We start from the raw sequence: 220,639 nt of genomic DNA, 5'->3' as shown, positions 1-220,639 counted from the left end.
TCCAACTCCAGATTTTCTACCATTATGCTTCAACTCCCAGTGTACTCCCTTCACACTCAGCCCATCCCTCTTACAAGACAGTTCTCCACTTTAATGGGACTACACACCTCCACTAAGATATCATCTTCCCGTTCCCACTGAAGCCTCTTCTAAAATTCTATATCCTCCCATGATCTCTCCCCCTCCGGCCATCTGAATTAATGAGCACAAATGAGTAAGTCTTGAGTTCTAATCCAGGCTCTGCCACTGACTTGGTGTGTGGCCTTTAGCAAGTCACTTCACCTCCACACCTCAGTTTCTCCATTGGTAAAATAGGGATAATTATACATACATTACCTACCTTATTGGATGGGGTGAATATTAATATTAAATGTTTGTGACACATTTTGACCACGTCAAGGGATATATAAATGCTAAATTATCCTGTGCCTACAGTTATTGGCACTTTGTAAGCAGCTTAAATAGATCATTTTTACAGAGAGAGAGACTCTTTCAAATTCCCAATCTAATAAACAAGGCTTCATTTTGGTTCAAACGATTCTGATGATCACTGCAAAGACAAGTATGCACATTATCCCACAGAGAAAGAAGCCAACACTTAATTGTATGTACAGTACTTGACACAATGGGAATCTATTCTTTCTGGGGCCTTTGGGTGCCACCATAACACAAATAAATAAATACACACACCTCAACTCATACATATTGGTTGCAGAAGCCAGAACTTTATAATAAGCATCAATATTGTTGAAGGCTTAATACAAGAAAATACAGAGAATGGCAGATATTTATAAATAGAATACTAATGCTGATGTTAATAAATTTTTTTTTAAGATGAAATACCAGTTATCGTGTTTTGGAAATGTCAAACTTTGCAACTGCATAAAGGGAAAACAGGGATTCTATCTACACAAATATTTAACCACACAAATAAGAGCTATTAGCCATCACAAATTCCATGTCTTGCTAATATAATTTCCTGCTAACACAAGCTCCTAAGTACACACAAAAAATATAGGTGTGACGGGTTTGGTCAGAGAGCCCCCCCTGGGACTGTCACCTGATATGCTAAAATTACCTCTGATCCTGTTTTCCCTGATGGCTTGGGATTCCAGAATCCTGCTTTGTTGAGCCAGACACGCTAGCCTGCTACAACACAGACCCAGGTCTGAATCACGCCCCCAAAGCTGCAGACGAACTGAAAACCACTCAGCAGGTCACCTATCTCCAGCACACAGACACCCAGTTCCCAATGGGATCCAAACCCCAAATGAATCCATTTTACTCTGTATAAAGCTTATACAGGGTAAACGCATGAATTGTCCGCCCTCTATAACACTGATAGAGAGATATGCCCAGGTGTTTGCTCCCCCAGGTATTAATCCCTTACTCTAGGTTTACTAATAAACAAAAGTGATTTTATTAAGTATAAAAAGTAGGATTTAAGTGGTTTTAAGTAAGCACAGACAGAACAAAGTAAGTTACCAAGCAAAATAAAACAAAACACACAAATTTAAGCCTAATACGTTAAGAAACTGAACAGAGGTAAATCTCACCCTCAGAGATGTTCCAATAAATTTTTTTCACAGACTAGACTCCTTCCTAGTCTGGGCCCAATCCTTTCCCCGGTGCAGTCCTTGTTAACTCCAGTTCTAGGTAACTAGGTAACATTTCTCATGACTGGCAGCCTCCTTTTTTCTGTTCCACCCCCTTTTATAGCTTTGGCCCAAGGCGGGAATCTTGTCCCCACCCATCCTTCTAAATGGAAAAGCACCAAGTTTAAGATGGAATCCAGTTCAGGTGACATGATCACATGTCACTGTAAGACCGCCTCCTTCATTACCTAGTAGCTAGAAGACAAGTACACAGGAAAGGTTGCAGGTAAACAAACCCATTCACAGTTCATTGATTCTGAAGCACCCTTAATGGCTTCCACTTAACATGTATACATCAGTAATACAAGTTTATATCTTATTCTCCTAACATAGAAATAATACATGCAAAGAAATAGGATGACCACACTCAGTAGATCATAAGCTTTGTAATGATACCTTACAAGAGACCTTTTGAATAAATCATATTCCAGTTACATCATATTCACACTCATAAGCTATTTCCATAAACATATGGAGTGCAGTGTCACAATAGGAACTATACATCAGACAACAAAGTTTAATACTGGCAAAACTTATGAAAAAAGATGTAAGTAAAAGATGTAGAGCTGCCATTATACAAATAATCTCTTATGTCATCAGCAACTGCGAACCTCCACATAATAGGCCACAGACCCACAGATAATTGTTGCACTACCAAATGGAAATTTGAGGAGCAGGGGAATAGAATCACAGGGAATGAGAGTCGTAGTGACATAGCAAGAAATCTGTCTGCACTTTAAAATAATTTGAGAGAGCATGTGAGCACAATTAAACTTGCACTGAGCCTTCCCAGTCACAATTTGAAGATCCTTCAGTTCACACCACCTCTAGGAAAATGGATGATGATGGCAATGGTGTAGCCAAACATGTTTCTCTCTTGGACACTGAAAGGATGGGAACTCATCAATAGAGAAACAATATGGTTATTACAAAACGAATTAACAAATACAGTGAAATAAAGACATCTTCCCTAAATGGCAGAATTCCAAATAAAGACAGAACATATTCAGACAGCATTCCCCACAACACCAAGCACATACCCAAGAAGTCACGTAGCAACATAAGCAAAAGTTACATACACATAAATCTACACATTCTTTTCATTGGAAATCTTAAATAAGATTTTTATTTTTGTTAAAAACAAGAGCTGTGTATTCCACATTAAACCTATTTTTTGTGGTTTCTTATCTTGCCCATTCCATATTGCATCAATTTAAAAGTTTTCTTTTATCAACACAAAGGCACCTTTAAAAGATACTTTGAACTGGTAAAGGGGTTTCCCTGTTAAGCTATTTATCCCTTCAATACTATATAAAACCTTTCTGAAGTGCAATACACATCCTTATAAAGAAGGCCAAATTCTCTCTTTGACCTATATGTTCACACAAAAAAGCAGTGACCAAGAGGAGAATCAGGAGGAAGAAATGGTACCCCTCTGGTTTCACGTCAACCTCAACTCAGGAGTATTAGTTCCTAAAAGAGGTTTATGTCTTGATCCAGTGTTGGTTCCACAAACCTGCCAGAGCTCAGAAACTCCTGTTCCTGGCAGGAATAATCTGCACATGGAAAAGCATAACATGGGGCTGCAAAGAGGCAACATTTGGCTCTTACTTTTTTTTTTTTTTTTAAAAGTTGGTCTTTGATGATGTCAAGTTTCCCCTCCCCTCCCCATCCATCAAAACACCTGGGTACAAGGAATAAGCAGCAAAGTTTTACTGAAATGAATGAGATACTTATGTATTTGATCTTGTAGGACAGTGTATTAAATCTGAACTACTGTCTCTGGGGATTCTTTGAAAGAGCATAACTACATCAAACAGCGGTGTAGTTTCATTACACAAATTCCTATCAATAAAACAATTACACCATTAATACACTTTTGTAGCAAGTTTAATGCATACTGTATAAAATGTTATACCTAATTTTTTCTCTGTTTGCTTAATCCAGTTCCATAAACAACATTTATGCTACTGTTTTGATGGGACCATGTGCCAAGAATTTGCATTAATGTGTAGAAAGATAATGTGCAGAAAGATAATGTGCAATGGGTGCAATTCTCTACCAGTCAGAGGGCCAGCATAAGGCATAAGAACCCTTAGCTCCCATTTAAGCCGTAGCCCGAGGGCTTAAGTGGTGCATCAGTCTTGTGCGGTCTGCACAGGGGTGAATTACATCCAACCAGAATATGGCAGCTCGTGTCTTACAGTGTTTTCTTATTCAGTTGTACGTGGGATATATTTTCAAAAAGTAGGAAACTCAACAACAAAACTCCAGCACAAATAATCAAGATTAAACTTCATCCCACAAAATAAAGGAATTCAGTATTAAAGTTCCATCTTCATCTGTAACTAATCCTCTCATGCTTAGGGACCATTTTGCAATTTATACCGCACAATATCTGAAGCCATCTCAGAGCCCATTTCCCTAAGCACAGCAAGATAAGCTTGTGGTGGAAGTGTGAACTCTGCTCTTGTCTTCGCGGCAGGGTTAACTCAGGGTATCAACACCTGAATTAGCTTAGCTCAAGTGAGCGAGGGCACACTGACTACACACTGCGCAAAGCGATTGTGTCTGTAGCTGATGAGTGGTGCTGACTCAGGCTGTAGCATGTATCCACTCTCAGGCCAGCCACCTTGAGTTAAAAGCCCCACTGCACTTGAGTTAAGGTTAGTGCGTGTGGCGGGGTCTCAAGTTAGAGGCAACACTTGAGTTATAACTTGAGTTAACTCAGCAGTGATGTCAAGCCTGGGGTATCCTTATTTCTGTGGGTCCACATCAAATCCAAAATGGTATTTTTATACAGATTCCAAAAATCGTGTTAAAAAGGACACAGATAAATACTATTTTATTATATCTAGTTAGAAGCCTACTAATGACTTTTTTGCCTTCCACCCATCAGGAATTTTTACACTTGGCAATCATGATTTCTTTCTGCATTTTGGATGATGCTGAACATCATTTGGTTGTTTTCTGCTACAATTGTCCTTCCATTGTGAGTAGAAAAATAATCTTTCCAAAAACAAATACAGTTGCATTTGCCATTCTTGAAACACTCAGAGACAAAGCAAAAAATAACAGGAGTGAACATGAAAAGCTTTGCTTAATTCATGCAGAATTTATTGCAACTGAACCAAAATGAAGTTCACTCAGAAGGGGCCCTGTTCCCCTCAAGATCTAATTCATATGGATGGTGAGGAAAGGGACTTGCAAGCAGGATGTTTGTATTATGTAAACAATGAATGCCAGTCGATTCAGGGTAGGGCGGTAGCAGAGGAAACAGGGAGGGATCAAATAGGTAAAGTTGTTCCAGGGGAGAGCTGGCTGTAGTGGAAGCAGGAACAAGAAGAGAAGAGATTCTGGAATAGAAGGGAAGCAGCAAGCAGTGAGGATGGATTGGGAAGTTAGAGAAACTGGGGAGATGCAGTGGCATAAACCACCTCATTTAGCTTGTTTGCTAAATGTCACTGTGAAGTCTATGCAGAATATTGGACCAAATTTGTGTCTGGTTTAACTACACTGATGGCTGTTCTTCTATGGCGTGCACAATGTTTTAGCAAGATCTAAAAAATAAATAGCTCCATTTTATTCATATAAATGTGTAAAACATATCCATAAAAGATCCAGTGCCTTCCCCATTAGATAAATGTTATCAGATAGGTCAAGTCTGGAGCCAAAGACCTTGAAAGTATTGATTTAATTTATCTTAAACTGATGCATTTAAAAACAAGTCACCATCTCAATATTCTTGTCAGTTTTTTATTGTTTTTCATCCTAAAGACGAGCACATTTACAGCATACATGGATTGGATGAACTAGGAATATATAAAACACTAACCATATGTTTATGATATATTAATACTGCCCAAAAACAAATAAATAAAAGTATTTAAGTGCATAAAGCCTGGCAAATACAACAGTTTTGGGACAAAACAGTATTGTATTATACAATAATTTTACATATATAAATGAAACAAAAGGCAACTGTGCTGTGGGTGCTTTCACGGAACATACACAGAACATACTTGGCAACATTTTTTTAAACCTTAGTATGTTTTATAATTTAAAAAATGTACTCAAAAAGAACATTAGACAGAACTTCATTTTACAATAATCCTTAATGTCTTTCCTGTGCAACAGAAAAGCTTAAACTCTCATGTGAAGGTTCCTATATGTTTAGTTAAAGTTTCACAGTTTTTCTTTTTCGATGAACTGCTCAAAATCTTACTGTTCAATATGCCCTTTAAGCAAGCCTATTTATGTGCATGTAATAACAATGTTGTATATATAAAATATTAGCCGAACAATGATGCTTTACATGAAGTACATAGAAATTGGAATATTCTCCACAAAATAATGCAGTACTTAAGTTTGGTGTTCCACCGCTTTAAAAAGGTGAGCAAAAAGCATGCACATAAAGAGTTTTGGAATTCTTTTAGATTAGGTGTGTATATAAAATAAATAAAGGTCACTATAATTTAGAGTGGATTTAATTATTAAGAACTCCATAATGCTAGTGAGCAGCTCTAGTAATTGTAGTAACTCTCTTGCATTATTCCCCCTCCAAAACTGAACACAGAGTTCCAGTGTAACAATGTAAGAATTTATAAATATGCTTAACTACATGATTGAAAAATATATGAAACAAACTGATCAACTAAATGTCACCAGTGAGAAACTCTGAGTTCTACAGAGTACAGATTACATAAAAAGAAATGTGGTGTTTAATAATGGAATAGGGATTGCAGATTTAACAGAATGAATGGAATAATATAAATCCAAAGGATTCTTACTGAAAGTTGCTGGGTTTTTTTTTAACGTGTATTTGTTTTACATATTTTCAAAAAACAAACACAGGTTGTTTCATTTGGGATGAACAGAGACAGTGGAGTTCCCAAGGATTGTTTCTGCTATAGCCATGAATTAATTATTCAAAACAGGGACAGGACCATAAATACTTTTTACAGACTTCTAGACATATGCATATCTTACACAGTATTCGCCATTTTGCTATCTTAGTAAGGCTGAAATAATAATAAAAAGCTAGGTCAACAAAACAGTCTAACTGGCACATGTGACACTGTTAAATGTTGAACGGCAAAAAGCAAAATGTGAAAACTACGGTACTTAAAACCCCCAAATTTATGTGGGAGCAGAATGAACATGATCAATAGAGCAGTGAGAACACAGACGAACACCAGGAAGACAGAGAAAGAAATGAGGAACTGCCACATACATACCTGGCTGTTGCTATTCTATTATGAATAAACTGACCATATTTCCCATTCTGAAGCCTACTTCCTTAAAATCCCAGGGGGAGTGAGTACTTGACTATTGTATATTGGGCTAAATGTGGCTAGGGAAGATTAATCCTGATAAAATCTGGAAATTAATGTTTACATTCATTTTTTAGAATCCATACCCTTTACAGAGACTATTTTCAAGGAGATCTGTTGAACATTTCTTATAAGATGCTTATCTGGTCACCTTAGTCATGAGATGGAATAAGTATGAGGTTTTAACACGTTAACAGTTACTTGTATCAAAATAGGACATTGCTAGATTCACCAGAAATATATGTTACGATAATAATAATCCCTGTGCATTATTCTGACAGAGCTCAGCTGGGCAAAATGCAATGCTAAACAGAAAACAAATTTTTGTTATGGAAGGATTTGGGCAGTTGTGGACATTTATAGACCATCGTTTGGTTAGCAGGTATTGAAAATATCATCAAAAAAATTTTTAGATACTAACACGATTGACCTGAAGTGATATAAAAAGCCATGGAAAAATGCATTACTTAATACACAATACCATGATATTTACTGACTTGCCTGTTATGCTATAAGTTACACTACTGTAATGGGGAGATAAAACTGTATTTGAATTTTATAATATTGTTTGTTAGCATTCACCACTAATCAAATGCAATCACACAAGTGTTTGAAAAATTTAAAAAGTTTCTGAAATCAAATAAGGTGATTGTGGGTCCAATCCTGAGCCCAGTAAAGTCAATGGGAGTTTTGGACTAAGTTGGAGCAGGATAGGACTTCATGTCAGTATCTGGCCTTGTACATTACTAACTCCATGTATGAAAGACAGTATTATATATACAGTAAAACATTTTAAACTCCTGACTTTTGTTTTGACATTCTTTTTTAAAAATTAAACCATTGTTGCTTGATTGTAACAATTCATTCTACACTCATTCGACTGCCCAGGGTCCAATTAATTTACTATTTACAATGTTGAGATTTTATTCTCAGTTTTAAAAAGTATTATGAAAAGCTTACTCTCACGTCAACTCAGTATAAAAAGATGTTATGTGAAACACCTGCCTAAACACCATTCATAAAGTCCTTGACGATCCTGGAGGTACCAAGCTATTTCCATTTAGGTAATTATTCAGTGCTACAGTATTTGTGCATTTTACATACACTGAAGGCTATTTAAATGGGCAGAGAGTCATCAAGCTAAGGTGTCAGAATAACCTTCATAGATTCCAATTCAATAAAGTAACATGCTCAATATAACCTAGTGAAATGTACAAAAATTGGTCATCTGGTCTCGATGACAAATTCATATATTAAACTAGAGTATATCCCTGTGTTTTAATGGAACAGCTAATTACAGGACACAGTATGCTTATGTTTCAACTTTTCCATAAGTTCCTTCTGGAGGCCTGTAATGCTTTGGGAAAGCCTTCAGTTGCAGGGAATTAAATGCATACTTGCGACATCCAACATTCTTCATTGTATTTTCTCTTCGACAACCCTCACTGGGGAAAAAAACAAGCACAAAAAAATGACAGCAGTAAAAAGGAAAATAAATAAATAAAAGACTTAAACTAAGATGAAATGAACTGGTTATTTCATAGCATTAAAAAAAGTTGATTAGTTTCAATGGGTGTTTGTGGATCATTTGCCATTGCAAATATTAAAAATGGTGGATCATTAAACAATGCTATTAAGAAGCACATAGAATGGACACATGCTATGTTTAATTGCTAGTTTTGCATTTCTAAAAAGCAGCAGTGTATCTAATGGAACAAACTTTTATATTTGAGATGGTTTCATGTATTTCAGGATACTTTTACTGTGAAGTTTAAATGCCATTTCATTGCACATGGAATCCAAAAAACCTGCTGAAATAATTTACTAACAAATTAGCAGAATTGTAAGTTGAAAAAGAAAAACTGCTGATCTCTGAACAGAATTTTTAAAATAATTTTATTGTCCCCTGTATGGCAGTATTATCAAAGCTTACTTAAAGAGTGAATACAAAAATAATGACTTTTCAGATAACTCTGCATGCATAAATTAATTTGAAAATTAACAAACTGTACTAGCAGAATCTAAATCCTGAAACGGCAACTTTGTATGGGTGGAAAAAAAGATTGGCTCCATGTACAGTCATCACACAAAACTGTTCAGAGTTTAGATTGCAAACCTAATGTTGCTATGCAGTTGCTCTATACCAGCAGAGGAGGCTCTGTGCTATAATGAAAGCTACCCCAGCTATAAGGCTTCTATATAATGGTTCTGAAATCTACTGCAAAGTTCCTTTGATTGTATGCAAAATCCTTGTTTTCCAAAAACAGACTTACAAAGAGGAAGCACTTTTTTAAAAATGTAGGTTATAAGTTAACTTAGATTCTCACGAGAATGTTTTCTTCTCTCTTTACTAGAGAAGGTAAAAAATGGATAATGATAATGGTTTAATGCTCTAGCTTGATGGTGTAATGTACACACCACCATCTTACGGCTGAAATGCTATATTATTCCCGTTTTAAAGACAGATGAAAAGCAGCATGTAACATACTCCAGATAAACCATAGTGACAATTTAAAAGGTTGGTTTGGGGTTTTTTACCTTTAAAAATCTTCTTCCAACATTGGCTCATGCTCATTGCTGGGCTTATTTGATTTTGATTAATTAAAGTGGTTGTAATTTTATTTGTTGCCTGTTTTAAATGCATTTAGCATTCTTAACTTTGTCTCCTAAAACCACCCTATTTAAAGTTTGAGGACTGCCTACTACAAATGTGCAGTAACTGGTTTTTATAGTATGGATCCCAATATGTACATTACGCCATTATTTTGTGTCTTTACACAAAATACTGCAAAAATTGTTACAGCCAATTAAGTGAGTGAGATATATTGTGAAAATTTCTTGAATATATTTTCATGTCATGGACTTGAATTGCTTCAAAGGAGCCATTAAAATACACTTTCATAAAGGATTTGCTTTCCTTTTCTTGGACAAATTGTTTTTTTAAAATTGTAATTAAAACATTAAGTTTAATTGTGTAATGGTCTATATTATTATGTTCACCACTTTTACAAGACTAGGATAAATTTTGTACAAGGTATGTTTTGTGAAATCATTTGAAAACTCAATCTGCTGAACATTATTGTCTGCTGATCATTATTGTCCTGGTAAAATGTGTGTATCAACATTGTATGTGAAGTTATAAGATTTGGCTGTATAGCATTGTTATACATGTTTCAAGGTTAAGAAAAGCAGGCCCAAGCCAGTTTTTCCAGAGACAAAGACACATTGACACCTCAGCCAAGTGTTAAAGAGCTATCACCTGCTTAAGCAGCCATTCTCCAGCAATGGGAAGGTGTGAATAAGAAATTTACATTCCATCACAGGGACTTGTCAGATCTCATGTCCACAAAAGACTACTTGTTGCCTGCACTCCAGCTGGGGGCAATCCTCAAAGAGGGGAGGGTGATATAAGAATGATGGCTTGGCTACACTTGCAAGTTAAAGTGCATTAAATCAGCAACGGGCTCCCTAACTCCTGAGATGTCCACACTGGCAAGGCACTTAGAGCGACTGGACTATGCAGCTGGAGCGCTCCTGGTAATCCACCTCCACGAGAAGCGTAGAGCTTGCTGTGCCCCGGCTGAAACAACCGGGTGTCAGTGTGGACGACGCGGTGCATTACTGTGCTGTGACTGGCCTTTGGAAATGTCCCATAATCCCCTGAAGTGAAGTGGCCACTCTGGTCATTGCTTTGAACTCGGTTGCAGGCATGCGGATATCCCCTTTCAAAGCTCCGTTCTGACAGCCGGCTGCTAATCTGCTCCGGGACACAGAGCAACCATTACTGTGGAATGCTGCTGCTGTTGCCGAGGCAGGTGTTCGTGTGTGTGTGAGAGAGAGAGAGAGAGGCGGGGGGGGGGGGAGGGAAAGTCTGCTGCTGTCTGAACTTACAAGACAGCATGCTGACACACTCTCTGCCCCCCAAAACACACGGTCTCTCCCCCCCACATACACACAACACACTCCCTGTCACACTCCACGCCCACACCCTTTTGAAAAGCATGCTGCAGCCACTTGCACACTGGGATAGCTACCTCAATGCACTGCTCTCTGTGGCGTTGCAAGAGCTGCTAATGCGGCTACACCACTGCGCTTGCAGCTGACAGTGTAAATACACGGCAGCATTTTCCCTGCTGCTGTCTCCGAAGGCTGGTTTAACTCCCAGAGCTCTACACCTGCAACTGTAGCCAAGCCCTGAGAGATTGTGGCCTCCCATTTTCCTCTCTCCTCCTTCATCTCTGCTCATAACATCAACGACTCTCAAAGAAGTGAACTAAGGGGGCAGGATCTCACGCTGAAAGTAGACCCAGCCTGTGAAATTTACTGCAGCGTATGGTGAGACAAAACCTTTTGCTTTTAAGTTCACTTAGCTTGTTAAGTTAGGTATTAGCTTGCGTTTTACTCTTATTTTCTTTTGTAACCAATCCTGACTTTTATGCATCATCACTTGTAATCACTTAAAATCTAATCTTTCTGTCGTTAATAAACTTATCTTATTGTTTTATCTTAACCAGTGTGTTTGGATTACAGTGTGTGGGAAGCTCCATTTGGGATAACAAGGCTGGTACATTATCATTTTCCTTTGATGAAATGACAGACTTCCTATGAGAAGGTACTGAGCAGTACAAGATGCACATTTCTGGAGGAACAAGGCTAGGACTAAGAATTTGTGGGTGTCACCCTATATGTAATTCATGAGTGACTGGTCAGAGCACAGATGTAATTTATCTGGGAGTGATTTTGAATACTGAAGGCTGTGAGAGCAGACCAGGAGTGGATGTTCTGACAGCAAAGAAGGGTAAAAGACACCCAAGGCTAGAGAATTAAGCTGTTCAGCAGTCCAGATTGCACCCTGGGTAATGTCACAAAGGGACAGTAGCATGGGACACAAACCAGAAAGTTAGGGTATTCAATGGTAAGTTTAGTACTGTTCAGAATTCATCCCATCATGACTAGTTATTGCACATGTCTGAAGTGAGTCACAGTGATGGCGCTGCAAGGGCTTTTTCCCCCTCCTGTGAACGTGAAGACAAGATATAATACGCTGTCACATATCATCCTCTGTGCCAGATTTTTAACTGCTGTATACCATCGACTTCAATGGAGCTATGTCAGTTTATACCAGCTGAGGATGTGGCTTACTGTTTGACTGGAAACAATGGTGACCAGAAATATTAATTCACGGGTCACTTTTTCTTTGATGACCTAATAGTGAACATAAATCCTTATTTCACCACTGAGATTCCTAGACACAACTGAATGAGTTAGTAACAGCATACTGCACCAACTGGTATCAAGCTTCCTTAATTTTATTATTTTTAGTCCTACCTTTAATATAACCTTAAACATGATCTAAAATATATTTTGATATGTGACCACAAAGGCATAACAATAATTGGTATTTTTACCTTAAATGTAGGGGTTATCTTTACCTTAAATTAATTAAAATAATATCGCACCTTTACCCTAGTATCTGTCAACATTTAATTAAATGAATGTGAAAACTCCTGCCCAAAGGTAACCAGCTGAATTAGAAGGTTACAGTATTGCTCCTTCATGCCACCACCCAAAGTTACTAAAGAGTGTTCTAAAATGCAAAGAATGGAGATCTCGTGCTGCTTAATACTTCTGAACTAATGGCACTTATGTTTATTACGCGGTCATTGATATGACATAACAGCCATCTCCTCATTAGAGATCCTACGCAAGGGTTTGGATCGAGCAAGGTGTCAAGTACTCCTATGAAGTGCTGAGCATCCTCAACTGAGCATCCGCTGAGTTCATTGGGAGTTCAGGCACTTGGCACTGTGCAAGACTGAGACCGTTGTAAAGAACCAGAATCTTAACTTAATTATGTGATAGTTTTTGTGAAGAATTAATTTCTTCTGGTTGAGATCTGTTTGCAGCATGCAGTAAACTTTTCAGTTCTGGAGACCTGAGTTTAAATATAGGCTAGGTCACAAACAAAGGATGAAATCTACGCCCAAAGAAATGAAATTGAATTAAGTAGGCCTAGGGTTTCACCCAAAGTAAGACTAATCGGCTTCTTAAATTAGAGTTCGATTTTGCAAGATGATGAGCATGTTGGCCCCAATCCAGCAAAGCATTTAAACTTGCTTAATTTTAAGCACATGAATAGTCCCACTGACTTCTATGGGACTAGTCATGTTCAAAGTTAAGCACATACCTGTTAGATTGGGCTAGTGTGCTCAGCACTTTGCCGGATCAAGGCCTTTGTCCATACTGGATGTTTATTCACATAATAAAAACACAGAATTTGGCACAAAAGGCAGGCCGTTCAGGGGACAAATAAGGCTGGAATCAGAAGTGTGTGAAGATCAGGGCTTAGATGCAGTGGTAGGATAATTTATACCTGCCACCAATTAGCTTTGTATTTTCTATTGCTGGCATGCCATGGCTTCAATTTCATTAGCAATAAGCTTTCCCAGACTCACTCCAGTATGTTTTTATAAAAATGAAATATAAATTTAAATAAATAGATTCACCATTTTTTAAAAAAAACATAAGAGGGTATCTGGGGTGAGGGAGGGGATGGAAACCAGGAGACATTGTACTATACAATTTGATTTGGTGAAGACAAAGAAAATATAGCCATGTACTTTCTGATTTTGTTATAACTGGAAATTAAACATTTCCTGAATTTAAGAGTCTATTCTAACCTCAAAATTACATAGCTGCTTTTTCATCTTGCATTATTACTGGTCAGAAATGCTTCTAAAACATTATAATGAATGTATCAAAGTTACAGCTATCTAGGCTTTCTGAATGCTGCTATGTGCCTATTTGAACGAATTATAATAATAATGATAGAAATTACATATTAATTCACTGTCATCTATTTACCTACCTAGGTCCTTATGTGGCTCCCATAACCATAATATCTGTGCACCTAGCAAATATTTAAGAATAGAAATAACAGTAATACTTTGTCTATTGTCACTGCACAAAACCCAAATGCTTTGGCTTTGTAGTTCAGTGTAACCATGCTAAGGGAGCTAACTGATATACCTCTTTTCTTGCCTGGTATATTAAATGTCAACATAATTAACTTATAAGTAATTATCCTGATTCAGTATTCTCTTTTTTTATAATTTAAAAATGGACCATCTTTCCCCAAGGAAGCATAAATGGACAATTGATCACTATCAGTCTATTTTTACTACATACTCCTTTTCTGAGAGTCATTCACTTAAATAGGTTACAAAAATGTATACCTGTAAACATAATGGAATAATATTGCATGCAGTACACTGCAATTCAAGGGTTTTTTTTTAGTGGGTACAGTATATGCTACTGAAATAGATTTAAACATGAGAAAGGAACAAGACTATGGGTTCTGCGAACTGTTTACTACTGTAATTTAGCGATTATGCTTTGAAATGGAAGTAGAAAGGTGTCAGATTTGTTTATCTAGGTACATCTGTTATAAACCCCACCTATTTATTTTAAATTTTTCTCTTCATACCTCATAAAAATGAAAGGCAAGGTTAGCATACACTTAAAGATTATACAAAAAGATACAAATTCTTTTCAGACAGAGTTCCTTTCTCTGGAATACATGAAACAAGTAACACAAAACTGTATATATGAGAGAGACTCTTAGATCTGAAGGTAAGAGAAATATTTGGTAAGAGAAACTGATCTTCAGGCCAGCTAAAGTAACGAGGTAACAGCCAACTTCAGACTATGTTACAAGCACTGAAAGCATAACAATGGTTTAAACTTCCAATACAATTCCTCTTTGATAAAATAATTTGATGTATATTTACACTTTAGTACAATATAAACGTAAAATTGTAAGGCATAATAATAATTCTTGGCAGACATTGCTATGACACATTCCTTTGTCCAGCAGGTATCAGGTGGCAATACATATTTAAGCACTTTTATCTATTTTTGTTTTTTTAAGCTTGTCTTCATTTGCAACGTAATCGGGCCACCAGGTATGCTACACTCAGAAACAGCCACACAATCAGTAAATTGGGGCTCAGAGCTAGTAAAGGAAAAGAGTAGAGGAGGCTGGGGTCTAGCCCGAAATCTCGGATGGGCACCAAGCCACTCAAGTTCTTCTGGGTGACTACCTCCCGTGTTCCAATGCTGTGAAAAGGAAGAAGTTTGGGAGAAGGGAAAATAAAACAGAAAGGAAAGCAGACATGCAACAAATGTATCAAAAGAGATGGGAAAACAAGGTGACCAAGAAGGGAAATGAAAAACATGGAAGAAGCCACAACAAAATTAAAACATGGAGTAAAGGAAGAGTGGAGTAATGCCAAAAAAATCACCACAATTACAGATAAAAAGAGAGAGAAAGAGAATAAAAAGAGAAAAATAAGAAAAAATACTGTCGTCTACTGAAAAGAAATACATGTAGGTTGAACAAGAATGGTTTTCCATGTTCATTTTCTCAATTGGCCAAGCAATATTCCATGCTGCCCTGCCATGCTTCCACATGCTGCAAAGAAATGGAGCTCCGAAAAGCAACCTGAACATGAATAACCATTGTAATATTTGACCATTTCAAACATGCTTCAATATGAGTTGCAGTGAATTAATTCAACAGCCTCTGATCTGTCTGTTACAATGCAACAGATCAGATATTGTGCTTCAAAATGAATTCTACTTGTTCTCAAAATGCTTTTCAACACACACATTTGGGCAGTGTTTGATTTATGCAACTGTGGACATGGGCAATGGGGGAATCCCCAGGTCTCAGAATAATCATCTCAGAATGGACCCTCACTGCCCAGACTGTTTTTGAGCAAAGAGGGCCAACAGCAGAGAACACCTGTCCAGGTTAGCTGAGGTTTCTCAGCCCAGCTCTTTCTTTTGGATCACTAGTCTGTTCTTACTACTGTCCTTTTTCAAAGCGCAAAGCCACAAACACCTGCAAGTTTGGGACCTAATCTTGTGAGTAACAAGTGCCTCTGTGCAAGATGCTAAGCAAACTCAACTCTCTTTGGCAGCTAGTAAGATCTCAGAAACTTCCTGGAGGTCCCTCAGGTAAGCAGGAATGAGATGGACAGAGGAATATCTCTGTCTCCCCAACCCTTAGAAAGAAAGTGGGCACAGGAACATACCCACAGTAGCTTCCCCTGCCTGGCCTGCTACTGGTGAAGAATGGTGGTGGATTGAGGAGGAGTGGTATATGTGAAGTTAAGGTACAAAAAGGTGAACGTATTTGGGATAAGTGGGTGGGAATCAATATGTACTGGGGGGCAAAATAAATGGAGGGAGAATGCTGGGGAGTGGATGAAGGGAATGTAAATGGGTTTGAGTGTGAGTAGTGGAGGCAGTGAATGGAGAGCTAGAGCTGAATGGAAAATGTGATCAGTGTTAGAGAGAGATTAGACTGAATGGGTTGGGTGAGGGACAAGGAAAAGAGTTTTGATCTTGAAAGATGAGAGGAGAAGAAACAGAATACGGGGAAGGAGAGAGAGAGAGAACACAACATGAGGGTAAAGAAGAAGGAGGGAGGGAAGAAGCAGCACTGAAAGTGACAGGAAGACATACATCAAGGTTGAAAAACAGAGAACGGAAAACGAAGAGAAGGATGGGAAAAGGAAAAGAAAAAACAAAAGCACAGGAGATGTAGGGCTTGTCTACTCTTGAAATGATACAGCGGCATGGCTGCACCACTGCAGTTGCGCCACTTCAGCAGAAACGCTACCTATGCTGACAGGAGGGATTCTCCTGTCGGCCTAGGTAATCCACTGCCCCGAGAGGCAGTAGCTAGGTTGACAGAAAAATTCTTTCATCGACTTAGCGCTGCCTATACTGGGGATTAGGTCAGTTTAACTACACCACTCATGGATGTGGATTTTTCACTTTCCTGAGCAACATAATTAAGCTGATTTAATTTTCTAGGGTAGGCCAGGCCATAGGAAGTCACCTCTTTACCAACTCACGTAATATAAAACTGAATACCACAGGCATCCAGGTCAGTTACATTTATCCCAGGCTCATGCAGACACTCCTAAAGAGCAAAAAATGCTACATTAGGAACATACTAGATTGCGCCTAATAGTATGTATTTCATTTGACAAAGTGAAATGCTCATAGTGAGAATAACTTTACAAAGGAAAGAGAAATGGAGGAGGAAAGTTCCTCACTAATCTGGCACTTGAATGTGACCTAAGGCTAACTGCAAAATTGCACTTTAAAAACAGATCCATTTCCCTCCATGTTATCCGATGGATAATATCACTGAAAAGATCCAACTTAGCTATACTAAAAAGGAACTATACTGCTGACGGTGATTAGATCCAAATACCTTGGATGACAGTCAGACTTCGGATCTGGAGGTGTCTGGCTTTATTGGCCTTTTGTTTGCTATTGTGTACAGAATTTCTGCTATATAGTACTTTGTAACATTATTACTACTTAAGGTGCTGTGTCAAGATACCTCAGGTTCTAACATCAAGGGATTGCACAGGTTTCATACATAGCATGAATGAGTCCACTATTACAAAACCATTAAACTAAGTGAGAAAAAGAAAGACTACTGACAACCAATCAAATCTAGGAGTGAAATCATTTAAAAAACAAAATTTACCAGAGTAAGAGGCTGTATCATGTGAAGTATTTTCTTGTAGGCAATTGAAGATTAAGAAAGGGTCAAATAGCAAAAACATACAGAAAGGATAAGAGAATTGAACACTTTAGAGAATTTGGTGAGAAGACACACAGTACAATACGTTCAGTAAGAGTGAATGTCAAAAACAGGACTCAACAGCATTGCTGAACTACATTAATAGAGACTAAAACTGGATTTCTTATCCTTTCTTTTGGTATGTGAAATACGGAGTTTTCCAGCAGTGCTTGAAACAAGGCATTGAACAACAATAAACAGATATTTTTTTTTAGTATTTAACTCTGCAAACATGTCTGCTGCTTCAGAATACAGAACATTGTTAAATTGATGAAAACAGAACACTGACAGGTTTGATGGGGTTTGGTTGCTGTATCATGAAACACTCATAATGACAATTTGCCCAGTGAGCAAACTGTTTCACTGCTAAGGAGTAAGCATAGCAAACCAGTGCAACCTGCAGATGCGAACCCTTCACATAAGAAAGAACAGAAAGGTCATCTCTGAGAAAACCTCCTGATCAAAAACTAAATTAAAAAGATAGCACCATAATGGCAGCCAAGGGTATGTCACAATCATTGTGACTTTCAAGGGGGCATTAGTCTTCTATGCTCAACTGGTAGCTCAGCACTGACAGTCTGTTTGAAAGTTCTCTCTTATGTGCTTCTCTGAACACTTCCAATACATTGTCGAAAACTAAGGTTACAAATTGTTTCTTTGCCCCTTAAAGAGCACGTTGTGCAAATTTGGCAATAATCAATTTTACTTTGCACAGGTCAAGGAATTTAAGATTGAAAGAGAGACAGTCTGACAGCCAGCTATAGCCTGTGGGGTTTATTTTACTTTATTTTTTGATGGAACTGATCCTTTCCCAAAGAGAGACAACCACTCATCTGCAGTTTACATGGATCCTGAATTAGGAATAAGTGACAAGTGAGCAGTCCAACTCTTACCTCCTCATGCACTCCAGTGCCTGGGTGAAGACCTGAGGAGCCATTCCATGTTCATGCTGCAGGATCAAACACTGCTCTAGAGTCACTGACATGGCTGTCCTGTCCTTGGCACTTTTACAACTTGTAAATCGAACACCATTTAGTCTCCGGCATATCTAGAAGTGGGATATACAATTCATTATTTCTTCTTTGTGGGAAACACTCTGGCTAAGAGAACACACTTATTTTCCCTCTCAAATTGCATTTTGCACCAGCTCACACTTTAGATCTCCGATGTCAAAGTCTTAGTATTAGAGGCAGCGTGATGGAACCACTGTACCTTTAATTACTGGTGTTGTGGGAAAAAGTTATTTTGGAAAGACATTTCACCAAGATGGTAATAAGATTTGTCTTTAATTTTGGACAGAGCTTTTAGATAGTGTTTTACATTTTTAATCTAGTGATTTCTGACATCTGCTTGTCAGACTGGTCTCTTATTCTATAGGCCAGAGGAGAATGGTGAGATTCTCTATGTGGAAAGACATCTTCCAACCCTTCCACCAAAACACCCTCTAATAGCTGTGTGAAGAATTTATTGGATTTAAAAGTGGATACTTTCCTTTCCCACCTTAGAGATTTGGGTAGGGGCTGCTTAAAAATTTACTTGCAAGACAACTGGGAAATTTGGAAATATAGGTTATAAAAATAAACTTGAAAGAAGAAAGGGGAGTATATACTGTACATGTACAAAACAGACTGTCAGAGCATGGCAATAATCAGAATGATAAATACCTCAGCAGCTTGCCAAAGAATATCAACATTCTTATTTTTTCTTGCATGTACATTCTGTCCCAAAAACCTTAACAGTTCAGGCAGGCACGTCTGACTACGAGATCGAGGTAGGCCTACAAAATAAAAACAACTCCTACTCATTAGTGGCCATTGGTTACACAATGATAACTTCTCAGGGCTGAGCTGAACTGTTACATGTACCAGCTAGAACCTCAGCCATGTTCTCCTCAACTCATCAGAGCTTTACAACTCTGAACTACTTAGCACTATTAAACAGCCCAAATTAAAGCTTCATTTAAAGCTAAACTAAACTGCAATATTTACAGTATATTCAGAGGATTTCAGTCTCTGGGAACTCAGAATATGACTGCAAAGTAATCACACAGGAAAACAGGATCAGTTTACTATCCTATATGTTGGGTGTCATATTTCCCCCCTCAAGAGGCCATAGTGGATTGCACCTGTCCCTGCAATAACTCTGGAAATCTCATTTTACTTTCTGCCCTCCCTTCAATGTCCAACATCACAGCATCCACAAACTTTCAGATTCCTGTCAGCATTATTCAGGTGGTCAGAGAAGTCATTACTGAGTGATGTCCCTGCAGGACTCAGCATTCTGTGGATTGTTTATTAATACTGAACTCAAATTAATTAAGGTCTTTGATTAAACTCCTACTGAAGGAAACTGACAGCCCTTCAAAATGCCATGGAAATTTCAATGGTCACCTCTCTTTATAATCCAAGTGTTATATATTATTTAGTACACAAGTATCAAGGTCCTGTACAGCAATTATTACATAGTAACGACATTGTACACATCTTAAAGCTGCAACTGGATAAATGAGGTGATATATACTGTTAGAGAATTATTATCTGACAAAATAACATGCTGTGAACCATGTGATTCAGTTTTTGGACCACGGCTCTTCTCTCAGATGGTATCAGGGCACCAGCAAGCCATGAGAATAGCTACTCTTAATGGTCTGCCCTGCTGGCTCCCTACACAGAGAGATTGCCTGCTGTGAGGAGGGTGTACATTCCAAATGTTTCTCAACAGGCCAAGAGGATAAAATAGAGGAGAAACACACTTCATATCCTCTCTCTCCAGCCAGGAGTAATTCATGCACTTGAAATCCTGAGGTGCTTAGATCTTACAAGTCTGGAGGGTCCTGCAGGAAGTTTCTTCTGGCAATAGGAGAAAAGCAGAGAAGTTGCTTTTGGGAGGCATTGACCCTGGTTGACTCCTCCTGAGTCTCCATTTAAGTAATCTGTGTCTCCCAGAGCACTTTTTCCCTTGAACAAAGGACCAGCAGTCTCACCAACGGCCATTCGTCCTTTGCACTTATGTAGTTGCTGATACCAACCATCTGCTTTGCAGCCCGACATCAGCTGGGGAAATTGTTAGACACTCTCCTTGCTCTGCATGAGTTGGACATGGGTTCATGGAGAATAGTGCCTGTTTCAGCTTGTAACCCTACTCAAATAATGCCACTCTGTGCTTGGAATAGAAGCAGGAAGAGAACTGCTCTGACTTCCTTCCCTCCTGTAAGCATACATCTGGTTTTATCCCAGCTTTTCATAGGATGTCCCAGAAACTTTTTCTGAGGCACCTGAAATGTCCCAATTTTTCACATCACTAATCAGAGTATCTGGTTAATGTATAATCACAAAACATTTGTTCAAGATGTATTGTAATACCAAGCAGAATTCATTCCTGGTAAACACAGAGCAAACACTCCAGTGGCAGGAAATCCAGTGTGATGAATGGTACTTGGAGTGAAGAGAAAAGCCAAATGGGTATAGACACTATCAAAGCTGTTCTTTCGCTCAAAGTACATATTAGTGACACTTTTTCAATGTTTGTTACAAATTATACCTGGAAGGACACGCACACAACTGCTGCGAATTATACCTGGCAGGACACGCACAGTTCGAATCTAGGCTGAGGCACATGAACAAAGTCCACAACTGCAGAGTTCCCAAAAAACACCAAGTTTATTACGCTCGAGCGCGGTGCCTCCCTGCTAGCCAGGAGGGGACCCCGAATACAGATTATACAAAGGTTATATACCTCTTAGCAAAGCATGTTGCCCTCGTGCATCAGAAACCTTAGCCAATAAACAAACCCTTTTCTCATCTACCACCTATCCCTGCTTGGTGCATTCCTCGTGCTAAACTAGTATGTTAATTACACAGCATGGTCCTAAAGCAATGCATCAGTAACTTTTATTATCAGGATGGGAGGCCTCACATCAAAGGCCAGGAGATAGGGAGTTAGGGACAGACAAAGAACAGATACCGGGAGTCAAGGCAGGCTGGAGACAAGGAGGAGGATTTTCACAGGAATGCAGTATCTAAGGAACACTCCTCCTGGAGCATGATGTGCTTGCTTTTAGACAATGGTGGGCCCTAAACCAAAATGGAATCACATGTGCTAACTTTTCCTTAACAAAGTTTCAAGATAAATTTACTCAGAACATTAAGTTACTGTACGAAAGCTTCTAGTGCAGAAAATATGTACATGTTGGTATTGAGGTGGAAGCTGGAAGTATAGCACCAGACACCACTTTTTACAATAAGATGTACTTTTGTCATTTGAATGACTATTTCACCATGCTAAAGACACCATCAAAGAGGTGTCCCAGGGTTTTAATTCAGAAAGTATCATACCTCCTTCCAGCTCCACAAAGGACACAAACAAGAGATGTGTAGGAGAGGAAGACACTCTGAAGGTAAGAGGAGGGACAATGAAAAAAAGATGGAGCTGCAGTGAGTATCAGAAAGAGACTAGGGAAGATCAGAAGAAGATAAAGACTGGTGGACAACAGGACACGGTCTGTTCTTCCTAGCTTAGTTCGTCTCTCACAGGGGCACGAAAACAGACTGTAGGATAAGGAATGCTCAGGAAAGAAAGAGTGAGAGCTAGCAAAGCAAGAGACAAGAGACAGAATTAAATGAGCCAAGGGAGAGAGAAGGGAGAGGAGTGAACAAAACAGAGAGGACAGAATTGGAGAGGGAAGAAAAAATGATTTGAATAATTCCTCACATAGACAAGAAAATAAAGAAGAATGAAGAGAGAGGAAAAACAGAAGGAGACTGAAAGTTAATTATATTATTTAACATGTGGCACCAAACTATTACATTAAAATCAAATGTAGTTTTTGTAGGTGAAGTTGTCACAGAATGTGATTACGCGGGATTAATGGGAACTTGGAGACCAGGGGCCAGATTCTGTTCTCAACTGCACCAGGATAAATCCAGTATAATTGAGAATGCAATCTGGCCTCTGACTGTGATTAAAAAGGTGGGCAGTGTCCCATATTCCTCTGTGCAAAGGAGGAAGGGAATAACATGCCTTAGTTTGGGGAAGGAGGGATCTCCCTGGCATTGTTACCGGCCTTTCAAATGCTTATGTGTTTGTTTCTGTGTATGTATGTGTCTGATGCAAATCCCATAAATGTGGTTTGGAGCCCACTGGTTTTTGTGTATGAGGAAAGGTTGTGACTTCAGAGTTGTGCCAACTGATTTCTATCTTATTTTGTGGTCCCGTGCAAAGTCCCTGCCTCCAGATAAAAGAAAAGGAAAAATGTACAAGAAGTTTGCCCTCATACAGAGTGGAATTTTGACTTGTAGCTTCCATACCTGCTCTAGCAGCTGGTTCTCCACTCTTTAAAGCAACCTCACTGGCTACAAATGCTAACATTTCACAGGAGCTTAAAAGGAAAGGCAGGAGGGATGGACTGTGTCCAGGGTGTGGTGTCTCGATCTCACAACAGACCATCATGCATGTGAAGAATACTACCATAGCAGCAGGCAGAGTTTCTGCCATGGTACCAGCTGTGAAAATATTCACTCGTCTAATTTTCCCCCAGCAGTCATATATTTTATAAGTAAATATACCACTCAGTGAAGGATAAAAATTGAATCAGAGTGAGCCTCAAATCATTTTATACAACACTATTTAACTCTGCAATTGCAACACATAGTTTCATCACTGCTCTGATGCCATTGATACTGCAGTAGTTTCAACATTTAATTTGATACAAACTAGTCAGCTATTTAAATGAAAAATACTGTATTAGGTCTACCTGCTATAAGTTACTGAGTACTTACAATCATCAGGCAAAACTTCCTTGAACTGCTCAAAATAGGAATTCAACCGAACTAAACTCTCCATATTAATTATTTCTTGTAACGACGTGTCTCCAAACCTTTAAAGATGAGAAAAGGGAACAACATTAGCCCAGAGATACCTTTACTCCTTTTCTTTTCTGATATTTAAGCATGAGAGGGTGACAAAGATTCAGCCTGTGAAAATCCTGAAAGTTCAAACCTCTACTCAGACAGTGAGTACAGTACACAAAGATAAAGAGATTTATTCCAGGAATAAAATTATATGTAGGTGCATACACACACGCACACACAGGTTATGGCAGTTAATACTTAAAATCTTGGTTTCTCTATCTTTCAATATTAAAAGCCCATTTATTTAGAAATTTCAAGTTAATTTTGATTGGGAAAACACCATCTGAAACTTTTGCTGAGAACTTTTGCCCTGTTGTTTTGCCAGAGACAGGTAAAAGGGGTACAAAACAACGACGATCAGGACTAAGGAGAAGGCTGTAGTCACTGATCCAAAGATATGTGACTGAGAAACATGCTTTTATTTATCCAGCATTCATTTTCTTTTATGACAATAATGCAAGGTATTCCATCATCGCAGAAATGTATTTCCAGCAGGGTAAAAGATTATCTAGCATCATTTAAGGTTGAATTTTTGTGATTGGATATGTACTTCTCTGCTAGGGTTTGCTGCTCATTAATTCCCACGTTGAAAAGAACAGGCTGAACTCTCAGTAACATGCCGCTCTGAATTTCCCGGGGCAACGAATCAAACAAGGCGCTTGGCAAAGGAATCCTCACATTAAATCCATCACTTCAAACAAACAAATGGAAAATATTACAACTGAGACATTTGCTTACTGACCTGTATTTTTAAAAATGTGACGCTTCTTTTTCAAAGAATAATAGCTGAACATACAGCAAATTATTAATAGGGTATCAAAGACACGCTAGTGCTTTTAAGCTTCGTACTGATTAGAAAAGAAAGCAATTTAAAAACTGCAGCACTTAGCTTACGTCCTGATGTGTTTATCTTTTGTATTTTATCTGTTTACCTCACTGTCAAAAATTAGTTTTCACTTAATTTAGTACTGCAGAGCGCACACAGCTCTGGGAGAACAAGCTGGATGTTAGTGAGCCTCACACAACATCAACAGTCTGGTAATTTTGATTTCAAAAATCTTTATTACTAATGATGATACAGAAGCAAGAAGAACCCAATTGACTTACAAGCCCCAGGTTGAATTTGCAGGACTGCTGTTTATGGATTGGAGGGTGGGGTACATGTCAAATGGGCAATTTGTTAGGGAGGACAATGAAAGAACAAATATGGAATTTTTACAGCATTTTTCTGACCACAATGGTAATTTAAAAAGCTTTCAAGCACTGCGCTAAGGAGCTTAAGAAAATATTGCATTAAAAAAGTCAGTCTGTCTTACATTGGATGGAGGGGAAAGAGCATTGTTTAGACCAAATTTGTAATTTTTAGTGGACAAAAGCAGAACACACAAACAGCAATTTCCCCTCAACATAAAGCTAACACAAAAATTACAATTTGGTTTTAGAAATGATGCTTCATTTTCTGTAGTCTAACTGAAGGTGAAAAGACACGCTTATGTCTATATTTAATGTCCCCAATATCTTGTTTTGCCCTTGTGTTGGTTTAAAATAACATTATTTCCTGTATTTTTCTTCTCTTATTGAACTAAAAGTACATCAGTTAAAATCTTAACTAAATTGCAAAGAAACACATTCAGTTCAGCGAAGGTCCTGCCCTTCCCTAGCTAAAGCCCCGACCTCGATACCAGCTCCCTATGGGCAGATCCCTGCATTTGTGCAGAGTCCTGCTGATTGCAATGGGACTCCGCATGGATGCAAGGGTATGCTGGTATTGTGCCAGGAGCAGGACTGCGGTGTAACTGACTAGAGGGCAGGTTGCAGTGTCTGATTCAATGTGTTGTCCTGGCGGTGTGAAAGCTTTGCTATTCTCACCAGAATAATGCTGTAACAAATCCTAGTGCATATTGGAGAACAGCCTTTTGTTAATTCAAATAGACTTTTTATTTTTTTATCTTTTTAAGATGAGACTTCAAAAATGCTTAAAACCCTTGTGATTATGAAAAGCCAGGACAACTTAATATTTACACTTGATAACAAGTTTGTCATTTTTCTGACTTCATCTTCTGATGCACTTATCAGTTTAGCTGTTAAATTTTTACTATTGCTATATTTTACTATCAAGACCAGCTTCAAAATCATTTGGTTTGAAATGTTGGGATTGTAAAATATATCCAGATTTTGGCTGTTTTCCACCTGAGGTTCAAGTATATTTTTATCTTTCCTTCTTCAAGTCCCACTGCCCCCCTTCTCCTCCGTTCGGGGTGTGGGTTTTTTGTTTTTTTGTTTTTTTTTTACCGATTTCCTGTAATGACTGGCAGCATGTCAGCAGATGCATTTGATGTGGCCTGAGTTACTTTAAAGGTTACATTTCTCAAATCCATTATTCCCAAATTCATGTCCTCCAGCATTGCCAGCTCTTCACCTAAATCAAGGAGCGGAAAAGTGGATTGCAGTAATTACTTTCCATGAATAAACAATTTTCTCTTATCCAGTCTCATATACATACTTGATATGATTGGGGTTCACCAGCATTATGAAGAAATTAGGAGACCCTTATCCTTCAGCTGGATCTACCTGGATAGCCCCTTGCCTCCATGCTAAAAACCTTTGACATTAATGAGCCTCTCACAAACATAAAGATAAATAAACGTTGATCTGATTGCAAGACTGGAGTCTTAACTGGCTTTATGAATCTTGGTAAAGATGGAAAACATATGCATGGCTACAACCTTAAAGTATACTTCATATTCTTTTTCCATTGTTAAATAATGTTAGCAAATGCTTCAGAGGCTGGTCATATCCATAACCACGGTATTCTTTCTATTTGTCATCAGCTCAAAAAGCATTAATTCCATACTGCACAGTAGTATGAGTGGATACTGGATTTATTCATAGAGTCATAACTCCTAATACCGCTTCAGTCTCTCTTTCTATTATGTATTTAAGGAGGTTCAAGAAAGTGCAAATTGTATTTTTTGCAAGTAGTTCCTCTTAACATGGTGGAGTTTAATTCCATTTCTCTTCAGAAAAGAAGAAGTATGATCAAGTAACCACAATCTTTTATGTTATGAAATATAAATCATTTAAATGAAAGAAATACAAAGCTTCTATTTCAGGAGCTGACTAAATATTTAAACAATAATTTTGTTTTATGGTTCAGTTCAAAATTCTTTTTTGTTGCTGAACTGCAAATTACTCCAAATCCTGCACACTCATTTTGCAACTGTGGTCTATATTAAGCTGAACTTGTCAATTCATAAATAATGTCACCCGCCTTGACCCATGTAGAGTGATTTTACCATATGTGCTCAAAAGGCTTTCAAACTGCGCCAGCAGACCAATGGTGTAGAGCTGCCTTAGGAATCCATCATCATGCAGGCAGTTCCTCAGCTTGATAATGAAACCGCAAATAAGAGCTGTCAGCTACAGAAGAGAAGAAATACAAAAGTAAAATAACTCTAGATAATATGTCTCTCTAATCCAAAATGAAAGCATCGTAATATCTAAGAGATGCTGTAACAAGCTGTCAAACTGATACTCTTTCTTTAAAAGTGACACTCCTTCCTCACAGTTAAAGAGAAATATTAATAAAAAATGGGAAATATTTTATTTGATTTACAGGGATTCCTGTTGCCTTCAGGTCTATTAGTTTTGTTCACATGACCAGTTGTATTAGAATCTAGGTTTTATTAATCAATCTTCAAGATTTCCTTGGAAAACAATTTCAATTACAGGTATAAAAGACATAACTAGTTTTAACTCTGAAACTTAGATTTAATATTAATAACAGATATCATTCCACTGACATTTTAAAAAAAGTTTAAAGGCTACAATGCTTGTTTTTATTATGCAAACATTTCTCTATAGTGTTGTGAACCACAGAACACCTGCTGACTTCAGTGGAAGCAGCTGGTGCTGAGCACTTCTCAGGATCAGGTCCCAGTACTGTGGTGGAGTCTTAATTCCGTGTTTGTAACAACACAGTCATTTCCAAGGCAAGTGACTGATGCCACTAACACAGGATTATGACTTCACTGCAAAATTAAGCCGAAGGAAATAAGTTTGATTTATGAGGGGGACTTTTTTTTAATTCAAAACAGATCTTGTTAACAGCAGCAAGTGGTTTACAGAAATTGCCCATATTATCAATTGCTTTTTGTATAAAATAGTCTCTGAATTGATCCCCATATGAAAATTCCTTGGGGGATCATTTAGGCTGAAAGAAGATGGCTAAGGGCTGTTTGAACTATTTAAACTAGGTAATGGTTACTGTAAAATTAAACTTGATGATTTGAGGTTATTAGACAAAGTATAACTAGAGCACCAAGATTTAAAATCATAAGGAGTATCTGTAAGGAGAATTTGAGTACGTTTTTTTCTATGGCGTGTAGTGAGTTAGCAGAATGAACCTCCAATTTAGCTGATGTCAAGTAGCACTGATGTGTTTAAGCAAAGACTGTGTGACTATGAGAGGGCATAGAATAATCTACTTGCCTACTCGCCAATGGCAAATTGTCAGCTTTCCCTGGTGAACAGGAGGAAAGTAAGTATAAATTACTCAAAATTTAAGCTTTAATTTAAAATATTATGGCACCCAATTGTAGCAAATGTGAACCAATACTCAGACTTCTGAAACTGAACCCTAGAGGAAATATCTATCCGACACAGCAGAGAGATGGCTCCAGCACCTGTGCTGCAGCTCCTGCTAAGAGCTATGCCAAGCGGCAGCTGAGTGAAAACTGACTCCCATCAAGTTTTCATTTCTACTATTCAAAACCCCAAGAGCAACAGTAAAACTAACAATAACCAAGTCAGTTTCACTCTGCTGTTGTTTGGGAAAGCTAGGAGAAACAGCAGAGATGGGCTCTGGAGCTATTCACAGGAGGAGGAGACCCTGGAAAACGGAAGCCTGAGGAGGAGGGCAGAAGGCACAGAGTAGTCAGGAGGCTATGGGCAAATCTACACTGCAGTGCTACATTGGCGCAGCTGCACCGCTGTACCACATCTGGCGAAGACACACTATGCCGACAGAAGAGCGCTCTCCCATCAGCATAATTATTCCACCTTAGCGAGAAGCAGAAGCGATGTCAGTGGGAGACGCTCTCCCCCGACATAGCACTGGTGTGGATAGTGTTTAGGTCAATCTAATGTGCGTTGATCGGGGATGTCTTTTTCACACCCTTGAGTGATGTAAGTTAGATCTACTTACACGGTAGTGTAGACTGGCCCTATCAGGTGCGAGAAGAGAGTGCGAAAGTTCCTTCTGTCTTTCAGCAGACAGACATGTGGGAAGCCCTTTAAATTTATCAGACATCTTCTAGTCAGAGGCAGACAGAAAAGTCTGAGCCCCCAAGCAGGTTCCAGGGACAGCACTTGAGTAGAAATCCCAGCACCCTTACCTTTCCAACCAGCTGGGGTTGGGAGCTGGACTTCTCTCCAGGGAATTACTCTCAAGCCATGTTTACACTGCAGTCAGAAGTGTGACTGCAGCTCAGATACACATAGCCACTCTAGCTTAATCTAACTATCTCACTAAAAATAGCAGCGAAGACACGGCAGCACTGGCTGCAATGCATGCAACATGAGCGCATGGCCAGGGGACCCAGGAGGGCTTGTAATAGCCCATGAAGCCATGACTTCACTGCTATTTTTAGCTGTGCTAGCTAGGTAGTGCATGTATGCCTGCCTAAACTTCAAATTACACCTTCAAGAATGGCATAGACATAGCCTTAGACCTTGTTGGTTCTCTCCTCCTCAAATCCTGCCACTGATATCTGATACATTTTGTAGCCCTGCTTTAAGTAACATATTAAAAATGATATTTGTCAGTTTTGCACTTAATGCAGGCAATAATCTATTGCAGGCCATGAAGAAATGTTTTGCTGATCATGAACATGAAATATATGCCAGAATGTGGGTAAAAGAGAGCAGGGGACATACAATTCTCCCCCAAGGAGTTCAGTCACAAATTTAATTAACTCATTTTTTTAATGAGCGTCATCAGCATGGAAGCATGTCCTCTGGAATGGCGGCCGAAGCATGAAGGAGCACACGAATGGTTAGCATATCGGGCACGTAAATATTTTGCAATGCCAGCTACAAAAGTGCCAGACAAATGCCTGTTCTCACTTTCTGGTGACATTGTAAATAAGAAGAGGGCAGCATTATCTCCTGTAAATGTAAACAAACTTGTTGGTCTTAGCGATTGGCTGAACAAGAAGTAGGACTGAGTGGACCTATAGGCTCTGAAGTTTTACACTGTTTTGTTTTTTTGAGTGCAGTTATGTAACAAAAAAATCTACATTTGTAAGTTGCATCTTCCAGACAAAGAGATTGATTGCACTACAGTACTTGTATGAGGTAAACTGCAAAATACTATTTCTTTTATCATTTTACAGTGCAAATATTTGTAATAAAAATAATATACACTTTGATTTCAATGACAACACAGAATACAATATATAAGAAAATTTAGAAAAACAGCATATTTAATAAATTTCAATTGGTATCCTATTGTTTAACAGTGCGATTAAAACTGCGATTAATCGCGATCAATTTTTTTAATCACGATTAATTTTTTTTAGTTAATCGTGTGAATTAAATGTGATTAATTGACAGCTCTACTAAACTAGCATAATTTTTAAATGAATATACAGGACAGAGATGGCAGACAATTCATTTTATTGGTAGGTACCTATATGCAGTACTATTTTTCCTATGGCTATATCCAAACAGCATGGTGCACAAGCGGGGAGGCTGCATTTGATTTCTACACTGCTGTTAAGACAGTAAGTATAAAAGATCATTATCAGTTCTAACTACATTAGTCTCTCAGACTCCTAGAAAACCCACCACAAGTCTAACTGTAATCATATCAGGCAACTTTCTTGCTTACAGTTTGGCAGAAGACAACATCCCTGCGATATTGAAGGCTCAGGCACAGAGCTATTGTAGGAGCGCTATCTTGCATTAACAAAAAGACCATAGCTTTCTTCGCCTTGTCACTCATCATGGCTACACAGTCCGTGAGCGTTGTCAGCAGGGGATAAAGAGCTTCACTCCATTCACCTGGTTAAAAAAAAAAAAATTTTAAAAAGACATTTTAAATACTTTTATTTTGAAAAAGAAAAAAAATGTTAAAGCCATTGTCCTAAGAAACCTTCTGGCTCAATTTGAAGTAGAACTCTATTGATAACAGGGTATTTAGCACAGTCTAATAGCAGCTTATTTTTCCTGGCTGGCCCATTTATTTCCAGTGCTATTCAGTACCATACTGTAATGTCCTTAAAAAGACTTGTTATTACAATAGATCAATAAAGAATGCTCTCCTGTGCAAGGCTGGGGTGGTGGATATTCTTCAGCATATAATAGCTGCCGTATTTGCCTACAAAGAGCAGGCAGCAGAATAACTGATTTATAAAGCACTATGAAAGAGGAGGAAGATAGGAAGAAAGAAAGCGAAACTGTATTCTATGACAGATACATAGTATAGCTAATTGCTACTAAATTTCTTCTGCCCCTTGGTGTCAAAAAGGCTTCTCCTAAATCTGTTTTACCCTTCTGTGGTACTTACATGGCTCCCAGCACCTCACAATCCCCAATGTATTTATCCTCAGAACACCCCTGTGAGGTAGGAAAGTCGTCTTATCCCCATTTTACAGCAAGACTAAGTGATTTCCCCAAGGTCACCCATGAAGCCAGTGACAGAGCAGGGAACGGACCCTAAGATTCCCATGATTCCCATGCTAGTACCCTAACCATTACACCACCCTTCCTCTCTAAAACTCATTTACCATAAGAAGTCCCAGTAGTTCAGTTTTTCCATTATTCTACTCCTTTCTTCCCTCCCCACATCTTAACCATCCTCCAATTTTTTAAGCCCACTTTCATCATTCTGTGAAAAAAGTTAATCAGACACTGTGCTGAAACTTTTTCCACAGTACAAGACAGGGTAGAAAGGTGTTCTGCTTTTGGTCTTTTTTAAAATAGAAATTTAAAAAGGGAAAACAGCTATTTAAATCACTTTTATTTTTAACATGCAGTACAGTCCCGAAATGGAAGTCATATCACCACCAGACTGGCCGCACCATACAAGGTGATGTTTTTGCATAGTTATGCAAAAACAGGATCACTTCAGGCCTCTGACAGGAAGCTGTCAGGATTTCAATTGAAGTCTATGGTTAAGAGCCAACAACAATACAAGTTTCCCTGATAACCATCCAAAGAGGGAAGTTATGGAAACTTGCTAACAGAAACATCATAAATGACAAGTCCAGAAGTATTGTGCTTTTAAAATCTCTGTCCTATGCAGGAGACAGATAATCTAATAAACTGAATGAAAGGAAGTTATTTGGCTCTGTTCCACTGGATATAATTACCTTACTTTAGTAGCAGGAAAGCTCAGAAGAGCTAACAAAGAATTACAGCTTGTCTTTTATTCTCTATTATACAGTTTTTCCAAAATAATCAAATGCCCTTGTGATGGTGCACTCCATATGCTTTATGAAAATATGCCTGGAATGTGAATATAATGCAACTGGAATATGCTTTATGCAAAAGGTCTCTTGTAAAGTATCATTACAAAGCTTATAACCTACTGCATGTGTTCATCCTATTTGTATGTATTTATCATTCTTGTATCTATAACTAGAAATATGAAGTTAACTCTGAGGTCCTATTGTAATTATGCAAAGTGTGGGCCATTAATGATGGCTTGGAATCTTGATGGCTCCCATTGACCAGGACAATTGGTTGTAAATGGCTCTGTTTACTTGTAAGCCTTCCTGTGTTCCTGTGAGCTAGACCGGGAAGAATGTCACCTGGTACTGGAATCCATCTTAAACCCGGTGCTTTTCCATTTAGAAGGAGGGGTGGACACCCAGAGACACAAAAGATTTCCACCTTGTGCCAAAGCTATAAAAGGGGGCAGAACAGAACGAAGGGGACTGCTGCTGCAGTCATGAAAAAACTACTAAAGACCACCTGAGCTGGAATGAACAAGGACTGTACCAGGGGAAAGGATTGGGCCCAGACTAGGAAGGAGTCTAGTCTGTGAAAGAAGCTTATTGGAACATCTCTGAGGGTGCGATTTACCTGTATTCAGTTTCTTAAATGTATTAGGCTTAGACTTGCGTGTTTTGTTTTATTTTGCTTGGTAACTTACTTTGTTCTGTCTGTTATTACTTAAAACCACTTAAATCCTACTTTTTATACTTAATAAAAAACCACTTTTATTTATTATTAAACCCGGAGTAAGTGATTAATACCTGGGGGAGCAAACAGCTGTGCCTCTCTCTATCAGTGTCATGGAGGGAGGACAATTTATGAGTTTACCCTGTATAAGCTTTATACAGAGTAAAATGGATTTATTTGGGATTTGGATCCCATTGGGAACTGGGTGTCTGGGTGCTGGAGATAGGTGACCTGCTGAATGATTTTCAGTTAAAGCCTGCAGCTTTGGGAGCGTGGTTCAGACCTGGGTCTGTGCTGCAGCAGACTAGTGTGTCTGGCTCAACACGGCAGGGTTCTGGAGTCCCAAGCCATCAGGGAAAACGGGCTCAGAGGTAATTTCAGCACATCAGGTAACAGTCCCAAGGTGGTCTCTGTGACCGAAGCTGTCACAGCCGTAACCTGGAACTATGAACCCTCAGAAAGCAAAATACAGATGATTTTAAAGAAAATATTTCTCGTTATTTTCTTTAAAGAGCTTTGTATAAAACGATAAAAAGAATGGAAAATATCTTCTAGAATGTAGCCATTCCAACACATGGCAATATTTAAGTTTTTAAATAATCCAGGGGGAGTTAAAATTCAAAATTATTATATGTCTTTGTCAACAAATCCATTTAAAAAACATGGATACCTGTTTTATCAAACTGTAAATCAGTAGCATTACAAAAAGAGAATTCACAAAGAGATAATGCAATTCTTGGATTTTTTCCCAAGGTTCAGCTGTCATGTAACGTAAGCTCTCATGGCTCAGTGGGAGTGCACTAACGTTTCCTCTATTGGTATATTTTATTTATGGTTTGGAACATCAATACTGAAATTGAAATCCTGTCATTTAACAGTGTGACACTGCTTTTCCCTCTAAGTTGAGAGGAGAGATGCCACACATGTAAATTAAAGAAATCTGACAGTAGCAGCAGCAACTGACTATAAACTAAGAGGAAAGGAATAATAACTGACAGATTCACATCAGGATTGGACAGCCACTGGCAGTTTTAAAATAAATTGTCTTTAGTACTCATATATACACTTTCCTCAATCAGGTTTTTGTTTGTGTTTTCTTTAACAATATCCTTAATAGGATTTTATTGTTGGAACTATACATTCTATAAAACAAAAGATTCTGAAACACTGTCAGGTACTTTAATTCTGTTGTGACAACACAATACACTTGAGCTCTGTGCTTACATTTTATGAAATCACCAGAACACTTTAATGGCAATACATTCTCTATGGGACAATTAACAGGATGGCTTGCCTCTGAAGGGCTGGAGCCAACCAATTCCGATATTAAGGGGCCACACCTGGGTATGGATCAGGTGATTTCCCTAGAAAGAGCAGCAGGAGGCTGCAGTGATGTGCAGATGCTCAGGGAGATCACAGATGACTATGAGTGATGAGACTTCAGCAGGGAGTCCTGGAACCTGGGACTGAGGCTCCAAGCAGGAGAGGCCTGGGAATGACCTAACAAGAGGCTAACATGGATGGATTTTGTTTTGGAGCAGTGAGTTTTACGTTTTAGTTTATTTTATCTGAATAAACCCAGCTCCCAAGAAGGGGTTTGTGAATGGACAAAAAGGATGTGTGGAGTCTAAGAAGGCCCAGGAGCCACAACGGGGCTCTCGGGAGGCGCCCGATCTGGTGACAGGCAAATCCATAGCTAGGGTAAATTATTATAGCTCCACTGAAGTCAATATAACTTTCAAAGTAAATGGAGGTGTGGATGGGAGTGAGAGGGGCAATTACGCTGATTTACAGCAGCTGAAGATCTGGTCAAAAATGTTCAAAGTTGCCATTTGTTTATTTTGTTTATAAATATCCCCTTTTTACCAAAGTTTCTAATTTATCTTAAAAAGTTGCTTCAGACTGAAGGCCAAATCTCAGAGTACCCACTAAGAGACAGTACCCATGGAAGTCGAGGACAGTCTTGCTTGGTAAAGGATGTCAGGATTTGGCTCCATATGTCTTCTCTATTTATTGCTATTAGGAAGCCAGGAGGAAGGCCTAAATGGGAGACACCTCCAGGGACATTTTGCTTTCCATAGGGAAGAACCTATGGAAATAATGAGATTAAAAGAATGCAGCCAAGGCAGAAAAACACTGCATATGGGAGGAAGAGAAAGAGCTTCTATAGGTGAAAGGCTGTGATGATGGGACATGGAGCACAGAAATTAGCTACTGAAAATGACCCACCAAGACGTATAAGTAGCTCCTCTCAGGACTACTGCATGCAAGCCCTATTGCTTTTATCCCTGGAAAGTCTATTAAAGTTAATGTGTACACACAGAGGTGTACTGGGGGAAAGGTGTGTGTGTGTGTGTGTGTGTGTGTGTGTGTGTGTGTGTGTGTGTGTGTGTGTGTGTGTGTGTGTGTGTGTGGTTTAGATCTTCCTTTTCAACAGCAGTAAAAAGAATAGAGCAATAAAGGCAGGGTCATATATCAAAGCATTGGGCACCTAAAGCTGCACTTTTACTCAGCAGCTCTGAAAACCAGATTATTCATTCAGGATCTGACCTAAGCGTTTAGCCCCTGATTCAGCACAGCAGGGCTCAAGTCCATCCATATTCAATAATATATTTAAGCATGCCTTGAAGCCCCACTGACTCCGATGAGAGTTAGGTACATGCTTAAGTGCTTTTCTGAATTGGGTATGTCTACACTACAAAATTAAGTTGACCTAATTTATGTTGGCATCCAGCCATTGCAATAATTACATTGTTTGTGCGTGTCTACACTTTGCTTCTTGTGTCAGCGGTGCGTGTCTTCACCAGGAGTGCTTGCACCAATTGAACCATCAGTGTAGGGCATGGTGGGATGGCTTCAGAAAGCCAGCAACAGTTGATGTAAGCAATGCAGTAACTACACTGACACTGCGTTGACCTAACTACGTCTACCTTGACTCTATGCCTCTCGTGAAGGTGGAGTTAAGTCAGTGCAGGGGGTGAGCTACATTGGTGGGAGTGAAACCTTAATGTAGATGCTTGCAGAATTGGGTCGATGTAAGCTGCCCTGCATTGACGTAACTCTGCAGTGTGGACAAGGGCTTAGTTACGTAAGTTTAGGTACCCCGTTTTCAACATGATGATTTGCTAACTGATTTGCTTCAATTTATTCCTCTGCAGAAAGTGGATACTTCTCACCTACCTACCTCACAGTGGTGTTACAAGATAGCAATACTACGACGACGACGACTGTCTGTATTGCACTTTGAAGATTAAAATCACTGTATCTTGTCTACAACAGGGAATAAGGATACACATACGCAGTGTATAACAGAGGAGAATTTTTACATACTCTAGCTATGGTGCAAAGAGATGAAAGTTAGATCAGCATGGGGGTCAGTTTAAAGGACATGGTTTTAATTTCTTGAAGATTTCATTTGGCCCAGAGGATGTGACTGCTGTGTCAGTTCAGAAATCAAATCTCTGCCCCACTCCCAAACTGATCTCCAATAGGAGAGAGAAATCACGGTAGTTTAATATGAGACAGAGGCAATATTTAAGCAGAATAATTTAGAGACTGTGAATAAACTCTCTGGTGTTGTGAAGAGGAGAGGTAGACTATGAAATCAAACTCTTTCAAATTTGTGTTCTGAACGTTAAGTTTGCGATGGCCTACAATGCTGTGGTATACCCACAAAGCAATTACTTACCCTCTATCATCCAATCAGATCGCTCCATTTCCTAACGCCCATTCAGAATACTAAATTTAACACCCAATAAATGGCATTATGTAAGGTCCATTGAAATAAATAATCACATTACAATTGATATCCATGGCCTTTGGAACAGGTCCTACGTTAGCACTTCTCAAATCAAGTTACTAGAACTTGTCAACTAGAGAAATTAAAGGTAATATCACTGAACATTTCTCATCAACATATAAAGCAGTAGTTCTCAAACTTTTGTACTGGTGACCCCTTTCACATAGGAAGCCTCTGAGTGCAACCCCCCCTTATAAATTAAAAACACTTTTTTATATATTTAACACCATTATAAATGGTGGAGGCAAAGTAGGGTTTGGGGTGGAGACTGACAGCTCGCGATTCCCCATGTAATAACCTCATGACCCCCTGTTTGAGAACACTTGATATAAAGCTACCAGACTCTATAGTGAGCCTGTTCCACTTCTCCTTAGGAAATAATAACCTATCAGATTTCATGGTGAGACAGTATGAGTTTATAGAAGTTAAGCAATACTTGTAGCTATATTTACTTCCATGTCTTCCTCCTACCGTGTTTTTATTTGGTAAAAAGGGGCTCACTGGGGAAAAACAACACTTTTCCTTGTACGTCTTTCCAATGCAGTATTAGATAACGTATCAGCAAAACACTTGTTCCATTGTTAAATACAAACAAAAATTGCAATTTGCAGAAGCCATGAATGGAAAACGCACATACCTGGGCTGGACTCTTCAGGAGGGGGGCTGCAATCTGCACAGAAATGGAGGTGCAACATGCATGATTAAGGAGCAGCAACACAGTCTCAACATAAGCAACTCAAATGCTCAGTGCAGGGTTCTCAAACATTTTCCACAGAGTGGACCACAACTCAACAGATATTGCCTCATGGACTACCTCTCCGCCCAATATGATTATGTGGACTACCTCTCCCCACTACTCATGATCACATAACCACCATGTGGCAACTACAGCAATTGCTTCCCTAATATTATTTTCCCCTGTAAACATTTTTAGCTGCTTTTAAAATTTGATTTGGCAGTTGAAAAGAGGGTGGAGAAGCCAGTACCATGAGACCAGCTTGCTGTTTGTGGACCATCAGCAAGTTTTCCATAGACCACCAATCCACGGACCATAGTTTGAGAACCACTGGCTCAGTGCAACTGTAGAATAAGCTTGCAGTAAGGCAGCTAAAACAGAACAGCAAAAGACCAGCAATAAATTTAAAGTACCAGAGCACTTAACAGAAAGTGACATTAATGCACTCAGAAGGCAGCAATAATTAGAATCACTACTCCGCTATTTCATAATATTTAGTTTGTATTGTACAATTTATAAATCTGTTCACTCTGACCAATACTGGGCGTATATCAAAGGCCCAAATGCACTCCACTCTGAAGCTTGTGGGAGTTTTGCACTGCGTTCAGTGGGAGGATTGAGCACTCAGAAAGGAATATAGTCAAAGTTTAATAACCTGAGTCACAACGTGTCCTGAAATATTCAATATTAGTTTAGTAGATTAACAAAACTGAAACTTGTGTCATGTTAATATCAAGAATTATTGGTCAAGGAAGTAGATAATAGAGGAAAATAACAAACTCAATAGTAGTCCTGGGGACTACCATCTGAGCTAGGAGGACTATTTTGGATAAACAAAACCTGCATAACATTCAGTAAAGATTTTAGCAGAGCAAAAAAATCAGCTTTTAAAGTGACTATCTGAGTCAATTGCAACATTTTATTTCTAAAATATTTCTTAGGCTTTCTGGATAAGTCTCTCCTTTCACTGTTTCAGACAGTGTTTCCCTTCACAACAATTCACCCTTAGAATAAGCATGGCAAATACTTTCAACAGTGCTTTACTATGCCACTTTCACCAAATTTAGAACTGTTGGGGGGGAGGGGGTTGGTTTCTTTAATACCGAATTATTATTAATCTCTAGCCAATGGTCATGGTTAAATAAATTAAATATTTTTCCCACACAAGTACTTATAGAAAGGAGGGTATTTCTATTCTGGATGTATATCAGTCAAGGAAATATGATGCTTTTGAGAGCTTGTCTTCACATACAGCACTACTGTAGTTCTGTATGTGAAGACGCTCCTATGCCAAAGGGAGAGTTTCTCCTGTCAGCATAGTTAATCCACCTAGCTGAGAGGAGGTATCTATGTCAATGGGCGAAGCCCTCCCATCTGAGCTTGCTTAAACCTATTGATTCATCAGACGCAATTTACCGGCAGGTCTTATGATAGGCCCCACGCCGTTCAGTCAATCCACAGGCGAACACCCACCCAGGTGATTCCAAGACAGATATATAAGCTCCTAAGGGAAGCAGTTGCTCTAGTCTGCTCAGCATCGCTACCTGACTGGGAATGCTCCCATTGTCAGTAGTTTCAACAGACTGCTCCTGTTCCAGCTCTGCCTCATTCCATGCTAGTCAGCCCCTATTCCAGCCTGCACTGTAGCCTGCACTGTAGCCTGATACTCTAACAGGAAGAATTTTAAAGGTGCCATAGTCCTAAATTTTGCGTGTGAGCCTCTCTCAGGTTCACTGCACTATCCTTAATATTAGTTGTTGGAAACTGCTTCTGACATCCAGAAAAAAAACCCAGCGATGCATGGCTTGAAAATTTAAAAAGAATAGGTGAAATCCTAGTCCCACTGAAATCAATGGTAATATTGACTTCAGTAGGGCCACAGTTTCACCCAATATCGGGAACCATTTCCCTACCAGGAACTTCTAGGGTCCAATCCTGCTCCCACAAAAGTGAAAGGGAATTAGCAACTGACTTTGATGGGTGCATGATCAGGCATTTTGTTGCAGTGGCTTCCAATTCATTTCTGGTACAATTCAAGTAGTTGTTTTTGACCTATGGAACAGCTGGGGTCCACGCTACTTCAGAAACTGCTTCTCTCCTCATAATCTTATAGCTGGGATGAACACTCAGATTGACAGATTTGTACAACTGGAAGACAGGCGCAGGGCATTCCTGGCAGAGTGCCCACAACTCTGGAACTTGCTGTACTTCTTATGTAATTGTTGTTCTGATGCTCAAATAGTTGAAGCAGGAAGAAAATACTCAAACAATTCTAATATGATATCTTAATAATACAAAATACCCAGAAATGTAGAATATTCTCGAAAACCCCCTTGGCAATTTAGAACATTCATCAAATCATATGTAACAGACATTCAATTCTATATTATATGCTGTTAAAAAGTTAATTTTTAATACAAATGTTGTTTAGTTTTTAAGTTAACATCTCTTACTGCACTAAAATATTAATAGTGGAATGAACATGAAGTTACAGGCATGCAAAAATAGTGGAAGGAAGAGCCATGAAATACCACAGAGTATGAAACATGGAAATGTTCAAAACTCATATGACCTTTTCTAAGACTAAACACTGCTTGATCTGTTCTATGAAAATGACTATCATGAAAACGGTTTTTAAAAAAATCAAGACACAAAAATAAAGTCATTCTGAAATTTCATGCAGAGGTAGGAAATTTGTAAACCTAAAATAGAGCTTAAAAGTAGGATGAGTTTAAGAATTTCTCTCACTCACATGCTTAAGGCATTATTTATTTACAATATATTTAGCACCAGTTGAACTTATAGTTTTGATAATGTTATTGAGTTTACAGCTGCACTAGCAGGAGAATGGACTACAACGATCTTTTCTTTCCTACGTTTTATGCTTGTACTATAAAATCTGACTGATTGATTACTTTGATACCACATATTACCATAACTTTACTTAAATTCCTGAGCCAATTTTAAGGCAACCTTACCATGCAAACCAACAGTTACTTTTAAATAGCTGCATGCATTATTTTCAGTCAGTTTATACACGCTAATATACAGATAACCTCACAGTTACAACTTAAGGCTGATCAAACTGCCATTTAACTCACTGAAAAAGCAGTATGATTGGGCCCCAGACAATCACATTGGTGGCAAGGGGAGAAAACTTGCCAGGAGCCCCTCCTTCCCTCATGCTTCCTAATGGGACAAAACCATCAACTGGAGTGCAGCAGGGGTCTACTAGCACTACTGACAGCCATGACTAGCCAGTAAGTCTGTTGGGATAGGGGGTGCCTGGAGAATTGCACTAATGGAAAGATGAGAGGGAGCTCACACTACACATTTCCAAAACGTGTTGCAGAGGCCACGAGTAAGTGTGCTTTGCCCTTCTCTATCCCTCAGGGCCCCTGAAAGCATTTTGTCTGTTCTGCCATTTTACAAATGGGTGAACTGGCACCTAAAAAGATTACAGCCAAACTGTTCCAACAAAGGTGCCTGTATGTAGGCACCTAAATGCATATTTAGCCACGTAGGTCAAAGTAGCTTAATTTTCAAATTCTCATTGACTTCAGTGGGAACTACAACTTGGGCACTTCTGAAATTCAGACCACTTTGATTTAGGTACCTAAGTACAGATTTAACTGCCTCACTTTAAGGCACCCAGACTTGAAAAAATAAGCATAAGTGACCTGCCCAAGGCCATACAGCAAATCAGCAGCAGAGCCAGATGTAGAATTCAGGAGTTCCTGGTTCCTAGTCATATGCTCAGTCCACTACATGCTGCTGCCCTTCATAAATAAATGGTAGGAACAAGAGCACGTTATCCTTGGTCATCAGGACCCGTAGTTATGCTTTAGTCAGACAGCGTGTAGTAAGATAGAAGGTGCCTTTCTCGTGCTGGTTCTCCAAAAGTCCAAGTGTCTCTCACTGGTATCCTAGATTTTTTTTTTTTTTTTTTTTTTTTTACAGGCTCATGGAACAAGTTTTCTTGCTTATGTATGCCTCCAATGTGGTAATTCACCTCAAAATCATTGCAGCCTTCAGTTTGCAATTTTGCAGTTTGTGTGTCTGGGTAGTACAGAAGTGATAGTAGATGATGATTTGCCCATGAAACATCAGTTTCTGACCAGACTATCCTCTCCTGCTATCTTCCTGTACTCCCCAAAGAGTAAAGTTTATATTTTTCCTCTTTGTCTATAATGCATACACTAACTCCAGCTGATCCCTTGGGATGTTAACTACCTTTAAGTTCTTGTTGGATATTAAGGCTGCTATGGTTTAAGCATGTTCATGTTTCAGATCCCTTGTTAACTTGCGGTAATAGTCTTAGCTAGGTGTTTTGAGACAACAAGACTGCTTTCTGTTGCTAAAGCAATTTGTGAAGCTCTGGACAGTTGGTATTTAGGTTGGATATTAGGAAAAACTTTTTCACTAGGAGGGTGGTGAAACACTGGAATGCGTTACCTAGGGAGGTGGTAGAATGTCCTTCCTTAGAAGTTTTTAAGGTCAGGCTTGACAAAGCCCTGGCTGGGATGATTTAATTGGGGATTGGTCCTGCTTTGAGCAGGGGGTTGGACTAGATGACCTCCTGAGGTCCCTTCCAATCCTGATATTCTATGATTCTATGATCACCAGGTCACCTCATTCACCTGAGAAATACTCATTCACTTGAGGAGCAGATCAGTAGGAGGATAAATATCATACACATCTTAAAAACCCAATGCACCTATCTGTTCTTAGCTCACTCTTCTGGAACCTCTCACCCAGCAGTACTTCCCTTCCACCTTCCCTGCACTCTCATTTGGCATTACAGTCTGGCAGCTCAGCTCTGTTCATCAGCATTGTATTACTGCATGGGCCACTTTCATGTTTTATTTTATCTTTTAAAAGGTACACCGGAATAGCCCTGATGCAGCAGACAAGCTGATGCCAAGAGAAAAAATAATGAGGTACTGGCATAACTGTCACAGCCTGACCCATATGCTGAGTATATCAGGCTATGATATTTTCCAGATTCATTCTATTCATCTGAAATCTGGAACCGCAGCTCTCAGAACACCAAGGGTGAAATTCTGATCCCACTGGAGTCAGTAGGAGTTTTGCCATTGATTTCAGTGGGGCCAGGATTTCACTTCAAAGATTAGCAACTCCAAACTCACCCAGGCCCCGTTGTCTGGTATCTTTACTATTTAAAAAATTTAGAATTTGACATAAAAGATGGATTAAAAAGTTTAAGAAATATGCCAACATACAGCAAAGCGGTGTCTGTCATACGCACTTGTGTTTCTGTGAGAATGGCATGCAGAGGATGATATGGTTGAAGATGGTGGTGAGGATGATGAAGGTGAGGATGAGGTCTCATCTAAGCCTTTTGGATTTATCCAGTAGGCACGAGTATCCCGATTACCTTTCTTACTAGTACAGCTGATGTCACACTGGAAAACATCTTCACAGCTATCGCTGTGCAAACGCTCTTTCTGGAGAAGTTTGTCCACTCTCTGAATAATGCACTCCAGACTTTTGTCAACATTCAACCAAACTTTTTCCTTGAAAGAAAAATGTCCCCTTTTCAATTAAGAAGATCCCAACATTAGATGACAAGAACATTTGCAAAAAAGAGACACTTTGCATGCTATGGTTCTAGACAAAATTGCTTAGGAAAGTTTGCGCTTTGCCATTGCATTTCTACATACATACTCCATATGTATCTACGTAAGTTTAAAGTGACATCCAAATGTTAAGCTGCAGAGCTGTGTGATAAATTTGTCATACAATTCTGACTCTCGTAAGCCGTCTGCCCACTAACCCATTTCCCCGGTTATTATTTCAACTTCAAATGCACATTTTTTTTAAACCATCAACCTAACAGGGAAAATGTTTCCTCCTCCTTCACCCAAATGTGGAATTTTCTTCTCAAAAGTTACACCTGTCTGAGGTTCAGAATGGATAAAGTTTAGTCTGGGCCAGTGACAGCTTTTCCATCCCTAAAAAATTGTTACTTTAAATTCCAGTGCCCAGTGTTCTTGCATAACTAGAAATGGAACTTAGTACCACTGGAAAGGGAAGTCCCCAGCGTCCCAATGGGATCCATCACTCACTTCTAGCTTTAAAATGGCTAGAGAGCGCTTACTTTAAAGCCATGCTATTTTTAGGTACAGAAAGACTATTTTAGTTCATTTTAGAGGGTTTTTTGGTGTCTCCCTTTTGAACTCTGCATAGTTTGACTCATTAGCTAAAATTTTCAAAAGTGGCCTCTAATTTTGTTGCCCAAATTGAGACACCTTAGGCCTGTTTTTCAAAAGTGCAGAACACACATCTGCAACTTCAGCTGAAGTCAATGAGATCTGTGGGTAATCAGTAATTTGAAAAATCAGCCTCTAGGTCTCCCAAGCCTGGCACCCAGAAACTGAGACTTCCAAAGTCACAGACTACTTCTAAAAAAGTTAGCCAAACTAACTAAGGAATCTGAATTTACAGCTGGAGGGATACAAAAATAGTTCCAACAACAAATTTTAAAACTAAGACAAGACATTCCTAAAAGATTTTCCTTGTAAATCCTGTAAATGGTATAAAGATTTTATTGGCATCCATTTGGGATGACCTGTATAACACACTTATGAGTAATGTGGCCATTCAAACTCATGCTGATAAAACCTTTATACCACAGTATCAAGTACTTTTATATGTAGCTGGTGTGTCTATTTACACACACACACAGTACATATGTGAATATAAAAATACATGATATTGTGGTATAAAAGTTTATATATATATATACATACATATATATATACATACATATATATATACATACATATATATATACATACATACACACACACCCATAATTTCCCGTACATACTATTATAGCATAATGTAAAATCAATAAGCCATCAGATACAGAAGGGAAAGTTTACATCATTATTAGCTCTAAAATTCACTGACATTATTTCTTTTCCTCCTGTATTTCATAGGGTTAATCACAATTCTAATCAATTTCAACAATTTTAATAAACACTGCATTCAATTCTGTTTCACTACACTGTTCGGACAGCTCAATTCTCATTTAAATTGGCAACATTAGATGGAAAGTTATTTAATTCTTGGTGCGACCTGTTTTAAAAGGCAGCTCATAATTAAAACAGAAACAGACACCTCACTTAAATATTTAGATTAAAAAAACAAGGAAAGCCTTTGAAAAGCTGTTTTTCAGAACTAATATCTAAGCGTATACTGCAAGAGTTCTATTTTTTTTCCTTCTTTTTTGGCTGCGTATGGAGATTGATAAAGGGACACCCTGCACAATGTTTCTTAATTGTTTCATTAAAAAGAATACTCAATTAACTTTCAATATAGAACTGACTGCAGTACAGCCAGGTGGCCCAAGTGACTGAGGGCAGGTCTGCACTTAAAATGCATTGATGCAGCTGTGTCACTGTAGCGCTTAAGTGAAGATGCTCCTGCACCGATGGGAGAGAATTCTCCTGTTGGCATAGTTAATCCACCTCCCCGAGAGGCAGTAGCTAGGTCAGTGGGAGAAGACGTCAACATACCACCATCTACACGGGGTGGGGTTAGGTCGGTATAACTTACTTGCTCGGGGGTGTTAATATTTCACATCCCTGAGCAACAGAGTTATACCAGCATAGGTCTGTAATGTAGACTTGATCTGACTCTGCTATTATGCAAGAAACTCAGGCTAATTTTTCAGTGCCTGCTTCTGCTCCTGCTGCTCAAAGGGCAGACAGAGAGAGGGCAGAAGGAGCACTTCAAGACACTTATTAGTGACCCCTTTGGGCAACTAACAACATGTCTACCTTCGAGGACTACAGTGACATAGCTGTGGCACCATACCCCATAGTGTAGATGCAGTTTAGAGTGATGGAAGGCATTATTCCCTTGCTGTAGGAACCCCACCTCCCTAAGCTACAGTAGCTAGGTTGAGCACAACGACATCATAGAATATCAGGGTTGGAAGGGACCTCAGAAGGTCATCTAGTCCAACCCCCTGCTCAAAGCAGGACCAGTCCCCAATTTTTTTTGCCAAAGATCCCTAAATGGCCCCCTCAAGGATTGAGCTCACAATCCTGGGTTTCGCAGGCCAATGCTCAAACCACTGAGCTATCCATTCTTTCATCAACCTAATTGCATCAACACTTAAAATACAGGTTGGCACACAGGGGTGTGGATTTTTAACACCCCTGAGTGCCACAGCTATGTCAACATACATTTTAAGTGTAAACCAGGCCTAAAACATGCAGTGATGTGCTCCAAAATAAGACTTGTAGATATCGGTGACAAGTGGCTAGTAGCTACATGCTAAGGGTCATAGGGCTAGGGAATAAAGGGATACTAAAAGGGAAAAAAGGAGATGACATCAGCAGACATCATCCCTCCATTCAGCAAACCTACCCATTCCTCTTCATGCCAATCCACCTGCAGAGAAGATCGGCTATTTCTTCCTGTCCATCTTGCCACAAGGGTGTCTTGATCATTCCTTAGCATCACTTGTTCCCCCTCTCCAGAGGTTGGAGATGCCTTTGAGGCTATATAATCTGGCCTTGCAGCATTTAATCCATGTATTGAATTTGCCAATAACTTGCAATCACAGACAGTGACAAGCTGCCGCGTCTAAAAATGATAGAAAACAGAATTTGAAAGCATTTTCACTTTTAAATCCTTATCTACATTCTTATTTTTTCATTAAAAAAAAACTACCCTCATTTTGAGTTTGTGCTGCTTATTTTACAGCAGGGCCTTAAAAGGATGTATAGGAAGCAAAAATGTGAAGTGTAATTTTCAAAAATGTGTACTGGCATTTTAGGACTACACATGCTGAATATTTAACAAATACCTACAGTTCCTAGTGCGTCTACCTAGAACCAGCACTTCATTTTCTGTTAAGTGAAACAGTCTTTAAAAAAAAAAAAAAAAAAAAAACACACACCACACCTCAGGCACCTTTCTACAGTCCACAGAAATTGGTCTCCTCTGGTATGGCAATGTTCCATTTAGTTTAATATCCTGTCTCAGCCAATGGCTAATAATACATGCTTCAGAGGAAGGCATGAAACATCCATCTCACTGTGCAATACTGTATCCTGGGGGGAATTTCTTCCTTATTCTGGCAAATGATGTACGTAAGCCCTGAAGCATGAGGATTGCTGACCTACCTTTCTCCTAGATAATATAACTTCAGATACTATTCTTATTCACCTATTTAAAAAACACCTTACTAAACTATGTGCCTTAATATCCAGCAGCAGAGAATCCACAGGTCAGATATACACCATGTACAAGTATTTTTCTGTATATTTTTAACTTTAATTTCATCACATACATTCTTGCATTATGGGAAAGTATACAGGCACCCCAAGTGGGTGTACTGTAAATTAACTATCAAATGCATTCTCTGTCAGAGTACTGCTTATTTATTAGCTATGCTTTCTTAGAACTCAGACTACTACAACAAAAGAGTTCTATAAAACTGCATTTGTTCTTGTCCTTGTGAAGAAGTTTCATTCTGATTGCCTGTTCAGTCCATTTTTATTGAGTGGAGTGTAGCCCAGTGGGCTAGTTTACCTCTATTATATTCACTGCTTTGCATTATATTCTGCTTTATTATATTCAGCAGTAATGCAAGGAACCTACAGGCTTGTATCCTGTAAGTCATTGGCTTCAGCAGTTAGCATGAGGCCTATGACCTTTGGCATAGATAAACGTAGGTAATTCATAAGTTCTGGAGAATTGGAAGTAGAGTGTAGGGGTGGAATCTTGTCCATAATGGACATCAGCCAACCACAGAACATAAGTGATACCAGCTTCTGGTCGGAACATCCGACCACAAGAGTGCCATGACAACCAATTGACACATATGATAATGGAGAGAAATCATAAATGCACTGACCTATAGAAGGACACCTTAACATTGGTAAGGGAAGGAAATACAAATAAGGAAGAGGGGAGAAACCCTTACTGAATATGCATTAGACATGGTAACATCAGCGTAACATATTATACAAGTGGCATCCCAAGGGCAGTTGGGGTAGAGCAATGTAGCCCTTGGGAGGGGCCAGAATGATGGCCACTGATGAAGGTGACGGTGACGAGGAAAATAATGGCTAACATTTCAGGTTGTTCTGCAAGGGATGGTGAGAGTATGGATGTTCAGATGTACTTTCTGTATTATTGCTATCTACCTTACTGAGTTAGAGTGTTTGACTTTGCTAAACATATTAATAAATTATTTACTTGTAAATATAAAAGAGAGTTCTTATAGTGTGAGTGTTGCACCTGTGCACATCGGGGTTCCCAACAATAAAATAATTTAAATAATACCGGCCCTGATCTTGGGACAAGAACCTGTCAACCCTCAAAGTGATAACTGGGGATTTTTATTCATAATCTACAGATCAGGCTACAGGAGTCAAGTATTAATTGAACAGCATCACTACAATTTGCCCCAAGTTCATGTCATTATTATACAAATGAAACGATAATGAATACTCCTTGTGGTGTTCCAGTTTCTTCAAGTTCCAGTTGCATGATATGAGCGCAACAAACCAATCAGTGATTATAGAGACATGAGTGTGAAAGTGAATTTAGGGTTTTCTGGACATGTGGTGGAGATGATACTTTAAACTTGGGGAAGGAAGTCAGTAGGTATCACTCTTCTTTCTCGGTCCTCACCACTCCATCCATAGGAGGTGGAGGCAAGAGTGAGTGGAAGAGAAGAGAAAACCTGAATAAAGGGTGGCAAATTCAGAAATTCCATCTGGATTTATCTTCCATTGGGGCTGGGTGGGGCCACAAAAGAGACCATTTTTGGATTTTTCAGGGAGCTCACAAAAAAAGGGGTGCTTCAGAACATGTCTCACTTCACTTTTATCAGTGATTTTGTTTTGTTGTTCTCGTACCTTATCTGCCAAAATGGCAAGTGATCTTTCAAGGCCATTAGCTGATCTATCCTTGGCAGCTCTCGAGAGCCTTTCGGCATAGTAACTGACTTGAGTTTTCAGGGTGTTGATTTGTGCAATAATTTCCTTTGCTCTAATAATGTCCTGTGGTATGTATATTATAGACTGGGAGCTTGTTGAAGTGCTGAAAAAGAAGAAACAATTTAAAGACAATCTATCAGAAGGTATAAACGCTCTAGTCACACTTCTTCATGCCGAAAAAGGAATTGCAGACAACAAAATTTACCTAAGCTAACAATTAACCGTGGAAGACCAATTGCGCAATTAAACAGCAGGAACACTTATACCTGAGCACCTCTGTATTTAATGAAAACGTTCAGATGCAAAATTACTAATGCTAAATGACTGTGCTCACAGACCACATACAGGAAGGACAATTTTCTGAAGAGAATGTGCATGACAAATTTTGTCAGCAGCGACAGAACCAGTTTCCTTAGGTTGCTTGCTCCACTCTCTTCCCAAAATGCAGACACTTTACACAGTTACACCTGATATCTCCTTGCCAGGTTAGGAATTTTAGCCTTGTCTGCACACAGCTATATCACTTTAACTACACCAGCAGAGTTAAAGCTGTACAACCCACCCTACTGTGGACACAGTTACATTGATATCATAGTACTTACACCAGTACAGCTTATTCCCAGATGAAAAGGAGAATAGACTACACCAGTAAAATGCATCTTTATATCAGTGTAACTGCATCCACATTAGGGTTGACCCATTATAACTATTTAGGGGGGAAAAACCACACCCTGAACTGAAATAGTTATACCAGTAGAAAGTCTCTAATCATGAAACTCGGGCTGTGGAGCTACAAAATTGCAGTGTAGACGTTCAGGCTCAGGCTGGAGCTTTGGGTCTAGGATTTCGTGGGGCTTCAGTCTGAGCCATACATCTCCACTGCAATTTTATAACCCTGCACTCAGAGTCAGCTGACGTACCAGCTGCATGGAACAGCATGCAGATGTTTTATTGCCTTTGTCTCTGCTCAGGGTGTGACAAGCGTGCTTTCCTATTCTGGATGAAGTGTCAAGTCAGAGATGCCTAAACTGGCACATGGTAATTTATTTCTCCTCCGCCTCACTTTTTCCTGTCATTAATTGCTTCATTGTAGCCATTAGACATAAAAGTACCTATTGTTAGTGTAAACGCCAGCTGTTGTTTGGTGGACAAAGCCATGCTTAGCATATCAGAGAGCCTAATTTCCCAGGTGCAATTGCCTCAAATCACTCTCTCTGAGTCTGAATTCTTTTGCTCTGGGGGAAGGGTGGGGGGAGTTAAGCCACTGATGGGGAACATATTTTAATTTTTATAAACTTTTGCAAGGAAACTTGAGGAATGTATATTCTATTTCTGGGGGAATTCTGCACCACTGCACATAATTAATGTGCCATACATATTTTAACGTTTTTTGTGTGCAGAAAATAGCTTCTGCCAGAAAATTGTTACAGTTCTGCCTTTTGCCCACCGGGGGGCGATGTGGTGATAGAACAAAACAGCCGCTCCCAGCCAGATACAGAAGAGAAAGCGCCTGCAGTGCCTTCTTCACAGTGCCTGTTGGGCCAGGGCAGGAGACAGGATATATGGGAAGGCAGACAGCCCGGGGCTGCTGGGGAGTCAGACAGGGACTTATAAGGGCTAGTTGGGGAGGACAGACTGCAGCAGGAACTGAATGGGAGTGCAGGTGCAAAGCCACATGGGGACAGGTGCAGGGCCACATGAGGGAAGGGGGATGGCTGAGTGGGGGCACAGAGACATATAAGGAGAGGGGGAGGGGTGAAGAGACACATGGGAGCAGAGGGGGCGTGCAGAGACATGTGTGGACAGGAGGAGGGGTGCAGGGACATGTGGAGATGGGGGAGTGGGTGTCTGAATTGGGGTGCAGGGACATGTGTGGACAGGAGATGCAGGGACACATGGGGATAGGCAGATGTGCCAGACTGAATGGGAGAGGCTAGGGGTCAGCCAGGGTCTACATGGAGGAAGTTCCCTAACAATCTCTTCCCCACCCCACCCCAAAAAACCTGTTCCATACTTTTCCCACCTGTACCCAACAACCCTCCAAGTTCACATCCAGGCTCCTTCCCAGCAATTACTTTCCTCTCTCTCAGCTCCTCCATTACCCCTGACTCCCCCAAGCCTTTGCACTACTTCTGAGGGGTATGGGAAATATGGTTCTGTATTGTAGTTTAAATGAATTATTACTCAGAGTTCTGAATTAATATGCCTAGTAAGGAATCTATTTGTCAAAAAACATTTCCTGAATCTTTTTTGTTGTCTGTATTGTTACAGACATACTTGCTGACAGGTATTTTGAAATAGATTACCAAAATAATCGAAACTGGTGTGATTATACTGTGTTATTTTGACAAATAAAAAATTTACAGTATTCTAAAATATAATACGCAGAATTTTTAATTTTTTGGTGCAGAATTCCCCTAGGAGTAATATTCACTTTTACAGAGTGCTCATGAGATAATGCAGGATCCTCTCATGGGGCACACTTAAAAAGCAATTGTCCTAGAATTCAATCTGAAGGCATTTTCATAGATAAATAGATTTTAAGGCCAGAATGGACCATTATGATTATCCAGTCTGACCTCCTTTAAAAGGGTAAGTATCATGTTTGAAGGATGTAAAGCAGATGTAACCCCTGAAACGGACATCATTCTATGTTCCTCTGGTCACACACACCTTTCTACAGGGAACAGAAGGACATTTGATCCCCTACACTCTATCCATACATGAAACAGAGCTCCTTTTTAAGTGCTTTTACTGCATACTGATTCAGCCTACTCCTTGGTGTCCAGTGTTATTGTTGACAATTCCTCTGATAAATTTCTTTCCACTATAGAATGGTTAACATGCAGAAAGATGAGTTATTTGGCAGGAAGGCCATGCAGCATGTTCAGATTAGACTCTTACTAAAAAATAAATACATTTCCCTGGGATGGTCAGAGGAAAGAAACTATTATGGCATGAAGTTCACACGTATTCATTTTCCAATCTGCAATCACTCTTTCAAATGAACAGCTGTCATTCTGCACAAGTAAGCTATATTATATGCTTAACAGATCCTTATCCTTAAATTTTTTTAAAAAAGAACACACAAGCTGCACGTCACTAGATGTGTAAAGTTATAAATAAACAATTTGCATTCTGTGGTGCTTTCAGAAGACATGCATAGTCTAATATGTGGACCTGATCCAAAACACACTGCAGACAATGAGAGAATCTTTCTATTGACTTCAATGGGCTACAGATCAGGCCACAAGAAGTATGGTCATAATAATCAGCAAATCAACTCCAAGTACTTTAAGGGGAAAAAACTGCACACGGGTTAGGAACATGTGTGTAAGTGTAGAGATAAATTTCAAATATATAAACCAGGCCCGTTATAACATTATAAAGGCTTAAAGTCATGTGTTATCTCATCCAGTAGAAGTGAAAGGTTCAAAAACTGTTTTCTGTAGCTGTCTCTCTTCCCCTCTGTTATCTATTTTTCTTTGGAAGTAACAGAGGAACAGATGAACACATTGTATTATTCTAATTTGCAAAGTCTCCTGACTTCATAAAAATCAGAGGCAGGTATGAAGTTAGCTGTTCATTACAAAATAAAAGTTGCAGTTGGAAGGACAAATTCATTCATATATCGTGTTCTACGAAGCAGCTACAGACATTTAAAGCACAATTAATGGTGTTATGATGCACAACATTAAAAAAATCTGCACACTTTAAAATACACCAATGTTTGCCCCATCCCAAAAGAAAAAAAATCAAAAACCTCTCTCTCCAAACTCTCAGAAACAGAAAACTCACCAACATTCCTCATAACTGCTAAAAAAACAAAACCAAAATAAAATTAGCAATTGTTTGCAAATACTGAAAGCAGAAAACAAAGCAAAGTAAGTTTGGGAAAACGTTTTAAATTGCTTAATATTTTCAAAAGGCATGTGCATACGATTAAACTTGTAAGCAAAATATACATATACTGCAGAATCACAGGAAAATGGGTTTTATTTGCTCTGGGTGCTATAAGTGTACAAGGAATACTCTTGCCAATAAGTGGAAAAAATAAAAGTCATCTGTACATAACACTGAAAATGAAAAAGATGGCACTAAATTCTAGTATACTATGGTTTGTATAGCAGCAAAGAAGTCCACACAAAACTGACTTCTAACTACTACTCGTTTTTTCTATCTATTAATAGTGGATTCTGTTCTCCCCTTTAGAGCACTTCATCCCTAAAAATGTTAATGAAAGCTGTATGTAAACAAGGAGAGATTAGACTCTCAATACATTTTATTTAGTTACCAAAACATGCTCTACAGATTTTAATATAACATGTGATAAGGCATCCAAATGATGGGATCTTGCTATTGACACTCTCTTGGCCTAATGACATTCAGAGATTCATACATTTTAAGGCCAGAAGGGACCATTATGAGTATCTAGCCGTATCTCCTATATAATACAGTCCAAATAGAACTAACACTCGCTACAGAAACTGACTCTGCCACTGCAGATTGACTACCCAGTCTTACACCTGAGATACAGTATTTTTTGCATTTACCGAAGTGTTACTGATTTCTTTTACTTTATTACAATATTTCTGGCTTCTTTCTCCAAAGATGAAACCCTGGTGCTTTTTTTAGGAACTATTTTATGGTTCTAATTTTATACATTAGGTTTAGGATGTGATGCCTGAATTACACATACAGGTCAAGCCCCTTTAAGTCAATGCAGTTTGGTTTTCCAAGTTCCAGGACATTTCATTTTTCATTCTGCTTGCAAGGCCCCAAACAATCAGAGTAAGAAATGCTCCAAGACAGTGATGTCTGGTTAAGCGGTGAGGATAAAATGCAATAAGCATACTTGATCTTCTATGCTTCTGATCAAATATATTTTAAGATTATCTTGGTAGGTACAGTATTTGTCCCTGCTCACTTTTATATGATTTGGAGATCGTCTCAAGCTTCATTACAAAAGTACTCTACATTAATATTGTAATAGGAGATACCCAATAGACTGAATAAGGAAACTTAGGTCCAACAGAGAAAGGGCCTGTAATTTGTGCTACCTTCAGGCAAACGATATTGCCGACAGGAAAGTTATTCTCCAGCATAGGATCAGAAGACCTGCAACTTTGTGAAGGCCCAGAAGAAAAATGCAGGATGGAAATGGAGGTTTTGAATAGATTTGATAGAAAAAAAGACATCAGTGGTTTAGGTGCTTAGATAAGTCAGTGATGAGGGCCCTGTAAGTAACTAAGTAGACGGATCTCCAATGCTTCTGAAGGCAGATTTTGGTATCAACAACAACAAAAAGTTCAGCCTAGCCTATTGGATTTACAATCTTTGCTAATACCATCCTGGAACATCCTGTATGTCAGACACACTTATAGGAGGCAGTTGTTAGTACTGGTCTCAATACTGTACCATTACATGTACTAGTCTGACTCTAAGGTTTCAACTGGCACTGCAAGTAGCCCTATCCATTACTAAAATTAGTGCCACTGATGGTACAAATCAGTAGCCTCCAAAAATACTGAATCAGATCATCCCCTCTCTCTGCGCCTTCCCACCAGCTCTGACTCCGAGGCAGGCTGCATTCCCAGCTTCTTGAAGCTGCACTACTAAAGTCTCCCCTTGGCTGCAGCTGCTCCTGTAGCCCCGAAAGGGGGGTTCTACAGTAAAGATAATGCAGCCCGGAGCTGAATTATCTTTCTCTTGTAAGTTCCTTGGGTATGTCTACATTGCAACTGGGAGTGCGCCTCCCAGCCTGGGTAGAAAAGCCACATGCTAGTTCTACTCAAGCTAGCAGGCTAAAAATAGAAGTGTGGACACTGCAGCACTGGCAATGGCAAGGTCTAGCTGCCCCATTCCCTGAGTCCTTTTATTCAGGTGGCTAGCCTGTGCCACTCTACGCTGCAACATCCACACCTCTATTTCTACAGTGCTAGCCCAAGTAGTCACCTGGGCTGCAAGAGCATGCTTCCTGCTGACGAGCAGAGATACCCCAGGAAGCCTGAAGGGAAACTGTGTCTCCCTTCCCCTTCAGCACACCTGGCCTTCTCAATTTCTGCCTCAGCCTGCAGTGTGAATGGCTAACCCCCAGAAAAGCCACGGTGAGATCCGAAGGTGATCTCACAGAGATTCACAGAGGTGAATGATTCCCTCCTGCAGGGTAGAAAGGGGGAGATCAATGTATAGTGGGTCCTTTCTAGGCATGCATCTAGGGGGCACATTCTGGCCTAATATTTTTACTTTAATATGGATGGAGAACAATTAGTAACTACACAGCAGCAAAAAACCTGGGGCAATATAGAGAAACCTGGAGCAACTGGGCCCATAACTAAATCCAAGCTGTTAATAAGAAACTTGCATTTGAGGAACTGCTGCTGCCTCTTAGGGAGAGTAGAACAAGTCAACTGATCTGTCTTTGCATAGAGTTCTGAAGCTCTAGGGGAAGGATCAGAGGTGGACGACTCCAGCGTAGAATGGGTGTCTAAGCATGTTGTGGTTTTAGGAAATTAGTAAGAGAAAGAGGCTAAGAAATTACTTTAGCCAACTTCTATCTGACTTCAGAAGGTAAATTAGAGTAATGCTAATCTCAGTTCTTCAGTTAACACCAGAGTCACAAATTAGGATATAGCCCAAGACAAAATTTACTTTGATTTGGAAAATGCTTCCCAGATGCGCTGAGGAAGCAAGCTAAAGGGAGTGGAAGTATCAAATGTAACATATTTAAAGAGATGCCAATGATATTTTCTACCTCCACAGCCAGACAGAACTTAAATTGAATTAAGCCCAATTCAACACTTAAATTGTTCAGTTTAGCTATTTTAACAACAGTCTTGTAATATTAAATATTCCACAAAAAGTAATTTGAAAAGGAACTATCAGTAAACAAAAAACAATGGAAAAACTGTTTTTCTCTTCCCCCTCTTTGAGAAAAGCATAGCATAATCTTCATAGTATTTGGCAGAACTTCCAAATGGAGGTGCAACAAAATCATGGAATGGGATGATTTTACAAAGCCTGGAGATTAAGAAAAGGCAGGTGATGCATTTTATAACTCTTCTACTTACTGTTTCTTTGCCTCTTCAAATTTATGCAGCTTTTTCCGTAGACCCCCTGATTTAAAGCCTTGACAGTGAGCTGCTGGTGCTCCTATGGTTACTATGTCATAATTCTGATCTGGATGGACAAAAAGTGCTTACAGATGAAAGTTCATCATATTTACTTTGGTTGAATCTGTGGAAATTCAAACTACTGAAATATTCAAATATTCCTGAAATATCTCAAATATTCCTGACAGAGACTGAAGTCTTCAGAACAATTTTGAGTGTTAAAAAGTTTGGAATTGCGTTAGTGGTGAGAAACTCCCATGTGCTACGAAGTAAAAGACCCTTGTTTGAAACTTGGACCCCTGTTTCTTGTTCTGGAAGACATTCTACAATATTCTACAAAGACAATATTCCCATGTCTGGAGATGAAGGAGGATTAACGTTGATACCTCAGCCTATCATCCCTCCTATCTGAAGGATACACAAGGCCGCTAGGGTCGACAGGCGGATGGGGCTGAACATTAAATGAAAGGAGAAAATTAGGTCTTTTACAAAGAAGCAAGCTCAACCTAAACAAGTTAATGGCTTTTTACACATTTAAAGTGCAGCCCCTCACAATTAAATTAAACTAAAAAAAAAATAACGGAGAGGGCCTCTGATGTCATGCCAACCAGAAAAGATCCTGGCAGCTCCTAAAACCAAAGGGGATCCAGCAGATTAATCCAGTAGATACAGCACAGGGATGAAAGGTGGGAGATTTGGGTTCTGTTTCCTAGCTCTGAGGCTGATGTGCCACGTGACCTTTGACAAGCTGATCTGCCCTTTGGTTTTGCCATCTATAAAACAGTGGTAATGATACTTACTTTACTTTACTAAAGTGCTTTGAGATCTAAGGATGGAAGCTGCTATTAAAATGTTAAATATTATTAGTACTGCACAGAAGCTACACTGGTTTGGGGGAAACTTAGCTCTGGATGGTGGAAACCCAAAAAAGAGAATAATGTGTATATATATACACACACATATACACACACACATATACACACACACACACACGAGAGAGAAGTACCTGATCCTCCATCATCCTGGACTCTCATTCTCTGTATGTGTAAATTTGTGGGCACGAATTCCAATTTTTTATCAGCTTTCAAGCTACTTGCTTTAAACGAAGGGCCTGAGAAATGTAACAGAAAAATATTTATTCTATATCTGCCCTATAAAACCATGACCAACTGCCAGTGTCAAAATACCAACAAATGGGGATTGGGGTTACTTTCAACACTGGTTGCACATTAGGTGGGAAGTAATACTGACAGAAAGTATGATTTGCTGACTAGCAGACTTTTAGTTGTAAGTATATTTGCAAGGCACATGCTGTTAGCTACAAGAGCCACTCACCCGCCTAAATGGCTGGGGGAACTGGATGGTGCCAGCTGCAAGGAAGGGAGATACCCACTGAGGGCACCAGGTAGGCTCCTCCCCTCTTGGAGTTTCTGGCACTCATTCGCCAGGTGGGGCCAAACTGTATGATCACAAAAGTGAAGGGGCAACATAGGCTTAATTTAAAATCCACTTTCAAGACCCTGTGACCAACCCTCTGGTACGAGAAGACTCCGTAACATTGGGGGGGGAAATGCCTATTAAAACACAAACCAATGCACAGTCAAATACATTAATTTTCATTGTATTTTGATGGAACATGGTCTCTCTGTACACAAGTGCTGGAAGAGCATACAACAATACAGTGCAAGAACCTGGAGAATGTATTCTTTTAAAAAAAATACTAAAAATCTTCTGATTGCAAGGGGTGAAGAAATCAGTCCCACCAGAAGAACATTTACGACAGCAATAAACAGACAAACAACTCTTCTAGTGCAGTCCATCTCACCAGCCTATGAGAATTTGTTTGTTAGGATTGCTATACTCACTTCCACTCCAATTTTGAGTAATTTATATATTGTATAGTATGGGAAAATACAACTAAACTGGAGGATGTTTACAGTTGAGGCATTCCAGGTCCCTGTACAATTATTGGATTACTTTATTTATTAGTAATAAATATTACTAGCTACTGGATCTGGTGGAGTCCAAATACTAATCTAAGAAGAATGAGTTGGAATTAGATATGCACTTAGGCCCTATAGCAGGGTGGTCACCTGCTCCCTGGTCTAGAAAGGGTTACAGCCAGCCCTGGGAGAGGGCTGGAGCTGTGGGTTAAAAGCTAGGCTGATTGGGGAAGAAGCCACAGCTGGGCCACGCCCCAATCAGACCTCAGCTGGCCCTGATAAAAGGGCTAGGAGCCAGGAGCTAGACACACACTCCCTCCAGCTTCAGAGGGAGAAGGACCTAGCTGCCTGGGAGCAGGCAACAGAGCAGGGCTGGGGAAAGGCGAGAGAAGCTGGGGAGCTCCTGCCTGGCAACTCCCCAGGCAGCAGGCCTGGTGCAAGGCCAAACCAGGTACTGGGGTTGCAGAGGCTGCAGCCCAGAGAGTAGACAAAGGCAACAGGTGCAAACTCCCCTTGGCTACTGATGAATGGCTTGTACACTGAAGTCTGCCCCAGTGAGTGGTGGCTAGATGCTGACTGGCAGTAGCCATAGACTGAGGCAAGGTAGGGATAGAGGGTTGGAGGTTCCCTGGGGGAGGGGGTACTGCCAGGGGGCAGCACCCAAGGTAAGGGACATGGGGGCCAGCCATATGCGAGACAGTGGCCTGGAGAGGGCGCCCTGGAGGCTGGAGAGCTAATTCCAGGACAACCAGTGGGAGGCATCGTGCCGGTGAGTCTCCGCCTTGCTACAGGCCCCAATTCAGGAAGCTTTAAACACATGCTTAAGTCCCTTGCAGAACTGGGGTCTAAATGACTAGCAAATTAAGTTTATGTTTTAGCACTGGACTATTATTTTCTCTTACTGTTGACGATCCCTGGAATCAATCCAGCAAAGCACCTGAGCACATACTTGACTTTAAGCATGGGAAAAGTCCCACTGACTTCACTAGAATGTTTATCATGTGCTTAAGTGCTTTGTTGGATCGAGGCCTTAAACAAAAAAGGTAAAGATACAACAGTGTCAAAGCTACAGGTGAATTTAATGTTTACCACAGACAATTGCTCTGTGGGTTCCAATGATCCATTATGCACAGACCAATACAAGTTCTGTGCTCAGTAATTAATATTGTAATATACTGTCACCTACACACGCCTGCCTTTCTAACTATCTGAGGTGGGATGCATGCTACAACGTTAGCATTGTGTACACTGAAACTTTGTTTTACTTTCCTGGGGTTTGGCTTTATTCTCATTGACTGGTCAGTGTCTTTTGAACTCGCGTATCACATGAAAATCACCCTTCCTCCCATTGGTCACTGCTGTTCTGTGCTTTCAGAGATAAATTCTTCCCCTCTGCAGGGAGGCCAGCACAAAGCCTACATACCACTTATAGCAAGTCCCACTTAACCCTTCAAAATAGAAGTTATGTGATGCCTAGACCTTTATGCTGGCCCTCTGTACAGAGCGGAATTTCACCACAAGTGAAGACACTATGTTAAAACAGCACCTTTGAACTATGAATGAACCCCATCCTTCTCAACGGTTGTCAACAGGAGTTATGGATGTAGAACAAGGGTATAATATGGCCTAACACGAATACATAATAGTAAGAGAAGTATAAAAGCAAACAAAATACACCCGATCATTTCCCCCATTCTGAATGAAAAACTGGACTAATATTATTTACCTATATAATATTAGGGTAAATAAAGTTACATCATTCCCCCATTTGTGCATAACTCAGTCGGTTATAAACTGCCTTATTTCCCATTTAGTTTTATTAAGATTTTGAAATAATTACACACATACACGCACACTCCTTAAAAAAGACGAAACACGGAAATCAAATAATTCCCATAATACTTTAGAGAGAGCTCAGTATAGGGGAAAAAAAACCCCACTGAGAATCTATCAAACAAAGATTTGGGGTTCTTGGAATAAAAACTAAAACCTAGATCATATAATAATATTACATTATTATATCTAAGATATTAAAAATTCTAAAATTATTATTAATATAAAGAGTCAGAATGTATTGGGGATTTCTGAAGACAGTTCATTACCTACAGAAAGTTAGCTCCTGTTTATTATTATTATTATTAAGCTGAATCCGCTCAGCAGAATTTATATGGTCAGTTTATATTATTCCTGAGGGAATTCTGTGCCAAAAAATTCTACACAATATTTTAAAATTCTGCACATTTATGAATAAATAAATGTAGAGGCTCCAAGCCGCTGGCTGCACAGAGGTGGGAAAACATCCTGCAGCCCTCCCCTACTGCCCAGGACACAGATTTGGCAGTGAGGCTGCCCCCAACACTGACACAGTGCAAGGGCTGAGCCTGCCTTCCTACACCTGATGTGCCTGGTGCAAAGGTGCAGGGCCCCAGGCTATTTCTGGGGTGGGCTCAGCCCAGCAGGATCCAAGTGTAGAGAGGTTTAGTGTGTGAGGATCCAGGCATGTGTACGAGGGTTGGGCGGAGGGGGGAGGGCATCGGGGTGTGGGTGGCTCAGTGGCCACTCTGGGTTTATGTGGGATCTGGATGCACAGGGGCTTGTTGGGGGGTTCCGGGTGCAGGGGCAAAGGGACTCTGCAGGGAGTCCAGGTGAAGGTGGTGGGGGCTCAGCAGGGTGGTGGTCCAGGTGCAAAGGTGGTCCAGGTGCAAGGTGGTCAAGGCGGTCCAGGTGCAAAGAGGTGGGGCTCCTTGGGGTGAGGGTTCAAGTGCAGGGGGTGGGGTGGGTGGAGTTTCCTGTAGCCAGGAGAGATTTCTGGGGCTGGTTCTGACCTGGCCCAGGCCCTGGCCACTCCCTGCAGGAGAAGAGTAAGTCTCGTCCTCCCCTGCGCCCAGTCCAGCTGGCACTAGCAGCTGTGCCCAGTGCATGGTAGGAGCCACCAGCCAGGGCATCCCCAGCCACCCCGCAGTGATGTACCTCCCCACCAGCTGCACCAGGAGCCTGAAACAATGTGCCCATGCTTCTGGGGAGGGAGGTGTGACCACTCTTGCGGCTTCCCTTTGCTTCCCCATTAGAAGTCATTTTTCTGCGGGGAAGCAAAGAACTCTGGGGGTGGGGACATGAATTCTGCATGCGCATAGAAGCGCAGAATTCCCCCAGAATATATTATAGCACTTATCATTAAGCATATAATAATTACTTATCATTAATTACATGAAATATAGAGGAGAGTAATGCTAATGGAAATCCACAGAAGAGAATGCAGGTGATAAAAATAATAAAATAACAAGAACAATTTAATGTAATTCATTTTTAAGGAAATTGCAGATTACTTTTTCTTTTCCAGACCTCACTCATTATCCCCTCTTTTGTATGTTAAGTTGCACAAATGACTATGATATTTATAAATTAGCTTCTTTGTACAATCACTATAAAACTTTATAATAGAGAGTACAAATATTTTGTCTGTTGATTTTTCCTAGCAAACCAAGAGTAAAACCACTTTTTTGGTTCTGAATCTTTGTTTTAAAAGGAAAGTAAGATGCATAACAAACATATTATCTATTATTACTGAAAATAAATCTTGCTGACCTTTGTATTGATGCAAGTCAGTTAGGTTTTCTTGATAAGTCAGTATAATTGTTTGGTACTGAGTAACTATTTGTCGACGAAGGCTCTCCCAACAGGGAGACAGCTCTCCCAGCTCTTCTAGTTCACAAACCCTACAAGAAGAAAGCAATATGTTTTCAACTCAGTTGTACACCTGAGCAAAAAGAAAAAATGCAAGTGATGTCACACAGCAGACTCCTCAGGCAATACATTCTGAATTCCATGAAAAGAGTTCCAGGCGCAAGGGAATGTTTCAAAATGTACCTCCCAATACACCAGAATGGGCAAAATTAAGGCGCCTACTTTCTTTCCCTCCATTTATCCAGCGTTTTCTATAAGGGATAGATCCCAAGTGGGCCCATATGTGGCCACATGGGGGTAAGCAAGAAGCCTTCCCTCTTCATGTGGCTGCAGAGTCTCTGTGCTCTGGGAAGAACAGGAACTGCTTGCTTCTGCTCCCCCTAGAAATAAGGAGAAGGGGGTGGGACACCATATCTATGCCCTGAATCCACCAGTGCACTGTGATGGGGAACAGCTCATAGCCTATTAGGCTGCTTCCCTGCCTTCCAGATCCTATATTTCCTCTTCCCTCCCCTCCCCATACAGAGAAGCAACTGTCTGCAGTTATCACCTCCCCTTTCTCTGTAGGGGGGGGGGGGGGGCGGGCGGTTGGAGAGGGAATATAGAATCTCAAAGGTGGGGAAGGAGCCTCATAGGCTATGAGCTGCAGACAGCTGCTTCCCTGCCTTTGAGATCCTATATACAGTACACACACACACACACACACAGAGATGCTCCTCCTGAGAGGCACTGTGAGACAGCGTACTGCTGCAGGTGTGGGGCAGATACAGATAAAAGAGAGTGCACAACAAGGTTTGGATACCAGTTGATTCTTAGAGATGCGGACCCAGAGCGCAGGGCTCTAGTCATCTTAAACACAAATTTGGGATAGTAGGAATCAGATCTAGCAGTGTCTTTTGTATGCTCTCTCAAGATCCATGATCCATAATTTTTACCAATTATCTGTGTATAACTTGAAAGTCCATTTATGGAATTGACAGAATAATTCTCTATTAGTTATATAGTATTTTAGCACATTATCAAAATTAAGCAAGTTTGTCCACCCCACAATAATCCAATGTGTTGACTGCCAACAGGCAACATATAGTATCTACCAATAATTCATAGATTTTGAGGCCAGAAGGAACCATCATGATCATCTAGTCAGATCCTTCTGCATAACAGGCCATATAATTTCATTCTGTGATTTCTGCAGCAAGCCCATGGTTTAAAGACTTCAAGTGAGGTGGAATCTATCACATCCTTTAGTTAGATGTACCATGGTGGCATGGACATACCATGGAGTGTAGTATAAATGTTAGGTAGACATATCCCCCTGGCTATATGCATCCTGTTACTCTTCACACAGAGCTGTTGTGCAGAAGAACTTTACATGAGTGGCACCATCAGCAGGCAGCTGACCCTCTGAGGGGGTCTCAGACACACATAGACAGAAGGGACCATTGTGATCACCTAATTTGACCTCCTACACATTGCAGGCCACAGAACCCCACCCACCCAGTACTGCAGTAGGTTCATAACCTGTGGATGAGTTGCTGAAGTCCTCAAATCATGATTTAAGGACTTCAAGTTACTAGAGAATCCACCATTTACTCTAGTTCAAACAAGCAAATGACCTGTGTCCCATGCTGCAGAGGAAAGAAAAAAAAAAACCCTCAAAACTGCTAGGGTCTCTGCCACTCTGACCTGGTGAACAATTCCTTCCCAACCCCCCTTCACAAGCAGCAATCAAGATCAAGCAATCAAGATCACCCAAGTACCTTTTAAGCTGTTATCTTAATGGTAGACAGGAGTGATTATACTGGCGTGCCACCTAAAGCTTCATAGTATTTCTCAAGGTTTCAGTACAGAGAGGAATACGTGGGTAGATCTAACGTATCCTGGGAGCATATACTATTAAAGTTTTCAACCCAGATTATAATACAGAAAATAAAATATACAATAAAAATATGCATAACTGAATTTTTTTGCAGAAAGCAAACCTACAGACAATAATTCATCTTAAAGAGAATTGTTTATTAATTTAACAATATAGAAGATACTGAATGAAAAGAAGAAAAAACTTCTATCATCTGATACTCTGCATACCTTAATGGAGAGTAAAGATATGTCAATGCCTTTCATCTAAGGGCCCATTTTTCTTAAATTACAGAAAGTCATTTTCACCTCTAAGCCATACTGTTCAGTATTTAAAAGCTTGTATTACTGGTATTTGTTATGAAATCAGAATTGGTCGGAACATTCATAGAACTTCATTACTCTACAGAAAGTACCCTTGACTGGTGACATTTTCTCGCTAATGCTCGAGTGAATTCCACTGACTAAAGTCTAATACCAAGGAGTAGCTTGTCCTGTTCATTCTAATTCTCTTCGGTTACATTTAGGTTCTTTAGCATGTCTATCTAAAGGGTCTACAGCGGGGTTCTCAACCTTTTTCTTTCTGAGGCCCCACCAACTTGCTATAAAAACTCCACGGCCCACCAGTGCCACAAATGGTTTTCTGCATATGAAAGCCAGGGCTGGCGTTAGGGGTTAGCAAGCAGAGCATGCCACGGGCACCCACAAAGCTAAACTGCTCAAGCTTTGGTGTCAGCCCCGGGGGCGGGGCTCAGGGCCCTGGGCTTAAGCCTCATGCGGTTGGGCTTTGACTTTCTGGCCTGGGCCCCAGTAAGTCTAATGCTGGCCCTGCCTGGCGACCCCCAATGGGGCCTTGGACCCCTGGTTGAAAACCACTGATCTAAAGGCCACTGAGCAGGGTCCAAGAATCTGGGTTCCAGCCTGAGCCTGAATAGCCCAAGACCCGCAAGGCCTGAGTCAGTGGGCACAAGCCAGCTGCAGGTGTCTAATTGCAGTGTAGACATACCCTTAGCCAGCAACATTCTTATTAATGTCATTTAGCCTGTGGCAGACAGCACATCGGCCAGGATAGATACATACATCCCTTTACTCTTTTCACACTACTTTGTGAAATTTTAATATCCTCAATAGCTATAAAAAGAGGTTGCTATTAATGTCCCCTGTTACAGGGCACAAAGAATGTTAGATGCCAACAACGTAGTAACTACTTACAGGCCCCACCCACACTCCTTGTGCACCTAAAGCCTCGTGGCCAGGTACCTGGAGGATGCACCATACAGTGCAGCAGTTGGATAGCCTCCACTGGCAGAGGTTTCACGGGAACCCCCTCAGAAGGTGGTAACAAGCCCTCAATCTATCTAGGTATTCATATCCCACTCCTCATTGCAGAATTCAAGTGCCTCAGGTACAGCTGTCCCAGCTGGCACGTATGAGTTAGGAACACCCACAGACCCATCATATTGTGCAGCCTTTTACCTTTCAGTTGGACTAAATAATGACTGCTGCACCAAAATACTAAAGATAGTTAAGAACACTTATTAAAAATTTACTTCAGTATTTAAAGATGCTTTTTATAGAACTGCACATCATTATTTGAATAATGCAATCTCCACAACCCCACCTCTGTTATCACTGTCCATTTATCCTGACCACACTGTAAGTTACTCTGTGGGCTAGACCTTCCTCTACATAGACACAGGTGAAAAATCAAGGGTTTAAGTCAATGAGTCAGCCCCTGACCTGTTGTAAAATGTCACAGCTCCATTTGACTTCCACAGAGCTCTGCCGATTTACACCTGCTGAGAATCTGGCCCAACAGAGTTAAAGCAGTGTAAGACACTCCAAAGTGAGAGAAGCATCAGGCCTGTGCAAGATACAGTTCATGGCCAATCTAGTGGTGACATGAAGGTATTGACTTTGTTAACAACAGGGCAGCGACCAAGTTGCTGCAGTCACTATTTCTGCTGCAGTCTCTTTGTCGTAACAATTTATTCTCTGCCAGCTCAGCAAAGGATGCACATCACTGCTGTATTACAACACATGTACATTTGTTCACCATTACCTGGCTGCATCTTCTTCAAGCAGAAGCTTCACAAACTGTCTGGGGACGTGCAGTGACAGTACACTCTCAGCCATCTGCTCTAAGATTCTCAGGTGGTTCCCATCAGTTGTGGGGAAACGATACATCCGACAAATGGCACCACCAAATACTAAAATATTAAAACCACATTATGTAAATGTGTGGTTTGAGTTCAGCATTGACAAAGTCTCCCTTAACCCATTACATTAAATTACACTGACTAGATTCAATATTGGCTGCTTGTAAAAATCCAATTTAAGTCATTTACCTATCTAGCTTTTTCAAACGCTATTTTTATAGGAGGGAGCTTTCCACACATAGTCAAAGAAAAAACCCCAAATCCAAAAGGTATTCCAAGTATTTTAAAGGAAAAAAGGAACAATTAATTTTTTGAAATTTCTTCACATATTGAATTTTTTCTCCCAATACACAAGTCTGTAGGAGAAGGAAGGACTGGCCCTGGTAGATGAATATAATGGCAAACAACATGCAAGATATTTTGCTTCATAAAGTATTGTTTGTACTACAAAGTGCTGTATATACTACAAAGTGCTGTAGTGCAGGTAACAAAATAAATTATTCTTATGGGTCTCAATTCAGCAACCAATCCCTATTCAACTTCAAACACACGCTTGAGTGCTTTGTTGAATGGGGGCTATGATGGAGGCAACAAGAGATTAGCTGTCACCGATATTGTAAACATGCTAAGTATAGTAAGAACTGTCAATACACATAGAGCAAAGATATTAATCTGATAGTAGGTGAGCTATCAATATCTGCCCAGTTAGCTGCTTACCGGATTTTAGTAACACATCTTTCCTTAATGAAGCATATTTAGATCTGATTCCTAAAGATTCTGTTAAACTTTCATCAACTGGCAGTACAGTCTAAAAGACACAAATAGTAAAGTCTGTACAATGTAAAACCTCAACACCAAAACTCAAGCTAAACTGGTGAGACTCAACATAAAGACATGAAGGTAATATTCAAAACAGGGAATGTTTAAAATACATATTCCAAACATTTATCATGGACAATAACTATCCTGACCTCAAACTGAAATACTAAAAACATCTATCAGATCTTCAGATAAGGGACCTAGTTTTTATTTGTACTACAAAGCACCTAGCACACTTCTGAGTGCTGTAAAAATGATGGGCCAGATCCTCAGCTGCTGTAAACTGGCATAGCTCTATAGTCTACATCAATTTACTGGCCCAATAAATGATGATGATAATCCACATTCTGAACACAATACAGGTATACAGATTATATGACTTCACATGTATTCACAATACAGAGTCTGAAGCATTAAACTTGTTCTCTAAGCAGGCAGGCAACTATAAATATCTGCTCTAGAGAACACAACTTGTTACTATCAGAAAAGATCCAGATTTCAGATAATAGTGTGGTCTGTTCTTTTAAACTATTTGATCGTATTTCTACTTCAAATCTGTCCTTCTTGAACTTCCATTTTCACGGACAGCTTCTAATAATCTAGTTTATGCATTTGCTTGGTACTGCCTTCAGATTCACAAATGGACATCACTGAATTTCTTGTAAAATCGGCTACTTCCCATAGGCATGCATCATGCACAGTAGGTAGTGGGTTTTTTTGTTTTGTTTTTTTAAAGGGTATACTGCAATACAAGCCAGTGTAATTAAGGGCACATAGAATAAGAATTACCACAGACAAGTTTCCATTCCATCATCTTCAAGAACTCACAGCATTACAAAAGACTGTATATCACAGCCTTTACCCGAAGTATTTCATCAACATTGAACTGTTTGTTACAGATTAACCAGCTAATATTTGTACAGTACATTGAAAATGTAAAGGACTGTAAGTGCTAAGTAGAATTAGTCAGTGATTGGGTAGAGGGAGAGACAATTTGCAGATTACAACATTACCTATAACATAGATACAGGATTACTGAAGACAATCTGAGGCTGATACAATGTTTACACTCACCCTCCCATTAATGGTGTCAGGAGACCTTGTTACAGGAGGCTTTTGGTCCGTTTTTTCTTCCATTTGCCATCCTATAACTGTGATGTTACCTACACGATCACTTTCAGCAGACCTGCAACAAAAAGTTTTTTTTTTTAGAGAGAGATCTGGTTGTCAATAGGAGACCAATTACTACTACGCACAACATACTGATCTGTGAACTTAATGAACTTCCTTTTGTCTCTTGTCCATGCCTTGGTCATCTCTTACCTTCACTAATGCAACCTCCTTTATGCTTCTCCCACCAATTCCTTCAGGGCTTTCAATATGCTGCTGCTGCAATCATCTTCCTCTCCAGTGTCTCTGACCATGCTAATCCCCTACCAAGATCCCTTCACTGATTTCCCTTCGCATCACGTTCAAGTTTCTCACCTTCACCTTTAACCCTCTCTAGCAATGTCACCCACAGTTACACCTTTGAGCTCAGTTCCTTCTAATCTCCTCCTGCTCCCCTCACTCTGCACAAGCTTCCTAACTTCTCCCACACTTGATTTCATACCTCCAAGCTGACCCCTAAGGGTTGGATTGTGTCCCTGTTCTTTGGCACCAAGCTACCATCCCCACAAGACACTCTCCTCCCATGACGCTTTTCAACGTTAATCCACCCAGTAAATTATTTTTTAAAATAATATTGAAGATATCTGCTCTGCTTTGAGACTGGTTCTTCCTATAGCTAGAGTGTTGTAAGGACAAACACACTAAAGTCTGTGAGATGCTCAGATACTACAGAAATGGAGACCATATAAATACCTTACATAGATAAGTAGAGAAACAAGGTAGGTGAGGTAATATCTTTTATTGGACCAATTTCTGTTGGTGAGAGAGAGACACTTTCAAGCTTACAGAGAGCTCAGTAGCTAAGATATCCAATGTAAATAAGAAAAGCTTCTGGTTTTCCAGGGTCTCCTCTGTCTGTCTCTCTCACTCTCACACACCTTAGATATCAGTATAGTTAAGAGTAGCCAGTTTTGCCAGTGTGTGTACTGTGTGTACTGCAGTACACACACACACACCCTGCATGCCAAGGCAATTTGATGAAATACACAAAGAGAAAAGAAATTGCACTTGTGGGTACACTTTCAACTTGCGGAATTAAAGACAACTCCCAACAAACAATTACAGCTTTCTCATTCCTTGTTCCCTGCATGCTTTGCCACCAAAAATCTATCCCAATATTTGAAAAGGTTCTTATGTTCTACATGTTTTAAACATCACCCAATAACTGATTTTCATTAGTAGAGCCCCTGAACTTCGAACACTTATTTTTAATTAAAAATCAAAAACAATTTTCACAACCTGCTCTCGGGCCCTACTAATCACAATGTTAGGAATCAGAGTAACAGCCATGTTAGTCTGTATTCGCAAAAAGAAAAGGAGTACTTGTGGCACCTTAGAGACTAACCAATTTATACATTGGTTAGTCTCTAAGGTGCCACAAGTACTCCTTTTCTTTTTGAGAATGTTAGGAATGTTAGTTTCTGATGGACTGAAACGGCATTACAAACCTTAGTGTTAAATGCAATCTATGGCTCTTCTCCTGAAGTAATTCCTTTACAGTGAACATTCCAGAACCCAATAAATACATCTGAAAAGAGGAACATTATTAGTGCAGAAATTTCAATTCATAAAGCACCTGTCCATAAGCGCAAGTCGTGTACAAGGAATAAACATTACAATTATAAATAAACATTTAAGAACAAAATACTATTACGAATAATAATAAACTACCCAACCAGGCCCAGAAAGCATAAAAAAACAAACAAACAAAAACCCCTACTACCTTGGGGATTTTTCCCTTGAGGAAAACAAGACCTTCGCTTTTGCTGGGCTTGAGGAAAAGGACTCTCCCAACACACACAAGCCAAACCAAAGGCATGGAAATGGTGCAGTCTTGCATGGAAGAGCAAAAGGGGTGACCTTCACTCTCTATGTTAATGGGTCAGAGAACAAGCTCAGTATTTCCATCCAAGCAATAATAATGAAAGTCCTGACTGTGCCCCCCACCCCAAAGGCTTATGGGCAAAAGAGAAGATTGGGTAGGACCAGGGAGACATATCATCCTCCTATTGACTCTCAAAGACTCTACAACCTCAGACTGTGTCATCTATTCTGCACAGCCACCCCACTGAGACTCTGAGGCAGCCACAGATAGGGGGAGTCGAGTCATGGGATACCCTGATGGAGCCACAGCGCCAGGGAGTCATGGGAGAACAGGCAATGGGGCCAGAGCCAGTGCAGACAGAGGCAGATTAAGATTTAGTGAGGCCCTGGGCACAAAGCACATTTGGACCCAGGAGCACCAGAACCAGGGGGAACCACGGGGCCATGCCCTGCCCACTTTTTACCATGGGCATAGTAGCTTCAGGCAGGTGCACAGCAGCAGCAGCAGGGGCAAGCTGATCACCTTCCTGGTGGGGGGAGGCCTCAATACCCCCTTGCCACGAGGCTCGGGTTGCCAACTTTCTAATTGCAGAAAACCGAACACCCTTGCCTGTCCCCTGTCCCCACCTCTGCCTTGTCCCTTCTCTGAGGCCCCACCCCTGCTCACTCCATCCCCCCTCCCTCTGTTGCTCACTCTACACCACCCTCACTCACTTTCACCAGGCTGGGGCAGGGAATTGCGGTGCAGGAGAGGGCTCTAGGGTGGGGCCAGAAATCAGGGGTTCAGGGTGAAGGAGGGGGCTCTGGGCTGGGGCAGGGGGTTAGAGTGCAGGAAGGGGTGAGGGCTCTGGCTGGGGTGTGGGCTCTGGGCTGGGGATGAGGGATTTGGGATGCAGAAAGGGGTTCCGACCTGGGGCAGGGGGTTGAGGTGCGGGAGGGGGTTTTGAGCTGTGCCAGGGGGTGCAGGCTCTGGGAGAGAGTTTGGGTGCAGGAGGGGGCGCAGGCTCCATCTGGGTGGCACTGACCTCAGGCAGCTCCCGGAAGCAGCAACATGTCTAGCTCCTAGGCAGAGGGGCCGGGGCCTCTGTGCACTGCCCGCGCCTGCAAATGCCACCCCCGCAGCTCCCATTGGCCATGGTGCCCGGCCTCCCTGGCCACCCCGAGCCTACAGGCCACAGGGACATGGCAGTCACTTCCAGGAGCCGCAGGGAGCCTGCAGTAGCCCCGCTGCACCGCCCACTGGATTTTTAGCAGCCCGGTCAGCACTGCCGCCAGGGTCCCTTTTCAACACGGCAATCCAGTCGAAAACCGGACGCCAGGCAACCTTACACAGGGCCCTGCCCCTGCTCCTCCTCTTCCCAAGGCCCCGCCCCCTGGCCAGGCCAAAAACCAGAGCCAGACCATGATAAGAGCTCCCCGGGGAACTCAGACTACTGTGGGGAGCCCCAGGCCCTCCCTCTGCCCTGGGCAGCATGCCCTGGGGTGCGAAGACATGGGCTGGGGGCGACTCTCAGGCACCCTGGCACCGCCCAGGGAAGGTGGAGGGTCCGGGGCTTCCCACAGCAGCTGAGGTTCCTTGGGGCGGCTCTTACCATAACGTGGCTCTGGCTTTTGGCCTACCCAGCAGGCAGGGACTCTGGGGAAAGAAGAAGAGCAGGGGGTGGGCCACAAATCTGGTGCTGGTGGCCCCCCATTTCTACACAGTTTCCAGCGCTCCTGAGGGGGCCCTGAATTGGCCAGGGCCCCTCACCTTGGCCACCTGTAGAGTGAAGGCGGGGTCTGAATCTATGGATTTTCCTATGAGGAAGCAAACCCCACCCTCTCAATGGGGCAACGCCAGGAGTGGGGGGAACTTCAGTGTGAGAATCCATCTGAAGACTCCCTTCTCCAAAATTTTCTTTTGCTCATTCTTCTGCAGAAGGGGACGAGCTGGGTCGAAGTTATTACTTTTTCTTGGACTTCAGTTTGTTAGTAGGTAATACACACATCAGAGGGTGAGTGTCAATCATAACATTCACTTCAGGCTGTCCTTTACTGAGATGATGTTTGAACAGAGAATGAGTAATTCCTCAGGCATATAAATTCAAGGGCTGATCCAGAGTATCCTTATGTCAGAAAACAGATTGCATGGTTGCTTTCCTGAATGCATCTTCTGGCATTTTTGCTTCAGAAACAACCCTCTATTTTGCAATTCAGGAATTTTTGAAAAGCAAGACTGAGGTGTCAGAAGGTTGCAAGGATTTTGATGTTGTGGAACTCCATATGCTGCTAAGCAATGATAAACTGGCAGTGCTAAGTGTTTTTGAATAAGAGGATGCACAGTGTTCATACTGAAATTAAAAACTACTCAAAAATCATGGAGCTTCCCCCCCACCCCCAGTTTTCATCAAGAACTGGAAAGTGGGCTCATTTTTGAGAAAAATTATCCTAAGATAGGCCCAATTTTGAGGGAAAATGGCTTTGCATGCAGATTCTTAGGTTTTTCACTTGTTTTCAATGAACAATTGTAAAGAAAAAATTACTGTGAAGCAAAATTTGGGGTTTGTGGAATTACACACAGCCAAATTGCAATAATTTTCATATAAAAACCCTCAAAACACTTTTTTTTTTAAATTTCACACAACTCTAATTTGAGGCCAACAGAGACTATCATTCTAATTTAGAACAGAGTGCCACAAAGATGGCACCTTTCACTTTAAACGTGTAGGGCATATTTCAGCCTTTAAATGTGTAGGACACACCAAATTAAGAGCTTTGCAGGGGGCCCCAATGTAAGAACAGGTTTCATCGTACATGAGGTGAAAATCCAGAGCTTTGGTTTAATTTAGAGCAACAGAAATGACAGAAGGATTATGAAGGAATACACAAGTGCACTTACTGTTCCCTGAGATCTATCTTTGACGTCGTACACAGAAAGTTTGATTTGCGTCATTTGATTGATAAGAGAGTCTTGAAAAAAAGCAATACTGCTTAGAAAGATAGGATTATTTGTTCCCTATGATTATAAACAAGAAAAAAGTAATATTAATGCAGTGTGATGTATGTTGAAATAAATGTTCCTTATACTAGCTTCAACCTTAAATCAAGAGCAATAATATACCACCACTTACCTCAATAATCTCTGTCTGTGCATGCTTTGTCCAGAATGCCTGAGGAGGTGTAGTGACACTCACTGCGACAAAAGTATTTGGTTTTCGATCTAGCGATGGTGTGAGCAACTCACTGCAAACTTTAGAGGTTTAAGAATATAATTTTTAAAGTCATGGTCTTTCTGACATTGTCCAAAATTCTACAGCTCTCATAAACATGTATAATACAAAGAGTGGGCAAGTGATGAAGGGCCAAATTTTCAGTATGCTTCTGTTTTGTGCATAGGTACAACACTCACGTTTGTGCATGCAAAAAACTACTGCACACAAAGATCAGGTAGTCAGATTTGCAGTTACCAACTATGCATATGCAAATGTGGGTATTTTTACACACACAAAAGATAGAACATACACAAAACTGGAACGTGCTGTGGGGTCCCAGCTGCAATTTAAAATTAGTCTCCCCCAGAAGAACCACTGTGAGAGGCTGGTAGTGCAACCATCACCCTTCCCCTCAGGCACTACTGTTCATAATGGCACAAGGGGGTATTTCTCCAGTGGAAAGCTCATGGGCACGGTGTGCATGAAATAAGCCTGCATTCTGCTGAACTCTTTGATCAATAGTATCTTCTCAAGGATATCATTGGGAGTGCTTGAATACCAGCCATGTGTCTGCATTGTAAACAGAAGTAGATGATGGTCCATCAAAACAAGAGGGAACTTTATTTCCTCTAACAAAATTATTGTCCTTTCATTCACCTACAAAGCCATTATTTTAACTACTGTGGAGGGGGACACGGAAGAGGAATCTCCTTCCAAAAACTTTGTATGTGATTGCCTTCCATACATAGCTAAACAGAACTTTGGTATTAAGGCTGATAATCCATGTTGTCTCCAGTTGGAATGCCGTCATTGTGCCTAGAGATACAAGGTGATGAGGTAAAATCTCTTTTTGTACCAACTTCTATTGATGAGAGAGACAAGCTTTCAAGCTTACACAGTGTGTAAGCTCAAAAGCTTGTCTCTCTCACCAACAGAAGCTGATCCACTAAGACAGGGCTGGGCAAACTACGGCCCGCGGAACACATCCAGCCTGCCAGCCATCTTAATCTGGCCCTCAAGCTCCCACTGGGGAGCGGGGTCTGGAGCTTGCCCTGCTCCAGCACTCCATCCGGGGAGCAGGGTCGGGGGGCTGCTCCACACGGCTCCCAGAAGCAGCAGCATGTCCCCCCCTCTGGCTCCTCTGCACTCCAAACACCACCCCCACAGCTCCCATTGGCCGAGAACAGTAGCCAATGGGAGCTGCAGGGGCAGCACCTGTGGACGGGGTAGCATGCGGCAGCGCCTGCGGACAGGGCAGCACACAGCAGAGCTGCCTGGCTGTGCCTCTGCGTAGGAGGTACATGCTGCTATTTCCAGGAGCTGCTTGAGGTAAGTGCCGCCTGGAGCCTGCACTCCTGAGCCACCCCCGCATGCTCCAACCCCCTGCCCCAGCCCTGATCTCCCTCCCACCCTCCGAACCCCTCGGTCCCAGCCTGGAGCACCCTCCTGTACCCCAAACCCCTCATCCTCAGCCCCACCCCAGAGCCTGCACCCCCAGCTGGAGCCCTCATGCCCCCTGCCCCACCCCAGTGTCCCCTCCCGCACTCTGAACTCCTCATTTCGGGCCGCACCCCAGATCATAGAATCATAGAATATCAGGGTTGGAAGGGACCCCAGAAGGTCATCTAGTCCAACCCCCTGCTCAAAGCAGGACCAATTCCCAGTTAAATCATCCCAGCCAGGGCTTTGTCAAGCCTGACCTTAAAAACCTCTAAGGAAGGAGATTCTACCACCTCCCTAGGTAACGCATTCCAGTGTTTCACCACCCTCTTAGTGAAAAAGTTTTTCCTAATATCCAATCTAAACCTCCCCCACTGCAACTTGAGACCATTACTCCTCGTTCTGTCATCTGCTACCATTGAGAACAGTCTAGAGCCAACCTCTTTGGAACCCCCTTTCAGGTAGTTGAAAGCAGCTATCAAATCCCCCCTCATTCTTCTCTTCTGCAGGCTAAACAATCCCAGCTCCCTCAGCCTCTCCTCATAACTCATGTATTCCAGTCCCCTAATCATTTTTGTTGCCCTTCGCTGGACTCTCTCCAATTTATCCACATCCTTCTTGAAGTGTGGGGCCCAAAACTGGACACAGTACTCCAGATGAGGCCTCACCAATGTCGAATAGAGGGGAACGATCACGTCCCTCGATCTGCTCGCTATGCCCCTACTTATACATCCCAAAATGCCATTGGCCTTCTTGGCAACAAGGGCACACTGCTGACTCATATCCAGCTTCTCGTCCACTGTCACCCCTAGGTCCTTTTCCGCAGAACTGCTGCCTAGCCATTCAGTCCCTAGTCTGTAGCTGTGCATTGGGTTCTTCCGTCCTAAGTGCAGGACCCTTCACTTATCCTTATTGAACCTCATCAGATTCCTTTTGGCCCAATCTTCCAATTGGTCTAGGTCCTTCTGTATCCTATCCCTCCCCTCCAGCGTATCTACCACTCCTCCCAGTTTAGTATCATCCGCAAATTTGCTGAGAGTGCAATCCACACCATCCTCCAGATCATTTATGAAGATATTGAATAAAACCGGCCCCAGGACCGACCCTTGGGGCACTCCACTTGATACCGGCTGCCAACTAGACATGGAGCCATTGATCACTACCCGTTGAGCCCGACAATTTAGTCAGCTTTCTACCCACCTAATATTGCATTCATCCAGCCCATACTTCCTTAACTTGCTGACAAGAATACTATGGGAGACCTTGTCAAAAGCTTTGCTAAAGTCAAGAAACAATACATCCACTGCTTTCCCTTCATCCACAGAACCAGTAATCTCATCATAAAAGGCGATTAGATTAGTCAGGCATGACCTTCCCTTGGTGAATCCATGCTGGCTGTTCCTGATCACTTTCCTCTCATGCAAGTGCTTCAGGATTGATTCTTTGAGGACCTGCTCCATGATTTTTCCAGGGACTGAGGTGAGGCTGACTGGCCTGTAGTTCCCAGGATCTTCCTTCTTCCCTTTTTTAAAGATTGGCACTACATTAGCCTTTTTCCAGTCGTCCGGGACTTCCCCGGTTCGCCACGAGTTTTCAAAGATAATGGCCAGTGGCTCTGCAATCACAGCCGCCAATTCCTTCAGCACTCTCGGATGCAACTCGTCCGGCCCCATGGACTTGTGCACGTCCAGCTTTTCTAAATAGTCCCTAACCGCCTCTATCTCCACAGAGGGCTGGCCATCTCTTCCGCATTTTGTGATGCCCAGCGCAGCAGTCTGGGAGCTGACCTTGTTAGTGAAGACAGAGGCAAAAATCCCACACTCCCCGCCAGAGCCCTCACCCCCTCCTGCACCCCAACCCCAATTTCGTGAGCATTCATGGCCCTCCATACAATTTCTATACCCAGATGTGGCCCTCGGGCCAAAAAGTTTTCCCACCCCTGCACTAAGAGAAATTATCTCACTCACCTTGTGTCTCTAATATCTTGGGACCAACACAGCTACAAAAACACTGCGTGTATGATTATGCCTACATTTTCCCCACCATGGTCCACATTATGACTGAAAGTTGGTGACTAGATGTACAGCATTAACTCTAAAATTTGTCTGTGCTAGGCAACCTCTTGATGTAACCTAAATAGTATTGCAGTGCTGAATACTTTTTTATTTTCTTTGCTCATCTATCAGACTGTAGCTGAAGCCATAAAAAAATAAGTAATTCAGATTCTGTGGAATGACAACACACGGATTCAGATTCAGTATTAAACATACCTATTACTGGTTTCCAATTTTCATTTAAAAACCACTGTCAGATCATAAAGCTTTCAAACTTTTGTAAATTAGTTACTCAGCCAGGAACGTGCTCCACAAACGGAACTTTTGAATTTTCATTGAGAAGCTGCGTTTCTTCTAGTTTTCAGACAGGTTAACTGATGCACGAAGAGGTCAAAATAACTTGTCCAAAGTCATTCAACCAGCCACATTTTTAACCATGTTAGAAATCAGGACACTTCTGGGACTCATATTAACCACGTGACTGCAGGAAAGAATGTATAACTGGCAGTGGATAACCACTGGAAAACATTCTGTCCTAAAATATTTGTCATCCATTTATGCAGGTGTGTAATTTTCTTAAAGATTCATAGTGCTAACAAATTGAGATTGAAGCAACAATCTCAATCTCGAACTCATTAAATCTAAAAGTACAGAAGAAGTTTTAACCTATAGACTTCCAAAGTATAGCATAGTTGGTTCACTCCAGCCTATCATGCTATCTGTCAAGACCCTTTTACAGAAAGCAGGGAAAGCTCCATACAAATGCAAGTGCATATCCCTCTCAACACTTATTTGTATGGTAGCCCTTTCCAGATCAACACTGGTAAAAAAATATTCAACAGCAAATCCCATGAAAACCAGAAACGGTTTTAAAAAGTGTCATTAAAAACTACTGACCTAAGCTGAACTCTAAAATTGGCTCATCTGGATCCTGGATGTTTCCTGTAGAGCAGAAAAATTAGTAAAAGGTTAACTCTCCATTGTTCTCATACAATTCTTGAATTGAAGTTACAGTTAGAGAGGGGAAACATTTTAGGGAATCTATAGAACATTTTATGTGACTTTTTTTTAATTCAGTGAAGCTTGAAAAACTATTTTAAAATATTTACATATTACATCTTTAACACCTGCAAAGCCACTGGATTAAAAAAATTTAAGGCAATGGTTATGGGTTTTTTTTAAGTGCCTAAGTGACTTAGGAGCCCAAGTCCCATTTTCAAAAGCAACAAATACTTAGAATCCTACATCTCACTGAAAGGCACCTAAATGAGATTAAGCCTTGTCTATACTAGAAAGTGGAACCATTTCAATACTGACATAGTTAAAATGGTTTAACTCCCCTAGGGTGGAAGTAGTTACACAGGTATGAGTGTGCTTATACCAGTATAATTATCCCCTTACAGGAAGGGGAATCAGCTATATGACTATAAGGCACCTTTATAATGGCTAACACTAGGGCTTGTACCAGTATAATCATATCAGTTAAAAAATATCACATCCCTAACCAAATTGGGATCACATTCAAGTGTCGTCCAGGCCTTAAGTTACTTAGATGCTGTTGAGGATTTTACCCAATGCCTAAAGTGCGGGTTACCCAGACAGTTCGCACACACACATTCACACTTCCTCTCTTCCTCCCATCCTCTTCATCTCTGAGCCTTGTTCTGGAGCTTTGTTTTCCTTTGGCTTGTCCAATGATCATGGAAGATCTAGCCTAATCTAGCCTTCTCCTCCCTGCTGCCACTTCTAGTTCCTTGTCTATAAAATAGGGCAAAATAAGTTTTTAAAAGGCAGTCTATTGGTATTTGAATTTCAGGATAATCCCTCCATCGCATGCACTGAGGATAAACAGGAATGTTTAAAACTTCCAAAAAACAACAAAGATTTTGAAAAAATAATAATGTAAGTATGTCTGAAAGGAATATGTAGGCACCAGATGATGCAAAGGTGCTTACCTGCCAGAGACAGACCTAGCATGTCAGAGGCAATGTCAATAGTGGAGGCCCGTTGCACAGTGCGGGATTTTGCACCATGGCGGGGGCTGTGTTCTCTTGCTGTCATTTTGTCATGAAGAACACGTCTCTTCTTGCTGCTAGACGTTAGTGATTTGTCTTGCCGAAGTATGAGAGTGGAGCAGATTGTCGCCAGTCGCTAATCCTCCAATATCACCGTGCTAAGCATAACTAAAACAAAATTAAAATGACCATTGTCAACTCACTGTAACAGTGGCAAATCTATAGATTTAAAATTACCTTAAGTAACTCTGATAGAAAGCTAAATGCTGGTAAAATGCAAGGTAACAATTCACATGATTCATGCTTCTGTAGGACTTTTAATGAAAACTGTCTAAATACAGTACAACTTGCAAAAAAGGCTTTTCTGTCAGGTATCTCTCAACCCTGATCTCTATTAGACAAAGGGAAGAGAGCAGCTGCTGTGTTAACTTAAGTGATTACATCTTTAATGACGTTTGGTGGTTCTCATAACCCCAGGGGATTGAGAGTAAATTTGTCTGATGTGGCCTCTTTCTGTAGAAATAGGACAATAGATAAGGTCAGAGGGAGAATGGCCAGCAGAATATAAATAGAAGACAGGAAATGCTGTGGTTAGCAGTCAACAAACTCTTCCATTTTAGAATCTACCACCATTAAAAAAGGTATAAACCTAAAAATATGACAGATCAGGGATATTTTACTGTGCAGCATTGTACCCTGTTGTTTTTAAAGATTAATTATTAATAAACCTCATTACCATCAGGCAAGTTATTAACAATATTAATAATCATTACATTTTATAACTCACATTCCAACTGCAGACAATTTTAAAATGGAAGAGGAAAGATTTTCATGCACAATTAAGCTGTTGAACTCCTTGAACATGATATGAATTAGTCCAATAATATATAAAAATAATGCCAACATTCCCGGTGCATATTAGACAAGATAAATACAAGGGAGCTGTGATCTTCTTCCCCATATGGTGCCAGAAAGAAAGATGTGGGCCAGTACAGGCAAGGAGAGAAAAGTATGATCTAAGGCCTGCTAAATTTGATTAGGTTGATTAATTTGAAGGTTTCCTTCCTCCCTCAGTTACATTAACACTGCAGTTATGAAACTTTTCTATATATTTCATAACATTGTTGTGGCAACTCTTTCCAACTAAGAAGAACAAGAAGAAAAATACAACAAATGGAAACGTAGTGACTGTGACCACACACGCATTATTCTTGCTTCTAATGCCTCTATAACACTTCATTCTATCATGAAACCTTTCAACCACTCTGGACAGAGATATTTTTTTCCTTACAGGATTATGAGACAAATAATAAGGCCAACGTTTGTGAGCACAGAACTAACTAAATTTTAAAACAGGAAACTCACTTTGGGGTGAGTTGAGAGAAGGAATTGTTGACCATCTGCTCCCAGAACCAGCAGATGGGCCACCCTATAATTCAATTCAGAATGAATAGCATTCCTTGCACATAAGAATTTATGCATCAACTGAAAGTGCCTATAAATCAATGAAGTGATGTAAATCAGTTCCAAGTGAAAAAAGGAACACTAATTAAATCAGTAAACCAAAAGATGAGAGACTTGCATACTTCATCCCCAAAAGTGTTAGCATGCATCATAACGAACTATACTCTTACCATAGCATGACAGTAAGCAATTGAAGCAGATAGTTTTCCAATTCTTCTAATTCATCTGATGGTTAATAAAGAGGCAGTCATCATAGAAAAGTATTTAATTTCACAAGATTTGCTCAAGTAGGAGATCTGTCATGACTCTCCACCAGCTTCCAAATCCTCACACTCCCCCAATTTGTTTTCCTTTGAGTATTAGATTTTAGCTGACTGCTTCTGTATATAAAATGGTCTCTTACTGGTAACTCTGTTAACGTCAGCATTCTAGTGGAATGTAACATTGTCACAAGAGATATATGGAGGGATCTAGGCTCAGTGCCATAAAAGAACAAATCATACAAATACTTTAATTTTGTGGATAAATAATATGTTCTTATGACAGTAGGTCAAGAAACAGCTTGGGCAGATAAAGGAGACTGCCACTTCTCCAGCCAAAACCTCTGCAACTGTTGGAGCCCTTAAAACAGATCAATATTCAAAATTGAAAGACAAATTATCTTAGTTTTCAAGCTGAAGAACTCCTATTTAAAATACCAAATATGATCATTTTCAGAAACCTTACATACCCTTGATTATTCATCTAAATTACAAATTAAACAATTTTAAATTCCACTTGGTGATACATTTTTATTTCATAGAAAATTCATACAGAGCATACTCACTGAGGGCTGTTTTCCTCCTGTGAGACAGTGTTGTTTTGCATTTCTTAAAATCAGATTTAAGGTCACATCTAAAAATAAACAGTAGTATTTATAAATGCATGCACTTACAGTTTTATGAAGACTTACACCATTTCAAAGTTGTATTTTATCAAATAATTGCATTTGTACTCCTAATTGTAGCCCATTCCCTTATAATTAGAGAGCTGCATATGTGCTTCCTAGTTGTCACATAGTTTTGCTGTGTGATAAGCGTTGCAACAGGTTTAGCAAAAGCATGTAAGTTTGACAGACAGCTTACTTCCAAACAAAATTAGCAAGGGCAACAGCCAATCATAACAGAAACAAAGAGTAACAAACTAACACTAAGGGGGACTGATTTCAAATCAGCATTTGGTGAGTGGATGAGACAACAGGAAGAAAAATATGCTAAAATATTTACACAAAAGTCTAAAAAGCTGTAAGTATATAACTGTCAGAATGTGAGTGGTGGGTTTTTGTTTTTTTCATACTACCCTTGCTTTTCTATAGCTAAGTCTGGACTCAAACCCACAATTTTTACAATACTTTGTAATGGCGGGAAACAAGCATTGCAAAAAGAAAGAGAAAACAAGTTATTTATAAATACATCATGGGATAACTGGAGGTTTGTATTTGTTAGTGGTTCAGTTTCTCCAGAGTAAATTTAAGGCCCTAAAAAGCAGAAAAGAGAACTAAATAACTTTAAACTTAAAGGAGTATGAAAATCCCACCATACTTAAGCATCTTGCAAAGGGCACACTATGATGAAAGTGGGTTGGGAGAACCGCACTCTATATTTTTTGCTTTTTACTAGAGTCCAAGCAGGCCATGTTTGTGCTACAAATTGTAATTGGCGCAAACTGTGGTTACATCAGCATACAGCTGCTAAAGTGTGTATAATTGCTTGGAGGTGTACATTATTTGGTTCTGCGCCATAGGTAGCCCCACTGTGCCATGCATAGCTGTCTGGCGAAATGCCTTTTCAAAATTTTTGCAATATGGGATATAGATGACTTAACTAGAGACCTCTGGGAGCTAAGGGTCAAGTTCAAAGCATGCAACTTTCTCCATCTCCTCATCCCATCCATAGCCCATAATTTTTGCACCTTTTTAAAAAAAAATCCCACAAACCCACGCGGCACTTTTTGGTCTCTGTCATTTCTGACAGAAATGGGTGCTTCGGGGCTTGAGCACCCACGTTGAAAAATTTGGTGGGTGCTCTGCACCCACCAGCAGCCAAGCTGAACACTAAATACGTTCTTATAAGACTAATACCTGTTTTGAGCAAAACTAACACATGGGTGAACTGGTCTGGTCTCTAGCTATAAGTTTGTCAGTTCTTAGCTAATGCCTGTAGCCTGGGCAAGAACTAGCATCTGGTTTGCCAGTATCACAACCGGATTTACAATCACAACAGAAAGGGGAAGATAAGTTTCAAAATTCTTTTCCCTCATTGTCATAAACACTTCTGATAAGACCCGCTTATTGAGACTTCAGCTTTGGAGCACCTCAGTATGGCACTGCTCCCCAGCCGCAGCCATGGTGAATATAGCTTATAAAAAGTGAGGAGAGGAAAGGATTTTCCGTTGCATGAAGCTAAGAAATTTCAGTCCCTATTCCATGGGTACTAACATAGGGCAACGGCACTGGATGTTGACACTATTTTCCACAAGCGGTGGTGATTTTAGCCAATATCTCACTCCTCAGGGTAACAAACGCACAGAGCTCAGCTGCGACTGGCATCTGGAAGCTGCCCAGACCCATATGTTGCTAGCCTTTTTATTACGACTCCAGCCAAACTCACTGCACAGTGGCATGGGAAAGTGCCCTACCACAGAGGAAGAAATAAGGCAGCCTTCCCTAGAAGCCCTCGGAGAAGATTGCAGAGTATCTCCATGAAATTTGCATTGAAATCTGTCAGGAGAATTAAAGGGACATCCCTATGTACATAAAGAAGTACACCATATCCTCATCCTCCGCCCCCCCTCCCCCCACCGCCAATCCTACAGGTAAATAAAAAGCAGAGGCAAACTCTACCTCTGTTGCACCCATACCTCTTCTTGATTGAGTAAAACAATGAGAAGTCAGGTTTCAGAGTAGCAGCCGTGTTAGTCTGTATCCGCAAAAAGAAAAGGAGTACTTGTGGCACTTTAGAGACTAACCAATTTATTTGAGCATAAGCTTTCCTGAGCTACAGCTCACTTCATCGGATGCAATACCGGTCTTGTTAACTCAATACCGGTCTTGTTAACTTGGGGACAGGCTGGTTGCCATCTCTAAGTTTAAACCTTGCAAGGAAAAATGGATGCACGCAAGTTACCCAAGTCCCTTCCCCTTCACCAGGCTCATCCACACTCATCTGGTGGGACTGGCTAGACTGTGGCAGAGTCTTGAACAGGTCCAGGCTTGTCGTATGGCTGGAGTCCCCCACTGCATCTCTGCCTCTCCTCCTCGCGGTTCACACCACAGGACTCTGTCGTGGGCTCCTCCAAGGTATTCACAGTGGTTGCAGTGTGCAGGTGGAGTCCCTGCTAACTATGACATGCAGTTTGTTGTAAAAGCAACAGGCCTGTGGGAGCAGCATCAGATCTATTATTGTTCTCCCTGGTCCTGTGATATCCCTGGTGAAGTTCCTTCACTTGCATGCAAAACAAATGCTGATCCCAGTTGTACCCCATTGTCTGCTTCACCCATGCCATCTGCTCATAGATGTCCACTTTTCTATGTCTGGTCTGTAGCTGTATTTGCACAGCTTCTTCCCCCACAACCCAAGGAGAGATCTAGGTCTACTCTAAGCAGGAGTGTGTCTAGTGCATGGAGTTGGCCTAGTTGGTTGGGAGAGTGGCACACAACAAGATGAGCACACCTGGCAGCTCACGCAAGGTGGGCAATCTGGAAAAGGCATTTCAAAAACACACACAGGAGGGGTGTGCCTTCCAGTCTCTGTGACCCCCGGGCAGTGGAGTTTAAAATTTTAACCAGAGAGGTGACTGGCACAGGGAGTAGGGCACTGTGTGACAGCTGTTGGAGGACTGTTAGGGTTTATACAGGTCACACAGAGTCCACACTTGCGCTGCATCAACCTCTGGAGGTCGACCATGGCTCAACATTCTTCAGGGAGGCGGTTCTACTGCATTGTTGTAATAGGGTGCTTATGTCTGCCACAGACAAATTTGAGTGTAGACACATGCACAAATAGGTTGACGCAAGGTAACTTACGTTGCCCTAACTTTGTAGTGTAGGACTAGGCCAGGCCTTGTTACTCAAGCTTGCTTAAGGACATGGTCCAAAAGAGGACAGGCACAGGAGGTTAGGTGGAAAGAAACAGGCTGCAGCTTTATTAAAGTAGTTCAGGTACAAATCAATGGAGGCATAATCCTTTCCAAACTAAAGCTTATATAATACTAATGGACTAGGTTGCTTCCTTCTGCTACCCAAAACCGCTGTCCCACCGAATAAACCCAGTGGCCCCAATGATACACATAATCCAGTCAGGATGCCTAGCCACACCCAGTCTGGAACATGCAAATTGAGCCATCGCATATGTAGATTATGAGTTTGTTCACTGAAAAAAAATGACCCATCGCTGACAATGGGTGTAACTGACTCCGTACCGAACATGTTTTTGCTGCAAGTGAAGGCTTCATCCATGGTTTCTGAAGTGGTGCGGAATACAGTTTGCCTTTGTCACACTAACCGCCACACTATGTTCATCATCAGCTCAGCAGCACCCATTGTTATCACTATGGCCAGCAGTAGCTCATTTTTATTGTGCAGAAAAGGCTTGTGACAGACTGTATTCTGTCATATGAGCAATACTGAGTACCGCCGCCTACCACCCCTGTACTCAGGCTCCAAAAAGCTGATCTTTATCAGATGCCATTTCAAGAACCCTACAACACTCACCAAGGACTATCTGCTTGGCTGCATCTCTCCATATGCCATAGGCTTAAGATTTAAAACTATCAACTCCACAACTGTGATATGCATCCCAACAATCTGAATGATGTTGAGGAAATGCAGGTTACCTCTGTGCCCCAAATTCGGACCTTCACAAACAGAAACTAATATCCTCACTTCCATCTCAGTCACTTTGCAAGTATAAAATCACTCACAGCTGTTTAGTCTGCTTCAGTCTTCACACTCTTCTGGAAAACAGCTTAACCATCCCCATGAAACAGCACACAAGTCAGCAAAGATCAATCCCTTTTCATCCTGAAACTCCCTCTTCTTTCCTAGCCCCTTCTCCTCCAACTCTCCCCGCACATGCACCATACATAAATAATTATGGGAACAAGGGTAACCAAAATTCACACAAAGGCAGGAGAAGGAGACCACTCCACATACAACACCACCTGAAACCAAAGAAGAAACCCTACTTTCTCTCAACTGTCTATTTCAACATGTTTCAAACTTTTTGAGCTGAGCCACAATTTTTGGTTGCGCCCCCTCCAACCCAGACAAAAATAGACACATGCAAGGCTGGGTGGCCACCTGGTGTGAGTAAGGGGGTGGACATGTCACTCCCTCCCCAAGCCACACTGCGTGGGCTGGCATCACAGATAGCCGCCCGAGCATTCCTCTGTGCTCCCCTACAGGGGTGCGCCCCAGTCTGAAAACCTCTGCTCTATTTCTATGCCATTGCACATGCTCTGGCCACAGAGCTACATCCCAGGATTGGGGGAGAAGAGTGGCAGAGGAGGAATCTCTATCACTGACTTACATGTGTGAAGAAAACAAAAGAGAATCTCATAATCACTGACACTATCACTGAGGTCTGGATCCTTACAAGTGGGTGCAACGGTTCTGTCCAGTCAAATCAGTGCAGATCACCACATTCCTACCAGAGCACTACATTCCAAGTGCACTTGTGGACCAACCAAGAAAGGACAAAATACTTCTGAAAATGGCCGGGGGTTGTGACCATCCAAGGAATTTATCATCATTTCCATGAAGGAGTTGTGGGGTGGTGGAGGTCGTGGTGAAGATTGAACTACCATAATTATAATAACTGTCAGGACTTCATAAATGCTTCCATTACCACACTGCCAAATCAGACTAGAGAAGCTGTTACTGTTCAATGTGCTTTGGAGAATCAGAGAAGTAAAGCAAATAAAAACCTGAAGCAAATACTCACCAACAACCACATACCACACAACAGAACCACTAACCTAGGAACTTATCCTTGCAACAAAGCCCGTTGCCAATTGTGCCCACATATCTATTCAGGGGACACCATCACAGGGCCTAATAACATCAGCCACACTATCAGAGGCTCGTTCACCTGCACATCCACCAATGTGATATATGCCATCATGTGCCAGCAATGCCCCTCTGCCATGTACATTGGTCAAACTGGACAGTCTCTATGTAAAAGAATAAATGGACACAAATCAGATGTCAAGAATTATAACATTCATAAACCAGTCGGAGAACACTTCAATCTCTCTGGTCACGCAATCACAGACATGAAGGTCGCTATCTTAAAACAAAAAAACTTCAAATCCAGACTCCAGCGAGAAACTGCTGAATTGGAATTCATTTGCAAATTGGATACTATTAATTTAGGCTTAAATAGAGACTGGGAGTGGCTAAGTCATTATGCAAGGTAGCTTATTTCCTCTTGTTTTTTCCTCCCCCCCCCCCCCCCCCGATGTTCTGGTTTAACTTGGATTTAAACTTGGAGAGTGGTCAGTTTGGATGAGCTATTACCAGCAGGAGAGTGAGTTTGTGTGTGTATGGGGGTGGGGGGGATGTGAGAAAACCTGGATTTGTGCTGGAAATGGCCCACCTTAATTATGCACATTGTAGGGAGAATGGTCACTTTGGATGAGCTATTACCAGCAGGATAGTGAGTTTGTGTGTGTGGTTTTTTTTGGGAGGGGGGTGAGAGAACCTGGATTTGTGCAGGAAATGGCCCAACTTTATTATCATGCACATTGTGTAAAGAGTTGTCACTTTGGATGGGCTATCACCAGCAGGAGAGTGAATTTGTGTGAGGGGGTGGAGGGTGAGAAAACCTGGATTTGTGCTGGAAATGGCCCAACCTGATGATCACTTTAGATAAGCTATTACCAGCAGGACAGTGGGATGGGAGGAGGTATTTTTTCATATTCTCTGTGTATAAATAAAGTCTGCTGCAGTTTCCACGGCATGCATCCGATGAAGTGAGCTGTAGCTCACGAAAGCTCATGCTCAAATAAATTGGTTAGTCTCTAAGGTGCCACAAGTACTCCTTTTCTTTTTGAGAAAAGTAACTGGCTCTCTCAGATCGCTTCCTAGGAAGAACACTCCCATGCTCAGAGACCATTTCACTAATTTGCAACGAACCATGAAAGCCACTTTTCCAAGAAGCTTGTAAAAGTAAGCATTCAGACCCACACTTTGACAACTTGTGGGGCAGTGGGCAAAAGAACCAGTTCTGTGGTTTTAAGCCAACTGAGAGTACCTCCCCACCACGAAAATTCTCACCCACCAACTATGGCCAGGTTCTAGCCTTTTTGCACAACCTGAGCAGCACAAAGAGGCTGTATCCTAACTGAGACATTGGTCCTCTGTCTATTATCAAGGGAACCCCCCCCCCAATCTACTGTTAATTGGCTCAACGATCCCTCGTTGAAAAGAGTTTTGATTACCATGAACCAAAAAGGTCCTCCCAATAGTGCCCAGCCAGGTACCAATCATTCTTACTCTTTATTATGCTAAAATTGAGTGCCTGCAGGTGGCAAGAAGCCACCAGCTGGAGGGCAGGAAGTGCATTAAAGAAAATGAATACAAATACATTCATGCAGTGTGGAAATCCCCCAATACATCCTTTCACTGACAATTCGACTAAGTGCCGTGTAAACTACAGGAAGTGGTTTTCTTCCTTTTCCCACACCCTTCTCCACCTACTTAGATATGACCTATAAATCACACTGTTTTTCTTCTTGATCATCCTACAAAAGTTATTAGAAGCTTTAAAAAACTCAGTTAATCTAGAAACTAATTTTAACCACACTGTGATATTTGGGAGCACTTAACTGGAAACTGCAATTTAGGCCATTTAATTAATCATCTCCTTGTGTAAATGAAGGCAATTTGTATGTATTCACAACTGAAAAATAAGCAGCAGACTCATTTTTTAAAATTTAATTTACTCATGATCAAAATATTGCCATTTCTTTAGTTCTATCTCCATTAATACAAAATATGTACGCCTACATCTGAAAGCAAATATTAATTACAGAAATAAATAGCCCGTTAAGCAGAAAGATCTGTATACAATAGCTAGAAAGAACAAAAAGCATGGTTATGTTCTGTTTTGTAGAATTTTTAAACATCTTCATCAACTAGAAGAGAGAACAACGCAATTAAAACCATAAGTCTTGCTACAACACAGTTTGAAATTCAACCACCAATCATTTTACCACAAAAAGAAAAACAAAAAACAGCTTACAGTATCTATCATTTAAATGAATTTTTACCTTTTTCCCATGAACTATGGCGGCTACATTCTGATGCAGTTTCTCGTTCATGGAGTGATTTCTCTATGATTTACAACATGGGTACAGGGCTATATAGGACCTCTCTGGAAATCTACAGTTGTGTAGAACTTGAGTCTCCCACTGTTTTCCCACTTGTATCATGCAAGAAAGAGATGAAAGCCTGCTCACTTTCTCCATGGTGTAGGCTGCTACAAGCACAGCAGGCTACGCTCCAGTTTCTCTACTGGCTCCCAGTCAATTTCAGATGCCAGTCTCAGGCCTTGGTCCCAACCTTCAAAGCAATTCATGGACCAAGACCATTCAAGACATTTATTGGCCAAGGACCAGCTACATTCAAGACCAAATTTTTTATCTATGAATTGCCAAGACACTTGCGCTCTTGTGGGCCAAAGCACAGCACATGAAGCCCAGGACAAACTGCATGAGAGCTGGTAACAAAACATTCTCGGTTGAGGGGATCCAGCTCGTGAACAAACTTTTAGAGCAGCAGTTCTCAACCCACTGCCCGTAACAAACTGATAAACCAATCAACCAAAACAAACCACAAGGGAGGCAGGCCATATGCTCTATGAAGTCCATTAAGGATTTCATTATGGTTATTGGTTTTATGTGGAAGGCACTCAAATTGCCGTCCATTTCTGGGCAAACAGATAATGTGAATGAGCTGGGGGGAGACAGGAGAAAATACAGAGAAAAAGCACTGAAATGAATAAAAATACATTTGTAAATCAGAAATTTGACACTCATTTTGTTGGAATGCAAGCGTGACTTACAGCAAAATCAATAAATTGAACCATAAAGATTCCTTTCAACCACCCCATATGCTAATGTACTATATTTAATAAAGCCATTTTATTCTGATCACAAAGTAATCCAACAATCATAGAATCATGTGTTGATACTATTTTCTTAATTTTGCATATATGTTTAGTGCATTATATCCAGGTACTGCCTTGTCTTCCTAGCATACAGTAGGCCACAACTCTGCAATAGGACCCTGCACTAGGGACATGAGAAAGTATACCCCAAGGTTTAGTCTGCTATTGAGGTTTGCTGAATGACTACAGACTGCTGAATCGGGACATAGGTATGTTGAAGTGTCTCACTAGTTTTGTCCATTTTACATGGCACTTCTGTAACTTGCAATTATTCAACACTTATTTTTAAATGTCTAAAAAATGCACACATATAAATATGCCAGAGGACAAGCTTAAAATATGTGATTTCTTTGAGTTTCATCCACTGTAACTAATTGACCCAGCAAATGAAGCAATTAATTGGTAAAAAAATCAATGATAAACAAAGGAGCTATATTCCACAGCTGTTATTACTGGGATTAATGCAGTGTAATTTATGGCACTAATATAAATATATAAATGCAATTTTTCCCAACAGTTTTCAATTGGTACTGTTACGAATTATACGGCCCAAAATAAAGTCATATATGCAGATATGCTAACTTTTCCTTAACAGTACTTAAGTCTTCAATAACCACCACCCCCATATATATATTACATAATTAAATGTTTGTTATACATAGCATAAAATATGTGCACTGCTGAAACAATATTCTTAGCTTAACCATTTAAGAACAATTTATAAGTACCAGAATATTAATATCATAGTATTTAGGGTAAGAAAAATATTTTGCTACAAATATTTCATATATTATGCAGGCACTGAGTGCAGTAATACCTCATATCGTCACTGATCTAGGATTATGTTGATATCTTTCTAGTGAAATAACTGTTTCGGTTCCAGAGGTCTGTTACCCTTTTTATTGCCTTCATTGATAATTTCTGGTACATTAATAGATTGTACTGCGTTGAGATATACAAGAGCTGGAATTGCAAACTCAGTATTTCATTAATTTCACAGTATATTTTGCTGTAAAATCTGTTCAGACGACATTCAAACAGCATGTATGGAGTCCTAATTTGGATGACATTGTTCTAGATTTGGTAAACTCATACTGGCTATTCATCGTTCTGGCCAGAGTTCTGGGGACTGTGTCAACTGCCACCTGAGGATTTGTTTGTTTCTTTGCAACAATGCCAGCCTCGCGCCACGAGATGGCACAATGTAGACCAGCTAGGCAAATAGCTGGTGACAGTCCACAACGTTCTGTTCACTCCGCTCCTCTTACCTGCTGCAGGTGGTGTCTGCATGCAGAGAGGCAGGAGGCTCACAGACAGAGAGGGGCATAGGCAGCGAGTTATATGGGCCCATGGTGCCTTGGCACCAGCAATATTCAGAGCCCAGGGGCCCAGCTCCACCAATATTTGGGGCTGGGTGTCCCCCCCACTGGCCCACCTGCCACCACCCCGCGCCTCCTACGAGTGTCCTCCAGCCTTCCCTTGCTGCCCCCACGCACCCGGAGCAGAGCGTCCCTGCCTCTGCTGTGCAGCTCCATGCTGCCTTCCTCCAGCAACTGCTGCCGCAGGGTCCTAATGCCCCCTTTCCCCATCTCCATTGGCAGGGCAGACTGACTCTGAGCCTGCCCTTCCACCTCAGACCCTTCCCTTTTCCGGCGGGACCCTCCACCAGCACAGGTGGCCCCTCCCCACCCGCAGTCACCGCTTCTGCCCCATGATGGGCAAGGAGGCAGCCCCATCCCTCACCCCCAGTGAGGCTACAGTCAGGGGCAACAGCAGGGGAGGAGGCGTACGCAGCATCCCCCGGCACCCACCATGGGGGAGGCGAGCGAGATTCCTGGACCTGAGAGAGGCCCTAGGAGCACATGCAGTGACAGTGGTGGGGGTGAGTGTGCTGCTGAGGGGGCGGAAAAGGGGGGCTCCTCCCCCAGAGCTTGCTGCTCCCAAGAGGGAAAGGGCTGGGGGGAGTCCTCCTCTCTGGTCCCTGTCCTGGAGCATCCTGCCTGCACCCCAAACTCATCCCCAGCCCTGCCCCACCCCAGAGCCCACAACCCTAGCCAGAGTTTTCACCCCCCACGCACACCCTCAACCCTCTACCCTAGCCCTGAGCCCCTCCAGCACCCCAAACCCCTCATCTCCAGTCCCAGCCAGAGCCCTCATCCCCCCCACCCTAACCCTCTGCCTGAGCCCTGAGCCTAACACCCCAAACCCCCACCCCAGACAGAGCCCTCACCCCCACACTCCTACTGTCACCCTGAGCCCCTCCCACACCCCAAACCCCTCATTCCCAGCCCCAGACAGAGCCATCACCCCCTACACCAGTACTCTTGCCCTGAGCTCCTCCCACATCCCAAACCCCTCATCTGCTGCCATACCCCACAGCCCTCACCCCTGCACTCCCTCCCAGTCCCAAACTCCCTCCCAGAACCTGCACCCCCTCCCTCCACACCCTCTCCCATCTCCAAACTCCCTCCCAGAACTTGCACCTCCTCCCATCCCCACACTCCCTCCCAGAGCCTGCACCCCAATCCCCTGCCTCAGCCTAGGGCCTGCACCCCAGACCTCCTCCCCCACCCAAACTCCCTCCCAGAGCCTTGGGCAGGTGGGGGTGGAGTTTGGGCAGGGGCAGATTCTGGGCATCACCAAAAAGTACACAAACATGCCGCCCCTTAGGAGGGGGACAGAGCATTTATCCTCCACCGAGATTATGTGACCGGGGAGGGGAAGTACATCCCTCTCACCAGTTTACCCTTCCAGGATCTTGTTGGGGGGTTAGGGGAGAGAGGCCACTGGAGGAAAGAAGGGGACTGGCCCCACCCCGATATAAAGTAAGTAGGAGATAATGCACCATGAAGTTGCAAGCGGGGAATGGGATCAGGCCTGCTTTTCTCCCAGCATACTCTAGAGGGGGCTAGAAAGCCAGTGGGTCTCCAGAGAAGCACCAGGAATTACTGGCATATCCAATAAACTAGCCAGGAAAAAATACTACTGACCAGAGAAGTCTGGGACAAGTAGAAGTGCTATCTGAGCAAGCGACAACCCCAGGTTTCCTGACTGCCAGACCAAGACACGAGGGCAGCTGGATGCAAGCTGAATGAGGTCAGGCAGAGCAGCAAAGGGAAGGTGGGCTGGAAGGGGCTGAGTGGGAATGAAGTGAAGAGAACTGAGCTTCCCCTCAACAAATGGGAGAAGGCACTGAGGCTGCAGAGCTATTGGACTGAGCTCATTATCTGTACGCCATAAGTAATACCTTGGAAGCAGAGCCAGGTACACTGCTGAGCATGCCTGAGGCCAAGCCTCAGTTTGTATGTATTCAATAGCATGCTGATCAGAAGTCTATGGGAATGGGAACCATGGAAGCGACTGTTTGGGTCTGAACTTTTCTGTTATAATTCGGGAGTTCAAAGAGTCCTTTGCCATAAAAGCAAATATTTTCATTTTCTAGCCAAGCCAGAATAGCCACGTAGCAGTTTTCAGAGCAGTACAACCCCCCACTACAGGTCATCATCAGAAATAGAACCCAAGACCTCAAGCACCAAAAATACAGCCCTCAACTATTTGAGCTAAACTAAGAACTCCATTAGCAAGCACTAGTCATGGGCTCTTATCCTCTATGCGAACCATCAACTAGGAGGAAATAGGACACAATTTAGCCAATGTGTTACACAAAATTAGTTGCCCTAGACACTGCTGCAGGACAAGAGTATAATTTGGAGAAAAAATAAAAACTATAGGCCACAGCTAGAGAGTTCACAGGCAACTATATTTTTGCCAGAAAGATAAACAACAATGTAATTTGCTACCCAAGACAGCATAGGTTTTATTGTAAAATAAACTACTATTTGGTTATGTGCTGCTGCAAAAAACACAATTTCAGGAGAGAGAGGACTTCTTAAAACATTATTACAGCCATTGGCAATTCCAAACTTCTAATGCCACTGCCAGGTAGTTAATTTCCTAGATCAATCCTTGCCTTTAAAAACATCTGTAAGAAAAGGTTACATATACACAGACTTGGGTGGTTTACAAATATTTTGAAAAAATATCAGACTACCCAGTTTGGATTTTGGGTTTAGAAAAACCAGTAAAGGTTGAATCAGCAGAGGGTAATGCCAAAGACATGGGCTGAGTAAGTGAGAAGTACGTGAAACACAAGAGTATACAAAGGAATATGAGGAACTTAAAACTGCATATACTTGAAGAAATGGGAGCTCTCAAGATGGAATCAGACCAAACATCAGCAAAACATTTTATATGCTTAGTTTAAATAGTTCTCCAATATAACTGAGTCTGGAATTCAAATATTTCCTGTATGAATATTGTTTTCTCACCAGTCTTCCCATATGGAATTTTTTTCCCTCCCCACATGGAAGTTTTCAGAATCAATTGTAAGATTTGGATTTGGCCAAAATAAAGAACTATAGCTATTTGCTAAGGTGTGATTACACAAGGCATCTACTGTAGAAAATAAATTTATTGTAGCAGGTATTAAGGTGCTTTCCATGTTAAATAATGGTACAAGATTACGTTAGATAAGAAAGCTTGTAAGGGATAGCAAGAGTCCTTTGAACTAATATCCAGAGTTTACGGTGTGAAATCAGACATATCTGAAAACTGTGCGGTAGTTCTCTATTTAGAAAGTTTATTCCTCCTCATTCTTTGAGATACTCCAAGGGGAGAGGTTTATTCAAGAGGAGAGGGAGTGATTTAGTACATCTGTGTGGATTATATTATTTGCCTAGAGCACTAATTCGCTTAAGGGCCAGACAGATAAACAGTTCAGTCAAAAGTTGAGAGAGAGAAATTAACAGTCCTATACATAAGGGCTGAAGCTTTCAAACTTCTTGAGTCCAGGGCCTCTCTCCCACTGTTTTCCAAAATCCAAACCCCCCCCACCGCCACCACCACCACACACTCCCACCCTAAAACCCACTAGCTTTCAGTGCCTAGTCAAGTCGCTGCCAGAGGCGCAATGACCATACCACTATTTTTAGCATGCCAACTTGGTGGCCAGTAGCCGTAGTCTGTCACCCAGACTGAGAGGCCTATTCCTAGTAGCACTGTAGATTTACCCTCAGCAGCATGCACTTCCCCTTTAAAAAAAAAACAACAAGAGGAAGCAGAATTCAATGACCAACTTTCCTCTAAGCCTAGCCTGGTATGCACTAGAAGGATGACCCATTGCTGAAACCTGATATCAAACATAGCTTGATCTTTGTCTTTGGTGTTCTGCTGTTAAGCTGCACTGTGGACAACTTTCATTAAGAACAGGTTATTTTACTAGAGTGGAGAGTAGGCCTGGGTGTACATTTCAAGTGGCATTTTTAAACCAGAAATTGCCAGTCGCGCTAGTATTATTTTTAACAGTTAGGGCTGACAATACTGCTGTTTACAGGCTCCCCAGATTGCACTGAACTCAGCACTGTATGCAGAGATTGAGTAAAAAGTCCCTACAGACCCACAATTTGAGAATCCCTAATACGGTTGCTAGGCATCTGGTTTTCTACCAGAATGTCTGGTCAAAAAGGGACCCTGGTGGCTCCAGTCAGCACAACTGACCGAGCCATTAAAAGTCTGGTCAGTGGTGCAGTGGGACTAAGGCAAGCTCCCCTGCCTGCTCTGGCTCCACATGGCTCCCGGAAGCGGCCGCCATGTTCGGCTCCTAGGTGGAGGGGCAATCAGGTAGGGTCCATGCGCTGCTCCCGTGCTGAGTGCCAGCTCCGCAGCTCCCATTGGCCAGAAACTGTGACCATGCAGAGCCATCTGGCAGCCCGATACCTAGAAGCTAGACATGGGGACCACTTCCGGGAGCCACATGGAGCCAGGGCATGCAGGGAACCTGCCTTAGCCCCACTGCGCCGCTGACCGGGAACCACCTGAGATACGCACCGCCCAGCTGGAGCCCAAACCCCCTCCCGCACACCAATCCCCTGCCTCAGCCCTGAGCCCCCTCCCAGAGCCCACACACCACACCCTCTCCCGCACTCCAACCCCCTGCCCAGCCCTGAGTCCCCTCCTGCATCCAAACTTCCTCCTGGAGCCTGGACCCCGCACCCTCTCCCACACTCCAACCTCCTGCCCCAGCCCAGTGAGGGTGGGGGAGAGTGAGGGAGGAGTGAGTGGGGGTGGGGCCTCGACGAAGGGGTGGGGCAAAAGTGTTTGGTTGTGTGTGATTAGGAAGTTGGCAACCCTAACCCCTAAATTAAAGGACGATAGCCGTAGACTGCTCTTTAAGATCCAGCCTCTGATCATTGTGAGGCGTTCTATGCTCCTAGCATAATATATTTGCTTACACTAAAACATGAAGTGATCCCCCACACACAGCCACCACATAACCAAATCACACAAACCTTTGGCAAATGAGATATTGTTATTCCAAATATCATAAACCCGTAACATTTTATTTTATGCTACTTCCTGATTAAAGGGGATTAAACAACCTTGTGGAGAAGATACATTCTTTAAATGGTTGATCTGTTGGAGCGTTTGCTTTTTTTCTAAAAGACAGATAGATACCCACTTCTATGAAGAGTAATCTATAAAGTGACAGAACTGTCTAGAAACCTGACTAAATTAGCATGATTCAATTCCTATAATAGCAGGTCTTCTTAAATGTTATATGAGTCACATAGCTAGCACTGTAGCTAAGGTTGCAAAATAATTTCAGTTATAACCTATTTTCATATGTACAACATGTTCCAAAACATTCACCTTTCACTCTGAAATTTTCCATGTTTGGTATCTATCAAAAGGTGAATTTGTTTTTGGAAAGTGTGAGCAAAGTCCCTTCTGGGGATTTTGAGTTTTGTAAGGGAAAGTATAATAATGACAATCATTTTTCCAACTTAAATAAAAAGAAGTGCCATGCTTTTTTCAACCAAGAAAATTGAAAACAGCTGTAATGTGTAAACTCGGCAATGTAAATGGAGCTTAATGAAGTTCACGTCTGTGACCAAATATAAAAATAAAGATGGATTTGATAATCGTGACATCAGTGAAAAAAAATCATTGCAGAGAACGCTCAGTTGGCATCTGCTAAGATTTTTTTTAAAGCAGAGGCTAATGAAGTCCTCTCCAATCCATGGTTTCACAGTGCCTCAGTTTGGAGACAACACATATACGTTAAAAGGTCCTGAACCACACACCCCAAAATCATGAGTCTAGCTCAAAAATCATTAAATTAAAAAGAACTAATCATAGAATATCAGGGTTGGAAGGGACCTCAGGAGGCCATCTAGTCCAAGCCCCTGCTGAAAGCAGGACCAATCCCCAATTTTTGCCCCAGATCCCTAAATGACCCCCTCTAGGATTGAACTCACAACCCTGGGTTTAGCAGGCCAGTGCTCAAACCACTGAGCTAGAACTTCTTCCACACACTCACAGTTGTGCATACGTGAGAGAGAAAGAGACAGTGAGAATGCTGTTAACTCTTGCAAATTTATAGTTAATAAGGTGTTGGCCCACGAGGCAGGAGCTCTAACCAGAACCCTGTTTTTCAACCTTTTTAGATTCAGGACCCATTTGTAAACCATGATGGCCGGTTGCAACCCAGAGATCCACCTGGACGTGCCCTCAGACTTGATTCCCCCTCCCCATGCCCCGTAGAGGTCCATTGAAAGGGAGGGGTCCAAACCAATATTTCACATACCCACAACAGACGTTTCTGGTAGGGGGGCTTCCCCAGCTGTTAACTGGAGGGAGAGGTGAAAAGCCGAGATAACTCCCATGGAGGGACAGAGGACAAGGGAAGAGGGGGATTTGGGAGCCTGGGAGTGAATCTGGGGGTGTAGTGAGGAAGGAATTGGGATTCTGGGGGAGATGGGGCAGGAATTGGGGGAAGGAGATGGGGCAGAGGGTTGGCAAGTCAACAACTCCCCAAAAGACACACACACACAACCCATGGGAGGCAGAAGGTAAAGGGGTGGGCCTGAAGGAAGGAGCTGGGAAGCAGCAGGGTCCAGGATGGGTGGTTTGAAAGAGGGGGAGTCGCCTGGCTAATGGGAAGGGTACATGGGGGGGTCCAGACTGGGGAGCATAATGGGGGTTTGGAAGACTGGGTGTTGTCTGGCTGTGGGGCATGGGGCAGTGCATCATATGTGGGGGGAATACTGGAGAACCTGAAAACAATTACTCCCTCTCAGCTCCTGTCCTGTGGGGCTGGCTGGGTCGGCTCCTCGCTCTGGGCATTGCAACTTCTGGGGACAGCCAGACCACATTTGTGAGAAGGGTTTTTGAGACCCGGTGAATGGGGTTGCAGTGCCATTCACTCAAATTTGACCAGTCCAGCCCACCGTAATCATGACAGAAAGGCCAGATCTGAGCGGTGCTGTGATCCCATGCAGCAGGTCACAATACCCAGAGCGGGGAGCTGAGCCCAGCCAGCCCCATGACCCTTTGACACATTCTAATGACCCAGTTTTGGGTGGCAACCCATGGGTTTAGAAACTCTGTACTTGAGGACTCAGCTGAGCATGGGGCTGCTTTGAGCTAACCACTGTACGAACACATAGTAAGACACAGTCCTTGCCCCAAAGAGCTTGCTGGCTAGTGCCAAATACAGTAGTGAGTGTGCCATAGGAATGGTTACTGAGATCCATGAAACTTACCTTACACAGGGGCCATGAAAACATCCATTGGATGGGAGCAACTTTTACTCTCTGCTGAGCTGGGCTGGATTCAAGCTGGTTGAAAGACTCTACAGCTCATCAGTAGGGCCCTACCAAATTCACGGTCATGAAAAACACATCACAGACTGTGAAATCTGGCCTTCCCCCATGAAATCTGATCTTTTGGGTGCTTTTACCCTATACAATACAGATTTCATGGGGGGAGATCAGCGTTTCTCAAACTGGAGGTCCTGACCCAAAAGGGAGTTGCAGGGAGGATCACAAGGTTATTTAGGTTTCAGAGTAGCAGCCGTGTTAGTCTGTATTTGCAAAAAGAAAAGGAGTACTTGTGGCACCTTAGAGACTAACCAATTTATTTGAGCATAAGCTTTCGTGAGCTACAGCTCACCAATTAGGGGAGTCAGATATTGCCACCCTTCCTTCTGCGCTGCCTTCAGAGCTGGGCAGCCGAAGAGCAGCACCTGTTAGCCGGGCACCCAGCTCTCAAGGCAGCGCCCTGCCAGCAGCAGCGCAGAAGTAAGGGTGGCAATACCATACCATGCCACCCTTACTTCTGCACTGCTGCCTTAGAGGTAGGCGGCCAGAGAGCGGCGGTTGCTGATCAAGGGCTCAGCTCAGAAGGCAGCAATGCAGAAGTAAGGGTGGCAACAACATACCAGGCCATCCTTACTTCTGTGTTGCTGCTGGTGGCGGCTCTGCCTTCAGAGCGAGGTGCCTGGCCAGCAGTCACTGCTCTCTGGCCGCCCAGCTCTGAAGTCAGAACCACCCCCAGCAGCAGCGCAGAAGTAAGGGTAGCAGTATAGCAACCTCCCTACAATAACCTTGAGACACCCCACACACACACCACCATGAAATTTCAGATTTAAATATCTGAAATCATTAAATGTATGATTTTTAAAATCCTATGACTGTGAAATTGACCAAAATGGACCATGACTTTAGTAGGGCACTACTCATTAGCAATACCCTGAGGCATTCAATCTCTCCCGTAAATGCTAGAGTTACACCTTGAAGGAGACTTGCATTCTGGAATGATATGTTTATTAAATCTAGTTCTGACATTTTGGAAGCTTATTTACCCAGGCAGGGTCGTCCACTTAGGACAAATAGGCAAGATTTCCCACATTGCTCTCAGTCTTAAACATACTGTATAATGAAGTGCCACACCCTGTTCTTAAAGGAGCAGCTCCCTTTAATCAAATAAGAATATTTGAAGTGCAACAGTAAAACAAATATTAACACCACACAAATTCAAGAGAATGTTGAGCATCTTTCTTTTCCTAGCTCTGGGAGCAGACTGTGGTCTAGTGGTTATAGACTAGCACGGCCAGATGTAACAATGCCTCTGTTTGGCTCTTTTCTGGGGAGTTAACTCAGGACCCCTAGGGATATGTCTATGCAGTCCACAGAAACGGGTCTCCCAGCCTGAGCTGACAGACTCGTGCTAGTAGGGGTTCACAACAGCACTCTAAAGGCTCACTTTTTTGAACTCTGTAGACCCATCCTAGAAGTAAACACAAGATTCTTCCACTTGATCGAAGCCAGTGGTTCTCAACCAGTACATGTATCCCTGGGGGTATGCAGAGGTCTTCTAGGGGGTACATCAGCTCATCTAGATATTTGCTTAGTTTTACAACAGGCTACATAAAAAGAACTAGCGAAGTCAGTGCAAACTAAAATTTAATACAATTACTTGTTTATACTGCTCTATATACTATACACTGAAATGTAAGGACAATATTTATATTCCAATTGATTTATTTTATAACTATATGGTAAAAATGAGAAAAGCAGCAATTTTTCAGTAACAGTGTGCTGTGACACTTCTGTATTTTTATGCCTGATTTTGTAAGCAAGTAGTTTTTAAGTGAGGTGAAAATGAGGTTACGCAAGATAAATCAGATTCCTGGAAGGGATACAATTATCTGGAACGGTTCAGAGCCACTGACCTAAGCAACCAGATCCCTCAGCATGGAAGCAGTTTCAGAGTCAAATCTCTATGTCGTCTAGCTGCTACAGGATGACACACACGTTGCATTAGTGTGCCTTACTGTAACAGAGAACACCTGTCTGTTGAGCACCTTCTGCTGCTGCATGCAGTACTACGGTCCTTTTCCCGCTCCTAGCACCCCCTGTAGGTTGTCAACCTCACTTAGCAAGTCTTCGGTGTCTTGGTCCTCCAGCTGGGTTACACAATCAAAATGAACCCCTTCCAGGGTAACAAAAGTCCAACAAAACCATCTATGTGCACTCACCAGCATCTTGAGCCCAGGCTCTGGGCCCTTTAAATTCAGCCCTTCACTGAGGCTTCCAAAGGACCCTTGTTCCCTTCTTGGGGGTTTATACCACTTCAGCAGTGGTCAGTGAAGGAAGCCAGACCAACGCATTGCTCTGTGTTCCAAACCAGGGACTCTATAAACAGCAGTCGTGTACCACTCCCTTCAATTGGTTGCTGCTACTTCCCTAGGCCTTTTCCTACTTGGTCCCTTTATCTTCACCCATTATCTCTGGGTTAAAGTTCTCAGGTCCTCTCTCTCGCAGCTTAAGCCAATGCAGCTAGCACCAAACTCTGGCTATCCCTCAAGCTCCTCTGGCCAGAGAGGAGCTCTCTGCCTTGCCCCTCTGGTCCCAGCCAGGAACTGACCTGCCTAAGGCCCTACAGCTCCTTCTATTGACTCTGCTGGACTCTGGTTGGCTGCTTCCATGACATCTCTCTAGGCAAGCCTGGAGGACCCAGCTTCACTGCTCCTTTCCTGGGGTGGAGTGTAATAGCACCATGGGGCCTCCAGCAGGGGCCACAAAAGCCTGGTACAGCCTGTCACAATTACCAAGCACTTAATTTTATTTGTTCCTTTGCAAAGCTGTGTGGCAAAGAAAGGTGGTTATGTCTTATTAGAGATCTGGGTTCTAATGCCAGCTTTGCCTGAAGTGACCTTGTGCAAGAACCTTAATCTGTGTGATTGGTGAATGACAGTTAACTTTGAGGTATGAAACATCTAGCAAGGGACATAAAAGACAATAAGAAAAAGTTCTTTAAATACATTAAGAGCAAGAGAAAGAGGAAGGAAAGTGTAGGTCCTCTATTTAGCAAGGAAGGAGAGGTAATAACTGATGACATGAAGAAGCCTGCAGTATTTAATGCCTATTTTGCTTCAGTTTTCACTAAAACGGTTAATGGTGGCCAGATGCTTAATACAATTAATATTAACAACAAGGGGGAAGGAACACAAGCCAAAATAGGGAAAGAAAGGTTAAAGAATATTTGGAGAAATTAGATGCATTCAAGTTGGCTGGGCCTGATGAAATTCATCCTAGGGTACTTAAGGAACTAGCTGAAGCAATCTTGGAACCGTTCGCAATTATCTTTGAGAACTCACAGAGGACAAGTGAGATCCCAGAGGACTGGAGTAGGGAAAACATAGTACCTATCTTTAAAAAGGGGAACAAAGAGGACTCAAAGAATTATAGACCAGTCAGTCTAACTTTGATACCTGAAAAAAAACTTTGATACCTGATACTAGAACATATTAATAAACATTCAGTTTGTAAGCACCTAAAGGATAATAGGGTTACAAGGAAGAACCAGAATGGATCTGTCAAGAACAAATCATGCCAAACTAACCTAATTTCCTTCTTTGACAAGGTTACGGGCCTAGTGGATAGGAGGAAAGGAGTAGATGTGATACATCTTTGAGCTTAGTAGAGCTTTTAACAGTCCCACATGACATTCTCATGAGCAAACTAGGGAAATGTGGTCTAGATTAAATGGTTTTAAAGTGTGGGCATAACGGGTTGAAAGACCGTACTAAAAGAGTAGTGATCAATAATTTGCTGTCAAACTGGAGGATGGAGGGGTGTATCTACTGGGGTCCCACAGGGTCAGTCCTGGTTTTGGTACTATGCAATATTTTCATTCATGACTTGGATAAGGGAATGGAGAGCATGTTTACAAAATCTGCAGATGACACCAAGCTGGGAGGGGTTGCAAGCACTTCAGAGGACAGAATTATAATTCAAAATGACATTGACAAATTAGAGAATTGGTCTGAAATCAATAAGATGAAATTCAATAAAGACAAGTGCAAAGTACTTTACATAGCAAGGAAAAATCAAATGCACAACTACAAAATGGGGAATAACTAGGTAGGCAGTAGTATGCTGAAAAAGATCTGGGGATTCTAATGGATCACAACTTGACTATGAGTCAACAATGTGACGCAGTTGTGAAAATGGCTAATATAATTTGGGGGTGTATTAGCAAGAGTGTTGTATCTCAGACAAAAGAGATAATTCCCCTGCTCTATTTGGCACTAGTGAGACCTCAGCTGGAGCACTGTGTCCAATTCTGGCACCACACTTTAGGAAAGATGTAGATAAATTGGAGAGTCCAGAGGAGAGCAACAAAAATGACAAAAAAAGATTTAGAAAATCTGATGAGGAAAGGTTAAAAAAACTGGTCATGTTCAGTCTTAAAAGAAGACTGAGTGGGGACCTGAAAACAGTCTTGAAATACGTTAAGGGATGATCATTTGTTCTCCATGTCCTCTGAAGGTAGGACAAAAACTAACGGGCTTAATCCACAACAAAGAAGATTTAGGTAGGATGTTAGGAAAACTTTCTAATTATATGGGTAATTTGTTCTGGAATAGGCTTCTAAGGGAGGTTGTGGAATCATCAGTGTAGGTTTTTAAGAACAGGTTGGACAAACACCTGTCAGGGATAGTCTAGGTTTACTTGATCCTGCTTCATTACAGGGGACTGGACTTGATGACCATTAGGGGTCCCTTCCATCCCTACATTTCTATGATCCTATTGTAATTATCCTGTACTTCTGGTGCTATTCACTGGCAGACTTCAGACATAGGGATACTGGTAATGTTTGAAGTTTATATTAATAAGTAGTAGCTTTATAGTAGATCACTTTCAACTTTTGTAGCCAGAAAAAAAAGATTTAGGACCAAAATTGGATCTCAGTTACAATACAATAAATCCTAGCGTTCTCTCAAAGACCTCACTGGAGCTATTCCGAGGTCTTATCTAGACTGGGAAAGTGAATGGCAGTTAAAACGGTTAGCTAACACCACTTCGCTCCTAACATAGGCAGCCATGTTTAAAAATGTATTTTCTGGGAGTGGTCAACACCTGGAGGGCCTACCTAAACAGCTTTAACACACACCCTATCTCCCTAGCCTAGTCGTGCTAAAGATTCACTCTGTTATAAGTGAGGACAGAGTTTGGCCCATGCTCCTTTGACTAAATTTTTCCACATCCCAGTCTGGTAGATTATAAACAGAGTACAATGTAGGAGTTAGCATTTTACTGCCTGCTATGTTTTGTTCTGCACTCCTTCTGGGGCACAGACCACATGGGCTGGTACTTCTCAGGCACAGGATACTTTTAACGTTCACATTTAATTTTTTTCCTTTTGGTTACTTTTAGGGAAAACAAGTTCAGGGACTTTGTTAGGGACTTTGATTCAAACTCTCCTACTTACTCATCTAGCCCTTTCCCATTTCCAGTCACTGTTTCTCTGGGTATGTCTGCACTGCATCTGGGTGTGTGCCTTCCAAAGCGGCTATACAGATACACACTAGCTCTGCTTGTGTTAGCATGCTAAAAATAACTGTGTGGCCTCAGCTGGCTGGGCTAGCCACATACCCGGAGGGTCAGATGGCCACTGTCAGTAGACAGGATACTGGGCTGGATGGACCTTTAGTCTGACCCAGTATGGCCGTTTTTATGTACGTTTTTACAGTCTCAAATAAAAATGCAAAGTTAAAATCTGAAATATTTACAAAACAAAAAAAAAACATTTATTTTCATTTTGGGTCAATCAAAATGTTTCCTTTTTGATTGTTTCAAGGTGCTTTGATTTGGAACATTTGAAAATATCTTTTTCAGTCTAATTAGCTCAAATACGGAAAGAAAGTCATTTTTAACCCAAAAACAGCAAATTTTTTTGTTTATAAACTGTCCAAACAAATCATTTAGACTATTTCAAAAGGTCTTTTTCTCCATTTTTTAAAAAAGACCCTAATTTTGCATAGTTTCAACAAATCAGCATTTTTCAACAAAAACATTAATCATATTTTCCAACCAGCTGTAGTTCCAAGTAAATAAAGATACTTGTATGTCTTTCCAGAGGCAGCAGTGTAAACTTGGCTATAGGGAGGGGCTTGGTTTGTTCAGAAGCAATAAGTACTAGCCATTCCTGGAGAACAAGGTGTTAAAACAAATGTTTCTGTGGTCTGACCTGGAAATGTATGTCTTTCCTGTCTTTCTAGACATATCTCTCTTTCACAAGTCAGATTGTAATTTTTGGATTTAATTATAACAGGAACATCAAACAAAAAGCCTACAAGGAGCCTAAAGAATAAAGATGCTGTTTTGAGAGATTACAAATATTTTATGCACTGAAGTTAGTAACTTTACTTCATTTTTAATGCAGTTTTAGTGCTACTTTTCTCTTTCACACAATTGTAATTTACTCCTGAAACAAAAGTCTAGTTTCCCTCTCCCACTGTCACTAGCCTCTCAACACCATCACAATAATACACTTGTAAAGTTACTGCATTATGTTGAGTTATGGCCTACACTCACATATTGAAAGAGTTAGAACAAAAAGAATCCCAAAATATCTCTACTGACTTAAAGAATAGCAATGCTGAAAAATGTTATAATGTTTGTCTTTTTCCACTACCTAAAACTACTGCTTTAGTCATTCACTTCTAGAGTGAATATCAAAGTCTTCTCACACTGACTGAACCACAGGGAATAACGCTGTTTTTTACTGTTCAATCAGCCACAGGTTTTGCAGAGTCCAGTATGAAGTACGATTTGTGAAGACCTCTGGAGGACATCTACAGGTGTAAAACATAGCTGAAAGTGTGGCGGAATGGAGGTGTAAGACACTACTGGATGTTGGAGATGTCAGGAGGATTGTGTTAGATGGGAAAAGATTCAACTGACGTGCTTGTCATTAGAAGGTCATGGTATCTGTATGAATATGCAAATATGGTTCATTAAATGTGGCCCTGTACAATCTCATGAGATTAAATTAAGAAATGGGACAATTTAGAACTGAATATCAGGAAAGACTCCCCAAGAGTAAGATATATTAGATTCTGTAACCAGCTCAAAAGGAAGTGGTGGAATCCCCATTGTCAGAGATATTTACAATTACACTGCACAAAAGGCTACTTCACATACAATAGAGAACAATCTTGCATTGAAGAGGAACAAATGACTTAACAGGTGTTTTCCATCTCTAGTTTGAATATTTTATGACATTTGGCACATGCTTGCATCAACCCTAATAGTACATTAAAGAAGTTATAACAAATGTGGCTAAGGGAATTTCACCAAAGTGGAGGTGTATAATTTTAGTGAAAATTCCCTTTCTTGGGAACACTAGACCAAAACTGTGGTATGTAACCTACCATTTAAATCAGCTTCTGTATCAAATGCCTGGAGGACACCAATTTTTTTAAAGGCTCCAGAGGCGATCCTGGCAATTATAGGATTATCAGACACATAGTGAACACAATTTGTTGGGGAAGAGTCAACATGGCTTTTGTAAAGGGAAGTCATACCTTGCCAATCTATTAGAATTTTTTGATGGTGTAAACAAACACATAGACTAGGGTGAATATAGTATACCTGGACTTTCAGAAAGCCTTTGACAAAGGTTCTTAAGCAAAGTAAGCAGCCATGGGATAAGAGGGAAGGTCCTCTCAGAGATCAATAACTGGTTAAAAGGAAACAAAGGGTAGGAATAAATGGTCAGTTTTCAGAATGGTAAATAGTGGTATCCCCCATGGGTCTGTACTGGGACAAGTACTGTTCAACATATTCATAAATGATCTGGAAAAAGGGGTAAACCAGTCCAAAGCAGACTGCAAGGGGTTACAAAGGGATCTCACAAAACTGGGTGACTGGGCAACAAAATGGCAGACGAAATTCAATTGATAAATGCTAAGTAATGCACATTGGAAAACATAATCCCAACTATACGTACAAAATGATATGATCTAAATTAGGTGTTACCACTCAAAAAGTGATCTTGGAATCATTGTGGATAGTTCTCTGAAAACATCTGCTCAATGTTTAGTGGCAGACAAAAAAAGCTAACAATGTTAGGGACCATTAGGAAAGTGATAGATAAGACAGTAAATATCATAATGTCACTATATGAATCCATGGTATACCCACACCTGGAATACTGTGTGCAGTGCTGGTCGCCTCATCTCAAAAAAGATACATTAGAATTGGGAAAGGTACATAGAAACAGAAATTATTATTATTAAGGGTATGGAACAGCTTCCATATAAGAAGAGATTAAAAAGACTGGTATTATTCAGCTTAGAAAAGAGAACACTAAGAAGGGATATGATAGAAAGATGTGGAGAAAGGGAGTAAGGAAGTGTTATTAATAGAAGCAATAGGCACGCCCTTTATAGTCTCTTTCTTTGTTTACCTATATTTACATGAAACAATTAAAGTCTGCAGTCTCCTCCTGCCCATAATCGTGTAGACTGTAGAATACATTTTTAAAATACTTTCTTAGCAACTAAGTCCTCAAAAATATTAACCACACATTTTAGAGTAGTCCCTCCTGGGTTCTGTGCATCCTATAGAGAGAGTTATAGCAAGAGTCGCACTAAGATTTTCTATATGGAAGTTACAGAACAATCTTAGTCATAATTATCTCAAAATAGCCATATTTTTAGTTTTCAAAGAAAAAGTAGCATGGAAAACATTTGACCAGGGACTTAATATTCTCCCAGTCTCTCAAATTTGGCTATAAGGCACCAAAAATAACTTAGCACTCTTCATTTTTATTTTCTACATCATAAAAGATATACCTAACTAGAAAATTTATCATAGTAAAAAAATACTATAGGAGAACAACCCAAATGGGACAGAGCAACCTTCCATTTTGTAATTACTCCCAGAAGAATTCTGTACCAAAACATTAAAAATTCTGCACACTATTTAAAAATTCTTCAAAATTCTGCATATTTCATTTGTCAAAATAAAGCAATATAATCATGCTAGTTTCAATTATTTTGGTATTTTATTTAAACTACAATACAAGGGATGGAGAATGGAAGTGGGGAGCGTTGGAGGAAATCACCAACCCCCCCCCACCCCCCAACAGTAATGGAGCACATTTTGATAGGAAATTTTTTCAGTCCAAAATTTAGACCAGTTCTAATCACTAAAGCATCATAAGCATTTATAAGGCCATACTGTCCTTTACACCACTCTGGCAATGTAAAGGAGCCTTCAAACTTTTACACCTGTGTTATACTCCTGGGGGAATTTACAAAGAAAATGGGAACAATTCACTAAGCAGGCAGGCTGCTACATTCTGCTCTGTCTGAGGGGACAGAGCCTGCCCCACACCTACCTCCTCAGAAACACCCCAAAGGCCTGCCCCTCCATGCAGAGTGTGTTGTAATAGCGAGCAAGAGGGACAGAGTATCTCCCTCTCTCACACACACGACTGCCTAGCCTCCCCTCCCCCCCACGGTGATTTATGTCTCTACCGGCTACTCCAGGTGCCTGAACCAGCCTCCCTGAGCTGCTGGGGAGGAGCGCATGACTGCTCTTGTGACTTTTTCTGCAGGAAAGCAAAGAAATCTGCGGGGGACATGAATTCTGCACGTGCACAGTGATGCAGAATTCCCCCAGGAGTATGGCATGTGAACAATCCAGTAGAGCGAGAGTTCAAGAATTCTTAGGTCCTATCTAGATGAAGAAAAAAGGTGTTTTATTTTTCTACCTACTGTTTAAAAAATAAGTACCTAGTAAAGGTTGTGTTTAGCATGATGAGCTTATGTATGTATAAACATATTTTTAAAAAAATCTACTCTAGAGGTGCTAACACCTATGTAAACAGCATTTTCTTAAAACATATGAGCTAATTTAAAAAAAAAATTTTTTTTTTCCTAACCTGGTCAGGGCCTCTGGGGAAAAACAGCAAGGAACCATCTTTCTGGCAAAGGGGAGAAAACTTCAATAAGTGTGTGGCGGGGAGGTTGTTCTTATCTGTTTTCCCCATTCACTAAGGGCCCAATCTTAGAAACTCTGACTCCAAAGTCTAATTTTAGGTATGGTGTACACATAAAATGTATATTGGCACAGCTGTGTTTGTCAGGAGTGTGAAAAACCCACAGCCCCTAACATAATTATGTCACCAAAACTTCCCATGTAGACACAGCTGTGCTAACAAAACAATGCTTTTAGCTAGCTAACGTTGAGAGTGATGGTGCTCCTACACCAGCAGAAAAACTCTTTGTATGGTGTACGCTGTATCTACTGGAGGGGACTATGCCAGTACAGTCTCCGTCATGTAGCCTCTCTCACATGTATAGTTCCATTGACTTCAACTGAATTATGTGGAAAAGTAAATATCAGAATTGGGCACCAGGTATGGCCCCAATGAAGCAAAGATAAGTCATGTCATTCATTTCAATGAGGGACAGATCAGGCCTTTATTGGAATCATCATATGTGGTGAGAACATAAAAGCCACACACCCCCTATTTTATGGAGTTCACATACCTGACGTCTATATATACACTGACATGTTCACAGTATTGTATTGCCTCATTTTTTCCTAAGAATTTCATGTCAAGTGCAAACTGGTGCAATATGCACAAAACTGGGAAGTGGTTTGGATACTATGTAATTGGAATAAACAAAAAAATGCTGATAAATACTAAGTCTATTCATCACTGTACAGGAATAACAAGTAGGCAATGAGGCACAAGGAACCTCTCTCCATTCCATGCCCTGGACACAGACCAAGGTCAATCACAGTCCCTGCTGCTGCTACTCCCTTCCTCTCTCCCAAAAGCACCTCTCTCCAAAGGGAAAAATGGGACACTTCCATGCCCTTCCACACTAGTCCATAAAGGCACTATTAACAGCAAAGTGCACCAGTCTAGAAGGCTTATGCAATCTATGTAAACCATCCTGCACACATGAGAAGGATTGTGCTTTCCTGAGGCACAGCCTCTCCCCCAGTTCCCCTAAGGCAGGACAGCTCAACACTGCCCCAACACAGGGCTGGGCCTTAAAGCACAGTATAACCTTTGTAAACTGCTTTAAGATCTTTGGATGAAAGGTGCTTTAGAAATGGAAGGTATTTTATACTACTTACCTTCTGTTGATAGTCATGTCAAAATTTATTGTCCCAACATTACAGACGTTTTCCCTGCCTCTGCTGTACAGTGCCTCAATATTTACTCATCCAATGTTATTTTGAAAAGTAAAAGAAGAAAAAAAATCTGTTTATTTGAAGAAAGGGAGAAAAAAACCCCAAGGACTGTAAAGGACAACAAATAGCAACAAATTGACAAAAAACAAAACAAAAAAAACAACCCTGTTTCTCTTAGTTATGTTACTAACTCCTTTTTGGAAACAATACGAAATCTGCCTTCAACTCAGATCTGTATTCTCCAGTTTTCCAACGCATTTTTATATGCTCCCTCCAACACAGACTGAGAGGGTTTGTTTACATGTCCCAGTACTGGCTCCTCACAGACACCATACACACTGAGGACATGATGAAGATCACATGCAGCTCTGAATCTCCTGTGCTTCCTCCCCCATTCATAATGCCATTTCTTTTTTTTGATACATCTGCGGGAAATTTAGTGTTTATTTGAAAGTTTAAAAAAAAAAAGGTAAAAACTGATAAAAACCAAAAACGAAGGGCAGCGGTCAGGGTGGACAGGTGCTCAGTAGTTATATGGGCCACATGCTGTGGGGGGCACTGACAATGCAGTGATCAAGTGGTCTCTGATCACTCCCTGCCTGTCTTGCTCCACCACTGTACAGAGGAAGTGGATGAGGCCATGCCGAAAGGCTGGGATCAGGTGGGGTCTCTGCCCAGAATGGGGGCCAACACTCAGAGGGTGCATCTTTTGGCTCCCTGTTCGCAGACTCCCCACCTGCCTCCTCAGCATGCCAGCGCAGATCAGAGTTAACTGTTGACTGGTGGCTGCTGCAGCTACACAGCAGAAAAACAAGATGGACAGGGACCCAGGAAGTGGACAGGACAGTGCTGAAGGGCCTGGGTCAGGAGGGGGCTCTGTCTGGCATGGGGGCCAGTGCTCACAGAGTGCAGCCTTCTCCTCCCCTCTTGACTCTGGCCCTTCAGCACAGCCCCACCTACGTTAGCTGTGAAAAATTCCTGAGCCCCAAAAATCCAAAATTTGGATGAAAATTATTAAAATCTGAATACTGGCGTTGTCAAAACCCAAGAAATCTTCTGAGAGAATCGGTAAATACTGAAAACGACCCCTACCCATTCACTCTGCAGGAAAGGTATAAAGAGAGCTCCAGGCTGTTACGGGATGAAACTGGTATTCAGCATGCCATTGCTAACTAGCATTTTGAGGGGGTGTCCCACAATAGCTTTGGGGGAAGAAGGAGGCAGGAGGGAAGGTTTGCCGTTGTTTCCAGTTTCTCTCTCCCCTCAGTGGGAAGGGGGTGTCTCCCAGTCCAACAACAGTAACCTTCCCCCAGATCTCAGAGCAGGAGATTCCTTAGGCCTGTACATCTTCACTGATCTTCCATGGCTTCCCCTGGAGCTGCTCCCCTTGTGTTGCAGGAGAAGCCCTGTAGCTGGCAGCAACCCAGGCTTGTAGGACAGTGATACTACATGTGTACACTCTCAAGCTGTTGTTTACACGGGTTTCAGAAACAACAGACTATGTTTACTGGCCAGAAACAAAAAAGTTGGAGCAAAATAAAAAACAAACAAGGCAGACAGAAACTGTTCCTGGGACAGGGATTCTAAATATACATGATTTACAACTAGTAAATGTTAAGATGACAATATTCCTTTAAAAACAAACCTGAAAAATTACTCCCACATTTTAGCACACGGCTGCACTATACTCTTTACCATCATATTTGATTCTCACTCACAGCACTGCTGTTTTGACAGAACATTTCTCTTCCAAGCTACTGACAATTCAGTCCATAGACAGCGTTTCTCCTTTTTTGTGGCAGTGTTCCACAGAAGGACTCTGAGATCATCATGTACTTGTTTTCACAACAGAACAATAACTACTCAGTACATTTATGTCATCATTAATTATAAAGAGAAAAAGAAAAGACATGTCACTCTCTCCAGAGCTTCCTTCCAAGGATTTTACAATCTCAAAGACTTCATGGGCTTGGAATAGTCACCAACCACTCAGTTTAAAAAAAAAAATCTTCTGGCTATCTAATTGCTTGTAGAACATATTAGGAGAGGTGGTTGGGGAGGGAGAGAGAGATTCTGAGAGGGGAAGGAAAATAAAAAGAAATGAAAGGTGGGAGCCTAAGGCAAAATAACCTAGACACTATGAAAGCTCTCAAAACACCCCTAATGCAGTCACCTGCAATGTGAGATAATTTAAACTAAGACCCTTTTTTAAGCCTGCCAGTATAAATCTGTGAGATGCATCAAGGATGTAAGCTACATAATCACCCTCTACGAGACATACTGTACATTAAACTCTGTCCACACAGTGCACTTTCTAACTAGGATGACATTCATATATTGATACTTGTATTCATATACACTCTATATAGTAATATCACTCTTTCAATTTCCAAGCAGTTAAACTCTGGTTGAGCCTGAGGGCTAAACAAAGGCTTACCTGTGCCCTACCAACAATAAATAGCTGCCATTTAACAAAATAGGTCATCTCAAAACTGTGATAAAAATGAGTGTGAGCAACAAGGAATATGAAGCTAATAAATGAATAGGTGCTAGATCTCTTTTTATCTAATCTGATTACAAAAGGGCTATATTAATCCTGCGACTGAAGAGAAGATCTCTTTACAAGATCCTTGTTCCTACAGTTTAGAGTAATATACTTGGAATATTTTTCCAATAATATCTTTATTGGCTGAGATGAAAAGATCATATTCCTTTCCTATTCATTCTATCCATTGGTAAAGTATACCAAAACATGAATCTATAGTGCATCTATTTAATCAAGCTTCATTTTTATGGGCAACAAACTACAGATTAATTTGTTTTTCAGCTGATGCAGTTAAAGTACATCCATCTATCTACCTAAGGCATTTTGTAAAGTGCCAGTCGCCATGACATGTGTGTTTTAATCTGTATCACATACCATGCAGTGAGACATGATCAGCATCTCTTCTAACAGTCAATATTTCCCGTGCTTAAGGAAGTCACAGACAAGCAAGCATCAACGCAGACACTAGTTTGCATTTTCTACTATGTAAGAATGTTCTTTGTATGAAGAGACAATTTTTATCCTTTTATCCCTTTAAACTCCATCGATCCATCTCTACAAACTGTAAAGTCTGCAAAAATACTACTAAATACAAATTACATCTACCCTGAATCAACAGTTTTAATGCTTCCAGTATATTTGTAAAGAACTTTAAACAACATATAACACAACAATGTCAAAATCTGGGGCCAACCCTGTGATCATATAGGAGTGTTCTACATGGTCATGCAGGACAGCTGGATTTCATGATCAGTCCCTCTCTCATTCCCTTGGCTGGCAGAGGCAAGGAGTGTAGAAGAGGAATGTCAAGGTTCCTTCCCCACTCTGAACTCTAGGGTACAGATGTTGGGACCTGCATGAAAGACCCCCTAAGCTTATTCTTACCAAGTTAAAAACTTCCCCAAGGTACAAACTTTGCCTTGTCCTTGAACCATATGCTGCCACCACCAAGCGTTTTAAACAAAAACCAGGGAAAGAGCCCACTTGGAGACATCTTCCCCCAAAATACCCCCTCAAGTCCTACACCCCCTTTCCTGGGGAAGGCTTGATAAGAATCCTCACCAATTGGTACAGGTGAACACAGACCCAAACCCTTGGATCTTAAGCACAATGAAAAATCAATCAGGTTCTTAAAAGAAGAATTTTAATTAAAGAAAAGGTAAAAGAATCACCTCTGTAAAATCAGGATGGTAAATACCTTACAGGGTAATCAGATTCAAAACATAGAGAATCCCTCTAGGCAAAACCTTAAGTTACAAAAAGACACAAAAGAAGGAATATACATTCCACCCAGCATAGCTTATTTTACCAGCCACTAAACAAAAGGAAATCTAACGCATTTCTAGCTAGATTACTTACTAATTTAACTGGAGTTGTAAGTCTGCATTCCTGATCTGTTGCTGGCAAAAGCATCACACAGACAGACCAACCCTTTGTTCCCCCCTTTCCAGATTTTAAAGTATCTTGTCCTCTCATTGGTCATTTTGGGTCAGGTGCCAGCTAGGTTACCTTAGCTTCTTAACTAAGGAAGGATTTTATAGCACTGTATACAGAAAGATGTTTACCCTTCCCTTTATATTTATGACAAGGAAGCATTTCCAGTTCCACATAGAGGGATAGATACAAAGAAAAGGAGTAGAGAAAACAGCGTGTCTCATCTTTTTCAGCTAATCAAGGAACAGCATTGGCAGGTTCTGAAAGGAGTTATGGAATAGAGAATTTTCTTGAACTGAGAAATGGATTAGATCAGAGACAGATTTTCTTCCTTATTAAGAGCTCTCAAGGGGGGAGGGGAATTATTGGAGAAAATGTTTACAGTAAGATTGTTTACATTTATCTGGCAAATCATGTCTCACAATAGGTTTATCCTAATAGAGTACATTTATATAAGATATGGGATTGACCCAACAAAAATAATAGAGATTTCCAGAATTTACAAAAAAACCCATTGTGCTCAGTCATATTTTTCAGAAAGTTTGAAATAAAAGTTTCTGACTCAAGTTGGCTTTTGTGATCCTCCATGTGACAGCAATCATCCTTCTGAAAAGTGATATTTGGGATAGCAATATTTGAACTCATTGTCTATTTCAAACAATCAGGATTTGATTTTTAAGAGGTGACCTTTTTGTGCATGCAACATGGCACATGGAAACATTCAGGATGTCTACACTTAAAGCGATGCAGCTGCATCACTGTAGCGCTTCGTGAAGATACTACTTATGCCAACAGGAGAGCTTCTCCCGTTGCAATGGGTATTCCACCTCTCTGAGAGGTGGTAGCTATGTCTATGAGAGAAGTCCTCCTGTCAACACAGCATTGTTTACACTGGGGATTAGGTAAATTTAACTACATCGCTCAGGAATTTCCACACCACTGAGCAATGTAGTTATGCCAAAGTAAGTTGGTCACATATAGACCAAGCCTCAGGCACACATTTTTCAAACTCTAACTGTGTGTTAGTGGTTGTTAGAACTTGAAAAGTGCATGTGCAGGTTGTTGGATGTGCAAAGTTACATATCCACAAAAGGAGGGTGATGTGAGATCCCCGTGATAAAAAAAGCACAGCTAAAATTTTCAAGCTTGGGTGACTGAAGTTAACCACCTAAATCCATAATACTCTGGAGGTACCTCAATAAGCCCCAATTCAGGACAGTGCATAAACATATGTTTAACTTTAAGCACATGTTTAATCCTACTGAAGTCAATGGGACTTGCTCTTTTCTGATCTGAGATTTTAAAGTGGCCTGAATTTCAGACACAGTGAACAGACAGTTGCCATTGACTTCACTGTGAGCTGCAGGTGCTCAGCAAATCAGGTCACTTTTAAGGAGATACCTAAATACAGATTAGGCACTCATATCTGAGAAATCTAGTTTCAGGTCTTTCATAGTCAACTGCCAATAAAAGCTGCTAGAAGGCATATTCTAAAACTCAAAATAAGCAGAAATCTTTCTTGCAAGAAAAACACAATCCTAGGTGGGTTCCATTTACAGAGCTTCCAACAGTCACAGTATTTTGGTAGACAGTTGACTGTGAAGGTGCTCTTTAGGTAGATTTGGATTAAGTATTGATCCTTTCAATATGCTGTAATTAAACATTTAGTACTGCAATACTACTAGCAATCCTATTGCAGAATCTATGGATAAAATAGGAGTTTTTAACAGATGGGTTCTGGAAACTTGTAACCCAAATACTGCAGTATTTTTACAATTAAAATGAATAAATGGAAATAAAAACCATGTGATTTTCAGTGAAGTAAATTTAAACAATCCAAACTGTTTTAATTCCTTGATACAAGAGTTCCATTTAATTCCAGGAAATCTCTCGTTCACTTTTCATGCTGAACAGAATGCAGAATTCAGAGTGGTAGCCATGTTAGTCTGTATCAGCAAAAACAACAAGGAGTCCTTGTGGCACCTTAGAGACTAACAAATTTATTTGGGCATAAGCCCAAAGATCCAGCCATCTACGAAACATCAAATTGCCCCCGACTTAGACATCTGGTTCCTTGGTGGAATGAGGATTGCAAATTAACAATCAAGGAAAGAAATAAGGCACACAAGCACCACTGCAGTACACAGGCTAGTGGCACGCAGGCCTGGGTGGCTTCAGGACACCAGCAACAGCTGTGCTCTCTCTGCCTTTATTATCCTGAGGAGTGAGATATCTGCTAAAAGCACCACCACCTGTGGAAAACGGTGCTGCAACCAGTGCTATTGCTCTATACTCGTGTATAAATATAAAGGGAAGGGTAAACACCTTTAAGATCCCTCCTGGCCAGAGGAAAAACCCTTTCACCTGTAAAGGGTTAAGAAGCTAGGATAACCTCGCTGGCACCTGACCAAAATGACCAATGAGGAGACAAGATACTTTCAAAGCTGGAGGGGGGGCGGGAACAAAGGGTTCTCTCTGTCTGTGTGATGCTTTTGCCGGGAACAGAACAGGAATGGAGTCTTAGCACTTAGTAAGTAATCTAGCTAGAGATGCGTTAGATTCCGTTTTGTTTAAATGGCTGACAAAATAAGCTGTGCTGAATGGAATGTATATTCCTGTTTTTGTGTCTTTTTGTAATTTAAGGTTTTGCCTAGAGGGATTCTCTATGGTTTGAATCTGATTACCCTGTAAGGTATTTACCATCCTGATTTTACAGAGGTGATTCTTTTACTTTTTCTTCAATTAAACTTCTTATTTTAAGAACCCGATTCATTTTTCATTGTTCTTAAGATCCAAGGGTTTGGGTCTGTGTTCACTTATGCAAATTGGTGAGGATTTTTATCAAGCCTTCCCCGGAAAGCGGGTGTAGGGTTTGGGGAGGATTTGGGGGGGGGGGGAAGACGTTTCCAAGGGGGCTCTTTCCCTGTTATATACTTGTTAGATGCTTGGTGGTGGCAGCAATAAAGTCCAAGGGCAAAAGGTAAAATAGTTTGTACCTTGGGGAAGTTTTAACCTAAAGCTGCTAAAAATAAGCTTAGGGGCTTTTCATGCAGGTCCCCACATCTGTACCCTAGAGTTCAGAGTGGGGAAGGAACCTTGACAACTCAGTTTCATGCAACCGAGTAATTCCCTCCTCATTCAACCTCAGCCCTGGAGGTCCGAACACACCCAGGCAGGTGCTGAGAGCGGTGCTATGCACAAGCACTCTGAAGCAGAAGTGTCAATAAGCATGTCTTGTTTGAAACTTTAGGGGAGCTAGGGAAGGGAGTTCTGAATCTTAACTCTCACTTCCCATTGTGACTATATTGACAATGGTACCTCTGTGTGTTTTAGCTTCAGCTGATGCCGTTGTGGCCTTGAGGGCTTCCCCCTCCACACCTGCAGAATGCCTGAGCCACATATGGAGAAGAAAGAAGAGAACATGAGATGACATGTTTAATGAGATCCTGCGAGCCAGTGCTGCATCAAACCATAAGGATCAACACTGCAGACAGCCTGGAGAAGGGAAGAGCACACAGGAGGAAGGCCCAGCATTCCCAGCAGGAAAAGGAGAGGGAGTGCATGATGGGACTTCTCGGGCAGCAAACACAGATGCTGCAGACTCTTGTGGGCCTACAGGTTCAACAGTCACGGGTTCGCCTACCTCTGAAGTCCATGGAGAACTCCATTACAGCACCTCCCGACACTCCCCTCCCCTTCAACATTCCACATGGCCTCAGAGGCTTCCTCCCTATCACAACACCCCAGGGAACATTAAGGACAACCACAGCTTCATATACACTGACCTGTGCAGGTATTGCAGGTATTGTGTTGCTGTATGTGCAGGTAAAATGGACATGAATGTCCTTTCCACTTGTTAAGTTCTGTTCCATTAATTTATTAAGGTTTTAAGTTGCACAGACTACTTCTTGCACAGGTTTTGTTACTGAATAAAATACTATTTGGAAAATAATTAATCTTTTATTAGTTCACAGCATATGCCCCAGAGTGCCTAGCAGTTCGGAAAACACCACTTACTTGGTACAGTACAGTTTGACACAATTCATAGGATCAGTGACAAAAACAGTGTAATAATCAGAAATGTACAGCAAACACTGAAAAATTAATACGTGCATTGACAGTGTTGTAGTCATAGACGTACACCAAGCACCACACCATTCCTAACAGGCCCCAAAACAGCAGGGCCAGGTGTATCACAGTACACCATACATTCCTGTGGCTCACTGTTAAAGTGCTCTTTTAAAGCTTCCTGGAGCAGCATAGCTCCTGTGTCTGGCTGTTCAAACTCAGCAGACAGCAATTCCACCTCTATCCTCCACCCTGGAAGCAACTTTTCCCCTTTTGATTCACAGATATTATGCAGGACACAGCAGGCAGCTATAACCATTGGGATGGTTTTTTTCACTGAGATCCAATCTTGTGAGTAAACAATGTCAGCGTCCCTTCAATCTACCAAAACTGCATTCAGCTGTCATTCTGCACCTGCTGAGCTGTTAGTAAAATTTTTCCTTGGTACCGTCAAGCTGGCTGGTGTATGGTTTCATGAGCCACAGGAGCAAGGGGTAGGCTGGGTCCCCCAGGATCACTGTTGGCTTTTCAACATCACTAGTGGTAACCTGCCAGTCAGGAAAAAGAGTCCCTGCTTGTAGCTTTGTGAAAAGTCCTGAGTTCGTAAACATGAGAATGTCATGCACCTTCCCTGACAAGCCAACACGGATGTCAGTGGATCACCAGGGTTTCTTCACCAACACTTGCATAACTGTAGAAAAATAGCCCTTTTTGTTGATGTACTCTATGGCAAGGTGGCTGGTGTGAAAATAGAGATATATATGCTGTCTACTGCCCCACCGCAGTTTGGAAACCCCACTGCTGCAAATCTATTCACTATGTCCTGCATATTGCAGAGAGTCACAGTCCTGCATAGCAGGAGGCAATTAATGGCCCTGCATACTGGCATAACAATGGCCCTCATGGTGGATTTTTCAACTCCAAGATGGTTTGCCATCAACAGGGATAGCAATCTGACATTGCAAGTTTCCACAGTGCAATCGCCACTTGTTTTTCCACTGTCAGTGTAGCTGTCATTCTGGTGTCTCTGCGCTGGAGCAATCTCAGCACACATATCCAGGAATATGGCCTTGCGCATTCAAAAGTTTTGCAGCCACGGCTTGTCATCCCAAGTTTGCACTACAATGTTATCCCACCAGCTAGTACTCGTTTCTCAGGCCTGGAAGCAGTGCTCCACCATATGCAGCTGCTCCATGAATGCCACCAACAACCTTGAATTGGTTCTCACTATGTCCCACAACCATCTGTCCTCCAAGAAATCATCATGTTCCCCGCTGCTGTGGTTCTTCTTACAGCTCTGCAAATACCAGAGAATCATGCGTCTTGTGCTTGCAGTGCTTATGACAATAGTGCAGAGCTGTGCAGGCTCCATGCTTCCATCAGAGATGGCGGAGAGCAAGAACCACACAGGTTCATAAGAATTTTTAAAAAGGTGCAAAAATTATGGAATATAGATGACATTCTGTGATGGAGATACTTGCATGCTGGGATGTTGACCCCTTGCTCCCAGTCACCCCTGCACGACTCATTTCTGCCCAACCATGCATTGCCAAAACTTCCCAAAATACAGTAGGGCTGGACAGTGGCAGGTTACACACTGAGTTACTTACCTATGGTGCACTGCACTATGCATTGACACAAGCAGTCCTGGTGAACACATGCAATGCCGACGCAAGGAGCCAAGTATGCATGCACATAAGCGATTAACTGCAGCAGCTTTATGTCAACATAACTTGCATTGATCAAAGTTTGTAATGTAAACGTGGCCTATGTCTACACTTAAAACCTTATAATGGAACGGCTGTATCGCTGCAGATACGCCACTGTAAACACTCACTACAGCAAGGGGAGCAGCTCTCCCATTGCTATAGTTAATCCACCACCTCAAGAGGCACTAGGTAGGTCGATGGAGGAATTCTTCTGTCAACTTAGCACTGCCTACTGTGGGAGGTAGGTTGGCATAGCTACATCTCTCAGGGGTGTGAACTGTTCACACCCCTGAGAGACAGCGCTATGGTAATGTAACTTTTCAGTGTAGACCATTCCTGAATGAAAAGATATAAATTTTAAAAACTTGGCTAAAAATGAATGACGGAAGTGGTGGTCATAGCCTCATGGACAAGGCTGCTGCACCAAAAAACAAACAAAGAAAGCACAGGGCGGGAGACCCAGGAGACAGGAGGTAGGGAGAGTTCTCTCTCCCTGGCAAGGGCCTGGAGCCCATTAGTTTGGGACTGGCTGTGGCCAGGAAACAGAGTTGCAGGAAGTTTTTCCTAATGTCCAGCCTAAACTGTTTTTGCTGCAATTTAAGCCCATTGCTTCTTGTCCTATCCTCAGAGGTTAACAAAAACAATATTTCTCCCTCCTCCTTGTAACAACCTTTTATGTACTTAAAAACTGTCATGTCCCCTCTCAGTCTTCTCTTCTCCAGACTAAACAAACTCAATTTTTTCCAACCTTTAAATCATTTTTGCTGCTCTTCTCTGGACTTTCTCCAATTTGTCCACATCTTTCCTGAAATTTGGTGCCTACAAGAATACTCCAGTTGAGGCCTAATCAGCGTGCAGTAGAAAAGAAGAATTATTTCTTGTGTCTTGCTTAAAATACTCCTAATACCTCCCAGAATGATGTTTGCTTTTTTGTTGTTGCAAGTGTTACACTGTTGACTCATATTTAGTTTGTGATCCACTATTACCTCCAGATCACTTCCCGCAGTACTCCTTCCTAGGCAGCCATTTTGTATGTAGGAGTGGGATTAACTCTGGTGGTGGGGCCCTGAAGAGGAGCCCTGAGCTAAGATCTGCCAGGACCAGGGATTGAGGAAGAAGCCCAGGTGGGGCAATGGACTTTTTTTATTCAGAGTTGAACCCCGGAAAGGGACTGAGCTGTTAAAAATTTGGCCAGAGGGCCGAGCCACAGAAGATCCAGTAAGGCAGTCTGCAGAAGGGACTAGCTGGGACTGACCATCGTGGCCAACAGAGGGAGTGCAAGAGGCAATGTCCCCTGCAATGCCGTGTCCAGGCAGGAGCGGGTGCCCATGTCCACGTAAGGACATGAATTTACACTGCCATTCTCCCTCTGCATTCAGTCTCTTGCTCAGTCTGATTATTTCATCTCTAGAGTATTAACATTCATCCTTTCAGATCTGTTGCTACTGCTAAAATACTAGTTATCTCAGCTGGACTAGCAGTGTAAGAGCCAGATGGAAATGACCTGTTGGGCTGTATTATTAAAAAGTCAAGTACCTCAGGCCAGGTATCAGCCACACATGCAGTTACTGCACTTCTGCATAAAAATGAGGTGTTCTGCATGCAAAGTCTTAGAGATAAGGGGATGGCCACATTTTTGAATTTCGGTGCCCAAAGCTAGGCATTTAAATCCACATTTAGGCATCTAGATAAAAGTGATCTGTTGTTCAGAAGTGCTGAGCATCTCCAGATTTCACTGAAGTCAATGGGAACTGCAGATTCTCAGCAACACTTCGTATCAGGTCATTTTACCTAGAATTAGATGCTTACGGGTAGACAAGTTATGGGTCATGAAGTTACATAATATCTCTTTAACAAGGTCTGACATGTTTCATGAAATCCTTCCCATCTTTTTTTCTAATGCTCTTGCTTTTTGGGAACTATTACTACCTCCATTATTCCATCCTACTAAGTGGCTTCAGGGCAACCATGCAATTTTGTGTCCTCTCTTTAAATAATGCAAAAACTACTTTCTTAGACACCTTAACATTCTCTAATTTCTGTTGCCTGCTGCACTCTGGATAGCTCATCCGTCACCCACCTGAGGTTGAGCAATAGGGATATTAGCTAGAGAGTACTAAATATTTTCTTTTGTGTGTGTGAGATCAGCTGCAACTGACACTTTTGGTCCAGTTTGTGTTTTGTCAGATTGCTTTTCATCTATGTTCCTTTTCTTTTACATATTAGTTCGTACGCCTCATACTCTGTTGTGTCCCCGCTTTAGCATGATTACTTCATTCGATAGTATATATGTAGAGCGCCAATGCACCTATGACATTGTCTTACTTCTTTGATTCAGCTGAATTGTTGGCATCAAAAGGTCTTTTTATCCTTCAAAATCCCATCAGAGATGGGGTTATTAAGCTACAATACCTTTTCCATGTGGTACATCTTGTATGCTTCAGAAACAAAGCTGAAATGTACTAGAACGTTAGGTGCTTGGACCAGACAAAGTTATACAAAAAAGGGATAAAAAACCCATTCAGCTATGCTCACTACACATTTAACCCTGCAGTAGGCACGTGTATGCTCTCTTCTGTGTTTTCAATGTATGTTGCCCTTTGTACTGGCAGAAAAAAAAGGAGATCGGAGATACAAGGGAACAGGAGCAAGCTATTAAATATGGTTTGTCAAAAATTTGTAACCTGCAATAACATTTAGCATTATAGGTGCATTATATTTAGAAATCTTCAAGATGTATTGAAATAGTTGACAAATGTTTTAAAGATACTTGCCGTTCTACTTAAGAAATCTAGGGCAAAATCCTGCCCCCTCTGGCTTCAAAAGGGCCAGGATTTCACCCCTATTGAATTACTTACTCCCCCACCCTTTCCTTCTATCACAATGTACTGGACTCCACTTACTTCAGGATGTGCTTTATGAGGGCAGGTGCTTTACTGAGGCATCTCCCAAGTAACTGATTTAACAACAGGCAGGAACTGCTCCTTAATGAGGACAGTATTGGCATAAATTCTGCTTAGCTGGCATGTATCATGGAGACATTACTGAAAGTGTTAACTGGTGCTAAATGTGTGTAATATTATATCTAATATTAAATCTGAGCTCAGATTTTTTTTTAATGCAAAAGCTGCTAAATAAAGATTAAAAGAAAAAGAAAAAACCAAAAAGTGTACTCTAGTATTGCATTTCAAAACCTTTTCAAACTTATTTTTAAAAGGCATCTTCTCTTTGGCTCCTGAAATGAACTTCAGATGGGTGTATGGACCTGCTTATGTGGACCTCATTGCAGGATCACGGCCTTAGCTGTGAGAGAGACTTCATTAGGACAATATGCTGTCCCCATAGAGCTGTCCCAAATGCATCTGACTTTGCTGTTCTACCCCTTTTCTTATAGATTTCTGTGACTGGATGTATAGGGGTCCCAAGTGGTTTGTGATGCTCTGTTCTAATTTCATCAGTAAGAAGCACTGCTGAACTGGATGGCAGTGCAGGATAGCTCCAGGCAATGCTTTTAATGCAGAGGGTATCAGACAATGATTAGAAGGCGAAGTAAAGATGAAACGAGTCACTTGTTTTATTGCAATTCATTTTAATCCACATATAGCTACTAAGCTAAGGGGTCTGGCAATGCTTCCTGTTACTGGCAAATACCACCACAAAGGCCCCCTTTTAGAACCTGGAAAGACCCTCATATCCATGCACAGTTCCCAGATTATTTTTCGCTGAACTATTCTGGATATACTATGGGGGAAAAATTACATATAAGCCAATGAAGCATGCAGTTGTGCATTGTATTTGCATTTGTTCAGTTCCCTGGCTCAAAATATTCACAAGCAATTTGAATTCCAGATTTATGTACACCAGTAATAGGTCGCTTATCCAGGCTTTCAGATCACTGCCCCAGCAGTCTCTATCAGGACACATTTCTGATACAGGCAGACCCCAGTTATCACATGAGGGAATGGATTCACTGACTGCTGTAGAGGCAGATGGTGCAGTCTGATCTTCCAAATAAGCTTGCTTCCCTACTTACACAAGGGCCCACACCACCACACAGCAGAAGTTGGACAGGGGAACTGCAGGGAAACCATTACTGACCACAGCTCACTGTACAGCACAGCAGTTCTCCAACCTGTTCATTCCATGCAGAACTCCGCAACAGAGTGCTCTGCTGTCCTCTAGTGGATAAAGCACTAGATTAGGAGTCAGGAGACCTGTATTCTGTTCCCATCTCTACCACTGGCCTGCTGTGTGATTTACACTGTCAGCTCTGTGGGGCAGGGACTGTCTTGTATGGTGTGTTTGTACTGTGCTTAGCACAGTGAGGCCCCTATCTTGGGGGGTGTCTCTAGGTGCTACTCTAACAATAATAATGAATCCGCCTTCCCTCTCACTCTCTCATAACTTGCTTGTGAGAATGTTTCATTCTGTAGACCATCTCAAAGAGCTCTGCAAACACACTGGTGCTCCAAGGAACATCCTCTGAGCACCCGTGCACTAAAGCTATCCCTGTGCTTTCCAGGATGAGCAGGCTGTGGCAGCTTGGGAAGTAGGCAAAGACAGAACGCGCCTTGCAGGGTGGATAATGGGGGAAGAGAGAGTGCAAAGAGCAATGAAAGGAGGGAAAGGAGAGAACTTAGCAGACTGGAAGCCCTTTCGAGGGAACAAGATTGCAAAGCTAGGTCTTCCAACAAAGACTTTTTAAAAAAAAAAAATTTAACCCCTGCAAATTTTCAAACATAACAAAGCCTCTGGTAAGCATAAAGAATTATCCACAGCATTCAAATAGCATAGACGTCCACAGCATGAGAATGCCATTGAAACTGAAATCCAGAATTTGTGGGATGTTGTTAAAACCTCATTGCTTGAGATGTTGAAGCTACCATATACAATGTGTGTAGCTGTTTCCCTGCAATTTACCTTTAAAACTTGCTATTATTCAGCACCCTAAAGCATCATTTACTATAGTAATAACCACTAAAATGATGTTATATTACCTTACTCCATCTTCAGCTGCTAAAATCCAGCACTGGCATCCAGACTCAATTTTCTTTTTTAAATAAAACCTGAAAGACAATAAGAAAAAGAATCTCTGTGTGGAACCATAATAATGGAATAAGAATATGGAAAATAACTTTGGTATGAAATGAACATATAGAATCATAGAATATCAGGGTTGGAAGGGACCTCAGGAGGTCATCTAGTCCAACCCCCTGCTCAAAGCAGGGCCAATCCCCAACTAAATCATCCCAGCCAGGGCTTTGTCAAGCCTGACCTTAAAAACTTCTAAGGAAGGAGATTTTACCACCTCCCTAGGTAACGCATTCCAGTGTTTCACCACCCTCTTAATGAAAAAGTTTTTCCTAATATCCAATCTAAACCTCCCCCACTGCAACTTGAGACCATTACTCCTTGTCCTGTCCTCTTCCACCACTGAGAATAGTCTAGAACCATCCTCTCTGGAACCACCTCTCAGGTAGTTGAAAGCAGCTATCAAATCCCCCCTCATTCTTCTCTTCCGCAGACTAAACAATCCCAGTTCCCTCAGCCTCTCCTCATAACTCATGTGTTCCAGACCCCTAATCATTTTTGTTGCCCTTCGCTGGACTCTCTCCAATTTATCCACATCCTTCTTGTAGTGTGGGGCCCAAAACTGGACACAGTACTCCAGATGAGGCCTCACCAATGTCGAATAGAGGGGAACGATCACGTCCCTCGATCTGCTCGCTATGCCCCTACTTATACATCCCAAAATGCCATTGGCCTTCTTGGCAACAAGGGCACACTGCTGACTCATATCCAGCTTCTCGTCCACTGTCACCCCTAGGTCCTTTTCCGCAGAACTGCTGCCTAGCCATTCGGTCCCTAGTCTGTAGCTGTGCATTGGGTTCTTCCGTCCTAAGTGCAGAACCCTGCACTTATCCTTATTGAACCTCAACAGATTTCTTTTGGCCCAATCCTCCAATTTGTCTAGGTCCCTCTGTATCCTATCCCTGCCCTCCAGCGTATCTACCACTCCTCCCAGTTTAGTATCATCCGCAAATTTGCTGAGAGTGCAATCCACACCATCCTCCAGATCATTAATGAAGATATTGAACAAAACCGGCCCCAGGACCGACCCTTGGGGCACTCCGCTAGATACCGCTGCCAACTAGACATGGAGCCATTGATCACTACCCGTTGAGCCCGACAATCTAGCCAACTTTCTACCCACCTTATAGTGCATTCATCCAGCCCATACTTTTTTACTTGCTGACAAGAATACTGTGGGAGACAGTGTCAAAAGATTTGCTAAAGTCAAGAAACAATACATCCACTGCTTTCCCTTCATCCACAGAACCAGTAATCTCATCATATGGTCAAGTCCACAAAAATATCATTCCATTAAAAAACAATAAAAAAGATGACTTTTTTTTTTCCTTTTGTAAGCTAACATCTCAATAGTTGGAGAAGGAATCTAGAGTGGGGACCACTTTTGAGAAAAGGAAGCATGTTAAAAGGTGCAAGAGAAATTTCAGAAGTCATATATTATTATTGTAAAGTCTTATGCTTAGAGACTGTGATTCATGTGTTCCTTACACTATAAAAACATTAGTGAAAACAGAATACATATCGATACAACTAGATTTCCAAAGATTGTCACTCGGTGTGTCATCCTAGAGCCTATTATATCTGTAGAGCGTGAAGTGATGAAAACAGCCACAAGCATGGCTGAGGGCTCTTTTTCATCAGAATATCACCAGGCTGAATCATCACCGGGTTTCACAGTATGTCACCATCGAATTGTTAAGTTCGCAGCCATTTTGGCTTTACTAATTACACTCGTTGTACAGCTACAATAAAGGCATGTATCTATGCCTTGCCAAGAGTCCTAAGCCACTGTGATATCAGAGGTAACTCAACGAATCACCACCGTACTCTACAGTTAATTTGTATGTAACAATTTCACTGGTTCCCTAAAGGAGACTGCACAGATGGTGGATTATTTGGCCCAACCACCATGTCCGTGTGCCCTACTTCCACCCACACAAAAACACCAATATCCCAGCACAATCCCAACTAGACACAAATCAACACAACCACCCACACAACACAACCAATAAGCCCAAACATCACAGATTGTCTGTTGTGTCAGTGTGAAACAATGGAAACAACTGCAAGCATGGTTGAGAGCTCCTTTTGCAGAATATCATCAGGTCCAATCATCACTGGGTTTTTCAATCAGTTACCAACCAGTATTTAAGTTCTCAGCCATTTTCAGCTTTTGCACACAACTTTATGAATTACACCTGTGCGACAGTCCAGGATTTCAGTTACTAATATATACTAAAAATGCTCTTTAATCACTATTAAATTCTGCAGGCATACTCAGAGTACATCCACCCCACAAAACCAAACAAATAAAAACAAACCAAAGCAGCAAGGAGACCCATTCAACTATAATGCCACACTTCCCTATAGACCTGCAAATCACATAACAGGAAAGGCAGGCCCTAAACACTAATGCAGCAGAAAAGTTCTCTCCCATGAAGATTCTGCCTCTGGCTCCATTTCTGTACCCAGCATGCACCATATGATGATCCTACAGCAACAAGGGAATTGCCCTGCACATGCATAGAGTCAGCTCACCACTGAATAAATATTGTCTGACTTTCATACACGGCATGAGAAACTGTGGAAACTCTGCTCTGTCAGAAAGAAACAGGAATTTATCTGAGCCCATGTGGGCGGGCTGCCTGCATCAGTGTTGATTCCCCAGAAGCAAGGACATCACAGCATGGTGTGTGCTGGGACAGCACAGTGGACCCAGAACTAGACCCAGTGGAAGCAGCTTCAGGGGAACTAACTAGGCTGGTAAGCAGGGCATTCATCACACTTCGCTGAAGTACAGTCACTTCCCTTTAAATGGAGACTATATTCCCAAGCAAGCGATCGTGCAATATAATCCCATTACAAACTCCCGCTGGAATTAGTGGTGTGAGTGTCATACATTGGCAAGGACTGTGCAGAATAAAAACTAAGTTTTACTGCACTAATGCCGCATCATATTGCCTGCAGAAACATGTGGGAGGAGCCAAAAAAGTACCTTTGTTATCCCAGTTTGACATCTTTGCCTGTGTCCCCATACCCAGAATAATAAATGCCAAATGTCTCAACTGACTGTTAAGGAGCCAGAACATTATTTTATTAATTAAAACATTTTATTTGAAGAGCAAAAAAAAATACTTCAATTTGACCTATTTTATGCATAATACCAGGTAAAATATTTCAGCTGAAACATTGGAGCCATCCTGCTGCACGATTGCACTGTAAACACATTTTTATACTACGTTGCACATAATGGTATAAAGGTAACAGGTGCACATACTCAACGGGCATTCTCAAGCAAGATTCTTAGCCATTTTGAAAAAAACAATTTAAACAACCAAAGGCATCAATTAAAAATTAAACAACCAGAAGCCTCTTAAACATCAAGCTCTTAAAACTTGTAAAGTTTGGGGAAGACTCATACATAAAAACAATTAACATCACTGGTTTTACGTGATATTCCAACTAAAAAGTATTAACCACTTTATGTTATTATTTGTAAATACAGTCTATGACATAGGTATTTACATTGCAGTTATCATCAAGGTATTGGAGTGCCTTTTAGAGCAGTGGTTCTCAACCAGGGATACATGTACCCCTGGGGGTACTCAGAGGCCTTCCAGGGGGTCCATCAACTCATCTAGATATTGCCTAGTTTTATAACAGCCTACATAAAAAGCACTAGTGAAGTCAGTACAAACTAAAATTTCATACATGGACTTGTTTATACTGCTCTATATACTGTACACTGAAATTAAGTAAAATATTTACATTCCAATTGATTTATTTTATAATTATATGGTAAAAATGAGACAGTAAGCAATTTTTCAGTAACAGTGTGCTGTGACACTCTTGTATTTTTATGTCTGATTTTGTAAGCAAGTAATTTTTAAGTGAGGTGAAACATGGGGTACGCAAGACAACTTAGACTCCTGAAACAGGTACAGTAGTCTGGAAAGGTTGAGAGCCACTGTTTTAGAGAATTGTACCAGTTCATATGAGAGGTCTATACAAAAGACCTTTTTCCCTGTTAAAGGGACAGGCAGGCTTGTCTAGAGTGAACTTCATTTCTTACTTCTAAGCCTATCTGACCTTCAGGTCACACTGCAAAAGATTTTTTATTTAACTCTAGCTTTTGGAGAGAAAGGGTCTTGATGATGGCAAAGGCTTACACAGAGGTGGGGAGTTTTGTTGGTGGTCAAGTTTGGCCAGTGGGGTGAGCTGTTAGTTTTAACTGATTTTATTTTTGTTGGTAACATCAATCACAGGTGCCTAGAAGGTCAAGTAGGTGCCTTTTGTATTTTTAAAAATCTAAATAAATAAATAAATAAATACAAATATTTTTATTTTTTCTGTTTTCCCACGGTGAGAACAGGCTAGGTAGGGTGAGGCTTGGTATTTTTCCTATCCAGACTGACAGTTCCTATATACTAAAATAGTTATTTATAAAGGAAAGACTGAAAGTCACTATTAGCTACAATCACAGTAATAGGTCCTTCTATAAATTTAGATACCAAGTTATAACCCTTCAATGGAGAGTGCCCCAGCTTAGCTGCAGGACATTTTATATGTTGCCAACATTTAAAATAGACAAGTCACTACTGGCTTCAAATTAGAAACAGGGAGTGAAAGAGATAAAGGAGATAATGGAGTGTACTGAAGCTAAAAATTCAATTAAGTTTCTAAATGGCTCAAAATGTGGTATCTAATGCTTATTCTTAGGGCCGTACCAAATTCACGGCCATGAAAAACACATCATGGACCATGAAATCTGGTCTCCTCCTGTGAAATCTGGTCTTTTGGGTGCTTTTACCCTATACTATACAGATTTCACGGGGGGAGACCAGCGTTTCTCAAACTGGGGGTCCTGACCCAAAAGGAAGTTGCAGGGGGGTCATCAGGTTATTTTAGGGGTCACAGTATTGCCACCCTTACTTCTGTGCTGCCTTCAGAGCTGGCGGCATACCATATCATGCTACTCTTCCTTCTGCGCTGCTGCTGGCAGCGGCACTGCCTTCAGAGCTCGACTCCCAGTCAGCAGCTGCCACCCTCCAGCTGCTGAACTCTGAAGGCAGCACCACCACAAGCGGCAGTACAGAAGTAAGGGTAGCAGTACAGCAACGCCCCCTACAACAACTTTCTTTGTGACCCTCCCCCCCACTCCTTTTTCGGTCAGGACCCCTACAATTACAACAATTACAACTGTAAAATTTCAGATTTAAATAGTTGAAATCATGACATTTACCATGTTTAAAATTCTCTGACCATGAAATTGACCAAAATGGACCGTGAATTTGGTAGCACCCTACTTATTCTCCAACCAGCCTCTTCCAATAATGAATAGGGTTTTATAATGAAGGTGTATGGTACATTTAACATATAACTTCACCTGCTTTATTGACAAACAATGGGAAGTTGAGCCAAATTACATTTGCAGCAAATGCAGACTATTATCCAGCCAATGACAGTATAGTATTGTAAGAGTGGCAGTGAGGTCCAATAGACTGAGCATAAGGCTAGGAGCTAGGATCTCCTGAAGTTTAACCCCAGCTATGCCAGTAACTACCTCTGTGGCCTTGGTCAAGTCAATTCATTGCTCTGCCTCAGCTTACCATCAGCAAAATGGGATAATGCTACTTACCTACCTTACAAGAGGTTTGTGAGGATGAGTTAATGTTTGTACATTGCTCCAACAAAAGGAGGACACTACATGAACCTTAAATTTCACTCAGGTTATGTCTAGACTAGAAAAAATGGTCCTGTTTAGAAATGTGTTAGCTAACTCTATTTTAAACAGGATCTTTCACTTAGTGTAGAAAGGGCAAGTTATGCTTAAAAATGTGTTAGCTAGTTTTAGTCAACCCTAGCATCCCTACTGCTCTGAATTGTACTCAAAAGGTAAGATTTTATTATTATTATTATTAAAATTGCTGAGCACTTGCTTGGGCGTTCCCATCTTGTGACACAATTACAGCGGCGTTCCCATCTTGTGACACAATTAGGGCATGAATCCAATTTAAAAAACAAAATCTAGGTCCATTTCCCCGGTGCTTTAATTCCGGCTATAACTAATTTAGAATATGACCTTCACTGCTTATTTTTCCATTTGTTTGGGTTTTTCCAATTATTAAGCCAGGGTAGTCCAATGTCATTTACAACAGAAAGAATCTAGTTGGCCACTGAGCCCCGGTGAAATCTCTCCTGCTCAATCACCATATTGTATTTATAATTAAATTGTTTTGCAATAGCACTGACGTGGCTGTGTGTGAAAATGCTCTCTCATATTACACCAGACCTAGGACTTTTTGCAGACATTCTACCTTTGGCTTTCCGCACGAAGAAAAAGATGGTGACACATAGAAGGTTCTTCATGCCCTGATGTGTCTTACTGCTTAAATTAAAAGCCTATGGAAATTGGCTTGCAAAAAATACAGTTATAAGTCCAGTGCTTGCTGCCAAATTTTGAAAGACTTTTAAGTCCCTCCCTGCAGGAAATGTGATGCACGTTTCTCAGCTCCCCTGTTGACAGGACTGCAGACTCTCCAAGTCCCTTGCCGCAGGTCTGGGAGAGAAATAAACTTCTCAGCTGTTAAGATAAACATTGAGGCTACTGTACAAATGGACAAAAGCACCATTCTGAGCTCCAACTGCTGTCAAATCTTGCTTATGCCATTACCCTTATTGCAGCACATACGGCATGTGACACCACCCACTGCAGAGGAGACTCCAGAAAGACAGGAACAAAGGGGTACATTTACTATTGTGAGGATGAGTATTTGTACTGAAAATTCCCCACTTCTTCCCCATGGCTGCTCACTCCCTCCATGTCCCACAGACCAGGGACAACAAAAGCCACTCTCTTCTGGAAGGAGCAGGCAAGTAAGCATTTTCCCTTGTAATGAAATGTGTAAATACCACTGAAGTGTGTCTGAAACAACCCATGATACTGTGCGGGTTTTGTTCCCTTACAATGGGCTAGTTTATTCCAGCCCTTACTGAGCTGGGCAGTAAGTCTCCGCTTCGTGGCTTATTCATGTTCTTACTCCAGTCATAGGGTGGGAGAACAGGCACTATCCACCTGACATTCTGGCCTGTGAGCAAGGAGGGAATGGAGGGAGAAGAACCATCTACCCCACCCCCTTTATCATAGACTCATAGATACTTAGGTCAGAAGGGACCTTTATGATCATCTAGTCTGACCTCCTGCACAACGCAGGCCACAGAATTTCACCCACCACTCCTGCAAAAAACCTCACACCTATATCTGTGCTACTGAAGTCCTCAAATCGTAGTTTAAAGACTTCAAGGAGCAGAGAATCCTCCAGCAAGTGACCCGTGCCCCATGCTGCAGAGGAAGGCGAAAAACCTCCAGGGCCTCTTCCAATCTGCCCTAGAGGAAAATTCCTTCCCGACCCCAAATATGGCGATCAGCTAAACCCTGAGCATATGGGCAAGATTCATCAGCCAGATACTACAGAAAATTCTTTCCTGGGTAACTCAGATCCCACCCCGTCTGATATCCCATCGCAGGCCAGAACAGCTGATGTGCTTCATGAAAAGGGGTGAAAGTTGCTCTCTCCTCTCCCTGAGTAATGGGGATGCCAAGGAGGAATTGTGACTGTATGAATCACTATTCTTTCCCTGGATGGCTCCTGGGGCAGTGCAGCTACACACTGCCCCTTACTCAAGGCAGATTGTAAAGTTACAATCTAGCTCAAAAGGAGTTTCCTGCTAACACATGTTAAGCACTTGTATTTTCCTTAGGCAGCCTACAAATTTGGACAATGCTTTTCTTTCCTAGGTCAAGCTGTCCTAACTCCGGCTGTGATCTGCAGTTGAAGGGCGGTAGGCTATACTGTATATTGCTATTGTGTTCTGCCTGCCCCCATTCTATTTATTGTTTCAGAATCTTAGCCCATTTTCAAAATAGGCAGTAAAAGTTACAGGGGGGTTAATTATTTTCCAGGGCATTTCTAATTTTACTGAATGATCATCTTGTTACAAAGAGGAAGGTGATAAACTGTTCTCCTTAACCACTGAGGACAAGACAAGAAGCAATGGGCTTAAATTGCAGCAAGGAAGATTTAAGTTAGACATTAGGAAAAATTTCCAAACACTAAGGGTAGTTAAGCACTGAAACAAATTACCTAGGGAGGTTGTGGAATCTCTATCATTAGAGATTTTTAACAGCAGGATAAACAAAAACCTGTCTTGGATGTTCTAGCTATTAAGTTCTGCCCCAGTGCATGGACTAGGACTAGATGACCTATCAAGGTCCCTTCCAGTCCTATATTTCTATGATCTGTAACGTGCCCAGGCACATCCCCACAAATATTAACACTCAGTATTCATGTGGCTCCTGTAGTGACTGTTCTTGAAAATACTAATTTATACTTGACAATATCACAATTTCATCAAAACATGCATGTAGAAAAAAGCAGAGAAAACATTTTCTTGGTCCAACTCCCACAGAATGATTTCATTCTCACTTGCATTAAATACAATACTTGTACTTCAGCTGCACTAAAATCCATTTCAGCTCCCCTTTTGTGTATTTTGGGATGAGAGAAAACACATGACCATGGTAGCTCCTCCCAGTAAATACTTGTGTAACCCATGTGCCTACTAGGGAGATCTCTTTAAGAGACCCACTGGGGGAGGTAGGAGTAAATTGTGTCGGGGTCATTGCTGCGAGGCAGATTAAGCACTCCACATCCAGACGCTTCTAGAATTGGGTGTGGTAGTTTTGCTCCAATAGGTTCCCTGTTGCTGGGGTCAGACTCCATGAGGGCAAGCAGTCAGGGCAACTGCTTTGCAGAAGGCCATGTGCCCTGTGTGAGTTGGGAGAAGCTGAGCCCAGGAGCAGAAAACAGGCTGTTGTCCCTAACTCAGAAGCATTTTGCAACAGTGATATTGTTAACCCTCTAACAGGGAAGCATGGGCAATGCTAATTAGAGCCAGGGGAAACTGGGAGAGGAAGGTAACTATTTTAATTGTATGCTTTGAATGTTGTTTTGATTTTAGCCAAACTGTTAAATTGTCTCAACTAATCTGAGTCACCAACTTTTCTTTAAAAGTAGTAATGGGGAAAGAGTCATTTTTATTTTGCTATTCCCAGTTTTGTGTTTTCTTGTAACAGTGTAAATCTATACACTTAACTGAATGGTTGGTTAATCAATTAGCTGACTGGCTAGTGTGATTTCAGCAGAGGAAGAGTCTGCTTGGATTCCAACTGAAGATACCTACAAGCAAGTAGAGGGAAGATATTATTTTAGACCAGGGGTCAGCAACCTTTCAGAAATGTTTCAGAGTAGCAGCCGTGTTAGTCTGTATTCGCAAAAAGAAAAGGAGGACTTGTGGCACCTTAGAGACTAACCAATTTATTTGAGCATGAGCTCGCCGAGTCTTCATTTAGTCACTCTAATTTAAGGTTTCACGTGCCAGTAATACATTTTAACATTTTTAGAAGGTCTCTTTCTATAAATCTATAATATAGAACTAAACTAATGCTGTATGTAAAGTAAATAAGGTTTTTTAAATGTTTAAGAAGCTTCATTTAAAAATTAAATTAAAATGCAGAGCCCCCCCCGGACCAAGGCAGTGTGAGTGCCACTGAAAATCAACTTGCATGCCGCAGGTTGCCTACCCCCATTTTAGACTTAGCAGACTATAGATTTGGTGATCAAAGACTAACTGAGACTTATTTCAGAGTAGCCGCCGTGTTAGTCTGTATTCGCAAAAAAAAAAAAAAAAAGGAGGACTAGTGGCATCTTAGTGACTCTTATCCTTGGTTAGTCTCTAAGGCACCACTAGTACTCCTTTTCTTTTAACTGAGACTTAGGTGAACAAAACCTAAGCTTCTGGGAACTTTCAGTTTCTTCGGGGACTGAACTGTTCAGATTTTAATGTATTTTCTTTAATTATGTTATATATAACAGTGATGGGAATGTCTGGGGATTATAAAATAGCCAGGTCATGCTGTAAAACATAGATTATTTGTTTCTTTATCATAAGATTTTATAAAGTTATTTAATTAAATTCATTTCTTTAGTTTCTTTTGGGACTTGAATGTGGGGAGGTTGACCCTGTGCAATCCTTGCTGAAAATCCTTAGAGACTGAACTCTAGGTCTCCAGCTACTTTCTATGGGAGTTGGGTTTTTTTTTAAGGCACTGGAGACTGGAAATGAAGTGAACTCTAGCCCAAAGGTTACACTTGCACACCTCCACAATTCAATCATATGCCAAGTGTACAGTCATGGCCTGTAAATTAATAATCATGGGAAATCAGATTACAAAATAAGGCCCCAATCTTGCAAGCTGCTCTGTCTGAGCAGATCCTGCACTTGTGTTCTCTTTTAAATGTTAAAGGAAGGCTCTGTTTTGTTATCACAGCTGTATATTATGGTCCAGCCCAATGACTCAGTAATACAGAGTGACATCATGAGACAGACTGGAGAAGGAAGGGAGTGACTGAGGAGAACACAGAGAGTGAGAAAATTCTGAATGAGGACAGGTCACATCTGCCTGACTTACAGGAGCGAGGGTGAAGCACATTCTGAATTAGTGGACACCAACACACACAAAAATAGATGTGTTTTATAAACAGGGCTCTCACTTTCTTTAATTCTCTTTCAAATGTGAAATTCAGTGCTGGTGTAAGGAATCTGTCAAAACTTGGCTGCAATGTTCTATGACATCTCATCCATATACTTCTCCCTACCGCCCCTTATTTTGTCAGTTTTAGAGATCCTGGTTAACAAGCACTAATCCAGATCAAGCCAAAGTGTGCATTACCTCCCCAGGAAGCCTCTGAGAGAAAAAGAGGTTTCTATCTTCTGAATTTTTTATTTTAGTGTATTTATTTTACAGTTAAAATTCCCTCTTTCTGCTGCGTTGTTTATCAAAATTTGTCACAAAGCATCGTACTTCTGCCACAAAGAGAGCCTACAGTCTTTTGACAAAGAGCATACAGGGAGTGAAAGTAAAAGTGACCAACTCTACCATCCTGTTCAATCTCACTATATGGAGAAGCATGAGAAGCAACTACAGAATAAATCTCTTTTTTCTCCAATGGACACAACTGATCTTAAAATTTGAGCATAAAACACAGCCTACACACAACATCTGGCTATAAACCATCTTTCATTTAAAGTTTTAGTTTTTTCCAAGGCATTAAAAGAATGGTGTCTAATGTAGACTAAGTAGCTATGGGATACAAGGGAAGTAATATACATTAAGTAGCCATGGGATAAGAGGGAAGGTCCTCTCATGGGTCAGTAACAGGTTAAAAGGATAGGAAACCAAGGGTAGGAATAAACAGTCAGTTTTCACAATGGAGAGAGGTGAACAGCGGGGTCTTCCAAGGATCTGTACTGGGACCGGTGATATTCATTAATGATGTGGAAAAAGGGATGAATTGCGAAGTGGCAAAGTTTTCAGACAAAATTTCAAAATTATTCAAGACAGTTAAGTCCAAAGCAGGCTATGTGGAGTTCCAGGATCTCACCAAACTGGTTGACTGGGCAACAAAATGGGAGATGAAATTAAACGCTGATAAATGCAAAGTAATGCACATTGTACAGATATAGTTGGGATTATTTTTTCCAATGATGGGTTCTAAATTAGCTATTACCACCCAAGAGAGAGATCTGGAGTCTCCATGGATAGTTCTCTGAAAACACCCACTCAGTGCACAGCAGCAGTGACAGATACAGGTAAAAGACAGACAAGGTAAAGGGTGTAAATGTATTAAACAGTAATCGGGTTAAACAAAACATTGGAAAAACAGGAAAAAATAATTCACACCGTTTCTCATTTGAGAAAATGGTGCACTCTGATAGATATAGCCGTGGTACCTCAAGTGGAAGCACTATCAGTGCCCACAATACAAATAGCATTTAGCTGGCTCAACACTCGGGTGGTAAGTCTCCAGAATAAGACCCCTAAGTGCTTCAAGAAACGACGTTGGTGATTTAATAGGTGGCTTACTTCCATCAGAGTCACTACAGTACCCAATACCCAAGGACTCTAATTTTATGCACCCCCTATTAAAGTTCACTTCCCTGAAGCTTCAATTGGACACAAAATTCTTCACTCAAATTGAAAAGGAGTACTTGTGGCACCTTAGAGACTAACCAATTTATTTGAGCATAAACTTTCGTGAGCTACAGCTCATGCTCAGATAAATTGGTTAGTCTCTAAGGTGCCACAAGTACTCCTTTTCTTTTTGCGAATACAGACTAACACGGCTGTTACTCTGAAACGGTTCACTCAAATTGTAGCATTACATGTGCTTTTAAGCAGCCACTACGTTTCACAGTTTCCATTAGTGTTGGGGAAAGCTATATAGATATATTGTACATAAATAGTTTGCACACTCAATCAACATAATCTGTTAAACACTTTGGGATTTTTGGGGAAAAGATGAGCTCTATAAACAGAAGTTGTTCTAAATCTGTTGCTCTCCCACCAAGTTTTTCAAGAATGCTCTACTCACATGAAAAATGTTAAGGCAAATCATTTCTGTACCCCAGTTAGTCCTGAAACATCTCTTAATTTGTTTCTCCATAATGACACCTCACTCAGGGAAGCAGAGGAAATACTCTTAAGGCAACAGATGTTACTCATGCTATATTACAAATTCTAATATTGGCCACTTTCCATACATACCATTGTCCATTTACTATTTAAACTGATAGCACAATTTCCTTCAACTCAGTGTTTATAGAGTAAACCTCCTGTTCGGCCCCACCATCTTTTATTTTATAAACAAGCTTTGCCATCTAAACTGTAGACTCCATAGAAATGCAGTTGAGGATACATAAGACGTTGAACTCCATCTGCTTTCACCATTTGTTTTTTGAAAGCATTGCCTTTCTGAGAGTCTAGATTACATGTCACCTTGGCTGCATCTGCACTGGGGAAACAGTAAGCATTTCTCTGTATACATTTTTCTCTGTACAACACCACCACAACAGTAAAAACATCTGTGCCTTCCAGAGGACCACTTCCACCAATGAAGCTGCACCAGCACAGGAAAACAACTACAGACCTTTGTAGTGTAGATACCACTATGGGAGCCATACTCCTATTATGCACACTTCTCAGGATTGAGCATTTATTGTCTCAACTTTATAAGTTATATACACAGCAGATTTTATAAGACTCGCTTTAAAATACAAAAATCTAATTAATACTAATACGAATAATAGAACACTAAAAAAGCGAAATTCCTTATTATCACCAATACACACACACACACACACACACACACTCACACTCACTTCCAGGCTTTGAATCATTTAAGAAGACTCCTCATTGAACATACACAGCTCAATATAATTCTTTTGACCAAACCTTTAGGAAATAGAAAAATCAGTACAAAACGATTGTGCTATTATTATTCTATATTTTTCCAAGGAATAACATTGCTATTAGTGAATAATATGACTTTTGGGATTAAAGTCAGATCCCTAAGAGCCTGAAACATTATAGAAGAAGTATTTTGGAGCATGTTATAATTTAAGAAACTCAGGATTAAAATACATTTGTTACCTGTCACATAGGAATTTATTCTAGTTGCAGACTATTTAATGCCATCTAAAACCCAGGTGTTGAAAGGTAATTCCTCTAACCAGGGGTATTTTCTAAGCTGAGTCATTGCCCAATTCATGGAAGTTTATATGTTCCTTAATTCACTTTTACCTGTAACATTTCTACAATCAACCCTGTGGCATTGCTAAATACTACCCAGAAAATAATCAGAATTAAGTGCCTTTTTTTTCTTAAATTAAAACACACAAGGTCACTCCCCAATCACGTGTGACTTTGTACTTTACCACTTTACTGCCATCCTTTGAAGCCTGAACAGCATATGCAAGATGAAATGCAAAACCAAAATGAAAACTGAGCTAATCCCAGACTTCTGCATTCTACCTGACTGCAGGGGATATTCAGCACAGAAATAACATGGCATGAACTGAAGCCCCAATCTCGTTTACACAGAGCACACTGAGCCAGATTCATCCCTGGTGCTGGCTCTGAGGTGGCTATTAAAAGCTAGATTAGCAGCAGCTCAGTCCTTGAGGGTTGACCAAGCTTGTACCCCCTGCTCCCAGGGCACTGGTCAGTCAGGGAATACTACCCAGAAAATAAGGGACCTTGTTCCATTAAGGAATAGGCACAGATTTGTTCTGACAATGCTTTCTCCCATCCTTAGCATGCCCCCTGTAACACCTCCTACACAGGGGACTCGTGGAGAGGGAGCACACAGAGGGCAGCACTAGTTCAGTACCTGCAGAGAGGCCCGCTATGCTGCTGATACTCACTGTGGGGAGGGAGGGAGGGGACGGGAAGGGGGGGTTTGCACATATTTTATTACCTCTTTCCGCTATGTCAGCGCAAAGGAGCCTTAGGGCAGTGATGACTTGGGTCCTTCCAGAATACATTGGGGAGCAAAGAGACCAAGCTTTACTGGTCCTTTCCCCCCGTCTTTTAAAACCCAGGGAACAGTTCTAATCCAAACAGGCGACTTATCTAGAGACCAGGAAAAACTATAGAAACAAAGCAAATACTTCTGCCTCTCCATGAAATACGTGTCTGTAAAACAGTTAATTTAGCTTTCTATAGCTTGACACCATGACTAATTAGTCAATTAGAAAGAAAATTAGATTTTTAAAAAATGAAATGGTTCAGAATTACAAACACCAGGTTGGGCTGCTCAAGTTCAGGAATTTCATTTCCATTACACACACCCAATTTCCAATTGTTTACCTCTAACCAAACCAAACCAAACCAAACCCCCCCCCACACACACACACACCAAAAAAAAAAAAAAAAAAAGTGTGTCTAAATCTACTAAACCAATTCCCTCTTTTGTTCACCCCACAACAATTTTGAGTTTAAAACAAAAATAGCATGGCTATTTTGAGCCACAGGACTAGTAAGACGGACATGATTATTTAGTTTTATTTAGTGGACTGCAGAGACATTCATTTAAAAGAGTCAAGTATCACAGAAAATTTGTTTCTAAAATGCATCAATCACTACCTTTCTCCCCCCCCCCCATTTTGAAAAAAAGAAATAGTAATTTCATTTCAGTAACAGGACTAATGTTCCTCAAGGGTCTTAACCAGTCTCTTTAGAAAACCTGGGCATGATTATGGGCTGGGGAAAGTACCTGTGGGAGAGAGTGATGGGGATACACAGCAGGTGTGTCTCACAATGTCAGGTGTCAAAGAATTCAGGAATTTAAGTTTGGTCTGAGATGCTTCTATTTTCTCCTTGCTCCCCTCCTAGTTTTTCAGTTTACTCTCAAAGACAACACCCATGTTTTCTGTGCAAAGTATTTCTCAAGCTCCCTCTCCCCCCGCCGCGTGGTGGGAGGGAGAAGCACAGTGAATAAGTAAAGAGAGAGAGTCATTGGGCAAGCAAGCAAGCATGAAAATGACCCTGTAGCATGGTGATTAGAACACTCAATAGACCCCTTGCTCCAATTACTTTTTAAATTACTTATCTGTAGTGCAATAGCTGCAACAGGAGATATTGAGGAAGCCCTACCCGAGAATATCCTATAGTTCAGTGATTAAGACACTCACATAAGAGGTGGCAGATTCCTACTCAAATCCTTTCTCCCCTTCAGGCGGGGGAGGGGGGGGACGACGGACGAACAACTTGAAGTGGGGATCCCCTGACATCCTAAGTGAGTATCCCAACCCCTTCGCTAAAAGTTATAAGGGAGGTGGTCCTTCTCCTCCTCCTCCTCCCCCCACACACAAACCCAGCCAGTTTGTGTAAGCTCTCCCAATGCAGCAGGTGAGTTACCAGACTGAGCCCCACAGGTGGGTTACAAGGTTTGTGAATTGTTGTGGGGCTTAGACATTTGAACGCCTGGTGTAGGGCTTGCAGGGTGCAGGCGCAGAGGCAGAAACAGACATCTAGGGAACTTTTACTACAAAAGTGTAGGCACCAAGTGAGTTTAGGTGCCTAAAGGGCTCAGCAGCAAATGAGCACGGGGCAGTGAATCCCAGTGGTATCTGATTCTGGGATTTAGGCACATAAAGTGGTAGTTTAGTGCCTAAATCCTTTTGTGAATCAAGCCCAAATTGCCCAGGTACCCTGCAAGGTGGGGGATTTTTTATTTATTTATTTTTAAGTTTTGCTCTTTTTAAATTGATGTCCTTTTCCATGTAGGGGTATTAATCCAAACCCCGAGTTGAGAGAAAGAGAGAGAGACAGACAGACAGACAGACAGACACACACACGATAACCAGCAGCCCTGGAGTTAACATAGCACTCTGTTGCACTGCAGTGGTTGCTCTTCTGAGGTCACAGAAAGCAAGTGTGGGTTGTGAACAAAAGCAGGGGGAAGAGAGGCTGCATTCAGGACAGCTATTGTCATTTATACTAAATACGTTAATTTAATTTGTTTCGAAAATGTTAACCACTAATAGTTTAACTGTGTGTCTCAACTGCAGTATTGCAAAGACTGAACAACTCCCACTGAAGTCCTTAAAAGGATACTATTTTTTTTTCTTACTCTGTTTACAGATTGGAACTAGACAGAATACACATTCTACATGCTCATCATACACATATTCAAAACTAAGTGCACGTACACACACACACGCGCGCACACCCTCCAAAAATGCAGAGAGGTTTGAGAAATGTTTTCCTTATTTCAGGTTTCAGAGTAGCAGCCGTGTTAGTCTGTATTCGCAAAAAGAAAAGGAGGACTTGTGGCACCTCAGAGACTAACCAATTTATTTGAGCATGAGCTTTCATGAGCTACAGCTCACTTCATCGGATATCCGATGAAGTGAGCTGTAGCTCATGAATCCGATGAAGTGAGCTGTAGCTCATGAAAGCTCATGCTCAAATAAATTGGTTAGTCTCTGAGGTGCCACAAGTCCTCTTTTTCTTTTTCCTTGTTTCAGTCAGTTCAGATACCCTTCCCTTGGTGTAGTAGATACTATTAAGGTTCCATCACAAGAGAATCCAGGAAACAACCATAATTTGCCTCCATAATATTATATAGCTAGAGAGATGTAGACATAGGTTTTACATACCTAAACAAAAGGACTTTCCTAAATCATGAAATTACTCATTGACTGAAAAATCTGCTCTGAAAGAAGGAGAGCCAAGAGCTGAACTTTCCAAAGACCATTCTCATGCTACAACTTTTTAACTCCAATGGCACCCGAGGTCTAGGACTACAACAAGCACACTGACTGAAGTAAAGACATGTGTTAAGGCTCACCTTCCATAAAGAGATAGGGAGGTTCTAATTTGTTTCCTAATTCACAGCAATGACAGAAAACCATTGTGAATCAGTACATTTTGTAAATTCGCAAGTAATTAATAACTCAAGGGGAAAAAAAACACATGGATAAGGTAGCACAATTCTGAAAATTGTAATTTACATTGTTTTTAATGCTTCAGAGTACACAAGCAAACAAGGCATGGTATCTTCCGTAAAAATCAGTGCATCTTAGTGGTGTGAGACCTCATTACAGAACCCTCTCTGCTCGTAAATCTTTGAGGAACATGTGTCCCTTTTGTACAAATTATAAAGTATGGAGATTAATGCAGGCTCTCTTGTAGTCAAAAGTGAGTCAGCCAGTGGCCAGCCTTCTAAGCCACCTTCTTTCTGAGATTAACAGTGTAACACAACAAATGATCAGGCTGCAATAGGTTATTAAGAGCAATTACCACCTTCATTGTAAGGTGCAACCTAAAAGACAACTGTCTTCTAAATCCGAAATATATAAAGAAATAAGCCAAAAGCATAAAACAAAGTTGAACACATGACTGCAGCTGGAAAGGAAAGATTAATAGAAGGATTTGTGAAAGAAAGGACACTATTTCAGACCAAAACTGATGATATACAGTAATCAGTTATGAGGAGTACAGCAAAGTCTCAAAACTTAGTAGGATTCCACATGAGGATTAGCAGCAATTTTGATACGATACAAAAACTACTTTTTATAGTGAATGCCAACTTATAAAAACACTACTTTCATCACTTTACAAATTTAAGCTAAAGAAAGTCAAGCTTCTGAGCCTGAGGAATTGACTAGCACATGTACTATTCTTTGCAAACAACAACAATTAGAGCAGTATATATTGTAAATGTGTGTTATTTCGGGGCACAAAAAAGGGAAAAAAGCAGCAGCTGGAGATACAGTTTTAAGTACTTCAAGCAACGGAGTTATCCTAAGCAACATTTACATTGAGGCAGTGAGGTACAGGTCACACCCAGCACCATACATGCACAACCTTAACATGCAAGGTAAACTAATGATGTGATTTCAAATTTAAATAGTTATTACAGTGATCCTGGCTAGGCTGTTTTTGATTCTGGAACTGCAGAAATTCAGAAGTTGGAAAATTTGGTTTTAATGCATGAACTTGAAGAAGAGTGCTGTCCAAATAATGAACAGAGTACTGTGTAATGACTCTCATTGCCCTAATACCTAACAGCTCTGCTCCTTTGAAAGAGGTCCTCTATCCTTAACATGGCTGCCATGCATTATATAACATAGGATGCACTAGTGAATGAGTGTATCATTATTTTGTTTTGTAGCACATGTACCACCCATTAGCCATATGATTCTCTGTATGCCTTTTCAAGCAGCAAAGATGATGCTCAGCAATAATAAGGTTGCAAGGATCAGCACCCTCTGAGGAAAAGCAAAGCATATGAAATTCAACCTTGACAAGCTATTCATCTCCCTTTTCCCATCTCTCTCCCCCTATAATGAACAACAAACATTCTTACCTTTAAAAAAAAATTACAAACATAAACTGATCTTGCTCAGCAGAGCCTCCCGAGTTTCAGCCATGCCTGCAAAAATATCTTGGCACAATTGTCTCCTGCAGCAGCTAATCAATATCAGTCTGCTTCTTCTACTGTCAGACCTGCTCCATCTGAGTTCTAGCTAATGTGAACACGGACAGCGTGCGTCATATCAGCGACTCACAGCAGATGCAGAGCTGCAGGAGGAGTTTAAGTTTCAGTGTTTCTCACATACATTTATATATGCACACACACACAGGAACAGCCCACCCTAGCTCTATGCTGCTTCTTTCACAAGAGGTGTTAACAGCTTCATTTCCCTCTGCGTACGTTTACTACATCAATTCAGCATAGTTATTAACTGCAAATCCAGGAAACCACTTCTCTCCTCACCAGAAACAGTATTTTTATTTTAAATGTAAAAGGTTACTGTGCAAGTGTCTAATACTACAGCTACTGAATGTACAATCCTGGCAAAAGTCTCAACACAAAAATTTCTGAGCTCAGACCAGTAACAGAGAAGATGTGGGCTGGGGGGAAATTCAGGTACCCCGCAGGAATTTCCTAAACCCAAAAAATTTCACTGGGGTGAATTTCCTTCATCTACATAAGCCCAATCCATCATGCTTCTACATGGCAAAGTGCCAAGGGGAAAGCAGATTTGGGGGTGTGAAAACCATTGGATTTATCTATATATTTCTAATGCATCAATCACCATAGAATCTGTGGGCAAGCCCACCTCCCCAACCTGGGAGCAGGAAGTGGGGCTATGCTGCTACGCCCACAACCCCCCCACCCCCGTACTCCAGCCACTTTACCTACATGTGTGGGTGTTGGGATCACACGATCCAAGAATGGACCAATCCCATGGCCCCTCCTACAGCCTGTCTCCATCTCTGCCCTCCTTGAGGAGCTAGCACAGAAATACTTTCTGCAGCACTGGAGAGGAACAGAGGCCCTTGACCTGTGCTCTACCTGCACAGCCCTAATGCAGGACTTAAGCAGCACGGAGGCCCTTACGCTGGTGAATTTCACCCTGGAAAGGGTACATTTTTTAAAAGGCACCAGTTGCATACACAGAATAATGAGGACACTTAGTTACCAATCTACTTCTGAATTGGCATGTTACACCAGAGCAGTCAGTGTGCTGAAGCTCTCCTCCTTGCAGCTCAATAGCACAAAGTAACGAAGAACTATGGGACAACTAGAACAGCGTCATAAAACCTTTCATACTTGGATTTATCTTTTCTTAGTAGGACGACTATTCTTTACAGCAGAATCTGCTGGCCAAGGTAAAGGTGCCATTAAAACTCAGACCTGTGTATCAATCCTTTTATATAAACATCCTAGATAATTTAAAAAAAAAAAAAAGAGACAGACAGACAGACATTTGGTTTCTGTCAAAGCATTTATACATCAGGAGATTTTCCTCCCAACCCCAGTAAACATCTGACTGGATATCACCCAGACAGATAGATTTCTACTGAGGTTTCTCATTGAAGAAGGAACGCCCAAAGCAAAAACCACAAGAAGAGACTAAGAAAAGCTTGTATGACCAAGAAAACATGGTGCATTTCCTTAACAGTGCAAACACTAAGGAAATCATGAGTGAAAGAAACAGTCACATTCAACACAATACCAATCTACAAGCCTCACCCCACTAAACTCATGACACTCAACCACACCAACACAGTAACAACAACTTTAATACACTGAATTTCAGTTCAATAACACTGTCCTCCCTCTCTGCTTACAAAGAATTGAGTCAGACCTATTTCACCAACGTGGCTATTGGAGCATTTGGTGGCTGCGAGTGGTACAGAAGGAGACGGTGGTGTTGGTTTCCACTGTGCTCCCTTTTGTGGAAGTCTGTCCTTAGATGAGAAAGAGCATTTGCATTTACACTCCCCGTAAATGTTGAATAGACACAATGAGACAGATGATGATTATCCCAAAGTAACTGCAAACATCTCTTTTCTCGCCTTTTCCCTTGTGAACTGAAGCACATCAGAGAGACTTAAAAATGCCATTGGCCAGTCTTTAGATGATACATGGCAAAAATCTATGTTCTGCAGTCTTAGAAAGTCATCAAACGCTACATGTTAAGCATGACAAAAGTAGTAACAGTATTTCTTTTATATTGTTGCATAGATAGGGGTTTGATCTCTCTCTCTCGTGTCTTATTGAATTTTTTTTTAAATGTCACTACTTACTCTCTTCAGGTCTTAAAACACAAATACACAATAAGACAAGGTTCACATTATCGCAGCTGGGCTCTCACTTTACTTCATTTTGTTCGTATTTCTCACTGACTGACGACACGCTGCCCCTTATATACCCGTGAGGGCCTGGCTGACAACATTCCAAGAGGTTCAAGGAAAAATGTTCTTCTCGGAAAGTCTGGAAGGTTCAACAAGATTCTACAAAGGCCCAGAACATTCTGGGAGGTTAGTGAAAAATGAATCCACATACAGAATACCGAAGTAATAGGCAAGGGTGCATATTAATGCTAGAATTAAAATTCAGATTTGCACATGGTTGTAGGGGGAATCATTTTAGGGAACCACTAGCAAAAATGTAAAAGGATGAAACAATACAAAGAAATCAAATTTATTTCACTGAAACTCTGCTGTGGTTAATCTTAAAAAGCCAATTGTTTTTCACTGTTTAGTTAGACAAGTAGAAAGCACTTCTGTCACAGAAGTTACTTAGCTGGGTGAGATACTTAAAGAGAAGTTACAGTCTCATGTCCCCACTGGATGCCAGACCACCCCACAGTAAGCTCATCCTCTCTCCTTTTCTTCCTAAAGGATTGCTTCCCAGTTCTTTGGTTAACAACCTCAGTAACAGGAGAGGAGGGTCTTTCATTCCTGCTGAAAATCCTGATAGTCATTCAGGTCTCCTGGCAAGATGTGCCCTGCATAGAGGAAATTTCTCTTTCATTCTGTCTCATTCCCAGATAACCTATATATAACACAAGACAAGCTTGCTCAGTAAAAGTAGAAATCCTGCCCTGTGGAGTGATTTAAAGATCACAAAGTCAACATGCTAATTAGACTGACACATGAGTTTCTAAACACAAGGATGTATTTAAAACAGCTTAGAATACACAGGCACTTTCGTTCTAGGGTATCTCACAACAGTGAGTTCCGATATACTATTTCATAGCAGTGCCATATACACAAAAACATTAACAATCTCCATGTTATATACTTTTCTCCGTCATGCCTTCAGATGCACAGTCCCCCACATGCCCCATAGATGGACATTTGTGTGACGCTATGGGTATAAATTATGTGGTTTCCGTATCAACACACACAAAAGAATTATTGGATTCTTGAAGGTGTGGCCACTGGCAAGGCATAAACAAGGAGTTTTAGAGCAGCTCATGCCTCATGAAAAACAATTTCATTTAGAAAGATTCTTTTTCCCCCCTACAACCATTGTTATCTCAAGGGATGAGCACGTCCAGGGAGAGCTGTAATTCCTGCCCTGTTTTTTGGATTTATTCTGAAAGTGAATCTTTGTGAGCCCCTATCAAGCTTGGATAGCTTTCTTTTTCCAACTGAAATGGCATATTTGGGCTGAGGCAATGCAGCACAGAGTGTTTGCCCTGGAAAGAAAGCTATTGTGCTTTAATAAGTGACTACCAGGCCTCTGAAGCATGAATTCAAATGTGATCTACAAGTGGGGTAATAAGACTGAGGTGCCTCTAATGAAAGATTTTGTGTAGAAGGCACTTTCACATAACAGACTGAGCTACTTATCCTTTTACTTTTATCTTTCAGAATTACAAAATCTAAAGACCTTCTATAGCACCCACGATAGCAGTATCTAAGCATTTCCTAAGCAAATGAAATCCACGTAGCGAAGTCCCTAGTAAAACACATTCTTCTCCTCTAACTGTCTAAAAGAAGCTGTGAATGAGGAATAACCATCATCCTGCCGAATATGGTGGAAATGCTCTGCCAAAGAGAACAGTCTTGCAGGGTGCCCTGAAGGCTGTCAAAGTCTGGATTAATCTGATCTCCCCTGGAAGCTCATTCCATGTCAAATCCCCTCTACTGAAAACACTCCAGTTCTTATGGGCTTCATCCTGGGTTTTCTTAGCTGCATAGTCTCGGAGAAGTGCAGCTATCTTGCTGGGAGATGTAGCCATTGATGGAGCTGGGTCGTGACCCACTGATGGCTTGAAGATCAGAACCAAAGCCTTAATCTGGCAATGGAAGCATACTAGGAACCAATGAAGGAAACAACAATGAACTCTCCTGCCACGCAGCAACATCATGCACCAGCTGGAGCCTCTGCACTATATCCTCCTTTTGCCCTAGATACAGCAAGTTTCAGTAACACAACCTGGAAGTGATGAATACATGTGTCACTGTAGCCAGATCCTCGATCAAGAGGAAAGAGCAAAATTTCCTAGCAAGCAAGAGGTGGACAAGAGTTTTTTGCCACGGGATTCTACCTGGGTGTCCAGGCTTTACAGAACAGAACCCCAAGGCTTTGCAGTACTTTGATAAGGGTGAACAGACACCTTTGATAAAAGAGGAAAACAGTCTTCCCCCTCTGACCAGGCTCATATTGGTCTTGTCTTTATTGTTATTTGTGTTACAGCAGCACCAAGAGTCCCAGCCGGAGATCAGAACCACGCTGTGCTAGGCACTGTACATATACAACGTAAGAGAGACCCTGCCCCAAAGAGCTTACCATCCAATATATACGAGACAAAGAGAGGGACAAACGAATTATTATCCCATTTGCAGATGGGGAACTCAGAACCCAAGAGGTAAAGTGACTTGCTCAAGGTCACACAGGAAATATGTAGCAGAGCCAGGAATTTAAACGAGATTCACAGTGTCCAGGGTCTTAGCAACAAGAGTCTTACAAGACTGTCAGTCCTTTTGTTCAGTTTCAGCCAAGTGCTCCTCCTTCAGGTGATTATCTTTTGCGGACGCTGATAGGCTTGTGATGGTGCTGGTTGTTTCTGTGGAAAATTAAATGTACAGCTGGGAGTATTTTTGGGAATGGAGTCTGTGGCATCTAACCTCCTCTCCAAGCGGAGAAGTGTAGACATTGAAGAGGAGGATCTGCAGAATGGATCCTTGAGGAACTCTTCATGTAAGGGTTCTTGGGGTGGAGCAGTAGTTACCTATCACAGCACTCTGGGGATTGGTGGAGATGAATGACTGGAGGTACTGTAGTGGTTGCCATTTAATTTTAGCTATGTCACACGGGTGTGTCAGCAGTACCTTGTGGTCATCTCTGTTAAAAGCTACAAAGAGGCTGAGTACTATGGGGACTGAGAAAGGACCTATATCCATTGCCAGGAAGAGGTCACCTTTCAGTGGTAATAGGGCTGTCTCCTTAATTATCCTACACTGAAAAGAGACAATAGTGTCAATAAGCCAGAACATACTGTACACAGATCTTAGAGCAATGTACTTTTGTCTCTTTGGTGAAAATGCATTTAAGTGACATAATCACCCATTTTCTTTTTATGCTCTCTATTAACATCCCAGGAAAGTCCATCCCGCTTCAAGAGCGACTTCACTGAATTGTAAAAGGACTCTATAGTGAGTGACAAATGATACAAGGTTGCTGTATGGACAGCCAATATGTCAAGACACAGAATGCATTTCAGACAAAACATTTGCTCCTGCAGCTCATTGCCTATCTAAAACCAATCCTGTGACAACTAACCTGTGACTGTGAAACAGACTCTGATTCTAGGCAGGCAATAAGCAGCAGGCGCAGATAGCTTTGTCTGAGCTGCATTCCATGTCCTGACATATATTTCTGTCTACACAGTTCCCTTGTATCTTTTATACCTTTGCCACTCCTTGTACTCCTTTAAAAATTCAGTAGTGGGCCAGACTCAATTATCTTGTTCTTATACAGGTCTCTGGTAATAAAAATAAACAAAAAAAACTCTGGAAAAGGAAGAAAAGGGTTTTTTAAAAACTCTATTTTTGTAACATACAAGTTTGAAAGACCCAGGCATTCTACATGTATTTGTAAGTTCTCAGCACATTTTTAAAATGATATAAGAAGATAAAGTTTTTCAAAACTTTCCAGACCTATAAAATGTCCACATAACTTGTTGGTCAAAAGTGCTTTTAAAAAGAATTTTATCAATAAGGGTCAGATTGTGACTTGGGCTACACACCCGCACAAGGCAGTAAAAAAGAGTAATTTCCTTACACCTACAGTACAAGGCTGATATTGGGTGTAGGTACACAAGAGTAAGTGGAAACTGCATGCCTGCTACTTCCACCCTACCAGAGCAGGTGCTGTCTGCATGGGTTTTCCTCTTGTTAGGACTCCTATATTAGTCCATGGTAGTCAAGGTATTTGGGGCTTTTTTGTCCCTTATTGGTAAACTAGTTCTTTGATGTTAAATGTACACATGTAGGTAGTAAGTTTTTCTGGGAAAGGCAGTCTTTATTAATTATTATTATTATTATTATGTGTGTGTGACATGCATAACACAATGGAGCCCTGTTCCCCAATCGGGGCCTTTAGGTGCTACTGGAACGTAACATAATATGTTCTATTATTAACATCAATATGTTTTCATAGCTAATTTTCAATCTGCATTTGGCTGAAAACAAGCATCATTTGAATAGAGCCTCTAAAAGCTGAAGTAAACCCTGAAATATGTTTAAACCTGTTCATGAACCTAATATAACAACTGTTAGATGCTAAGAAAAATACAACCTAAATCAGGGATCGGCAACCTTTGGCACACAACCCATCAGGGAAATCTACTGGCAGGCCAGAACGGTTTGTTTACCTGCAGCATCCGCAGGTTTGGCTGATCGCAGCTCCCACTGGCCGCGGTTCACCATTCCAGGCCAATGGGGGCTGCGGGAAGCAGCGGCACATCCCTCGGCCCATGCTGCTTCCCGCAGCCCCCATTGGCCTGGAATGGGGGACCGCGGCCAGAGGGAGCTGCGACTGGCGGAACCTGCGGGTAAACAAACCGGCCCGGCCCACCAGCGGATTTCCCTGACGGGCCATGTGCCAAAGGTTGCCAATCCCTGACCTAAATCATCATTCAAATTTAATAATTTTGGGTTTTGGCAGGAAGATTTTTTTCTTATGCTTTGTTCTTAGCAGATGAAGCAAATCGCTCAATTTTCAACTCTTAATGATTGCTTCTCAGAAACAAACTAACTCAAGACAAGCAAAATATTACTCATGGCAACAAAGATAGTATTAGCCAGATGGACTGACAGACACCGCTGCAATATCAGTGGGAGGGGGAGTAGGGGGAAGGATTTGAAAGACAATGAATGCACTAGCTGAATGTGATGGGTCGCCCAGAGGAAGGGTACGGTTCCCCAGAACATATTTGACTGCAAGTCTAACAGGGGCTGGGTGTGTGGCATCTGCTTGGTCCACATGTATCTACCCATTTCCATGTTCTTTAATGCTAGTAAGCGTCCATGTCTTGTCTAGATAGGGACAGTGAATAAGGTCTTGATAATGTCTTAATTCTGATCACCATACTATGAAACTTTTTCAATTAGCATCATACAATGTGTTCACACCAAATCTGCCTTTTTATTAATTTCCTCTATTAGGGCCTGATCTAGTTCCCATTAAAATCAATGGAAAGACTTTGAAGGCCCTGACCCTATCCTAAAGGCTTCCTAGAAAGGTTTTGAAGATGTTGGTAACCTGAAATCATAGCTTTGGATAACAGAGGCAGCACCTCTGAAAACCATGTCTGGCCTTCCCAACTTCCTTCAACAAATAATTGTGTTCTAGCTTGTTCTAGATGAAAGGACATTTCCTTAAATGTGTGTGATGCACGCAAAGTTCAAAACAAAGCATGCTTATTTTTATCTACTATGACGGATTGTGTCCAATGCATCTTTTCTGATGAATCTTCAACAATTGCACAACTATTTCAACTGAAAAGCTATATTAATCTGTGAATCCTAACAAAAGTGAAAGTCAGCCCCAAGAGTGAATTCATTTTGTCGCAATGACATGCTATTGTGTATCTTGAACATCACAATTCCATACACTGCTGAACAATGCTATGGTCTTGTGAATTGTTTACATACACCAGTTCTGTTCATTCAGTGAACACTATACATTCTCTGGGTCAAGTTTCCTGTGTGCTCACAATGCAGGACTTGTAAATGTTATGCTATTTTGTGCTATACATTGATTGTTAGGTTCTTCGGATGTCAGAGAAAGCATCATTGTTCATGCTCGAAAAAGTATACGCAGATATTCCATTGTTTGCTTTAAGTGCACTTTCTGCCTTGTGTAAATCAAACTGGAAAAAAAAAGAACCAAATGTAATGATATTTTGCTTTATCTTTTCATGGTAATGTATTATCAAACTTACTTGTCTTTTTTGGTCACACTTAAATTTACACAAAATACACCACAGAATATCAAGCCTTGTTTTTAAAAACTATTTTTCAAAGAATGCAAAAATGGCTTCCCAGTTTTCTTTCTGATAAGCAATTCCATCCGAACTCATTTGCATTCTGTTGCAAGTTAACCTGCCGCAAACCAACGCTACTATCTGCCTAACAATACCTGCTTAGCACAGACCTATGGGCTCAGTTCTGCTACTCTTACGCATGTTTGTTGATACCTTACCAGGAAAGCAATCCCATTGACTAGTGAGAAAAAAGCTTTCAAGATTGGGCCTTAAATGTCTGTGGGCTAGTAACAGATTTAAAAACAATGAGAGTCAAAAGTATTAAAGAACAAGTTCCGCTTTCACTCTAGTCAATTAGTTCCCTTCTCAAAAAGCAACTCATGATTCAGTCAATTAGAATGTTATCTGCAAGATGGTAAAAGCTTCTGTTACTAAAAGTGGACCAGATTCACCCACCCTTAATCATGCTGAGTAGAAGTAACCTACTCCTCAAATTAGTCCCACTGAAATCATTGGACAACGTTCAGAGTAAGGTACTAAGCAATTTTCATGAGGGGTATCAGTACTCAGCCCTGTATGAGCCTGAGGAGGGAAAGCTTATTAAAAAATGTTAATAAAGAAAACTAATTCCTTCATGATTAATCTGAAGATTGACATTGAAAACGTAATTGATTTTAGATCATTTGGGATTTTTTCCAAAATTAGGCCAGGCAAATTTAAAGGAAAAAAAAACAACAACCTGACTTCACTAGACAAAAAGTGTCACCTCAGCATTGTTAATGTGGCTCCTACAAATCCTGATCTCACGTGCCAGGTGTATTTGTCCATAGGAAGGTCAACCTTAGGCCCAGTCTTTCAGCACTCAACTGAAACAGATCAGATAACAGTAGGGTAAGGAAATAGCAAGATGAACAAAAGATGGTGCTTCAGAGTAAAAATAAACCATTTCAAAACCTTCACATTGGAACAACCCATTTTAATATTTTTCTTGATTAAAACAAAATATTTAAGTGGTTCCATCAATACATTATTTTTGTTTTCCAAAACGATGGAGGCCTCATGGTCTGGGATGCTTACAGTTGAATGGGAGAAAACAATAAGACTATACAGTGTAGAGAAACAATCCTACACTGACAAGGGTAAGGATTAGGTTACTTTAATAGATCTTTTCCACCTCTAAATTCCCTTTGATTCAATCCTACGAGGCAAGGTAGATGAAATGCTGAAAAGCTCCCTACTATTATTTTCGCCACCAAACCATCCCAACTCTGCAGAAAAATCACGACAATAGCACTACCTGTAAACTTTGGCTTAGTTCCACCAGCCCAGGCCAATGAGAATGCCTACAGCAGTCCATTAAATTAAAGTGAGGCAATTTGTGGTTTTCACTCACTCTGTTCCACTAGTTTCATCTTCTCTAAATTCTACCTATCTTTGGTACTTACATGGTCCCCCATACCTTAGTATGTGAGCACCTCACTATCTTTAAACCACAACACTGCTGTGAGGTAGGGAAGTGCTCTTATTCCCATTTTGCAGATAGGTAACTGAGCCACAGAGACACTAAGTGACTTCTCCATAGTCAGACAGGAAGTTTGTGGCAGAGCAGAGAATTGAACCAATGTTCCTGAGTCCTAAACTATTGCTCTAACACTGGGACGTCTTTCCATCAAGATGATACAAGGTAATTGCTCAATAATACGTACCTTTGGGAACAAAAAGAACTACTAATTCACCACCCACATCCTACAAAACTGGTTCTAAACTTGTTTAGGTTTGTTTTAATAAGATGTTACCAATACTATATTGTCCACGTGGTATAGCTGCAAAGAGCTGGTCAGAATGTCAGGAATGTCACTGTGGCATTACACCCCATATTCTTCATGGTAATATTATATATATATGATATGATTCAACTATGATGTATTTTATGCAAGATAGGTCATGTAAGGTAGAATTGAAAAGGTTATGATTCACTGAATGTGATTATCCTATTTGTATGCATGTATCATTTTGGTATCTGAAGTTAGGAATATTGTCTATGCATCTATTACAGATGTGTTTACATCTGGGGAATGCAAGAAGAATGCAATCAGTCTAGATGGCTGGCTGGGAAGGACCATTAGGGAGAACAACAAGTCTTAGAAGATGCTAATCTCCCACTGGGGAGCCTTCCTGAGGATGCTACAAACAGCCTCTGACTCATGACTACTATGGCCCTACAGAGACATTTCACCAAGTCACCTGGTACTGGACTCTATCACAGAATACTAGTGTTTTTCCACTGAAAGGTGTGGGAACTAAAGCTGGAGACAAAGGGTTCCCACCATATGCAAAAGCTATTTAAGGCAGGGGCGTGACATCATTGGGGTTCTTCTTCTGACTCCCCGCCCAAAGGAGACGCTTGAAAACACCTGAGAAACAAACACTGAACTGGGGGAAAAGGGCTGAACCCAGGCTAGAGGGATTTCTAGCCTGCGAGAAGAACACCTCGGGTTTTAAGCTGCAAGCAAGGGCAGTTGGTCCCAAGAATAGCTGCAAACTGCTTAAATTATCATTTAGGGCGAGAATTTGCTACCCATATCCAATTTCTTTAGTATATTAAGCTTAGATTGTGTTTTTGTTTTATTTGCTAGGTAATCTGCTTTGATCTGTTTGCTATCCCTTATAATCACTTAAAAACTCCCTGTGCAATGTAAGATGGTATAATTTTGGGTTTACCCTCCAGAGAGGGGTGTGTGCCTCAGAAGCTGGTAAGTTCCCTAGCTGTATAGCCTTCCCATGCAGGGGCTGGTCAGAAAGCCTGTCTGCAAGTTACAACGGCTGGGTGTGTCCCTACCTATGTGTATGCTGATTGAAAGAACAAGCTTGGAGACTTAGCAACTTGTCACAGCAGCACAGTGTCAGAGGGAGCCCAGGCTGGTGGGTCAGGTGGCACGGCACCCCAAGGGGCAGGAACCCACCATGACCTTTCATTTGTAGGATGTCATTGTGATTGTTCAGTTTCCTTATGGATCATTATCTTTAGGTGACAACCCTTCTCAGCATAGTGTATAATCAGATACAGCCACTCTCATTCTTACAAAGATGTGTCTAAAGTGCCTTTGTTAGCCATAGATTTTGGAAAAACTCAGGAAGTGATTTCAGAAATCCCTAAGGAAGAGATATTGAAAAGAGATGAATGTGGGTGCAAGATCACTTGTGTAAGTAAGTCTGGGGAAGTGGGAATTAAGGCGCAATAATACAGGGATGATCTAGTCAAGACGTCTTCCTCATCTTGATCCAAAATCTCATTCATTTTCTGTTATCTTTTCTTAGGAAAGAATGACTCTGCAAAGACAGTCACTAAACCCACAAGAAGGGCCTTCTCAAATGCAATATGGACACATTCTTCTGGTCAATTGTCAAGTTCATCAAGCCTGAACAGATGTTGGCAAAGACACCATACTGAGTAAGGGAAAAGATGACGAAAGCTGTCGTGTATTTTGTAAGAATGACAAAGGGGTTCTCACAATACATTCTTCCCCAAATTTTGCTCCAGAACCATTAAACTATCCTGATCTCTGTCTGTTATCTCCTACAGGCTGCAGCACTCCCACACTATTCAGCTAGAAAGAACGAGGAGTACTTGTGGCACCTTAGAGACCAACAAATTTATTTGAGCATAAGCTTTCGTGGGCTAAAGCCCACTTGTGGATAAGCATAGAGGAAGTGTCCGAGTCAGAGTGCAGCTCCCTTTGCCATCACCATGCACAGCAGTGTAACAACCAATCAAAAAATACCAGCCTGTTTAAAGAAACTTTTCTATGGCCTCCACCTATGCCTGTGGGAGGACTCTGAAAATACTCAGACTGTAGTTCAGTCTAACAACTGTAGTTATGATGAAAAAGGAAACTGACGCAACATTGAAATTAAAGGAAGAACAGCTAAACTACTCTATCATATCATTTTTAAGGAGTGATTTTTTTTATCCGGTTTAAAAAACAGACAAGACCCTCACCGCAGCCAGCATCTTTTTTGCAGCAATCTTAGACAGCCTCCCTTTTTAGGAAGCGTACAATAGATTGAAATGTTACAAATACTGCTCTAACACCAATTCAAAGAGTCCCACTTGCAGCCAACTATTACGCAAGTGAGCTAAGAATTTATTTCTATAGAATATGCTTTAGCCAGCAACTCAGCAGGATTTGCCAATTTATTTACGTATTTATTACACATTTTTTCCACCTCACCCTTTCTCCCCCCACCCAAGAAATGACATAATTGCAGGTGCAATTTTTAAAAAAAAAAGTGCAAACCCCCACTGAACCTTTTTACAAAACACAGAATCCAAAACTTCACCATCTGTGTGAGAAATGTCAGCAATTATGAAGTCTTAAAGGAAAGACACAATCATTTTTTAATCCACAGAAATAATTAGACAAACTTTGCAAATTGTTAGGAAAACAAGAGGGTAGGGCCACATTTTGAGTTTAATAAGTCTGATGATACTTATTTAAAAGCCTATTCAAACCTATTAGCCTGATGTGCCAAATCAATACCTAGTAATCTGCAATATAGGTGTTTTAAAAAAAGGAAAAAAAATATGCATCTCTTTTGTAAAAGTTTGTCATTAAAAATGTTTCAGCAAAAAGGGGACTATATTAAAAAGGAAACTGGAAAGCAAAGCCAGAAAAATCTATTTATTCCCCCTACAAATGCTGAATGCCCCTATTGATCAGGACCAGAAGAGCATTTAGAACAAACAAGTAACATTACCTTTTAAAATTCTAAAAAGGTCTGAAACTTTATACTTCAGAATTTTGAAGGCAATCTGCCATACGCTCCCTTGGTCTGGGTTGGAGAACTATTAAACAGAATTAACAAAAATGTCCGAGAGAGAATCAGAGGATACATGTGCTGTAATCTCCATTTATGAGACCAAACAGGAAGAGGTCAACAGAGGTGATGAAATCCTGAGGTATAAGTTTGTGCGCTAAGGCAGCCTAGATACTAGTCAGTCAGGCCAGCTGGTGAAAGACGGGCTCAGAATAAGATAAGTTATAAACTGAGATGAGTGATCTGATAATTAGCTATGGGATTTTTCTGAAAAGTGACAGGCAGAACAGGAGAAGAGGTCAGAGCTTGAGAACCAAGTCTCTCAGTCAGACGAGAGAGGCCAATGTTATTAGCAAGGAGGTAGTCTAAGCAGTGGGTTTCTGGTTAATACAGCAAGAAAGCAAGCCTGAAGGCAGAGGGCAGTTGGGTCTAAAAAGTGGTCTTGGCAGGGAGGAGGTTACCGTATTCCTGAGGCAGAGAAAGGAGGTTAGTGGAATGGTGGGGCTTAGCAGTGGCCGCGTAGTTTAAAAAGGAATTGTAGAGACAGGAAGGCAAATTGCTTGAGAGAACAGGCACTGGGCAGGAGATTGCTTACCTCTGTTGTGGAAGAGAAGAATGACTGGGACCATGCTAATATGGCAATAGGAGTGTGATGTGAAGGGAGAAAATAGGTGGTAAAGAAGGGCAGACAGAAGGGCAAGAGAGGATGATACAAGAGAAAGGCTGCAAAGACAAACTAGGCAAGATTAGTAGAGAACAGATACACTTGGTAAGGGGAATTATGAATAGGTAGGTAGGTTGACAGGAAAAAGGCAGGCAGCATAGGACAATGAAGTGCTTTGGATAAGGCTCTGGAATGGTACAGGGAGAAAGGCAAAGGGGAGGTTAAGTTGGAACATCAGGACAAACGGGGAGATGGGAGGAGACAAATCCAAACAAACTTTATAAAAATGGCAATTAGACTCTCTTTGGGGGAGAGTCTAACATTTGCCAAGTGTCGTGGGAAATCATCTTTTTTCACTCAGTGAAACTGTCCACTCCTCCAAAATTGTTATTTTTTAGAATGGGGCCAAAGACTTTAATCGCCTTTTATGATGAGATTACTGGTTCTGTGGATGAAGGGAAAGCAGTGGATGTATTGTTTCTTGACTTTAGCAAAGCTTTTGACACAGTCTCCCACAGTATTCTTGTCAGCAAGTTAAGGAAGTATGGGCTGGATGAATGCACTATAAGGTGGGTAGAAAGCTGGCTAGATTGTCGGGCTCAACGGGTAGTGATCAATGGCTCCATGTCTAGTTGGCAGCCGGTATCAAGTGGAGTGCCCCAAGGGTTGGTCCTGGGGCCGGTTTTGTTCAATATCTTCATAAATGATCTGGAGGATGGTGTGGATTGCACTCTCAGCAAATTTGCGGATGATACTAAACTGGGAGGAGTGGTAGATACGCTGGAGGGGAGGGATAGGATACAGAAGGACCTAGACAAATTGGAGGATTGGGCCAAAAGAAATCTGATGAGGTTCAATAAGGATAAGTGCAGGGTCCTGCACTTAGGACGGAAGAACCCAATGCACAGCTACAGACTAGGGACCGAATGGCTAGGCAGCAGTTCTGCAGAAAAGGACCTAGGGGTGACAGTGGACGAGAAGCTGGATATGAGTCAGCAGTGTGCCCTTGTTGCCAAGAAGGCCAATGGCATTTTGGGATGTATAAGTAGGGGCATAGCGAGCAGATCGAGGGACGTGATCGTTCCCCTCTATTCGACATTGGTGAGGCCTCATCTGGAGTACTGTGTCCAGTTTTGGGCCCCACACTACAAGAAGGATGTGGATAAATTGGAGAGAGTCCAGCGAAGGGCAACAAAAATGATTAGGGGACTGGAACACATGACTTATGAGGAGAGGCTGAGGGAGCTGGGATTGTTTAGCCTGCAGAAGAGAAGAATGAGGGGGGATTTGATAGCTGCTTTCAACTACCTGAAAGGGGGTTCCAAAGAGGATGGCTCTAGACTGTTCTCAATGGTAGCAGATGACAGAACGAGGAGTAATGGTCTCAAGTTGCAGTGGGGGAGGTTTAGATTGGATATTAGGAAAAACTTTTTCACTAAGAGGGTGGTGAAACACTGGAATGCGTTACCTAGGGAGGTGGTAGAATCTCCTTCCTTAGAGGTTTTTAAGGTCAGGCTTGACAAAGCCCTGGCTGGGATGATTTAACTGGGAATTGGTCCTGCTTCGAGCAGGGGGTTGGACTAGATGACCTTCTGCGGTCCCTTCCAACCCTGATATTCTATGATTCTATGACTTCACAGCACTTACTTGTTCTCATTCACAGTGAGAAGGACTCTGCCGATGACAAGGCCAACCAAAGAGCCATGCTACAATTATGGCTGCTCGAGTCCTGCAGGTTTCAGTTTGGGAAAGGGTCCAAACTGAGTCTTGCCATTCGGTTTGCAGGTTTTAGAGGGAAACAAACAGCTTCTGGCATGATTAAAAGTTGGAGTTTGACCAACAAGACAGTGGATGATGGAGGATTCCATAAGGTTCTAAACCAGGAGTTCCAAAACTCTTTCCCTAGCATGGAATGTGTCTCAATAGAGAGACTGCCCCATAGACCCCACTTTCCCATTCATAGTCAGGTAGTATCTTTGTCGCTAAAACAGCAATTGCTCACATGGGAAAGTAACATGAGCAAAGTATTCAATGTATGTTAGCCTATTTTAATGCAATATAGAAAACAGGAAAGCCATGTGACCAGCCACCTCTCCATGGGCCATAGATTGGGAACTCCTGGTCTGAACTATATCTTAGAAGCGGATAAATATTTTGCTATAGCGGCTGCAAAGGGCTAATACATAGGTAAGCAAATCTCCCATGATTCCAGTAACTTGTTCCCATTATATGGTAGCTCAGTTATAGGAAAACCAATGCTTGGAATGTTGCATCTGGATGTGGCAGTGGTTCATTCATCCCTGCAGCTACTGGCCTTTGATTCCTGAAACATTGTGTTATAACCTTTAAAATGGTCTCATGAAATATCTTGCTGTCACCGATTGCTGCAATGGGACTTTTCAGAATTGCCAGGCTTTGGTTGTAAAACAGCTGGAGTGGCTTTAAAACAAAGACTTGTTTAAAAATAACTTTTCAGGGCATTTGTTCTGTTATGCAATGACTTGGACAAATATTGTCAGAATATTTGCCCTCTGAAAACCTAGCACAAACAAAAACAAGAGAATGAAAGCCTAACTTGGGAAACAGCTGCATACATAGACAGGACACTAATTGGCACCTGAGGCCACAGCATGCCAACAGGAAGAAAAAGGGAATTCAAGTAACACAGAGTGCCACTACATGGAGCTTCGGCAAAATGTTTCAATGTGTGGGTTGCGGCCCGGAGATGGCAGAGCCTCCAATAGCCCCCAGACATTCATGGGGGAAAGGAGCTCCAGTCCCACAAAGCCTGAAGCTTCTGTGCTCCATCACCAACCGCCTAAACTTACTGGCAATACAGCTCTCTGAAGCTGTTGTCCTGCAACACCCATGCACTCCTTTACCATCTGCAGGGAGCAGAGGGATGCACAGTGACAAAACAGCATTAACTTCTGCCAGGAAACTCAGATGAAATTCAGCTTGTTTTGAGAAAGATATATTGCACACAGTGGCTGCTCTCCAGCCCTGGCCGCTTCCTGACATGCTTTCACCCTCTTCCCCCTCAACTGAGCCCTGACCATCAGGAGCTGTCACAAAGCAGCTTTCTTTAGCTCCTGGGAAGAAAGGTGATGAATATGGGAAGAGGGAATATGCCACAGAGCTGCTGCTTTCCCCTTCAGTAGGTTTTGGAGTCTTTCCTCCCCTTTTTGGTTCAGCAGAGGTCCCTTGGACTTTTGTTGGCTAGCAACATCAAGGCTTGGGGGTGGGAAAGAAGAACACCACAATATTAGCAGCAATTTTGTGTGCAGATCTCAATCAGTGGCTGCCTATTTCCTGAAAATGAATGACAGCATTGGACACATGAGGTACAAGCATCTGATTCAATCCCAGTGGATTCAGAGAATAAAGCATCAGAGTGAAGATTTGCCCTTTTCTTGTATAACCCTCAGTGTCTTGTAATTTGTGTGTCAAACAGGTGAGACTTACGGTTTCAAAATAGCCTAAAATTAATCCTAATGAGACATGACCTATTGGACAGCTTCCATGGAATGCCCTGCTATTCTCCTGTGGGCAGCGTTGAGAGCAGCTGGGGTTGAGCGTGAAGTCTCTAAGCTAATCACTAAATTGGTGCCAATGTCCCAGTGTGTCTCCAGTATCATTTATATGAATAGATATGAGACACTTAGGAAATTAGTATTACTCTCCCCTCTTTATCAAAAGCAAAAAAGACAGACTCCACTGTTCACATATAATAAATGGTGGAAGTGACATTCCATGTTTTAGAAAGAGATCATACAGTGGAGCATCAACAAACAGTGTTAAGTCCTCTGGAAAATATTTATCATATTAAGGGTCTGATTCAGCATTCAAAATATGGCCCATTTCCCACACCATGGAGGCTCACACATGGCCGCTAAAGGAGATTTTGTGAGATCTCTTAAAGCTTCTAAAATGTGGTGTTTTCTGTCCAATCTCCCAGAAAAAAACTCTGAGCTTTTAAGTGATAAAAAGACAAGATGAAACCAGTCAGTTAGAACAAACTAATTAACAAACACTTCAGAGGACTATTTTTCATGGTACTGCACAGTTCAACTCTATCATGCCAAGTCTGTCATCTTTATCACCTTTTCATGATTAAAATAGACTTGCCACAAAATTATGCACAGCTGATTACTTACCTGAAAATGTGTCTGTAGGCAAGTGCAACTTTTAGTAGTATAGGCAAAAAACAGAATATTCTCTTGACAGCCTTTAAAGAAAGTAAACTTTATGCTGAGGAAATGACAACTACATTTACAAGAAATCCTGTAATGACCAGGGGACATCTCACTTAGAACAAGAGACTATACAGCCTACAAAGCTGGCATTATTTTAGGACTGGATTTATCAAGTACAACAAATGTATGTTTACAGTTTTGACACAGGGGTTATGTTTTTGCAGTGATGGGTGTCACAAGGTGGCTGGCTCGTTAAAGGGAAATGGACCTAGCACCACCTGTGATACAATTAGTTTGCTTCCCAGATGGGAAAGATCAAGAAGAGTGTGACTGGTGGGACACATGACTCAAACAAGCCTTCTGGGAAAGAGAGAAGAGCAGAGGACTGCAGAGGAGCTGAAGGGAGTTTTCAGAAGGTTCCTGCAAGCTGCAGAGAGCAGGAACCCTGAGAAACAAGGGGAGGGCCAGGAGAGTAACAGAAGGGGTTTGTCTGCTGGCCCCTTGAGTCAGAGAGCAGAGAGATGTAAAGAGCACCCTGAAGGTAGGCTGAAGAAGCCCAAGCAGGATTAAATAACTTTTGGTTTGTTTGTACTTTTTTTGGTCTCTTGTTACCCCAAAAGGGGACTGAAGTCTGAAAGTGACCCAGCCGCAGGTCTGAATCACATGAAACCCTGGAGGAGTCAGAAAACCCTGGGGAAACAGACAGGGCACTGCAGAGCCACCCCAGGCCACAAGAAACTGCTCCAGAGGTGGCATACCTGACCACAATGGGCCAGCTCTCAGCGCTGATGGAAGCCTTCCAGAAATAGTGTAATGCTGCAGAGAGAGAGAGGGGATAGGAGAGGAGAATGCAGACAGAACCATCAGCTGAAATTAACAAAAATATCCCAGCCCAGAGAGGGAATGGGCAGGATCCTCCCCCATTCAAACCTCGGCCCAAAGGGCAGCAGCAATAGAATAGACTGCTCTCTTGGGCTAGGGGCAGGGTAGTAGCAGTGTCAAGAGTTTCAGAGACAGTATGGAGCAGCTGGCATTGTTGCCAACTCTTGCAATTCTGTTGCAAGTCTTGCTGTTTTTCTTAAAGGCTCAGTTCCTATAGTTATGGAATTATGAGGGAAACTCAGATTCAATTAAAAAATTGTAAGTCTCACTCCCTCATGATTGTGCAGAAAAGCTTGAAAACATCATCCCTAAAGGCTCAGGCACTGTAATGCAAATAAAAGGAATCCATATTTTTGATTTTTTTAAATCTCATGATTTTTACACCTCTGACTCATATTTTTAGTTGACAATACTGCAGCTGCTCCCAGCAGTCTTAGAGTTTCCTGGACTGGAGTACTGCAGCAGCACTCCAACCCATACTTGCCCAGCATAAGAAGAAAGGAGCCCTCGCTGCTACACATGGTGAGGGACTAGGTTGCCAATTCACCTGTTGGCGGGAGAATGTGGAAAAGCAGCCAGTCAGAGAGGCTTCTCCGCCTCAGCTAGGGGGTTTTCCCCAGAGCCTGCAAGAGGGTTTAGAAATCTGAAGACTTGGCAGGTCAACCAACCATGAGACCAAAAGCACCAGCAGCTACAGCAGAAACACAGTAATGCAACATGCCTCCACAAAATCCCTTGACCAGAGTTCCAACCACATAGTGAAACTAACTAGTCTTGTGTCATGTGAGAGTGATGAATTCCTTACACTGATTCACTGCATTACAGGGAGTGTTTGCTCCTCCCCCACTTTCTTCATATGTAAATTTATCCACTAATTAAAACAAGCATATTACAGTTCTCAGCTGCAAAAGGTCAGTATAATTTCTGAAAATGAACCTTTGTTCTCTCTTTCTAATCAGCAGCCAGACAAAAATAAGTACTAATTCACTATCATCAATAATTCTAGACAGATTCATGAGGTAGAATGAGTACATCTTATTTTTCATAAGCTGCAAGTGATCTAGCAGGGTAAAAATTAAGTCTTAAAAGATTGATCTGAATAGGAGACTGAGCAAATATGGCAGATGTCATGCAGTAAACTGAATGTGTACCAAGGCTTACCTCCAACCCACCCACCCCACATAATACTTTTATAAAAACAGTATTTTCTCCAAAGAACATTTTAGAAAGTTCCTCATCAATATTAGACAAAATAGTTTGTAAAAGGGGTGGCTCTGGAATATACACATAGCTGCAATTCACCTGAAGAGTAACATTAACATTTCAGACTAGGAAAGTCCAGCAACAAGATTAGGTGTTGTTTTGCATTTGTCACTAACCTGTGGAAACCACAAAGGAAGATAAATCTGTTGACCTAAAATACAATCTCAGGAAGAGACCTTACATCACATAAACAACAATAATGCAACAGTTTCAGAGGCGACATGTAGTGGAGCATGCGGGGTCAAGTGCCCCCGCCCCCCAATTTCTGCGAGTGCTGCAGGGCTTGCTCTGCTCCAGCAGGGAAGGGGGCTCTGTCCTTCTCCTGCCGCACCTCTCCCTCGGCACTTCCAGCTCGCTTGGCCCCTGGATAGACTGGCACTGCCTCCCCAGCAGGCCTCTCACCGGCAGTCGCCATGCTGCCCCGAGGGAGGAAGGCAGAGCAGCCACCCTCAGCTGGCGTGAGAAGCGGTTCCATCCTGCCCTCTCTGCTCCCCGCCTGGGCCTGGCTGCCAGAGACAGGGGCCGAGCCTGCCAGAAAAGTGCTGGGGGAGGCGCAGCAGGAGAAGGACAGAGCCCCCCATCTCCAGCAGGTAACACTGGCAAGGAGAGTGCAGTGGCACAGGGCCACAGCGTCGCTGGGGAAGGTGCGAGGAGCAGGGTCCCTCTGCTCAACAGGAGGTAGGGGCACTGCCCATGCCCCTCCCCCTGCTGAGGTGTCATGAGGGCACAGGAGCTCCGGGGAGACACTGGCGCTGTGAGTTTGCCTGGCCCAGAGGCATGCCCTCTTCGCTCCTGTGGCCCCAAACCTCCAGGAACCAGTGGGATTAGCTGCCCTGGCCCAAGTAGGTGGGGCTGGAAGGATCCTCCCAGAGGCAACACGTGGGGCAGTCACATGGCCTCCCTTTACATTGTGCCCCCGCACTATCATCACAAGTCGTCTCTGCATAAGGTGATTCAGAAGACAAGTGAATCAAGGATTAAACTGAGACAGCTATAACCTAGTGCTCTTTTGAATAACAAAAGGAACTTGTCATTCACTGCCACAGATTCTCCAGCGGCAAGCCACCATCCTGACCGGATGGATTTCAAAGCCTCATTTTTGGTAGAATACGATAGTTGCATGAATAAGGTCAATTTTGCCATTTAATTTAATATTTATCCAGACAATTCAATGATTCATCAGGCTCTTCAGATAATTATATTAGGGAACCTTCTTGGCACAAATCTGTTGTATCAAAATAAAAGTAAAAATGCCAATGAAAATTAGAAACAGTACTGTGTTTTATTTTAACCAATTGAAATTATTTGAGATTGGGTATACAGAACTGTACTTACAACATCTTTATTAGTCATATAATGAAAGTATCACATTTGAACACACCGTGAAGAGTTTTTTGGTTTTTTTTTAAAAGATCTTGGAAAGCACCACTGAGCTTGATCCTCCATTAAAAAATCATCCCTTATCCCATGGGCATGTCTACATTAAAAACTTAAGTCAATCTACATTAGGTCAACTTATAGTCTATGGTGGTTCACGTCCATACTACCCTCCTTCGATCAGTGGTGTGCATCCCCACCAGCAGCGCTTCCATTGATCTAAGAGGGGCAGGTGGGGAGCTGAGAACCCAGGCTCTTGACCTGAAATTCCCTATGTTAATATATGCAAAATGCTTTGAAAATGAAAACTGTTAACTATGTACTAGACAGGCATGTTACTATTATTCCCCCTCCCCATAGGCTTTGCTTTAATATTGCAATTAGTGCCCACTCTTGCACAACAAAAGTGAGGTACAAGGGCAGAGTTCTACTCCAGTGGGTCTGGGGGGAGGGGCACGGTGTAATCCGAAAACCTAGCGGGAGCAGAGGTAGAGAGAGGGCAGGAGCCAGCGATTAAGGGGAGGGACAGGGCAGGAGCTGAAACAGTATTTTTCCTGTTCTTCCACCAGCAAACACGCACCGGCAAGAACTAGGCCTTTGATACTTCGTTCTCAGACCCCCGCCATAGAATGTTCACCATTTTGTTTTCATTTTCGTTTTTTCTTCTCGATTAAAATAAAATCTGGCAAGTCCAAGTAGTGGTTTTCATTCTTTTTTACTTGGCTTGTTATCCTGCACGGTGCTTGCCTTCCCTGTTTTAAATTTTCCAGATTTACATTCCATCAACGAACAACAGCCCAGTTAATACTTGGATATGGATGGACCCTTTGATTGTTCTTTTATGGACAGCACAATTATGTCCTTATATTTTCATGAATTTTTTGTACCTGTAATGATGGATGCACCCTATGCGTATAAATATGATATAAACCATTTCCTTCCTTCCCAATCATGTTGTGGCTTAAGGTTCTAAATCTGTAGCAGCAACTACTAGATTTAAAAAAAAAAATCAATCACAGGAAATGGTTATAAGAATTGAATGAAAAAATCTACATTTTCAGAGTACTTAATACAAAATTAACAGTAAAGCTTCTAAAAGAACAGGACGACTTGTGGCACCTTAGAGACTAACAAATTTATTAGCGCATAAGCTTTCGTGGGCTACAGCCCACTTCATCGGATGCATAGAATGGAACATATAGTAAGAAGATATATATATACACACACATACAGAGGAGGTGGAAGTTGCCATACAAACCATAAGAGGCTAATTAATTAAGGTGAGCTATTATTAGCAGGAGAAAAAGACTTTTGTAGTGATAATCAAGATGGCCCATTTAGACAGTTGACAAGAAGGTGCAAGGATACTGAACATAGGGAAATAGATTCAATAGGTGTAATGATAAAGCTTCTATAAACCAAAACAGCTGTTAAAGATCCAAAATCATATATAGAGATTTCAAGAACACAGGAAGTCAAATACCCCTCAGATGTCATCCAAGACATCTTATTCTTCAAAGACAAACATCTAGGACTGCAGAATTGGCCCTTAAAAATATAATGAAAGAGTTTGCATTTCCTGTGCTACAGAAGACATCTGTCTCTGCTTAAAACTTCAAGGAGTGAAACTGGACTATAGATCATGTGACTTACAGGTTTAATTGCCTGCAAACAATCATGACTGATGCAACCCTCAATAGGAAGTCAATTAAGTAAACTGCAAAGCATATAGCAATTGCTAAATATATACTAAATGAAGAAGATGCTCTAGAAAACACAAAACACCCCACCCCACTTCTTACATGTTACCTACATTTTTCCTGCAGCTATATTTAAACATCCTTTTTCTACACCAGCCTCTGAGATTTTCACAGCACTGAGGGCCTGATCCAGCTCCCATTGAAGTAGATGGGAATCTTCATCATAGAATCATCTTTCCACTGACTTCAGTGGGAGATGGGTCGGGCCATAATAAAGGAAAATAACCCTGGTTAGAAAAGATCAGTGTGACCTGCTCAGTTTCTGGCTTTAGTTGTTTGTGGTACAAAACATCAGGAGCAGAGCACAAAGAACTCTGCATTTGAGACTTATCAGGTAAAGGAAGGGCTGATTTTCCAATACATTCTTATTTTATGCTGTATCTGTCATCATTAAGTATATGCATACATTGTGACCTACTTATGATCTTGCAACAAAAAATAACTTTGCAATTACGAAAAAAATGTAATTGTTAGAAAAATTAAATTTGTCACTCTGTCTTGCTCTTCTCCATACTTCCCAACTTCTCAAGTTCCCTTTCTTCCACTCTGTTACATTGATAAAGCACTTGTTATGGCTACTAAAGCCTAACTACAATATTTTTCCCCCTGGAAAGGTATGTGTACATGAACACTCAATAACATGATTGTGTTAGGCAAGTCCAATCTGTAGATCCTTATTCTTATCTGCTCTAGAATAAGGGATCCAGCTTATTAATGCTTTTTCTTATAAAGGCTGCCTAGAAGAGGAAAGCTGTTGACAGATCAAAAGGAAAGGAACTTGTACTCCTTTGATATGTTTTTCTACTGTTTGGAGAAGGTCTCCAGGTAAGACACTGCACAGTTGCAGATGTGAGCAGCTTTTTTACTTCAGTGAAATTAAAAACCCATTTTTAAGCTTAACAGCAATTATGCACCAACAAATAAATTATTATAATAATTTATTTTCACTGTCTAGGCTGTTTCCTTTTTTGCACTTCACTTTGCTTGTGTAATGAAAACAGATCGGTCAGTACCATTTTTAGGTTCCCATGTATTAGCACAATCTTGCTCTCAACATTCCCAACCCTACCCGGAAATATTTTCACAAAAAACATATGCACAGAATTGTTTCCATTGCAATTACAAAACAACACCTCTGGTATTATTTTGTAAAATCGTACAAACATTTAAAACATGTAAATAACTACATTTGGGGCCTAAAATTAGTCAACTTCATCTCATTCAAATCTCCAAAATGCATGGCAACCTGACCGCTGACTAGTAATGTCTGTCACAGCCATCTAGGAAAGTGGTGCTTGATCTCACCTCCTCAAATCAGCAACACTGGAAATCTTGTATTCTAAGCCCAGCGTCAGGAGGTATTTTGTGCCACTTACTACCAACCTGTCTGCTTGTTGGGAACAGAATGGCCAGTTTCCATTCAATCCAGCCCTTCCTGGTCGGAAGCCTGGTAGCAGCACACGCACACGAGTGGAAATGGGCATGGTAAAGGAGGGTGGAAATGGGCATGATAAAGAAGGGTGGAAATGGAGGATACTGATACGGATGAGTACTCACACGAAAATAAGTACGTGAATTCTTATGATATTTTCAGTATTTTAAAAAGATATTCAAAGAAAAATATAAATAAATCCTCATCAGCCAATGGAAGCATATAGTCTATATTAAAGTCTGTCACCCTCCTTGTGCATGCAGCCAAAAATTAGATCTGGGATTCAAAAAAAAAAAAAAAAGAATCTTGTAGGATTTGTTTTGTTTGGGGGAAAGGTTTAAAACATTTAATACGTTTAATTTATGTTCACCTTATCACATTCTCTGGAATTTTCCCTACAATGAATTGTAATTTCAGGGTTTTATTGTGAGGGTGGGGCTAGTGGATGATACAGAAAAGAAACAAAGTAACATACAGAACAAAAAGTCTCATTGGTTTGAACAAACTAAACTGAAACTAGATCAGCCAATTTACATTGTGTCTGAAGTAAAACACAAACCAAAACACCTGAAATGTCTCAAATCCAGAATAGAAAATGAATGCTTGTCTGATATAAATCCTATATCTGCCAATAGTGGATCTCTATTATTAATTGCACATGAGAATAAAATAATCCTCTCTTCCATCCTCTGCCTATTTAAATCTACAGATAATGTGTCATTCTTCAACAATATATCTGAAGACAAACAGGAAGCAATTCCACTACCTCACAGATTGCATTTCCCCATGCATGGTCTTTACAGGCTTCTTTTTCACCATGAAACCACCACAAATTCAGGCACAAGAGAAACAGGAGAAAAAGATCTCTTTGATCAGATGTGGCTCAAATATAATTTTACACCAACTCATTAAATTAGTTTTTCCTCATCCTCTCCCTTTCTTCTTTACTATATCATAGAATCATAGAATATTAGGGTTGGAAGGGACCTCAGGAGGTCATCTAATCCAACCTCCTGCTCAAAGCAGAACACATCCCCGACAAAATCATCCCAGCCAGGGCTTTGTCAAGCCTGACCTTAAAAACTTCTAGGGAAGGAGATTCCACCACCTCCCTAGGTAATGCATTCCAGCACCACCCTCATAGTGAAAAAGTTTTTCCTAATATCCAACCTAAATCTCCCCCACTGCAACTTGAGACCATCACTCCTTGTTCTGCCATCTGCTACCACTGAGAACAGTCTAGAGCCATCCCCTTTAGAACCCCCTTTCAGCTAGTTGAAAGCAACTATCAAATCCCCCCTCATTCTTCTCTTCTGCAGACTAAACAATCCCAGTTCCCTCAGCCTCTCCTCATAAGTCATGTGTTCCAGTCCCCTAATCATTTTTGTTGCCCTCTGAGGGACTCTTTCCAACTTTTCCACATCCTTCTTGTAGTGTGGGGCCCAAAACAGGACACAGTACTCCAGATGAGGCCTCACCAATGTCGAATAGAGGGGAACGATCACGTCCCTCGATCTCCTTGCTATGCCCCTACTTATACAGCCCAAAATGCCATTGGCCTTCTTGGCAACAAGGGCACACTCGACTCATATCCAACTTCTCGTCCACCGTCACCCCTAGGTCCTTTTCTGCAGAACTGCTGCCGAGCCATTCGGTCCCTAGTCTGTAGCAGTGCATTGGATTCTTCCGTCCTAAGTGCAGGACTCTGCACTTGTCCTTGTTGAACCTCATCAGATTTCTTTTGGCCCAATCCTCCAATTTATCTAGGTCCCTCTGTATCCTATCCCTACCCTCCAGCGTATCTACCACTCCTCCCAGTTTAGTGTCATCTGCAAACTTGCTGAGAGTGCAATCCACACCATCCTCCAGATCATTTATGAAGATATTGAACTAAACCAGCCCCAGGACTGACCCCTGGGGCACCCCACTTGATATCAGCTGCCAACTAGACATGGAGCCATTGATCACTACCCGTTGAGCCCGACAATCTAGCCAGCTTTCTATCCACCTTATAGTCCATTCATCCAGCCCATACTTCTTTAACTTGCTGACAAGAATACTGTGGGCGACCATGTCAAAAGCTTTGCTAAAGTCAAGGAACAACACGTCCACTGCTTTCCCCTCATCCACAGAACCAGTAATCTCGTCATAGAAGGCAATTAGATTAGTCAGGCATGACTTGCCCTTGGTGAATCCATGCTGACTGTTCCTGATCACTTTCCTCTCCTTTAAGTGCTTCAGAATTGATTCCTTGAGGATCTGCTCCATGATTTTTCCAGGGACTGAGGTGAGGCTGACTGGCCTGTAGTTCCCAGGATCCTCCTTCTTCCCTTTTTTAAAGATGGGCACTACATTAGCCTTTTTCCAGTCCTCCGGGACCTCCTCCAATCACCATGAGTTTTCAAAGATAATGACCAATGGCTCTGCAATCACATCCGCCAACTCCTTTAGCACTCTCGGATGCAGCGCATCCGGCCCCATGGACTTGTGCTCGTCCAGCTTTTCTAAATAGTCCCAAACCACTTCTTTCTCCACAGAGGGCTGGCCACTTCCTCCCCATTCTGTGCTGCCCAGTGCAGTAGTCTGGGAGCTGACCTTGTTCGTGAAGACAGAGCAAAAAAAGCATTGAGTAAGTTAGCTTTTTCCACATCCTCTGTCACTAGGTTGCCTCCCTCATTCAGTAAGGGGCGCACACTTTCCTTGACTTTCTTCTTGTTGCTAACATACCTGAAGAAACCCTTCTTGTTACTCTTAACATCTCTTCCTAGCTGCAACTCCAGATGTGATTTGGCCTTCCTGATTTCACTCCTGCAAGCCTGAGCAATATTTTTATACTCATCCCTGGTCATTTGTCCAATCTTCCACTTCTTGTAAGCTTCTTTTTTGTATTTAAGAGCAGCAAGGATTTCATTGTTAAGCCAAGCTGGTCGCCTGCCATATTTACTATTCTTTCTACACATCGGGATGGTTTGTCCCTGTAACCTCAATAAGGATTCTTTAAAATACAGCCAGCTCTCCTGGACTCCTTTCCCCCTCATGTTATTCTCCCAGGGGATCTTGCCCATCAGTTCCCTGAGGAAGTCGAAGTCTGCTTTTCTGAAGTCCAGGGTCTGTATTCTGCTGCTTACCTTTCTTCCTTGTGTTAGGATCCTGAACTCGACCATTTCATGGTCACTGCCTGCCAGGTTCCCATCCGCTTTTGCTTCCCCTACTAATTCTTTCTGGTTTGTGAGCAGCAGGTCAAGAAGAGTTCTGCCCCTAGTTGGCTCCTCCAGCACTTGCAGCAGGAAATTGTCCCCTATGCTTTCCAAAAACTTCCTGGATTGCCTGTGCACCGCTGTATTGCTCTCCCAGCAGATATCAGGGTGATTGAAGTCTCCCATGAGAACCAGGGTCTGCGATCAAGTAACTACTGTGAGTTGCCAGAAGAAAGCCTCGTCCACCTTATCCCCCTGGTCTGGTGGTCTATAGTAGACTCCCACCACAACATCACCCTTGTTGCTCACACTTCTAAACTTAATCCAGAGACTCTCAGGTTTTTCTGCAGTTTCATACTTGAGCTCTGAGCAGTCATACTGCTCTCTTACATACAGTACAACTCCCCTTACATACAGTGCAACTGGGAGGCCCTTCCTGAACAGCTTATATCCATCCATGACAGTATTCCAGTCATGTGAGTTATCCCACCAAATCTGTTATTCCAATCACATCATAATTCCTTGACTGTGCCAGGACTTCCAGTTCTCCCTGCTTGTTTCCCAGGCTTCGTGCATTTGTATATAGGCACTTGAGGTAACCTGCTGATCGCCCCTCTTTCTCAGTATGAGGCAGGAGCCCTCCTCTCACGCGCTCCTGCTCGTGCCTCCTCCCGGTATCCCACTTACCTCAGGTCTTTGGTCTCCTTCCCCCGGTTAACCTAGTTTAAAGCCCTCCTCAGTAGGTTAGCCAGCCTGCTTGCGAAGATGATCTTCCCTCTCTTCGTTAGGTGGAGCCCGTCTCTGCCTAGCACTCCTTCTTGGAGCACCATCCCATGGTCAAAGAATCCAAAGACTTCTCTCCGATATCTTAAAGATTGTTTTGCTTTCACCCTTAAATTCTTTACTAAATTTGAAATGAAAACAACCCGAACAGTGTACATGTAAAAATAGGTTTAGGAAAAGTTCTGAAAATATCTATGAAAAGTATTGTTTAAATTACAAATGAAACCTCTTTCAAGGCATAAATTAAACCCTGCTGTAGTATTTTCTTCTCAAACTGAAAATAACCATCCTCCCATTTTCAGCTCACCACTCATCACTTTATATTTCTGAAATAAGAAATACCATTTGAATCATGACTATGTTATTAAAGTTTTTTTTTAAAAAACTATAAACTTAGAGCAGCAAAAACAAACAGTTGGCCCACAAGAATTTGCTAAAGTTTATTTTTATAGGGAAAAAAAGGAACTTCCTACCCTAAGGTATTCTTTTTAAAGTATTTCTGTTGACTAAGATTTGATACTGTCTTTTATTACTACAGAGGCAAGGTACAGGCCATTTAATAATAGCATCTTAGATTAGTGGAGATGCCTTTTTTATTAAAAGGTGCATTAATCAAATCATCATATCAATAACAGATGTCATTTCAGGCCATGTTGCAAATTTTTGAATAAACTGTTTTCTCCAGTGACATGTGTAATGTGCACTTCAACTCTTCAGGCTTGACTACACAAACAGTTTACAGCAAAATGGGATGTGAATCTGCCATGCACGGAAGCCTGGTCTATACCTAAAACTTAGGTTGACCTATCTACGCCACTAAAATTCACACCCGGGAGATGTAGTTAAAATAACCTAAGCCCTGGCATAGACACTAGTTAGTCAACAGAAGAATCCTTCTGTCAACCTAAAAAGAAAAGGAGGACTTGTGGCACCTTAGAGACTAACAAATTTATTTGAGCATAAGCTTTCGTGAGCTACAGCTCACTTCATCGGATGCATTCAGTGGAAAAATACAGTGGGGAGATTTATATACACAGAGAACATGAAACAATGGGTGTTACCATACACACTGTAACGAAAGTGATCACTTAAGGTGAGCTATTACCAGCAGGAGCACCGTAGCTGTCCCGCTGTAGCATCTGTAATGTAGACATACCTTAAGTGTCCATGTGGACTCTGCTACTCACTAAAAGTTCCCAACTGCCCTTTAATTTACTCTGATTTCAAAGAGGGATAGAAGAAAGTGCACAAGGGAACCTTCAGTGAGTGACTGCAGGGTCCACACAGACAGTTAGTGTGCAGCAGGCTAATGCCGGGTAAATTTACACCCCAGCTTGCAAACAAACTAATTTACACCCCAGCTGTGGAGACAAACCATTAACAGGTTAGAAAGTTTTTACATCTCACAATCATAGGACTAGTCTACACAGGGATACTTAAAGTTAATCCAAATTAACTGAAGATGTGAATTTAAAGTGGATTAGTAAAACTGCATTAAACCCATGTGTAGACATTCTCATTCAGAATATAAATGGCCTTAATCCAGTTTATCTCAATTCACTTACAAAGACTTCATTCCTCAGAGCTGTCAATCTAGCACTTTTCAACTAAATTCCCACACAAAGATTCATAAGAATAGCCATACTGGCTCAAACCAATGGTCCATCCAGCCCAGTATCCTGTTTTCTGACAGTGGCCAGGTGCCAGATGCTTCAGAGAGAATGAACAGAGCAGGGCAATTAGCAAGTGATCCATTCCCTATTGTCCAATCCCAGCTTCTGGCAGTCAGGTTTAGGAAGACCCAGAGCACAGGGTTGCATCCCCGATCACCTTGGCTAATACCCATTGATGGACCTATCCTCCTGGAACTTTATCTAGTTCTTATTAGAACCCAGTTATACTTTTGACCCTCACAATATCCCCTGGCAATGAGTTCCACAGGTTGACTGTGTATTGTGTGAAGAAATACTTCCTTTTGTTTGTTTTAAACCTGCTGCCTATTAATTTCATTGGGTGACTCCTAGTTCTTGTGCTATGTGAAGAGGTAAACACCACTTATTCACTTTCTCCAAACCATTCATGATTTTATAGACCTCTATCATATCCCACCTTAGTCGTCTCTTTTCTAAGATGAACAGTCCCAGTCTTTTTAATCTCTCCTCATCTGGAAGCTGTTCCATACCCTTACTCATATTTCTGTTGCTGTTCTCTATAGTTTTTCTGAAATGGGGTGACCAGAACTGCTCACAGGTTGTAACGCTGCCTGCAGTGATCCAAAAGCATGAGTCCCAACCTCAGGGCAGACTGTTAGGAATCAGAGCCACAAACACCAATTGGTTGGGAATTCTATACTTAAATTTCACCAACCAGTTATTCCCCAGGTACTATAACAGCTAAACATGGAGTCTCCATGATAGTCTCCTTGGGTACTCGGATATATCTCACCACCCACAGAAGCAAATCTTTGTGACAAATGGTCCCGTACACCAGAGGCTCTCAACCTGTCTAGACTACTGTACCTCTTTCAGGAGTCTGACTTGTTTTGCATACCCCCAACTTTCACCTCAGTTAAAACCAACTTGCTTAAAAAAATCAGACTTAAAAATACAAAAGTGTCACAGCACACTATTCCTGAAAAATTGCTTATTTTCTCATTTTTACCATATAATTATACATCAACTGGAATATAAATATTGTACTTACATTTCAGTGTATAATATATAGAGCAGTACAAACAAGTCATTGCCTGTATGAAATTTTAGTTTGTACTGACTTTGCTAGTGCTTGCTATGTAGGCTGTTGTAAAACTAGGCAAATTTCTAGATGAGTTGATGTACCCCTTGGAAGACCTCTACATACCCCCAGGGCTATGTGTACCCCTGGTTGCGAACCACTGCCTTATACCAAGAATCACAGCAATATCTAGATTACCCCCAGTCCCAAAGGACCAGTCACTTATACCACGTCATTTGCACCTTAAGTCTCACACCAGAGACAATGCTTGTTATTAATCCTTTAATAAACGACAAAAATTATAAAATAGGAAAAGGAAATTAGAGAGTTATTTACAAAGTTAAAACAGGTAAACATCAGTACACAAATGAGTTACAATCTTAAGTTTCAAAAGGCAATAGAAGCTTCTTTAATCAGAAAGCTCTATATGTCCTCTAGGGCTGACTCAGGTGAAGCAGCTGGGGATCTCTTGTTTATGCCTGGAACAACCTTGCCCCCAAAATCCATGCAGCATAAAGGTAATTAGTTTCTTTTGTTTGGGGTTTTTATCCCCCTACTGCTCTGAGCTGCATACCCAGCTGATGGGAGGAATCCACCTGCATCACTCCTCTTCATAGGGAGGAGAGCTAAAACAATAATCTTTTGTCCTCTCCAATGTCCCAGAATAGTCCATCTGGTGTCGATGGACCTTTCATGTTGGAACACCTTCTGTTGCAGATCAGCACTTCAAACTCATTAATGTCTCTCTCTCCTGTCTGATTTACATAGTTAGAGGCTCACAATACAACTGCTCAAATTTAATGCCAGATACTCAAGTTCACCCATCTTAGTGTTTAAGAAAACCCTGCAATTGGCATTTCTGAACACATTGAGGTTCTCTTGCTAGAGACCGCATTTGCAAGTAAGATACTGCAAGAACCTTGAAATCTGGTTTCTATCCAGAATTAGCAGTAGCCTAACAAAAACTACAATCTCATGACTCAACAAATTCTTTCCCAATTTTCAAAATGAAATGCTCACACCCAATATAATGTATTGTGTTGGTCTCTTTATATAAAACCAAGATGGTAAAACTGGAAAGAGCAGAGAATTGCAAACTCTGATTTATTTGCTGTTTTCACTCCAGATTAAGAATATAATGTGTCTGTCACCAAGACTCACTATAGTAATGCTGATATAACTAGATCCCTACAAGACTGGATTAAGATAATGTGGGTTTCAAGGCACAGGCTGCCGCATTTGGATGTTGTTGATGGCCTCCTTTCCCTCACCCCCCACCCCCAAGCAGAGGGTCTCAGAGTTAACACCTTCCTGAGATGAATGGAGCATTTACAACCTTTCAGAGCTATCATTTCAGACTGTTCCCAGATTCAGGCAGATGTCACTGCATTGGTTATGTTCAGCTCATGTTTTCAAACTTTTCTTCTCAACCATAAGGGCTAGAAACTTTCATTAAAAAAAACAAAACAAAACAAAAACAAGCTAGGATTTTGGATCTAAACAAATGATTCCTGGAATCAGGACCCTAAATACAGGCCTGTAGTGCCTACACTTTAACTCTGCCCTGGTTCCACAAGGGTTAAATCATGAGTAATTTAAAGAGAGAGAGACACCTGTCAGCCTTTCCTAATACCAGGTTTTAGGCTGCAGTTTTCAGCACTGAACCCACAGTCAGATATCCTAGTTCCAAGGAAATGGAAGTGTAACCCAGTTTAGGAAGTTAGATGAGAAGCCTGTTCAGAACACACAACAGAACCTCATTTCACCAAGACAAGGCTTCTCAAATTATAAGAAAGCCACTATGGTTTCCCGCTCTCCCTCCTTACAGTCAATGGATTGAATATCCTTCTGTGTCTAGAAAAAAGTATCTATTACACACAATTCTAGACTACTGCTGCTAATGATTCATATAAGGACCATTACCAATCTGGGATCTCTGCCATCATTTGACAGTCAGCACTGATTGAAGAGATTCAGCAATACCAAAAACATAATTCAGCATCTCTCACACTGTTTTGAAAACTGTGATTGCAGTTTCACACATACTAAGTCTAGTAGGTAACCATCTGCAAAATCTCATACTAATGCATTCAAAGATATCCAGCTAGGCCAGGGGTCTCAAACTCAAATGACCACGACGGCCACATGAGGACTAGTGCATTGGCCCGAGGGCCGCATCAGTGAAACCCCCACCCTTGCTGCCCCCGGCTCCTCCCCCACTCCACCCCTTCCATGAGGCCCTGCTCCGCCTCTTCCCACCCCTTCCCTGCCCCAATTCCAACCCCCTCCCCAAAGTCCCCACCCCCTCCCTGCCCCCAGGGGGAGCAGGAGGTGTGCAGGGCAGGGAGTTGGGGTGTGGGGTGCAAGAGGGGTGAAGGGTGCAGCAGGGGATCGGGGTGCAGGGTGTGGCAGGGGGCTCCGGGCAGGGAGTGCAGGAGGTATGCAGGGTGCAGCAGGGGGCTCAGGGCAGGGAGTTGGGGTGCAGGAGAGTTGAGGGGTGCAGCAGGAGTTCGGGGTGCAGAGTGTGGCAGGGGGCTCCAAGCAGGGAGTTGTGGGAGCTCAAATAAAATAAATAAATGGTACACTGTAATACCATTACACAGAAGCCTTTATAAAAAGAGATTAAAACCCCAACTTTAAAAAAAAAACTACACTTTATTTTTTATTATCAAGGTCCAAAAGAAAGACATCTCAAAGTGCTGTACATACTTACAACTCTGAGTGGTATAAAATGTATTGCTATTTCTCCAAATTAAAATAAGATTAAAAGACAGGATGACTTCTAAAACTTCAGCCAGTTGATTACGATATGACATTTCAGATTCTGATCGATTATTTAAATTTGGTGTCAAATTCCAGGAACTCTGTATTTTCCTATTTCCTCCTGTATTTTGCCCTGTGCACAAAGTGAGAAAGCTACCCACAGGGTGAGCAAATCTCCACTACTGCATAGTACTTTTCCAGCAGAATGAGCAAGAATGGAAGTAGAAAAGGCAGTAGCTCATAGTCCTAATCATTTTACAATATTGCCATCTTGGCTTAAAAGCCAAGGTCAGCATGGTAAAGGAGCAGACAGCAGCAGACTTTCCTTGATTCACTTTTTATCTTAAGAGTTCCAACTGAATTTCCATTTCTAGCTAAAAGTAAAACACAGGTAAAAATCTAGTGGCCTGGATATGGAAATTCAGTTAGTCTAGGAGGCAAAGCAAATTCTCTTAGCTTTTACTACCAGGAGATTGCAGATGTGAACAAGTAGAGCAAAGATGCTTAACTTTCTATCAAATCTGAAAAAAAAATAAAACTTCTAATATCTGTTTTCTTCTGTGTTTCAAGGCTCCATTATTTTTATATTGCTAGTCCACCAATCCAGACTGACAGGGCACTGTCATCTTCACTCCGAGGCCATGTCTACACAAGATTTCTGAGGGAATAGCAATGTTCATTAGGGGCATGATTTTTTTTTTAAACAATATTTCTTAACTGCTAAAAGCCCCCATTGTAAATGCAGTTATACTAGAAAAAAGTGTTTTTGCCAGTATAGTTTATTTTATTTGGAGAACCAGTCAGTATATGCTGTGTCTACACGAAGAGGATTTGCCAGCACAGCTATCCTAGTAAACCTTTTCTAGTGTAGGCTAGGCCTAACTACTAGTCAGCAGTGACAAATGGCAGCTACACATTTCTGGTGCCTTCCAGCATGTTCTGTCCCCCTCTCTCCTTCCAAATTCTTTCTAAGAAGAATTTTCTCCACTACATCCTCTGTCTCCAGGAGTAAGGGTCACACAACACTGCTTCTTCCACTGCTGCTCAAATCCCACTTCTTCCCCATCTTCTCTACACATGATCCTCTTTTCCACTGTCCACCTCCCCCGTCAACTCAAAAGATACCCCTACCCCTTCTTACAACCATGTGCCTTCTTCAGGTCCCCACCTAAAACCCTCACTTTTCCTTCCAACCACACTCCCCCATCCATATACCCTACTCCTCTCCACACTCCACTTTTAAACACGGATATGTTGACGTGTATAAATAGAACACAGATAAATATTGATACGTACCAACATTTAAAAGCTGAACATTGCAGGAGAATAAGGGGCTTTGTGGGTGTCTGGGTTGGTGGGTGGGAGAAGCTCAGTGAGCAGGAAGGAGACTGAACAGGAGTGAGCAGGGCGTTTTGTGTAGAGGAAGCTATGGAAGGGATAGAAAAGAGGACTTTGACGTGGACCTGGGAAACAGTGTGTCTGAGGGGGGAAACGGGAGCAACAAAGGAAGGAAAATACATATTCACCTGGACAGATACCAACACTGATGACTTTCAGCACTGATTAACACTTCCTTAACACTTGGTATATCTCCCCCCCCGAATAGAAGTCTCCATTAAATACTGTTGAGGTTGACCAAATTAATGTTCCACAATCATTAAAAACCATCACCACCACAAACAGGAAATATGTAGCTACATCCTTCTCGGCAACCTACAACCATTATTTCATCTTCTTCGCATTACCTTCCCCATATCTCTTGCCTCCACCTCCATGCAAAATATGCAGTCCCTTAACGCCAATCACAAGTATCAAGACTGAAAGATATAATTGTATTTTTCCTCATTACACCATAGATATCGGTATTACAACCAATAACTTCTCTGACAGGGTCGGGCCAGATGGCTACAGGAGAGTAATTTTTTTTTTTGAAGCAAAAGATGTTTTTATTTGCATAACACACTTACAAAGTAAAAACAGCAGCATACGCAATGTGTAACACAGTAACCAATCACAATTGTTTTCTCATTAGCTTCAGGGGAGGGAAGTGTTCAAGCTTGCCCGGGCCCAGAGCAGGGGGCTTCCTCGACTCTTGTGGTCTTCCACCCTTCCGAGTTACCTGGCGCCACGCCCGAGTGTCACCAACAATTCCCTCCTCTGAAAGCACCCAACCAAAGGGGCAGGCTGTGGGGTGGACAATCCAGGGGGGGAGGGACACGTGCACCCATGTGTGAAAGGATCCCTCTAAAGTGGTAGTGTCCGCAGCAGCAATGGCTGGGGCTGGGGTCCCTTACTCTCTTCCCCCAATCAAAGGGTCAAACAAAGGGACCCGGACGGGGACACCGAGCAGAGAACCTCGGACAGCACCCACCGCTCCTCAAAAGCGTCAAGGGAGTCGGTGGACGCCGCCCAGAGGAACTCCGCCCGGATACGTGAACGGACCGAGAATCGGAAAACAGCCCCACAGTCACAGGAAACTCCATCGGCCAACCTCCTCTCTCTGGTTTTATAGATGGCCGTTTTAGCCAGGGCCAGGAGGAGGTTAACTAGGAGATCCCGCGACTTTGTGACGCCACGGATGGGGAGTGCATAAATAAAAAGGTGAGGGGAAAAATGTAACCAAAAACGTAATAGGAGATTTGTGAGGAGCTGGAACAGGGGCTGCAGCCTGGCGCACTCCAAATATACGTGCGCCAGGGTTTCCCTCACACCGCAAAAGGGACAAGTATCTGGGATGGGGTTGAACCACGCCAAGTACGTGCCCGTGCTCACAGCTCCGTGAAGGAGCTGCCAACTGATGTCCCCAACGGGCCTCGGAACCAAGGTGGAATATAGGCTGGCCCACTGGGGCTGCTCACCCTCCAAAGGTGGCAGAAGGTCTCACCACTTTATGTCGGGGCGGGACACTAGGGTGAGGGCGTGGAGGGTGTAGAGCACGAGCGTGTATAGATGTTTCCTCGGTGCGGTTTGGAAGCATACCAGCTGCAGTTCATGCAGCCAGCTAGCCGTAAAAGAGTGAAGGGGTCAATTGGGTCTATGGGGTAGGGGTCCAATTAAAAGGTCTGGCGGGCGTGGGGTAGAGGGTGGGCGGGGCATGCCCTCGAGCAGGACTCGATCAAGGTAAGCTCTAGCAGCGGGCGGCAAAGCGGCCTTCACCTCCTGAAGTATGCGCCAGGGGTACGAGGTCTGGAGAGCCCCATGCGCTGAGCAAGCGTCAGGGGATCCAGCCAATCTCCCCGGTCGTAGTCCAGGAGGTCTCCAACTCTTGTGACTTCTGCCAGGATCAAGCTCTGGTGCACCAAGCGGGACTCCGCCACCTGCACATGGAGCTGGGGGTTGTGTAGCAGGGGCTCCGCAAGGAGATCTGCCCCCTCGGTGGCCGCCATGGACCTGGTCCTTAAAAACCGTTTCCAAGTCCAGAGGAGGTCCTGGTAGAAGACCGGCAGCCCAGAGAGGTCTCACGGAAGACCTCCCGGACAGATATAAAAGAGCTGCCGGTCATATCGGAGCCCTCGGATGCGGCGCAGGATGGCATGCGCCAGTATGCTCCACGCCGAACTGCCTGCACTATAAAGGAGCCTCTGTAGGGCCTGGAGGCGGAAGACGCAGACCTGAGTGTGCAGACACTTCATCTACCCCTGAAGGAAGGAGGACAGGGCCTGAAGAACCCTACAGGGGCCCAGTGCATTCCTGACCAAAAGAACCCCAGAATCGATGTCCGGAGGTTGGTCAGGAAACCCGGGGCTGGGACCAGGGTGTTGAGCTGATACCAGGGCTTGGACAGGACTAATTGATGAAGCACCAGCGCTCTCCCACGAAGGGAGAGACATCAGAGTAGTCCCGTCCATTTCCGGAGCCGCTCTATCACCCCGCCCTCTAAATTTTCCCAGTTCTCCAGTGGAGAGGGATGCGTGGCAGAAAGGTAAACGCCGAGGTAGAGCAGCGGACCCGCGCTCTACCGGATGGTTTGAAGCCAGTCTCCTACCACCAAGCCAGAGCTCTTGACCCAGTTGACCTGGGCAGAGGAGGCTGCCAAATAGATGGCCTGGCAAGCCTCCACCCACGCCAAGTCGCCCGAGTCCTGGACCACGAAGAGCACGTCATCAGCGTATGCTGACAGGACCAGCCGCAGCTCCGGCTCCCGCAGCACCAACCCTGTCAACCTCCTGCGGAGGAGGCAGAGGAAGGGCTCGATCGCCAGAGCGTACAGCTGGCCCGAGAGGGGGTACCACTGCCGTACTCCTCGCCCAAAGCTGACCGGTTCAGTCAGGGTCCAGTTGAGCTTAACCAGACACTCTGCGGAGGCGTACAGCGTCCGGAGAAAACCCACAAACTGGGGTCCGAAGCCAAACGCTCGCAGAGTGTTCAGGAGGTACCCATGGTCCACCCTATTGAACGCCTTCTCCTGATCTAGGGACAGGAGGACGAACGACAGACTATTTCCACGCCAGAGTTCCAAAAGGTCCCGAACCAGAAATAGGTTATCAAAGATACTGCGGTCCGGGACAGTGTAGGTCTGGTCTGGGTGGATTACGTCCGCCAGCACAGACCCTAGCCGCAGCGAGATTGCTTTCGCTACGATTTTGTAGTCCATGCTGAGGAACGAGACGGGACGCCAATTTCATAAATCGCAGAGGTCCCCCTTCTTTGGCAGTAGGGCGAGCACAGCTCGCCTGCACGAAAGAGGGAGGACCCCACTCTGCAGAGACTCAGCCCATACGGTGACTAGGTCTGGGCCAACGACGTCCCAAAACACGCGGTAGAACTCCACAGTCAGCCCATCCATGCCTGGAGACTTATTAGTGGGCATATGACGGAGGGCTTCCAAGAACTCGGCTAGAGTGAGAGGCAACTCTAGCTGGTCTCGGTCGCTCGCGCTGACCATAGGGAGCTCCTCCCAGAGCACTCTGCAAGCTCCAGGGTTAGTCGGATCCGGGGAGAAAAGACTTGTGCAGGAGGGCCCGAGCCTTCTACGCATCTCCACCGGTTCCGTGAGGGGGGTGCCGTCTTCTGCCAGGAGGCAGGTGACGTTTTTCTTGGCTCTCCTCATTTTCACTAGGGCATAGAAGAAGCGGGAGCCGCGATCCATCTCCCGAAGGAGGCGGATGCGGGATCGAACAAAGGCGCCCCGGGCCCGATGGTCCTTGAGGGCCCGGAGCTCCTCCCACTTCTCCCGGCACGCTCCGCAGAGGAGCGGGTCCTCGGGGCTGGCGGCCAGATGCCTCTCCAGCTCTAAGACCTCCCGTTCCAACTGCCCTATTGCCGCATTTCTCCGTCGGCCGGCGCCCCGGGTGTAGTCGCGGCAGAAAAGCCTGGCAGTCCAACCGGGAGTGGCTCAACCGATGGGCTTCCACCCAGACAAAGGTGAATGTGGAAGTGTCATCCGGGTGGTGGTCACGCCAGATGTCCACCAGGGAGTGATGTTCAACTATCTGCCGGAGGATATCCGCGGCGGCTGGGCACTGCTCGGTCCCCAAGCGGTCTCGCTCCTCGAGGGTGGTATTAAAATCCACCCCCAGGACCAGGCACTTGTGAGAATCTAAAGTGCCAAGGAAGGCGGATGCCTGCTGATAGAATTGCAGCCGCTCCAGGCCCAATGTCGGGGCATAGACGTTAACGAGGTTAACCACGAGCCCCTCTATACGGACCCGGAGTTGCAGCAGGCGACCCTGCACGGCCTTGGTGACCCCTAGCACCTCGGGCCATAGGTCGGTGGAGAACAGGGTCGCCACTCCAGCCTGCCGAATCGTGGAATGGCTAAAGTAGACCCTGTCCCTCCACTCCAGCCACCAACTATCTTCGGCGGTCGAATCCGTATGGGTCTCCTGCAGGAAACTCACAGAGTATCCTCCCTCCCAAAGGAAGGAGAGCACCTGGGACCTGTGGAGAGCCATCCTACAACCCCGAGTGTTCAACGTTGCAATGGTGAGAGGTGTCATGGGGAGGGCCGGGGGGTGGGGGGATCCTCACTGGCAGGGACGCTCGCATCCCCCAGCAGGCCGCGCAACAGTCCCTGACCCATCCCGTAGGTGAGTAATTGGTCACGGAAGACGCGGACCCGCCAGTAGGCCGCGGCATCCTGCTTTCCGGTCCCTTTACCTTCCCCCATGAGGGCCCTTGTGACCCAGAGGATTTGAAAACAATCCCCCTGTCGCTGGAGAGCAAGCTGTATCTTGTTGCGGGAGCCACGGACATCCTCTAAAAACTTCCGCAGCTCTCCTCGCAGCTCATGGGGGGGGGGGGGTTACAGTTTCCCGGTTGTTCCCTGGCAGGGCCCTTGGTGCAGCCCCGTGGCCCACTAAAACGGGCAAGCAGAGTGCGGATCCCCGACGGGGTGCCTGATGGGCTGGAGCTTCTAGGCCCGCCTCAAACCCTGGGGCGACAGGGGGCGGTGGAGGGAAAATAGCAGCCCCTAATGGGTCGGGGCAGGAGAACACAAAGGCTGCTCACTGGGGGTCATCGGTTGCAAAAGGGAAGGAGACAGCCCTGGGGCGGCGATAACATCACAGGAGGTAGACTGGATAGGGGTAGGGGCAGGGGCGAGGTTCTGGGTTTCGGGAGGCAAGCAGCTGGATGGTGGCGCCTCCCGATCAGGCTCGAGGGTTAAGGGGGTAGGGAGGGATCTTTCAGTGATACCGGGCGCGGGCTCTATGGTGGATTTAGCAGCTACAGCATCAGGAGGTGGATTATCTACTGTTGGGCCCCCGCCTGGGAAGGAAATCGATTGCTCCGCAGCAACAGGGGGTGCCCCTGGCGGCTCATGTCCTGGCCGCGTGCCGCTGGCTGTCACCTTACCAGGCTCGGTGGTCGTCAGCGGGGTGCCATCAGTGGCCAGGTCGATGGAGGAGTCCAGGGGCTCCTCAGAGGCGGGAGCAGAAACAGCAGTTGGGGGAGGGAGCATGGGGAAAAGAGGGGTGGAGTGAGGTCACCCAAATCAAGGTTTGCTGGCAAAAGGTTGTCCTCCCCCTGAGTGACCGGGGTCAGATCTAGGGCCTCGATCTCCTCGAACATGGAGGAGAGGACACTTTCCATCGCCCCAGGGTTCTCCCCGCTGGCACCCGCCACGACAGTTGCCTCGGGGTTCATGGGGGCTTCGGGTAGTGTCAGGACAGAAGGGGCTTCCTCAAGGGTCTCAGTGGGGAGGGTCTCCCGTGGAGGGGAGACACTACCTTCCAGTGCTACCACGTCGTTCCTGGCCGACACCAGTGGATGGGATGCACTCGTGGGCAAAACGGAAGGTTCGGCATCGGTGCCCCCCTTCCTGGTCTTCCAGGGGGCCTCCGCCTCGGGTAGATGAGGCGGAGCTTGAGCCTTCCGCTTGCCTCGCTTCCCCTGGACTAGGGCCCAGCCCTCCATGGCATCACCTGGGGGCTGGTCAGCAGGGGTCATCTCAGGGGGTAAAGACGATGGCTCAGGGGCTTGGGGGGGGACGACGGTGGGGCGGCATAAGGGAGGGAGGATTCTCCCTGGGGCAGGCTGTCTCCCATGCCTGGTGGTATCTCTGCCACACCCTCCTCCATAGGCCCTGCCAGATTGTCAGCAGCGAGGGCGGGGCTCTCCCTCTTGTCTGGGCATTGTAGCGGAGGTGCCCCTTGGGCCTGAGCGACAGAAGTAGTGGTCCGAAGAGGAGGGGGGGCGGGTTCAGGTATTGGGCGGCCAGGGGCGTCGGCAATGATGGGGCCGATGTCCTGCCGGGTCTCGGGACCCCTCCACGGTGATTTGTAGATTCCCCGGGAGGTGTTCCTCCAGTAGACGGCTGTTTCCCTTCCTTGTCCGGGCTTTCTTTTTCTCAGCTCCAACATTCCAGGGATGCCGGAGCAGATGATAAGAAATTCTCTCAGCCGGAGACGGGTCCACAAACAAACAGCAAGCGGCTGGGTCTGGGTCCTTCCACTCCCCCCCTCCGGGGAGCGGGTCAGCAGGCCCCCCCCTCTCTTGGGCGGGGGTTTCAGCTGGAGCGGCAGCAGCATCCGAGGGCAGGCAGGAATGGGGTGGGGGGGGCTAATAGCCGGCCAGCAGCCGGCCAGCACTCTAGCAACAGCAGAGAAAGAAAAAAAAACGAACAAAAGACAAAAAAGGGGGAGGGCGTCTGGCCCGGTCGGGGGGAAGCCAAAGCAGGGGCAAAAAGCAAGAAAAGCCCAGGCCAGAGGGCAGCAGTAGGAGAGCAGGCTAAGTAGGTCCCTTTTCCCTGGGTAAGGTAACAGGGAAGAACAATCAGGAACTTTCTGGAAACAATTAAGGCAGACAGGCTGATTAGAACACCTGCAGTCAATCAAGAAGCTGCTAGAATCAATTAAGGCAGGCTAATCAGGGCACCTGGGGTTAAAAAAGGAGCTCACTTCAATTTGTGGTGCATGCGAGGAGCTGGGAGCAAGAAGCTGAAAGTGAGAAGGTATACTACTGGAAAACTGAGAAGCATCATCAGACATCAGGAGGAAGGTCCTGTGGTGAGAATAAAGAAGGTGTTGGGAGGAGGCCATAGGGAAGTAGCCCAGGGAGTTGTAGCTGTCACACAGCTGTTACAGGAGCCACTGTAGACAGCTGCAATCCACAGGGCCCTGGGCTAGAACCTGGAGTAGGTGGCAGGCTCGGGTTTCCCCCCATCCTTCCTACTTGATACCGGAGTTGAACTGGACTGTGGGTTCCACCAGAGGGGAAGGTCTCTGGCCTGTTCCCAATCCACTAGGTGGATCAGCAGAGACTGCGGGGATTATTATTCTTCCTTTCCCCATGCTGGCCAGTGATGAGGCTAACTGAGTAAACGGCAGATTTGAACTGTGAAAGTGGCCAAACTGAGGGCTGCTGTGAACCTCTGAGGCGAGAAAATCCACCAATAAGCGCAGTACCCACCAAGGCAGAGGAGGAACTTTGTCACACTTCCCATAAAGAAACTCTTATTGCAAAGTATTTCCACTTTCAAAAATGTGCTCCATTAACAGTCATCTAGCACAATACATTTAAATGGGTGAACTAAATATCCCCCACGCAAGTCTTCAACTTCAGAAGAGTATCAATATGTTATACAGGAGGTCACGCTAGATGATCACACTGGTTCCTTCTGGCCTTATAACCTATGAAACATTTTCCATCATTAGAAAACGTTCCTGTCTAACCACGCTACATGGTCAGCAATAGAGACTGCCCATTTGCATAGACATAGAGAAGAAAGACATGTGGGGGAAGTGGTAGATGCGAGCAAGATAGTGTGGAGAAAATAAAATCATAATTCTGGGTTTCAAGGGATGGCTTAACTGGGGCCTTCCTGGATTTTCAGTGGTTTTGTTGGTACAATATTCATAATTGTTTTTAACTACTTATTTCATTTGTGAAAATTAATCATAATTAAGCAAGCATAATTTATTTTTGCGCATAGTAATTTTTAAAAAAAAATACATGAGAAAAACATCTATTTTTCCATGATCAATTTTCATAGTAAACAGATTTAGTATCTGGGACAGTATATTTTTATGCCAGTTTTGCAGTGCTAAATATCTTATTTGCACGTCACCCACAACCAACATCTGGTTCTACAGCTGTCCCTGCAGAAGCTAATATAGGAACTCTTGTTTATTTCTGTTTTGCTTTATGTTGCTGCTTCTGAAGCTATAGCAAATTCCTATCTGTAATTCTGATTCATTATGGTGATAGTCTACATATCTCCTCTAGGATCTCCTACTTTTATATTAATTAATTTGCACAGTGCACTACCATTATTAGTTCAGTTACTTCCAGACTTTAATTTACAGAAGGTCTGTCCCTTCCCCCTTTCATTTTCTTTCTGAACAGAGTAAATCCCTCAATTCTGAGCTGCCCAGTTGCTTTCACTTTCCCACCATCTGTTTCTATTAATAAAATGTTGAAATTCTCTTTGCATTCACAGTTCCAGGTCCCCTATTTTTTTATTGCCTTGCTTCTTGAAATTATATGAATATCTAAACTCCTTTGTGATTTTACTCCCATAATTCTGGAGGATCTTTTAATATTCCCTCCCACACCCCACTATGTTACTAATACAAATTGGTAGTTTTATCGCTGTCTGACCCATTGTCAAGGTTCCTTCCCCACTCTGAACTCTAGGGTACAGATGTGGGGACCTGCATGAAAGACCCCCTAAGTTTATTTTTACCAGCTTAGGTTAAAAACTTCCCCAAGGTACAAACTTTGCCTTGTCCTTGAACTGTATGCTGCCACCACCAAGCATTTTAAACAAAGAACAGGGAAAGAGGCCACTTGGAGACGTCTTTCCGCAAAATATGCCCCCAAACCTTACACCCCCTTTCCTGGAGAAGGCTTGATAATAATGCTCACCAATTTGTACAGGTGAACACAGACCCAAACCCTTGGATCTTAAGAACAATGAAAAATCAATGAGATTCTTAAAAGAAGAATTTTAATTAAAGAAAAGGTAAAAGAATCACCTCTGTAAAATCAGGATAGTAAATACTTTACAGGGTAATCAGATTCAAAACATAGAGAATCCCTCTAGGCAAAACCTTAAATTACAAAAAGACAGCTTATTTTACCAGCCATTAAACAAAAGAAAATTAACGCATTTCTAGCTCGATTTACTAACTTTACAGGAGTTGTAAGGCTGCATTCCTGATCTGTTCCCGGCAAAAGCATCACACAGACAGAAAAAGCCCTTTGTTCCCCCCCACACACTCCAGCTTTGAAAGTATCTTGTCCCCTCATTGGTCATTTTGGGCCAGGTGCTAGCAAGGTTATCTTGGCTTCTTAGCCCTTTACAGGTGAAAGGGTTTTGCTTCTGGCCAGGAGGGATTTGATATCACTGTATACAGAAAGCTGGTTACCCTTCCTTTTATATTTATGACACCCATTCATCTTGTTTCAAATGATTTTTAATCTCTTTCCTGACTTCTGCATGGACTTTATTTTCCCTTTTCCCCATCCATTAGTTAAACTGTCCCACACAGAAGTCTCTCCTCTTAACCAGCACACTGTTCAGATGCAGTTCATCCCACCTGCCTAATGTAAACTCATTTTCTTCCAATTAGAACCATAATGCCCATTTCTTAACCTTTCAGACTCTGCAGGCAGAATTGCATTTCTCAGAAAATTACAGATGGCTCCACTTTCTTTCACTTCAGGGATTTGTATTTCTTTCTTTCCTTCTACCCCAAAATCAATTGGCACACTGCTTAGGAGGGTTGAAGATACACACCCTCCAGACCCATTTAATGTTACTCTAGAGACAGGGACTGTCAAAGGGAAGGGGAGGTGCTTCATTTTCCTCATGGCTGGGCAGGCTGCCTCCACAGCACTCCCAGCCCAGAAACCAGGGAAGAAGGGCAAAGGCAAAAATGGTTTATACCACCTCTGGGTTCCCCCAATCCCTGGGGCTGCCAAGGGTCAGTTTGACCCCTAGCATAAATCAGAGCTGCCACAGACTCAGTCTAATTGACAACAGCTTGCAATGGCTCCCAAAGGGCCATTGTAGCAGACAGGAACAGGCAGTGCACAGTGTGCCCCAGACATGGCTCCCTGCACATCTCCTGTGTGCTTGGAACGGGTGGGGGTGGCACAGAGCTGGCTGTGGCGATTCCCCAGCTTGCCACTTTGGCCAGATTTAAGGCTTCCTTATGAGAACCTGGCCCAGAATCTCTCACTCAGAGTCCCCATATTGTTCTACTCCTGGTACTCCCCTGCAGGGTCTGTTCCTTACAGCACTCTTTACTAATCCCTCAAAACACTTCCCAAGTGTTTCCCTGAGTGAATCAATATGGGTAGATATTACTGTCCACTCCCCAGTCCAGATCAGGAAGCTTGCACATAATCTTGCATCATGAACACCTAAAGCAATGAATCATGTACAATTCAGTCTCACCACTATATGAATCTGCACACTTTTAGGAGCCCGAGAAAGGTGGATTCATACTATCAAAGGGACACAGGCTTAAACACTACAGTGATGGGCAGTCTAGAAAACCCAGAAATTGACAGATTTGATAGAATTCCCAGCTCTTCCTCTATACTCAAGAACTGTTATCTTTAATGGTGCCTCAGCTCATAACTTTACTGAGAGTCGCACAATATTTGGGGGTTTTCCTTAAAGCCCAAGATCCTGGAATCATGCTATTATGTGAGACTCTCCACTTTCATTTTAAAAAATAAGCCTTTAGGCCTTCATGGTTGTGGAAAAGAGCTTGAAAATGTGATTCAGTGAACCCTAACGGCTCAAAAGCCAGGATGCAAATACAGAATGCAAGATGTATTATTTTTAAGCCACTCATGATTTTGGGGGGCTCGACTCATGGTTTTTGAGCAGAGGGTTGGCAGTGGTGTTAACAAACATTCCCCAAATTCTCCTTCACCTGTTACAAATAAAAGCCAAGTCCTGCAACCTCAACTGGTCAAAAGAGAATTATTCAACACCTGTTTTTCATTTGGGGCTTGGAGGCTCTCAGAGCTCAACAGTTTCAAAGAAAACCCCTCTGCTTCCAACACCACCCAGACAGGATCATAATCAAACTACAGATACCAACCTGAGGTGTGACCTTCTTACCCAGGGAACAAGAAATACTCACAAATGATGATGAAAGAGAAAAATGCACATCAAAATTCCTAAGCTGAGAGCCATCAGAGTGGCCCCTACACAATGGTCACTCAGGAGGAACTCTGCTTCCATGCTGCAGCTCCGAGGTGCATTCTCTCCTTCTACAGCCACCCCTCCAGCAAGCCCAACTAATCAGACCTGCCATGGAGGAAGGAAGATACGGTTCTAAGGGGTTATTATACCAGACATGACCTCTTTTTTTGATCCTCTGATCTCCATCCGGGCGGCTTTTTGAAATATGAAAAAATGTCTGGGATTTTTCCTTGTTCACTGCAGATCAGAAAGAGCTGTTTCTGTGCCCCAATTGGTCCCTCCTCTGCATATGCAGCTGCTGGCCCCGCCCAGCCTGACCCTGCCCACCAGCTAAGCGGAGCTGCCAAGCGCCTCTTGGCCAGGCCGCCTATCCTGCTGTGGGGCCTCAGAGCCCTGCCAGGAGGGCGACAGGGCCAGGCCCTAGCTCCCTGCCCTGGGGAGGGGGAGAGGCCCACAGAGAGGTGCTGACTGGTAGGCTTGCGCTGTGTCCTAGGCCTGTGCCAGCCGCCCTGCCATGGAACGACACTGCCACCCATCTCAAAAGTGAGGCCGCAGGTACCCCCTCCAGCACCTCCCAAATACCCCTCCCAGTACGCACATCCCCCTCCTGCATCTCCCAAATACCCTCTCCAGCACCCCCTAACTGCACCACCCCCTCCCCAGCTCCTCCTCTCTCCGGCAGCATCCTCTATTTGGGAACTTAAAATATGGTAACCCTGTTCTAAGAAATTATAACCATCTCTGTGACTAGCTAATTTGACCACACATGCACCTGCATTTTGCCTTCTTCATACAAAAGCAGATCACCCAACAGAAACTGAACATGTTCTGTGGGTTCTAATGCACTGAGGCTGAGGGCTATTACATCCTTAGTAGCTAAGAAGCATTATCTGGTGCTGGATTTGAATCCACTATTTCCTTTTTGCTACAGCAATTCGGCTATACAACACATCAGTTGTAAGTGCAGTAAAAGCTGTCTGTTAAAGACAAGTGACAGAAAACTATAGATTAGAAAAGAGGTAGGTTACTCCTGGCAATATCCTGTTGGGATCAAAGAGCTAACTTCAAGGGGTTAATTCAGTATTGTGCTGGAGGGGGCTTGTGGCAGGCCCTTATAAAAATTCTGCCACTAAAATGAAGGCCAGTTTGGGAGGATTTCCTTATCTCTGAAACTCTCCATTACATCCATCCCTCCTCTTTGTAAACATGCCTGCCTGCCACACATGGCTTATCAAAGACTGGGGGGCAAGGGGCACAGCCCTGGGCTACTTTTGTGTGTGTGTGGAGAGAAAGAGGCAAAATTCCACACACGTTGCCACATGGAAACAGAGAAATTTATTTTAAGGACCAAAAAAGGGGGATTTGCAGTCACATCTTGTTCCTGTTCTTCTCTTTTTTCCTCCCTTTTTTTGCATCTGCCAAGCCATTTAACCCAAACAGGCTGCCACTAAGGCCAGCAGGGTCAGCCCCACATCCTTTTGTCTATCCTTGGACAGTCACATGCATAATGGGAACATCCAGATTTACTACTGTAAGAATCAATTGACTGATTAACTGACTAATGGGGGCAAGGGAGAAACTTCCACTCCAGGCAAGTTATAACCTACAGGGAAATGCTATGTGCATGGGCAGCAAAGATGTAATTCTCCCACAGGGGAATCTGTAAATTAACTTGGAGCACAGCAGTGGAGGTAAAGCAGAAAAATGGAACATTTTTCTGCTCTTGTGTCACATTTGGCCCCCTTAAATTTATAATTCTCTTGGCTAAGTAAGAAATAAGATTTATTAGCAAAATTTTGGGACAAGCTAAATGTCACCTGCTGCTACAAAAGCGAGGAAGAAAAGTAGTTTCAGATCACAAGATGGGGCTTTAGCATGTGTGCGTGTGAGGAGGAAGATCAACCCCAAACCACTGGTACCTTCCAATGAGGAAGGTTGATTAAAAAGCTTGTGTCCTCCATTTTATTTCCTTCCATTTGCACCCCACTTATTCTGCTTCACACTGCGTCTCTAGAGTAGCTCTTTTGTAACAACTCTGTGTATAGGAGATTGGCTTGGCAGCTGCTCAGGGGCAGAGCCGATACCCTTGCTCAGCAGGAGCCTAGTCTCCCCAGGCAGGATTATCCTGCTTGAAGATAAGTGGCATTGCAGTGGCCATTGAAAAGCAGTGCAATTCCCTGCACATACAGATAGCTAATTTAAAGCTCTAGTTGAGCCTGTGATGTTTCTAGAATGGCTTTATTTATGCTCTGCCAAATCACTGTTATAAGTCTAGTCATCCTATCTAATAAATGTTGATGCAGTTGCTAATTTTGGACCCAATATTACAGAGTACTGAACAGCGCAATTCCCCCCGAAATCAACAGGTTCCCACAGTACCTAGAGACAATGGGCTTTCTACCATTCCTGGGCTACTGTATTTTGACCAGCTGAGAAAACAGAATTACTGACCATTTTACCCAATCAAGACAACCTGTTTCAAAAACTATATATGTTTTTTTCTGAATGACTGAAATTCTCTCAAAGTTTAATCAGTCAATAATATGAATTAAGGCTGCCACTTTTGGTTGGATGTATTCCTGGAGGTTTCATCACATGACACAATCTCTAACTAAAGATTCATCTTTAATTCCTGGAGACTCCAGGACAATCCTGGAGGGCTAGCAACCCTAACACAAATCCACCCAGCAATCTCAGTACAAGATTCCTTTAGTACAGGAGACCACCTTTACATTTCTTATTAATTACATTTTGCTGTGCTAGCTTTTTATATATTATATAAACAAGAATGAGACATCCTTCTGGGCATAACAGATGGTTCTCTCCTGGCAGGAAGGCTTCTTGGAAACAGAGTTGTAGCCTGACCTTAGTGTATTTAGTATCGAACATTTGGATATTGAGACAGAGATCACAATGTCACGTAGAAAGCAACATGAAAACTCGATCTCTGTTTAACCTAGAACCTTTCACAAAATGAAGCAGGAAACTTGAATTTAAATCTTGTGTTGAAGGCCTTCTTATTGTAATGCAATTGGTACCCCTACACGTTAAGTAATCTTAATAAAAATATAGTTCTTACCAACTCCTCTTGGAAAGTGAAATATTTAACTTTGCTAAAATATAAGGGGCTAAACCAGGCCAAGTTAATATGGGGAGGGGGGAGGGGAATCAACTATACCTTGTGAATTTTCTTCTTGCAAATATTTGAAATGTACAAAAGTTTTAATTTTACTAACACCATGAAATAAAGGTCTATTCCCTCAGGCTACTGTTTTGTCAGGTCTCATAAGCTAAGCAGGATCAGGCCAGTTCATTATTTGAATGATCAAAAGCCTAGGTACTATTGGCAGTTCATTTGGTAGCACTTGGATCTTTGAGTTCATACTGAACAAATGTTTTTCCATGGTGTTCAGAGACACTGTGCTGATCACAGTGCCATGTGTTATAGTTTTGGGAAGAGTGGAGGAGCCTGAGGAAGATGTTATGACACGGGACATAACACAGAGATCCTGGCACTTCACATTCTTTAATGTTCCCATGGCACCTAACAAAAGGGGAGGTGCCATTGTGTTCTCACCAATGCACACTACAAGTATTATTAAGGTTGCCTGACACCTCCCATTACAAGACTCTATTTTCAGTTGCCTATAACTTTGCCAAACTTTAACCATGTGGGCTGAAGTTTCCCATGCCAAAATGGTTCAGCTGTAGCCCGTTTCCAAAAACAAAGCTAGGAAAGAATACATTTTGTCTATATTTAAAAAATTATTGCACCCTTTTCTCTGAAATGATCTAATGCCCCTATGCTACAGGGCAGGGATTTGAAATTTGGCAAGGGGGGTGGGGGTGGCCTTTGTGTCAGGGAGGTGCCCTTTGACATCCCAGGGGAAATCAGCCCAAATTTAGACATGTTATAAACCATTGAAAAAAAACTGCAGTTCACACCCGCCCACTAGACTTAGCTAGAGCTTAAACAGCAAAAATCTCCAAAGATTCCATCCTCACTGAGCATGCTCGAGCCTCTCAGTTCTTAGGGCTGACCAGACTGCACATGTGCCATCCCCACACTGCAACTGAGCATGCTCCAGCCCAGGGCTACCAAGCTGGACTTTCCCTATTTTATAATGGCCGCTCCCAGCTGCTCTGAGATAGGCTCTGAGAGCAGGGGAGCCTGTGCTTTCAGTGACTCCCTGCCACCCCCACCGGCGCCTGATCAGCATGAAGGAAGAAGCCATCTGATCAGGGGAAGAGAAAGGAGTAGACTGGAGTGAGGAGTCTGGTGAGACTGGAACTGAATGAGGGAGAGGAACTGTGCCCGGGAACTGAAGGGGAGACTGGAACTAGTTACACAAGAAGCCTGTGATGAAAACTGGGATTGGACAAGATGAAGCTGGGGTGACTAGGAGAGACTGGGAAGAGGAACCAGTGGAGCTGTTAAACAGAGGAGAACTAGGATTGCCTGGGCAAAGAGACTGGGAGAAAGACTCATGGAGAAGGTGGGGTGGCTTGAGATTAGATGAGAAGTCTGAGGGGGGAGAATGGTGACACAGATCGGACAAGAAGCCAGGGTCGGGAGGAAAGTAGGACAAGGAGGTGGCCCTGAGTGAGACAGTGAAAAGGCTGACAATCTGACTGACACACACAAACAGAGGGTCCAGGTCCAGACTGTAAACCGCATAGGCTAGTTCTCCTAGCTTGGAAACTGGCTAGAGGTGAAAGTAGATAAGGGAAACAGGCATATAGGTTTCTGTTATTTTAAATCCACTTCCCTAAGCACTTTGCATACACATCGAAGGGTTTTGCCTGTTCCTTTTTTGCCTTCATAGCTTTCCACTAGTCAATCACTGCCCAGGGCCCAGATATAATTCATGAATCTTCAGTGGCTCACTACTTCCTCTGCTATCTCAACTACCATCTTCTTCCAATCTGACCATCTGTGTCCTCCAAACTTTCATTGGCCTGGTCCTGCAAAACACTGGAATGGTTGCAAAGTACAACCTGGAATCTGATCTGCATTTCTTTGCCCTTGAAATTCTCTACTGCTATAAACACTCTTGTTGTCTGGCTTCGTGATCTTTTTTACTTGAAGTTGTAACGTACCCACTAAAAGATAATAATCTGAGCCAACATCTGCTCCTCTGCTTACTCTGACATCCCTCCAAAAAGATGTCCATCTCTTATTTATACACTCATGATCTATCTGGCTGACAATCACATTGTCTGGTGATCTCAATGTGACCTTGTGAATCCTCTTGTGCTAGAAGAGACTGCCTCCTATCTTTTGGAGGTTTGTGACACAGAAATTCAAGAACTGTTTGCCATATCAGTTTGGATACCTTCTGCTGCTGTGCCCATAACACCTTCCCAGCCAATAGAGCTGTTGCCAATTTGTGCATTGAAGTTGCCTATCAAGTTAATGTCATGGTTAGGCAAGCCATCAAATACTTGCTGCACCTGCGCAGAGAATGTATCCTTTTCACTGTCACCTACTGCATTTGTTGGTGCATATACTCGGATTATTGCATGCTTGACGTGTCTTGTTGGCTGTCTGCCTGTTCTGTTGTTCACTGGCTCCCACGCCAGCAGAGGCTTTGTTGTGATGTTATTCAACATAATTACACCTCTTTTGTCCATTCCACATCCCAAGTACAGTAGAACTGTTTAACCAAGCCTCCATTATCCGGCTCTCTGTATTAACCAAACCAACAGCTGCCTGGGGCTGTTAGCGGCTGAGGCTCCAACTGTCAGCATGACAGCAGGAGCCCCACTGCCCGGAGCTGATAACCTGAGCCCGACAACTCATTCTCTGGTTTATCTGGATTTTTGGTTATCCGACCTGGCCCCACTCAGATAATCGAGGTTTCACTGTGTAAGATTGTAGCACCATCACACACCATCTTCCCACTCCCTGCCCATCTTGTCTCACTGACACCAAGTATGGTCAGATGGTACTTTTTTCATTTCTCACATAACCTGTGCCAACTTTCCCAGACAATACAAAGAGCTGACAGAGCAGGACATCACAGAAGATATAACAGAAGGATATCAAAGAAAGCTCAGGTGGTTGCGACATGTATGCCCTATGGAACGAGCAAGACATCCTGTTGCTACCCAGTGGCACATACAGAGAAGAAGACAAAGAAATAAAGAGGAGAGGCAGGTAAGATAGAAGTGCCTAGTTTCAGGAGAAGGCTGAAGAGGCAGAGAAGCAGCACAGAGGGGAAGACATCAAGCAGCTCTACAGAACAGTGATAGACCTCTCAGGAAGAACCAGACAGTCACAGGTTGTGCTTACCAGGGATTCTAGGGTACAGGCATTGAAAATGCATGAAGAACAAGCCAGACAATGGTGAAAGTTTCCATTCCATTAAACGGCCCAGGGCAGATCATGCTCAGGTTTAAGAGAAATGCCAGTACTAAATTAGAAACAGAAGAGGACCAACAATATCTAATGAAATTAAAGCAACAGTCCAAGATTTTAAACAGGGGAAAGATTTTTGTGTTTAACAGAATTCAACTTTGGCGAAAGAACAAGTGCCACAAGACTGGAAAGACAGTATCACGGTGTCATTGACAAAAAAGGGTGATCACAGTGGCTGAATGAACCTGGGAGCTATTGTACTGCTACCAACCTCGGGTAAAGTATTGGGCACCATTATGCTGAATGGACTGAAGTAGATGAAATATTAAGAGAAGAATAGGCTGGGTTCTATCCAGGCACATCACGTTGTGAACAGATATTCACCCTTTGAGAGATCGTCAGAAAAGCTGCTGCTTGGCAAAAGCACACCTTTATCAAATGTATTGGCTTTAAGAAAGCATTCGATACCCGGTGGAATATTGCTAGCTACAGGATCCCAGACAAGCTGATCAACATAACAAGTTTGTATGATGGAAGTATACGAGCAGTATAATCAGATGCAGGCCTGAGTGAGTGATTCGATATTGTGACTGGAGTTAGACAAGGGTGTGTGCTACCACCCATCATCTTTGCACTAGAAACACACTGAGTGATGAAGCAGGTAACAAAAGGCACCATGGGTGAAGTAAAATGGGTTAGTAGAGATGAGTTATACAACCTTGACTTTGCAATGGCAATCTTAATTCTGATATTGCCTAACTTTTTAATGTTTGACTTTGCAACCTTGATAATGTTCTATTAACACAGAAGTTCTGTATGTGAGAAAGATGTAAGTTATCACAAAGGATAAAAACCCAGTGTCTCACTGCCACCATAGTGAGCTGGCTTGCTTGCATGTACAGCATTGCCTTCTACTCTGCCCTCAACACTGTAACATTCCCAGAATCCTTGAGCTCAAGTGGCAGGGGCCTATGATTTTGGGGTAGGAATTAAATTCTAACCCTACTGTCCTCCTGAAGTTCCAAGTAGACATAAGGTGCATAATGATAAGCACAAAACCCCAGGTAGCCACAATTTTATTCAGGTGCATGATCCACAGAGAGCAGAGTGGTCCCATGTTACTGGCTTCCTGCTCCTGGTTTCCATCTGTTAAACTGGTTTTAAAGCTAGCTAAATGCATTAATTCCCTAGCAATTTGTTTTCATGTAACTGTCTATTGAGTGTTATATGATTGTGATAAAAGAGGGATGGGTCAACAGAATCATAACTGGAAGGGTAGAAGGTCCACAAAATAATCCCTTTTAACATAAAGGCCATACTAGGAAAGCATTCAAGAAATCCTGTAGCAATTGCTGTTGTGGGTAGCTTTCCAAAACAAGGCCAGATTTTATAGAGTGAGACACGTAACATTTCCACAGGATTTGACATGAAACATTCTTTTAATAAATGCTATAGTGTTTGTTTAAATAATATTGATACACAGAAAACTGCCAGCAGAACTTGCAACACACTTATCAGCCTCAACCTATGGTGAAAATACAGCTTTTAGATGACAGAATTCATACTGAATAATTTTCATGTTTCATGAAAAGCTACATGAAGAGGCTGTATAAATGAGCCTTTCAAAACACCAACAGAAAGTTTTTGCATTGGCGTCAATTCTAGCTGCCGCCAACATACAATTTCAAAACCAAACCACTGCATTGCTGTCCTTCCTTCCAACACCTTCTTCACAGAAATTGCCTTCTAGATACAGACAAATTAGAAATTTAAAGTGCTTGTTCCTTTGTGTTCTCCATTAAAAGTTCACAATATTCATATTAATTATCAAAATGTAGTTTTGTTTTTCCTCAACTAATGTTTGGTCATTGCACTCATTGTTAAGGACAGACAATTTAGTTTATCAATGGGAGGCTGCATATTTAAAAATGCAAATTAAAGCAAGATTCGGTGTCTTTCTTAAAAGTGATACTCTAGCTCAACCACAATGTATGGACCTGATGCAAGAATTATAGGGTGAGGTTCTATGGCTTGTGTTCCTCAGGAAGTCAGACTAGATGATCACAATAGTCCCTCTAGCCTTAAAATTCTATGAAATATGGTATATAATCCACTTTGTTTGGCACCAGTAGTGATCTCAGCACCATACCATGCATAAAAATAAAGACAGTTCCTGCCCAAAGGAGCTTACAATTTAAAGATTACATGCATAGACAGACTGCACGGAGAAATCCAGGAATATGGGACAATTTAGTTTTCCCCTTCCCTCATTATTAATTCAGTTCTTGCAGGCATCAGAGAAGAAGTGTTTTGTTACTTTTTTTTTTTTTAAAAGGGCAATGTGAATGAAGAACCTGAGAGAGACCATTCCATGCATATTGGACAAATGCACAGAGTGTGCGGAAAAGAATGAACAGGGCACTAAGGCAGGCACATATTAAAAAGCCTGATGAAAAACTGTTCACTTGATGCAGTTTGCTAATATTAAAATTTCACTACAGCTCTCATTCTTGAAGGTTATTTGTGAAAATACTTACAAAGCCTATATCCACACCACAGACCAGCAATGGTTAATGCTTTAAACGGAAGCAATGTTGAGCCATAGGACAACAGAAAGACAATACCTCATCACTAGCAGTAAAGAGATACTACGCTTTTTCCCAATGCAAAGCTTCAAACTGTGAAGGCAGAGTAGTAGAACCCATTCTTGGCAAAGCTAATAGTTCTCTGACTGCTATTACTCTCAGTGATTTAAAGGTTATGCATTAGAAAATTCCCTCCAGGAGAAATGCCAGTCACCAGATTCAATCTGTGTATGTTACACCTTAGCTTTGGAGCTGTACCTATTACAGGAAAGCTCACTTATATGGAGTGGTATTACCTTGCAAACAGCTTATTCAAATATAAGATTAGTATTTGTTTCTTAGCACTGAGAAAGAAAACGACACATTGTAGAAGTGTTTGCAAACAAATAGAGACATAATTCATAAGTTTATGATACAATGTGGTTTACTTCATTGTATTTGTAATTGCTCATCTACAAACTGCCCTAATTCATTCTAGATATGCTGCCAAGCAAAGTTAGGATCAACTGTAAAAATAAAACAATTTATTTTAAATTCTTCTTGAATCTTTGCACATACACTGTCAAGGATCAGACTCATTAGGGTGCAAAGTGTAATGTATAATTGTTCTTAAAATGCTAAACATAATTGTATTGTATATGTGGGGAAATGTATTTTCCCGTCAAAGACATCTGTGTTTGTGAGCAGATGCCTTTCCTCAACTGCTCCAAGACACTGACCACTACCCCACCTACAGTCAAAGTTCACCCTCTTCCTGCTTTTTGACTTTCATTAACAACCAAAATGGATGAAAAAGTCTAGCCTAAGGCTGCTTCTAGGGTTCCTAACTTGGGGCTGATGATCAGCCTACCACTAGTTGCTCTATGCCCAAACCCCAGATCCCTCTGTCAGGAAAGACCAGCTTAGAAATTGGCTTCCTCTCTTCTTATTTCCTCCAGGATTGATATTTCTGGCAGAAGTTGTGGATCTAGGCCCACTACAGCCCAACTGCAGGGCTATTAACCCCTTCCTACACTGTTCACCCCATCACAAATTACAGTCTCCAAAGACTCCAGCATTGAGCCCTGAAAGACATAAACCATGAATCTCTTCCCATGGTATCTTTATTTCCCAAGTGTCCCATAAATTCTACCTCCCTTGTCCTTCATTTCTCCTCTCTCTCTATTCTGTCCCTTCCTACTCCTGTTCTATCCACAGTACGGGAGGGCTGTTTCTTTCCACTCTGCTGGGTCTGGACTGCTCCACTACATTTGTCTGCAACATGTGAGCAGAACTGACAGCAATTAGAGATCGCGTCAACTTTCACACTGCAGACCTCACTATCAGCATGACAAAACTGCAGGACATGGCCAAGACTGTGGCTGTCATGATAAATGCAGGACAACTGAGAGGTACATATTCTTATCAATATGCAAGACGCTACCAGAATATCAATGGTCCCCTTTTAAATAAATGTATCCCATTTCTTTAGTAGTCTGTCTTAATGAGATTTCACTGTTTATGAGAATAGTATTGATTAATTGGACATACAGGTCCAAGGACTGTGGGCAAGATTCTGTGCCTTGCCTCTAAGTGGTAGATCAATGGAGGAGGAACAGTATTTTCTCTTGAAAGAGTATAGGATGAAGGCTCAAGAAGGATCTTTTAATTTTAAAAGGTCAATCCTAGGTCATAATTTATATGAGTGTAAATTGGAGCAGTCTACCATTTTGCGGGGAGGGGGCTCCAGTTCTAACAATAAGTAGATACCTCTCAATATTGAGAGATGGACATCATCATCATCTGTTCCAGGTTACTTACCCCACAGCTATGCTTACCAAACAAAGCCAGACTGTGGACAATATTTGGCAAAAGTATTTTTATTTTCTGAGACTGGGAGAATTCTCCAATCTCTTATAATAAGTGTTGATCAAGGATATTGGGCAGTAACTAGCATATTTACCTGGGCTTTTGCAGTACTGAGATAAGGGCAGTTCATGGGAATGGAGCTAGGACACCATCTTTTGAAGAGTCTCAGAAATACCTGTCAGGAATGGTTTAGTTATTCTGTAGCCCTACCTTGAGTGCAGGGGACTGGACTTGAAGACCTACTGAGGTCCCTTCCCGTACCATGCTTCTATGATTCTATGCGAATTAGGGGAGGGGGTGGAGGGCAAGTATTTCAGCGTTTCTGTACTGAGAAACTATCATTTCCAGGTTTGCCAGGCTGCCTGCTCTGGATTGCTCCCTGGACCCACAGCTCCTAGTCGTCATCTTCGGGTAACTAAATGAGGCTTAGATGCAGGTGATCTGTGCACCCGATCAAAGTCTGTGTCCCAAGGCAGCTTGATTAATATGCAATGAAGGAATCAGCATGCTTGCTAGGACGCTCATATTGCAGTGCTGAGATCTATCCCCTTTGTCCTACAGGGCTTTTATCAAGTCAGGCAGGTTTTGCCTCCACCTCTTGTACAGCCCAGGATTGGTCTTCAAAGCCAAAATCTGTTCTTCAGACTCTGCTGTCCACACAGATCCTGCAGCGTCATCTGAACTGTGTCCAGAAGGGACTGCATGCTGGTGATGTCATCAGAAGTAGTCCTGCATGAGTGAGCCTGCTACATGGTTGAGATTCCATTCTCAGTCTGCGTTTTGAGGGGCAGAGGTGTCATAGCTGTTTATATCAACTCTTTCAAAGTTCTTCTCTGATGGAGCGATTTGAAAGGTTCTGCTATCATCCCTGTAAGTTCAAGTGCTTCTTAAAACTGCTGTAGAAACTTTTTGGGTAAGGATGTTTTAGGTAAACACCTAATTTGTCTGGATCTTGATCGCAGAGTTCAGAATCAGGCAGCCATCTTCCTTCTACAGCTCAAATGACTCCTTGTAAGGATTATTTCATTCATATTTTCAAAAGGTACTAGTGCACATTAGGGATTATATTAAAATTTGATCATTAAAAACAAATTCACTCCAGTGTAAAGCTGTCATATGTCAGTCTTTAGGAAACATGTATGGCACAGGTGCAGACAGCTGAAAATAGAGTACTACAATAGACACTAAATGAACCTGGTACTACTGGCTGGGAGGGGAGCAGCAGCAAGCTCCACATCTCAATTTGGACTAGCCAACAAAGTGCTAAGGTTTAAAAATATTGAAGTTTATACACATGTAAAGACCTATTGCATTTCCACACCAGTCTCAGCTCCCCTCCAACATTTAACACTAGTGTTGAGTTTAGTGAGAAACTGAGAGGAAAATAATTGGCTTATATTCACCAAGGAGTTCTCAAGCCAAGCAACCTGTTGAACTGAATCTTCAGAAGAAAAACAGAGCTCAACAGTGAGCTTTTAAAAACAGGAGGTTTTGAGACAAACACAAGTGTAAAGCTGTTTTCCAGGACAACCTGCACTTTTAAACTCACGTCAGCTGACATGACTGAGTCAAGAGTTTGAATCAAATGCACATACCACCACCTCTATATCATTCCCTTTGGTTTAGAAAACCAAAATCAAAAAAGAATTAGATAAGTTAATGGAGGATAGGTCCATCAATAGCTTTTAGCCAGGATGGGCAGGAATGGTGTCCCTAGCCTCTGTTTGTCAGAAGCTGGGAATGGGAGACAGGGGATGGATCACCTGGTGATTACCTGTTTTGTCCACTCCCTCTGGGGCACCTGGCATTGGCCACTGTTGGAAGAAAAGATACTGGACTAGATGGACCTTTGGTCTGACCCAGTATGGCTGTTCTTATGCAGACAGATCTCCGCTGTTGATATACTCTGGTCTTGCACATTGCTTATAACATATCTTGGATTTTATTATCCATCTGCTTCCTTTTAGGGCTTGTCTGCATATGGAAATTGACCAGAATGATTACTGCAAAATAAACTATTCCAGAATAGCTCCCAGTGTGGACACACACATTCCAGAAGAAGAATGCCTTTTTCCATTTTAGCTTAATCCACTTTTAAAGTGGATGCTCTCTCAAATTTTGTATTCCCTCTCCATCATCTACTCCACCCACCTGGGTTTATCATTATTTGTCATGTAACTGTAGTCCTGATACTGTGGCCTCTTTCTGCCTCTTGCATGAGACCTTAAGTGGAAAGGCAGAGATCACAAAAGCCCTCAAGGCACCCCAGGTACAAGCAAGCAATTGGTTTGCAGATAGGCGTTTAGAACCCTGCTCCAACTTATTTTTTTCAATTTGAGTGATGGGAGTTGCATTGGATGGGAGGAAACTTCTCCCACTCAAGCTGTGGAGTAACATCAGGTGGAGCTTCCAACTCAGAAGAGAGTCACTTGCAAAGGATGGGTTTCAGAGTAGCAGCTGTGTTAGTCTGTATTCGCAAAAAGAAAAGGAGTACTTGTGGCACCTTAGAGACTAACCAATTTATCTGAGCATAAGCTTTTGTGAGCTACAGCTCACTTCATCGGATGCATACTGATTAAGTGAGTATGCATCCAATGAAGTGAGCTGTAGCTCACGAAAGCTTATGCTCAAATAAATTGGTTAGTCTCTAAGGTGCCACAAGTACTCCTTTAATTTCGATTGTAAATTCATCAGGTGAAAAGACCTTGCCATCAAGTATTTCTGTAAAGTATTATGTACACGAACATCACTACACAAAAGAGGTGCCCATGCTAATGTCAAAACACAGGCTCTGTGATAAAATACCCAGAAACATGGATGAAAATAAATGACAATGCGACTGTCACATAATAATAAATTCAAATGGATTGTTGGTAGGATTAATTACAAAAATCAGTTTTGAAGTTCTGCATCTGTCTGCAAGATAGTTATTTATATGCATCTATTTTTTCCTCCAAAACACCAAAGGCAAGGCACAGCTATTTTAAAGTGATCACAGTAGCCCACTTCTCAAGATCAACAATACAGAAAACAAAATTATGCTGACATGGAAAAAAATCACCATGGCCTACAAACAGCTGGACTAGTAAGTGGGAAGTTGGAAGAAAATGATTTTTGAAATTGGAGGGAGACCTTGACAGTGCCTGTTAAGTAAACAGCAAGCATCATAAGCCTGTTCAAAATGGATACTGCATATGAACACCTTAACCGGCGGGATTAAGTAGGGAAACTCAACATTCCCCCTTATTTGGGTAGCAAATACAGCATACCCCTTCACTCGCCCATCACTGGTTCCTAAGCTTACGAGGAGCAGAAGCCCCGGCATCAGCCCGCCAGGCCTGCAGGGCAGCCCAGGCTCCGGCAGCCCAGCAGCTGCCGCGCAGACACCCGGCGAACTATTCACAAGTCAGGATTTGTCCCCGCCCTGCCAACTGATGCCCTCGACCTCGGCACCCGCCAAGCACCAGGCGCGAGCCGCGCGGCGGCCACATCCCGCCCGGGCCCGGCGCGGGGCATCGGCGGCGCCGCCGCAGCCCCGGTCACGAAACGCCCCCGCGCGCGGGCTGCGGCCATCGCGGCGCTTCCCCCCGGCCCCCGCCCCGGCAACCAGCCCTGCCCACGGCGGGCAGCTGCCCAGGGCTGAGGGGAGCCGAGCGTCCCCTGGCCATAGCCGGGGCGCGGTCCGGAGCAGGGACCGCTGCCCCGTCCTGCTGCCGCCCGCTGGTCCCCCCCGGCCGCTGCCGCACCTCCGAGCCCCCGCAGTGCATCCGCAGGCTGGGGCACAGCCCGGGAAACGAGCCGCCGCCTCCTTACCGCCGCCGCCCCGCTCCTCCGCCGCTCCCGCCCAACAGGGCTCGCAGCAGCAGCAGCGCCCCGCTCCGCCGCCCGCGGCTCCAGCGGCCGGAGGCGTCGACGCGCTCCGCAGCTCCCGGTTGTGACGGCAGAAGGCAGCCCGGCCCCTCCTCCCGCCGCAGGAGCGGCGGCGGCTCGGCCCCCTGCAGGCCAGCTCCTGCCCGGGCGTCCTCTGCCGCAGCGCCGCCCCCCCGGGGGTGGGTCTCAGGAGAGCTGGTAAAATCCCCTCTGCTGAAATCCCCTCCCGCTCCGGCAGGGCCGGGAGCCTCTTGCGTCCGGGGGCGCTGGAACAATGTGGGGAGTGGAGGCGCTGAGCGCTATTGCACTCAGCTGTAAACCCTGTATATGGTGGAAACCACGTCAAGCCGGGGGGCGCCCCTAGTTCCTTCCAGCACCTCTGCTTGGGTCTCCGCCTGCTGCACGCGTAGGCCCGCACTTTCAACATGAGGGGGCCCTGCCCTGCTCTGCCCTGCTCTGCTTGCCTTGTGCAAGCCAAAACGGGCCGCTGAGCACTATCCATGCAATCCGCACTGCGTTACCTAGAGCCAGTAGGGTGCTCCGCACTGTGCAAGGTATGAAAAGAGCCGCTCCCTGAGCCAACCTGCTCTTGGCACTGTAGCGAGCACATGCTATGGGCAACCGCACCCACAAGCTGTGGCCATCCAAGCCTGTGAACAGTACTGCTGCCAACCTCAAACTGTTGGAACTGAGTCAGTCTGGTCCCCACCCTATGAATTGGAAATTCGTGAATGTCTTAAAAATAAATTGAGGTTTTGCTTATTTGTGTTCAGGTTTTGGAGCCTTCTGGGTGCGCTCAGCCACATCTTCAAACTTTGGTTTGAAACCATGAAGGCTAGAAAGTTACTTTACAAAAAAACAATTAAAGCTGAGGTTCTCTCCTGAGTCTCCAGGAAGCTGAACTTTAAGTAAACATTGCCTATCATAAAACCAGTAATTAAATTACACCTGTTGGCAACACATACAGGTGTGTCATTTGCTTTAAAAAGGGGCAAAATGAAAGGCATCCTAAGATACACAGGTATTTAAGTTTTGTATTAAACATAACCTTACTGATTTCCTCTTCAATTTTTTGGGTTGATTTAAACATTTCCTTCAGTTTTTGAAACATGAGCATCTGAAAACAAAATTGACCAGTTTCTCTCCGTGTCCAATTTAAAGTTCAAAAGTAAACTAACAGCACATGTAGGGAAAAAAAATTATGTTTTGACTATTGATGACTTTTTATTAAAGTTATGCATTTTTAACAAGATAGACTAGGATTTAAGATGAGACATAGCTCCAATATCACTATAAAATAAAGAAAAGGAGTACTTGTGGCACCTTAGAGACTAACCAATTTATTTGAGCATGAGCTTTCGTGAGCTACAGCTCACTTCATCAGATGTTTCATCAGTCTCTAAGGTGCCACAAGTACTCCTTTTCTTTTTGCGAATACAGACTAACACGGCTGTTCCTCTGAAACCTATAAAATAAAGAAAACAAGTCCCAATCCTGCAAGAAGCCCTGTCTAGGTGGACCCCTGTACCTGCAGGTAGTAGTCTCATTCTCCACACATGAACCCTGCATAAAGCCCCACAGAAGTAACTGATGATGTGAATGGGCAACAGCATTTACTGATTTTTAAGAGGATATAATTCAGGCTATAGAAGCAAGTACAGCGTATTTCTTATCTCTCCTCTTATGTGGCCATGGTCAACTGTGCTGCCTTGATAACTAGTGCACTTTCCACACGACGTTTATTGAAAATGCTAAATCAGGAATTTTGACTCAATTTATCAATCAGTGTATACCATAAAAAGAAAAGGAGTACTTTTGGCACCTTAGAGACTAACAAATTTATTTGAGCATAAGCTTTCGTGAGCTACAGCTCACTTCATCGGATACATTCATTTCCACTGAATGCATCTGATGAAGTGAGCTCTAGCTCACGAAAGCTTATGCTCAAATAAATTTGTTGGTCTCTAAGGTGCCACAAGTGCTCCTTTTCTTTTTGTGGATACAGACTAACACGGCTGCTACTCTGAAATTTATACCATGTGTCTGTCAGTCACCGTAGGCCAGAGCTGTCCAAAATAGCCAAATAGGGAAGCAGGGGTGCAAAAGATCTATCTGGCTTTAAGATTAAACTCAATAAGTTTATGGGGGAGATGGTATGATGGGATAACATGATTTTGGTAATTAATTGATCTTTAAATATTAATGGTAAATAGGCCTAATAGCCTGTGATGGGATATCAGATGGGGTGGGATCTGAGTTACCCAGGAAAGAATTTTCTGTAGTATCTGGCTGGGGAATCTTGCCCATATGCTCAAGGTTTAGCTGATCGCCATATTTGGGGTCAGAAAGGAATTTTCCTCCAGGGCAGATTGGAAGAGACCCTGGAGGTTTTTCGCCTTCCTCTGTAGCATGGGGCACAGGTCACTTGCTGGAGGATGCTCTGCTCCTTGAAGTCTTTAAACCACAATTTGAGGACTTCAATAGCTCAGACTTGGGTGAGAGGTTTTTTGCAGGAGTGGGTCGGTGAGATTCTGTGGCCTGCGTTGTGCAGGAGGTCAGACTAGATGATCATAATGGTCCCTTCTGACCTTAGTATCTATGAACCTGTTCAGCTAAAGGCCAAACATATTACAGTGGAACCCCATTTATGCAATCTAATTGGGACCAGGGAGAGATCCACTAATCAAAAATTTGGATAATCAGGAGAATGGGCGAGGCTCTGGCAGTCAGCCCTGGGCAGCAGCTGGGCTCCAGCTGTAGAACTGATCAATTGTTTTTAATTGTTCTCTTTATTAATATCACTTCATAAGCAAAGTTTTATGAATGAAACAACATTCATTCATAAAACCGGTTACCCCAATAACTGCCTAATTGAGTTTCACTTTCAATCCAATTGCTGCTTAAATCGCTGAAACTTGCACTGTTTCAACTTTGTAACTTCTGCTCACTGTTTGTCATTCCTTACACTTGTCCATATTGTAACTCAAACTCCATTTTAACTTGTTCCAAACTCCATTTTAAAATGCTCACTCCATTTTGTAAAAGCTTGCTGCAACCTTCATTTTTGCAAAACCCTACTGTAATCTTATTAGTTTAGTTTAGATGTGTGAATGAGGTATGTATGGATGATGGAATCAACCTCCAGCCCCAGCCTGTCCTGATGAAATAAAGTGTAAACACCCAAAGGCTGAAGATGCAGACAACAGCCCTGACAAAGTAAGAGGAGTCCACCGTCAAAAGACAAGAACAAAAGTACAATTGAAGAAATATCAAAGCCAGGTCCTAGGCTGAAAGTCATGTCTGCAATTGACGGGTGATCAATCACACCGAACCCAGAGGCAGCATGACACAGCAAGACCTATCAACTCTGGATTCAAACTAAAGCCTACAAAAAGGATGAGTGAGATGGAAGACTTTGAAGGGCAACATTCTGCTGCCAACATGGAAGGGCATCGGTGCATGCCCAACAGAGACCCAACTCTTCCTTGTGCCTGGCTTTCCTGGCCAGTTAGCCACCACAAGCTACGAACCCAAGCCACAAACTCAAGCTACATTCAGGACTGGTAACTATACAGCAGCTGCAGAACCTGTGTGTGTGTATGAACGAACCTGTGAATGAATGTGAAACTGAATGAAATGTTATAGCTATAACTGACTGCCTACTACGATTCTTTCTGTATTCACAATAAATGTGACATTTTGTCTTATCCATTTTAATAAGATCCTGCTGGTTTTTATTTTATTGGTATAACACAGCTGTCAGCCCCACCACTTAGTTCAGTTAATACAGACAGCCAGATAATGGAGGCTCAGATAATAGGGGTTGTACTGTATTTTGAAAAGTTCAAGGGGCCACAATTGATATTTTAAGGCAAGCTTTCTGCCTCATTCCATTTCCTTTACATAGCTCAGGGAATACAAATGGAGCAGGTTCTACCCCCGCAAGTCACCTGCTGTGGATTCCCCTTAACAGTTGACAGCTAGCTCCTGTGTGCAGGGAACATGTTGGGATGAAGAGTGGCAGGAGTATACTACTACCAGCAGGACAGTGGGGTGGGAGGAGGTATTGTTTCATATTCTCTGTGTATATATAAAGTCTGCTGCAGTTTCCACGATATGCATCTGATGAAGTGAGCTGTAGCTCACGAAAGCTTATGCTCTAATAAATTGGTTAGTCTCTAAGGTGCCACAAGTACTCCTTTTCTTTTTGCGTATACTACTACAGTAGAACCTCAGAGATACGAACATCAGAGTTACAGACTGACTAGTCAACCAGACACCATGTGAAACCAGAAGTAAACAATCAGGCAGCAGCAGAGAGACACACACACACACAAAAAGCACTGTACTGTGCCTGTATTGCATCTTAAAGGTAGGCACATCTGGACTCCCCACCCGACTTGTGGGGTAGACACAGCAAGACACTGCGCTTTCTTCAGAGTTACAAACATTTCAGAGTTATGGTTAACCTCCATTCCTGAGATGTCTGTAGCTCTGAGGTTCTAATGTATATGGCTATCTCCAACTGATATGTATGGCCTGTAGAGGACTGTTGCCAGTTGCTGACTCAAGATAGCGCAGGCCACAGGCTACTCTAACCCAGCTGGAGCAGAGAATCAGGGAGCCATAATTGTCTGTTGGTTTGTTCTCAGCTTCTCTTTTCTTTTCTCCTAAGCAACTGTGCGGAGGAAGGAGCCATCTTTTGCTAGGTGCTCCCCAAAGTTGAGGCAGAGCCAAGAGAGCTCCTACCCTGCTCTTCCACCCAGTGCCCAACAATAAAACAGGCAATGGAGCAACCAGAGCACCTCCCTCTCTCGTGCTGCAGTAGTCAGTCAGCAGGGGAGCTGTGGAGCTGCTTAGAGTACTCATGGCTCGCACCCAAGCTACTCCTAGGGCTACAGGGAAAGTGGTGGTAGGCAAGGCCTCATATTGTCTCCCTGCATTGACTTGGCTGATTCAAACACATAAAAATCACAGAATGTAGCTCGGAGAGCCTATTTTCAATTGATAATCAAACATAAATGTTTTTAACATTTGCCTGTAGCCACAGGTTAGAGCCTTGAGGGCCACAGGTTGGACACCACTGATCTAAACTAAGAAACAATGCATGTTTAAAAATGCATACAAACATTATTTAAATTAACCATCTTAAAAACAAAAAGAAAATCACTACACAGATTTCCCATGTCTACCATAAAAAAAGAAAGAGTCCCTCCAAAACAAGCCATCTGCTCATAAAAAGCCTGAGTGCACAGCCAGAAGATCATCAAACGTGCTCTGTCAGACCAAGATGGGAAATGAGTTTCAAAGTAGGGGGCTCTCCACTGAGTATGCACCACTACCAGCACCCATAAGTATAAATCTAGGAATTTCAGCTCTAAGGTCCCTGATGATCTCAGTTGCCAGGAGAAAGAGGCAGTTCATCTGATACCCAGGACTCAAGCCATAAAGGGCTTTGTATACATTCTATCCTCGTACTGAAAAACATGAATCTAAAGAAAGGATTTTAGACAAGTAATGTTCTGTGGTCCATGCCTGAAGCATGCACTCTTCCCATTTATTCTCACTGTGCCCACCATGCCAAGGACCCACAATTGGTCTCCTCTGACCTAGACCTCCATATTTACAATTTGCAGTAGTATTGTTCAACCCCCTTGATCACCCTGCAGCAGTCATTGAAGGAGTACAGCTGGGTATGTGAGTAAAAACCACCAAGATATGTTGCAACAGACTTCAACTGAATAATGACCCTCTCCCCCCTCCAATCCCCCCAATAAAAAACTTGTGGGAAAAACACATCCCTGGCCCAAATTCACAAAACAATAACCTATTCATAAACCTTACCCCCCCCAGGTGTGAATTAAAAAGAAACTATACAATGGAGTAATTAGCATCATTTTACAAGAACACATTTTAAAATTAGAATCTATGAAATAAGAAACCATCTTCAGCCTGTAAATAAGTGGGGAGAAGTAGCTGACTTTCAGTACTCCCAAAAGGCCAACTTCGCTGTTTCAGCATTCAGTTGGCCGTATTTAGTTACTGTTTCTTTCCCAACTGTTGTTAGATTCCTATTAAAAAGAAATCAACAGTAAAAATAAGAAACTTTCAATTCTGGGCTGGCTGTGATGCCATCATAAATCAATTGAGATTTAATTGTGTGATTTATCTCACCAAAAACCTTGGTGGAATTACTGCAATTACTTCCTTCTGTCTCTAGCAGCCCATTGATTATTCCCTACTCATTAAGAACAGAGAACATCAAAACTCTCATCAAAAACACAAGTTCATATGAAAAAAACCCTAAGAAATATTTATTAAAATACTGCATCAGAAAAGTGTCTTAAATACATCACCTGCTAGTGACCTCATTGTGGTTACTCATAAGGGTGTTCCTGTCTCTAAGCAGCGGCTTCTTCTCCCTTCAGTATCTATGAAAAATATTATTAATCAACCTATTTTTTTATCCTGAAAATAAAACATAATCCAGTGCAAGAAACAACGAGAAGCTGCTGAACTTGAATTAATATGCAAACTAGATACCATTAACTTAGGTTTGAACAGAGACTGGGAGTGGCTTGGTCATTACACTAATTGAATCTATTTCCCCATGGTAAGTATCCTCACACCTTCATGTCAACTGTCCGAAATGGGCCATCGTGATTATCACTTCAAAAGTTTTTTTTCCCTTGATGATAATAGCTCCTCTTAATTAATTAGCCTCTTACAGTTGGTATGTTTCAGAGTAACAGCCGTGTTAGTCTGTATTCGCAAAAAGAAAAGGAGTACTTGTGGCACCTTAGAGACTAACCAATTTATTTGAGCATGAGCTTTCGTGAGCTACAGCTCACTTCATCGGATGCATGTTTCCACGGTATGCATCCGATGAAGTGAGCTGTAGCTCACGAAAGCTCATGCTCAAATAAATTGGTTAGTCTCTAAGGTGCCACAAGTACTCCTTTTCTTTTTACAGTTGGTATGGGTACTTCCACCTTTTCCTGTTCTCTGTATGTATAAATAGCTTCTTACTATATGTTCCATTCTATGCATCCAATGAAGTGGGTTGTAGCTCACAAAAGCTTATGCTCAAATAAATTTGTTAGTCTCTAAAGTACCACAAGTACTCTTGTTCTTTTTTGCTGATACAGACTAACACGGCTGCTACTCTGAAACCTGTCATAATGTATGTCTTGATTTCATTTTACCAGCCATCCTTTTTGGATAGCAGAAAGGAATGACCCTCTGGGACATTGGTAGGAATGCATCTGACAGACTGCCAGTGTCTGTACTGATGTAAAAGCAGGGACAGACCAGAACAATCCTTATGACTGATTATGGTCACCCTTTTGTTTTAGGATAAGTTATAACGTCTACTATGGTTTCTTTCCTATATGTATTACAAATTAGGCACTCTAGTTAAATGTACATTTCTTTGTTTTAAGGTTTAGTAAGTAAAAGACAGGATCTTGTATTGTGTCTATGTTAAGGGGATTCAAAATAAACTGAAAAGGAGTACTTGTGGCACCTTAGAGACTAACCAATTTATTTGAGCATGAGCTTTCGTGAGCTACAGCTCACTTCACACTGCTTGTATTTTCAAAGGAATGAGGAATGTATGCATCAGGAAAAGATAAGGTGTGAAAGCCATTGTTATAACCAGATGGTCAAGGAAAAAGGAGTAAAGAGACTTAACAACACCAGAAAATCATTAATGCGCATCCATAATGAAGGAGGGGCAAATTGACGACCCTGAGGTGAAGGCTGGCACCCCTAAAGACAGGACAATTGACTAAATTGGAACCAGGACAGGATAACCCTCTCAGAGGTGTATTGGAATGTTTACATCAGAAGATAACACCAATTAAGAAAAAAGAAAAGGAGTACTTGTGGCACCTTAGAGACTAACCAATTTATTTGAGCATGAGCTTTCGTGAGCTACAGCTCACTTCATCAGATGTTTACCTTGGAAACTGCAGCAGACTTTATATACACACAGAAATCATGAAACAATACCTCCTCCCACCCCACTGTCCTGCTGGTAATAGCTTATCTAAAGTGATCAACAGGTGGGCCATTTCCAGCACAAATCCAGGTTTTCTCACCCTCCACCCCCCCACACAAATTCACTCTCCTGCTGGTGCTAGCCCATCCAAAGTGACAACTCTTTACATAATCAAGTCGGGCTATTTCCTGCATAGATCAAGGTTTTCTCACATCCCCCCCACCCCCATACACACACAAACTCACTCTCCTGCTGGTAATAGCTCATCTAAACTGACCATTCTCCAGGTTTAAATCCAAGTTAAACCAGAACATCTGGGGGGGGGGGGTAGGAAAAAACAAGAGGAAACAGGCTACCTTGCATAATGACTTAGCCACTCCCAGTCTCTATTTAAGCCTAAATTAATAGTATCCAATTTGCAAATGAATTCCAATTCAGCAGTTTCTCGCTGGAGTCTGGATTTGAAGTTTTTTTGTTTTAAGATAGCGACCTTCATGTCTGTGATTGCGTGACCAGAGAGATTGAAGTGTTCTCCGACTGGTTTATGAATGTTATAATTCTTGACATCTGATTTGTGTCCATTTATTCTTTTACGTAGAGACTGTCCAGTTTGACCAATGTACATGGCAGAGGGGCATTGCTGGCACATGATGGCATAGATCACATTGGTGGATGTGCAGGTGAACGAGCCTCTGATAGTGTGGCTGATGTTATTAGGCCCTGTGATGGTGTCCCCTGAATAGATATGTGGGCACAATTGGCAACGGGCTTTGTTGCAAGGATAAGTTCCTGGGTTAGTGGTTCTGTTGTGTGGTATGTGGTTGTTGGTGAGTATTTGCTTCAGGTTGCGGGGCTGTCTGTAGGCAAGGACTGGCCTGTCTCCCAAGACTTGTGAGAGTGTTGGGTCATCCTTTAGGATAGGTTGTAGATCCTTAATAATGCGTTGGAGGGGTTTTAGTTGGGGGCTGAAGGTGACGGCTAGTGGCGTTCTGTTATTTTCTTTGTTAGGCCTGTCCTGTAGTAGGTAACTTCTGGGAACTCTTCTGGCTCTATCAATCTGTTTCTTTACTTCTGCAGGTGGGTATTGTAGTTGTAAGAAAGCTTGACAGAGATCTTGTAGGTGTTTGTCTCTGTCTGAGGGGTTGGAGCAAATGCGGTTGTATCGCAGAGCTTGGCTGTAGACGATGGATCGTGTGGTGTGGTCAGGGTGAAAGCTGGAGGCATGCAGGTAGGAATAGCCGTCAGTAGGTTTACGGTATAGGGTGGTGTTTATGTGGCCATTGTTTATTAGCACTGTAGTGTCCAGGAAGTGGATCTCTTGTGTGGACTGGACCAGGCTGAGGTTGGTGGTGGGATGGAAATTGTTGAAATCATGGTGGAATTCCTCAAGGGCTTCTTTTCCATGGGTCCAGATGATGAAGATGTCATCAATATAGCGCAAGTAGAGTAGGGGCTTTAGGGGACGAGAGCTGAGGAAGCGTTGTTCTAAATCAGCCATAAAAATGTTGGCATACTGTGGGGCCATGCGGGTACCCATAGCAGTGCCGCTGATCTGAAGGTATACATTGTCCCCAAATGTGAAATAGTTATGGGTAAGGACAAAGTCACAAAGTTCAGCCACCAGGTTAGCCGTGACATTATCGGGGATAGTGTTCTTGACGGCTTGTAGTCCATCTTTGTGTGGAATGTTGGTGTAGAGGGCTTCTACATCCATAGTAGCCAGGATGGTGTTATCAGGAAGATCACCGATGGATTGAAGCTTCCTCAGGAAGTCAGTGGTGTCTCGAAGGTAGCTGGGAGTGCTGGTAGCGTAGGGCCTGAGGAGGGAGTCTACATAGCCAGACAATCCTGCTGTCAGGGTGCCAATGCCTGAGATGATGGGGCGCCCAGGATTTCCAGGTTTATGGATCTTGGGTAGTAGATAGAATATCCCAGGTCGGGGTTCCAGGGGTGTGTCTGTGCGGATTTGATCTTGTGCTTTTTCAGGAAGTTTCTTGAGCAAATGCTGTAGTTGCTTTTGGTAACTCTCAGTGGGATCATAGGGTAATGGCTTGTAGAAACTCGTGTTGGAGAGCTGCCGAGCAGCCTCTTGTTCATATTCCGACCTATTCATGATGACAACAGCACCTCCTTTGTCAGCCTTTTTGATTATGATGTCAGAGTTGTTTCTGAGGCTGTGGATGGCATTGCGTTCCGCATGGCTGAGGTTATGGGGCAAGTGATGCTGCTTTTGTGGAATTGTGGAAAAGCAGCATCACTTGCCCCATAACCTCAGCCATGCGGAACGCAATGCCATCCACAGCCTCAGAAACAACTCTGACATCATAATCAAAAAGGCTGACAAAGGAGGTGCTGTTGTCATCATGAATAGGTCGGAATATGAACAAGAGGCTGCTCGGCAGCTCTCCAACACGAGTTTCTACAAGCCATTACCCTATGATCCCACTGAGAGTTACCAAAAGCAACTACAGCATTTGCTCAAGAAACTTCCTGAAAAAGCACAAGATCAAATCCGCACAGACACACCCCTGGAACCCCGACCTGGGATATTCTATCTACTACCCAAGATCCATAAACCTGGAAATCCTGGGCGCCCCATCATCTCAGGCATTGGCACCCTGACAGCAGGATTGTCTGGCTATGTAGACTCCCTCCTCAGGCCCTACGCTACCAGCACTCCCAGCTACCTTCGAGACACCACTGACTTCCTGAGGAAGCTTCAATCCATCGGTGATCTTCCTGATAACACCATCCTGGCTACTATGGATGTAGAAGCCCTCTACACCAACATTCCACACAAAGATGGACTACAAGCCGTCAAGAACACTATCCCCGATAATATCACGGCTAACCTGGTGGCTGAACTTTGTGACTTTGTCCTTACCCATAACTATTTCACATTTGGGGACAATGTATACCTTCAGATCAGCGGCACTGCTATGGGTACCCGCATGGCCCCACAGTATGCCAACATTTTTATGGCTGATTTAGAACAACGCTTCCTCAGCTCTCGTCCCCTAAAGCCCCTACTCTACTTGCGCTATATTGATGACATCTTCATCATCTGGACCCATGGAAAAGAAGCCCTTGAGGAATTCCACCATGATTTCAACAATTTCCATCCCACCACCAACCTCAGCCTGGTCCAGTCCACACAAGAGATCCACTTCCTGGACACTACAGTGCTAATAAACAATGGCCACATAAACACCACCCTATACCGTAAACCTACTGACCGCTATTCCTACCTGCATGCCTCCAGCTTTCACCCTGACCACACCACACGATCCATCGTCTACAGCCAAGCTCTGCGATACAACCGCATTTGCTCCAACCCCTCAGACAGAGACAAACACCTACAAGATCTCTGTCAAGCTTTCTTACAACTACAATACCCACCTGCAGAAGTAAAGAAACAGATTGATAGAGCCAGAAGAGTTCCCAGAAGTTACCTACTACAGGACAGGCCTAACAAAGAAAATAACAGAACGCCACTAGCCGTCACCTTCAGCCCCCAACTAAAACCCCTCCAACGCATTATTAAGGATCTACAACCTATCCTAAAGGATGACCCAACACTCTCACAAGTCTTGGGAGACAGGCCAGTCCTTGCCTACAGACAGCCCCATAACCTGAAGCAAATACTCACCAACAACCACATACCACACAACAGAACCACTAACCCAGGAACTTATCCTTGCAACAAAGCCCGTTGCCAATTGTGCCCACATATCTATTCAGGGGACACCATCACAGGGCCTAATAACATCAGCCACACTATCAGAGGCTCGTTCACCTGCACATCCACCAATGTGATCTATGCCATCATGTGCCAGCAATGCCCCTCTGCCATGTACATTGGTCAAACTGGACAGTCTCTACGTAAAAGAATAAATGGACACAAATCAGATGTCAAGAATTATAACATTCATAAACCAGTCGGAGAACACTTCAATCTCTCTGGTCACGCAATCACAGACATGAAGGTCGCTATCTTAAAACAAAAAAACTTCAAATCCAGACTCCAGCGAGAAACTGCTGAATTGGAATTCATTTGCAAATTGGATACTATTAATTTAGGCTTAAATAGAGACTGGGAGTGGCTAAGTCATTATGCAAGGTAGCCTGTTTCCTCTTGTTTTTTCCTACCCCCCCCCCCCCCCGATGTTCTGGTTTAACTTGGATTTAAACCTGGAGAATGGTCAGTTTAGATGAGCTATTACCAGCAGGAGAGTGAGTTTGTGTGTGTATGGGGGTGGGGGGGATGTGAGAAAACCTTGATCTATGCAGGAAATAGCCCGACTTGATTATGTAAAGAGTTGTCACTTTGGATGGGCTAGCACCAGCAGGAGAGTGAATTTGTGTGGGGGGGTGGAGGGTGAGAAAACCTGGATTTGTGCTGGAAATGGCCCACCTGTTGATCACTTTAGATAAGCTATTACCAGCAGGACAGTGGGGTGGGAGGAGGTATTGTTTCATGATTTCTGTGTGTATATAAAGTCTGCTGCAGTTTCCACGGTAAACATCTGATGAAGTGAGCTGTAGCTCACGAAAGCTCATGCTCAAATAAATTGGTTAGTCTCTAAGGTGCCACAAGTACTCCTTTTCTTTTTGCGAATACAGACTAACACGGCTGTTCCTCTGAAACCAATTAAGAAGTAACCTGTCACAAACTGACACAGCAAAATCCATAGACTTCAACAGAGAAAAGGAACTATAAGAATAGGGTGCTTTGCCATGGGATTTTGGGTTCGTCTTGCCACTACTCTAGGAGCATCGGATAATGACCGACAAAGCCCGGCTCCCCTCTGCGACCAATCTGGCTGGCCACTAGATTGATCCAGACTCCAAACAGGTAACTATAAAAACATCAACTGGCAGGACTGTGTGCATGATGTGTATGTGTGTGTGGCTGAAAAGCATATGCTAACTCTTGTATTTTCAATAAATATGGTGTATATGCCTTCTCTCTTATAAAAGATCCCGTGTGCTTTGTATAGCATAACAATGCTTCCAGTGCATTGTTAAGTGTTTGCAGGATTGGGACCATAGACAGAACACCATGGGAAAATTAGATGTAGTGATAACCTACATATTTATTTAAAATTTATAATATATGGTTGGAATATTCATAAGCACCCAACATTGGCTGACTTTCCTCCTGTTGAATCAATAGGAGTTAGGCCAATGATGAGTGCTTTAGAAATCTGCATCCTAAATTAATTCTTATTACGTAATTACATTATTACTATCAGATATAGTGGAGACAACTGTACTGATTCTAAAAGTGAGCTGTAGCTCACGAAAGCTCATGCTCAAATAAATTGGTTAGTCTCTAAGGTGCCACAAGTACTCCTTTTCTTTTTGCGAATACAGACTAACACGGCTGTTACACTAAAAACAAACAACAACCCTTCTGAACCTGTGATAAATGAAGGGTGGGGGAGGAAGTAATTCCCTTTTATGGACCCAGCCAGCCAGTTAGCTATAAAATCCCTCTTAGCAGCTGTTCTGTACTTGCTTTACCTGTAAAGGGTTAAAAGTCTCACTGCTATGTATAGGTAAAAGGAACTGAGTGGGCACCTGGCCAAAAGACTCAATGGGAAGGCTAGAACTTTTTAAAATTGAAACAAGACACCCCCTGCCCCTGAGACTGTAAGCAGCTCCCGTCCCTTCCCCCCAGCATGGTGCCAAAAGGCTGCTGCTGGCCACATTCTGGTGCGAACTGTGGCAGAAATCTGAAGGGGAGGGGGCCATGTGACCCTGTGTTTCCCACACCCCCCCCCCGTGTTACCTCAAGAAGACACCGTACCAGATACCAGGAGAGGCAGGTCAGTCCTGGGGGACCAGCCAGGCATGGAGGGTGGAGAACGCCAGGCAGGGAGTGTTGGGTCTGACAAAGTGGGTATTCACACATGAAAGCTTATGCTCCAATATGTCTGTTAGTCTATAAGGTGCCACAGGACTCTGCCTCTTTTACAAATTTAAAAATGTTTTACCTAGAAACTTGAACAGCTCTCAGCCATGGCAGAGTGGTTCAAATCTCCTGGGCAGTTATGTAATTAGACATATATTTAAACAGAACATTATGTTACCCAAGATTAGAGTGTAGCAATGCCGATCTCTTGAGTAAATCCGCATTCAGAGTAATTTAAAAATGCATATTATGTACATGTTTCTATGGTGTCCTAGAAAGTATAACAAACAGGTCTGGTTCCAGGCTCTGAAACTATGACAGTAAGTAGTCTTGTCCTAAATAAAGTGCAAATGAGACCCCTATAATACAAAACAAAGCTAACCTCAAGGCACCAAGTATTTATAAAGTACTGAAATCTCAAATTACAAATATTTTCCTATTAAAATTTAAAAATATTTGATCAACTGTCCACTGTATATTTGAAAATAATGTAACAGTTACCTACTCATGTTCTGCCAGAACTGTCTGTCAAACGATTTCCAGATGAAGTTTATGGTGTTGGTCTTAAAAGAAGCTTGAATGATTTAGCTGGCACCTTGAAGACTGCCTCCCTGCCTCCTGAGTTAGGTGCAGTCATCTCAACTAAAGCATTCAGACTAACAATCCCCTCCTTTAAGAGAGATGGTGGCACAGCACTCGCATGTGGGTGCCCTTGACTCAGCAAGTCATATACACCACCCCACTGACCTGCCACAGCTAAGATTTGATTAACTTTAAGATATATAACAAAGCCTTATCTTCTCCTCCACCCCAAGACTTTCCTACAGAAGAAGGGAATGAGGCACATGCTGCTTAGCATTGTGTCAATTTGTTTTATACCTACTGTGATATTTCATTCCATATTCTTTATGAAAATATGCTTATGATATGAATATGACCTAACTGAGATATACTTTATGCAAGATGGCTCATGTGAGGTATCATTGGCAAGGTTATGATTTACTGAATAAAAAGAAAAGGAGGACTTGTGGCACCTTAGAGACTAACCAATTTATTAGAGCATAAGCTTTCGTGAGCTACAGCTCACTTCCTCAGATGCATATCGTGGAAACTGCAGCAGGCTTTATATATACACAGAGAATATGAAACAATACCTATTCCCACCCCACTGTCCTGCTGGTAATAGCTTATCTAAAGTGATTTCCAGCACAAATCCAGGTTTTCTCACCCTCCACCCCGCCACACAAATTCACTCTCCTGCTGGTGATAGCCCATCCAAAGTGACAACTCTTTACACAATGTGCATGACAATCAAGCTGGGCTATTTCCTGCATAAATCCAGGTTCTCACATCCCCCCCACCCCCATACACACACAAACTCACTCTCCTGCTGGTAATAGCTCATCCAAACTGACCACTCTTCAAGTTAAAATCCAAGTTAAACCAAGATCCAAGATCCATAAACCTGGAAATCCTGGGCGCCCCATCATCTCAGGCATTGGCACCCTGACAGCAGGATTGTCTGGCTATGTAGACTCCCTCCTCAGGCCCTACGCTACCAGCACTCCCAGCTACCTTCGAGACACCACTGACTTCCTGAGGAAACTACAATCCATCGGTGATCTTCCTGATAACACCATCCTGGCCACTATGGATGTAGAAGCCCTCTACACCAACATTCCACACAAAGATGGACTACAAGCCGTCAAGAACACTATCCCCGATAATGTCACGGCTAACCTGGTGGCTGAACTTTGTGACTTTGTCCTTACCCATAACTACTTCACATTTGGGGACAACGTATACCTTCAGATCAGCGGCACTGCTATGGGTACCCGCATGGCCCCACAGTATGCCAACATTTTTATGGCTGATTTAGAACAACGCTTCCTCAGCTCTCGTCCCCTAAAGCCCCTACTCTACTTGCGCTATATTGATGACATCTTCATCATCTGGACCCATGGAAAAGAAGCCCTTGAGGAATTCCACCATGATTTCAACAATTTCCATCCCACCACCAACCTCAGCCTGGTCCAGTCCACACAAGAGATCCACTTCCTGGACACTACAGTGCTAATAAACAATGGTCACATAAACACCACCCTATACCGGAAACCTACTGACCGCTATTCCTACCTGCATGCCTCCAGCTTTCACCCTGACCACACCACACGATCCATCGTCTACAGCCAAGCTCTGCGATACAACCGCATTTGCTCCAACCCCTCAGACAGAGACAAACACCTACAAGATCTCTGTCAAGCTTTCTTACAACTACAATACCCACCTGCAGAAGTAAAGAAACAGATTGATAGAGCCAGAAGAGTTCCCAGAAGTTACCTACTACAGGACAGGCCTAACAAAGAAAATAACAGAACGCCACTAGCCGTCACCTTCAGCCCCCAACTAAAACCCCTCCAACGCATTATTAAGGATCTACAACCTATCCTAAAGGATGACCCAACACTCTCACAAATCTTGGGAGACAGGCCAGTCCTTGCCTACAGACAGCCCCACAACCTGAAGCAAATACTCACCAACAACCACATACCACACAACAGAACCACTAACCCAGGAACTTATCCTTGCAACAAAGCCCGTTGCCAACTGTGCCCACATATCTATTCAGGGGACACCATCACAGGGCCTAATAACATCAGCCACACTATCAGAGGCTCGTTCACCTGCACATCCACCAATGTGATCTATGCCATCATGTGCCAGCAATGCCCCTCTGCCATGTACATTGGTCAAACTGGACAGTCTCTACGTAAAAGAATAAATGGACACAAATCAGATGTCAAGAATTATAACATTCATAAACCAGTCGGAGAACACTTCAATCTCTCTGGTCACGCAATCACAGACATGAAGGTCGCTATCTTAAAACAAAAAAACTTCAAATCCAGACTCCAGCGAGAAACTGCTGAATTGGAATTCATTTGCAAATTGGATACTATTAATTTAGGCTTAAATAGAGACTTGGAGTGGCTAAGTCATTATGCAAGGTAGCCTGTTTCCTCTTGTTTTTTCCTACCCCCCCCCCCCAGATGTTCTGGTTTAACTTGGATTTTAACTTGAAGAGTGGTCAGTTTGGATGAGCTATTACCAGCAGGAGAGTGAGTTTGTGTGTGTATGGGGGTGGGGGGGATGTGAGAACCTGGATTTATGCAGGAAATAGCCCAGCTTGATTGTCATGCACATTGTGTAAAGAGTTGTCACTTTGGATGGGCTATCACCAGCAGGAGAGTGAATTTGTGTGGGGGGGTGGAGGGTGAGAAAACCTGGATTTGTGCTGGAAATCACTTTAGATAAGCTATTACCAGCAGGACAGTGGGGTGGGAATAGGTATTGTTTCATATTCTCTGTGTATATATAAAGCCTGCTGCAGTTTCCACGATATGCATCTGAGGAAGTGAGCTGTAGCTCACGAAAGCTTATGCTCTAATAAATTGGTTAGT

The 220,639-nt window shown here is 42.4% G+C and overlaps 1 protein-coding gene across 17 annotated transcripts; it reads right to left on the bottom strand.

Moving 5' to 3' along the window:
- Window positions 1–5,397: 5,397 nt before the first annotated feature.
- Window positions 5,398–203,445, bottom strand: INPP4A (inositol polyphosphate-4-phosphatase type I A). Of its 17 annotated transcripts, XM_073352666.1 has the most exons (28): window positions 203,203–203,440; window positions 122,823–122,891; window positions 79,837–79,904; window positions 79,181–79,235; window positions 77,487–77,714; window positions 76,429–76,473; window positions 71,957–72,075; window positions 71,725–71,841; window positions 68,471–68,550; window positions 66,927–67,038; window positions 65,751–65,841; window positions 64,937–65,084; window positions 60,919–61,049; window positions 56,397–56,501; window positions 55,349–55,457; window positions 52,077–52,094; window positions 48,198–48,381; window positions 45,694–45,912; window positions 42,560–42,827; window positions 37,192–37,224; window positions 30,459–30,631; window positions 26,863–26,986; window positions 25,859–25,985; window positions 24,117–24,257; window positions 23,435–23,532; window positions 19,322–19,434; window positions 18,551–18,705; window positions 10,857–15,106 (listed from the first exon to the last, which is right to left on the bottom strand). In XM_073352666.1, exons 5-28 carry the CDS (start codon window positions 77,590–77,592, stop codon window positions 14,926–14,928), a joined length of 2,997 nt encoding a protein of 998 aa, XP_073208767.1. In that variant the 5' UTR covers window positions 77,593–77,714; window positions 79,181–79,235; window positions 79,837–79,904; window positions 122,823–122,891; window positions 203,203–203,440; the 3' UTR covers window positions 10,857–14,925. The 17 variants fall into 17 exon arrangements, with proteins under 17 accessions (XP_073208818.1, XP_073208863.1, XP_073208885.1 ...); XM_073352717.1 differs by lacking the exons at window positions 10,857–15,106; window positions 79,181–79,235 and adding an exon at window positions 5,398–8,433 and having other exon boundaries at window positions 203,203–203,433; XM_073352762.1 differs by lacking the exons at window positions 10,857–15,106; window positions 79,181–79,235 and adding an exon at window positions 5,398–8,433 and having other exon boundaries at window positions 42,689–42,827; window positions 203,203–203,431.
- Window positions 203,446–220,639: the final 17,194 nt, after the last annotated feature.

This window comes from Lepidochelys kempii, chromosome 1, assembly GCF_965140265.1.
Source record: "Lepidochelys kempii isolate rLepKem1 chromosome 1, rLepKem1.hap2, whole genome shotgun sequence".
NCBI classification, from domain to species: Eukaryota; Metazoa; Chordata; order Testudines; family Cheloniidae; genus Lepidochelys; species Lepidochelys kempii.
This window is presented reverse-complemented; position numbering and strand designations above follow the sequence as displayed.

What these genes read in the sequence shown, in the direction of transcription:
- INPP4A (XM_073352666.1), bottom strand. Translation starts at nt 77,592, where the DNA reads ATGACAGCAAGAGAACACAGCCCCCGCCATGGTGCAAAATCCCGCACT. An exon ending in CTTGAAGAAGATGCAGCCAG is followed by an intron (nt 61,050 to 64,936) that starts GTAATGGTGAAC and finishes TTCTTCTTGTAG; the next exon opens with GGTTTGTGAACTAGAAGAGC. An exon ending in AAGCCTTTTGAGCACATATG is followed by an intron (nt 25,986 to 26,862) that starts GTAAAATCACTC and finishes TCCTTGATTTAG; the next exon opens with GTGAAGAGCTGGCAATGCTG.